Source organism: Ammospiza nelsoni, chromosome 17 (genome assembly GCF_027579445.1).
Source record: "Ammospiza nelsoni isolate bAmmNel1 chromosome 17, bAmmNel1.pri, whole genome shotgun sequence".
NCBI classification, from domain to species: Eukaryota; Metazoa; Chordata; class Aves; order Passeriformes; family Passerellidae; genus Ammospiza; species Ammospiza nelsoni.
In genome coordinates this window covers 7,418,146-7,697,916 of record NC_080649.1, presented here as the reverse complement: position 1 = coordinate 7,697,916, position 279,771 = coordinate 7,418,146, and the positions used below count along the sequence as shown (strand labels likewise).

At 43.4% G+C, this 279,771-nt stretch overlaps 12 protein-coding genes and 1 long non-coding RNA gene across 19 annotated transcripts; 8 read left to right on the top strand and 5 right to left on the bottom strand.

The window, feature by feature from the left end:
• Window positions 1-33,815: 33,815 nt before the first annotated feature.
• GPR139 (G protein-coupled receptor 139) lies at window positions 33,816-47,889 on the bottom strand. Its single transcript, XM_059484678.1, has 2 exons — window positions 47,769-47,889; window positions 33,816-34,929 (listed from the first exon to the last, which is right to left on the bottom strand). The coding sequence occupies exons 1-2, from the start codon at window positions 47,887-47,889 to the stop codon at window positions 33,995-33,997; spliced, it is 1,056 nt and encodes a 351-aa protein (XP_059340661.1). The 3' UTR covers window positions 33,816-33,994.
• A 56,477-nt stretch (window positions 47,890-104,366) lies between these two features.
• On the top strand, window positions 104,367-108,266 carry LOC132080740 (uncharacterized). The gene is made up of 3 exons (XR_009419607.1): window positions 104,367-104,474; window positions 106,207-106,294; window positions 108,013-108,266. It is a non-coding gene; the product is annotated as an uncharacterized LOC132080740 (long non-coding RNA).
• A 17,437-nt stretch (window positions 108,267-125,703) lies between these two features.
• PDILT (protein disulfide isomerase like, testis expressed) lies at window positions 125,704-149,423 on the bottom strand. Its single transcript, XM_059484213.1, has 11 exons — window positions 149,108-149,423; window positions 141,146-141,352; window positions 138,122-138,255; window positions 136,247-136,384; window positions 135,555-135,665; window positions 134,456-134,581; window positions 133,298-133,495; window positions 131,919-132,039; window positions 130,376-130,557; window positions 127,724-127,813; window positions 125,704-125,904 (listed from the first exon to the last, which is right to left on the bottom strand). The coding sequence occupies exons 1-11, from the start codon at window positions 149,304-149,306 to the stop codon at window positions 125,836-125,838; spliced, it is 1,575 nt and encodes a 524-aa protein (XP_059340196.1). The 5' UTR covers window positions 149,307-149,423; the 3' UTR covers window positions 125,704-125,835.
• On the top strand, window positions 146,194-161,321 carry LOC132080852 (acyl-coenzyme A synthetase ACSM3, mitochondrial-like). Of its 3 annotated transcripts, none has more exons than XM_059484210.1 (14): window positions 146,194-146,333; window positions 152,578-152,843; window positions 153,611-153,821; window positions 154,252-154,459; window positions 155,271-155,414; window positions 155,993-156,149; window positions 156,705-156,784; window positions 157,752-157,875; window positions 158,176-158,256; window positions 158,373-158,474; window positions 159,148-159,275; window positions 159,374-159,473; window positions 160,107-160,226; window positions 160,862-161,321. In XM_059484210.1, exons 2-14 carry the CDS (start codon window positions 152,643-152,645, stop codon window positions 160,946-160,948), a joined length of 1,743 nt encoding a protein of 580 aa, XP_059340193.1. In that variant the 5' UTR covers window positions 146,194-146,333; window positions 152,578-152,642; the 3' UTR covers window positions 160,949-161,321. The 3 variants fall into 3 exon arrangements, 2 of the variants coding, with proteins under 2 accessions (XP_059340193.1, XP_059340195.1); XM_059484212.1 differs by lacking the exon at window positions 146,194-146,333 and adding an exon at window positions 147,468-147,497; XR_009419617.1 differs by lacking the exons at window positions 156,705-156,784; window positions 159,148-159,275; window positions 159,374-159,473; window positions 160,107-160,226; window positions 160,862-161,321 and having other exon boundaries at window positions 158,373-158,473.
• Window positions 161,322-161,620: 299 nt separating this feature from the next.
• On the top strand, window positions 161,621-174,042 carry LOC132081038 (acyl-coenzyme A synthetase ACSM4, mitochondrial-like). The gene is made up of 14 exons (XM_059484522.1): window positions 161,621-161,813; window positions 166,039-166,304; window positions 167,076-167,286; window positions 167,717-167,924; window positions 168,329-168,472; window positions 168,884-169,040; window positions 169,495-169,574; window positions 170,263-170,386; window positions 171,105-171,185; window positions 171,302-171,403; window positions 172,310-172,437; window positions 172,536-172,635; window positions 173,231-173,350; window positions 173,746-174,042. The coding sequence occupies exons 2-14, from the start codon at window positions 166,104-166,106 to the stop codon at window positions 173,830-173,832; spliced, it is 1,743 nt and encodes a 580-aa protein (XP_059340505.1). The 5' UTR covers window positions 161,621-161,813; window positions 166,039-166,103; the 3' UTR covers window positions 173,833-174,042.
• A 291-nt stretch (window positions 174,043-174,333) lies between these two features.
• LOC132081037 (acyl-coenzyme A synthetase ACSM3, mitochondrial-like) lies at window positions 174,334-186,825 on the top strand. 2 transcript variants are annotated; one of them, XM_059484521.1, is made up of 14 exons: window positions 174,334-174,472; window positions 178,757-179,022; window positions 179,793-180,003; window positions 180,434-180,641; window positions 181,044-181,187; window positions 181,600-181,756; window positions 182,211-182,290; window positions 182,978-183,101; window positions 183,825-183,905; window positions 184,022-184,123; window positions 185,030-185,157; window positions 185,256-185,355; window positions 185,951-186,070; window positions 186,466-186,825. In XM_059484521.1, the coding sequence occupies exons 2-14, from the start codon at window positions 178,822-178,824 to the stop codon at window positions 186,550-186,552; spliced, it is 1,743 nt and encodes a 580-aa protein (XP_059340504.1). In that variant the 5' UTR covers window positions 174,334-174,472; window positions 178,757-178,821; the 3' UTR covers window positions 186,553-186,825. The 2 variants fall into 2 exon arrangements, with proteins under 2 accessions (XP_059340504.1, XP_059340503.1); XM_059484520.1 differs by having other exon boundaries at window positions 174,334-174,538.
• Window positions 186,826-191,599: 4,774 nt separating this feature from the next.
• On the top strand, window positions 191,600-199,571 carry LOC132080879 (acyl-coenzyme A synthetase ACSM4, mitochondrial-like). 3 transcript variants are annotated; one of them, XM_059484249.1, is made up of 13 exons: window positions 191,600-191,836; window positions 192,608-192,818; window positions 193,247-193,454; window positions 193,856-193,999; window positions 194,412-194,568; window positions 195,023-195,102; window positions 195,791-195,914; window positions 196,639-196,719; window positions 196,845-196,946; window positions 197,852-197,940; window positions 198,078-198,177; window positions 198,761-198,880; window positions 199,276-199,571. In XM_059484249.1, the coding sequence occupies exons 1-13, from the start codon at window positions 191,636-191,638 to the stop codon at window positions 199,360-199,362; spliced, it is 1,704 nt and encodes a 567-aa protein (XP_059340232.1). In that variant the 5' UTR covers window positions 191,600-191,635; the 3' UTR covers window positions 199,363-199,571. The 3 variants fall into 3 exon arrangements, with proteins under 3 accessions (XP_059340232.1, XP_059340230.1, XP_059340233.1); XM_059484247.1 differs by having other exon boundaries at window positions 197,852-197,979; XM_059484250.1 differs by lacking the exon at window positions 196,845-196,946 and having other exon boundaries at window positions 197,852-197,979.
• Window positions 199,572-199,878: 307 nt separating this feature from the next.
• LOC132080868 (acyl-coenzyme A synthetase ACSM4, mitochondrial-like) lies at window positions 199,879-208,129 on the top strand. Of its 2 annotated transcripts, none has more exons than XM_059484232.1 (14): window positions 199,879-200,001; window positions 200,539-200,796; window positions 201,254-201,464; window positions 201,857-202,064; window positions 202,180-202,323; window positions 202,574-202,730; window positions 203,018-203,097; window positions 203,843-203,966; window positions 204,478-204,558; window positions 204,669-204,770; window positions 205,125-205,252; window positions 205,946-206,045; window positions 206,874-206,993; window positions 207,811-208,129. In XM_059484232.1, exons 2-14 carry the CDS (start codon window positions 200,596-200,598, stop codon window positions 207,895-207,897), a joined length of 1,743 nt encoding a protein of 580 aa, XP_059340215.1. In that variant the 5' UTR covers window positions 199,879-200,001; window positions 200,539-200,595; the 3' UTR covers window positions 207,898-208,129. The 2 variants fall into 2 exon arrangements, with proteins under 2 accessions (XP_059340215.1, XP_059340216.1); XM_059484233.1 differs by lacking the exon at window positions 199,879-200,001 and adding an exon at window positions 200,112-200,258.
• A 3,174-nt stretch (window positions 208,130-211,303) lies between these two features.
• THUMPD1 (THUMP domain containing 1) lies at window positions 211,304-214,825 on the bottom strand. The gene is made up of 4 exons (XM_059484679.1): window positions 214,600-214,825; window positions 214,144-214,324; window positions 213,568-213,816; window positions 211,304-213,001 (listed from the first exon to the last, which is right to left on the bottom strand). The coding sequence occupies exons 1-4, from the start codon at window positions 214,813-214,815 to the stop codon at window positions 212,673-212,675; spliced, it is 975 nt and encodes a 324-aa protein (XP_059340662.1). The 5' UTR covers window positions 214,816-214,825; the 3' UTR covers window positions 211,304-212,672.
• A 1,024-nt stretch (window positions 214,826-215,849) lies between these two features.
• On the bottom strand, window positions 215,850-221,733 carry ERI2 (ERI1 exoribonuclease family member 2). Its single transcript, XM_059484465.1, has 8 exons — window positions 221,696-221,733; window positions 221,387-221,526; window positions 220,526-220,653; window positions 220,229-220,385; window positions 219,597-219,697; window positions 218,654-218,735; window positions 217,909-217,997; window positions 215,850-217,698 (listed from the first exon to the last, which is right to left on the bottom strand). Exons 1-8 carry the CDS (start codon window positions 221,716-221,718, stop codon window positions 216,361-216,363), a joined length of 2,058 nt encoding a protein of 685 aa, XP_059340448.1. The 5' UTR covers window positions 221,719-221,733; the 3' UTR covers window positions 215,850-216,360.
• A 124-nt stretch (window positions 221,734-221,857) lies between these two features.
• REXO5 (RNA exonuclease 5) lies at window positions 221,858-236,437 on the top strand. Its single transcript, XM_059484348.1, has 19 exons — window positions 221,858-222,026; window positions 223,651-223,772; window positions 224,654-224,780; window positions 225,634-225,718; window positions 226,155-226,304; window positions 226,437-226,525; window positions 227,328-227,443; window positions 228,203-228,341; window positions 228,907-229,001; window positions 230,310-230,412; window positions 231,007-231,143; window positions 231,458-231,566; window positions 231,906-232,016; window positions 232,141-232,278; window positions 232,768-232,860; window positions 233,336-233,555; window positions 234,071-234,264; window positions 234,778-234,887; window positions 236,206-236,437. Exons 1-19 carry the CDS (start codon window positions 221,910-221,912, stop codon window positions 236,273-236,275), a joined length of 2,325 nt encoding a protein of 774 aa, XP_059340331.1. The 5' UTR covers window positions 221,858-221,909; the 3' UTR covers window positions 236,276-236,437.
• A 1,771-nt stretch (window positions 236,438-238,208) lies between these two features.
• DCUN1D3 (defective in cullin neddylation 1 domain containing 3) lies at window positions 238,209-252,900 on the bottom strand. Its single transcript, XM_059484285.1, has 3 exons — window positions 252,705-252,900; window positions 247,512-248,044; window positions 238,209-245,608 (listed from the first exon to the last, which is right to left on the bottom strand). Exons 2-3 carry the CDS (start codon window positions 247,940-247,942, stop codon window positions 245,125-245,127), a joined length of 915 nt encoding a protein of 304 aa, XP_059340268.1. The 5' UTR covers window positions 247,943-248,044; window positions 252,705-252,900; the 3' UTR covers window positions 238,209-245,124.
• Window positions 252,901-263,199: 10,299 nt separating this feature from the next.
• LYRM1 (LYR motif containing 1) lies at window positions 263,200-273,832 on the top strand. The gene is made up of 4 exons (XM_059484198.1): window positions 263,200-263,318; window positions 270,660-270,818; window positions 271,813-271,905; window positions 273,493-273,832. The coding sequence occupies exons 2-4, from the start codon at window positions 270,660-270,662 to the stop codon at window positions 273,607-273,609; spliced, it is 369 nt and encodes a 122-aa protein (XP_059340181.1). The 5' UTR covers window positions 263,200-263,318; the 3' UTR covers window positions 273,610-273,832.
• Window positions 273,833-279,771: the final 5,939 nt, after the last annotated feature.

Below are 279,771 nucleotides of genomic sequence, written 5' to 3'. Positions count from 1 at the left end.
AAGGCTTTGATATCATCTCATAAATTAGGAAGACTTTCAGGCCAGACAACGCTTCAGTAGTCTATGTGGGAATTGAAGGGCTGCTGCAATGAGCCTTGTAAAATGAAATGCTGAATATAAAGAGGAGCAAACAACTGTTTGCCTTCAGCATTCTGGAAGCTGTATGTGGCCAAAATAATTTTAACAGATGTGATCAGATGCCATCTCCTTTCAGCATGGAGTTAACAGCTTTGCAGTTCCTGATGGCAGGGGGAGAAGAGCCACCTGCTAGGACACAAGGGACGTGCTTGCAGAGTAGGGACACCAACAGAAAAAGAAACTACCAAGTCTTGCTGTCTGAGAGAAATGAGGCTGCAAACAAATCATGCCATGGTTATCTAGACCCTGATCTGGCTTTCCCTGAGGTGGGTGCCAAAGTGTCCCTTGGTTCACACTGCACAACAGGCTCCAGCTTGTTTCATCTGTAAGTGATACTGTGCCCCTGAAAATGATCTGTGTGAGCAGTCACTGTGATTCCCTGTGCCAGTGATAAAGCTGATCTCATGGGGAGCTGTGCCAATGCTTTTAGACAGTAAACTTTTGGGCAAAAGTTATGTAAATGTTCAGATTAATTTAGATATGCAAGTGGCCCAGGAAAATCAATGGAATCACTTAGATGATTAAAATAACTTTGTCCAAAGTGTTTTTAGCCTCTGTACAGGTCCTTGATCTGTATGGATGGCTTGCACACTTGCAAAGATTAAAAAAGAACATTTTCATTGAGAAAACTTTCTCTGCTTGAATGCGGAGAAGGCGACTCAGTAAAGCAAGTTACTCTTTTCCCTGTGTTGTGCCCAGGTCTTTATGTTCCAGTGTACGGACACTGTCTGTGAGAGACATGAAAAACTGTAATGCCAGGCTCTGTGAGTCCCTGATGTTTGCCAGTGTGGTTTCTTTATTTTTAGTAGTTCCTGGAGAAGGGCTGAATCCATCCATGTGCAAAAGATCCCAGCTGACAGGGAGGGGAGGCATGCATGTGTTTTGAGACATGTGCCTGGGGTGGCTGTGGTTATGTAAGGGCTCTTTTGACATGGCCAATTACATAAAGTGGAAATACGGGGAGGAAGGCAGTGCATGAGGGCAGAGAAGGAATCTGGCTGTAGCAGTAGAGCCTGTGTCCCTGCAGGTGCTGGGAATGAAGCAGAAGGAGGATCCTCAGGTTGGTGCATTTAAGCCTGCCCAGGAATGCCCAGGTGCTGCTGACTTGGAGCAGGTGAAGCAGGAATATTCCTGCTGCAGCCCCTGCAGGCACTGGGCACAGCGAGGCACACAGCAGCACAGGGCATCAGACACAGCCTTGGAAATCTGCTCCTGTTTGTCACATCTCAAACTGAAATGTGCTCAGTGAATGCAGGACACAGGGCAGGGGCAGTTCTGCCACAGCAGCAGCAGGAGGGGACAGTGCTGGGGCTGGTTTGATGTGTGTGGGCACAGCGCAGAGAGGACATGGCAGGAATGCCCAGTGGAGCGAATGCTTCAGCTGAGGGAGCTCAGCCCCCAGGGCAGGATTCACTGCTGTGAGATCCCTGGAGCTGGCACAGGGCATTGAGAAGGGCTTTTCTCAGTGAAAATGAAGCTCAGAACTGTTTGGGCAGGTCGTAGGTGATCAGCCCAAATGCAAACATGGACTCTGCTCAGCATACAAGGACTACTACAGCATGCTCACCTTTTCCACAGGTAACACTCTTGCTCTGGCATCAGGGCTGCTTCCTTAGTGCAAGGGCACTGTGTCTGCTGCTGGGAAGGGAGGGAGAATGGAGGTTTGTGCCTCCTGGCCTGCCCTGCTGAATTTCAGACAAGAAATCAGAGATCTCCCATGAGAAAGCCATAATGCAGATGTACTTCTTTGTTTCAACCTGTGTCAACCTTTCCAAGTGTAAAGATCAGTACTGTGTCCAAAAAGGTCACAAAAGGCTAAATTTTGTCCCTAGAGCAAATCTGTCATCCTTTGCTGAGCAATTTCCCATGAGCCAGCCTGTGTCACAGGCTCAGGATGTGGTGACCCCTCTGACATCTCTTCTTCGTGAGGCTGCTGCATTTCACATTGCACTGCTGAGGAGTGAAATGGGACACGGGAGGCTGTGTCCTCCTGTTGGTGCAGTCCAGCTCCAGCAGCAGGAAGGAGCCCTGGTGCGGGGTGGATGTCAGATCTGATAGGGTTTTAAGAGGTTTCCTTCTGAGGGGGAGGCACAGGTTTACCAGCTCTGGTTGATAACCACAGGGGTGAACCAGGGCGCTGGGGACACTCTGGGCACCCCTGGCCGGGTGAGCAGGGCACGGTGCCGGTCCCGGCAGCCCTGGGAACTGCGGAGCAGCCTGGCCGGATTCCATGCATTCCCAACAGATGGTGCTGCGGTGCCGCCGAAAGCTGAGGGCAAGCCTGGAACATAGATTTCGGGAGATTCCCGCTCCCTGCGCTTTCCCCCACGGTGTTCCCGATGAATTGGAGCAGGTTTTGTTTTCCCCACAACAACCTGCACAGGCTTCACCTGGCCTCAGTGATTATCCCTCCTGCCCTTCAGCAGTGCCAGTGGCTCTGGTCTTGCTGAGGCTGCAGTTCCACTCTGCCTCCTGCTTTTGGGGATTTTGGCCTCTGCCTGCACAGCCATGAACCCCAGCAGGGAGGACAGTGGGTGCCACCTGTGTCACCCGGTCTCAGTGGCACAGGGCACAATGTCTCCCCAAGAGTGTAACTAACTGCTGCACCCTGGGGAATGATGTGTTTAACACAGCTTGGCTCTGCCTGCAGCCGGTAAGGCTGGCTCTGGTCCAGGAAAGGGGACATGGACCTTCCTGTCCTTGCTCCTTCAGCCTCCCCTGCAGCGAGGTGCTCTCCTGCCCTGGCTGGGAGAGAGGGAGACTCCTTTTCCCTGCACACTGAGGTCATCCTGCTTTTGGTACAGCCTCTCTCAGGAGTGCCTGAAGCCAGAGGATCCCTCAGGAAGGTGGAGAGGACAGTGTCTGCCTGGGGAGGACTCCAGATGTGCTGTGTGTGATTTGGGTGAAGCCTGTGCCTGGCAGGGTTAGGAGCTGATGGCCACGAGGAGCTGGGGTGATCTGGGCCCTTACATCCAGTCCAGAAGAACTCTTGGTCCTTTCATAGGTGGGATTGACAGGTCAGTTCCTTCCTCTCTATCCCCGAAGAGGTGTTGGGAGGATCCTGGTGTCCATGGGACTCATGGTGGCATTGATACTGGAGAGGTGGCAAGCAGAGGCAGCAGCTGTGGCAGGGGTTGAGTGCTGGGATAAGCAGCACAGAGATGTTTTGTGCCTTGCTCAGGCTGATGTTTGTGCAGACCTGCACAAACACTCCAACCTGCTCACACACCTTCCTCGTGCTCCCTGCATGCCAGCTTCTCCTGGCCCCTTCAGTCTGCCTGCTCTTGATGAATTTACTGTTGTTGAACAAAACTAGTGCTTAAAGAAGACAACAGGGAAAATGTGAAAATACATTCAAAGTACTGAACAAATTCACTTTGCAGGAGTTCATTGTGTCACTACCCAGCTCTTGTATGACTTCCATCACCATGGAGCATCGCTGAGATGGGGTGAGCCATGAACAGCCTCTCAAAGCATCACTCAAGTCCAATTATTAAGGGACTCAAAAAGCACCTTGGGCATTGATCTGTGAGCTGGCAGCACTGTGCTGGCTAGCCAGGACTTTGATTTAAATGAGTATCCCATCTTTCAGACCCAACTCCATTCTCTTGCCAAAAACGAAAATTACCCTTTTGTATCTCGAGGCCATGAAATTAAGTGATTCCTTTTCAGGTCATGTGCACCCCTGAAAAGCACAGACCAGGCTGATTCTCCAGAAACCCAGGGGAACCCTTGAATAAATGCACAATCAAGTGACTAGTTCCCCTAATTAATGCTGACAGTAAAATTTGATCCCCACCTCTGTGTAGAGGAAATGATGCTGATATCATTTCACCCTAATTTAGCTGAAATTATCTTTGGTGTATGCATGGCTGTGCTTTGGAATAGTAACGAAATTTTGGTTCTATGAAGATTTTTCCAGTGGATGCAGTCTTAATTTCATAAAAATAGAAGGATTTTCAATACTGTACCTCTTTAAACAAATTTCTGTTAATCTTAATTGCTTGGGTTGAGCTACTGTCCTGGAGGGAGAGCCCTGATGGTGTTGATGGGTTTATTGTGCTCATGTGTGGCAGGTGAGAACCCCGCAAGGCACCCAGTCTCCTTTCTTCTGCCTTCAGCCTGTGAGCTCCTGTTTATAGCACAAAGAGGTGACAGGAAAATACTTGCTGAGTGGGGTATTGAGCAGTCTTGTGTCTAAGCAGCCTTTGTCACATACCACTGCTTTGAGGACAAGCAGGATGAATGTGCTTCTTCCCTCCTGCCCTTACAGCAGTGTCAGTGGGCCATGGCTCTGTCATCTGTCCCACTCCAGGCTGGTGGCTGTAGGTGGCACCATTGAATCACAGCGAGGATCGCAGTGCAGCACTCGGGGGCCAGCGCTGTATCCCAAAAGCTGAGCTGCCAGGGGTATAAGTGAATATTTTTCCCCTGACGAGGGGGAGAGAAATGATGCATTGACTCCATCTTATCAGAAGGCTAATTAATTACTTTATTATACTATATTATTCTATACTATATTACATTACATAAACTGAATCTGCCAAGCACTCAACTCTGCACACCCTGCCCAGAATCTCGTGACTGTCAGCGACAGTCCCGACACACACACACACACTGACAGGCCCTGATAGGCCAAGGAAACAAAACACCATCTCTGTGGGGAAACAATCTCCATATTGCATTTTACTTTTGCACAAACACAGGCACAGCAAATTATAAGAATTGTTTTTCCTTTCTCTGAGGTTCAGAGAATGTGAAACCCAGAAATATTCTTGGGAAGAACTGTGCCTTGCTTTTCTCTGTGCAGAGAAATGTGGCGACACCGGGCTGTCCTCAACTGGGGTACCCTCTGCCCAGCTTCAGCTGAGGGTGTGTGTGTGTCCCTCCTGCCCGGAGTATCGGAGCACCAGAGCTGCCCTGAGCCTGCTCCCCACACCCTCTGGAGCACCAGAGCTGTCCTGGGCCTGCTCCCCACACCCTCTGGAGCACCAGAGCTGCCCTGGGCCTGCTCCCCACACCCTCTGGAGCTCTCCGTGCCCCGGGCCAAGGCTGTGGGGCCTGGCCCGGTGGGGCAGGAGCTCTGGGATCCCTGCAGGCACTCCCTGGCTGGGTAATCAGCCTTGCTGTGAGCTACTCCTGGTGCTGGGAAGGAGAGCATTTTCCCTTCCCATCTTTTGCTTTATCATCTTTCCATTTCTGGCCTTTTATGCTGCTCCTGTCCCTCATTAGGAGGCGTTTGCCATCAGCTTGTGCTTTGCTCAAAGGCAGCCTGCACTGACAGAACTGGCTGTGGGGACTGCTGACAGGGGCATGAGTAAGAGCTGCTCCAAAGGTTTTGTCCCTACAAGATTTTTGTTAAAATATAATATTAATCAAAGCTTTCACTAGTGGAACTAGTGGATCTAGTTTTTGAATTTGGAAAGTAATACTTTCTGGGGGTATTATGGCTGTAAATATTTCATGTGCCACTTCTGCAATACAATCCAAGTGTAAAGTAAAGGAAAAATAGTGCTGGGGTAGGAAGGGATAATAGATTACGTGCAAAAAAATTGAGACTAATTATCATAACTAATTAAAACAAGTTGCTATAACTGTATAATGGCTGATTAAAATTTGCTATGATGTTATGAGAAACATATGTAAAATATCCTTTTGTCGCAGGAAAAATCACTGTTGCCCAATTGTTCCCACTCTATGATGATCAGGAGCAAACTGGAGTGGAGCTGTGCTGGCCTGGTACTGGAATTGTGTTCCTTTGCTGGTGCAGGGGGTGGGATTGGTTGTGGCTCCTTTGGAAATGGCACACAGCCTGCAGTGGGTCCTGGCATGGGCAGCAGCAGCCTGGAACAGGGTTGGAGCTCTGTCCATTCCATGGACATGGAGCAGGACTAACCCAGAGAGAACCTTGGGCTGACTCAGAGAATTCAGTGTGAAATTCCATTAGTTGCTACTAATGTATTACTTGAAGCTTAGGTGGTTATTATATTTATTCTATAAATACATTATCCTATTACCCACTATAATACTATAATTATTCACTAATAATATATCATTATATGCTTAGGTAAGTTTTTCTACCTTTGGTTCAAGCTGGTCCCTCTATGGAAAATCACTCTGAGCACCTTCTTCACAATCTGCCTGCTGTGTCTGCTCCTACCTGCCCAGCACTGACCCCACTGACTCCCATCCTGCTTCCTCTCCCTGGGAAGGGCAACAGCTGAAATACAGTGCAAGAAACTCATTTCCCCTTAAAATATAAAACATGTCAGTGATGTATAGCTGTTGCTGCTGTTGATATCAGTGAAAGCTTATTTAGGTTCAAATGGGTTCAGCTTTTTGACTTCCCATTCAGAAAACATGGGACAGGGAATAACAATGGATGAGTAAGCACAAGTTTTGGCAGCCAGAGTTTAAGATGTCACCAGAGATTAGGCATCAGAAGCTTTTTAAAAAACTTATGTTATCTCTTTAATGCCATAAAGTATCAGTTAATGCATTGAACTGACTGTCACACAGGGTATCAGGACCATGATTAGGCAGTTTCTCAGACTTTGCCTGTCAGTACAAAGATATGCTCCTGGCATCTCTTCCAAAATAGTTCCCTGAGACTTTGTTTTGGGGAGAGACGATAAAGTTTTCACTGATTAGATGAGGCAGACTTAGGAAACCAAATGTCAGGAGTGATAAAAGTGGTGCATGGTGTTGGAGGGGAAAAAGAGGCTGTAAGGGATAAGAGACTCAGGTGGGGGTGGAGAGACTCTGAAATGAGGATAAAGAAATAATTGGCACTGTATGTTCATCCTTTCTTCCCATTTTGCTCTTTCCTAACCTCTGGTTGATTAGACAGACTGACCCATCCTTATACCAAGAGGTTATTTCCTTGCAGCAGAGACACTGAATCACTGCCTGTACATGCTGCTGGCAGGGTTTAGCACTGCCTGCTGTCAGTGACACTGCCTGGCCAGGCTGGAGCTGCTGCTTTCCAAGGGAATTCCAGCCTGCTGGGTGTTGCCTCCTTGTTCCAGCTGTCCTGAGCTCTGCTGTCCAGCTCCTCTCTTTACAAAGCCATTGCTGGGTTGGAACCTTAGCTTTAGGGAAAACAGTCTTCCAGTGAGACCTGAGGGAAAAACGTTGGGAATATTTCCTTATTTCTGTGTTTTCTGAGAAGCAGGGTGAGGCTGATCCCCTAGCTTGTCTTCCTGTGTGCAGGTACAGTGCTATGGGCTGTAAATCTTTGATTTCTCCGCCTTCCACACAAAGACCAGTTTCTTTTCATCTGCTTATCAGGAGAAGCATGGACAGTGAATGTTTTGTGATGTTAACTTACAATTGGTTCTTAATGTATAATCTTTCATTAGCAGAGACAGACTCCAGGAAAGCCTGGATTCTTTGAAAGAAAAGCTTTCTCCCAGATAGATATGTTGGCCAAGGAAACTTATCTCCCCATCTCAGCCTTCAGCAAGCAGTGGAAGGAGATTTTTTTTTTTTAATTATTTTTTTTTTTTTAGCTAGGTGAGGCACAGAGAAGGGTACTGCGTTTGAACACCACTCTTTAAAAGCCAGGGTGCAGTGGGGACACTGGTTTGTGCTGCTGCAAAGTGCTCTGCAGTGGGTCTGAGAAAAGAGGCTTGAGTTAGATGAGCTGGTCCTGAGGTCCCTGGGGACTTGCTTGAGGGTGGCAGGTTTGACAGCAGGTGGAACTTTGCCTAAACCATGCAGAGCACAAGCTGCTGGTCCAAGTGAGGCCACAGAGGCTCCAAGGACAGCACAAATGGCTCAGCTGCCCCACAGAGTGCTGGTGTTGGTGTCTGGCAGCTGCACTGGCCTCAGCAGGATGTTGCACAGCAGGTATGAAACTTCAGAGTAAAGGAAAAAGAAATAACAGTTGTGTCAAGGCCACTGTCCCAAAAACATACAGATTGTGAGGTACTGAAATTAATAGTTCAGCAGCCACCCTGAGCTACCCAAAAACTGATGCTGAAAATGTCTCCAATCTTATTTTATGCAAATGTTCCCCATTCTCTGGATTTTTACCTGTTTCCTTTTGAATAATATCTGTTTTCACACCAGAAAGACGGGAAATGAGTGAGAAGACCTTGACAAGAGCGAAATGGCTGCACCAAGGGCCTGATCTGAGCCAGGATGAATGCTCCAGGCCTGGTATGGGAGATGGACTGTCTGTTTTGGGAGGGTGGTACCTCTCTGAGAGGCTGCACCAATTCTGCTCTCATACTTGGCATCACCCCCATCCCTTTCTAATCTGACATGGATAGATTTTTCATTTTACACTGCACACCAGCTTGCTACCTGGTTTTGTGTTTTACAGTCTGTCGTGAGAGCAGGATGAGCTGCAGTCCTGTGCTCTCCCCTCTGCAGAGGTGCCTGAGGTTCAGCAGCTGAACAAGAGGTTCAGCAGCTCCTGTTATTGTGTGCAGTTTATCTCCTGGTCTCCATCTCCCCCTGCAGCCCATGAGCTGCCCTTCAGTGTGTTGCCAGTCCTTTGTGTGTCCCAGGCTTTGGCAGTGATGCTCTCTGCCCTCCCCTCTGTGGGTGGTGGGACCCCCCCTGTCAGCTCTGCCTCTTGCTCTATTCACTTTATGCCATTAAATCACAGAAGGACAAGGGATGCAGAGTCCTTTGTGCAAGTGGCCCACAAAGCCAGGCCACCTGAAGTGTTTACTGTGGTTTAGAAAGGCTCTAACCTTTAGAGAGCAGGTTTGAGCTTTATTAAACAGCTGGAGCTATTCTGAGAGCCGGCTCCCCCGGGCACTGGAGAGGGGTGAGACCAGTCAGTGCTGCTAATTGCAGATGCTCATCGTGCCCTGAGAGCCAATATCTGTAAAGGGATCAAGGCCACCCCACTGCCTTCAATAAGGGCAGGGCATGGCAGGTCATTGTAGTGTGGAGATGCAGTTAAGCAGCAGGTTTCTCCATCCCTATTCTTGCCTGGCAGAAAGTGCTGGCAGGGCTTTGGCTGTTGCTAGTGAGTGTGCCTGGCTTAATTTCTGTTCTAGGAGTTCAGCGTGAATGCAGGGAGGGCTTGGGTGCCTGGTGCTGGCAGTGGAAGTGGGACATGCAGAACCCCCAGGCAGAAGTTCGGCTCCATGTCCTGGGGTCCTGCTGGAGCCCCAGGGAGGTGTGAGCACATGGGTTGTGCTGCTACAGCAGAGAGCTCTGGGCTACATTATGGGGAGAAAGGAGAAAATAGGGAATGCAGAAACTGCTGGAGCATGGATGAACTCTGCGGTTTCCTTTCTATTTTCTGGATGTGCTTAGCAATGCTGAGCCCAAGTGTAAATACAAATACAATATAAATATCTATTTACTACTAATACTGTGTTTTCCCTACCCAAAACCACCCCACTGTGAACTCCTTCATGTTGTTAATTAGGGATGGACTAGTGAACCTCTGCTATTAAAATTCTTCCCACTTCTTCCCTTTTAACAAACGACAGCATCTTTGAGCTTGTGCCAACTTCAATTTTAAACCTTTGAAAAATCTTTAATCTTCTCAGCTAATTTTTTCTTTTTACTATTTTAAAACATTAAATATCCATTGAACATAGATCTTGATGCTGATTAGGATGCCTCATAAAATGAGATCTATTTTCCCCTACAGATCTTACTGAGAGTCAGAAATGCTTAGGAGATGCTCTTTCATCAGCCTGGTACTGAGTGGGAGTGAAGGTGGTGGAATAGCAGCTGGTTTAGACAGTTTAGGGTGAATGCAGCCATGTAGGAGGTTTATAGTACATTCACATGAGAATAATGTATCTGGAAAGGTCAGATGCTGAGCACTGTTTCCTGTTAATGCATTTTGGAAATAGAGAGCAGAGTTGTGACTTTTTAGGATGGGTGTTTGCCAGAGCTTGATCCTGGGCTCAGGGGTCAGACATTGCAGGCCACAACATCTACTGAGAACCAGAACTCAATGGGGTTACCAATTACTGGCTGATTTATTGAGTCAGGTTTTGGTTTACTGCAGTTTTATAAGAGCAGAGTAATTTCTGGTGAAATGTTCTATGTCACCTTTGCATTTTGGGAAATGTATTACTTTTATGCATGGAGGAGAAACACCTGAGACTGAAGAAAAGTTGTGCTTGTCCTGGGTGAACCCAACCAGCTGATGGTATCTCACATTTTCTTAAGCATGAAAGTCCAGTGGGTATTTAAACAAGCAATAAACTATAACAGACTCTAAACCTCAATTCCTAACACAGTCTTTCAACAGGTTATTTTTTTAGCTAAAATGTCAAGTTTTGTTTTCTTTCATTTTCATATGCAGGTCTGCTCTCATTACTGCAGACTTGTTCTTATTTTATTCTTGGGTGTTTTGTGCCATAGCAAACCATTGTTTGAGGAGTAGATTCATAGAGATAAAACCCAGGAAAGTTCCTAGATGTAACCCAGGGAAGGACCAATGCTTACCTCTGTAAAGGTATTTTAAAGCCATTTATGTCTGTTCTTGCTTTGTAATGTGTATAACTGAGAAGCAAGGACCTAACAAAGCTCCTGAGGCTGGAGTTAGAGAAGTTTCATTGACACATCTAAACTGATGCTGTGGCCCTTTATAAAAGTGTGAAAATGCATCTTCCTTTGCTGGTCTTTGTTCTTCCCTCTCTGGATGTAGCATTGCATTAAGAAACAGCAGCCAGGACTGTCTGACCCACTTAAGATGAAGCTAAACTCAAGAAAAAGCATTCTCATCCCTTAAATAAGAGCTGTAAAGGGGAAGCCAAAGCAGGACTAACATCCCTGCTCTTCTCTACCTGCCTCAAAACTAATGGCACTCTGTGCTTATCTCCAGTGCTGCCACAGGACTGCAGCTCTGCCCTCTCACAGGGATGTCAATCAAAGGGCTTTGCTGGGACAAACAATAACTCTAATTATCTTGACAGCTGGTGGCAGGAGTTAGGAGGCTTAAAGCTTTCCCAGAGGAGGAGGAGGTAAGATGACAGCAAGCAGAGTTAATACAGCCTCCTGTTGCTGCCTTGCTGCCTGCAGTGGGGGCACGGTGGGTCAGGGGGGTGGGTCTGAGGGCAAAGAAAAAACAAAGTGTGAATGTGGTTTGTACTGCCCCCCTGAGTGGGCACTGCTGGAGCCAGATTTACTGCCAACAGCATGGCTGCAGCCACACCACCACCACGAGGTGACTTGTCAGGTCCAGGCTCTGCTCCCCAGCTGGACTGGGCCAGCCAGGCTCTCTCCTGTGAGAGGAACATTAATTCCAGCTTGGGGTAGTTTAAAATGAGCTCAGGTGCTTTGCCTGTTTCCCACACCTGAGCCATGCACAGCATTTCCATGGCTGTTGGGGAAGACAGTGAGGGGATTAAGACACCACATTTGCAGCATCCCCTTGAGTTTAACGTTTCTTACCAACACAGGTGCTCACCAAATCCTCAACCCCAAAACACAGCCTTGCTGGTGTTATCACTTACATGACAGAACATCAGGGCCCAGATGTTTGTTCCGCCCAAGTTTGTGCTGTGTGAATATCCACAGAAACAGTCAAATTCCTCCCTAAAATCAAGTCACCCTTAGCAGTGGTCAGCTGAGGAAGTTGAGAAGACACAATTAACAAGGTGACTTTAGCAGGCTTAAAAATAGGTCTGTGGGAATGCTTTTAAGGACCTGGAAGGACTTATGTCATCTTGCTGGGGGCTGTGTAGAGGAGAAAGCTGTATGGAAAGGTAAAATGGGAAAGTAAAGTGGTGGACAGTTCTTATATAACTGTTCCTGATTGTTTTAAGTGTTTTGGGGTCAGCAAAGATCCAGGATTTTCATTTGATTAAAGCACTGAGCAGGTTGTTAATCACACAGATGAGAACCTCGTGATGCTTTTAAATAAACAATAGACACAATTTAATGTTTGTGGCTTGCAAGCACTACAAGCTTTGTTACTGTCTTTAGAGCATGGCTGTGTGGTTTATGGATTGGTGGTCTGTGGTGCTCTTAAATGTGCGGGAGCTGTGCTAATGAAACCTGGATGCTCCTGTGGTGTCAGAGCTGGACTCCCCAAGAACAAATCCTCTGGGTGACTTTCAGGCTCTTCAGAAGCCTGTTGGGTGTGAAGTCCAGGTTCATCTTTAAAGATGTGTGTGGGCACTCATGTAGTTTCAAAATGAGACACTTCAGGTTGTTTCTGAGCAGGTGCTTTTGAGGAAAAGACCGTGTTTTTATAGTCTTGACATCCAAGAGATCACAGTGGGTGTGTGGCTCAGGGGTCTGAGACCCCTGACATTCTTCCTGAGCTCTCTGGGAGGCACTGAGGAGGAGAAATGTCCCTGACTGGTGGAGAGCTTGATGCCCATTACAGTAATTTCCCAAGCTGCAGTTAGGCAGCTGTGGTGGAGGTCTAAAATATTAGATGTGTCTCTCCTTCTCTTGCCTTCCTTCCTTCCCCCTGCAGGCCCTTTTATAGCAGTTTGCAATTTTTGGTAAAGCCCACAGCCATTCACCTCATGCCTGGTGGTGTCTGCTCCCCCAGCTCTGTGGTGCCCAGGCTGTGGCTGCTGCCTTGGTGTGGCTGGGCTTTGTCCAGAGGCAGCTCTGGTGTCCTATCCCTGGGCCCACAGAGCCACCCAAACCCCAGTTCCTCACCTTCCCTTGTGGTTAAACACAGCCACAGGAACCAGATTTACATCCTCAGTCCTAGTGCCAAGGTCCTTTCCCCACTTTTTGGATTTTATCCTTTTGTATTTGTTATCCTTGCTTTTGCCACTTGCTGCTGCCAGTAATGTGTGCTGTCCATGCCCAACTGTGCCAGACAAAGCATTTTATTTTCAGCAAAATGATTCTAAAACCTAGTTTGGTTTCTTCTCCATTAAATATAATTTTCCTTGGTAAGGACACCATAAATTATGATCTGGGGATAAAGAAGTCATATGAAGGAAGGCAAAAGCTTTGTTTTCCTGGTGAGTAACATCAGACAGGAGCCAGTCTGAAAGTGTGAGTCACCCTGACAGATAGCCAAAGACCTTGGGCACTGCTGGGAACATCACTGTGGAGGGGGGAACCTGAGCATTTCACCCCAGGAACACCAGGACAAAGAACTTTCAGGATTTTTTTTCCCCAGAAAACTGCAAACATGTGACGGTTTGCAGAATTGAGAAGCAGGCAGAACATGTGAGTTAATCTGAAGTAGCCACTGAAGTGTTAATCTAGCTTTGAGGAGGTTTCTCCCTCTTTCTCAGTTAAATCTTCTGTCAAAGCGGTCCTGTCTTACTCAATTAGACCTGTAAGGAACTTGACTGTGCATTTCATCTCCCTGGGGCAGAACTGTAAATTAGGACCATATAGCTGAGTTAACTTCCTGAGCTGAGGCATAGAAGGACTTTTCATTGGAAAATGTGGCTTTGGGTCCTCTTTTTGATTCCTTTATTTTTACAAACTTCTAGTATGAAACTGACTTGCAGATGAAAACTAATGAGTGAAATTACTGCCTTAATGATGAAAATGCTACTAGCAAGTTGTGAAAAGTACTTTAATCATAATTAATAGAATAAAATTAATACTGAACTTTAACTCTTCTCACGTGTTTTAATTAATAATTAAGTTTAATATTGGTTATGACACATCTTTGCATGCTCTCAAATGCCTGTGACAGGGCAGTTGGGAGAGCATTGCAGTTCTAGAAGCTTCTGTGATGACACAATCATAAACATTAGGTTGGAAGGACGTTTGTGATTTGCTTGTGCTACCCTGTGCAAATAACCAGTGTGATAAGATCAGAGCATTTGGGCCCAGGGTGTTGCACATGAGGTGTGGCTGCCTGTCTGATGGGGCAGATGCTGCAGCTGCCTCATAAGCCTTTCTACTCTTTGTCAGTCTGTGTTGTACTGAAAGTGCAAGTTCTTCTCATCAGTTTAATGTATCATCCTTTTAGAGCACTTCATACCCCTGCAAAATATCAGCCAGGGAATGGTCTCTGAATTACTATTTTTTTTTTAAATCCAGCATGTGCTGCAGATATTTCCAGAAATATGTGACTGCAGGAACAGTGTCAGTGTCTGTGGAGGCTGGGTGGCAGCAGGTCTGCCCCTGAGCTTTGCAGTGGCTGTGCTCTTTCTCAGGGCTGAGCTCACCACTCATTTCTGCCAGCATTCTGCTCCATGGGGCCAGGTTGAAAATGCTTCTCCTGGGGGTGCCTGCCTTGTGTTAAAGCTTCCTTTAGAATTGCACAGGGCTGAATGGACACTGGGAGGCTTCCTGAGCTGCTCTGGCTTACAGAGCAGGGGGATGTGTTTTCTCCTTTGCCCCACAGTGTGGTAACAGCTCTCCCAAAATGTGGGCTTGGATCTGAGCAGCTGGGGAGAATAGGGGAGATTGTAGGAATAGTCCTGCTTTACCCCCCTCCCCTGTGCAAATAAACAATAACATAAACAATAACAGAACGTGCCTTGCTCACGTTCTGTTCTGCTTTCAAACATGTCCAGCTTCAAAGTGAAGCTGATGCCTGTCCTGGAGGGTAAAAGATGGGAAATGTGAGGCAGCAGCAGCCTCATTCAGTGAGCAGTGTGTGACTCCTGACAGGATCAGAGCTCTGCCCTAACTGGGCCACTCTCACCTGTGCAGGAGGGAGGCTGGAACACGAACAGTTGTTCTCACAAGGTCATTGCCTTTGCCTGCAGGTGCCTGTGCAGCCTCCTGGTAATTGATCCAGTGGTGAACATATTTGGAAGTATTGTTTGGAACAGCTGACTCTAGTGCTAGTCCTGTAAAACCAGAAAATCTCAGGTAATTCCTTACATCTTCCTTTTCTCCAACCCTCAAGCTTCCTTAATATTTTCACTGCACTCTTAGAGTGTTCTGTGAAGGTGCAGCAAACTGTAAGGAACCACTACACATTGGTAAAAAGTGAGCTTTGAGTCCTCATATGCAAATATTCACCCTGGGAGGATGACTGGGCTGTTATCTAGTCAGGAGTAAACCACTATTGAATTCCATGTCAAATCTAAACTACACCAAATTTTGAATTTCAAATCTCAAACGCTTGCAACACAGTTCTCATAAACAAGTTACAGATCAGAAATTAGTCACCAAAACCATTGTGACTAACTTTAAATAACAAGATAGATATGGGGAGGGGTGGGGGGAGAAAAAAATCTGCTCAGAGATAATTTGCAAGCTGAATAAAATAATATTAAAATTATTCATCAAGCTTATCAAGCTTGATTCTTGAGTAATGTTGTGTCATTGCTAGCAGGTGGTGGGAGAAATGGCACAGCATACCATAATTAGTAATAGCTGTGTATTTTTGATGCTACTTCATCTGTGTGGTTTACGTCCAGATGGTTTTGGAAATGGAATCAAGATAAAATACAACTTCCTGGATCAGAATTTGCATTCTAGCTAATGATATAATTCAAAGCTCATTATTGTTTAAAAAAATATCTAAATTGCTAAGGAAGATTATTAGATGTTGGGATTATTCCAACCTTATTGCTGGATTTCTTTTTTAGCTCAGTATTGCACAAGAGCACCATCCCAGATATGAGTTAAAAAGCCATCTTACCATATGTTTGCATACTCAGTTTTTTCTTCTTGGTGCAGATGCTGACACGTAATTTGGCCAAACTTTGAGTCCTGACCCTCAAAAGACCTGTAATGGAGAAGTTGGGCTGACCTGTGATAGCAAGCACTGTCAGCCTTGGTTCAAAGGGCACTGAAATGGTTTTCCCATGAAGGGTTTTTGGGTAGCACAATATTGAACTGGATGCAGCAGCATCTTCCTCAGATGGTCCCAGCCCTCACCTAGAGCTGTAATGTTTATTCATTAATTCTGCTTGCTGGGTTACAGAGTTCTCATTTACATGTCTGTAGCTTTTGCTAATACAATTCTGCTTTCAAGAAGCCTTCAGTTCCAGCAAACATCCTTTCAAGCTGCCTCAATCTTTTGACCTGGCATAGATTTCTAGGAAATCTCCAAGTAATTTCTTCTTCCCCCAGTGTAAGACCATAATCTTGCTTGCATACATCAGCAATGCAATTTTTCACAACTGCAGCCTCAAAGTGCAGAATTTTAGTCCCTCTTCTAGCTGAAGAACACTGGGTTTTCTATCATTCTATCATGCCAAGTTTAGGGTAGCTGCCTACACCCCTATATCCAGGAGGAAGAAACAGCTCCAGATCCATCATATTCCAAGAGAAGTGTCCGAATGGCAGCTGCTTGTGTGATAACTATTTACCACTTATGAGGTGAGATATTTTCACTGTGGGTGTCCAGGTGAGCACAGCTGGTCACTATTTGGTGTTTACACGTCCCTGGTGTTTACAGGCCCCTGTGCTGTGTTTGTAGAGAGTCATCCTGCTGCCCTGAGCTCCCAGAAAAGAGAGCAAGCAATGAAGGTGTGCCCTTTTCCAGATGAACTCTGTAAAGTTTGTTCTCAGGAATCCAAGCCTCTGGTGAATTACAGGTTTCTGGGCAGAACAAGAACAAAGCAAAATAACCTGTGGTGAGTGTCCCCTGGGCATGCCTGGGAGGGAGGGAGGAATCTGCCTCCCTGGAACAGCAGAGGAGGGAGGGATGTCTGGTACTGAGCTGGGTGAACAAATGCCAGCTCACAGCTCCTGGTAATGGACAGGGGAAAAATACCTCCATCAGGCTGGACTGAGGTGCTGTGGGTTTGTTTAACCCAGCTCATGATCCTGTTTCCAGAGGTTTTCATGCAAGAAATGTTGCAGCTCCTAGCAGGATGTGTTCAAGTGAAACTTGAGTGAGACAAAGTGGCTGGAGACAGGAAATCAGGGGGAAGTAAATGAACAAAACTTTCTCAGATAGGGTGGAGGGGGTTGTGGGAAATTCCCTCATCTCTGAAACTGAATTTTGATAGCCACAACCCTCATCTGCTTCTAAAACTTTTTCAGTACCTGTTATTTGCACTGAGCTGTCTGGCAAAAGGGGGTGTCTTTGGCAACAGATTAATACAAGTTAAAATAGATATGGCACAAGTCTCTGTAAAACATCTGCCTTATCTTTACATAATGAATTAACAAAGATGAGCTTGAAAGAAATGTAATAAATTATTCAAAAACCTCCTATGCTTTTGAAATGCTAACAAGTCAAATCCTTTGAGACTTCTTGATCAGATTATGGTGTATCATACAGTAAATCTAATTGGTTATATTCAGTCCTGAATTATCAGATTTACTAGTTTGGCCAAAATAATTTAAACAGTGCTGAAATAATGCCAAACAACTTTAATTAAAACAAATTCACATTTACAAAATAAGAAACTCTACCCAAATTGTTTACAGTTTGGGAGCTGGGAATAATTTCCTCTTTTACCAGACCGGTGCTCAGCAGCTGTGCTCATGTCTTCCCTCTCCCTGTTTTTGGTGCCCAACTTGAGACTACAAATGCCTCAATTTACTCAGTTGCCTGAGACTTTCTGAAAACCAGTCTTCTTTTAAGGTAAACCATAATAAAGACTAAAATTGAAGTAATGGAAGTAATTGGCTTCAAGCCCAGATATATTTTATGGGGGAGAAATCAAATTGCTCTAGGACCCACATCTTGGTATCTTCTTTGTATGTGGGTTAGGACAGATCCTTGCCCAAAATTCACTCGCATTTAGGTCTGTGAATCACATTCTTCATCATGACCTAAACTGGAGAGGGTTGTACATCCTGCCCCTTCCAGACACTGCTGTGGGTGGAAATATCTATAAAACCCCAGGCTTTCCTCTCCACAGATGGAGCTGGGGATGCTCTCCTGCCCTGCCTGTGTGACCTCCAGCACAGCCCCTGAGCTGGGGGCACCTGCTGCTGCTCCAAGAAATCCTTGAAGGGGAGGGTGAGGAAGGATTTCAGGGCATAATCAAGTTGGCCTCTGTGGAGATGATTGAGGTTTCAGCTGCAGCAGTTCTGAATGCAGCTCTGGAGGTGGTTTTGCTCTGCAGCCCCGTGTGGTGTGAGAAGCAGGCATTAGTGGTGATTTGCTGCTGTGTGGGCTGTAAACTACTCAGAAGGAGCTGCTGCAGATCTGCCCATTGCAGATGTTACCAGGCCTTGCTTTATAGGTGATGTGAAAAGGTATAAAAACTTCTTTAGGCTCCTGCTGGGTAATGATGCTGGTCCAAATCACCAGCTAGAGCAGATCAGTGCAGCTCCACTGAAATCCATAAAGATTGATTGGCTGAGAGTGGTGGAGGATCTGCACTGCTGCCTCCACTGAAATTCTGCTCAAGTTACTGGGCTCTTCACATGGGCTTTTGCTCTGGGGGAGGACAACTGAGTGGTTTGAGAGCAGTGAAATATTGATTTGGAGAGACACCACTAAGCAGTTTGCCCTAGTAATCAATTCCAGAAGAACATTAGCATAAGTCAGGGAAGGAGCATGTCATTGTAAAAGCTGTGCTGGCTGAGAGACTCCCAAGATGGGGTGAAGAAGGATTAAGGCATTTGGGTTTAGTATCTGGAGGGAGGTTGAGACACACAAAAAGTTTTTTTTTTAAATGTCATCCATGTCACCAAAGACAATGCAGTCACTTGCCAGTTTGTCCCTGTGTCTTTCTCCCAGTTTATATGGGGTGGGAAGAAGGCTCTGATTCTGGATTAGAAGGCTTGATTTGGGCACTGGCTTCCTGCCTCCCCTGAAATGATGAACTCAGCAAGTGACTCTGAACAAAGCCAGGCACATTGCTGATGTTGGAATGGCTTCAGGGAGTGTGTTTGCAGCAGGACTCTTGTCTCTGCTCTGGCCTTGCTGCTGATGGCCCATAGGCCTTACCAGAACACGTGCTGGACATGTGCCTTGTGCATGGAAGCCACATTTGGGGTGAGGAAAACATTCATTAATCCTTGGCCTCAGTGAATCTATCCAAGGAAGCAGGAGGGCACTGCAGGCAGTGCAGGCTGTGCCAGCTGATAGCTGCTGACTGTAATCTGTGCTCCCATGTGAACAAGGCTGCAAAGACTTGGATTGGGCAGAAGGATGATATGGAATTGTCTAAATAGGATGAGATTGCTCACAGGGTTTATTGAAGCTGGAATCACTGGAAATCTGACTATAGGAAATAGCAAGATTAGTCTGGTGACTTAGAAATTATGGGGTCCCTGGTAATCTAAACTTCATGGAGGAATGAACTTTAGCAGCTGACTAATTAATGAACAGAAAAAACTTCTGGTTTTAGTCACTAATATTTCAAACTGTATTGCAATCATTCAGATACTCCATTGTTTTTGTAAGTTTAGCTCAAGCACACAGAGAAAATCACATCTTTTGTCTGTTGCTATGACTGGGAGGGCAAGTCTTTTCCAGATGATACTGCTAGAAAAAGTTCTGACTCCACTGCAATAAGCCATAAAATGCATAATTATTTTGCCATCTAAACTGAATAATGTTCAGAATGGAATTCCTTCTGCCTTCTCTAGTATCCAAGACAGGTCATCATTAGTTGATTTGAAAGGCAAAATATTGAAATTTGATGCTGCAGACTCAAGTCCGTGACAATAGGTACCACCTTAAGTGCTGTAAATCATAGCTGGTGATTAAGAGGATTATCCTGAATATGGATGAGTGTGTATATCCCTGAAAATCAGCCTGGCTTCATTGTGGAGTTGCAATTTTTATTCACATCCCATTCTTGTAGGGGTTACTGTATTGAACCATATCAAAAGTCCATATTTTGGCAACCTGTTTCTGTCACTGGCTGACAGGTGATTCATGTCATTAGGTGCTTTTGTTACCTCTATGGTTTTGCAAGGAATGAGTTATCAAATGCTGTATTTAACACTCAAAGTAGACTCAGCAATGGATGTAATGTTTCTCTTCAAAGCCCCGTGGGGGGTGCTCAGGCATTACTCATTCTGTGCTCTTTGGAAAGGTGCATCTGCAGGAGCTCACCTTCCCATCTTTTCTCATGGTTTTTTCACTGTTTTCCCTTTGAATCCAGTGCATGTGCTCTCTCTACACTTGCATGCAGCTGTGGAAGGAGCTGTGTGAATGTGGAATGGGAGTTGTCTTTTGTGTGTAAAAAGTAAATCTGTATTTTGCCCCATATCCACTCATTTCACACACAGAAATGCCATTTTGCTATTCCACATTCTATTTCATTTTCCCCAGATCCAGCAAAAAATGATTTGGGATTTTTCTCTCATTTGTTTCCTTCTTCAGACTCAGTAATTTTTCTTTATCCCAGGATCTATATTATTGATCTTGTGTGGTTTGCTTCACTCTGGCAAATGTTTCTATTCCTATTCCAATTGGATTGGCTTGGACTTGCTGGCCAGTTTGAGAACTGGCAAGCTCCTAAGTGGCTCCTGATGTCTGTGTGCACAGTCAAAGGCAAAATTCAGCTGTAATGTTTCTGAAGGGGGATATTTGTTAGGGCTGCTTGGTGTTCAGAGGATCTTGTATTACTCTCTGTCTTTCTAGCTCTCAGGCAAATTAAGTTGTTGACTGGTGTCAGTGTCCCATAGCTCCCTCTGGCTGGGCTTGGTCTTGGGGACTATTTAAATTATACAGCTTGCCTTGTGTCCTTAGAGCAACAGTTTACCCAGAAAATCAGGAAAACTTCCTGATGTTAGCTATGTGAAAACATTACAAAATTCTTTCATAATACCTGTTTGTGCCAATAAAAGATTTTTTATACAAAATAGATGTCCTTTTCTATTTGAAAAAAAGGCTACTGCCCGTGGTGCAGTTGTAGTGAGTGTGTCCCAGCCAGCCAACACTTCAGAGCAGGAATGGGATGAAGCAAAGAGAGCAGCCCCGAGGTTTGGGTGAGGCACTGGGTGGCTGCTTCTTTAACATCTTTTCCTAAATTGCTGTTTTGGGGTTTGCACCCTGAACTTCCCCACCTTTTCAGTTTAACTGATGGGTATATTCCCCTTGCAGACTGGAAAAACTGTCTGTTTCCCCAACCTGAAGGTGTGCAGCTCTGCCAAGGGACACTGAATCCAATCAACATCATCCCTAAAAAGTTGCTACTAGGGTCCACTGAACGTGTCTGTGTGTTTTTTCAAGGAGAGGCATCAAGATCAAAGTCTGAGAAAACCATTTGATCTTCCAGCTGTAAACAAGTACTAAAAGAGAACATATGCTATATTTAATTACCCTCCATTGAGGTGCTTGCATCCAAACTCTGACAGCTTGTAGAGTTTCTTTTCCCCTTGTTTGAAGCCAGGGGTAGTTACAAGGGATGGGCATTGTCAGAAAAGGTGAGTTAAGATGATAGAAGAGTTGAAAAAGTTTAAATCCTTGAGCCCTTTCTGCTTCCTGCTGGAGCCACTGGATTGCAGCTGGGACATTGGTCTTGCCTTGGCTGTGTATCCATGGGTGCTCCCTCTCCCATTCCTGTGCTCACCAGCTGCTCTCAGAAACATCCTCCAGAGTTCTTGTCTGAGTCCTTATCCTCAGAAGTCTTCTTTTATATGTATCCTCCCAGCAGTAAAACTGACAGATGGCTAAATCTGAACAGTAGGTCCCAATTTTATAACTAATTATCAGAAAGACCTCACTTTGCTTCCCAAATACTTGAACAAGATGAAGTGGTGACCTAATCACACCAGAACTGCAGGGTGTGTAGTGAAGATTAGTCAGGCTGGTCTAGCAGGGCATTTGTGTATTGAACTGTCAGAACATCAATCCCTGTCTCTGATTGAATAGTCTCTATTCTGAAGTTCATGACTGCTTTTGCATTTTAGACCACCACCCACATGTCAAAATTCAGAAGAAAGCAGTGGATTTCCTAGTCATTTATGTGAATTATTGAGTCATTACAGTAATGAGAAGTAATTATCTGTTACCTTGGAAGGTCAATTCATTGGATAACTGATCAAACTGGACTATTTCCAATGGCTAGGAGCATTTTAAAAAGTAGCCAACCCGGTGAAAGTCCAACAGAACAAATGTCCTTGTCTTTTTCATGAGGAGACCTGCTGGATTATTCACAGGGTGCATATCAACCAAATTTACAGATTTAGGGTTTGACAAATTCTGCCTCATTGTTTGGTACTCCTGAGAGGTAATAATACGTAGTTGGGCTAAATGACATCCCTAGAAACCGATTTTTCTTCTTCATTCCCCCCTTTCCTGAGCTTCTTAGGTATGATTTTGTTCCAAAACAATGATGCATAGCCATGAAATGGCTTTGCCCTTTATCACTCCAGCATAGGAGAAGATAAACTGAACAGACCTGTTTATTCATTTTGGAGGAAAAACAAAATTAAAAGGCTTCTGTGTATTGTGGTAATGTAATTCCTAATCAATGACAGTGGGTTTAACAGAGATTTATGGGTTTTTAATTTGTAAGATTAATGACTGCATACATTGATTCTGTCAAAATGACAGTATCATGGTCACGTACCTCGTGGAGCAGATAGCGACCTCCTGCCAGACACGTCCTTAAGGAAATGCAATTATCGCTGCCCATTTTACAGTGCTTAACATTTTCTCTCAGTGAGTGACAACAGAAAGGGTTTTGGGCATAAATTAATCTTTCTAGATGAACTGTTAACCCTTCATGCCTAGCAGCTAGTTTCACTGAGTTACAATGCCTGCATACTGTTTTCTGGGGTGTCCCTGGCCAATGCAATCAAGCAGTGCCAGAAGCACCATCTGGAGGCTCCCTGGAGCCCTCTGCTCCAGCAGGATCTGATCTGCAGCGTGACTTTCTCACGTTGGACCTCACTGCTGCACAGTCACTGCCAGGGCACGTGGCAACACCACCTTCCCAAAGGTACACAAGGCACCGTGGTGAGCTCACAGCTCTGTGGGCAGGTGGGAGATGCAGCTGTGGGGGTTATCTGCTCCTGCTGACCATTCCCAGCACAGTGAAGTTGTCACAGTGTCTGGTGAAGTGTCATTACACAATTACTGGTGTCCCAAGAGCTGGGTGGGGTGCCAGGTCTGGGACACGGTCCAGGCTGAGAGCTGCCATCAGTGTCACTGCTCTGCTGCTGGGTGGCTGAGGTGTCCCATGCCTCCTGTAGATCTCCCACCTTGTGCTGGGCTGCAGGACATGCCAGCACAGTCTCTCCTTTGCACTTGGATGTTATGCTTGCTCAGGACTTGCAAGGTGTTGCTCCCCCACCATCCACTCAGGGATTTCAAGATGGTAGAAAGGGCTAAAATGCATTGACAGCCATTGTGGAAAGTGCACCCTGGCCTGGTCTCCTGGATTTCCCAGCCCTGGCTCTGATTCCACAGTTTGTAGCCTTCTGTCCATTTCTATATTCTCTTAGTGTTTCATATTAGTCCTTCAAGTGCATTTGGCACAAGAAGTGCAGCATGAAGCTCTTGGCCTTTCTGTATTTATCACCTGCTTTGAAGTGTTAGGCCCTGTCCTCTGGAGCTGGCTGCTTGTCTCAGAGCAGAGTTCCTCAGCATAACAAGGCCAGCATGAGCTAAATTGCTGGATGCTGGATGTTGGAATATGTTGCCTGGAAATATACAGAATTCTTGTTTCTGAATCCTTAAACCACTGAATAAAACTTCAGCTTTTCCTCTACGATGAAGCAATGAAGTAAAGTGTCTTTGCAACAGAAATCTGTCCCAAGTGACCAGATGTGGCACTGACAGCATTTGGTGTTATTGATGGAGCCACCTTCAGCTTGCTACAGCTTTGTCAGGTGACACTGGCTGTAGTGCAGCAGTCCCTGATGCAGGGTGTACATTGTGGTTTCCTGGGGGAGGCAGGGGTCTTCTGGAAATCATGCATTGGTTCTAAAGTTGCTCTTTAATGTAGGATCATCTATTTGCAGTAATCCTTCCAGCAGATTTCTGCATCAATGAAGTTCTCAAAACAAAATATTTATATTAAAAAAATCCAGGCAATGATCCTGAGGAGTATCCCCACATCATGGAGAGCAGCTGTCTACCTTACCCCCAGGTCAGGAAGCAAATCTCTGTACCTGCTGAGAGGCCAGCCTGGCCAGCCAAACCTTAACAGTGTGCCCAGTTCATTATAAACTGGATTCACAAATTGCTCATGTGCCTGCAGGTGTTGGCTTGTCCTTTGTCTGACTCTGCACTAACTCAGCCTTCAGCTCTTGCTTGTTTATTTACATCAAGGAGAGGTTGGGTTTAGGAGCTGTAAAATTGAGATGTCTTAGTGAGGACAATGTGATTTAAAAGGCTTATCCAGATGAGCTGAAGCAGCTCATCTGGAAATATAATTTCTTCTGATCACCTGGTGCTTAGCTGGGAGCTCACTGGACATGAGCAGCTCACATTTTCCAGCCCCTGAGTGCCTGAGCTGTGCCACAGACTCACCAATGAGCATCCTGTGGCACTGGGAATGTGCCAGTGCTGCTGAGGAGATGGGGCTTTGCAGGTGCAGGAAATGGCTTTGCCAGGAGGCGAGGTGGGGGTGGTGGCACTCCCACCCATCAGGAGCCTGGTGTACACCAGTCTGAGAACCCACAGCAACACTCATTTCTCCACCTGCTTCCCCTTAATGTGAGAGCTGTGTCAGAGGCTGCCAAGCTCCCAGGGCCCTCTGGAGTCAGCAGAGCTGTTTGCTGCAGAAGGCTGCTGTGGCTCCAGGTAAAGGTGGGAGCTCTGGGTGTAAAATCCTGCTCTGAAGGACAAGGTCAGGACACCCATAAGAATTCAAAAGCTGGATTTTCTCTGATACCAACTGCAATAAACTACTAACAAGAAAAGGGTCATTGTTCCTCTTTGTGACCACTGATCATTAGAGAAATGGATGGGGAGGGAACATGCTGTGGTCCCAGCGTGCCCATGGCTTGTGAGCCAAGAGGAATGTCTGGTGGCCTCCTGGAGGCAGGAGGACTGTATGGTCAAAACTAGCCTGAGTTTTGTCTTGTAGAAAACTAAACAAAGAAAAGTACAGCAAAGTCTTTTAACTTGTCATGTAATAGTTTTTGTTTTCCAGAAAATCACTAGCAAATGTGTGCAATGTAGATTTTAAATGCTCAGTCCTTTGTAAACATGAGGATGAGTTTTGTTGAACCCATTTGGTAGTCAATACTTTCATCTCCTGAAACATTTAAATCTTTTAAACCTGGTTCCAAAACCATGTGGAGCTGCTTGAGCTATATCTTCAGTCAGTTCTCTCTTGGAATTTAACCCCAGCCCCAATGGGAGCAGAGCCCTGCAATTTCTTGCTGCTCATGAATCTGATCCTGGGTCTCTGCAGGTGAGTCCTGCTCTGCTCAAGGGGCACAGTGGGAATGCTGTAAGACAGCACATTCTGCCATCTGGGGCTTTCTCACCCTGACATCAATCAAACACCTCTCTGAGTGGGCAAGGCCAGGGATGACTCACCACAGGGAATGGTAACCTGTCCTCATACATCTGAGACTTTAATGGAGTGGGGAAAAATGATGACAAACTCAGCTGTTAAAAACCCCACTAAGATATTGATATTTCTCCTTAGTTGCTTTATGGAGGTGTTAGAGGATAAGTAGTGCAGAGAGGCCTGAGTGGAGAATGGTTTGGTTTTGTTTAATGTACTTCAGCAGCCTGATTGTCATCTCTGCCATTACCTTTATCTGCATCCATGCCTAGGGGTGCCTTGCAGTGTGTCTGCTGGTTTCAATGCAGTAACTGGTACAGGCTGGCAGATGTGGGGTGGCTACTGAACAAATGTGAGGTTCTATTAATTGCAGCTTTCCCAAACCCTCTGATTTTAAGGATTCCCACAATAAACCCCTCGTGCCCTCTCCTCCCGCTGCCCTGCCGGAGCCTCCCTGCCCTCCCTCCTCTCCCTGCTGAGCCTCGGTGCTGCTGATTGCTGGAGCTCACCCAAACGCACTCCTGGAAAAGGTCACACCAGTGCAAGATGGGCTTAAATGAAAATTGCTTTATTATGCATGTGGCTCGTCCTGCAGGCAGCTGATTAAGCAGCCAGCTGTGGCCAGATGTCTGCCGGAGATCCTCTGGGATGCAGTTTCAAAAGGTGCTTTGAATGACTTGCAGTTGTGCCTCTTGGTTGGCTTAGCCAGGCTGGGGATGCTTTTTGTCACAGCTGGGCACATCACACCCTATCAGGGCACACAGGGCTGCTCCTTGTCCTCACCATTGGTGTGTGGAGCTTTGCAGGGGGAAGATGCACCTCTGGTCCACTTGGAGCTGTGCTAGCACTGAGGGGGACTCCTTTGAAATGTTTTGATATATCAGGATAGTTCTTGGTTCTCTTTACTTGGTTTGTGCTTTTCTAATCTGAGTCAGTTTTAATCTATAAAGCAGCTTTCAGCTAATTTTCCCCTACACAACCTCTATTAATATTGGTGATAAATAACAACAGATACTGTTTTAAAGTGGCTGTTTGATCAGATTGGGGAGATGTAGACAATATGATTCATTTAACATCTACAATTTAAAATCAAAATAATAGCATCTTCTGGTCTTGGCTTCTGCACCCCTGGGCTCTGTATAGTGCTCTCTGGTCCAGAGATAAGGAGTTGCTTATAGCAACCCTAAATTTCCCCACTTTCCCCTCCAAGCAAACCTGCCATGTAGCAAACCTGTGCAGTGTCCCTGCCAGGCTGGACAGAGGCACAGGGTGTGGAGAAGCCCTGCATGTCTGCAAGCAGGGAAAGGGGTCTGAGTGGGGCTGCTGGGCTCTGTGGGCCACAGGGGGAGGACAGGTGACCATTTCTGAGCCTGGAGCTTGCTGAGAGCTCAGAGAGAGCAGAAGCTCCTGGAGGAGCTGGGGCATGTTGCACCTCATGGTTCAGCATCACCACCATGAACTTCTTGTCTTAAACACAAGCAAAGCAATTATCTGACATCATCTGACCTGTTCAGGATGCACAGCAAGAGACAGAGGGTTGGGTTGTTTCTGCCTAAATTGACCCCAGCAATAAAGCTTAAAAGAGGAGCTAATACAAATGATTCCTCTGCTTCTGTGTCACTGGGCACAGTAATACCTTCCTTAAAACTGCCCACAGTTCAATTAAATTGCTTTTTCTGAAACTCTTAAGTAGAAAAAAGAAAGAAAAAGGAGGAAAAATTCCACAGTATGTACTCTACTTTTCTTCATTAAAGGGTATGGGGGAGAGAGGAGACCTATTAAAAAAAAAAACACAGAAGAAATTCAGGAAAATGGATCTCTGCTAAAGACCATTTTAAGCAATGTTTGCTAAAATGTACAATTTTGTTCGGCTGAAGCCCTGTGTGATTTTAGCCCAATACCTGAGATGTGCACTAGTCATAGGCTGATGGATTTCCTCCCGAACATGACATCTCAGATTTGGTCTTTTACTCATACTTTTATTCTAGAAATGTAGCAATGCTGAAGGTCTGTACCTGCAGGACAGAAACCTGTGGGAGCTCAGTCCAGCAGAATCAATTACATTTACGAAGATGACTGTGACAAATGACCAGGAAGGTTCTGCTGGAAGCTACTGCCTGTCAGCAGGCTTATGGTGATATTTAATTCTCAAGGCTGAATGTCTCCATCCCGTTGTTGGAAATTCTGGTTGTCCTGAGGCCAGGCTGCAACTCCATTATAAAATCCAGGAGGGAAAAGTCTTGACTGTTTAAATTCTTTGCCATTTTCCAAGTGGGCAGGGTGGCTGGTGGAGGAGGGCTCATTGTCCTCATTTGTGTGATGTACAATGTGGGACCATGGCATGTGTCCCCTCTGCTGCACTTTGGGCATTTTCAGTGGCCAAGATGAATTTCTTTCTGCTGGCTGGGAGGAGCTGGTGGGGGATTTCTACATGACAGATATCTTTGTGTCATGAGGGGAATGCCAGCTGCCAAGCAGATCTGCAGGGACAGCCTGGGCACTTCTCCTGTGGATGGGCTGCCACTGTGCTGTGACACTGCAAGGGTGGGAGAAATGATGCTCTGGAACACCAGAGGCTGATCCCTCCTGTGACACTAGCCCTTTGCTGCTTTTTGTTTGGGAGTGTGAAGGTTATTGTCCATCTGCAGGGCTGTGCCCATCCCTGGGGGGCTCTGCCCCATGTGGGGCCAGGTTCCAGCAGCAGAACCCATCCCAGGGTCTCTCTCCTTGCCATGGCAGGGGCAGCACACAGCGCTCCTCTTTCTGTTCCACATTGTTGCCTTTCCCACCACCCCTTCCCAAGGCTGACCTGCCCCTGCTGGAGCACCACAAATCCCTGCAAAACCCTCAGACCAGGGGCTGTTTCATGATGCTGCTGTACAGCACGAGCCACTGCTGAGCCATGCACAGCTAAGGTCTTCAGAACGTTCTGTTGCAGCATATTAAACTGTAAGGCTGTAAAATTCAATATCATACTTTCGCCTGCAGTTCATCTTGTCCATTTAGTCTGCTAGAAAAAGGTGCAGATTGGGAGAAATAGGTGGAGCAGCATTTCTAGCCTGTTGGTAAGGCAGGAAAACATGAGCCTTTAATTTTTTTTTTAATGCAATTTTGTAATTGTAATAACTATTTATGTGTATTTGGTTCTCTGTAGGAAGCTAATAGTAAATTCATTTTTGATGCCTATTTATTATAAAAGACTGGAGCCTTTCAACCCCCTTAGTGTGTCTGGCAACTCCTGGGAATTAATTGCATGCTGTCAGAAATGCAGATCCTGCAAATCCAGCCCCAGCCTACTAAGAGTAGGATTATTATTTAATTGTTGAGGACTAAATGAGGCTGCTTTTTAAAATTCTGCTCTTCCTGGTGGGCTTAAAGAGGTGTTTGAAGAACTGAAAGCTGAGGCAGAAGTTGGTGTGAGTTCAGTGGGGTGTGTTGGAGTGGTCCCACCTGCAGCACCCACAGTGAGAGCTGCTGAGGGAATTGTGGCTCACTGCAGGAATTGCTCTGAGTAGCTGCTGGCTCTCATGGTTCTCATGTTGCCCCTCAGCATGAGATGGGATGAATGGACACCTCTGCTGTCCTTTCAGCTGAGTTAGGGACCTGCCAGGTCCCAATGTGCTTTGCCACCTGCCTCATCTCATAATTCTGTGCTGAACCCACCAGGCTCCATTTAAAACCAGTGGGGAGATCTGGGCTGCTAGCAAGGCTTTTGCTGAGCCTCCTTGCTTTGTTAGTTAGAATGTCTTCTAACTTCCAGGACAAATTTACCTGAGGAAAATTTGTAACTGCTTATTTTTGTTCCAGCTCAGTTTCATCAGGCTTTCTGCACTGCTATTAATCCCTTTATATACATATGCATGTAGCACATGAAGTCTTATAAAATGCAATTAATACTGTGCTGTATTGTTAGAAGTGTCTGTGATTACATTCTGGGATTTTTCTCAGCTGCTTTGTGTTGGTGACTCATTGTCATTCAAGCCCAGCTGGCACAACTGGGTTCTTGGTTGTTTCTGACTGCTGAGGTTTTATAGCAAATGTATTGTTAGAGGCAGACAAGGGGAGAACCTTGTGTTTATTACTGTTGAATTCATCCCATTTTTATCACTGCAATCTGCAAGGCCATCTGATTCTTACATGAAATACCTGCCCTTCAGTCCTCTGCCAGCAGTATAATTCCATTTTTATAACCTGTGCACTTCATCAGTACTTCTCATGCCACAGCTGTTAATGAAAGTATCAAGACAGGCAGACCCCAGGCTCCTTCCTTAAGGAACAACTCTGACAAGCTCCATCAAGTCTGACAGTGCCCCTTTCCCCTCATTTGTCTCTTTGAAGCTGTATTTTAAAACCTGTTCCCAAGCCTTTTACAGCAGGGAAATGTGACAAGCACTGCCTGCATGGTCCTCTCAGTGTGCTTAACCCTTCAGTGTTTGATCTCTAACACATCTTCTGATCTCTTGAAATTTTTTGGTCAGGTTCTTCTCTATTCTCTGCTTAGTTTTAATATTTTTTGTCCTTTTCATGTCCTTTTAGTTCTCCAGAGTAATAAGGAGCTTGATCCCAGATAGTTTTACATTTGCTGGGGGTATGAAATCTGCAGTGTTAGTCATGTTCATTTGAAAAAAATGTTGGGTTTCTTCCACGTGCAGTCTCCTGAGCTCAGAATCCACTTTCTATCTCTTATTTGCAGTGTATGATAAGTATCTATAAATCAGAAGTATAATAAGAATCCATAAATCAAACAATAACTCCAAACACAGTAGTAAGTTATGCACCATAATTTATTATAATACAAACAAGTTCCTCAAACACAATATATTGTCTACTTATGAAAATATCAATATTCACAATTTAAATAGGTGATAGGTCCCATAATTTTATATACCAGTAACTCATCTAAAAAGTTTTTTGTTCCTAGCTGTGGTCTTCAAGAATGCATACCTATAAGTAGTTGTAAAACTGTCCATTCACAGCTTATTTTTTCTAATTGTAGATATTTGAAATATAAATTAGAGTACAAAAGACCATCTCCACAACAAAGATGGTTTTGTCTCCAGGATACTTTTCCCCTAAATAATGACACTAGATGTGCTTGGTTAAGTTTTTTCTATTGGAAAATTAGGAGGTACAAATAATACAGCAAGACAATGGCTAGTTAGCAACAGTCATTGCAAGATGCTTCACACAACCAAAAATAAGGCAAGTATTATCAACAGCAGCTCCCATATGGCAGACTAAAAAGTCAATGCTTTATTATCCAAACTGGACTCTAAGAAGGCTTTGAATGTTTGGTAACAAGATACAACTTGATCCAAAGCCCTCCTAAAACGATGGGGATTGGAAAAACCAACCACAAAACCCACCAGCAGCCATCCCTTTAACTTCAAAGGGCTTTGGAAGCAAGCTTTTAAAGCCCTGCATTACCAGAAGTGAAATGATCAATCCACTGTACATGAAAATTGCACCTTGTCATTCCTAAAAGGATATGGAAAATGATTGTGAGCTTTTCCAAATAAGTTACAAGAACTGAATGCGTTATTTTTCATAGGGAAAAAAATACGCAGAAAGATTTTTGTTTTTAAATATGGTAATTTACAAAAATACATTATCAGGACAGAAAAAATCAGATGACACTGATAGTTTGCAGGATAAACATTATGTTACAAAAATTAATAAGTCACAGCATGTGAATGGCAGCATATGCCATGCACTTAATTGAATTTTTAAATAAATAAAAGCCCTAAACATTCACTATTTTCTTTAAGGTTACTATTATATTAAGTAGAATAGTGAACTTCTTGTATAAATAGGTTTTTTTTCAATAGATACATTCTCAAAAAATGAGCCACTTATCTATATAGATATTGCACTCCAGACTCATTCACATTTAACTCAGACAAGCATTCCTCATAACAAATGTAGAATAAAAATAAGTTATAAATACAGTGTTTTTCCAAAATGAAACGTACAGTACCTCTTCCATAAGGTAACTTTGGTTACTATCAACTGACAAATATCAGGGGGAGGTTTCTGAGAGAAGGGCAGGGAGGATGGCCACAAAACTGGTTTTCTGTAAAACACTATAAAGGGAGTAATAACTTTAACCTTGTCATGACCAATACAGCAAGGCTGAGCATCCCTTTTACACTTTATTATTGCAAGGGTGAAGCTTTGAGATCACAAAGATGAACAGCCAAGAGACTGAGAAGAGCCAACAGACTGAGAAGCTCCTCATTTCTCTTTGGGGACATTGAAATGGATTCCATCCCTTTGGTGGGTGAGGCTGGAAAGGGTCAGCTTTGCCCTCAGCCCCCATTTCCCCAGACATGCTCCTGTCCTTGCTCTGTGGAGTCCCTGGTGTGCCTCAGCAGCTCACAGAGAATTGCTGAGAAGCTCTGCCACTGGGAGGGCCCTGGGCATCCCCTCTCTGCCCTGAGTGAGCCTGGATCTCTCTGGAGAGCACCCCACCATGCTGTGCCAGGGGCCAGGTATCCCTGGCCTGGTGTCCATGGCCTGGTGTCCATGGCCTGGTATCCATGGCCTGGTATCTGTGGCCTGGTGTCCATGGCCTGGTGTTCATTGCCTGGTGTCCATGGCCTGGTATTCATGGCCTGGTGTCCATGGCCTGGTGTCCATGGCCTGGTATCCCTGGCCTGGTGTCCATTGCCTGGTATCCATGGCCTGGTGTCCATGGCCTGGTATCCATGGCCTGGTGTCCATGGCCTGGTGTCCATGGCCTGGTATCCATGGCCTGGTATCCCTGGCCTGGTATCCATGGCCTGGTGTCCATGGCCTGGTATCCCTGGCCTGGTATCCCTGGCCTGGTGTCCAAGGCCTGGTATCCCTGGCCTGGTGTCCATGGCCTGGTGTCCATGGCCTGGGGTCCACAGCCTGGTATCCCTGGCCTGGGGTCCATGGCCTGGGCCTTTGCTGCTGGGGAAGGTGAGCTCAGCTCTGGTGGGGGTGGCTCTTGCAGGATGTGGGTACCAGGCACTGTGCAAACACCACCTCTGTGGCACAAGGATACCAGGCTCTTGTCCTCAGCAAGACTTCACTTGGCATTTCTTAGGGGATTTCACCAAAGCTGAGCCATCCATGTGTTTTAGAGAGATGTTTTCAGCCCTCTGATCCCACCATAGCAGGACTGACTGGATCCCTTCTCAGAGCACCTCTCTGTGTTGGTTCCTGATGCACCACGAGCTCCCTGTTGGCACTGGAGATGGGCACAGGCACAAACACAGGGTTAGCACCAAGCTAACTCTGATCCTGAGGCTCTGCTGTGTGCACTGACCACACTGGGCTTGTGTTCACCACACACCTTCACTGCCCTCACACCACACACTCACACTGCCCTCTAGTAAGTGCCCAATGAATAAAGAGGTTGTGGCATGTGGCTCCAAGAGACCACATGCCAAGATCTGAAAGGGAAAGAAATTAAAAGAAATGCATTTTCAGCCTTTCTGTAAATTTCTTATTTTCTACACTCAGTATTGATGGGATGCTGGTTTTTGAGTGTGAAGGAAGAGAAGCTAACCTCCTCTAAATAAGTGGAATACTTAGATCAGCTCAAACTAAGGCTTCAATGTTTTTACTGCTGTTGGGTATTTAATGAGTTTCTTTCAGTTTTTTTTTGTTTTGTTTTGTTTTGTTTTTTTTTTTTAAACAACTAAATGGCAAATCTGCAAGAGGATGGCATCATCCATCAGGAGAAAATCTCAAGTTGGGGTTTTTACATGTTTATTCCTAAAGGCCTGAACACAGGGGATAACTGAGAATCTGTATTGATTAAGAAGGAACCTGAAGGATTTGATTGATCACTGCTCACAGGAGCAGCTTCAGTGAGAGCTCTGCTTTAGGCAGGACTTGGTTTCACCCTTGAAAGTCCTTAGACACTATGACTGAAATAGTTGGGGAAAGATGCTGCTTTTGTTCTTGGCTCTAGAGACATCCCTCCCTCCCTCAAGCTCCCCTGTCTCAGTCACATTCTTAAATAACAACTTAAAACACGCAAATATTGGCAGCTTGCAGGATTGCTCTCCATGCCAAGGCTGCAACAGGTACTGTATCAGTCCTCAAGCTTGTTCAAATGTGCCACAACCAGGCTTGTCACCATTTGTGTCTCATAGGCTGCCTCCTGCAAGGAGGCCTTGACAGCACAACTGTGTCTGGTGGCATTTCAAGCCAGAATCGACACATCATTTTTGGCAAGTGCACACTCCAGAAATGGCACCTTCCACAGTACACAAAAGCATCTGTTTACTTTCTCAATAGCAAACTGATGGTCAAGTAAGGTTTTGTTGTGTTTTAAAAGGTTGTAATTAAGCACTGCTGTGGCTTTGCCCTTCTGATGACTTTGGATTGCACTGGTGTTGGAATGCAAAACGTTTGAGTGTGACTGAACACTAAGACTTGAACTCTGAAGCATATTCAAAATGCTATAGAAGAGATGGAGGTGTTTGCCTTCTCACTTCTGCTCCTAAAATCAAGTGCTCCTGTTTCCTCCCGACAGTCTGATCTGCCCCTGGCCGCCCAGAGAAATGAAATCAAATGACCTCTCTTCAAAACAGCCATTTCAGAAAATTACATCCTGAAGATGTAACCACTTGAAAGGAACTTGCACCTGGAAACTCCAACTATTGGCCTTTTCATGGTGATATTTTTATAGGCTTCCCATTCTTATCATACTGGTAAACAAGCATTTTGATGCAGTGAGAGTTGGCTGGGGAAATCCAAGGGCTGCTCGTTATGGAAAAGTTATGGTTTGTATAGAATTGCACAGGTTGCTTCTGACACTTAAAGAAGGCTTTCAAGGTGGCAGCTGCCATTGTGCGAAATCTTTTGCTAATAAAACAGTAGAGGAAGAAATTAATTGCAGTGTTCAGCAGCGCCAACATATTGGCGATGTCCGACACAATATGGACCAGCCAGCTGTTGTTTATAGGAGACACGTAGAGGTGATACAGTATCATGATTATTCTTGGTGCCCACAGTATGGCAAAAATAGAAGTTATAGTAAACAAGATGGCTGTTGTTTTCCCCGTGGAGTACCCGCGCAGGCGGAAATTGCTCTTTCGCCGCAGCTTGTACACGATGATGGAGTTCAGGATGAAGAAGATGGAGCAGGGCACCAGGTACACAGTGAAGCAGTGCACCCAGATGAGGACGTGGTGCACGGATGTGCTGATGTAGTCCTCAATCCAGATGTTGGGCCACCAGTAGTAGGGGATGCTGGTGAGGAAGCAGGTGATGTAGACGCTGACGATGACCTTGCGGGTGCGCGCAGGGTAGGAAACTGTGTGGTACCTGAGGGGGTGGCACACGGCGATGTAGCGGTCGATGGTCAGCGGCACTGTGATCCAAATCGACGTGTGGATGGAAGAAAACTCCAAAACCTCAATTATTTTGTCCAGTACCTGAGGCATCTGTTTGTTTAAGATGAAGTCTTCCATGAGGAAGTCAACAAAGACGATGAAGAAGAGAACCAGGATGTCAGCAGCAGCTAGAGCTAGAAGGTAATTATAGGAGGACTTCTGCCTGCGAGCTACAAGCTGGGAGAGGATGATGACTGTCAAGATGTTTGCTGTGGAGAAAGAAACACAGAGTTAGGCTATTAAGATGTAACATCAGATTTTCTGAGCACTTCCTTGAAGTTGTTCAAGCATTTGACAATATGACCACCTTAATAAAGTTCAAGAAACCAAAAGGAAAATACCCCAGTCTGGTCTCTCAGAGAAGCTGTTGCAAAGACAGAAGCATGTGGCCCTGCTTTCATCTGTGGAATCCACCCCCTGAGCAGGGGTTGCGGGGACTCCTGTCTGAGCACACAAAGGGAGTGGTAGCAGGACAAAAAAGCTCACTGACACATTTATTCTTCTTTCCCACCTTGCTTTTTGCACTTTTTCATATAACAAGGGATGAATGAGAAGGGTAGTTTATATTTATATAGAATATAAACAGCCTTCGTAGTACTTGAGAGAATTGCTGGAACACTAAGGTGTAGCCAAATTTTAACTACTTCCTCTTGTTTACTAGAACTTACTGTGCAGTCTTGAATTGGAAAAAAATAAAAATTCCTATTATTACTACTATCAGTTTGGCTAGAACGAGACAGACAAGATTGTTCCCATCAGAGGCTGGCATCACTTGGCTAGAATACTTGAAGAAGTGCTTAAAAATCAGAGATCTGGTTTACTGTACAAGTGACTGCCAAATGCTTGTAGTTGATACTTTCCCAAGTTCTGTAAATCACTTCTTCTGGGCATTCAGTGCTTCAAACATTTCTGCCAGCTTTGATGGATTTCCCAAAACAAATCAACAATAATTGTAAAGATTCCTTTAAACCAGAGAAAAAGGAAGTTGGTAACATAAAGGTAATGACAGTCTAGGACATGTCCTACAACTGAAAATGCTTGTTTTAAAAACTGTTTTACTTGGCACTGAAAAAACTTCCTCCTTCATGAATGCCTTCAAAGCCTGCTGTCTGGGAGCAGATTTCTGCCACCAGGGAAATGAACTGCAGCAGACTGAATGATCTTGACTAACAGCCCTCACCTATTTCTGTGTTAACTGAATGTATTAATGTTGTTATTGGAAAAAAATACTAAACCAAACATGACAATCAACTGACTCTTTTCCTATATTAAAAAAAAAAAAAAAAAGAGAGAAAGAAGCATGATCTTTCCAATGGTTCTGTCTCAAATTGCCTTCAGGGGAATTTTCCCAATTCTGTCCTCCATTAACGTGAATGCAACTGCATTGATTTCAGCTCAGTGCAGACGTGGGAGACAAGAGGTGATACAGGCAGAACTGCTGTGTCATTTTTCACTTCCTTGCTGAGAAATGCCTCTGCTGTGCCTGCTGATGAGCTCTGGAGATGCAGTGAGTGATGTACTGTCAAGGAAATCCTCGAGCTGGAGTGTTTATCATGGCTCTGCAGCCACTGCTGGTTTTGGCCAGCCAGGCTGACTGGCTCAGCTTCACAGATATTGGATGTGACCCATGGGGTGCATCTTCTCTTTAAATCCTCTGGATTTGACTCATTCCAGCCCCAGCAGCTGGAGCCAGTGAGCAGCAGGGGGATGTCTGAAGGCCCTGGTCCCTGCTGGTAACTCTGCCTGAGTGCCAGAGCAGCTCCTGCAGGGGTGCTGAAGCCATGCCGTGTGCAGGTACAGCAGCCCTGCTCCTCACACGTTCCATCTATTGCAGGGCTCCTGCTGCTTGCTTCTAACCCCACTCTGGTTTGCCACAGGAGCGGATTTATGAGCAGTCCCTTGTACCCTTTGCCCCTCTTGGACCCTCTCTCAGTGTTCCCAGCCACAGCAGTGTGCTGAAATGCAAGTTATTTATCTAAGGCCAGCAAGGCTTGCTTGGTGAGGCAGATTAGAAAATTGATCTGACAAAGTACACATGAGATCTACCCAATTTTTTTCTGCAAGGGTTACTTGTGTTACTTGTGTTACTTGTGTCTTGCACTGGAAACACTTTCTCTGGGATCACATTAGAGTTTTTTTCTTGTTGGATGATGTGAAATATAGTAAAACCATTTACTTTGTGAAAGCAGACACATTCTGGGGTGCAGCAGAAAGTTGCCAGTATGCCAGTGTCTTAGCACAGGGTCTGTGAGTACTTTTCCTGCTGCAAACTTTAGGGAAAGTGTGGATGAGCTATGGATACCTCAGTCCTTCATCCATTTCCTAGCCAGCGTTTAGTTGGTCCTTGGTGCGTCCTCAAACAGTATCTAAAGCTCAGTAAAATGGGAGGTGGGTGGGCACACCACTCTGTGACCAACTGTGTCCTTGTGCCAGTCTCTCAGTAACTCCTGAGTGTCCTCAGTGTGCTGCTCTCCTGTGGGCAAAAATTACCCACTGGGGGTGAAAGTAGATAGAAGAGTATTTGTGACCATATTTTAACCCTGCTGACACTAATTCTTGCAGTAGCATGGTAGGCTGTAATAAGAACTATGGCAGAGATGATGATGATGATGATGGAGATATAAAAATATTTGTCTCTGCTGTAATTACATACAGCTGCTGGATAGGTCAGCACCCCTAAACTGTCCTGGATGGTACTCTGCCCATTTCTTGCAGAGTATTTTCTAGATGCTAAGTGGTTAAGATCATTTGAATTTGAAAGAGATTGATCACTGTGCTGGGAGATGATTAGGGGATGACAGATGGGAATTTATGCCAGCATCACTTGCTGCAGTGCAGTAGTCTGAATTTATAAATATCTGTTTGAGAACCAGGGCTTGATTGGGGACTAGCCGGCTGAAGCCTTGAGGTGCTGCTGGCAGATTTAGCAGCAACTGTACAAAATGGCAGTCTCAATTCTTTCCCTCCAGGCATGAGGACATGAGACATTTGAGACACAGCATCCAAAGGTCTCTGATACCCAAACACCTTTGTTCCAGGCTGCCCCAAACAAGGCAACCTTCTAATTCAGCCAGGCTTCATCACAGGACACCTACATGCCTCCTTTGACATCTCTTCTGACTTTATCAGCTTCTGAGTACAAACTGCAGCACCAAAATTCACACCATTGAGGTCCTTTGTGTCTGAGAGGAATCTTCCTTTAGGAGTAACTTTGGTCCCTGTGTGGGTTTGGGTTTATTTCCCATAGCAAAGCTGTGCTGCAGAGCCTGGGCAGTCCTCTGTGCCTCAAAGCAGTGCCTGTGCCCCAGGGCACAGTTTTACCCCAGTTCTCATTTCATGGATTGCAGCCATCACTCAAACAGTGTCTAAACATGGCCTTTGCAGGGGATTTAAAAGCTCCTAAATAGGCATAGTTCTGGGCTTTATTTGTGGGTTTTGTTTTGTTGTTTTTTTGGTTTTTTTAAATTGAGAGCACTTTGCACGTACACAGCAGCCTGTGCAGTCAAGTGGCCTTTACAGCACAAGCAGCAGCTCCCTGCATTGGGAACAAGGTGGTCCTGTAGTTCAGCAGTTCAGCTTTATAAACTACCTACATGAGGAGCCACGAGTGCTGCTCACTGAGCATGATAAACATGAGGTCATGGAATATAATGGACAGCTTTTACCCAACACAGTTGTTGCTAGGATCACCACAAATTATTGTGTGATGTGTGAAACTTCTCTGCAGGCTTAGCAATGGTCACCTGACTGGCACAGAGACAGCTTACAAATGGGAAATTTTAAGTTGCTTCAGAAAAAAATGTTAGTAACACCTCCTTTTCAGATTTAAGAACTCCAAGAATGTAAGTACAATATGGTAAAAAAAAGCTGTGAAAAAAGGGATGTTCTGGCTTGATGGGAATAGATGATTTCCTCTAAGCTAGGAGGCAATATTCAAATGTAAACAGGTACTGTGTCTAGCAGGCAGATCTGACCATGGTTCCTAACACAGCTGCTCACCAATAGCTACCAGACTGGAGATGAGGATGGCATTCAGCCCTTATTTTGTCTGGGAGCTCTCTGGAGAAGCTGATGATAATGGGTGATTTCTGACAAAGGTGCTACATAACAGAAGTTATTAACAAAAAAAAAACCAAACAAGAATACTGTGGCAATGTAAATACATAATAATTACTCATGTTGGCTATAGCTGGTCGTGTGATCTTTTTAAATGACCTCTGGATGCTGTTTGCCCTTAAAGAAGAGAGTGGGTCCACATTTTCCTCTTACAACCAATGTAAATCAAACTCAGCACTAGAGCAGATGGGGACAGACTGAACAGTGCTTCAGTTTGTTCCTCTTTTATTATCATATCCTGAGTTCCTTCCTTAAACTGTTGTGAAGCATAAAGGGATACTTTATAGAATATAATTAGTGCAATACAAATTTTGTCTTCCCAGGGAGTTCCTGTGAGGATTGATTTTCGAAAATAAATGGATTTATTTGTTGTTGAGCTGTCTGAGTGCTGTCAAACAGCACACAGCAAGGCACCCCATGAGGGAAGAGCTGTCAGCTTCTGCTAGTGCCTGCACCATCTCCCAGGGAATGGAGAGGGGATATATGCAGAACATCATAAAACTATGGTAGGCATGGATGCAGGATTGCTACTGGAGATTTCACATCTTGTACGAAAGCCCTTGTGTGGCTTGTGCTTAGAAAATCCCATGTGCAGGGCCAGACCATGCCAGTTCTGAGGGTGGAAGAGAACCTGGAGGTAGAGGATGCCCAAGCTCCTGCCCAGGACAGCCCAAAGTCCCTCCTGTGTGCAGGAGCCCGGGTTAGCTACTGCCAGGGAAAACCCAGCACGGCCCTGTGCTTACAAGTCACAAGTGAATGAGACAGTCACTGCCAGAGGCCACAGTCTGACAATGAAATCTGGCCTCTGGGGCCATTTTTCTCACTGACAGCATTTATTAGCTGAGATGGCTCTGGGGAAGGATGCAGTGAATGAGGAACTCTGCTCTGCAGCTGGCACTAGCCCTCAGTGGGTCACAGAGGCCAGAGAAGGATTTCAGTCCAGAACAAGCACTTCCCTCACTGTTGGAGGGCATAGACACAGCACTGGCACAGAGCTGCCAGGGGCTGATACTCCCTCTGAGCCAGGCTGGAGTGCAGCAGCTTGTCTGGCAGAAAGGTGTCATTGCATTGGGCTGCTTTTGGCTCTCCCAGACCACTGGAGGTTTCCTGGAGTATTCTGTATTAAACAGGGCTCTTTCTGCAGTATGAGAATGGCCCAGAAGAAACACTGGGCTAGGATGTGGGGAGGTCTGCTTTGGGCTCACTGGGGCCACATGTGTGTGAATGTGATAGGGATCTGGTTCTCCTCTTGCCATCTTCACCCTCTTGTCCACCTTTCCTGAGATGGACCTGCAGAGCAGAAAGTCTCTAAAGAATCCCAGACATTCCTCCTGCCACTCCAAAGCCTTATTCAGAGGTACCCACACAAGGATAAAAATGTCTAAAATTAACATCTCAAAGTCCAACCTTGCATCTTGCTACCAGAGCAGTACAGTTTTCTAATGGAAACTGGTGCTGGGAACAGAAAAAGTGATCTGCAAAATGATGCAGAAACCATAAAAGGAATTTGGTTATTCATGCAATGCATCTGGACAGACAGGGATTTTCAAGGTAATTTGGGTGTCTCATTTGGCAGATGTCTGTGCCTTCTAAATGTGGGCTGTCAGTGCAGTGTAAGGGGTCTGAAGCTGAGTAACTCGAGCTCCAGGGTGACAAAACCATTCTACCCTTTTGATACCAAATGCCAAAGTACTGAGGCAGGTGCCAAAGGTGTTTCATGGGATGACTGGGATGGAGAGAGGATGTGATTTCATAAGGACATTGCTATGAATTCTTTACTGAACATGAATAATTAAGAGGATTTTACCTTTGATTGTGGTTTTGCTAAAATAAACCAGTCTTTATGTCTTCCTAAAGCATTAGGTAATGCAATAGGAGCCCATGCTTGCAAACCCCATGGCCAAGCTTTCTCAGAGACAATGCCAATTTTACACAGTATGCAGGAAATTACAGACTTTGTAAAACCACTGCAGTTTGGCTTTATTCCCCCACGGAGAATATACTACATCCCCACTAGATACATCACTCTTCAGTGTGCTATTCAGGACATTGAAGAAAACACACTTGGAGTGAACAAATATGTGAGAAATATCCTGGTCTGATGTAACTGACTGACAGGTGATTTGTCTTGAGACCCAAAGCAACCTCTAGAGCACCTGTCCACGCAGGCAATACTCCATATGATGGACAAGATGGAGAGGATTAATGACTGTACATTGCAGGGACTCTGTTTCAGGTGCTAGAAGGGAAGATTTCAGCGTTACAACAGGCAAGCTTCTCTTTTCTTACATGGATAGGGGGATAAAATTATTTTTGGTCATCTTCTGGTCCTGCTTGGCTGCCTGCACTTCATTCTCTCTGCACAACCACACTGGGGTCCTGAGGGGCAACTAATATCACCTTCTGCAATGAAGTCACCCCAAGAACAGCACCAAGGACACTCCAGACATTGGGTTTTAGTATCTCTTAGTACATATCTGTATTCTGCAAAATGAAAAGTGATTTGTGTGTATGCCCTCCTGTGCTCAAGGAGTGAATTTTGGCTCTCTTTCCTTTTCTGGTGTCTCAAAGCTAACGAGAAAAGAGATTTTAGGCTCAGAAAGACCACCTGAAACAGCAGGTGGAAGCTCTTGTGGGCAGGGATTGCTTTGCCCTTGGTGTGTGAAAGCAGAGCACACAGCCCACCAGGACATCTCAGAGTTGTTTGTTTGCCCACACCAAATTGTGACGTGTGTGGTTAAAGGCCTTCTGCTGGCTTGTTTCTGCTGATTCACCCCATTTCACAGAAGGGAACAGAAGGAGGATGAGGAGGAGAGAACTAAGTCAGGGGGTGGATGAAGAACAGCAGGATATCAGACTGCCTGGTGCTTCTGAATGTTTTGACTTCTTAACAACTGGGGGCTCTGCATTACCCACCTACCGTGGAAACTGGCTGTGCTCTCTCTTTTGTGTCGTTGTCATTTCAAGGAAAAATGTACTTTGGAGTTTTTCCTTTCCAATCTATTTTAGCAGCCTGCCATGCAAGGTTGTGCACTTCATAGTCTGCTGAGCCTCCCAAATATGGCACCTCATTATCATTACAGCCCTGACAGTGCTGCTTCCTACTGACGTGGCAGAAGAAATCCAAAGTTAGCAATTGCACTCTGTCTAGTGGCATCCAAAATGTACAATCAACTTCTCCACAATCCATGCATTAGCATGGATTCAGCCACATGCTGCCTTTCAGGCTGCAGGATTCTAGCAGCTACAAAATCTACATATGTACTGGCCAAAAGAAATCAATCCCATCTGCACACCTTGCTGTCACCAGTTCTGTGCAGGAACAGAATGAATCTATTACTTTTCATAATGGTTTTTCTCTCCTAAAGAACAAGCACTCATTTTACTATAGGAAATGACTCATTTTAAGCATGTTAGCAGCAGTTTTGTTCCCCTCTGTCCAGTACTGCTACTGTAAATGAGCTGTAATGCCTTTCAGTTGCTCCAATAGCCAAGCTAAAGTTCTGGCAACCTATTTGTCCCCTTTTTACTAGGATGCAATGTACTGGCCTTGTGTCCAATTCAGATTTTAAGTCAGAGAATGTATGGCCTTTGAGTAAAAAGGGGTGGTTGAATCAGGTCTCAGGAGGGTTTGGTTCTTATTCACTAATGAGCAGCAGAAGAGTGCTGTTGTTTCAAGGTCATAACTCTACATTGTCACAACTCTCCCACTCATATTTTCAGATCTTCCTTTAGCACTTCTATTTTTCAGGTGTGCTGCTATGAGAAAGGCTATTTATCCAGGTGTTGGAAATGGTCTCTTTAATCAGAAGCCTGTACTGTGATTGCAGAAGAATACACTTGGCAGCAGATAGCAAGAATCCAAAAGGAGTCAGACACCTCACAGTGCTGTGTGCTCTGTGTACACCTCCCTCTGCCTGCTTTGGCATTTACTTCTACTACACACCACGTGAGTCACCCACAAACATTGCTGGCTGTGCCCCTTTCTGCTCGTGGGCCAGCTGGGTCACAGCTGTGGCACAGGGACAGCAATGCCCTCCAGGTCCTGTTCCCCCACACAGCTGAGGGGTGCAGGGAGCACAGCTGGGCTGCTGCATGGTGGTGGTCTCTGATCAGGGACGCTCAGCCCACCAACAGCACCTGCCTTGCCAGGATGATCACCCAGGCATGCACATCCCCCAGACAGCCTCCTTATTCCAAACTTTATAGAGAGAGAAGGCTCAGAAGGATCAGGTCTCCATCTTTTCTATGCCTATGACTATACTGCAGTTTGCACGGGCACAGTGCACAGTGTGCCAGTCCAACACCCTGGGAAGCATCTGCCCTGCTGTGCAAGGACAGCAATCTGTCATCTGTCAGGGCAAGGTCCATAACGTGTATCTGTCTCTTCACAGAGTGTTAAAGCAGTTAGGCACTCCTGCTGAGCTGACAATTTCCTCCAGGTCAGGACTGCAGCTTCTCTCCCTCCACGTGGAGCCCTGTGAATGCACTCTGTGCTTGGCTGGGCTTTCAGTGACCCAGGTTGTCCCCATCTCCACGTCACCTTGTTCAGCAGCACGTCTGACATGAACTCTACCTGTTCACACCTTCCAGCTGGGAGCATCCAAGCATGTCCAGGCTGCCTTCCCAAGCTTGTCCTGAATCTACATTTAGATCAGTTTGACTGGGTTACTGCAAAAACCTAAAGCACAAAAAAAAGAAGCAGCTGTGGACCAGGCACCTGAAGTTTGGAGTGGCACTTCCCTGGGGTGTTGCTGTGAGTCCGTTGCCTTCTGGAAATGCTGTAAAGGTGCTGTGCTTTGTGTCACTGGGATGCAATGATACCCAGAGCCAAAGCACATCCCAGGTAGGGAACTGACTGGCAAGCAAATGGAACCAGCAATCCCACTGGGACTGGCTAAGGAAGCCAGATTTCACTCTGCCTCTCACACTGTCAGGAGGGGATGAGTCCTGAGAACTTGGATCAGGCCAGACCCTGATCTAGGAAATGCTGATGCTCTGTCCTTCCAGCAGCAATACACTCCATTCCTGATGGAAAAGTGACTGCATGCAAGGCAACTCCACTGCTGCTTCTCCCCCTGATGAAGCAGGAATCAAGGTCAAAGCCAGGTGCCTGCAGCAGGCAGTGCTGCTTCTGTGCCTGAACTTCTTGGTTGTGTTCAGTGGCTCCAGCACAAAGGAGCTCTTTGGTGCAGCTGCTTTGTGCAGCCCTCACTGACAAAGGGACCGACTGAGAGTGGTACCTGTTGATCTTTGCTTTCTCACCTTTACCAGCCCCCTCTTGGACTGAATCAGAGCAATTTATTCCCTCCTCCACATCCAACACCACCCCTTCCCTGGCATTTTCTCTCACTAAAGCAAGGAACACTTCTATTAAGACTTTTTCCAGCCTTTCTCTTGCCTCCCAGCTATCTGCAGGTTCTTCAGAGGTTCTCTCTGACAGACAGGGGAGTATAGGGTTAACAGAGCAGGGGCTGCAGAACAGCTCCATAAATGCTCCATAAAAGTTTCCCCTGTAAATGGGAGAGAACCCCACTTCCAGTGCCTCTGCCTGGCATTTTCTCCTTGCTCCCTGCAGCCTACTCCTGAGACACCCCACTCCTGGTAGCAGGACCTGTGGGACACCTTTGCACGCCTGCACTCAAAACAAGTTTCAGAAAGCTGTCTCTGTCTCACCAGCCTCTGCTTAGAGGGAAAAGCAGCAGCCTCCTGGCCCAGCTGCCTGAAGGCACGATGACCCCTGGCAGACCTGCAGGCACCTGGGGTGCAGTACCAGCCATGCAGGGTCAGTGTGCAATGGTGCCTCTGTGGGTGCAGCCAGAGCAGCACTGAAGGGAGTTCACTTTGCTCTCCTCTGTGCTTTTTACAGGTTTTCTGGTGCCTGGTTGAACAGAGAGGCAGAAGGAGCCACTGCTGAGAGCAGGCTCTGCTGAGGTGCCTGGTTTATATAGGGGCAGGAGGCAGAGGTTGCTTCCCCTGCACACACAGCCAGGCCTGGCAGCGCTTGGCCTCAACGTGGAGTTGTTGAGTTAGTGAAATTTCCTTCAGACAATACAGCAGGAAAGGCAGAAACAGTTAACTGGCTTCTCTTCTCCTCAGTCTTTCTCCAAGATTTATGGCAAGGAGTTAACTCTTTCCATTTCAGCAAAACACTGCACTAGTGCTGTGTTTGAGGACACATCCTAGACAGGGTTTCTCTTAAACTCATGGCATTGCACTGAGCTAATTAGGATCCCCCATAGTTCAGGACTCTTTTTCTAACAGCCAATAAAGTCTGCTACCTTTACAAATTTCTAATGTCAAAAAACTGAAGAGCAGCTTCAAATTAAAACATGAAAGCTCTTTTTAACACTGGTGTCACCCTGTACCCCATCCTCAATGAAGCCTGGCTGTGTGAGTCTTCCCCTAAGCACATCCAGCTTGTTCTCATCTCTGGGCAGTCTCATGAATTTCTCATGCACTCAGCTGTGCATTTACTCAGCATACTGTGCATGTGCAGGGAGTCCAGCTGTCAGTGCCAATGCTATCCTCAAATAATGTGCTCTGGACACATCCACACCTGATCTAAGCCCACTGAACTCAGCACCACCACATGCTTTGGCTAGTGCTGTTAAGCACTGGCACCGGTGCCACTGTTCTAATCAACTGATGTCTGATCCCCTGAGAAATGCAGGAGACCACTGCTAATTTGGACCACGTCTGATTTTAACTATGCTCCTAGAATGACAGTATTAGGTCTGTAATTACAATGCAGTATCCCCAGGGAGCTGGTGCAAGTATGTGCAGAATGTTCATTAAATGATTTTTCTTGTCTGTGCACTCAAGACTTTTCCCCATTTCAGAAACACACAAAGGCAAGCTTAGCCACAGAGTGCTTCATGACAACTGCTTCACCTGATAATCCTGAGAGGGTCTTGCCCACTTCCTGGGGGACTGGCGCTGAAATCAGAGCCTGTCATTGCTGTGGACATCTAAGCAGCCTCTGAGGAATTAATAAAGAGGAAACAACCTCCTCTCCCTGCTGGCTGGGTCTCTTCAGGTCAGGGCTGAGACTCATCAATGTTTTGGAGCACAGACACTTGCCTGTTCCCTGCATCCTCTGTGGGTAAATACAGGACTTAACTTTCCAGTTCTCTGAACTATTAGCCAATTGGGAAATTTTAATTACAAGCCAGAAATGGGGGAAAAAAAAAACCCAAACCAAAACAACACAAAGCACATCAATTCATACAGAGAGTGGTAATTGCATGCATGCTGCTCAGAGGCAGGCTTCTCTTCATGTCTGATTAAAAATTTTTCTATGAAATAATTGCTTGAAGAAGGAATGGAGGTGAACAAGCATTTAGAAACTGCAGATTATGACCCATCATTGCTGCTTGCCATTCCACACGGCACTTAAAATGTGTAGCTCTGCACAGACACAACCAAACTCTCCTTTACCACACCTTAAAATACCAATTCACCTTGGTGCATCAGAACTTTTCCCCAACTTATTCTACTTGTCCTTGGGATCACTCAAAGTCACTCTCAGGCTGGAGGCGTTAAGCCAGTGAGCAAGACACGCTGTTTGTGCACCCAAGCTGTGCTGGGATGGCAGCTCTGCCCACAGCAGCTCCCCTCGGTCCTGAGTGCTGAGGCATCTCACCGGCAGCCCCTTGGGGGGAAGCAGCTGCTCAGTGCCTGTCTGGGCTCAGACAGTGCTGCCCATGTGATGTTCGTGCGGCATCGGCACGGCTGGGGCTGTGTGCTGCCAGTGCTGCTCACAGGTGTTCACATCCAAGCTTGGGACATCCTTTCCTTCCTTGTTTATGCTGCTTCTAGCTTTTCCCATTCCAAGCATCTCTATAATGTCTTTGTCCCCTTTTTGAGCAGGAAATTTTGCTCAGGACTATACACTCTGGAGACTGGTGCCTGTCAGCTGGGACTTTATTCTGAGCCCTGTACCTGCACTCAGGGGTCTCAGTGCCAGCATTGCCATTGCCTTTGCAGCACACTGACCTCAAGACTGGACTTTCCACCTCCTGTCCTGCTCCACCAGCCACAGGGGCAGGCTCATGAGTATGACAACTGCCTGCTAAGCTTCTGACAGCGTGCTCCTTCCCCAGTCAAGTTCTGTGGTGATGGCATGTCCCTTCCTAAAGCCAGCCCTGCCCCACGGAGTCAGATAGGGATCTGCAGCAGAAAAACTCGGCAGCTACACTTGTGGTCACTGCCGGCTGGGCAGGCAATCGCTGAGGACCTGGCCGTCCGGGTACCGCTCTGGTACTCCATGGCCACAACGACAATGGCACAAACTTCGCGACAGGCTGACTCTGTGTGTCAAGTTCAAAGTCAGGATGCCCGAAGTCGCGGGGGAGGGCGAGGGCAGGCAGGGACAAACCCCAATGAGGGAGGCAGCGCCGGGACGGCAGCGCTCCGGGCGGGGAGATGATGCTGCTGTCGGGGGGATGCTGCTGTCCGGGAAATGCTGCTGTCCGAGGGGAAGCTGCTGTCCGGCGGATGCTGCTATCTGGGGCATGCTACTGTCGGGGGGATGCTGCTGTCCGGGGGATGCTACTGTCGGGGGGATGCTACTGTCGGGGGGATGCTACTGTCGGGGGGATGCTGCTGTCCGGGGGATGCTACTGTCGGGGGGATGCTGCTGTCCGGGGGATGCTACTGTCGGGGGGATGCTGCTATCCGGGAAACGCAGCTGTCCGGGGGATGCTACTGTCCGGGGGATGCTACTGTCGGGGGGATGCTGCTGTCCGGGGGATGCTGCTATCCGGGAAACGCTGCTGTCCGAACCTCCCGCGCTCATCCCGCCGGGCACGCGGAGCCCGGGACATCCCGAGGACACGGCGGGCGCTGCCCCCGCCCCGCACAGCGGGCAGGAGCCGCTCCGGCGGGCGCTGCCGGGGCCCCGCAGCCTCGCCCGTCCCGCGGCACTCACCCGGCAGCCCGAGGCAGAGCAGCAGGCTGTAGTAGACCACAGGTGCGTACCCCAAGCCGCAGCCATAGCGGTGGTGCGCCAGGAGCGAGCCGTTGTGGAGGTGGAGGTGGTTGTGCTCCATGGACCCGCTGTCCCCGATGCCGGCGCTCGCTCCCCGCACGGGCCGCCCCTCGCACGCTCCGTGCGGCGGCGAGCGCGGCGCGGCCCCGCGGCGGGCGGCGGCACATGGCGCGGCCCCCGGGCGGCCGGCGGGGCCGGGCCGGGCCGGGCGGGGCGGGGCGGGACCGGCCCCCGCCTCGGGCCGCCCCCGCCGCCAGCGGGGAGCTCCGCCGGGAGCCGCCGCCTGCCCGGGGCAGCGGGCCGGCCCCGCAGCGAGCGGCAGGAACAGGGGGGGTCATCCGAGCCGGCCGCGAGTCACTGGAGAAGGGCAGGGGCGAGCGGCGTGCCTGGCTGCAGCCCGGGCTGCGCTCCGCACCGCCTGGGGAGGCAGCGGCTCAGCCGGCGATGCGCGCTTGTGTCTGCGGCATCAAAACCGCGGGGTTCGTATGGCACTGTCCCCTCTGCTCCCCGCCGTGCCGCGGGTCAAGGACGGGGCGGGCAGCGGGGACAGTGCCCGGCTGTAGCGGGGACACTGCCGTGCTCCAGCAATGACACACTGCCCTGCTCCATTGGGGACCCAGCCGTGCTCCGGCTCGGACACAGCCGTGCTCCAGCAATGACACACTGCCCTGTTCCAGCGGGGACACTGCCGTGCTCCAGCGAGGACACGGCCGTGCTCCATCAATGACACACTGCCCTGCTCCAGCGGGGACACTGCCTTGTTCCAGCGGGGACACAGCCCTGCTCCATCGGGGACACTGCCGTGCTCCAGCAATGACACACTGCATGCTCCAGCAGGGACGCCCCTGTGGACGGCTCCCGCAGGACAATAATGGAGAGAAATCAGAATTTCTAAAACCTTCTTCACCATTCCTTAAGGCTTGTGTATGTCAGTACATAGTCCCAGGTATAACTAATAAAGCATTTAGAGTTAGGTTTATTACATCAGGGTGATTGAGCCCTGTCCTTTGTGCTATTGGATGCACTGGTCAGGTGTGAGTACATTGATATGTCCAGGAGGTCGTGATTTAGTGATAAAATAGAAGTTTCATTACAGTGCATGCCTACTAAGCAGAAAACAAGATGTCTTTTCACCCAAAGTGTGTAAGGTTGAGCCCCACAGACCAGCACTATGTGTTGGAAGAACCCCCTGGGTTTCTGAGGCTGCCAGGAAAAAACACGAGGGATGGACGTGTGCAGCGTGTATGAGGTTGGTCAAGGAGTGTCTGATGGGATACACACAAGATACAGTAGGTGGCTCACAGAAGTAAATAAAGATGTGTTCCTTACTCTCTGAAAACACCTGACTGTTTAGGGTGGATAATGGTGAGCCATTAGGTGACTAAGTGAGGGCTTCTGCACCTTTGGATTTCCATGGTCTTGTTTGAAAAGGAGTTTAGCTTCTGTTTGGAAACACAACCAGGAAGCAAGTAAGGCTCTGGTCTTGTGAGGGACTTGAGTACTTTGCTCAGAGAGTCAATAAGATTATTCATGTGCTTAAATGCTAAATAGGTCTTTTAGAACAGTACTGAAACTTCTGTCCACCTTCCCAGGTTAAACGTGCTAGAGAAAATATGTTTTTTCTCTGCTTTTTCAGTGGATGTCTTCATGAAGGTAAGCTAGAGTCTGGTGGTACAGCTTTTATGTGGATGCGTTCCTTTTGAAAAGAGTATTTTCTAAAGCATTCATTCAAACAACCAGCAGAAGTGTATACAGCAGTGTGTGTGGGGGTGATTATATAGCACAAAGTCCTGTGAATTCAGCTTTGTCTGGTTTTCCCCCACCTATTGAACTTTTAAAATTTTTTTCTTTTAAGTTCTTCTCATCTTTTTGCAGCAGACCTGAGGAAGAAAGAGGTCTTTTATTGCCTCCTGAAAGAGAAGTGATTTTTTCCTGGAGCCTTTTCTTGGGGGCAGTATCAGCAGGGCTGGGAGCCTGACTCACTGTTTGGAAGCTACGTGAAGATCATCAGCAAAACAAAACACAAAAGAAGGGGATGGCAGAGGAGCAAGTGATGGTTTAAAAGTGCCACATGCAGTTTGCAGCGCTCTGAGTTCCTCAACTTTACAGTTAACAACAGTGAAATGCCACGAGGACCTGGAGGCAAAGGGAGAACCTCTGCCATCTATTTTCTGTTGTGCTGCTGCCACTTTGAAGTCTGGCCTAGTTTTGATCCTGAGCAGTAGGGCTTCCCTGGAGAGGGCTATTTCTACAATAGAAGCATATGTTTCCTCAGAGCTAGAATTGCCTCCAGGGCACAGTTCAGGTAGGTGCTCATGTGATGGGGAGAGCTGATTGTAGTAAGAGTCTTCTCCTCTCTCCCCATCTGGAGCTCTCAGTGGAGCCTCACAGGAGGCCCTGATGCACGTGACATGTTTCTGTGTGGTAAGAGGAGGAAAACTGGGAAATTTGTTCACATTCACTAATGGTTCCCTCTCTCCTGCCCTGCAAATGGAGAGGCCACAGAAAGTAAATCTGCTCCTCATACCTCAGCTGGCTGAAGTGAAGCTTCTTAAGGAACTTCTCTGCCTTGCTGCACAAAGAAAAGCAGAATGAACTGGGTTTCCACATCTGATTTGGTTTTACATCACTGAAGTAAAATTAGTGAAATGCTTTGTTATATATCAGAATTAAGGGCCCAAAGTAAAGGTGAAGATTGCTTTTGTGTTCTGTGTGTAAATGGTATTTGGAGAGGTTTTTGCCCTTCAAACAACTTCAAACCACTTTTGGCCTAAATGAAATGAATTTGGTTGTTCTGCTTTCTGAATTCTGCAGTAACAGAACTCCAGACAGAAATGTCAATAAAGCCAATTCAAAACTAACCACAATGCTTGCTTCTACTTATAGGTATTTATTTTTAGTCTTCTCGCTGTTTTCTAAAGGAATGACATTTATGTGTAACATCAGGGCCACGGTGAGGAGGGCACTGCTCTGCTGCTGAATTAACAGACAGATGCCTCTGGAGCCTTGAGGAGAGCAGTTCCTGAAGCTCATCTCCTAAACAGCCCCATGCTTAGACAGTGAATGATGTTTATTCTTTTCCTAAGAGCAGTTTATTTTTTATCATGACATGCTACATAACAATAACAGGTGGATGTACTTCACTTCAAAATTCCAGAGGCACTTGAATTTGGTTAGCTTTCTTTTACTTTTTTTCTGAGGAAATGAGCCTTCCTAGACAGCTAGAGAGTGATTCTGGGGGCAGGAGGATGAAGTGCCAAGTTAGTCACACACACCCCCATGCACTGGGGCTGTGGAACAAAGCACTGGTGACTTCAAGGGACAAATGCCATTTACTGAGGGAGTTGGGAAGAGCCAAATGTTGAGTTGTTGCAACACACTGGTGTGAGTAAATGCCTGGAAGATAGCAAAGGTGGAACTGGGAGGGCAATGGTGGAGTGTGTAAATGGATTGGGAGAGGCTGTGTGAGGGTAGAGGAGTCTCTCAAAGGAAGAGGTGTTGTTTGGCCAAAAATATGTGTGTTAATATTTTAATACAGTTACAAGAGGCCAGGGACATTGGCAAGAGAACTGGTTTAGGGCCTGATCAAAGCTGTCTTACCTTGCAGGAATTAAACTCAGAGTTGCTACAGAGAAAATGTTGCCTATAGGAAGGACAAGTCTTAGATTATACCCTATTAGATGTATTTAATTTTGCTGCAATGAAACCCTTTTCTTCAAAGCAATATTTTCATTTTTCTGTACTGTTAGGATGCAGGATAATTTAGTCAAATTGTACCCCTTTTGAGTTAAAGAACTGTCCTTATCAATAGCATTCTGCAGGTCTCTCCAGACTTGGAAGGTGAGGGAGACCTTTCTATGTTCTCATAAAAGCTGTTAAAGTAAAAAAAGGTGATTATGCAAGTTCTTTACTAGAGTCTCCTCAGTGCCTATGCATTGGCAGGCTCCGATTTTATGAGAGAATAGTGAAGATTTATTAATTTTTAAGGTCAGAAGTGCTTCTTGTTGCCAGGGAAGGCTGTGGGTGCAGCTGCAGGTCCACAGCCTGCACCCTCAGACTCCACAGCCTCACAGACTTCTCTTCATCTCCTCTTCCTCTGGCCTCCAATCTCCTTGGAGACACCATGAAGGTTACAACAGGTCTCAAACACTGTCTATAATGGAGCTTTGCCTATGTGAACCTACTGAAAACAACTTTAAAGCTTTTAAACACCAATTATTTCCTTCTAGAATTGAATGTTTATTCCCTGAACTCCCTTTTAGGTTTCAGCTGACAAATCTCATTGTAATTAATTTGAACTCTATTGTGAGTACATTTTCCAAGGGAACAGAAAGCAGATGTGATAAATGCCTGAACATGAGATTTAACCTAACATCTGTTGTTTTAAAGAAGAGTTACAAAACAAACTGTGTTTTGTTTGTGTTTAATTGGTAGATGATACACCTGATTTTCCATTGTACATTTTCAGGTTACATTGAAAACATCTGATAGAAATGTGCACTGAGATAAACTCACTTGACCTGTCCAGCTTGCAGTGGTTATGACAAATTAGTGCTGCTTTTGCAATAGTCAGCATATAGGTGGTGTTTCAGATAAAATGAATCTGTTACACACAATAGAAGTCAAACCCTTTCTGGAAGACAAGAAACTGAAAAGGATCCATCAGGAGCTTGTATGATGCTTAACTATGGAATTACTGGGCTAATTCATATCTTTAACATAAGCATATGCTTAAATCCTTTGCTGGATTTAGACACAAATAAATTAGAATTAAAATGTAACTACTTGACAAATATTTCGGAAGGTGGAAGCTAATTTATCCTCTCCCCAAGGTGAAAAGAAAGCACATGAGATTCATGTCACAGACTCTATGTTTCCTCTACTGTAATTTTAAAAAGTTGTATTAGAAAGTACTCAAATGTTCAAGCTTGCTTGGGCTGGAAATTCCAAGTGGTTTAACTGCAGAAATGGTGTGGCATGCACAGAGCTCACAGTGGAAGGCTGACAAATGGAGGTGACACTTTCTTACCACGTTACTGAGCTAAACCCACTCCAGCCTGTGAATACCAAGAAGGGTGAAAACATTTAAGATTATCTCTTATTTTAAAATCATTGTACCGATAATTTTTGCTAATTATTGAAAAAAATGTATTATTACAATATTTCAGTGCATTACTATTTGCCATGCTAAATCTCATCAGGCCTCATTTCAGGATCAAGTCACAAAGTTAGGTTCTCTGTTCTGCAGTTTAGGGTTTCCTATGCAAATGCCACGTTTGGCTGGTGTGATTAAATCCTCCCTGCACGTCTCAAAATAAGCTACACAATTTGGATTTGGAGCTTTTCTTTAAGAAAATCCGCAATCCTCCCCATAGTTACTTGTTGGGGCTTTTGTGTTTCTGTAGCGCAGCGAGCGCCGGCCCCATCAATGCTCCCGTTCATGGGGCTGGAGTGGCCCCTGTGTGGCACAGGCGTCACTGCCTGGTGACACAGCTCCTACAGACTGTGGCTTGTCGGGAGGGTGGCTCTGGCACGGCCGTGCCTGTCACAGGCATGCACAGCAGCACCCCTGCAGCCCCTGCGAGCCCTGCAGCGCTGCAGCTGCGCGGGTGCTGAGCCCTCTGAGCCTGTCGGATTCACAGGCAACCCCTGAGGAAGGGGAGAGAATGATGCATCTGAATCCATCCTATCAGAAGGCAAATTAATTACTTTATACACTGTGTTATTCTATACTATATTACATTACATCTAAACCGATTCTGCCAAGCCCTCAACCCTGCACACCCTGCCCAGAATCTCGTGACTGTCAGCGACAGTCCCGACACACACACACTTACACACACACACACACACTCACACACACACACACACACACACTCACACTCACACACACCACACACACACACACACACACCTGGCCCTGACAGGCCAAGGAAACCAAACACCATCACTGTGGGTTAACAATCTCCACACTGCATTCTACTTTGGCACAAACACAGGCACAGCAAATGAGATAAGAATATTCTTGGGAAGAACTGTGCCTTGCTTTTCTCTGTGAAGAGAAATGTGGGGCTGCACCCTCTGGCTGAGTGCAGCCTGGAAGGTCCTGCAGCATCACCTTCGTTTCTGTGGGAAGGAACAGGAGGCACAGGGGAGTGAGGCTCTGAGGAAAAGGAGCTGATGCAGACTCTGATTTTGTGGCAAATTAAATAGATTTCCAGGCCCCTTGTTAACTTCTGCCCGTCCACCAAATGAGCAGCCAGCCTGAGCAGAATAAGATTACTTTCTCGTTTTACATAAAGCTTTCACATGCTGTCCCCCCTGTTAATTAAGTAGATTAAAGGTTCTGGCTTCCTTGAACTCTGCTTTTCTTGTCTGATACACTTTGAATTAGATGTAACCATTATAAAATGATCAGAAGAAAAGACTGAGTTTTTTCTCACTTTCTAGGTATTGTGGGTATTTTTAGGTATCACACTTAGCAGATACAGCAAAAATCCCTGCAGGGGGATGCTTTAAGTGGTTATAAAAGCCACTATTAATTTGGTTTTATTTCCTTGATATAAAAACAATCCTATTTTGACTTTCCAGCAAGAGTAATTTGTCTGTCAGTGGACACATATTTTCCTCCTTCAGGGTTGAACTTTTGGTGTTGTTATTGTTCTAGATAAAAAGAGTAACTGTTTAATCAAAAAGTAGTGCCATTAAAAATGTTAATGAGCTTTGTATCCAGTCTTATTCTCATGCAGTTCCACTGACTGTGCCATGATTTCTCTTGATTTACTTTGGCATAAGTGAGGCATAAGCAGAATCCGTCTCGGGTTAGCCACAGCTTTACTGTAATCCACGAGGTCAGTGAGAGCACCAAAGGAAGGAAGCTCTACATAATCAGAAATCAAATAACACAATCCCCCTACAGCTCAGCTCAGTGCTTGCTGCTGATGTCAAACACGTGTCCAAGCCACACCAGGGCACCTCCAGCAGTTGCCCAGGGGAAGAGCAACAGGACCAGTCGTGTGCCTGAGCACTGGGACTAGAAATGGTTTTGATTAAATTCATGTCATTTTACAGGCAGGTGCAGTGCTCTGATATCTTCATGTTTATTCTGCAGTTCACCTGCCTCTGTCTGTGGCAGGAGGGAGAAAATGTTAGAACACATCACTGAAGAAAGGAAGGGGAAAATAAGGGGGAGGAAAACAAACTGAAAAAATTGAACGTGTCAGCATGAGTAGGGAGAGGGATGTAACTGCAAACAACCTGATGTGGCTCAACTCAGCCGAGACCATGGAGCAATTCTCTGTGCAGCAGCAGAGCTGCAGTGAGCCAGGTGGGCACTGCTCCCATCAACTTCACTCAGATTGCTTCACTGAGTGGGATGAGCAGGATTTGGATTTTAGAAAACTGCAGAGAATACTCTTGCAGGGTTCTCAGATATTTCCCCCTGTTTAAATTGGCTCAGCAGGCCTTGCAAAAATCCCTGTGGGTTTGAACAAAAAATTATTTGCAGTTTCCTAGAGGCCAACAACTGTTTCTCCTTTAATCAGATATTGCCCTGAAGGGAGTTTTGGTCTCCCTGTGGATCAGGCATCAGTAATCTAAAGTTACTTAAGTGGGGCCAAATCCTGGCATGTTTTAAAGAGGGTTAGTAGTTTCTTTTACATCCAAGCCCACAAAGGCTCTGGATGATATACAGTGTGTGGTAAGATTACATGGTAAAAGTTTCTGTCCTTGATGATATTAGTGCTTGGGCACACTTTTGACAAAGACATACAGCTGTGATTTTTCTACCTTGAACTTGAAAGAGAAGTCAGGATTTAATTTTATGTCAGCACCCGGAGGCTCTTTATTTCTTGCCTTTGCTCTTTATTGCTCCCACACTGCAAACACAGAAGTCTCCAATAATACAGCCCATGGAATCAGAAATGCAGGGTCATGCAGTGCTTGCTATTGGCCCCTGAAGTCCAACTTGGGCACTGCTATAAAAGCAGAGACTCCTCTGCCATTGACTCTTCTCTTCCACGGCTGCTGGCCTGGGAACACGAGAGCACTTACTGACCACAGAGCTTTGCTTCCAGACACTAAAGGAACAGTGTTTTCCAAAGGGGCCTCTGATCTTTGCCTGTGGAAGCTGCCAGTGGCCAGCAGCTCCAGTCTGAGGCCTCAAGCTGATCATCCTGCTCACGCTCCTCGTGGTTGATATGCAAGGGCTTTGTCAGATCAATGGCAAAATTAAATTCCAGAGTCAGACTTGGCTTTAATACTTTTTAATAGATTTGAGTTTATGTGAGAAGGGAAAGGCAAATCATAGGAGGATTTCAACCCTTTCCTTTTTGTTTTCCTTTGTACCAGCCAGCGTCCTGGGCCAGCTGATGCAAGTGACCCCTGTTAATTTTGTTAATTGCTGCGCAGGCAGACTTTGATGGGGTTCTGTGCCAGCAAGGAGTTGCCTGCAGCTGTGGGTTGGATGCTCTTCCTTTAATTTTTATATAAGCCCACATATTTTCAAACTTCACTTGCATGATATTGGTGGTAGATCTTAGAGTACATTTTGGATCAGACAGCTGAGTGTTTCCCCACTTTCAGGGATTTGTAGTGTTTTGTGATGGTTGCACAATGAAATAAGCACTTGTTTTGCAGTTTGAGGTAGCTAATGGATTTCAAAGCTCTTTGCTATTGTAATTTTTCTGCCTAATTGTTTTCTGTCTGTAACTGTATGCCTTCACTTCCAGGACTGACTCTTACATTGCCATGTATGAGATTGATGCAGATTCTGTTCACAAAATGACACAGTTCAATAGCAATCAGGGATGCAAACTGAGGAGGCAGAGGCTGCAAGATTATTTTCATCTGCCACTCGAAATGCAATTTCTAACCTGCTTCTGGAAAAATGACACCCCAGCCTGAGAAAGTGGGTAACCTATCATTTTATGAGGCAATAATTTAAAACTGTTGGGCAGCTGATTAATGAAAGATACAGGCTGTACATAAGTCAAATTTCTGAGTCAGTTTTACAAAGGTGGTTTTTGTACAGGCTCTCATTTATAACCAATGTGGTTTTTGAGATCCTTGATTTGGTGTGGCATGTGGGAAGGGACTTGTAGGTCAGCACCATGTCTAACATTCGGGGGGTATCTAGTTTCTGTAAATATTGATTTCTCATTGAACAGGTTGACTTTAATTTGTTTTTAATTAGTAATGGCAGATGTTCAGCTGGGAGAACAGCTAGGGATCATTATTCTAATAATGTCCTATTAGCTTTTAAACCTTCCTCTTAATGTAAATCTGTAATTAGAGTGCTGTCTCTATCTGCTGCATCCTACTACCAATTCTCTCTGTAAGCCAATACAGTGGGATGCCAAAAAGCTGCAGGGATTGTAAATTGTGTCTTATGACTCTGTGTTTTGGGTAATTGCACACTGAGGACAAAGCAGAATAAAGCAGAAGAGCTGCAGCTCCTCCCAGTCCATGGGAGGGATGTTCCCTTGGGTGGAGGATGCTGTGACAGCCAGGTGGAGGTGGAGCAGAGTTTGTGTGTGTGTGAGTCCCACTGGCACAACGTGGGGCAGGGCAGCCCTTGGGGAGGCTGCTGCTGTGTCCCCAGCCCTGCCAGACAATCTGTGCTGGGGTCTGAGGAGGCTCCCCCTCAGCTGGAGCTTTGGCTTTGTGCGTGTTTGGGGGAAGGTTCCGCCTGTAGGTCACTGTTCCCTGCCTCTCCCATGTGCAGTCCCAGCACAGCAGCACTGACTGGGCACTCCTTGAAGAGATTTTGTACCCACACAGCTCCTCTGGTTCCATTCCAGCCTCAAACTGACAGTGAATCACCAAACCAGCAGAAATCAGGGCAGGAGGTGTCTGTGAGTGTAAAATTTAGCTGGTTTGGTGGTTTTATACATGTACCTTGTCTCTTACAAACAAACCCCATTTCATTCACTGTCCTCTGGGGGCATATTCACTGTTACCCATATTGATCCTTCCTCACAGATCCTTTGCATGTGTGCATCCCAAAGGAGAAGTTAATGTCCTTTTCTGCACATTCTGCAAACCAGCTGTGCCAAGACCTTGTGAGCTGCTTACAGAAACCTTGGCCTTCGGATGGCCTCCAGGGGGTCAGGGGCAGATCCAGAGTCCCCTGCTCTCACCCCAGTGTATTACTCATAAAACCCCAATCCCATTCATGATTTCTATTGCAATAGAAAATGCTAGTCCTAGCCATCACATAGGAGGCATGTGTGACCATATCTGTATATATTTCATGTTTCCCTTGAGAATATCATGTCATTTAACTTCTTCAGTGTTGAGTTTTTGTCTTGTACCCACATTGAAAAGAAAACAACACTCTGAAAAACTCCCTCCAACTTTCCATCCTCCTGGAGTCAAGCCTAGAGTGGTATAAATCTGCCATGCTCTCTGAGGAAGATTTATTTCCAGTCCTGCAGTGACATGATAATTTTGACTTACCTGCAGAAACTTCCTGCCTTCCTCTCTTCCCATCCTGCTCACTGTATCTTTCTCTTCTCTTCCTGCAGGCACAGTGCTTGGCTGCTACTTCAGTTAAAATAAATAAACAATGGTCTGTGGTATCCACCAGACTCTTCTGGATCACCCCTGTGCCATGGTGAAGTTACCAGAGCCTGCTGACCTGTTTCTCTTACTTATTCTACAGCCCTCAGTAGTTGGATCATCTGCACAAATGGAGTCAACAGGCAGCAGATGTAGGACAAGAACCAGATTTCATCTCTTTCTTTGCATTTCTTTTACAAGATGAAGATACCTGATACACTTCAAAGCCAGAAGACCTGTAGTGATAGCTAATAAACTGCTGTCCTGATACACATGCTGATAAGCCCAGCTTATTTCCTTTAAACCCACACGTGATGCCTCTCAGGGTGCTGGAAGCCTGTCCTGCACGTTTAAGGAAGAAACTATTAGGTTCTTTTTCTAATTACTGTGTATTTCTCCGTGTTTAACTTCATTCTTTCATTCAGGCTGTGCTTGAAGCATATCCTGCCTGATGTGACTAAGCTGTTGACTCACTTCTTTTATGGCTGCAATAAAACTAGATCTAATGACCAATGTCTGGATATCAACCACCAACAGCATTTGCAAAAAAAAAAAAAAAATCCAGATTGTTCCTTCTCAGTATTGTGTGTCCTGGTATAACTTCCACATCATTTATAACACCAGGCAGGCATGGCATTGGTGTAATCAGAGTTTTGTTTTCTTCTTTTGTAAAGATTATCTGCTTGGCTTTAGCATTATCCCAAACTCTTCAGTTCTGAGTTTTAAATAGTGCTTGCTTGGAATGGGTCCCCAAAACCATTAGTGCTGGTAATTGCACTCAAAGACCTAAAGTAGACAATTAGCCTTGCACTGAGCCCCAGAGGTTCCATAATTCCATGAATTTGGAGTTCTCCTCAGTTTTCCCATCCATCTTGGTGGTCTCTCAGCTCCTGCTGCCATCTCAGTGGGCTGGGGAGGGGAAAGCATCTTATTTTGGTTTTATTTGCAGGTTGACCCCAGCAAATTTCTGCAATGCAAGGAAGGCTGAGCACTGCAGGAGAATCTTTGCACCTCTGCTTGTGTCTCCTCTGAGCATGAGGTATCAGAATGGGGCATTTTCCTTGCCAGGGGCAAAATAATGGACTGTTTGATGCAGAATAGGGCATGGATGGGCAGGAGAATCAGGGACCTGGAACTGATTCCCCTGAGCCTCCACCATCTGCTGCACTGAGGAAAGCCCACAGTAATTCCACACAATCAGTGCAGAGTCAGGGAAATTATGGGTTTTAGCCCTAAGACATCTGCAGTTGCAAGTCTCCCAAATTGAGATTGTATCACAATATTTGATGCTGGAGTCATTCAATTACATAAGATTCTCAGTTTCATTTAAAAGAAAAAATAAGTTTCTGTACTGCAGAGTAGCAAAGATTAGCTTGCACAGATAAGCTGAGGCAAGGCCAGAGGACTGAAGAGTCTCACTTTTGTTATTTAACATCTCATGATTTTAGAATCCATCTCACAATAGAGCCAACTCATAATGGGAAGTTGCTTTCAGTGAATGCAAAGTTTTATTTAAAAAAAAAAAGTCCCAAGCCCAACAACAGCATCTTCAGCAGATCTGAAGCTTTCTGTGAATTCAGATGATATTCAGCAAATACTTTGGGAGAAAAACTGGAGACATTTGCTTTGGATAAGCTGAATCATTTTTCTCAAGCATTCTAACTTTTGCTTTGACACAGTGTTTACATTCCAAAATTGAGTTGTTATTAAAGAAGTAAATTAAACAAAGAAAACAAAACAATAGGGGATGATTAAAAAAATTTTTGAAGGTACAGACATTTAGATTTGACAAATTATACACCCATTATATGTACAACTGTTATTCTGGAGATCAGGTTGTTTGGGCATGAATGCTGCAGGGAAAGCTGCCTTGGAAAAATCAGCTGAGGCTGGATTTTAAATGTGCTGCACTGGTTTGTGCCCTTAGTAACAATGGAGACAGACCCAGCACTCCTGAGGATGTGGCCTCTTTCCTAAAGACAGCAGAAGTTTTTTGATGTGTGTGCAAGAATTCTGGCGTTCCTTCCCCTTGGCTTTTTTGCCACAGCCTGAGATCCCCTGACTGCCTCATCTTCCTCGGTGTAATCAGCAGGAATTAAAAACACAATCTGAGCCTTGGTTCAGCAGGAGCTTTGAAGATCACTTTGTGAAGCCCAGGGAGGCTGACCCTGAATGTGGTTTTATTTCTGACTGCTGCTCCTGGCTGGGGCTTTGCCTGGGTAACCCCTGGCATGGGGGCTGCATAGGTAGCAGGGCTGTGACAAGGATTTCTTCTCTCTTTTTGCCAAAATTTGATAGAATGGGAGCTCTTTGAGGTAGAGATGGTGAGTTTGCTTTCTGTACAGTGTTACAGGTGTCAACTGGTGCCATCATTTGTATTAATGAGGTAACTGCTACACCTCCAGTGCCAGCCCTGCTCCACCTTGCTGAAACAGCTGCTCCAGAGCTTCTGGAAACATCTGACCCTGCAGAAAATGGTCCATAAACCTGTTTGGAGAAGTCACCAATCCTCCATCTGCATTATTTCATGGAAGTTCAGCCTCTGAGATTCCTCAAATAAACAAAAAGCTGGAGAGGAAATGGCCTCTTGACAGTTTTGGTGAGGAAAGAGCACCCAGCTTTCCTCTGATGAAAGCAAGCAAGTCCCAAGGAGATGTCTGAGGATCTGGTCCCACATATGGAATTCTGTCTGACAAACCCCACAGTCTGGACTTATGCACCTCTCACAGGGTCCAGGAATCCTTTAAAAAAAGGGACCTTTCAGTGTAGCTGAGCAAGAAGTCTTTATGCCCAACTCTAGGAGCAGAACTGGCTTTTGATAAGTGGTTGAGTGGTTTTAAACAATGAAAAATTAAAACAATCATTCAATTAAATGTGAGCAGATGCCCTGAAGTGAACTGGTGTGGCCAGATTTACAGTCTTATTGATGATAACACATGGAAGTATTTGATCATTCTTATTTCATGGCTCTCTTGTTTAATATTATCCTTTTTTTATAGATGAGGTGATTTAAAAACCTGAGTTAAATTTTTGCAGCAGCAATACCTTTTCTGGAAAAAAAAAAGGCAAATCTCCAGGAAGAGCTTAGTTAGAGTATGCTGAGCCAGGAGGGGGGTTCTTACTCAATTTTATTTAGAACAAAATTTTAAAAGCTATTTAGATATCAATGAGACAAACAAGTGGGATTTTAAGAACTGAGAATTGCTTAGGCAACTGTGCCTCTGAATACTTTTTGAAAACAGGTGATTATTTCATATGGAGACAAAAATCTCTATTATCAGGGCAGCTCTGGCCCATTTGCTCCCCTGAGGGCAGGAGCTGCTTGGCACCTGCAGGAGCTAGCATTGTGTGAAAGCAGGATCTAAACTACTTTTAAAGAAAAAATGCAGCCTTTTAAAAAATAAATATTTTATTTGTCCTGTTCTTTTGTAAAAAATAAAAGCTTCCCCTGTAGCAGATGTCATCCCTAACTATGCTGAATGTGCCTTATTGATAACCAAATATTTTTTCAAGGTCTGTGTTTCTGATTTTAGCTTATTTTTACACTCATGTAAGTGTTCTGAGTTAAAGGAAAGTGGTGGAGAGAAGGGGATCCTTCACATTATTGCATTCAGAAAATGGAAAGTGTTCCTGTACACTGGATCCCAGCATAAAAACACCTTGCTGCACAATCCCCAGGTATGGGGAACTGCCCTGTGAAACCAAAACAGCTTCAAACGCCTCACTTGTGTTTATTTTCCATGAGCTCTGTGCAGACCTGTGTCCTTTCCCCTCCCAGGCTGGCTGAGAGCAGCAGGGCTGTGCTGCTGGGCAGGTCCTGTCCCCGGAGCCATCCCTGGAGCAGCCTTGAGCACAGGGCTGGAGGAGCTCAGGGCATCCCCAGCAGCCCCTGTGTGAGCTGCAGAGCTCCTGGAAATGCTCCTGTCAGGCTCAGCACACAAAGTGACACTGGGGAGCCACAGAGCGGCCTCTTGCCTGCCAAAGCCGAACACTGATGAGGTGACATGCCTTAAAAGCACTTTGTCTTGAGGCTGGGTTTGTCCTTTTGCTTACCTCTGATCCATTGCGTCCTTTTCAGGAATTTTCCTTGTCATTTCTGTATACAGGTACTGGTCCTGCTGAATTGCTGATAAATCAGGCAGTGGCTTCACCCCTCTGCAAATGAAGAAGGTGGTGCAAGTACTGAAAAGCAAGAAGAGTGCAAATAATTACTTCCTTGCAAAGGTGAAATGTGGTTTAGCTCATTACAGTAAACTAATTAAAGCTGGGCTCAAATCCTGTCCTTTGGGCTACACATCAGTACCAGGTGATAATATGGCTAAGGACACACAAGTCAATGGGAAATAAAAGTCCCATTTGTATTAATCTAGCAGAGTGAGCAGAGTGCCTTCGTTTGGGTTTCTAGGGCTGAGTATTAACAACTTGTGTGAAAATGCTGCTCTAAAGCTCCTCCCTGAGCTTTCAGAGCAGCCCATGGCAGCAGGCCCTTGGGAAGGAAACACACAGTTCTGGACCAGCAGGTAATTTTCTAAAGGCAGAGCTGTAAAAGTAGCGCCAGATAAGGGATTGTTCAGGCTTGACCTCTCTCTAAGCCACCTCACACCCCAAAATGCTTCTCTCTCTGTTCAGGCTGTCCTCAAGAGCTTCACATTTTCCCTCACCATCAGGGTGAGGTGACGGCTGTAGAGGTCCTGCTTGAGGGCTGGATGGATTTCCCAATCTCTTCCTTATTTTTCTGCCTTCTTTTCCCAAATCCACCACTAAAATACTTTAGAGTCACTTCAACAGGTTCCCTGCAAAAGTTGCACGGGTATTTTTGGGCAGTAATTCCTCAGTATATTCCCTCCTTTCCTGAGTCTTGATTTCTGTGGATTTTGCATTGAACTGGCCTCTAATTATCTATCTGTCCGTACTGCAGCATTTGTGGCTTTGCATCCCAAAGGGATTTTCTAGCTGGGAATACAATGGCTCATTATTCACCAGCAATAAACTAGAACTAACTGACCTGCCAGTGAGTGTAGGAGAACAAATGAGATTAAGGATGCCCACAAAGTCAGACAGCAGGTTTGCATCTCTGAGAATTGCAGGGAGCATGAAACCCAGTTCTACTCTGAGCGAAAAGAGCAGCATGAGCAGCTCTTACACGTGCAGAAGTGTCATTTTGAGGGTACTGCTGGTGTTGCTGACTCCTTAGCCCTGCCTCTGCTTAGCATCTGCACACTAAAATGCCAAAAAACTCTGTGTTAAGATGAAAGAGGAGAAACAGAGATGATAACTTCAAAGTGAGAGGCACCAGTGCCTTAGGCATCCATTTGAAGGGCCCTGTGTGAAACCCCAGCCATCCAGGGCCAGCTGAGCAAACCAGCAGCTCCTCTCACACTTAAGCTGGATCCTTAGCAGATGGAAGAGACAAATCCACCAAATCCACCTTCTCGTCATGCTATAAAGCATGTGCAGGATGAGCCCATGGCAGCTGTGCTGGTGTCCCTGGTGTGGTGTCAGCTGGGACTCTGAAAATCTGATCTTAGTGATGGCAGACCCTGAGCAGCTCCAATCCAAGTCAAGCCAGCAGAAATCAGCCTGGAAAAGGAGAAGCAAAGTGTGGGTGTAACAGGGCTGCTGCAGATTTTGGGAGGAGTTTCTTAGGCTTTGTGCCTCTCCTCAGAAGGCTAATGAGTTATAGGAGAACTGGAAATCCCTTGCTCTCTTCCTTGGATGTTTTCCCAAGAGATCTGTCCTGCACAGGCAATTATTTAGTTACCACTGTCAAGGAAACACACAACAGTACCATAGGTGACAAGGAGAATGTCATCCTGTGACTGCATTTTGGGCAACAGCCTTAACACCACCTGGGATCTCTGGAACAAAATGGAAAAGTCAGCTTGAGGTGTGGAGTCTGAAATGAACTGTTTTTATTTGGGTTTGAACTCTTAAACAAATCCTTTGAGAACATTGGTCAGAATCTTTATTTTGACAGAGCATTATTCAGTATAGAACTGTTGAACAAATTCAAGTAGGACGTTTTTTATTTCAAGAATTCCTTTTAGAGATGCCTGAAGTGAAGGAATACCTATGATCTCTGCTAAATGGTACATTGTGGTGTTTTTAATAGGATCAAAAGATTATGTGTTATTTTCTCAAAGGCTTTTAACATGAAGGACAATGTATTGAAGAAGAAAAGTCTGTGGTCCTTGTTCAATGAAAAAGCAACTTCTGTAAAGTGGAAGGTGTGCCTTCCACACAGCAAAGGTTAATTGTCAAAAAAGGGGGTAGTTATGGATTACATCTTGGTAAATTGGAAACATCTGAAGATACTGTGTGAGGAGCTGGGTGGTAAAAAACCATACAAATGGCAGACAGGGAAATTAGAGGTGAGGAGCAGGTGAGTGGCACAAAGTGCACAAAGTGTAAACCAACACTTTTCTCTGATCAGAAATATGCCAGTTAAATATAATTTTAAAAATCACTTGTCTGAGTCAGAATCTGAAAAAGGTTATAAGAAGAAATCTTTCCAAAATGTTTATGAACCACAGGGGAATGTAAATCCCACTTGAGTTTTACAAGCCCAGAGACACTGCTTTGGACTCATATTTTTGTGAATCTCTTTGTACATATTTAGTGCCCCATCATTTTTTCCCCTTTTTTGGAATGGCAGTGCAGATTTCTTTGCTCAGCAGAACAGATTTTAAAGAATCTTGCAGTGAATAAGAAGCTATAAAAGTCTGCTGGTTGCCACAAAGTTTTTGGTTACTAAAAATTAATCCACATTGGAAGGCGTTAAACATGTGGGAATTTCGAAGAAATATGAAGAAATAAATTTTTTTAGATCAAATTTGACCATGCTGAAGATCAGTTTGTTGCCTGTAAGTGATGGCAGCTGTTCTGAAAAAAGTTATAATAAAAGACACAGTGCCCTGAAGGGAACACTGTGGATGCTTGTGAGGAGTCAGAGCACAGCCCAAGTCCCAAACTGTTCCCATCTTTATGATGCATTGCATATAATTAAGGGGAATGATGAAGAGACTGAAGGCAGAGCCCTTTTGAGCAGAATGTAAGGTGAAATGGTCTCTGTGTACTTATTGAATCTAATAATTTACATCTCATTGAATCCAATCAAGTTAGCAGTTTATCACATTAAGATTGCATTAAGTTGCTTGTCTCCAGTGAGGCTGAATTAGTGCCAGAGGGAATCCTACAGCTCTGTGCTCAGGGCTCCTATTTTCCCCAAATAAAAGGGCCAGCTTTGGCTGGGATGTGCAGCAAGAAAGAAAAGAATCCTCTGCAGGGGCCACCTTGCCTGGTGTAGTTCCTGTTGTGTGTGCTGGGGGTGGGAGACAGCAGCGGGCAGCAAAAGGAGACAGCTCACATCCAGATCTGGCTCTCACCAAGTCCCTGAAATGTCACTGAAATCAGCAGGTTTGTTTTGCATTCTCCTTCTTGCAGCTGAGGGCTGATCAAGTCCTTTAAATGTGGCTTTATGGCAGAAGGCAGCTGTGAGCCAGCTGTGCTGGTGCATGACAGCAGCAGTGGGTGAATAATCCTGCTTCATCCTCACCTACTGAGAGTACAGAGGGATGAGTTTCTCACTGGAATTCTTTGAAATTCAGAACTTTGAGTTAATCACGTGTGATCTGAAGGAAGAAACCAAAGTGTCCTGTTTGCAGTTGTTTCAGTGACAGCCCACAGGCTGCAGCAAGAGAGAGGGACAGAGTTAATCTTGATGCTGAGAAACAGAAGTTAGAAAATGAGATATTTTATGTAGCCCAGTTACAATATCCCAGATTGTACTAAAAATACCAAGTATTTTTGTAACTAACTCTTGCTTATGAGGCAAAACCAAATAACTGTGCTTTTTTTTTTTTTATCTGTAAGTACCCAGCTTGTTAATTGGAACGAACTTGAAGAGAGCAGAGCTCTGTAGAGACTACTTGAATGCCATACAGATTTTTACAGAGAATTTTGTCTCTGTGGTGGAACTCTGTTCCAGGCAGCTTTACAGTGCTGGGGGAAGATCACAGTTATTCCTTTCACAGGGTCACAGGAACATCTCCCTGCCTTTCATGGGGAGACAGCCCCATGGGGCAGGGACAGCCTGGCTAAACTGGGAGGGTGCAGCTGGGGCTCAGAGCAGCTCTAAAATCTTCTGATTTCCTTTCTTTGTCTTGTGCAAGGATGGTTCCTTGTCTGCTGCCAGGGGAGGGAGCTGTGCCAGGCAGGGTGGGCTGCAGAGCCACTGCTCCCACCCTGTTTTACTGAGGAAGAACTGCACTGGAGGGGAATGTGTTCCAGCTGACCCAAACCTGAACCTATTTCAGCCAGAAGATAAAAAAACAAAGGAAGAAAATAGTGGGAGAAAGTTATTCTGTGTAGCTTACAGGTGTGAAGGCAAATGTTTTTATTGAAAATGGACTTTTAAGTAGCATTTCCTTCCAGATTGCAGCTGCTGGTTGCACAATGTCACTCAGCCTGTTGGTGTGATTCTCCATTCTCTCCCTGCTCTGCAGCTTTCCCACTTTGCAGCCTGCTCACATTCTGCTGAAGAGTGTGCAGAGAAGGGGTTTTAATTTTTTTTTTTTTTAACAGCTTGTGGGCAAAAGATTACCAGTATCCTGCAAATTGGTTGTCATTATTTAAACATCAGATAGAGAATTTTTGCCCTAGAGCCTGGGCCAAATAAATATGGCTTTGCTGGAAATGGTTTTATAATAGTAATTTGAACATGAGCTGGGGAGAGGGGAAGGCCTTCATCTCACTGCCCATATTTCATTACAGTTTACCCCAGTGCAGTAACATGGGAATCATCAGGAAAGGCAGCTCAATTTCTATCCAACACTCCACATTGTTTTTCTTGGCGTTTGCAGTAGCTGTAAACTGATTAGGTTTGTTTTGGAAGAGGCTGGATAAAGCAGAATTCCACAGAGGCTAGACGAACATCCAGGTATTCCTAAATTATAATTCTGGGGTTACTGGAAAGGCATTTATATATGTACTGCATTTTCAGAAAGAAATGCATGTTTTTAGTAAGTTTCTATTTAATTTCTGCATCTGTTGAGAGTCAGTGGAGTTGCTTTTCAATGGTGACCCAATGTTCATGTCCACATTTGGCCCAGGGGCAGTAATCAGGCAGGTGCTGTACCTGACCCCACTTGCCAGAGCCCTCTGCACAACTGGCCTGCCTTTCAGGTCCTGCTATCCCTAATTTAGCTGTGTTTTCTCCTCAGCTGACACCTTACTTTTAATCGAGTAACACTTTTAGTCCTTGCAAAGACCTTTCAGCTTTTGGGAAGGGTTCACACCTATTTTAATTCGGCCAGACGTTGGTGCAGAGCAGGCACAGGCACAGAGTGAAGCTTGGCTGGTCTGACAAAGGTGACTTTGAGCAACCACTGTGCTCCAGTAATTGTGGGATTGGTGAGCTCTGAAGGAAAGAAAAACTGCAAGGGAAACCAGATTTTATCTGGGTGTGATCTCTTTTCTTTGCCATCATTTACACGTTTCTGAGACAGGAGCACCACTAACACTTCCAGCTGATTTTATGTAAAGTCTCACTGAGTCACTGTGTTAGTCCTGCTATTTTTAAGTCTGACTTTTACCATCACAAAAGAGATTAAATACACTCATGAATGGAGTCACTATGTTTAAGATTTGGCCAATGAGCAGCTGAGCAGAAAAGACTTTAAGTCAAGTCCTCCCATAGGTAAAGATGTTCTTTGCTGGTTTTGCTCTTTCACTGGGTAAATACAACAGTGAACACAATTAATTTAGAGACTATATTCCTAATAATCTATGTGTTCTTCACAGTGAAATAACAAAATATTCAGAAGTGTCATTTCAGTGATTTCTCCTTTGAACAGTTTAAAACAGCTGTTGTACTTTGACAGCTTGGAAAATCCAATTTCCAAGGCTGGGAAAACATTTTATTTTTTAAAATTGGGCATGTTTATTAAACTCGTAAAAATTAATGGGAACAACAAAAAGCCAGTAAGGTCCAGGGAAGAAATAACAATGAATAACAAAGAATAACAATAACATAACAATAATGTTTCTCTCCTCATAGAGCTGCCCTTGCCAGGGAGGGCATTTGCTGTTCCCCTGCAGGGAGGTGGCTGGTCCTGGCATAGGATGTTAGGCTGAGTCAGGGCTCACAGGTCTCCATCACATCAGAATCACCCTAAAAACCCTCTCCAAAGCTGTGAGCACTGCTCCCCCTGCAAGGCAGGAATTTGCAGATGAGCTTGTGAGAGCAGCACCTTGCAGGAGAGTCCCTGAGCTCACCCCGTGTCCAGGCAGCTCCTGAGCCTGGACTTCAGGGGCGTTTTCAGCAGGGATGGAGCTGCTTGACTCTGCTCCTTGACAAATTTCTGGGGTTCCAAAGGGAGCAGAGCCTTGTCCCTGGCCATGTGGTGTGGAGGAGCAGGACCTGGAATTCTGGTTTATGCAAGAAGGCTCTGTCATCCTGCCGAAGCACTTGGCCTTAGGGAAAGGTTATCAAGCACAGCTCACAGTTATTTTTTAACATGCAGAGGAGAGAACAGTTTGCTGCTTTTTTACTCTATTCTGCTTGGTTTTCAGGTGTTCTTTCTAGCAGTCAGTGCCTACCACGAGCTTGGCAGATGACCCAGAGTAGAGAACATGTGGAGTAACTCTCTGGTAGGAGTGGAAATGGCAATGGGGAGGCTCAAAGAACCAGAGCAGAGCCAGGTTATGGTATGGAAACAAGGACTGCTGGAAAGCAGGGCAAGGCCTCTCTTGCTTTTCTTTTCTTGCTTTAAATAACAGGGGGGAAGCCCATCCTCTCTTAGGCATACAAAGAAGAGATCCTAAACCATTTAGGTCACGAGAAGCAAGGGAAGAGCTGCATTTGATGGACTCTGGGTTAGAGCTGTAGAAAATGAATAGATTCCTTGGAAATAGCTGGAATTTGGTTAAAGCATCCTTCAACACAGAGCCCAGCTGTACCCCTGTTTCTCTGCAGGGCCATTCTCATGCCAGGTGCCTGACCCTGATGAGAGCAGTGGTTGCTGGGCTGCCAGTCAGAGCTGCTGAGCCTCAGTTGTTGGCAGAATGTGTGTCTTTATTCCTCTGCAATTAATGTCACCGTGTGTAAATCTGCTGTGGGACTCCAGTGATGAAGAAAACTGACATGCATCCCTCCAGAGCAATAAATCCTTGGGCTCTGGCTCTGGGGATGCCAAATCCACTCATCAGATTGTTATTCTTGAGCCCATCAGTTGTGTGGCAGTTGTTGAACACCATTGTTTGTGCAGGGGCAAAGCTCTGCTCAGGCAACTGAAAAAAAAGCTGGAAGTGAGAAGCTCAGGTTTTGCTTTTCTACACAATAACTTTAGGAGCCTAGAGCTCGTTTTCCTGCCCCATTTCAGGGCTGACAATTTTAGATTTCGGGGTTTAACTCAAAAATTTAGATTTTAGATTTTGGGGTTTTGCTTGTGGATCTGTGTGCACAGTGCATGCACGTGTGGGGAACTCTATGGATGCAACCAGACAACTTCACAGCCTAAATGAATATTTTCTGCTGGACTGGTTCTGCACCAGCATTCCTGGTTCTTGAGTGAATCCAGGCAGAACAGACTTCAGTCTCTCTGCTCTCTGTGCATTTCTGTAGGACATGTTGTAGGAAGGGTTTGTTCATGGCTGGGGCCCCTGAGTGTGTCCAGGTTGAGGTATGAACATTTTGAATGAACCACTCACAGAGAAGGCTGCTCTTAGTGGTGAAATCTCTCAGCCTTGGGTTCAGAGGTCCTCTGCTCTGAAGCTTTCTGACACTAGAGAAGGTGAACATTACCTTTCTTCAAATAAATCACATTATTTTTCTCAAGACCTCAGTATTTTATCCAGCTGGTGCCAGGTATAATCCAGCACATCAGGCTGGCAGACTGCAGTATTGCAAAAGCCATACAGCTCCTGGTGATGGACCATTTGGGGCTTGTTCTCATCACAAGCTTTTTTATCATTATTCTCAAAGTAGAAGCCTGCCACACGTAATAAATGTAGTGTCTGGCATGAGCTAACTAATGGCCTGCTGGCAGGATGGCTGTTTTGCTGCCTACAGTACTTTTTCCTTGAGTATTCTAGTGGGATGGGAACTGTGTAATGCTAACTGTGGTAATGATGGGCTACCTGTGCAAACCTATATAAACGTCCCAGAAAACAGCTCCCTTTGGTACTCATTTGTTCTTTAAGCAGCTTATATTACACAGGCAGTAATAAAACCACAATTTAATATTAGAAAATATGGGTGAAATGCAAAAAACCCACCCCAAAACAAATGAATAACATTGTACATAAATCATATTAGCCTATTTGTTTCAGAACCACCTTTATTTCTTGAAGAGAAAGTGAGAGACTGTGAGAGTTGAAATTTCTTTTCTGAACAATTCTTATAATTATTTATGTCACACCATGACAGCAGTCCCACTATGGGACCCTGTCTTTATGGTGGCTGCATTGTGGCATGAAAGATGATGTCCCACCACAGGAGAGCTGTGACAATGATTACAGTAGCTGGAGAGCTTGGGAACTGACTTGGGTTTGGGGAAGCTTCTGAAAATCATGTGGAAGGGAAAAAATATCAGGGAAAATTATTTTAATAGTGGAATTTTTTTTTCATTTCTTTACTGGCTATTTAGACTTTCTGAAAATAAATTAATTGCTCAGAATTTCAACCAACTCAAAGGCTGAGCAAGCAACTGCAGAATGTTCAGTGTTTGTCCTTACAGTTTGTCCTCACAGTGTTGGATCTGCACCTTTTCCTCCCCCACTTCTTCATTATCTGTAACAGTGAAAACCCCCTGCAGATTCTTTCTTAAAGCTTGACAAAATTTGAGCAGCTGCAGGAAAAGCATTTCATGGAAATCACCCATTGCTATTTCTACATGAGTAGCATTAGGTTTCAGAAAATATTTCTATGCACAAAAGGGAAAAGGTACGCGATTTTTGAGCAAGGTTATATGGTTGTAACATAATCATATGTTTATGTGCCTGAATTATTATTTAGATACTTTAATTTTTCCTGTTGATGACACAACAACCAAACCACTGAATAGCAAGTTGTTGGTGCTGCTCATGCCTTTCTCCTTCTATCAGGGAGTAATGATTCTTTTCCCATCTGTATATCCAAAGTAAATGTGATTGAACAATTCATAAAATAGATTAGCACATGGGATTGGATCTGCTTAAGCTCATGATGCACAAGCAATGCAGGATCAGGCTCATAAACTTTGTGAAATTTTCTGCTGCTTTCTGCATGCATTTAGCCCACTCAACTTGGAATCCACATTAAAAGCTAAATGCTTCAGGAGCCACCAGCTCTGTGTAATGTGTCAGAAGACTGGAGCTGTTAACAGTCTTGCTGTATTAAGATAAAATTGAACCAACACAGAGTTTTCCAATTTTTGTTTAATTACCCGAGTCACTTTTTAATAAATTAGGAAGTTGTTTCACTTCTTGTAAACAAGTCTATTTGTATGAAGTTCCATCCAACTCAGTTCTTGCTTGAATTCTGGGTGTCACTTTATATCACTGTCAAGATGATGAAATTCAATTTGGTGATTAAAACAATACCCTGAAGGATTTCATTTGCTTTTAAGAACCCTGAAAATGCAAGTGGTTCAATTCAGACCTGCCAGCTAAGACAAAGTCATTGCAGTTTCTGGAAATGTGAGAAACACCACTAATGAGAATGATCCATCCCCACCCATGGAGGTGGGTTTAGCTCTTTGGAAATTCCCTGAAAATGCTCTTTTTTTTTCAGATGCTTGGTGGACAGGAGATGGATAGAAAGAGCAGACACTATTTCAGACACATTTTGTTTCCAGTCTTATTTTTGCTTCTTTTCAGTTGCTATTTATTCTCAGCTATTATAATAATTCCATACTTAATAAGCACCTAGATAACCAAACACAGACAGAAACAGAGATAAATAAAATATTGATGTTATCTGGACATGCTGTGCTCCCGCAGCAATAGAGCAAACTATTTATACTGCTCTGAATAGCAGCATAAATTATAGATCAGATAATTATACCATGTGATTGTGGGAAATAATAGGATGAAAATGAACCAAAACAAACCAGATGTGTAAGGAAGCAACCTTACGCTCTGCAGTGGCTTTGCAAGGATTAGCTGTGAGCTAGAGGAAAAGGCTCAGGTTTTGTTGATACCAACTCTACACACAATACTTGTTGCCTGGGCTGCATCTAATGATAGCCAGTGATGAGAGCCTGTGCTTTGAATGCTACACAGAATAACAGATTTGAAGGGGGATTTTGGTCCAGGAATTTTAATTCAACCTCCTCCAGATTTCTAGAAAATTTGAAAAAAGACATATTAATTTTATGTTTGAGATATAAAGATTTGACTAACAATTCAGCATCAATTTTCTTTTTAACATGGATAGGATATTCTAAAAGAATGAATTGTGTTTTGGCAATATTTTAATGAAAACTCTTGTATTTGGTTGAGCTATTGGCAGGTTTTAAATGAAGGCAAGCTTCAGAGCCTTGCCAACGTAGCACGTTATTGATTTTTTTCTCCTTGTCCTTAAATGACCAACTCTCCAAAATGCCTGAGAGAAAAGACAACAGACACAGCATGCCATGAAAATCTGGCAGAGGAAGGGGGCAGGCATTCTCCAGTGGTGTTTTCCGTGGTGATTCCTTATCACTGAATGTTCTCCTCCATCAGGGCAGCTGCATGTCGGTGTGCTCTGGAATGTGAGCCCTGCTCCTGCCTGCTGGCTACAGCTGGGCTGTGCCAGGGGAGGGGACAGCTCTGTGCTGGTCCCACACCATCAGAGCTCGGGGGTGGCATGGCTGGAACCTGCACTGGGAGGGATCCAGCAGCTCTCAGCTGATCCAGCTCTCATCTGTACCCCACCCTTACACAGCCTCTGGCAGATGGTGACAGTGACCTTGTCTGCAAGGTGCCCAGGGACAGGGAAGCCTGGAAGAATGAAGCCCTTTGAAGTGCTCACCCAGACACTCATTAAATGCCCTGGCTGGGCTTTCATCCCTCCTCTGGATCCCTGTCTGCAACTGCTCAACTGCTTCTGTTTCTTCCAGATGTGCTATTTCGTTATGATGCCTCCTGGATTACATAGAAGAGCAGTAATAATTTTTATTGTTTAATCATTGATGAGGTTAGGCTAAATTAGACATGAATTGAGTTTTGTGATTCTAAATACAATATTTTGAGGTGGAGCTGGGAAGGGAACTTGTCCCAAGCTTGGGCAGAGGAGTCTGGAGCCAGCTCTGCCAGGCTGCAGGGGACACCTCTCCTCCTGCAGGGCTACCAAGAATGGGGAGGTCATGGGGAGGGATGAGAAGAGCTCTGCACCACTCCCAGAACCCCCAGCCCTCTGCCAGGGGAGCAGGGAGAAGCAGGAAGCTCTCACTGGTTCTTTCAGTGCTGCCTTCATGCTTTTCTCCATTCCCCCTGAGCAGAAACAGAAATCTCTGGGGTTTTGTCCCCTCCTGGCTGTGTCCTTGATGCTGGTGCTGGGCTGGGGGTCAGACTGTGATGATATGAAATATCCCATGCCTGAGACAGCAGGAAAGGAAGAGAGGGTTCAGAAACACTCATTTCCAAACCGTTCTGCAGCCCCCTCAAAAATCCCACTCACCCCTCCCAGCCTTCCTCTCCCAACAGCTCCCCAAATCTCCTGGTGACTTCCCCTGCCTCTCTTGTCACTGTCACTTGTTTGCCTTGCTTATCCCCGCTTTGGAAACCATGGATCTCCCAGAAAAACACCTCACCCCACCCACCCCCTGCCCCTCTCTGCCTGGCACCAACACAAAGCTGGATTTTGTGCTTGTGGCTGAGACGTTTCTGAGGTGTCTCCAACCATGATGGAACCAGTTGTAGGAACCAGTGAGCAACCTGGTGGCATTGTACATGAACCACAAAATCTGCACACATCAGCATTTGCATATATCTGCATACATAACAATGCAAGCATAGGTTTACACTAATTTATTAATTTGATTCATAAGAACCTCCTATATTCTGTTCCCTATTTTTATTGCCTCTTGTATATATTCATATGCTTCAGTTTGCTTTTACATGAAAGGAAAATAATAAAAGATGATTCTGCAAGTATTATCATTGTTTCTAGCCCTCATACATCTCTGCAAAGGAAAGCTGGTTATTAGGAAGCCTGGCTACAGAGCAATCTTATCTGCAGCAATATAAGATGCTTTTCCAAGCAGTGTGTGAGTACACAGAGCAGTCACACCCCAGTTGGTCTCTGCATTAATGAACCAACACAAAGCTAAAGTTCTGCTCAGCCTAAAGCCCAGTGTAGATAGCCTTGCTGGTTTCCAGTGCCACTTTTGAAATAATTGAGGAATGTGCTGGGACATTTTTCTCTGGAGCCTTTTATTCAGAAGTTTCACAGCCATAATTAACTGCAGTGAGATGATGCCTCAGCTGGTGCAGCTCAGGACAGACTGATCCTCTGAAGTCACTGAAATAATTCCTGCATTTGAGTTGCCTAGTTGTTTGTAGGAATCAATTCTTGATTTATTCTTTGGAGATCTAAGTGTTAAGGGTCTTCATGTACCATGAAAATACTCTGTAGCTGTAGGCTAGCACTGTTCTAATAACAGAGATTTTAATAACAGAGATTTTATAGGAATGATTATTTGTCTATGTCTTGATTTATTTACCTTTTTCATTGGATGGATGGTGTTAGTTGGATGCTAAATATTATTTCAGGAGATCAGGAGATAAACTGTGTCATCAAATCTTCATGAGAATGAGTAAACCTGCCTGAAAATATGAATCCATTCTTCTAAAACCTGCTAGGAATGGAGTCTAATTTCAAGCAGAAAATCTATCGGGATGGAGAGCCCCAGTGTGCAATGAAGTGAACTGTGATGATTGGGTAGATTAAGGTAGGAGCAGAGATCAAATTCAAGATCAGTTTGTGCTATTCAACAAAGGTGTTTGTGTTTTTGGAGTTACCTATATATGTATTTTCAGCATAGCTGTATATACGGTCTGGACACAGTGAGAATCATGCATAAAGAAGAACTTTTATATATGTATATATGTATGTATGTATGTATGTATATAGGAGCTATCCCCTGGGCACAGAGCACTGGCTGTGCTGCTGCAGGGAAAGCTGTCCTGCTCATGGTCACAGCTGTATCTTCATAACTGTTACTGATGGGAATAGGATGGGAATAACTCTGATACACAAAATTCTGTGATTCTGTGTGTCAGAGTTATTCCCATCCTATTCCCATCAGTAACAGTTATGAAGACCTTTGCAAATTGCAATTCCCTTATCCTTGCATCACCCCTGCAGTAATATCATATCCATTTTACAAATGGGAAGCTGGAGCACAGAGAAGCTAGATGGCTGTCTCTTGCCTTATCCTCAATCAATGAGAATCAAATTAGCCTAATGCTCATTGGAGGGCTCAGATTTGTCTAGAAGAAAGTGTGATCAGCAGCAGATAATGCCATTCATTGTCATTATGGTCAGAGCAGCTGCACAGCACAGAGATGTGTTCCTGCTTGTCCTGGGAGCCAGGGCACACAGGTTGTGTGTTCCAGTCATGAGGTTTCACACTGAGGGTGGTCAGGTTGCAATCAGGCTCAGCTCAGCTGGGGAGAATTTCTGCTCTCTCTATTCCCCCCATCAGGGGCTGTTAAGATAGTTTAATGTAAGGATAATAAGACTCTCCTTTGAATGATAAATGCCATTTTCTGGCTTCCCAGATCTACCATCTGTACAACAGGTAGAGAAGCTGTCACTCCCAGAAGGTCATCTCTGGTGAATCCAAATCTTTGTCTGCTGAGACAAGGAGTACTGCGGGTCCTAATAAAATGATAATAAAAAGAGAAGAAGAAATCATTTTTTAAAAACAGAGATTATGGCTACAAATCAATTATTCTGCATACTTATGGGAACTAACTCCCTACAGGAGTAGGACTCCCTGCAGAACTCCAGGCCACAGAAGCGCTGTTTTCTCCAAGGGTTTCATTGGCTTGGCAGGTCCAGCAGGAGGGAGCAGCCCTGCAGCCCTGGCAGCTTTTCCTGGGCTCTGGGATGCCCCAGCTGCCTCCTGGAGGGGTCTCTGCTCTGTGCTGGCAGCCAAGGCATTGCTTTGGTGGTGCTCTGGGAGCTGTACAAAGTGAGTTTGTGTGCTGGAGGAGCCCCTCTCTCCTGGGAAAAGCCCCAGGGAGCAGCAGCAGGGAGAAGCAGCTCCACAGCCAGATTTCTGCTTGGGAGGAGCATTTTGTGCTTCCCAGGTATCTGGCTGATCCAAATGACAGGCAGGAGGAGACTGTGCTGCTGAGATTTGAAAATCATTTGACCCTCGGATTCCTGAGCAAGGACAGATGAAATAAGATTAATACTAAGGCATGATGTGCAAAATCTGAATGAACACTGCAAACACTAACACAGAAATGAAATCCAAGCAAGACATGCTTTCAAAGAAATAAAAGACAGTGCCTTCCAACAGAGTGTTGTTCTGATCTCTGATTGTAATTATTTTGCCAAATCATGTTTGAAGAACACAGAGAAACCCAAGACAGAATAGCTGAAGGATTTTCAGATGGAATAAGGAGTGCTGCAGATGTCTCTTGTAATTGCTGTTACATATTCAGCCTGAGTTTCTGTGCTTTGAGACACATGTATAGAGATCTGAAAGGGCTGCAGTAACATCTGGATGATGTTTTGGTGTCATATTGGGCTGGTAAATAATATTACTGAAAGTGAGGAATGTTGCTCTGCATATTCTTTTTTCTGTTTCCACTCTAGCTGTAGTTTTCAGTGTTAAAATGAAGATGTCTGATAGTGATCCATCCAGGCACTTCTATCAGATTTGCAGTGGAGTTCTCAAGGGTAAAATTCATTAATAACTAATATTTGTTCTATTAAGCTGCTTAAACTGAAGTCTGACTGACCTGGTGGAATCCTAAATCCTGAGCAGGAGTGCTGCTACTCTTCAAAGAGATTTGGTAGCCTTGATGAAAAATTGCTGGCCCTAAGGGAGACTTTCAAAGCTAGAAAAACGTGAGGAGCAAAAAAATGAAAGCATGCACTTTACACAAAGCTGTCTGGTGCTGATGAGAAGATGGGAGCATCACTCATCACTGCCCCACTGTTTGGAAATAAAAGGTGGGATTCTCACAAGCACCTACCCTGATTTTATAGCCAGTGCTCCAGTTGTATAAACCAATTCTTTCCAGTGCAGGCATTGTGATGTGCCAGTTTGCAGAGATGGGAGCTGTCCCCTGTGCTTGAGCAGACTGGAAATGTCAGCTCTTAGCTGCAGAAGCAGGAAAAATGAAGCCCTGTTGTGGTGCCCTGTATGATCATCAGCCCTTAATCTACTTAATCAAGCAGAAATAATAGAAACTGGCTAATCCTGGCACCTCCATTTTCCCTTTCTTGGGAGTGTTGACTTTTTCAGCAATCCCCATACTAATGAATTTTCAGTGAGAGGAGGAAAGGGGAAAAAGAAAATGACAGTGAGTTTGTTATTTGCATGCATTTTCCTATCACATAACTTGAGGCTAATCCCAGCTGCTCCTATCAAGGTACATTCCTGTCTCCAAATATTCACTGCAGCATTTTCTTAGCATTCTGCTGAGACATTTCTCCTGTGTTTTCAGGTCTGACAGTGGAAGGGATTTTTTTTTTTTTAATTAAACAAAACTAGATATAAGAAGAGTGCCACAGTATATTTAGAAAGCAGAGAGGTAAATAAAGTCTTGAATAAAATAAATTCCACAAGCTCAAGTTAATTTCTGCTGTATTTATTTCCTTCTATTCATTATAGCCCTGCAATACAAAGGCCAAATAAATAAATAAAGGCCAGTGTTCCTTTCTCTTAGAGATAAGTCAGACCTTGGCTCTGGTATAATTTTTTTTTTCTTTACTATCTCAACCACTGAGAGACAAACACTGCAGATGAAATCCTCCAAATTCAGCTTTGAAGACTATTTTTTTTTGTCTGAATTTTTTATTTAGTCTCCTTGAAGATAGTAACAGGGAGGCAAAGGGAAGAGCAGCTCTCAGGGTTGTAAAGTGTGGGTGTAGCCATTGCAGTGAGCACACCAGGCTTTGTAGGACATGTCTTTGATCCACAGAGGAGGCTGTGCCTGCACTATTCCCAGGGACCTTTGGTTAAGGAAAAACTCCAAAACCCATCCTAAGTGATGGTGCTGTGACTCAGGGAGTGGGGGTGAAGAGGAAGAAGGAACAGGAACATCCCTGTAGCCTCTGTGCCCACCTTGTATGACACAAATGCTGGGACACAACCTCATGGCTCCTCTGACATTTCTTCTGACCCAGGCAGCTCCACAAGAGATTCCCATCTTTAATACTTTGTGAATATCCTTTCCTAGAAGTCCCACTGAAATGCTTCTCCATGTGGTGTGGACTACAGCCTGTTATGGAGAGAAACTTCTTTGGCATGTTCTCTGGCAGTATCGAAGACCTGAGACTTTTTGGAAATGCAAATGACTGAAGAGAAATGTCAAGAATGGCTCTAATTTGGTAACTAATTTCTGTGCTTAAAGATGTCCTACAGTTGATTGTTGATCATGGTACAATTGTTGTATCAGTCCTGTGCAAAATGAAGACTTGAGTTCCTCCAGGAATCATTGATGTAGGTGGCCAAGGCTCCATGGTTTCAATACAAATCATTCATGGCTCTTCCAGACACTAATCCTCCTTGTAAATAAAGCCCCTGAGGATGGTGCTGGAGGAGGCAATGGATCAGGAAGCAGAATTTGCCTATTTTTGTGAAGTATTTTGCAAGGCACAAGTGAGACTGCACAAAGCCTGGAGTAACCCCCATCAGGCTGGGAAACCTGGAGGCTTCTGCTGAACTGAGCACAGCAGTCTGAAATCATCACAAGGGAACTTTCAGTCAGGGATGATAGAAATAGATTGCACTGGGTATAAATTAGGTTTTTAGAATGCAAAATACACTTCCCTTTTTAACTAGTGTTTTGAAATATGTGATTCCCTGTAAAGGAAGGCTCTTAAATTCTATATACCTAGCAGCTACACATTGAAACTCAGTTAATTTTTGCAAATTTTTTCCCCAAGTATCATTTAAAGCATGCCTGGACTTATTGTTTTCCCATTTCCAAGCTCTTAGTTTTATTTGCAATATCAGGGAAGCTGCATCAAATGTATTTACAGCCCTTACAATATGAGCCTTAAAGTTGTAATGCTGCAGGAAGCTAAGAGATAAGTGACATAATGTGTGATGGATGGAAGAGTGGGTGCAGCTGGAATGGTTAAACAGCTCCACAGCCATGGATTTTTATGGAGAGACATGGGAACCATGTCTGAGGTAAAACATTAATTTTTGCTGGCATTTAGAAGGCAAAAGTGAGAAGAGAAAATAAGACCATGGAATGGACTTTTTAACAGTGGGTTTCTCTGGCCCAATTTAAGGTCACAGAGCCCCTCAGTGTCTTGGTACTGCAGAGGCTGCTGAAATGGCTTCAGCACTGGCAGAGCTGGTGCTGGCAGTGCCAGGGAGGGATGGAGAGAAACGGGGGGTGAAGGAGAACAGCTGGGGTCCTGTCCGGAGGAGCCATGGGGTTGTGTCCCAGCATTTGTGTCACACAAGATGGACACAGACCCAGAGGCCACAGGGACTTCAGACTCAGCAACTGGACATCATAAACTTAAATGCTTTGGTCAATTGTAAAATAATGATGAGCTGCCAAAGTGTCCAGTCTGGAAAGAGCTGCCATAAAATTCTCAACTGCATCAATTAAAATATCCTTGGTGAAGGTGGAGAATGTTTATACAACAGTATAAGACATTGGCAAATTTTCTTTTACAATAATCACAAATACAGGGAAAGCTATAAAATAGCTCAAATTTAAAAGCATCAATACTTTAAATAAATGAAGAAATGTCAAGTGTGATAGGCTCTTCAAGGACAAGGTCCATTCACAGTCAGTGGGATTCTGTCCAAACATCCACAGTTCTCAATTATTACAGAACATTTCTAAGCTCCAGTGAATTAGGCTCTAATCAGAGGTCAAGCTTTTATAAACTAAATATACTTGGAAAATAAAAAAGGCAACCTACAGTAAGTCATTTTGAAAGACAAACTTGGAGGAAAAAATAAATGTTGCCCTATGTGCAGAAAATATTACAGCAATTTATCTTGTTGTGTCATGATGAACCTCTAGGAAAGATGTAAAGTAAGGAAAAATAATAGTGATGACAGATATTAAGTTTAGAATTGTAGCACTTCATTTATTAGACAGCAGAAATCAAAATGCTCTAAAATGTCTGTTTTGTCTGGAGGCAAATGACTTAAAACAATCCATGTAATGGTTTATTGCACCAGTAAACATTTTGGGAAGCTCTGTATGGAGAATTTTATAAAGAAATTAGTTAAATTTTGTGTAAAGTGCACATAATGACTCTTTTGAGAGCTCAAACGCTGTTGGATTTTACAAACATGAAAAATAGATCTTTTGATTGCTGCTTAACACTCAGGGCCTGCTTATGCCCTTTCTAGCAAGGAAAGGCCAGGAGAATGGGATGCCCTTTATCTCAGATCAAGATAATAGACCATGGAGCCCACTTTTCCTAGGATAAATTACCAGGGAGTTCCACAGGACAGCTGAACCTGTAGAGCAGGACCCTGCATCCCTCACTGTGGTGACACCTCTGAGAGTTTGGCACCAGGACATGCGCCAGCCTCTCATCAACAAAGTGCACTAAACAAGGTTCCCCTTCCTCGGGTCTAATCATCTACCAGAGCAGATGCAATGAAAATATCCTAAAAAAGCCATTTTACCTCCAGAACTGTAAAAGAAATATATTTGCATGCAAAACACAACCACCTCAGAAAAAAAAATGGAGAAAGAAAAAGCCAACCAAAACTATTGTAATGGTATAATTTTCATTATCATATACAGAACTGAAGCGGAGTAAGGTTTGAGCCATAAAACTGTGTCCAGAATTATTAATGTAATATAATATAATATAATATAATATAATATAATATAATATAATATAATATAATATAATATAATATAATATAATATAATGTAATGTAATGTAATGTAATGTAATGTAATGTAATGTAATGTAATGTAATATAATATAATATAATATAATATAATATAATATAATATAATATAATATAATATAATATAATATAATATAATATAATATAATATAATATAATATTGCAGCCTCCAAGTTTAAGATATATTGGTCCTTGCCTTCTGCAGTGTAAATCAGTCTTGTCCCATTGTGAATGGAACTGGACCCCCTCACAAACACAGGGTTCTGTCTCTTTAGGGCAATCTGACACAATGGGCTGCAAACCCTGGCTTCTGCAGCTCCACAGTTATTGCTGCCAAAAACTTTTCAACCTTGAGAGACTGAAATAAAAGTGTGACAAAACAATTGCACTTTGGGGATAAGGCATCTCCTAAAAAAATCTGTTTTTCTCTGTCTGGTTGCCAAATGTTTCCTCCCATAGAAGCAATTGAAAATTCTCCTTTGAGGCGCTGCTCATGAATAGCATAACTGCAGCAAAAATGTATGGTCTGAAAGCCCATCCTGAGTATTTAAACAATCTATTCTCAGGCTCAGGGGGAATGGCTGCTGACCTTCTCTCACAGGACAGCTCTGGCTGAATGTGGAGCTGTTGGTAACACAGGCAGCACTTGGAAGATGAATTTTTGTCTCATCTCCTCCTGCAAACACTGAGCCCTCAGAGCAGCTGTGGGGCTGACCCTGGTGTGCTCAGCCCCAGGGTATCCCCAGCCATCCAAGTGGTTCTTTAGGTCCCCAGAAGAATTTCATAGGCAGGAAAATATTCATATAATTCATCCTGGTGCCAAAAGGTGCCTGAGGGGCAGTGCTACCCTTGTTTAGCGATCTCAGACAAGGAGATATTTAAAATAACCAGGCCAAACTCTCCAGGAAGATGGAGCAAGGTCAGAGGAGGGGCCACATCTGCTGCTCCATGGAAATCCTGCTCTTCTGTGAACTCTAGCCTCATTCAGACAGACATCACAGGGTGAAAATAATTGGAGAAGTGCAGGAGGACAACTTGATCAAGCAAGGGGCTATGCTAGAAACTTGCTATAATCACTGAAAAACAAAAAGGAGAAAACAAGATGGGAACTGGTGTAATATGGGCCCAGGAGTGGCAAAGAAGTTATTGAAGGACAATGTCTGCTTTTGCACCCTGGAGCAAAAAAGTAATTAAGGACAGGGACATATCATCCTAATGGGGGCATTTAATTTGGCAGAAAGGATCAGAACAGGGTTATCCCTTCTCCAATTCCATTGGTGACCAGCTCAGGGTGAGAAACCCCCTTGGTGTGGGACATAGCTCTGAGTTTGGGACAAGAGCATCACAGACAGGTGGAAACCATTGGAGGTGCCACAAAAGGGTTATGAAATTTATCCAGCTGCAAATTGTCTGCACTCCTGGGACAAGAGCATCCTCCCCAAGGAGCAGCTGTGCAGGCCCATGTTGGTGCAACAGAGGCTGAGCTGACTGTGTGAGGATAACAGGCACTGATGGGACTCTTGGTGCTCTGGAAAACCAGTGTATCTGGAAAATAATATCTCTCAAAAAATTATCTGCTCTGCTGTTCAAAATTTAGACTGGCAGGTAATGGATGTTTTACTTTGCCTTTTAAAATTTAAGTATAAAGTAAGTTTAAACTACTTTTGTCATCTGATGTGCAGGATTTTTATGCATTAAAGGCTCTGTTATTGCAACATTTATATAGCTGGAGAAGTCCTAATTTATCCCTATTGATTTTAACTTTGACTTATTTTTACACTGTAGGCAAGCTTCTTCAAAAATCAATATTTTTGCCTTTTGACAAATCTGCTGCAAATGCATGGTTTTCCTATCAATCCTTAACTTTTGAGCAGCAATAAAATATACAAGGGAAAAAGAAAAAGAAAGCTAGTCAGCATAAAAGCTTCCCTACCTTCCTCACCATTGCTCACAGCAAGCCTCATTAAGCATATGTGGTATGTGCTCTCTGCTAAGTGATCAGGGCTTGGATTTAAGGTCTCACTCAAAATTGTGGCATTGTGGGATATCTTATTTCTCAAAATGGGTAATTTAACAGCACTAGGGAGAAACTTTCCAGGTGTATTAAACTTTAAAAGCATTTTAGAATGACCACAGCATCCTCATTTTGCAGGCAGAGGGGGAAAGGTCTGTCAAGGTGACAGGGAGGCTGTGGAACAGAAAAGGAATTTTCTGCAAGGATGTGCAGCTTCAGCTTTGGGCACTGTTTGGTGGAGCACATCTGGCTGAGTAGGAACAACCTTCCTCCCAGTGTAAGTCCCTGTAACTGTGCAATTGCACAGGGCCTGGCTGCAGGCTGCCCCTAAAATCTCTGCTTCACTGCTTCACTGAAAGCTGGGGGGGTTGCTATTCACTTCAACACCCACAAAGACAGCTCCAAAATATTTTTTATACTTTTTTTTTTTTAAAGGCTGCTTCCAGTAATGCTTCCCTTATGCAACATTGACTTTTGTGACCAGCACTTAGCAGGTCATCTGGGGTCCCACTGACGTGGGCAGGATTAAGCAGGGTCCTCATTTTCATAATGAGAAGCTGTCAGAAAGAGAATTTCTGCTGCTGTTTATTCGCAAATGTAAATTCCTCTAACAGTCATTGTGGACTCTGAAGGACACCTGTTGTTGTTTAATTTCTTACAGCAAATGCATTTATTATGATTATGTCACTTGCAGAGACAGGAGCACCTCACTGCCTTTTACAGGGAGATTAGGAGGAAGGATGATGGGCACCTCAAATCCAATTCAATCTGTTTAGAAGGCAAATATATGAAAGTGCTGCAGACTTTTGTTCTTGGGTAGAATTAATTGGACATTTTAGGGATGAGCAGAGAACAGGAGCAGCTCTCCCTGATTTCAGCTGGAAAATGGCCTTTAGCTTACAGCATTTATTTGATGGGAGCCAGGGTGAGAGCAAGGCTGAGGAAAGCTTCTCCTTGGTCTCTACAGGTACTTTTGATTGTTCCTGTTATAAGGAGCACAAAATGAGAGGTGTGAAGCCCTGCAAAATGAGGCTTTAAAATACATATTGCTATTATTTAATGATAGTGTTAATCCAGTCAAGCAGTTTCTTTTATCCTGCTCTTACTCCAGCCTGTAAGACATTGTCCATCTACTGCAGATTTTGCTTCCTTTGGAAAAGTTTTCCATCTGACAGAGAAAACAGAAAGAACAGCTAGAGACTCCTCTACAGTTCCTCAAATGCCTTCAGTGACAGTGGTTCCTTGGATCTTTAGGAAGGAATTTAGGATTTTAGTGTGTGTCTGCAGAGGATGCAGTCCTGGAGCCTTCTCCCCGCTGCTGCTGCTGCTGCTGGAGACAGTGATGGCTCAAATGTCACTCAAATGCTCCCAATGGTTGTTAAACTGTCCTCTTTATTATTAAAGATCCAAATTTCTTTTGAGATTACAGGCCAATCACTTGATTTCTGCTTGAGAAGGATGCTCAGAGTGCCCTAGCCCAGGTCTCACAGCTGTACTTGCAGAGGTTTTGCTTTGACAAGTGAGACTGGGGAGATCTTTCCCAGTTTCTAGAGGCCAAGGAAATCTCCAGGCCTGAGTGTTGCATGAAAATCCCGTTTTGTTGTTCACTGTCATTTCTCCTAATCAGCCTCTGGGAGCTGGGTACAACTGCCTCTCAGATTTAGGGGATAGAGACCCATTGTCTGATGGTACAGAACACTATACCAACCCTCTTGATAGTCACTGATATTAGCTATATATAAATAATAACACGATAGTGATTGGACTGCCTCAGTGTGAGGTGTTTTTATCTCACTGTTTGTATCTAATCTCATTGCTATTTTGTAGGATTTTCTGGACCCTCTCAAAGGCTGTGCACAGCCCTGCGGTTCCTGTTAAGCTGTGAAATGTTACACCACTGAGACCATGCACACATCAGACAAAAAGCCCAACATGCCTGAGGAATGAGCACCTCAGTGCTGAGCTCTGACATCAGGAGCTCAGATCTGGAGGCAGCTGCAGAAGGCATAGCCTCACTTTTGGGTTTATTTCCCAGCCCAAGGACAGGATGCCACTCACAGTCTTGCCCTTTTTGTTTTTAGATGCAAGCCTGAATCAGGCCAAAGAGATCTTGTTTTGCTGAAATGTTGAGCTACTTTTTTTTTTTTTTTTTTTTTTTTTTTTTTAATAAAAGGACCCAGCTTGGTAATTCCGACCATTTAACTGGAAAATACTCTGTACTGTTCTTGCTGACCCTTCTGAACAAGGCAACATTATCACCAGCATGCAGAAAAGTCCCTGAGAGAAAGCACAGAGAGTGTCTTTAATACAGGACAAATAAGGGGGTGGGACTGAACTTTGGGGTGCTCTTGCAGCCATGCCATCCCTTCCTCTGAGAGTGCATGGCCTCTGCCTGCTCCCAGGGCAACACCAAATGCCCTGTCAGTGCTCTGGATGCTGAGATCAGGATCTGGCAGCCTCAGGGGTTTGCTCACACTCAGTGATATCCTCCCCTGCAGAAATTCCTTGTCTGTGCTGGGGTGTGTTGGGTCAGCACATCCAAGCAATGCACAGGAGTGGAGTACCTGGGGTGGGATCCAGGCTGGGAAGCTCTTGGCACAGCCTGAATCACAACAGGGATATAAAAAGCTCTTTTCAGCAATGCTGGGCAGTAAAGCCAGAAAGATACAATCAGTGTGATCTAAAATCCACCATTTCCTGTCACTGCTTGGAAACTTGCTGTGTTTCCTTTGGGTTTGCTTTGCTGACTCCTTCCCCAGCACCAAAGCTGCTTTCCTCTCCATTTGGGTAGCAAGGCTGCAGCCAGCTGGGAGGGGAGCAGGGCTGGGGCTTTCCTGGTGTCCCCTGGACATGTGGGCTCCCCTTTTCCCCAGCTCTCACTGCCCCTACAGTGCCCCTACAGCAGGACCACATCAGCTGGCATCCTTTAAAGCATCACCATTGCTTTAAAAACCTGTGCAGGAATGAAACACACGCAGTCCCACAGAAAACAGCCTTCCTGTTTTGTTAAAATACTGATTTTTGCTCTTAGGTTAATATCTGTCATGAGAATGGTTTTAATTCCAGAGCGTAGAAAACACCTTGGAGGCTGTTAGCTTTGCTTTTTGTTATGAATGTCATGTCAGTACTACAGGCCCTTGATTTTTTTTATCCCCACTGGAGTAAGAGGCATCACTTTAAATAGGAAACACAGAGTCATTTTCTATGCATAGGGGAAGCTCTTCGTTCTCAGAGAAAAATGAATTATGCAGTCAAAACAGGTGACACATAGTAGATGTTGTTGCTTTCCATAACCTGAGATGTAACCCAGCTGTGCCCTTTGCTTTTGCAGATGTCAGCCCCACCATCTGCTGCTGAAAAAAAATACATGCATTGCTGTGGCAACACTGAGCAGCTCTGTGGTCCTTTCTGCACTCTGCTCAGGCTGTGCATTTTTAAATAGTGTGACCTTTATTGATTCCTACAGAAATGAACTGTGCAAGATGGAAAACTCAAAAGAGTGTACTGCCAGAGTTCCCTTTCAGGACAAAGAATACAATTATATTACAGAAATGTTAAAACTAGAAGAGATGAAATCAGTTAATTTCCTCTGAAAAATGTTCAAAAGAGCTTCAGAAAAATATAATGGGTGACAAAGGGAGCAGAGATCTGATCAGGGAGACAGTGGGAGGGGAAAAATACTTGCTCCATGGAAATCAGGGGTAGTTTTGGCATTGCCTCCAATGGAATGAGGATTTCACCAGCTATAATGCTGGACACACCGCAGCTTGGCAGTGCTTTTCCTAGGGAGGATGCTGTGTCCTGAACTCCTGTTTGCTGTGGGCATCAGCTGGCTGCAGGGCAGGCCTTGCTGCTTGGCATTCCCCCATTTCTGCACCAGATCAGCTCTTTCCTTCCTCATCCCATCTCTCCAAACCCACAGAGGTGTTTTCTTTCCATACATAAAAATCCTCCCCTCTGTTTTCTCCAAGGATCTCTGGGACAAGTCCCTTCAGCTGACACTCCTGAGGAGTAGATTCCAGACCTGACAAATCAGCTTTTCTTTCCCTCTTCGCTGTCCCCATGCACTTTTAGCAGCAGGAAGAACACACAAGCCCTTTTGCAGCCCCATCCTTGTGCATCCCTGCCCCTTGCCCAGCTGGGTCCATTAGGTCTCCAGCTGCAGACTTTATTGCCAGCCTCCAGTGAGGTACAGCCCAAAGTCAAACACCCAAGCAATAACTTTGTAATGTAAAGATTTAGCAGTGGTTTTGTTTTCTTTTCTGCAATTGAGCAAATTTGAGATGGCTCTAAAAGGAAAATAAGTGTGGTGTTTTAGTGGACAACCAAATAGCTACATGGAGAGCATGGCAGCAGCTTCAGCTCTGCAGCCTTGTGCTGTTCCTGGCTGCCTCCAGCATGAAGTACCAAAAAATTATTGTAAATACTCAAATGAAATCACTCAAACATACCTGGAATATAGAACTGTTCTTCTTGGGTTTCAGATTTTTAATATCTGTATTATTCTGTGATTAATGGCACCAAGCTTTGTTTCTGCTCTACCATAGCTTTTAGGTGCAAACCCCATTTGTGTAAGTACCCAGAAGCCTTGTCTTAGAAACCAGCTTTCCTAACCAAAACAGGATCAAAGACAAATTTTGGTGCTACCATGCTGCTTTGTGTCCCTGCAAAACAGCACTTTTTCTTCAAACAGCCACAAATATTGTTAAGTGGTCCAAACTCTCTGAAGAAATGCAAAAAAGGGGAGATCCTAGTAAAAACAGGAAACCAGGGACTTGTGCCATGAGATGGCCAGGCAGGCTGGTCTGATGGGGGGTGGCTGCTGTGCCATTCATTCCCCAGCTCTGCCTGAAGCCTGCACATTCCTTATTGCTGACACAGAACAGGGACAATTTCCCACAGCTGGCAGGGGGAAGGCTGTTTGTGGAAGGTAACAATGCTTAAATTTATGAGGGATATTCCTAAGACTGTTTCTGGGAGATGATTTACCATGATAATAATAATAGTTGAAACTGCAGACTCCTCCAGAAAAGAACATTTGATGTCCAACAGACAGCTGGTGATGTAAATGTTTATGAAGAGTTTGTTAAGTGTGTGACATTGCCTGTATGGTAATGCAGAAATTATGCTGCTAGTAAAAGATAAGTTGTGATAGAAAAATCAGTGGATAAAGAATGGATGAGAATGGTTCTGAAGCAGGACCACTGCTATGACAAATTTAGTGTCAAGCAAGAGCAGCATGAAGAAAATCTGTTAACTACATGCATTGACTGTTAGTGGCATATCTTGAATTTGTCATTTTAAGATGCTATTAAAATTAATGCTGTCCTAAGAGGTACTCCTGGAACTATGTATAAAATTGCCTAATTAGTTTAAAAAAAAAAGAATGCCAATGAGATGCTAGATTTTGGGAGAGATACAGTGAGCAGATGAGTATGCCACCAGACACTCATAAAATGGACTCTCCTTGGAGAGGAATGCTTTGCCTCTCATTTCCAAGAACAGCCTTGCAGCAGAATTGGAGCTGAAGATCACAACTGCAAATCTATCAGTTCTGAAAGGTATTCTTTCGCTTATTAAAAGGGCATTTTACTGAATGGATTCATACTGCAAATCAGGAGGTTTAATTAAGTGAAATAAATTGCCCTCATATTGAAACTCTCTCTCATTTACAGATGCAGACCCTGGAATCACTGGTCACTAGTTCCCATGTCTATGATTTAATCTGACAGTGAAACAAAGGGAAACCCTGATATTCACCTCTGGCAAAACAGATGCAAATGTTTTTCAGATCTCTTTCTGTTCTTCCATTCCACTGGAGGACCCAGAAACAGATGCAGTGACCTGGCTGCGGGATTTGTGAAATAATCAGAATAAACCTCTGGACCTGCTATGGGAGAGACCAGCACCTTTCAAAGGAGTAATGGTGTCAGAAATAAAGAAAAGCAGAGGCAGGGGCATGAGCTGGCTGCAGGGAAGCGCTGGAAATGGCAGCAGACAAAGGCAGGGACAATTGTGGGAGCAAAGGGGAACCTCCCCAGCTCCAGGCTGTGCTGACCTGGCCCTTTTCAGGTGGGGCTGTGCCCTGAATCACACTGCTCAGGGTGCTGAGTGTGCTGAGAGGAGGGCAAGGACCCAGCTGAGCATTTCCCAGCCTGGACTGACCCTTTGGTGTCCCTGTCCCTGAATTATCCTCCACCATCAGTGGTGTTCAAACTGATCACCACACAGGGTGGGCAGGTGTGGCTGCACTGCTCTCTGCTGGGGCTGTCAACAGCTGAAATCTCAGCCTGGTGTGGGTTTTCTGTTCTACTGACATTGAATTTGGGGATGCCCTGGGATTGGGGATGGGATCCATCTGACACAGAGCTGTGGGAGGGCTCCCCCATCCCACTCACACATTTCTGTTACAGTGATGTACTGGTACTCAATGTGAGTGTCTCATCTTAAAACAAGAGGGGGAGGGATGTGGGAGGAGGGATGGGATTGGCCTGCTAAACCTAATGAAAGGAAGCCCATTTAAATGAGAAATGTTATAAACTACTGAGCACTCGTGCTGAATGAGAAGTGAAGCCTGCTGCTATTAGATGTGGCAATAACAGCCTGCTTTGGTTATTAAAGCCACCAGGAGGGAACACCTAGACACAGATGCTGCCAGTGAACCACATTGGCTTTGAGCAGGAGATCCTCTCAACATGTAAGTGCAGCCTTGTCCCTGGGAGTACAGGGAGACACAGAACAGGAGCCCCAGATGAGCACTACAATAAATATTGGGAGCCACTTGAGAACCAATTTTAATAGTTAAAATTTAATTTTGGTGATTTATATATTATTATTGCTCATGGGAGACAACATTTAGAAAGCTGCCACAATGCTCAGAAGTTGCTAAAATAGTGGTTTTGAAGGCATGTGCTGCTAATCAATGAGTTAATGATTTCTTCCATGCTGTAATCCATCATTTTATCACAGCACACAATTTAGCAATTTGCTTGTGCTAATTACTACAACAGCCAGAGCAGTTCTGAGCACAGCTCCAGGCTATGGCTAGAGAAATGTTTGCTATGATATTTACATTTCCCCCACTTACCTTGGGAAAGACCCAGCATCCAAAACACATAAGTAAATTCTGAGATATGAGAAATATTCAGTGAGTTCAATGAGTGAGTTCCCCTCCATGATCAGTGGAAAGGAGGCTTGAGGAGAGCTGCTCCCATCTGCTGCCATCACTGAGTGCCCAGAGGCAGGGGGGAGGCAGAAAAGGTTTCCTGCACTGCTGCTTGTTCCAGTAAATGTGTTCGGGGATAAGGTTTAGTCACAAGAGCCAGGCAGCCTCAGGACAGCACACAGAGCACCAGGTTGGCATCCCATTGAGGCCTGATATTCTATTTTGGGTGGTTTTATGCTGCTTTGCCCTTGCTGAGGGCCAGGGTGTCCTGCTCATCCACATGGGGCTCTTCTCCTCCTGCCTGTGCTGTAAGAATTCTGGAAGAATTTACCCATCCCTTGGGCACAAGAGGAGGATTGACCTTCCCCTGCACCGCCAGTGCAGTCAGCTTGGCTGCTGCAAGGGAGAAGGAGCCTCCAGGGTGCCTTGGTGTGGGATTTTAATCTCAAGGGTGGCTGTTCTGGTGTGTCTGAGGAGCTGCCAGGCACTCATCCTCATCCTCAACCCCCTCCCATCCTGGGAGAGCCCCACATCATCAGAGGAAGGGTCAGGGGTTCTCCTGATGGAGCTCTGTGTGCTGGGGGTGCAACAGAGCCAGCCAAGGGAGAGCCCTGGGAGGGTGTTTGAGAGGGCAGCTGTGGCTGGAGGGAGTTCGACCCTCCTGCCTCAGCCTGGCCTTGCTGGGCACCTGAAGGCAATGTTGAAATTGCACACTGTCACAGGACAATAGTTTTTAACCTTTGTCATAATTGCTCTCTTTAAAGTAGAACAGAAGACTTTCCTGACAAGGCCATTACTGTTGAAAGGACAAAGGGAAAGTAGTTATTCAGCTGTGTTCAGAACTGGGTTATCAAATTAGCTTCAGCCACTTTCAATTACAGAATCTTATGGTTTTGAAATGAGCTCTAAATGAGGGGCTATAATTCTTTGTCGACAGTGAGCAAAAAAGAACATAATCATCATTATTTAACAGGGGCCTACAGCCCAGCTAGCTCCCAGATAAGTTCATCCAAGAGAAAAAAGGATTCAATTGGTATAAGCAAGCAAAAGATTATCAGCTGGCCAGGCTTCAGTGCATTTCTCCATCCTGCAGCTAAGGAAGTGACCTTGGGATCCATCCAGGAGGGATTTACTCCCAGAGCCATTCTGAATCACGAGTTAATTAAACATAAATACATAAGAAAAATCAGAGCAGTAGGGGCTGTCCCAGGCATGCATTATTCCACCTTTAGCTGGGCTTTGTTCTGCCAGGGCTTCCTCTCTGCCTGGAGGCTGTTGTTGTTATTATAATGGCATTGTTAAATCCTACCTGTCTGAGGCTGCTGCTCACAGTGACAAGGAGAGAGAAGAGATGGGCTCATGCCAGTACAAAGAAGGTTCATTTGTGAGCTCAGGCAGCCTCCTGTAACAAGGCAGTGCCTGCCCCACTTCCCCTCCTTGTCCCTTGAGGTGGTGCTCACAGGGGTCCCAGGACGAGGGGAGAGAGGGGAATCTTGACTCCATGTTTCAGAAGGGTGATTTATTATTTTATTATATATATTACATTAAAAGAAAATTACATATTAAAACTATACTAAAAGAATAGAAGAAAAGATTTCATCAGAAGGCTAGCAAGGAATAGAAAGGAAAATGGAATGATAATAAAATCTTGTGACTGACCAGTGAGTCCAACACAGCTGGACTGTGATTGGCCATTAATTAAAAACAACCACATGACACCAATCAAAGATGCACCTGTTGCATTCCGCAGATAATTATTTTTTACATTTTGTTTCTGAGGCCTCTCAACTTCTCAGGAGAAAAGATCCTAGCAAAAGGATTTTTCATACAATGTGTCTGTGACAGTCCCTGCACACAGAGAGGGAGCAGCTTCTGCTGGGGCTGTGGACCACAGGAGCAGGTGTGCCAGGGCACTGCACAGGGTCTGGGGGATATGGTGACATCCCATCACCATCCTCACAGTCCCCTGGAGGAACCCACTCCCAGGATCAAGGGAATGGCTCCCTCCCAGCCTCCCACACCTCTGAGGCCATTTCCCTAACCCAGATTCCTCTGAAATCGGTGTAAATACACACAGGATGCTGAGCTACAGCCTCTCTTTTTTCAGTGCCTCCACCTGGACATGAGGGACCATGGTTCTGCTCTGTACTTGAGCACAGCAGCTGCAGGGCTGAGTGTGAGGAGGTGAGAAACTCCAGGGTGAGCAGCTTGGGGCTGTGTCCATGTGGGAGCACACAGTGCCATCCATGGATGAGCACACCATGGGCTGGTCTGCACTCTTCCCTCCACTGCACACTCCTAACACAAGGTAAGTGTGAAGCCATCTGAGAGGTCTTGAGAGTAAATTCTTATCTGACCCATCTTACACGAAGTTGAAGGTGTAATTACCCCCCAACTCCAGACCAACTCCTCTAATTAATGAGCTTGCACCACCCCTGATGTAGTGGAGAAAGAAACAGCACCAGATTAAAGCAAGGTGGGGGTAGGGAAGCAAGTTTTGAACACTTTCTGCTGCATTTTCAGGAAGATTTTACAGAACAGGTGGGCAATCCAAAGGCCATTTTCTTTCTCCCACTCACTGGTTTTCAAAGGTGAAATTTACTGCCTTCTGGCTGTTGGGAGCTTTGGCCCAAATATCTGGGGCAAAATTCTGTCTCTGCTGAAGTCAAGGGAGTTTTGCCATTAATTTCAACAGGCCATTGGTTCTTTTGTTTTTGTTCTGTGTTTCTGAATCATCATGGCCCTCAGGCCTGGGAATGTATTTCGATTTACACACAGTCATGAATGCACACACAAATAAAAGCAACAGAGAAAGAAACCATTTCTTCTCAAGTCTCACAGCTTTTATTAATTTTTGCAGTCTTTGTTCTGTACATTAATTTTATTTTCGACAAGATTTCTATTCTATACCAGTTACAAAATGGATATCTGGAGAAAACTCATGCCATTTAAACATAGATTTGTTATTCCTGATGTTGTCAGGAATGCAGACATTGACTTTCCTGGTTTCCTTGACAGTTTTGTCAGGTTTATTCTTTTCATTATGAATGGAGTTTCACTGACAATACCTAATAGCTGCTGGAATTACACCTAAGTTTTCCTTGGGAAAAATCAAAATATTATAAGTGAAAATTGAATTATTGTAAGCAGTGGGAATATGGAGGTCAGTCACTTGTGCAGGGTAAGACTGCATCCTGAAAAGGTGCAGAATGTCTCCTCAATGGATGCATTGCTTTACAAAGGGTTATAGCATTTGCTCTCATCTTGCTGATCAGAATGGCAAAGAGCTTTCATTTTAGAAACTTAAAGTTGATAGAAAATTAATGTTCCGATTATCCCTGGAGTGAAAGAATTTCTTTTCTCACCAGAAATAGGGATATTGGGAAGAACAGCATGGAGCTTGGGCACACTGGGGTAGGATGCTGTGAGGAATGTCAGGAAAGGAGTTTCATTTGGGTGTTGAATGAACAAGCAGGGCTCAGGCTCACTCCTGGGGCTGTTGCCAGCCTTGTGTGCCTCTTCCATGACTTTGTTTCACTTCCCTGAAACAGAGCTTGATCTTTCACCTTCCTTTTATTTTATTATTTTTTTTCCCTGTGTTGATACTTTGCAGGAAACAGAGACTCTCAGGGGCTTGATTTTGTCTGGTCCACTTAGCCCTGCTATTAATTAAAGTGTTATTAATTATAGACAGTTCTGTTTACATCTGCCATTTCACAAAGTGCTAGTTGGCTCCTGGAGAACCCATCATCAACACTGTTAGTGCCAGGAAGATCATTCCAATTTTTAACTCTAAACAGGAAAAGTCTTCTCTCAAGAAATCTGAGAAATTTTCTGCACTTTCTCTTTAGCTTTCAATAAAGTAAAATCCCCATGCCTCCTGCATAGAGAGCAGTACCTGTGCACCCATAGTCTGTGAGAGGAATTAGCATTTTAGTGGGCAAAACAGAGAGGCAGCTGGCCTGGCTGTGCTGTGTTTACACACCTCATTCTCCCAAACCTTTGTTAAATGGTCTAATGAAACAAGGTGCTCTGAGGGAAAAGCCCATTTAACAGAGTAACAAATCCCATTAGCTCAGTGGAGCTGGAAATCTACTGCATAATAAATTAACTCCAAATTCGTGGCTTTGAACATAAATTTCCAGGTCTAGGCTGATACATTTTTTAAGCTCGTATGCAACTTGGCTAATAAGCTCTGCACTGGTTTTCCTTCATTTCCATCATGCATTTTGATAATATTTTTCTCTCAGTTTCTACCAGAGCAGCAGTTTTATTGCTCAGTCCTGCTGCACGAGGCAGAGCTGCTGTTTATTGACTGCAGGAGCACTTTGTGTGAGACACAAGATGGAAGGTACCACCCAGACCTGTAAGAAAAAGACTGGCCCTGTCCCAAAGGCCTGGCAGTCCAAGGCACTTTAATAATTAAAGTCCACATATGCACAGACTGGGGAGAGGAGTAATGCTGTCTCTGAGTGACACAGTCAGCTGCACACAGGCCAGTTCAGGATGGAAAATAGCATTGGCTGCACATGCCTTGGTGCCTTGCCCACAGTAATAAGCCAGGAGACAGGTTTTACTGATCTGGATTTAATTCAGCACAAATGTGGCTGTGCAACTTTCAGGCCAGATCTGCCCACTGCACTGTGGGAACCCACTTGGGGCTCATCCAGCAGCTCAGCTCAAGGCTCTGTCCTGTCGTGTAAGAATCTGCTGCCTCCAGTGCAGAACACATCAAGCGTTGTCTTGAACTCTTGTCCCACTGGCATGCTGCCAGAGAGACAGAAAATAGTAAACACTGTGAAATCCTGGTGGAATTAATTTGAGCCACCCTCTTTTCAGTTACTGCTTCTGGCTGATCACTGTGGCTACATGGATTAAACAGCGAAGTCACCAAATCAAACTACTTGAATAAAAGCTGGATTTCCATCTTGTGAAGCCAGAATGCATCTTGCAAAGCTTTCCAGTGGCAAGATGGCTCAGCCAGGTTATATAATTGGCACCCTCACAAGCTTTTCATCCTTGTCTGAGTGGTGCTCGAAAGGAGTGAAGTTCTCTCCTACCCTCGAAAATATCGATGAATCTCAGAGTGCTCACTGCTGAATGTCCCACTGATCACAAGGAGCCAAGGGCACACCAAACCTCAGCATCAACAAGGAAAAAAGCTTCTGGAAAGACAACCTTTGTACTCTTAAAAGAAAAAAAAACCCTAAAAATCAGTGATTCTCAGGAGCATTCCCACCAAATTCATTTAGATCCCTTGGTTCACCAAGAGCTACAGAGGCCTCTAACCCAGAGGCTATTTTTTTACAGCTTATATTCAGGAATAGCTGAAATCTCTGCCTTTCTGTGGCAGGCTGGAGGCTTTGCCTGCCTGCCAGGGCATGCCATGGTGGTGTTTTGACCCCCTTGAAAAAATACTCCCAGCCTCCCCAGGCACCAGGTGAACTTGTGCCTTTCACCCTGCTCTGCCTGACCATGGGAGCACCTCCCAGGGCTCGAGTTCAAGCAGGAGGTGAGTCTGTCCTTGTGGGCTGACTGCACACTTCTGAAAGGCAACAAGGATGCAGACAGTGAGCTAAAATCTAACTCACTGGGGTGAATCAATTCTGATGTAACTTCATGCATGGCGGTAAAATTACACTCAGCCAGGATCTGTACATGCTGAGTACAATACTGAATTTATGACTGTCTCCTATGGAGCAAGTAAGACCTTTCTGGAAGGAGAACTTGCAAGGGTAGAACACCATCATTGCTCAGGTACACCAGCAAGGTTACCTGGGTGGTGTAGAGAAATCTTTGTTAATATTCAAATTAATATCAAACCCTCTGCAGAGTGCCAGGCCCTGTGGAGCAGATGTGCAGGTGGAGGAGAACTCTCCCAGCTGAGCTGTAGCTGCTGGATCTCCTCAGCCAGATTTTTTCCCCCTTTGGCTGTTTATCCCACATGAGAAGAAAAGCCAAGTGCAACTTGCACAGCAAATTAGCAAGTCTCCATTGGCACATGCTCCCAGGAGAATTTCCACCAGTGTCATCCATGGGATGTGTGCTGGGGACAGCCCTGCCTGGGCTACAGGGCAGAGCCTGGATGGATCTGGTGGCACTTCTCCACTTGCATTGTGGAGTCTGAAACCTTTCCATGTTCCACTGTGCATTTTCAGGATGTTTCTGGCTGAAGGTAGTGTTGTTTAGCTCCTGTTTTATTTCCTGGAGTTAGCTGGACTAAATCAAGATGCTGGAGTTAGAGTAGCTTGTGGGGAAGCAGGGAATTGCTGGTGAAGCATTTTTGTAGGTCTATATGGTAGAAAAATGAATCAATTATTAAATACTGAGGGGGAAAAATCCATAAACAGTATTTCTGCTGTCATACAGCTCAGCTTGGTCAAATAACCTGCTGAAGAAGAAAATCATTCCAGGTGATGCTTTAGAGAAAGTGTCCCAGGCCTGTGCCTTAGCCCATGTTACAGAGCCCAGCACCACATTAGGGGACTTGCCATCAGACATGGGATATAGAAGGGAGTGGGGCTCCAGAAGTCTGTTTTCTGAGGTTAAAGCAATCATTACATGAGGAGGGTTTAGGTTTGGGTTGATTTTTGAGTATTAGAGCTGTGTACAAGCAGCTTCTACACTGGAGTCACATAAAGAGCTAAGATGAACTTGGTAAATGTTCTGTGCTGCTACCCTTAGTAAGAACCAGTTCATTGTACCAAACTCAAAGCCACAGCAGAGCTCTGATGCTTGTGAAAGTTAATACTCCTAAAAATGACAATTGCCATGTCCCATAAAGTTCACTGCACCCTGTTGTCTAATGTCTCTGCACTCCTGTCACTTGGCAATTTCTACATTGCCATTTTAAATGGTAAGTATTAACAACTAAGATGTATTTTATTGCTTATTGAAGAGATGGAAGATTCATGGAGACTATTTCTTCTGGTGCATGAGAGGTTCATAGACTGCTTTGACCATGGATGTTAAAACTGGAATTGAACTCATCCGTATTTCTAAATGTATAAAGCAAAGATGAGCTCTCCTGGGCTGCACTTACAGCTTTACACTAAGAGACTCAGCAGCTCTTCATAAGTTTCATATGAGCATCACTTGATTATTTGAGATTTTTGAAACTATAAAAGCATTTAAATATGGGGACATCCTGTCAGAGCTGCCAGCTCTCAGATATTTTTATAAATAGCAAACAGCATTTTTTTCTGTTAAGGCAAAGTTCAAATAGAGAAAAGCATCTTGGTTTCTTCTGTGTGCATTTTTGTGTAGTAGCTTCTCAAAGGGCAGCTCCTAAAATAAAACTGTTTACATTAACCTCCTCAGATAAAAACATTTCACTTCTAAGACTGAGCATAAAATTTTGACATCTTGCACTTGAGCTCTGATGTGCCTTGCTCCCATATTTTGCCCAGAGGGTTGAATATTGTTCCATTACTAATACAAATGGAAGAGCTTTTGTTTCAATTCAGGCTCTTCAAAGAAACTCTCTTCAAGTCATCAAGGTCCAGCCACTGTCCTCTTTTAATCTCTAGCTATAGCTTTCTTGATTTTCACTTACTGTTAAAAATCTATTTTCTGCTCACCCTTTTATAACCTGAATATAATAACATTTTTTTCTTTTCCTCCCTCTTCTCCTTGCTTGTCTGTCTTGCTTTGCCATGCCCTTGTGAGGGTGTATTCTGCTTCAATTCTCTGCAATACAACTTGAACCCTGGAGAATGCACAAGTGTGTCTGAAGAAGGAGGTACCAGGGCAGAAGTTCCCAATACCCAAGAGGACAGAATTATTTCAAATAATGGTTAGATTTATTGTTAGGTACTGCAAACTTGTGTGTTTTGGAGGAGTCCAGTTCCTTGTCTGTGAACCCTGTAATTGGTGTAAGCAATTGTTATTGTGGTTCATGTGCTCATTTAGTGTTTCAGTACTCAAGTTCATTGCTCCACAAGCAGTGCAGTGCTCTCCTAAATAAAATGAAGAAATGTTTGTTTCCCTGTGGTGGATGCAAATGAAGGAAGTGCTGCTTCTGACAAAAACTTCATAACAGCTGCAAAAATGACGTAGTATCACATTTTCTTTTTAGTAAACTTGGACTTTCTTTTTAGCATTTCTGTACAGTTTTACTGCATCATATATGTACAAATTACAGTTCTGAGGGCATTCAGAACATTGTTGCAGTAGTCTCTTGGCTTTGCTTAGAATCTGATTCAGATTAACTACACTGGTGTATGAATCTGCTGAAGTGAAAGTGTCACTTTCCTAATAGAGTTTTGTTCTATGGCTGCACTGCTAATGACCTGGTTACTCTGCTTCCTAGGAACAGCCTAATTAAAGGTTTGACATTGAAAAAGTGATCAAAATTTGCATGGGGAGATATTGAATTAATTTATTTTCTTCCTGGTGAGTTGTTAAGTAATAACATGCATTTTGGTAAATGTGGACCTCTGATCCAATGGACTTGCTGGACAGAAACATCTGTTTAAAGGCTGGCATTTATTCCTCACTGGTTTCTTTTGCATGTGTTTAATGTTAACCAGATATTACAAAGGATCTATGCAGAGCAGGGGGTGAAACGTTTCTGACAGGATCATACCTATAACTCTGCATATGTATTTACTTTTGAATGTGCCTTTGAGGTTTTATAGGATTCTGCTTCATGACATTTCCTGGGTGAATCACTAATGCAGGGTCAGGTTCTGGGGAGTCTCACTTGTACCAAGCAGGGCACATTTCCCACAGCAGCCCCACTGGAGGAACAGACTGGCAAACCCAGATCAGTAACACTGCTGGAATCTGTCCCCTTGTTGGCTGAGGAATACTGATATACTGGGTATATCAGCATTCCTCATTCCTAAGCTGGATTCACCAATATGTATATATCTAAAAGGCACTTGTTTCTGCAATAAGCATGGAATAAGCCCTTGTACAGTCACAATGGCATAATTCTTCTTCTCAATTCAGCTGTATGGGCTAAGTGAAGTTATAGTAGTCCAAATTAGTCATTGATGTATGGCAGAGATGCTGCAGAAGTACTGGAGGGAGCTTTGCTCCTGCTGTTGCATTGTCAGAGAACTGTTCATCTGGCTCCCCTAACATGATATACAGTGTTTTCAAAAGGATTCAAACCTTCAGGCAACTTTACTCTCATCTCTAGTGCTTGAAATGCAACATGTAAATCAACTCTGGGCAATTGCAATCATTTCCAGGAGCACTGCAGGCACATGACTGAGTGCATGGTAGGGAACAACATTCTGCGCACTGAACATCCACAGAGCTCAGGAGTGTCAGTGCCTCTTCCCTGCTTTAAAACCATGTGTGTACATGTGCAAATTTCTGTATTACTATTTCTGCTCAGGGAGGAAGGAAAGTCTCACTGGTCATCACCAGCTCATGAGTGAAATAAACCTGGAATTATCATAATTTACATGTTAACTGTTTCCATGTCTCTTCTTCTGCTGGTTGTCAGTAGTTGTAACAAGAATTAGTGCTTTAGCATATCAGACTTAAGTAGAGAAGGCTCTTGTAGCCAGCTCACAAATACATTCCATTTTTCCTGGGGATGATGATGTATTTTGAGGGCTTGAGTACCAGACTTCTAGGAATGCAAAATTCAAATGTTTGAGGATCCACTAGCCAAATGGACAAAGCTACCAAAAGAAGGGCAAGAGTTCTTATTATAAAATCAGCAAGGGAAAGTCTGAGTGTACCATAATTCTGTTGGTAATCCTAAATTCTGCTGAGTAATTCTCTATAGGAACAGAAAATCTTCTGCATGAAGGGCTGACCCACTTCAAGCAGGAAAACTTCATATCAGAGACAAGTAACAAGTTAACAAGAATCATTCAGGGAGTTATTTAAATCTGATAAACACAATGGGGAAAAGCTCTCTTGAGAGAACCAGGGAGACCTGCAGCAATTCCCTGCATTTCCTGCAGACAGTGTGTCAGTCCTGCCATCCTGCCTGACCTCTCTGTTGTCCAGTTCTGCTCAGAGTTAACTGAAATGTGCTGATCTGAACAGAATAGAGGGCCCTGTATCAAGGCAGGATCTGTATTAATTTATAACTGAACTAATTTATTCCTGTGCCTGCGCCCCAGAGGTCTTTACTACAGCTGTAGACATCCAGAGCCAGGAGGATGCTGTGTGGCTCCTTGGGCATGGATTCTGGGGACAAAGCAAAGCCACCAAGTGCATTTTTCACTGTGGGCTGTGGGATTGTCTGTCCTGAGCTCTCTCTGCATTTGTGGTGCAGAGAAAAGGCCCCTGGCAGTGTCCTTGCTCCTGCAGCAGGACCTTGCCTGACTGAGCAGAAACTGAGCCCCTGCATTTCTGCTGGGCCATATGTTTATAAGCTACTTTAACAGCCTGGGTGCCTTCTGCTACCCCTTTCATGTGCTTTAAAGCAAAAATAAATTATCGTTTCATTTTTTGGTTTTTGGTTGGTAGGTTGATTATTTTTGTTGGTTTGGGGGGGGGGGTTTAGGTGGTTTTTTTTTGTGTGTGTGTTTTTTGTTGTCTTGGTTTTTGTGCTTTTTTTTAATTTTTTTTTTGTGTGTGTGTGTGTTGCTGATGGTTTAATATATATTTTCTGGTCTTTGTTTTTCAATGGACTGGGACCAGAATTTTTGATTTGTGCATGCAAAGTACATGGCACCACTGAGCCTAATAAGCTTTCTTTTTTTTTTTTTTTTTTACAAGCCAGAGATGGTAAAGCAGTAGAAATTTCCCTGTTAAATTGGATTATGAGCCCATTGACTGGAGCTGCTCTTCCTGGTCTCTTAGGTTCCAAAGGCATTGCTTGGCCAATGACAGAGTTTTTAGGACGGCTACAATGCAAATTAAGAATACCACAAACATTCTTTTCCCTGTGCCCAAATAATGGTGGCAGTGTATCTGCATAGGCAGGGTGCTAGAGTGAATAAATTCAACCCTTGGGGGAAAAAAAAATAAACAACCTTATTACACCCCAATGCAAGTGAGCAGGAATGCTCATTTTTTTCAGAGGCTTATTAAACCTTGAAAAAGCACAGTGCACAAGAGCAGGAGGATGTGCTGTGGGTAGCTGATTACTGGCCTCAAATGATCTCTCTGGGCACAGCAGAGGAAAATGGAGAAACCTGCACAGGTGAAATGGAGAAGTCAACAAAGTCTATCCCACAGACTCTCACAAAACCAAATATTGTGGAGAGCGTGGAGCCTTTGCAGGGGTTGATCTCAGCAGTGGGTGCAGCAATTGAAGGCTTGGCAAACTCCTTTTGGCCTGGGAAGTAAATTTTAGTGGCCTGTAGGCTTGCATTCTTCTTGCCTGCGTTCAGTGGCCGTCTCTGCCTGAAAACAATGAAAACAATGCCAGCTCGAGGTTCAAGAGGAGCTGCTTGGCCCCGGCACCTCTGGCACAGCAGAGTTTCCCCCAGAGCTGCCGTGCCTCCAGCCCTGGGTGAGGTGTGAGCCCAGGCAGGCTCTGGGTGATGTTTGCTGCCTCAGCACAGCCTCCCTGGCGGGCATGGGAAATGAGGAGAAGTGGGACTTGGTGAGCAAAGTAATGAGGCAATGAATAATGCTAAAATTGTAAATAATTCACAGCCTTTGTGCAGCTCTCTGCACATCCCGCGTTGTGTACACCTGAAACACACCCTTCCGGTGATTTCAAACATTTCAGCAGTGTGGGAGCCAGCCTTGTTCAGTGCTGTTCTAACAGGTAAATCTTGTACATGTTTTACACACAAAAAAATGGTGCCTTTCATGGTACTGCTGAGAATCCATCACTGCTGGTCAAGGCCCTGTGTTGCTAGGCACTAAAAGAGAAAACAAAAAGAGTTTCCAGTCAAAAATGAATGTCAAATGTATGGACACAATGAGGAGAAACACCATGGTTATAGTTACACTGCCCAGCAACCCTCTTATTAGGTGTATCTTGTAGATGTCCCAGGAGAAAAGGGACCTGAAAAAGAGAAAAGTGATGTTTGCATGTGTCAGGACTCTTTGCATGGTTACTGTTCAGCAGAAATGCCTGTGCAGGAGGAGGAAGCTTCTTACTGGCATGGGGTTCTCTCTGTGTACACAGATATGTCTGTGTAGAAGTTTTTGTAACATATATATGTATATTGCTGGTAATAATTACACTGTGCAAAGGAAGAATCATAAATAATGAAGGGAGAATGAGCTTTAGGCAACCTAATTAAAAACCTGGTCTCTTTATTAGTTAGCAAGGTAATCTAAGTCAACCTCTGGCTCTAAAGATTTTCACTGTACTGTAAATGAAATTAATCATCTTTTTAAAAGTATTTTCTTTAGTTCTTCACCTTGGAAAAAGACTTTTGGCTAGAAGTGGATTTTGGAAGAAAATTAATAGAGCCAGCTGGGATTGGAGTTTGGGTTTTGTTGAATTGGTGGTACCTTCTGTGTGAGAATGAAACACTCTGTATATTGCATTCTGTGTGGGTACCTGCTGATCTGGAGTGCTTCACACTCAGTATTTTGTATCCAGGGCAAACTCTTTTCACATAAACTTCCCCTCTTGGGTCCAGTGCTTCTGATAAAGCCTTCTCTCAATTTTATCTCCTCTTAACTGACAAATTGTTTTTCTCTAGGCCTAAGACATTATTAAGATTTCCAGCATTTAATTCAGACTTGTGTTTTGATTGACCCTGTCTGGTAAATGTGGGAAAGAGAGAAGCAATTTTATAGAAATTTCTAGTTCTTTTAAATATTCCACTGCTGAATGAAGTAGATCTTCAATAAAAGCTACTGTGTGCCAGCACATGTGAAATAATTGGTACAGAGATCTCTGCTGGAGTGCTGCTGATGACTTGGATTTAGTAAGGTCTGCCCAAGAAAATTTTTGGGTCCTGTTATTGTGATGAGAGGATGTATAAGAAAATAAATCTTCTTTATGACTAAGGCGATTACTTGTAAAAACAGACATTACTCTTTAAACATCTGTAGGGTTTTAGTCAAGTTTGCATCAGCTGTAAATTTGTTGCAGGGTATTTTCTGTGTATTGAAAGTATTTACCATTATGATTTTTTTCCCTTAATATTTTCATATTTTATGAAGTTTCCAGATTAATTTAGTGAGAGGAGGGGGAGATCTGGAAGAAAAGGGGAAAGATAATTAGCCTTTATGTAACAATCAGGCATGCCAAGTTCTCTTGAATTATTAAACTTAATTAGTTTCATTTATTATTCCTGCAGGCTACAAATATCTGTATTAAATGCCAATCTAAAGTGTGGTGTGTTTGATCTGGTGGGAACATGGATTTGGTAATATACTGCAATGCCACTGATCTTCTGAATAAACCCATGATTCTGCTGTGCTCTCTAAATGAGTAGTAAATGTATTTTCATAGGATGCTGGTGGAAAATAAGAACATCTTAAAATGTACTCAGCATTATGTGACACATCAATAGTACCAAGGATGTTTCAATCTGCTTTTTCTGAAGTTATTCAGGTCTTGATTTCAAAGGCTTGGATGTGTGCAGAACATTATTCATGGCTTGCAACAACCTGAGCAAAACCTTTTTATAGGTGGCACTTCTCCAGGCACGACCTGGCTTCTGAAAAGTGATGTTTTTCCTTGACTTGTGGTTATTCCCCTCTCAGGGTGTTGGTGAAGCCTTGGTAAATAATGCAGCTGCTATCTCCTGTTGAGAAAATGCTTCCTCTCATTTTCACTGTGTACGTGGTGATTTGGTCCCTGCCCTGTGTCAGCTGTGCTGGGGAAACAAAAAAAGGAGAAAACCCTTTTAGCTGTGCTGGGCAAGGAGCAGCCTGAGCAGAGAGGAGAAGACAGGCACAGAGCTTGTCCCTTTGTGGGGGGGAGAATTTTATCTCTAAGGATCTGGGCAGTCTGCAAGTGCTGCGTGAGTTCAGGTCCCTGCTAAGGATCCTCTCAAAGGAAAGTTTTCCTGCAGACTTCTGTCTAGAACAGGGTGTGGAAATAATTTGGTGTGCAGTAGGAATAGGTTGTTTGCATAGATTTTTAATGTGGTTTTTCACACATCAGCTTTTAAAGAGAAGATTTCTCAGAATTCTAGGCACTTTTTGACAGTGCTAACTTTCCAGGTAATTATTTGCAGAATGTCAAAAACCACTTCCAAAGTCAGAGGAACAGCAAGTACAGGAGAGCTGGCTGGAAAGACAGAACTGTGTTGAAGTAGGCCCAACTCAGTCACTTAAAAATGCACTGAAGCCTACAGTTATCTAATTTTGCAAAGAACAGAATCTCCTGGTTCAGCTGACATCTCAGTACTTTGTCTTCATCTTGTGGCTCAGGTGAGATTTTTCCAAACTTCACAAAACAGTGACTTGGTTCAGCTTTTTCCTTCTGACTATATCCAAACTAAAATAATGTAATAAACATCTTAGATCAATTTTACATATCAATTGGTAGTCATGGTAGATTAAACATTGAGGGTAATAAAAATTTCCTTAAATTGTGGGCCTGTCCCTGGGCATGTTTACTGTTACCCTCTCTTTTTGGCACGATGGCATGCACTGTATCTTCATTGTATTCTGGCTGCAAATTAATCTGTGGCAAAGTAAATAATTAGTCTTGTGTATTATTAAAGGCAGTGAAAAAGCAAGAAAGCGTTTTTCATTCTAATGATAGCTCTAGCTAGAAGTGAGTAGGCAAAGTGATGGAAAAGGACATGACTTTTGCCATAATTTTGTTAGAAATTGAAACTGGGGAGAAGGAGGGAGACACAGAAGGGGAAAGAATATAACAAAATGAATGATGTAGTTTTGCCACTCTGTTTTTTTCAGTTCATACCTGCAGCCCTACTGACTGACTGATGATTTACAGCCTTATCAGCTGGATTTTAAATTCTTCTCACATTCCAGGATTTCAGTATTCCCACATGACTGCTCTGCATTAGTGCTGTAATAATGCTGCAATTTGCTATTAATTACCATCCTGCACTGTTTCAATGATGTGATAGATTTTGGTTTAGACTGTAACTGGTCATCCTTTTTAATTACCAAGTAGGGAGGGTGTATATTTCTCTATTGGTTTTGTTTTCTGATCCTGTATTGAAATATGCTCAAAGGTTATCAACAGAATGCTTAGTGAGAGATTGTGTCTTTTAAAGACAACAGAGAGAATGAAGGGAAGAATAGGCAACAGCCTGAAACAGTAAGAGCTGCATAATTTATTAATATTTCTAACTCCTGAGACATTGGTTCCATGTTACAAACAAAGCCTGTCTGTCCAGGACAGAATTTTGAAGGCCGGGGCTTTGGGGATATAATAACTTTCCAAGCTCTGCACACGAACCTGTATCTGCCTGCCAGGGTATCACAAGCAGACTTGACTCATATTGAATGAGTCTTAAATATCTATTGGCATTTTAGGTCAGCAACAACCTGGTTAGAATAATGACTTTAAGTTATCAATAACTTCGGTACTGGCAGCATGTAACAGCACAGTGAGCATGGTGCTTTGGTCTGATTACCCTAAAAGATTCTATCTGCTCCTTCCTGCTCTCATGAACTAAAGGCCCTCTGAAATTAAAACTTTCATCTTTATACCTTTTGTGTAACTGGGTTGTCTTTGAATGAATCAAGTGTATTAAAAATCTGTTTCTTTAAAAGGTTTCCTAATTCACATTCATACATGGATTTGTGCTACCATCTTTATGAGGCTTGGGATGCTTTTCCTGTGGAGGTTAGAGAGGGGAAGGTAAGAATGTGTGCAATTGGGAGTTAATATGAGTGCCCCAGGTGGGAGGGTGTTTTTAATACACAGAATAAAGCACAAAGATAATCCTGAAAGGGATCTATTGATATGAACTGCAGAGAGGAGAGATAACAGGAGAATCTGAAGCAACAGCCAAAATTTCACAGTGAAATAGAGGCTTTAAGGAAAGTGACTTCTAATGAATCACAGAGCTAAATCACTGAGAATTATATTAAACACTTATCCTAAGGGTTTTATTGTTTCTCGACAAGGAACTAAATTCTTCTATAAAACCAGCTGCATTTAACAGCAATTATCATACTTTTATCTGTCACAGTATGTGATGAAATACCTGAGTCTTTAACCAAAACTGGGCATGACCCAGGTCAGTGCTGACAGCAGCTCCTGCTTGCTCTGGGGCAGCCCCAAACTCCTCAGTGCCAACACCGCACTGGTGGCAGGACTGGTGTGAAAAAGCTGCTGACACCAGCTAGCTCTGAACATCTTTATGTTAAAGTTAGATCACAAATGCCCAGTTCTGAATGCTTCTGAGTGCCTGTGATACAAATTGATTTAATTTAGGGTTCGATTTTTATTTATTTATTTCCCATTGGAAATGGGATCTGTGTACTCAGCAGATGCTCAGCTTCTGTCAGGAACTGAACTCTAATTAATTTTCTGTATGTATTCTCTGAGTGGTTTTCCAATGTGGATGAAGCCCTTGAATTTAAAAACACTTGTAAGATCAAAATATCTGAAAATGTGCTTTTTAAAAATCAGCTGTTCTATGAATCAGCACTAAGCTGAAAATAAAATTAGATTTTTCAAGAAAAAAAGGATCTGCAGTCATTCTCCAGATTTATGTTCCTTCACAAATCTAGACAGAAAATCAGATATTGGCAGACTGGGTATAACACTAACTAAATCCATTAAATATAAGACAGGCAGTAAACACACATAAACTGCTGACAGAAAACTTGTTAATCTTCTGGTTTGACCTCAGATGTTAAAAAAAAGGCCTCAATTTCTTCAAATCATTGGGCAAATTTATTGGAGAAAAGTAATACAGGAAACATCCTGGAATATCTCCCTGTATTTGTGGGGCCAAGTTCTGCCATTCAGCATGGCTGAATCCTCTGTTATCCCCTGGGATCAGCTCAGTGCAAATGTCTGGAAGAGCTTTGGTCAAGACTCCAGTTGTCCTTATTCAATTAAAGTCCAAGCAGAAGCAGCAGCTCTCCCAGCCCCCAGAGTGCTACATTTGCAGAGCTTTGGGGTCTCCTGCTCCTGTTTACTTAACAGACACCATCCAAAAGCAGAAGGTTTTATTTTGGATTGATCAGTGTGTCCTGGCTAGGTGAAATATATACTTTATAAAAGGTTTAGCCCAGGAAAATGTAACACTTGGCACCTCATCCTAACTGAATGACACATGGAGCCAGATAAAATGCAGAGTAGGAGCTTTTGTTATACCTGTGAATAAAAACACAAGTGTAGTGGGCATGAACCCAACTTGTGAAAGCAGATCCTCTCCTAAACTCATCCAAGTGTCAAAAAAAAAGAGAAAATATTCAAGGGCTGCAGTTTTTCTTATATATTTGATTTACTGTCCTTTACTGAGGAAAAACAACCAAAGGAGAACAGGCTGTGGGAAAACAGAGGCAAGGAGGGTGCTGAGTCCTCTTACTGTAGTCTGATGTTGTTTTCCTCTCTTATTAAAGGTAATGAGCTTCTATGAGAAATGAACAACTACCAGAGAGGATTTTTGGCAGGGGACAGAGAGGGAAGTCCCCAGCCTGCCCTCCTGGAGCAGAGCAGGGCAGGCACTGAGTGCTGCCCACACATTCCTGAATTCTGGAATCAGCTCCTGCTCCATCTGAGCACATCTCCACCATTCCTCATTTGACAAAGCACATGAACACACTGCTTCATTTCAAATTATGCAAATGGAATAATAAATGGTGATTTCAGTCAACTGACTGCCTGGTGTGAGAGAGCAGAGTGGCTGCATTATTCTCCAGTGCTCTGCAGTGATTTTCTGTGTCTCTATTATATAGGTCCCGGTATAATTCCCTATTGGTAATCCGTTTGTCTGCTTTCTTCAATTTAAAAGCACTTTGAAATAGCAAAAAAGGTGTGCATTCTGAACCATATGTGATTTTTAAAATAAGCTAGGCAACAGCTTTTAAATCTACTGTATTAAGAATCATATTTTGAAGAGATGCTGCTGTTAGCCATGGAGTTGTTCTTTGTTACAGCAATTCACAGTCAACAGATGAAGTCAGATTTCTGTAACTGCAGTTGTGAGGCCTCTAGAAATGTGCCTGACATGCAGCTATCTGCAGCTGGTGCTGTTTAGGATGGGAAGCAGGGAATGCCATCAGGAAAGTGGCAAAAAAAGAGGGAGCAAAATTCCCACCTAACTTCACTCTCTTTATTCCAGTCCTCATTAAATATATTTAGGTACCATTTGTGTGGAGAAATTTGCAAACAATAAGCAGATAAGTTCCTTTGACTCACAAATCCAAAATCAAAATAACCATGAGCAACATTTGCAGTAGAGGTAAATATTAAATTAGATGCAGGGACATTACAACATCTGAGCTTCATTTAGACCTTCAAACTGAAGGTCTAAATGGCTTAGAAAAAGAAAAACACAATTTTCATACTGAAGTAATGAAAGCAGGAAATGTTTAGTATTTCATAGGCAGTATATCTGTTTACTTACAGAGAAAGTGATTTGCTTTAACTTGTTTTTTTCCCAACAGGCTAAGGACTCAACATGTTTCTGATACAATATTAAAGCCAGAGCTCACCCAGCAAAGATAGGTTTGATCAGTCAGTAGGAAAGATGTTCTTAAAGTACTTAATATTGAATTAATAATTCAATGCAATATAAGCAGGGGTGGGAACAAGGAAGCCACTGACTACAATGGCATTGACTGCCCTAAGAATTAAAATCAGAAGAGAGGGTTTGAAGCAGCACAGATATTAATGGGCCATTGAAGAGCAGCTGTGATCAAGAGCACATTCCCCATTTCTTGGTGTAGCAGATACTGCAGCTGTGCAGTATCAGTGCCTCTCTCCTCCACTGAGCTCAATGCTGGCTGATGACCTGCAGGATGGTGATTAATATCCAGCTGTTATTAGCAAGGTTTGCATTCAACTTGGAAAAACAAATGTAGGTGTTCATTTAAACATGGAAAAAATGCTCAAGAGTTTTAAGACTGTTTTAAACTGGTTTTAGACATGTACCCCTTATTTTAAAAGGCTTAGCCTAAATCTGTAAAGGTACAAACAAAACAAAGATGTCCTCTCCCTTAGCCCCCATTTCAGTTTCTCCCAAGTGTGGTGTCTGAAGGATGCTGATGTAGCAGCTGTGTCTGGAAGAAGGAGGATGTTTCAGTGCCCAGAGAGCACAGAGGTGCTGGCAGTGCTGGAGGTGAGCTGAGGTGAGCCCAGGCTCCCCCTGCCCTGCCAGGACCCTGTGATGTTCTATCCATTGACAAAGTCTCCATGCCACCACAGAGACTTGTGGCCTGGGTGTAGTTTTCCTGGAGCTGTTCTGGGCGTGATACAAAGCTTGCTGTGAGCTTGGCAGTGTGGCAAAACAGCTGTCACCTGCAAGAATCAGTCATTCCTAACTACTAGAAGTATCTTTTGAAATTGCCTTTGTAATTGCCCTGTTGTTTCATTGAACAGATGTGCAGACCAGAGCTGCTGAAAAGACTCTTAAATAAAGTAAAAAAAATGCACAACCAAAGAAATACATTCAAAACCACTGAAACAACCTTTAAAAACATGATCAAATTATTTTTGAGCCTGGTTCCTCACTGGAATGGACCTGACCCAGTTTTCAGTCAGACAAAACCAGAACTCAGTGCTTTGATGCAGCCCTGCTCTGACCCTCTGAGCAGCACCTCTGTGTGTGTGTGTGCCTGCAGCAAGTGATGCAACAGAGTCATGCTGCAGGGCCACTTACAGGGACAATCCAGCCTCTGTGTTCAGCTTCAGGTTCTGTGCTTTCATGAGAGAGCTGTTCATGTGAGGACTTGGGTACGATTTCTATGCCAAAAAGAGATCTTGTATTTTTTAAGTAGGGAAGGAGATGGTTGCAGTGAAGTGAAGGACTTCTAGAAGTAAGGTTGGTTATTGGGATGATGTTCTGCCTCCACCCTGCAAGGAAAACCAGTCTGGGGTTAATGGCAATGGGAGTGAGTCAGCCTTGTTGCATCACATCACCCAGCTGCTCTGAGAGAGGGAAAACATGTGAGAGGGTTTTATATCTTGAGTTTCAGTATATGCTTACAGCATTGCACAATTTATAGCATTCTCCCTCCTCTAAACATCCCCTCTAAAGATATATATCTTCTACATGGGAAGATTACCACACGATCTGTTATAAGACCATGCATCTTTAAAGTGTCACACTGCAATATCTTGGGGTGTAAAACTGTCCTTTATTTTGGAGCACCCTTTGCTACTCAAAATAGACAAGTTAGCAGCTTGACAAAGAGAAGCTTTGGGGTTTTGCTTTTATGAACTCGCTGCCCAACACCTCACATGAGCTGTTAATTTCTTTGGTCATAAAGCAAAGACTAAGGTGTAAAATGGCTTCTGGGCAGATGTTGTGTGTAATGAAATCTTAGTCTGTGGATTTATTCTTGGTTCATTATCCAAGGCTTGAATCTGATTCCTCAGATGTGGAAAATGTTTGGTGTTCCTCTTCAGACCAGTGAAAGGAGATTTTCATGTGACATGAGATGTATTTACTGTCTGCTTGCCCCATTCACACTTTTGTCATTTTGCAAACACATTCTTTTCTCCAATTTCTGCTCCCTCTGAATCTGCAGCATGAAAATACATGATCTATTGTTTTTGATGCCCACTGTGCTCTGTAAACAGTGATGGGAGGCAGAGTAGATGTGACCTTTCCAGGCTAATAAGTAACTCTGTATGTTGCAGTATCCTGGAAACTTTAAAATGCTTCTAAATGTGAAGATCACAGCTCATTCACATCCCTAATGAGAGTAGGAGGTTTTATGTCTTATGTAATTGTTTTGGTCCCCAGCCTGCAGGCAGGGTTACAGCAGGTGGCTGAAACACAAGGAAGCAGCCTGGAAAATCAGCAGAACTCAGGGGTTCTGACGGGTCTGGCCCATCACAAAACCACTGGAGCAAAGCTCCATCATGTCACACCAGGCTGCATTTGTGCGTCCTTGGGCTTCCCTTTGTTTGAGGGCTACAGAACTGCCCTTCCCTGGAGTCTCCAGCACTTTTCTGACCCCAGTGCCAGTCTGTTGTCTCCTCCATACAGAAGTGGCTCCTAGGATGAATAGGAGCCTCATAGCCTGATTTTGGAGATGCTCCTTCTCCCAGCACTGATTTCCCAATCCCTTTGGGTTTATAGTTCACCTCTCAAAGAGCAGGCGTGCAAATCATGCAGGTTTTTAAGGCTGTGCAAGTTAAGACTGTTCTGTGCATTCAGCACTATGAGCAGAAGGCTTTGGAAAGGGAAAGGGTTAAATTGAATTTGCTTTGAGACTCATTGCTAGGGACTGCTGAGGGCCTGGCTGAGGCACCAAACACTGCTTTTAATTCTACTGACCAGGAGCCATTTGAGCTCTGTCCTGAGTTCAGAATGAGTTTCTCTTCTCTGTGCTCCTCACCACTTGAAGACTTGCCTAAATGCAGAGTGCTGTCAGTGTCCCAGAGCAAGAAAACCTCTGTGGGCAACTCTGGATCAGCAAAAGTAGTACTCACATGTCTATGGAAACATCTGAATTTCTGGTTGCCTTCCAGTGCATTTCTGCAAATGGCTGATATTCTGCTTCAGAGCACATAAAATTTTAAAGAATCACTACATGCTAAGTTAAAAAAAATACAATGGAGTTCTGTGCACTCAGGGAAATTATTGAAGCAATAAAGAATAATGTGTTTGCAGATGAGGCTCCAGAACAAGCAGTGCAGAGAAAATCAATAATGTCATACTTCTTGCCAGATTCAAAATACTTGTGGAAATAGCTATGGAGTGAGAGGGGGAAAGGTTTGTTTCAATCAATCATTCTTGTATAATGCAATATTACAGAGCAAACTAACTCACTTGCTAGGGACTTCAAGAGCTTGAAAAGCATTTAATCAAAAATGTTCAGGCATTGTTTATCCTGAGAACTCATTATAAAAGGAATATGTGGTGGATACAGGAAAGGCTGAACCAGCAAGGTCCTGCCTGACTTTTTGTTCAGAGCATCTCACTGCATGTTCAGCCTGTGAGTGCCTGTGAAAGAGAGGGAGAAATGCCCAGCTGGGTGCACTGTCTGGGAGGACCTTCCTTGTGTTGGAACATTTCTGGTGCAATATTGCACTGCAGTCCAGCTGTGAGCCCTTCTCTGCTCTCTGCCAGCTGTTACAGGTACTCAGTGCCCTGTCTTGGGTAATTTACAGTTTGAGCAGTGAGTGTGTGCTTGAAGTAGGTGACAGCTGTAATGAAATTAAATGCCCTGCTCAGGAAACTTGTAGTGGAACTGAGAATTAAAAACAGAACTTGTGAATCCAAATCTAAATCATCCAAATCTTTGGGGACAGCACCAAGTTAATGCCAACACAGAAATTTTGGATTAACATTTCTCCCTGGACCTTAATTGAGAGCAGCTCAGGTTAAGGTGTTTAGGGTCAGAAGAACATTACAAAATTATAATTATGATACAATAAGCAGGGAGAAATACCAGAGCTGTCCCCATAGTAAGGTCCAGGTTCAGGAGAGCCCTTGCAGATGCACAGGAGCTCTTCAGATGTAGCACAGCAAACAGTGCTCTGACCTTAAAGCTGCTTTATTTAAATTTTACCTATTTTGAAAGTGTCCATGGAACCTCAATTCACTAGGTGTGAGGTAAAACCAGTTTTGTAGCTTTCCTGTTTGTTTAAATAAATTCTTCATTTAAAAAAAGATAGAAATGTGGTAACATGATCTTTGCCTTCCACTGTACCTAATGATGTAACAGAAATTATGGTTTCTGTGGTACACACACTCCCTGAAGCAACCTGTATTGATCTAGAGGATGTGACAGTCTCTCTCTTTTTTGAAGTCAGTATTTTATTGATGAAAAGGCAGCAATTCTAATTTCATCCAGTTTTCATGTTTTGAAATACAGGTTAATTCTGATGTGGAGCAATATGAACCCTTTATTTTTAATGTGAATGTAGAATTGCCAAAATTTGTATTTTTGGAATAAAAGTCCATTTTTTCTGTTGGACACCATGATGCACGTGCTCTCTCACTTACCCTCTAACTCACACACAGAGGTTCACAAACTTAGGTCCTTTTTCATCCCAGGTATCCCTGGCTTGGTCAGAAGAGGGAACTGAAATGATGCTTCCCTTCATCCCATGATACAGCCATCTCACTCTGTATTTATTTTTTAAAAAAGAAAAGCTCAAACCAATTCATTGCCACAAAATATTTAATAAAAGAGTACACTTCCACAAGAACCAATTAAACCAAAAATCTTTTGATGGCTATAGTCAGACTGTCTTGCTGTTTTCTTGAAGGTCATCTCTAAAGGCTTGAAGCGCTCCAGGTTTTGGAATGAAAACTGTCATCTTTATTCATTTTGAGTAATAGTGGAAGGAACTAGAATTATAAATTGAGATTCAGTTCTTCCTCCTTCAGCTACTGAATCAAAAAGTTGTATAAGATGAGATCCATCTTCTGATTACTCAGAACAGAAATTCCAGTCTCTCATAAGGCAGGTCAAACAATGCCCAGAAAGTTTCTCCTCCTTTACTTAGGCCATTAGAGAATTAAATTGATTGCATCATTTTCAGCATCATTTCACAACAGTCAATAGTCCATCTTCCAAATTGCATCAGTGCCTTGTACCATAATACCCATATGGAAAAAGGAACAGCTGCCCCTTCCTGGTACACAAGGCATTAAAAATTCTCCTTCAGAAAATTATTCCAACAAGACAGTAAAATGTCAGCAGTTCACCATCTCTTTTCTCCTGCAAATAGATTGTGCTACAAGAATAAAATTTTTGCTGTTGTTCTTTTTCCTTCCCCTTTGTGCCTAAATTCACCTTTGTGTCAAGAAGTTCAGGTCAAAAGAGGAGAGACATGGTAGCTGTGCTGTCATGGTCAGAGGCACTAAGGGAATAAAGCAAAGTCAAGGAGTCAGCTGGAGGAACAAATTCTGACAGGGAGGAACCCTTGGAGGCTGGGAGGAACCAATCCTGCCAAAGTGCTGCTCTGCTGAGCTGGGTGTCTTCTTACCTGGAGGTTTATTTAGTGGTGGAAGAGGGAAGGATGGCCAGCCAGGGAAGGATGCTGAGTGCCTTGGGAATGAAGCAGGAAAGGCAGGAGCAACTGGAAAAGAGTTTGATTGCTTCTGGAGGGATTTTTCCTCCCAAGTATGATGTTTTTAAAAACTGCTTCACAAAGGCCAGGTGCTGTGTTAAGGGAACAAGCTGGAGCCTGGAGTTCAGGGCATTTCATCTCCTCAGCCCACAGCTGTGTCCTGCAGCCCTGAGGGTGTTGCTGCAGCACCTGGTGCAAGCAGCCCAGGGTAACCCCCTTCTGCTTTTCTGAGGCTTTTCTGATGGATTATGGCTTGAGGGACTCCTGAGCTGGGAATTTTCCTTTCCAAGTAGATCTACAGGACCTCCAAAGCAAAAGAAAACCTGTTCACATCTGCTGACTGAAGACAAGATGATGCCTATGGTAAGGGGGAGCTGCTGGCAGTGCTGAGGTGTGAGTGACAGGATTTTAAACAGAAATAGGAAGCAAATAACTTTATTGGGGGGAAAGAAGTTTTGGTTTTGGCCTTCTTTATGCTGGGCTCATTAGGAGCAGCAGTTAATGTGTGATAGCTGGTGTGTGTGATATGTACCCTCACTGTCATGTCTGATAAAGAGGGAATGTTCTACTCAAACCATGCCATAGCCACGTGCAGATTTCTGTGCACCCCTTGTGCTGTTCCTCTGCAAAACCTGTACTATCCAAAAGGGGCAAAGTTACTACTGATAAAGGACTATCAATAGATGCTCTTATTTCTGTTATATTCCTGTTACATTCCTTGCTTGCAATGGGGTTATTTCACTACTGCTGTTGTTATGGATTGCTCTTTCTTCTTGGACTTAATTTTGGCAGGGAAATGATGACTGTACAGTGCCTGCATGACACATATTGCAGATATAGCCAGTGCTTGGGAATGTGATAATAAACATTTTGTTTCAGAGCACAGGAATTGTATTTTTAGAAGTTATTCTGAAAAATATGGATGTATGGATCTACTACACAATTCAGCCACATAAGTTTATGCTGAAGGTGCTGACCTGAACACCAGTTTGAATTTCTGTGTGGCTTTCTCAGCTGCTCTTTAACTTTTGCAGGGATGGAACAGTTCCCTGGGGCCAAATGCTGTTTGCACTTTTGTCGCTCACCCTAAAAGTCACAAGTCCTGCTCAGAACTCAGAGTAGAAACAGTGATGAAAAATGTGCTTGCTCTCCCAAAGCTGGAAAACTCTCTGTCCCCCTGTTGCCACGGTAACACCTCCATCCACATTCCTTCATCACTGCTCCCTATTACCTTGCTCTACCACTGTCTCCAAGCAATCATTGTCTTTTCTATCCCTGTGCTGAAGCAAGGAGAAAAAATATGTAGAAACTGAAGGAGCAGCCATAAGCACACAGAGGCAGGCTCATTCTGGATAGAAAACCATCAAAAGTGATCTGCCCTGAGGACAGGATAGTCAGAAAATGAAGAACAAATTGTTGATTTGAAAGTGCAGCTCTGATTCTCATCAAGTAATACATTGCATACCTTCTATGTTAATGGTCTATAGATCGTTCTGGGCATAGCTGCTTCTACTCATGTCCTGAAATGTGGGGTTGTTTAGGAAAGTGATTACCTGGGATTTCTCTGCCTGGGTTATGGCTGACCACCTGGCCAAGCTAAAGGGTTTGTGACAGAAAGCAGCTTGGCTCAAGAGTGTAGAAACAATTGTGGAGGGGGTTGAGATGAAATACCACTTCCCAGAGGCTCTGTTCCTCAAAGTGCTGCCCAGTAATTTCATTGAAATGGGCTGGAACTCTATGGTTGAGGCTTCAGTTTGTATCTGGTGATCAGCCTGGCAGACTTTCCTTGTAGGTACTATTTATGCCACCCAAATTAGTGTGTGCATGCTAGTTCTCTGAGTGAAATGAATTTTACAGGAGTATGATCTTCTTCATACAGGTCTGCTTTTGGTGTAGCTGGCTTGAAGTGAAATGTTTTTGGCATGGCCCATGCAAATGAAGTGTGGGCTATATCTTATTTTGATGCAAAGATTATCCCACGTAATTGCAAAGTTCTGTACAGTTACCTACCTTTAATTAGAAACATTAGCTGTTGCAAAGTGGATAATTACAGCACTTCTAACTAAAACCCACTTGGCACTGTCTTCTGGAATGAGAATGAGGGCTGTTCCCCCATTCCTGGCATGAACATTTTACCTCTCATGGCTTGAGTCAAGGATGGTGCCCTCATGGGATGTCATAATCTCTCAGCTGTGCTCAGTGTTTATCCTGACAACATGACAATGCTGTACTTGATTGTGCTTGGGAAATAACCCAGCACAGCCTGGTGTAACATCCCCACAGTGCATATTGCACTGCAATTTTAATGGAATCTTCACGATCAGAAGAATTTCAGGGAACTGGTTTTATATCTTATTGACAGATTTCACTTCAGCTTCAGCTGAAATGTTCCCTGCTGTCTGCCACTTTTCTGGGGTTCAATAAAAATGCACTAAAACTGTTTCCCCAAAGTAGAGGCTTTCTAAATCAAGACAAAATAATTCCATAGTGGAATCCAGAGGCTCTCTCAGCAATGGCTGAGGGAGGCTTGAATTGATAGTTGGTCTTGTATGTGTGAGTTGTATGAGGTACAACAGGGCTCTGTTTGGGACTGGATAGAGAAGCAGCCAGCAGCTGAGCTACTCCCCTTTTATAAAACCATTTCAGTTCTTCATACTTATATATATCTCCTCTCATGACCTTTACTTCTCCTGTCCTACCTGCATCTTGTAAATTTCCTCCCTGTGGGAGTCCCATATTTAGTAATTGGCTTGATCTCTCATCAGGCCCATGGCATCTCCTCATTCCACAAATATTCCTCACCTTTCTCACCCTGCCTGTCCTTCTGTATTTTTTGTGGCACTAGAAGAACATGGGATACAACATGATGAAGATAAGAGATTGTGTCTGTCACTTGTTATCTGCTTGAGCCTGGTGTAGTGTGTGTAGAGAAGTGTGATCCACAGAAGGAACAACATGCACAGAGCATACGTATTTCGTGTTGTCCTCTAAAATATTCCCACTGAGAACCCACAAGACTTAAAGGATAGCAAAGAATTTAATCAAATTCATTCTCTTCTCTCTATAAGCAATGGATTGATAGCATTAAGCTTTGAGAAATGCTGAGTTCCCTTGAATGAGATGATCATTGTGTTTTGCTCCAAAGCCTCAGCCTACCCCTAATGTTATATTGAGTCTGCTAAATATAGATGATTTTTCTGATATTCAGACATGAAGAGAAGGTAATTAGTGGTGTTTGTGTACAAAAAAAAGCTGGTTTGTGCAGGGAAACACAAACTCTGCCTCCCTCATTTCCATGACAGGGAGCAAGTGTAAAGCTGTAACATACCCTTTTCCCCTCTTGCCTCCTCAGAGAGAGGGAAAAGCAGAAAAAACTGCTTTGTTTAATCAAAACTGTAGTCAGACAAACTGGAAGGGTTGATCCAACACAGCAACTTGGTCAACTTTTAATTAAGTGTGTTTAGTGGTCAGTCATGCTCATGAACAAATAGAAATTAGAATTAGGACAATATCAATCAAATTAAGTTTAAACAATTCTTTGACCCCCAATGTGTATCCATCGGCTTAGCTCCATGAGTTGATGAGCTCCTGTCTGATCCTGTTGCTGCTGTCATCAAATTCTACAACAGGAAACGAAAATCAACAAATCAATAAGGAGAAAAAGGAGCAACAGCAAGACTCCTGCTGCTCCTGAAAACTTCAAAAGTCTGGAGAAGTTTCCCATACATAGAGAAAAATGAAACTCTGGCACAAACTGGATCTCAGCTTTTTGCACCTACTTATCTATCTTTTAAGCTGAACCTGTCCCAGGGCCTCCTAAAGCTCAGCGGGGCCAGATGAGAATTCTGACTCTCTTAAAGTAAGGAGGTCATGTCAATTTTCATTTGACTGTATTTTAGGGCATTTTGAAGTTAATGCTTAAAAACTTTACGTTCAAAATGCAGATCTCACAAAATTCAAGACAGTGAAGAAACTTTTCCATATTTTAAATTTCTTTTTGCAACCGGTTCGGGAGGAGAATCCTATGCAGTTCCACAGCCTTGGTGCAGGAGCTGAGGTGACCAGAAAGTGACGTGCATTAGGAAGAGCCATGGTGCAAGTCAGGGTGGTTGGGCACTGGACCAGGCTCCCAGGGAGCAGGTAGCTCCAGTACAAAGGATCCAGCAGATCCAGTACAAAGGATCCGGTGGATCCTGTACAAGGAATCCAGTAGTTCCAGTTCATAGGATCCAGTGGATCCAGTATAAAGATCTGGTAGATCCATTCATTGTCCTCCCTGAGGCGCCGGGCTGTGCCCGTGCCCCTCGGGCTGCCGTGCCGTGCCCCGGGCGCTGTTTTCCCTGCCAGACTCCCGGTCCTTCGGCGCTGCCGGTGCCGTTCCCGGGCCAGGCCGTGTCCCAGGGTCCCGAGCCGGGCTGGGATGCCCGCACATCCCGGCAGGTGGCGGTGGAGCCGTGGGATTGTGCGGGAATGCGGGCCCGGCCGCAAGGCCGCGGCGGCGGCTGCTCTGAGCCCCGAGCCCGGCGCTCGGTCACGGCCCGGAGCTCCTGCGGTCACCGCTCAGGGGGCTCGTCCTGAGCCACACGGACTCATTTCACATCTCTGACCATATAACTTAAATATGCTGTCCTACTAGGCTTGGATAAATTAGTAGGAAGTAGGCTGCAGAAGAATAAACATATTGGGGGAAGTATTTTGCATGTTCTCAATATAAATGATAATTCAGTTCAAAGAAACCCAGTGGCTCTTGATTGGAAGAGAAGATTTCAGGTTGCAAAATTTCAAAATGAAGAGATTCATTTATCACAAGGCATGTTCTTTTCGTGTATTGCAAATTATGGTTTGCTTTCACCAATGAGTGTTCCATAGAAGACCATCTTCTTTGTCTTGTATGCAAGTCCTCTGGTTGCTGGGGGAGCACATCCTTCAAATTTCCACACCAGTGAGTTCTTTGAGGAAACTGTCCAAAGAATTCTTATGCCATGCAGCGTCGTAGTCAAAGGGTTTCAAGTAGAAAAATACACAGACAAAACTACAGCAAAGATTGTCAATTAAGTGAACATTAATAAGTGTCCACTCTCTTCTTTCAGAGTCTTAATAAAGGATTACCTGGAAATTATCAAGGACTAGAACAGAAATAGTTTAGGGTTTGCTACATATTTAATGCCAGTTAGAAAGCTATCACACCTCACACTTGGCTCTTACAAAGTCTGTAATTGCCACCCTAAAATCCAGCTATTCCCAGAGGCACCTCATGTGTGCAGCCAGGATAAAACAGAAGTATAGATTTTTGCCATGAGCTCAGACTCTTCCAAGCAAATGTGATTTCTGGGCAAATACCTTGGTCTGTTGAAGTTACAAGACCTTGGCCAAGAGCTGTTTAGGAAAACGATCAGGGTGTGTGGAAGAGCATGGAGTTTCTTCCTGACTCAGCAAATAGCAGTGCTTTGGAGGCAAGGAGGGTGAGGCAAGGCAGGCAGAGACCCACCAGTGTCAAACTAAGTGAAAGGAAATGATAGTTAATAGTTTTTATGGACTTTCATCTGTTACTGGTCTAAAAGAACTGTTTTCCTAGCAAACATTGGTGCTGTGCCCTGGCACACAGAGGCTGGAGGGAATGCTATCCCAGGGCGCTGGTTTAGCACAGGACTGTGTTAGCATGTGTTGGGGGTGCTAAGAAATAACCAGCATCTTCTCAAAAATGACAAGGCCAGAGGAGGAAAATTTAGGCAGAATTCCCAGATTACTTCAGTCTATAAAATACAGGCTTTGAAAAGCTCAGCCATGATGTTCACATGTGTCCTTAGCCTCTGGTAACTGGTTGTGACTACCTGTGTTGTACTTGGCAAGAAGGCAGCCTTTGTTCAAGGGGGCTCTTGCCAGCTGTGCTGGAGAAAGTGCTTTTCAACAGGATTCCAATTAAATGCTTTATTAATATTTATTATTCACTGCTTCCAGTTATTGGTAACATGCATTTGCCCAGGACAGCTCAAATGAAATACAGCATGTTGTTTCTTCCTGGGGAGGAGGAGAAAATGATTCTTAAGCTGTTTGTGTTCACTGTGTGGTGTTGAAGTGGTGATGTAGTGTGTGAACAGTGAGGTCCCTGTGCAGTGAATTCCCCACCAGGGGCTGGTGTGGAGCAGCAGGCAGGCTCTGGGGAAAGGCAGCAGCCACTGATGTTTGTTCAGCAGCCAGAGGAGTGGGCAGCAGTGCTGGCACAGCTTTAGCTCTGTCAATGTTTCACAGAAAGCAAATATTTCCAAGGTGATTCTCAGAAGCTGCAAGCTGAGGGCACATTGGGCAATGTGTGACCCTGCTGCTGCAGCAGGAACAGTTTTGAAGTTTTTGGAGCTGCCTGCTCCAAAGCCAATGGCAGAGCTGAGTTTGGCTTGGCCCCTCAGCTGTGTCCTCTCTCAGATGTGGTGACTCAAGCACAAAACGTGAGCAGTGAGGTGGCCCTGGAAACCCTCAGAGCTGGACACAAGCTTGGGTGAATGACTGACAGCTGGTGTGGAATGACTGACAACTGGTGTGGAATGACTGACAGCTGGTGTGGTGCTCCTGATGCACAGCCACAACAGCGTGGCCACGAGCCCAGGGGACAAATGGGTTTAAAGCTTTTCCCAGAGCAAAGGTGCAAATGAGCACACGCTCCTTGTTGCTGTCACAGCTGGTTATACCAAGCACGGCTTTCAAATATCTGAGCTGGGTAATTTCTACTGGCCAAACTCCACTTGAGTTAACACAAGGAACATTTTTATAAATGTGTGATTGTTCCTTTTTGTTAATATATCTGCATTAAATCTTTGTGGCCTTGGAGCAAACTCCTCTCTTTGCTGTCAGGAGTGCGAGATAAAGGAAACACAGGCGTGTCAAACTTCCTCATGAGTTTGACAATACAATTCTCTGAATGAAATGCCTGAAATACTGGCTTTAGACCCCTCTCCCCAATCGTCCCATCAGCCTTCAGGCATACAGCATGCATCTGTTTCTACCAACAGGAGTTTCTGACCTCCAGACATTGTGATTTATACCAATTATGCCACTGCCACCCATCAAGGGGATTATTTTTGTTTTGAACAGTCGTTGCATTTGTTTTTTATTTGTATTAATCCCTTTTAATGTATTATTGTTATGCTAATGCCATCTGAAAGTAATTCCAGGGAAATTACAACAGGATTAATCTGTTGTAAAGAGGAAAAGAATTATTATAGTTCTCATTAAGACTGATTTTTTTTTTCTGTTCATCTGAGCACCTATGAATGATTGTCAATTCTGAACAACATTTTTCTTCTCCAGGATTTAAGAATAGAACTTAATGAGATGAATTTCTATCTGCAAGGTGCTCAAAGCTCGTATTTTAAGCAGAATAGGCTATCACTGAATAAAAAACCACAAGTCAGCATTTCTTCAGGATGGTTCAAGTTTATCCTTTTTTTGTATTAAACTTTGTGATGCTTTTTATAATTAAGATTTGTGGCTGAGAGTGTTGCTTCTGCTGCTCCATATTTATAACCAATGCAGATTAAAGCAGCTCCATTGCTGGTATGCATTCATATCTCTTTACTTAGTCCTGTCTGTCTTAATTGATAGGGCTTATTTATGGCCAGGAGGAGATTATTCATGTGAGTGGGGCATTCAAAATGTTGGTATTCATTTACAGAAACAAGTTTGGCTAATAAATATTGATTTTTTTTTTTAATTTTTAATGGTTTTAAGTAATATTTAGAATGTCTAAGCACGGTTATAATGATGTACTCTTTAAAATTAAACAGATTCTCTTCATGTTTAGACTAAAATAAAAGAACTAATGTTTGACTTAGCAAAGCTTGAGGAAGCAATTGCATTTCACACACTTAGGGTTCAATTCTCCTTGTGACACTTCCAAATTTTTGTTCCAGGAATACATTATGTAGCTGACTTGAGTCAGAGGGAGAGCAAGGTAATATGCCAGGGCACTTGTTTGGCACCATGGGCTCCTCCTGCCCTGGTCAAGACTTGGAGGAACTCAGTCAGAAAAGCAGAATTTTGACCAATGAAGAGATGTGACTCAGACAGGCTTTCAGCAACTTTTATAAAGTAGAATTGCAACTCTTGTCATGTGTCAGTTCATGGCATGTGAGTCTGCACTCAGCCCCTTGTCTCAACACCACATCTGAACAAAAATGAGAACATCATTTGCTGAGATGTCACATGTTTTCATTAAAATGTAATCTTGCACCTCATAATAGGATAGATAGCAGTTTCAGGATTGAGCCTTGTATACAGTGGGTAGACACAGTGAAAATTAATTTTTTTTTCCTTATCTTGAATGGTAAACCCATCTGCCAGATACAGACTGGTGCTGAACGTTGCTTGCTCCATTTTTCTGGAGGGAAACTAATTAAAAGATTATAGCTTCTGTGTTTAATAGTTGTTCAAAATATACTGGTGGCACTGCTTGCCATTCAGATTTCATCATGTTGCAAGCAGCAAAGGGAAAGCACACTGACACTTCCCTCTCTTTGGGATTCAGTTCATCTCATTCTCTTCCTAGTCTGATCTCCCAGGATATCAAATGAAGGCTTCTGTGTGTTGATGAATGCCCAATGTTAAATGAAAGTCAAATTAAACCCAATATCCAGCAGTGGTCAGGTTTACTTTGCCCAAGGTCCCACTGGGAGTGTCCCAGAGAACTTGTGTTTGATATCCAGAGGAGAACTGACTTCAGTGGGTATCAGAGAGGCAGTTTTGGTACACCTCAGTGGTCAAATAATTGTTTCTGTGGTACTTGTAAATGAAGTCCTCTTAACAAGGGTGCTGAGAAACTTACTGCCAGCTGCAACCCAACTGTCCAGCTGGAGCTTCCACCCACAGCAAACTCAGCTTGAACTCTTTAAACCATCCCATCTTTGCCACTAAGTGACAATATGGTTTGGTTTCTGCTGTATTGCAGTTATATAAAATTTTTACTCTGTATTAGAAACATGAGAATTAAACTTTACTTGTCATCTTCAAAGAAGAATTTTTCTTCAGATGGCAATAACTCGGCTGTGGCTCCCATCTCTCAGCTCTACAGTGCTGACTTTTAAGCTGCAGTTTTCCAGTGAAGCTTTCAGCTCCTTCTCCCCATGTAGGTGATGTTTCTGGCAGAAAACCTGAGTGTGTGGAGCCCATCTGTGTGGGAATCCACAAAATTAGAGGGCTTTGGGAAAGCTGCAAGATGCAGGCCTCGGATACAGCAGAACTGTGAGCAGAGCTAAGCAGAAGCCATGAGATTGGTCAGCAGAAAAAGTATTTAAACTGTAGAAAAGCAAGGACAAATAGAACAATGGTTTGTGTATTAACACTCGTCTAGAATAGCTCTCTAAGCTGCAGAAAGTTTATCTAGCAAGATATTAGGAAGGTTAAAGCTTAATAATGGAGCTCTGTGCATTGTGTTTTAAGGCTTACAAGCAGGTATTGTATTCAAAAAAGGCAAGCATTGTTTAACCAAAGGTATCTGTGCTTATAGTGGTTGGATAGAACTACTGTCAATGTGCTTTTGCTTTGTGTGATTGGTCAAGAAGCTTATAAAGTAAATTGTAACATTAAGTTTTTTGGCCTGCTGCCTGGAATGTGAGCTGCTGGCATCTTCCCATTGTCATAATCATGTAATGAGACTGATGCTGAAAAATAAACAGCTCAGGGCGCTTTCAGCAGCAGCCCCATCTCATTCACATCTGTAAATAGCCCCCCTTGCTGGTGTCAATCTGGTCTTCACTCATTCCAGACAGTGTCAATAAACTTCTCACAGAACCAGGTCAAAGACCTGCAAAACCCAGGTGGACCATGTATAGGAATGGTGGTCTAGCCCTGAATGTGCTTCCACAAGAATCCTCTTCCACCACTTAAGTGAATTTAATTGCAGTCCCAATGAACATTAATCCCAGCAGAGATTAAACTGTGCCCCTGGGGAATCAGCATAAACTGTTTTCCTTTGTGTGTCTCCTTGTTACCTCCTCATCAGTGGAGACCAGCTGACAGCCTCCTGAGGTGCGCTGCATGTGGAGCCCTATTTATTTGCAAGAACTGTGGAGTAAAGAAGTTAATAATTCACCTTAAATCTCAAAATGTGCTTATTTGGATTTGGATAGCAAACTGTCCACCTGTCATGACCTGCACTTTTTAGCAAACCACCATAAAATGTAAGAGGTCCAGCACTTTACAACTTTCCCTCTCTTGCTGTCTGATGCGACAGGTGAGGGTCAGGAGCTCTCCATGCTTCCTCTCAGTGCTGTATTCTTCACTGCAGTGATGGAGCCTTCTTCCATTCAAATGGATGTTCCTTCCTTTTCTAAGTTTTCACCATTTTCCCCCTGCTTACATAAGAAAGTGATTATTAGCATTAACAATTTTGAAACAGACTTTGAACACCTGTTTCTGAAATGAAATTCTGATGTGTTCTTCCTTCCCTAATTGGGTAAGAAAAGGTTTCAAATTTTCAGAATAATTTCTGCTTTATCTGGTCCTTGCAGGAAGAAATTACTATTGTCCAGCAGTTTCACCTGTATCACTTCTTTAACATGTGGTTAAGGGACCTCACATAACTAGAATGTGAGTCATATTTGTGACTTTGTGTGTTAGCCACAGTATTTTTCTTACTGGAATTAAATTTGGTCTCTATTTCTGCATTTTTTACTACTTGATAATAAAAAAAATAATGAACTGTTCCTTGCTGCCCCTTTGGGCTCAACCCCTAGCTTCAATGACATTTTCTGGAGGTCACTCTAGGTATGCTTTTTGCAGTGTTAGACCCTTCTTTTTGGGAGCAGTTAATCCCCTTTGAAAACAAGAGGGCTGTTTTGGAGAGCAATCTGTTGAAATCTTGCTGCAGATCTTGTTCTGCAAAATAGTGTGGTTTTATGTCTTGGTCTGTTTGCCATGGCATACACACCTTTCTGAAGAGTAGTTTTCTTAATAATAAAGCAACTGTTTAAGCAAAATTGACAGTATTTTAAGAACCCCTGAGAACTGATCCCAGTAAAACTAGGAGTTGAATTGGATTCAGAAGAGAAGTCACACATAACAAGCCATGGAAACTAAATTCTTTACTTTTTATTTTTTTATTCAGCTCTGTATTTACTTGAGATGAGTCATTCTTCCATTGAGCTCCTTCCAGGAAGGATTCCCCACAATCCTGAGAATGTTTCTCTTTCTCTGAACTATTAAAGTTCTTTCTCTGTTATTACAGTTTCCTTTTGGCTGAAATCCTCTTTGATTCCTCCCAAAGGATCCTTTAAAAAAAGGAAATGCGAGAGGAAAATTGCTTATTACAAATGTTCACAAAGATTCTAGTAATTCTTAATAAAAAAATAAAAATTTTTAAGATTATTTGAAATGCAGATTTTCATCTTTTCCAACTAAGGAACTTGAGGTCTTGTTAATGAGGTAGCAATAGTACAGCTGTTGCTAAAATGCACTTTGTTTTCAAACATTTTCACAGGTTTATGGCAAAGCTTAGATGGAGCTTTGTGTGAAGATTTAATATGAACTTAGAATACCACATGTGCTGATGGGCACAAGACTGTCTTTCTTTGGCAATTTCAAAAGAAACTCCCCTATTTATGTTGTTTGTGTGTTTGTCAAAGCCCTGAGGTGAGGATGAGGAATTACTTAAAGAGGGAAGTTCATATCAAGCACTGTACTGCAAATGGTCTAATATTGCAATCTTCTGGGAAAATGTGGCGGGTGTCAGGAAAGGGTGGAAAAAGTGAACAGATGAGAAAATAAAAATTACTTATTCCTTTTGCTACACAGAGCATGGTTTTGAGTGGTATTTTCTAAGCTGACTTTTTTATTTATTCTCTTATGGGAAATGAAGCATGGAGGAGTGATAGCAGAATATACAGAGCTCAAATATTGCATGTAAAAGCCTGTGTAGAACTCAACAGATCTGCTTGAAACACAGCACTAAGGAACATGCAAGAGGCAGACATCAGGTGTAGGCTTTGGGTATCGGAAAGCAGAATTTTGCAGTGGTTGGGTGTCTGGTCCTGCTCTGCAGCCTTCTGTGTCCCAGAACTAGTTCAGTCATCTCTCTCCAGCAGTAACTACATAATTATATTGAAGCACTGAATGCAGGAGAAAAATCAAAGCCTCTGCTGGAAATCAGTCTGCAAACTTAAAACTGTTTCTCCACCCACAGCCAGTTTTCCTACCAGCTGAAAAGAGTGTTAATAACAATTGCTAGCCTGTGGTCCCACTTCATTCTGGGCAGAAAGGGCCCAGGATTCTTACACTGGGTGGACAGTGTCTCCATTTACACATCAGGATTTGTCCTGTTCCCTGTAGTTCTGTGTGGAGCTCAGTCTCACTGCTCACTTACCACATGTCTTTTTGCAGTGAAGTGTCTGTGATTAAATAACAGGCAGCTGTGGGACAGCAAGCACTTCTCTGCTCTGATTTACAGTGCAGAAAAAAGGGTCAAGGAACTGGCAACAGTCACAACCAGACTGCCCAGAGAAGGGACATCCTGTGCTCTCAGCTGTGCCCTTGTTTTAGGAGGAAGAGAAGCTGCACTGAATGTAGCAGAATGAGGTGAGCAATGGGGATTTGAACAGCTCTGACTCTGACACAAAGCTGTGGCTTTGTTTTTTCCAGCTAAAATGGTGAGCAGGTGTTGCTGCACACCTGCCAGGGTGCAGGCTCCTTTGTGCTGGCTGCCAGGGCTGCTGTGTGACTCAGGGATGACACCAGCACTGGGGATGAGGCTTTGTGTGACAGCAACGGGGATGTGAGTGGGTGTGTGCCTGCCAGGCTGTGGTACATGCCTGCCCCTGCTGTGGGGATGGCACCAGCCATGAACGGGTCAGAACCACCCGAGCATTGGCACAGACAGGGACCAGCAGGGTGATGGGCTGGGATGGCACCAACCATGATTCAGTTGGCACAAACAGGGGACCAGGAGGGTGATGGGCTGGGATGGCACCAACCATGATTCAGTTGGCACAAACAGGGGACCAGGAGGGTGATGGGCTGCAGCCAGCTCAGGGATGTCTCATAGCTGGGAACCTGCCTGGCTTACAGCAGATCGGGTCTGGATCAAGTTCCTACCTCCTCTCCTGCTTCTGCTTTCTTCTTTCTTTGTTCTTCTAAGAATTCAGAGAATGCCTCCAGTGTGTATTCCCCAGTATAGGCCACTTCCTGAAAAAGAATTAAAGTATGTAACTCTACACAAAATTCTGGAAATAATGGCAAAATGGGGTGGAGGATTTGGGTTCTTTAGACTGACCAAACTCTAGAATTTTGTGCTCAGTTAAGAAAGCAAGGACAGAGGCACAGCAGGTTCCAACATTATATGAAAACTGAGTGTAAAGAAGAATGTGTATATTCCTCAGAAGAAAAGGATTTTTATACTGAACAACCATTATTTTCTGGTATTAGTTTGGGATCCTGCAGCTACTGACATCAGTGGGTTTTTTTTGTGCTTAACAATAAACATTGGCAAGATATTCTGAAGAGCAGAGTCTTTTTAAGTGTCCAGCCATGCTATTCAAAACTGTTCAAAGATTTTGAAGGAAATTCAAATTCTGGAATAGTTTTGAAATGCACTGTTGCACAGCTTGAAAGAAGAGGATGCAGATGAACAGTGACATTAATTTTCTTATACTGCACCTTAAATTGAGGATTTCCTGAGGATTTTCTTCTGAGGAAGTTTAATGAAAGAAGTAGTTTCAGTGTGTCGAGGCACCATATTGTATTTTAAAGATTCCTCCCCAGAAAACCTTTGCTCTCTGGAAGTATAAGAGGGTTTTTGCACAAGTTTTTTTCTTAAAAGTTGTAGAAGTTCGTGTAAGTGACAGTGGGAATTGCCTGCTGTTATCTGAGTATTTAGAAATAGGTGGAGACCAATTCTCAGCTGGGTTAAGTTCCCTCCCACTGAGACCAATAATGTTGTGTTACTTTACAGTGGCCACTCTTACACCTGATTTGAGTTCAAAGGACTGTAATGAAAAAACCTCCACACTGGTGAGTTCACTAAAATGGTACATTTTTTATATACTAAAATTTTGGTATTTCCATTCCATTTTAATATAAAGTGTGGCAGCTTTGAAACTACTTTTTAATGGTTTTAATGTTTGTAAGTTTAAGTTTCTTGAGAAAGATTATTTTATTTCTCCAGAGGCAATTAACATTCTCAGCTGAGTCTTGATTTTACCAACTTTGATGATGGCTGGAACAGCATTTTATCTGAGCCTGAAGATCTGTAAAGCCAGAGAAGCAGCTGATTCCTGCAGTGGTTACTGGGGATAAGTGTTAACACTTTTCATTGCAGTAATCTGTGCATGGGAGTATGTAAAAGTTATTTTTCTCACCTAACCCATATAAACAGACACCTGCAGGACCCTGCACTGCTAGCCAAGCGCAAGATGAAATCTCTGCACTTGAGGGAAGTAGTGCAAAAACATGGTGCACAAGGAAGAACTTGAGATTTCAAATAACCTTTAATTCCAGAGTATTTTTAATTATGACACAATCCCTTAATAGTTAATGAAAGTTAATGAAAGTAAACCAGTTTACTTTTTTGTTTTTGTATTTGGTTTTTTTGCAAAATGACATTTATTTTGAGCATTTAAAGAGTTTCTGCTTTTCTGCTAGAAGACTAAACATTGTGTGAGTGTGCAGGACTGCAGTTCAATTCATCAGAAGTTGTGCATGCACATCTGAGAGGAATATCTCTCAGAGATTAAATGAGGACATGGGTAAATGTCTTAGAATTTAATTTAAGTTTACTACTAAGAAGAAAAATGAAAAGCTTAGTAATGCCTTAATTATAGTGGTATCTTTTTTTTTACTTCAGCAATATTTTCTTTTTAATTAGATAATCTACATAGATGGAGAATGTAGCTATTTAATACTTTTTTTGCCTCCACTTTCAGCAGCATTTTCTAATTATTGTGTAACACAGCTGATTGATTAGGTAGCATACTGCAAAAATCATTGGTCTTGACAACAAATATTTATTACCAGTGGAGGCTGGGTTACCAGAACAAAGTAAAATTACTGGCTTAAATGTATAGAAGAAAGGTTTTGATTTGGGTTTTGTGAAAATGTAGAGGAAAATAACAGGAGCAGTAGCAACATTTTAGAGACATTTATCATACATGCTCTGGAAATAACTGGCACAAGCAGTTCTTTGAGAGAACTTCTCTTGTCATGGTTTGAAGTAAAAAGGCACTGCAGTCATTGGGAGGTGTCTGTAAATTCACTCCAAGCTGAGAGTGTTGCCAGAACCCAACAGGCTGATTGGAGATGGTTAAACAGCAGGATGTGGGGCCCTGAGGACTTGTAGTGCAAGTGAGTAAATGATACCTGACATGAGACAATAGAAGGGTTTCCCCATATATAGGTTGAGAAAATAGAAGGGTTTCTCTCATATATAGGATGAGGCAATAGAAAGGTTTCTTTCCCTCATATATAGGATGAGATAATAGAAGGGTTTCCCTCATATACAGGATGAGATAATAGAAGGGTTTCCCTCATATACAGGATGAGACAGTAGAAGGGTTTCCCTCATATACAGGATGAGACAGTAGAAGGGTTTCACCTCTAATTCCGGTTCTTGGCAGCAATGCCTACTCAGAAGCCAGTGCTGAGCAGAAATGACCAAATCTTTCCTAGTGGCAGGACTCCTTTCTCCCTGTGACACCTGTGCACAAGCCCCCTGCTTGCTGAGCCTCCCCAGTCTGCCCCAGAGGTTCTCACCTGGTGATGGGCCCCAGCAGGGAAGAGCGTGAAGAACGGGTAGCGGTCCAGAGCCACGGCCTGGATGTCGTTTGCTGTGACATCAGTCTTTGCAATCATTATGTCTTTGTGGCTTTCATATTGCTCTCCCAGCTTATCCCAGACTGGCAGGAGTTTTCTGCACTCATGGGACCAAGGGGCATCTGCAAATTTAAGAATAAAAGTATAAGGACACAGAAGTGCATGTGGTGGTGCAATCACTGGGACCTATCTCGCCCTTCAGGTTAGCAGGGTTTGTGGCAAATATCTGCTTGAAACCATTTGCCCTTCATGAATTTCACGTTTCCATGTGGTGACAACTAGTTATTCACTAACACATTTCTGATAGCAGTGCTGCTTTAGCTCTCTTTAGCCTCTTATGACTGTAACAAACACAGAACTTGACTTTGCTAGAGGGGTGTGCCACATAACCAGTGCAACTCACCTGAAGCCTTGCATCATTCCCATGTTGAAATACTTGTCAGAACTACAAAATACTTCCTGCATAGTAAAATGAACTGTGTTATGCTAATAAATAAACTACACTATGTTGGCTCTAGGAAGAGGAGTTTGAGTCACGGTGCTGTTTTGACTCAGCACTGCACTGATGCAGGTCACCAGAAAAGCAAACTGCTGAGAACCCAGTGTCCCTTTAAAAAGCTCACAACACAGTTGCAGTCGCTCAGTCAGGATAACAATGCTCACACTTGGTTCCCACAGAATTAAAATTTCAGGAGCACTTGACTGAATACAGTACATTCCCTGCCTTTCATTTCCAGAGGACTTGGTTCAGTTCTTGCTTAGCTCATTCAGTTTGTTCATGATACTGAAATGTAAAAATTACTCGTGTGAGTGACACAGCTGCAGCCAGGAAGGAGGGTGGCAGGAATGTCCTACCTTTAGGAATTTCTGGAATTTAGGGCAGTACAGCTAGTTGTCTGTACTGCTGTTAATGTTGTGTGTTTGTTTTACTGAAATTACTGAGGCACAAACTAATCCCTGCTGGCCGGTACAAGGATAGAGCAGAGGTTTCTTGCTGGAAAGAGTCATGTAAGGAAGCCACATCCCTTGCAGACAGAGAAGGAAAAAAGAGTTCCAATTTCCTAAATCACAATTCCTATCTGGGATTTAATCCTAGAGCATTATAAGCCGACAATCTCAGTTAACTCTCCCTCTGCCCTTGGAAGCCTGGCTCATGCTGTGCAACACGTTTCCATCCTACACCACAACGTTCCAGTGTCCTGTTGTCTTTCAACACAGAGATTTCATATGGCCTTGACCAACATTTACTGAAGAGATCCAGTGCTACTCAGTGCAACACTAAGTCAGCAAAGGTATCACAGCATTTCCACAGATATGACACAAATTTTTCTTCAATTCTTTCCAGAAACACTAAAAATTCATTGAGGTCAGATTCTGTAAAGTGCAAAGATTAGTTTGGTATATAAGCATGAGCTTTGATTTTTTTCCTTCCAATTGATGATGTTATAGCAGTTTAAAATCTGAATTCAATGACAACACTTACAAAACATAACAAATACAGTCATGGTCTTATTGAAGATGACACTGTTGAAATTCTTCCCAACAAGCACTTTGACAGGCATCTTGTCCCAGTCTTGCGGAATTTCTTCACTAGGGAGATGTTGCTAAGCAGAAAAAGAAACATTGCTGTGAAAGTGCAGGGAACATTGAGAAACTGTACTCTGGCTCAAGTTAATGTGAGTCTGATGGGACATTACCTAATGTGCTCTGTTGCTGTCTGATAACTCTTTTCTATCATTACATCCTGGTCAGCCATGGTTCCGCCTTCTCTCCCTTGAGCAGGAGCTGGGATCTCACACCCCAGGGTGGTTGGTGCTCAGAACTATTTGTCCCTCTCTTGAATACAGACTCTGTAGCAGACTGTCTGAAAATGATTTTTGGAACACAGTTGTATTCCTCATCCTGAATTCTGTTCCAATGTTCAGAAGCTGGACTACTGAACAGTTTATGTGTTGTGGGCTTTCAAAAGTGATGTAAAACACACCAGGAAGTGTTCATTGCTGCTTAAATCTCTGCCTTCACCATCAGTCATGGTCTCCACATGACTTCTACAATTTACAGAGCAGGAGCTGGGAATTTCTTTTCTTTAACACCACGGCACAGTAACAGAAAGGCACATGTGCCCCATGGAAGCAGATTTGGTAAGAAAGAGGCCACATGCCCTCTGCTTCCATCCTTCTGCTGCCTTCCAACACTAAATACAGGATCTACCTACTCACATTTCTTAAATTCTGCCTGCTCTCAGACTGCTTTATCTTGTCTCCCTGTAACTCACCCTGAGGAGCACTGAATAAGCACAGCATTTTAATGCATTTTTCACATGAGTGTGATGATGCCTCATTATGGCAACAAATGCTGTATTTACCATTGGGAATGATCCCCCTGGGAAAATTCACTTTGCTAAACTTGCTTTAAACAAATACCAAATGTTAATCCCCTCTGAAACCATCACTTTTTGATTTACTGGATTTTCCTATAACCTTAAAATCTGTTGCAATGATTGTTTGCATCTCTCCCCAGCAAGGGAAAGGAAATATCTCTATTATAGTATTGGAAAGATAGAGGCATAGGGATTTTTTAAACCACTCAAATAAAACAGCTGGCATCAGTTTAAATATTGGGCATAAATGATCAATCCAAGATTTACATTGGAGGACTTGTAGTCCACCTCAGTTGTTAAATACAGAGGAAGGCTCTGTCAACAGCTGTAGATGGTAGAGGAATGAATTAGGGTGACAGTAGATTAATAAACCAGTGATCACAACAGGACACTGTTCTAATTTAAAGAGGGGGTGCTCTGCCAAGTTTTTGCTGTGTTTTAGCTGGTGCAGAAGAGAGCTGTCTCATTAGTAAAGGACATACCTTTGCTTTTCCATGTAGGTAGCTCTGGCAGAAGTCTTTCAGGTTCTCCACAGTCACCTCATCTGCAGGCATTTTGTACCTGGCCTCGCTGGTGAGATTGAGGATCCTCACAGCAGGAACATCGATGTCCCTGATGCGGAAATACTCAAAAATCCGTCCATTCCTTGCTTCATCAGTATCCACCAAAACAAACAGCATCTGGTGATAAAGAGAGAATCATGCACCTGGTTGGGCCTTCCAGCTTTGGTTTAGCCATTATGGAGAAATGGACTGTGGAGCTTGGCAGTGGGGAAGGATCTAACCTTAAATTCAAGGAACTGTGTTGGATCATTTTTGGTCTCAGACCAAAATCCAAAAGCTCTGTGGATTTTATTACACCTTGAACCTAGTTAATAACAAATGCTAAAGCAGCCAAAAGTACTGAAGCTTTTCCCTCTGTCCCTTCACAGTGCTTTGCTATCACATCTTTCAGTAACACTTCTAAATTACCCCCCAAAGTGCTTATTACTCTTCTTCATAAATCTTAACAGGACAGAAGAGCTGAGACACCTGTAATCCATATGGATTTACCAATATGTGATATTTTACTACAAGATGAATTACTATTCTTCAGTGTCTCAGGTACCTGGAGCAGGAGTAGCACCATGGAAAACCAAAGTACTTGTGTATTGTGTATCCTGCCTATAACTGTGTCTATATCTGCAAACACGTGGCTGCAGGCAAGGCTATGCATATTGCACCTTGCAATATTCCACAGCTTTTGTAGCTCTGACCTTTTCTTTAGGCAATATTCTGAGATCCTTGTGTTATTTCCTGTTGGAGCCAGAAATTACCAGAATTTTGCTAAAACTATCTTTGGTTGGAAGATGCTCCCAGAAAATTATACTTGTAAAATCTGAAACAAGCTAATTTGGAGCAGCTGGAATTACTGCTCCTCTTTGTGGTCTTTGTGTTTTAAAAAAATCACTTCCAAGTGAAGTTTATCTTTCAGCTTGTCCTTAACAAATTCGGATAATTGTTAATGAAACTGTTTTTAAATGGTTGGTAGCGTTAGAAGATGGACTGACAGCAGTGTATTTTTACCAGTAATACTGGTGAGTGATTTTCCACTGATCTTTTGGCATTCCCATTTGCAAATCTGGATTCAGAGTTACAAACCTTTCCTCTGAATTGTGCAGCAGCAGACTGGTAGTTTTTGTAAATCTCATTGAATGTCTCCGAGTTCATTGGGGTGAACAGCAGGATGTGATTTTCAACAGGGACATCAAAAATCTTCACAGATGTCTGGGAAACAAAAGACTCAACATCTGCTCCACTCTTTGTAGGCAGAACAGTGAATCAGAGGCTCAGCATATCAGTATCCCCAGGCTCTGCTATTGCAAATTTTACTTTTTAACTCAGTTCTCAGTCATTTCCATAACCATTGGATTTTGTTTCATTGTTTTAAAGCAGATAAAGTAAGAAGAATCAGCAGCTGCTGAGAGGGTTTTTTTTTTTCTGTTCCAGGAAAAACCTCATAGTTATTCACAGATTTTTACAGTCTGAAGGGACTGTGATCTTTAGTCTGATTTCCTGTATAAAACACAGAGAAGAATTGATGCTGAAAGTAAAAGGTGGTGTTACCCAGGGAGGCCCAGCTGCTGCAGCTGTGGGGCAAGACCTGGCTGGGCACTCCCTTCCCTTCTAGGTGGCATCAGCAGCTGGGATCTCCTTCCCTGCACAGGACCACCTTTCCTCATGCCACCCTACAATCAGAGGCAATGGGGTGTCCCCCAGGCAAGCAGGGATTTCCATGTCTTTCCATTCCTACCCACACTAGCAACAATTTCTGCTGGTTTCTTTCCTTCTTGCCCTGGCCCAGAGCTCCCTGTGGCTGTGTTGGGGTGGAGTGTTTGGAGCAAGGATAAGGGGCTGACCTTCCAACCTCCCACCCCACTTCTCTGCTGCAGAAGCAGCCCAAGCCTTGTTGTTGGCCCCACAGGAGAGAGGTGTTTGCATGCTCAGAACTCACTGTTCCACCAGCCACTCTTCATCTTCTCTAGGGAAATACATCTTGCCAGAGAGAAGCATCATTTGGCCTGGGTTAGACCAAGGGCTGGGTTCTGCTGGCATTTTTAGATGTGTTTAAGAGTGGCCTTGTCAAGCGAGCAAAGACAATTCTCACTCCCTAAGGTGCAAAGTAGCTCTCTGGGTCTCTGTCTGCATGCATTTCTTTCTTTCTCCCATAGTTTTTGCTAACACAGTGAAATGCACATACCTCAATGTTATATTCAGTTACCAAATCCAAGGTAAAGGTTTTGATTATCCTTGTCAGGCCCAGTTTGCTCTGCCTACCATCTTCAAGCACTTCATTATGCACAGGTTTTCCCTGGACAAACAGTGAAGTTTGTGAGGTTGTTGGCCTTATCAACTATAGGAACAAAATGACAGGCTTTAAAAGTGATAGTTTTATGATCCTCAGCAACTGAAATTCCATAGCTTGTAAGATGAATGTCACAGCTAGATTGCAGAACAAGATTTCAGCTAAAATTCCAGGTACAGCTGACAGTTTTAATTTGTTCAGTAATGTTGACATACTGAAAGATCTTTTCCTACATCTGTACACATTATCTGTGAGATGCTCTCGCTCAGGAAATCATGGGTCTGACTACTACCTAGTCTAAATATTGCTGCTAGTCTCTGCAGTTTTGGTTTTGTTGTTGGCCACTTCTGTTGTGGACTGGAAGAAATATACTGGTCAAAAGCAACACACAAAAAAAGAAGTGAATGTCTGCAAATCTCACTGAACTTTGGCAGCAAATGTTGATTAGAATGCAGATTGGAAAGTAAAGCTTTTATATCCAGATCCTTAAGCATAAAAGTTATATATAACCTGAAAAATTCCCAAAGTGCCTTTCCAGAGCCCACAGCTGTCATCACACCTTACCTTCTAGACTTTTGTACTCCTACCTCCTTAAACACAACGAGAGAGTTCCTTTGGACACCGTAGTTGGCACAGACCTCCTCACTGGCTGTCATCCCAAAAGGCATCTCTGGCACATCTCTGGCTGTCTCACAGAAAACTTCCACACTGTCACTGTGAAGTTCCTAGTCCCAGAAAGAGTATTTATTAAGACTTTACCCTACATCCTGCCAAGATGTGTATGAGTCAGAGCTCCAGGTGAAGCAGGCCCCTAAAACCTTGTGAAGTAAAGAGCCGAGTGTAATTGTAAAGTGGATAAGGCTTCCCAGGATTACCTCTAAGGGGGATCCTGGGAGTGCTGAGACCCAGCTTGTGCTGGCTGGCCTGGGTCAGCAGGGATGGTGAGGGGTCCCCTCTGTCCTCCCTGCCCTCCCCTGGCACTGCCACCCTCTGCAGAGCCTGGAGGGATGGTGCAGCTGCTGCCCTGCACAGCTGGCAGGAGGTGAGGGGTGACAGGAGGGCTCTCTGCTCTCTAGAGGAGCTGGCTGGCACATCTGGGGCTTTTCACTGAGTGCTCTTCAAGGCAGGGACCTTGACTTCTGCATCTGTCAAGCAGTCACTGTGCTGTCCACCCTCAAACTAATAGTAAATAAGCAGGATGAAAGGCAACAGCGCTTCCAGATTTGATTTAATCAATTATTTCATGCTAGATGAATAGTAATTTGTATGCTGAGACCTTCCAACACATCCTGGCACTCATATTTGTGAGCAATCTGTGAGTAATAGAAGCCCAAATACGGCTCCTAATTTCCTTGGACACTGTTTTGTTGGTTTTTACCCATTAAATTTCTGACATGCCCTAGCTCATGCTCATCTGTTGTCATTTCAGCCCTGAGCAAAGCCAGTGTCCAGTCAAACACATCTACAGGCAATATCTGCTATCAGGGTGGTTCAGGGAACTCTTTGGCATCACTGTGATAGAAAGAGCTTCTCAATTTCCCCCAGCGCTGGAAAACTGCCTCCCTTCCTTCCTAAAAGGCTGCAAGCAGATTGCTGCAAAGCAAAATTCTGGGCACTGAGCATCTTCACAGTTTGTCCTGCTATGTTCCATGTGCTCACCAGCTTTGTTACTATGGGGCAATTTGGTAATGAATCCTGTTTTCCATATCCACAGAACTTGGACTATCTGCTGTAGCCAGCACATTTGGGATATTATCAGTTCAGGTATGAGTCCAGACATTGTGCTTTAACTAGGCAGAGAGATAACAGAATAAAAGTCTCTTTAGTTAGAGAAAATCCTTGATTGAATTTCCAGATATTAAAGATCTCAAGGACACATTGAAAAAGCAGGGAAAAGCTGTTTCTATTTTACTCACTCTGACAGCATTTCTATTGACTGCTGATCACTAGCATTCAGCCCAAATCCTAAGAACCTTATTCTGCTCTGGAAATTGGTAGAATTTGCTTGAGAAAGGACTACATGTGTTGGATCATATACAGTGGTAATATTTTCTGACTTCCCATCAATGCAGATTTGGCCTTCTTCACATCAGGAAAATTTGGGGGAGTTTGGCAGAAAGCCTTTCTCTGAGGATGCAGGAAACGCTGCTGTGACCAGCCAGGGCTGTGCAGACACTGCTGGAGCACCCTGCTCTCAGAAGCAGATCTCAGGGTCTCTGTGCCCAGGTACTGGTTAAGGAAATGTGCTGTGGTGTAAAATTTCCTAATTTCTGCCTCTGCTTGTCTAAAAGTGTGAAAAAATAGATAGAGACTGTTAATTTTTTCAAATGTAGACAAACTGAGGGTCTGCATTTTTCTGGTGAGTTCTTGGTCTTTTGGATGTGTGGGCTCTGGTGGTGATAGCAAGCAGTGTATCCCAAAGCTGGAACAGAACCAGCCTTTTGAGTTTTCCAGATAATTACCCTAAAGAAGCCAATCACTGCTAAATCACCAGCTTTTATGATGGCTTCAGCCTGATCAGTAGAGTTGATTAAAACAGTGCTAGGTCCTGTTCTTCTTTTTACCCACGTAATAAAGGCTGAGGCTTTTCTGACTCCTGTGGAAGGAAAAGAGAGTTAAAATGAAAATCAAAATGAATGGCAGAAATTTCTGTGCAATCAGAACAGAGGCAGTGGAGGTGCAGAGGGATGCTGAATACAAATGGACTCGGGCTCCTTAGGACTGAGGTCCAAGCTGACTGAGGGGGGTTTGAGGTATCCAAGTTCAGCCTCAGGTTCTGGCCTCCATTTAAACTATTGTGACTCTAGAAGACCAAGAGTGGATCAGCACAGCTTTTTCTGAGACCTCTGCAAATGGTTTTATGTCCAGTTAAATGATTAATCACACATGGAGAGGAGAGATGTGGAAATTCAGACAGGTAGGAAACCTGTCCTGCAAGATTTCATGTGTCCCAAAATCACAGTGAGCTATAAAGTGCTATCGACCTAAGGTTTAATCCAGAATGACTTCAAACCAATTGCAGATTTTATTGAACTGTTTGTTCAATTACATTAGGTGCCAAAATTGTTCCTTTGATGCTGCAGGAGGGATCTGATAGGCACAGAGACGTGCTAAAATTCCTCTGTGGGCCCATAGCATCACTTCAGTTTAGACATAAGAAACAAAGCTGAAGTGTCAAACTTGTCATTTAGTTCTGGATTGTTCCATCTTTTGGCTTCCAAATTACTACTACCAGTTTTACTGAGATTATAGTCAGTCTGTTTATTTGGTAAATTGTCCTAAGCTTTCAGAAGTTTTAAAATATTGAGTCTCTTTAAAAATTACATTTTTAAGCTATCGTGTTTTCAGAGGAATTTGAGGTAACAAACTGAGGCTCAGGCCATTAAAATCTTAGCCCTTTCATCTCTGTATGACAGACAGGCTTGTTGCACCAGAGTAAGGGTTAATTAAAATCATACGTTAAAAAGAAAAAGTTAAGTGTTAGAGTCGAGATGTATGGTACAAGTGGATTATCAGAGGTGCAAGTCCTGCTACTGTGCATTTTAGCAGTCTGACAAGACCAAAATTGAGTCAGACTCTTTTACTGCCACAATTTTGCAGCAGACAGCACTGCAACTAGTTTAAAATACTTCCTTTTTTTTTAAAGTGAAGCAGGCAGTCATCTGCTCTGGAGTATACAGGCTGCAGAACAAAGTGCAGAGCAATATCTAGTGGCCACATCGTGCTTCACTTCTGCTGTCTAAAGGCAGAATCAAGGTCTTGTCACTCATGTCAGTGCTGTAGCCCCTAAGCATATTTTCTGTGTGGTTAATCTTTCTATTCAGTTCCTTTACTCAGCCTGTGGACTGGCCAATTTCTGACCTTGCAGTTCTAACTGATGATTTCACAAAGCCTAGAATTTGGCTTTCATGTTATGTCCATTGCCAGGGTCACCATTCAAAAATTCCATCTTCCATAAAGAGTTTAATTTATTAATTTATTTAAGCGAGGTCTGCAGGTTTTTTGTGCCATGAAGTTTGTACCAAGTCCTGTATGAGAAGTCACTGGGTGGCCAGTGCACATTTCCAGTTGCCAGTGCTCAGTGGCTAAAAAGCCAAACATGTACATTTTTGTTTTACTGTGTAAAACATGTTTTACTCAGTGTTGCACATAAGCATTTACCAGTGAACAAAATGTAATTTAAGCCATTGTTGGTGGCACATGTGCTCCAAATGATTGGTGCTGTCTGCCTTGGAAAAAGCACAGAGCAGCAGCCAGTTTCCCAATTCCTGCATCTTGCTAGAAAGTGTGCCTGAAATAGCAGCTCTGCTGCAGGGCAACTGTGTGTGTGTGTTACAATTCTCTGTTCTCACTGTTTCACACCAGAAAATCTGCCAGGTTCACCAGTTTAAGAGAGGTTTTCTTGTCAATGCTGTAGATTTACTCAGAGGCTGAAGGTGGGGGTTTTGCATTCAAGCAGCTGTAATACAGGTTCAGAGTGGCACATCACGCTCTCGGTGGCATTTGTGCAGAGGCTGCTGTTTGCACAAGTCTGGGTGCTGGGAACTTGGCGAGAAATCCAATAGCAAGGAGGAGCAAGTTGCTCAAAATACTGAGATCAGGTTTCAGCAGGAGCCACTGGGGGCTCAGCAGTTAAAGATATCTTAGCACTGGGTTGTGTACAAGTTCAGGAGGTAAACTTTGAGTTCCTTTTTTTTGTTTGTTGTATTAAACTTGTGACTCACCTGTATGTGCTCAGAGTACACCAACAGGTGCTTGGCCAAGTCAAGCAATTTTTATCACCTTTGTAAAAGTTCATCATTTTATGAAAAACGTAACCTTTCTTGTATGTACTCAAAGTGAACAAAAATGTTTAATAAGACCTGGATTTCTGGGATTGCTCAAGTCTGTGGTTGCCTTTGCTTAATAACTTTCTGTAAAATACTTCAAATTATTCCATGTTTTATTCTAAGCCACATATGAGCTCCCTCTGATGGCTAAATGGCAAAATTATTTTCCATAGCTTAGGAAGTGGATCTGTATGTTAAGGACCCAGTGAATTCCCAGTTCTTTGTTAGATGAAGTGTTGCTCCAGCTTGTTTCTGTAGGCACACTGCCCATGGGAATTGTAGTGGACCAGCAGAGTAATGGAGCAGTTTGGGGACCCAGTTCTTGTTTGGCATAAGTCATTAATGTTTATTGTAATAACTGGGAGTCAGTTGTCTTGTTGGGGTGATTCTGTAGTTGGTGGAAGAAAACCAGTAATTAATTGGACTGTGTGAACTTGATAGAGAGAAGATACTCAGTTATGCCCTTGGAAGATGAATTCAGATTCAAGTTCCTGTATTGGTACAGAAGCAATTGCATATTTAACACCATGGGCAAAACCAGCTTCCCACCTTGTGTATTTTTATCTGAGCATCTATATTTTTCTTCTCAGCAGGGTAATAGATGGGTACACCCTGTCATTACAGATCATTATCTTATCAGTGCATGAGACAGTTTACCTTTGCAGTCTATGGGATCTTCCCTGCTGCCATTCACAAAAAATTTCACAGTAGGAAAGGCTTGAATATTAAATTCTTTTCTCAAGTCATGTTGGTGTGTCACATCAATTTTGCCAAACTGGATTCTTGGAGCTTCTTTTTTAAGCTGTCGTGCAGCCTCAGCAAATTCTTCAGATAAATTCTGAGAAGACTGAGATAAAGTAACATCTGGAAAAAGCCAATCAAAAGCAAATGGGTTACATAAGCCACAGTGTGAAGCTTTCTAGTGGAGGCTGTTGTGTCAAGTGGCAGCTAGAGGGTTTGAATAAGGTCTTCTATGACTCAGAAGTAAATGAGGGATTATATTTACTTTCTTTGTATTGATGCTGGTTTTTCACTGCTCCATGTCCTTGAACCAACCACCTTGAACAACCAGCAACATTTCAATATTCTTCTGTTGGGAAAATATGTGGAGCAATTAAAAAGTAATTTGACTGACTATGCTGGCTAGGAGTTTAACAGAGGTGAAGGATAGAGTTAAATATTGCTCACATTAGGACTCTGTGATCAGCACTTCACTGAGGCAAGCTTTTGTAATGCAGAAAGCACTTTACCAGATGAGAGATGGAGGAGGGAAAGAGAGGAGCAGAGTGTGGTGTTTGAAAGGTGTTTGAAACATTTTTCACAAACACATGTTTGAAAGGACAGGTATTCCTCATGCTGTCCTGTGTGCCAGCCCTTCTCCAGCTCACATGGCAGCTGTGTCTTTGGTGGAAGGAGAGGGGACATCCTAGGCTGGCACTGGAGCTGTAAAGTTACATTAACATTAATAAAGGGCAAGAGAAAGAAACCAGGCACACAGACTGCTCTGCATTCCAAGACAAGTAACAGATAAAGGCCTGGAGCTTTGTATTTTTGCAATTTGGGATGAAAAACCCAAATTTTGATTGAAATTGAGATACTCTGTCTTGTTAATTTTTTTTATTATAAAGAAAAAAACATTTCTTTAGATTATGCACATAAAATTTTTTGTTTCTTCAATATACTTTGCAAATAGGAAAAGATGAAGAACATGCAGTTAAACTTGGTTTCACAAAATTGTTTGTTCTTTTGTGTATATAGGGGTGGTTTTGTGTATACACATGTTCAGATATATAACTGCACAAGCACATACACAAACACCAAAGGTGTTTTGTTACATAAATGTAACAAAACAACTGTATTTTGTTCTTTCACAAAATAGCAGATGCACTTCCCTAGAACATACCTTGTGAAGACATTGCCCAATGTGGTTATAACCAAAAAGTAAACGGACATTTCTGTAAGAGTTCTAATACATGAAAGACAAATCCATATTCTAACTTAGTGCTGAGTTACATTCCTTGCATTATTCATCATTATCCTTGCTCTGAATCCCAGCCATCAGTCATTTTCTTCCACCTCACTGTTGCAGCAATGTGAAGATTAGCATCAAATAATGCTATTTTCTCCAAATATTGAAGTGATAGTGCCAGGCCCTTCCACATCCAGTCACAGACAGACCCATCTTGGCAGAGGCTCACAGAACCCTGACTGGCAGAGCTGCTCCAGCTGCTAATATGCCAGAGGGTTCCTGTTACCAGAACAAAACTTAGAGTCTGCTCAGGGGATGCTCAGACACCATGTGATGGAGAGAAGGTGCTTCTCTAAATAAAGCAAATAAGCCTGAAGACAGCAGTCCAAGCCCAAGTTGTGTTCTAATTGCTTCTAAAATTAGTGTTTCATCAAATAAGCTTATTATGATTTTTCAAAGAAATTTTACCCAAACTTTAATTTTCTATTTCCATTTGATAAAAATGGTCTTGTGAACCTTTCCCTCAGCAGGACTGTAATTTGTTATCTCCTAGCACTAAAAAAAGGGGAGGAAAAGTATCTCCAGTTGTACCTGAATATGCCGTAGAGACAACAGCAGAAAACCTGCAATTATGACCTGTCAATGTAAGAAATTGCATGTCTACCCTATAAAAATACTGCTGCTTCTAGGGACACTGAGTGTTGAGCCTTTATGAAGTATTTTTGCAGAAAATGACTGCAAAGGTGGGCTATTCAATAAGACATGGAGCACTTGCAGTGCAGTTTGAGAGTGCTGATACACAGAGACTGCAGGTGGCAGGGCTGGCCCAGAACAGTCGCTGGGCTCTCCCCCAGGGAGGGTGTGTGGCCCTGGACAGAGTGGAGCTGGAGCAGTAAACCCCACAGCAAACCAGGATCCAGCAGCTTTCTGCTAATTCTAGGTCAGTGTTTTACACCAGAGGCAATTTCAGTACAATGATTTTTTTTTCCCCAATAACCTGAGGTTGCACAGCTGTTTTACCACAGCTGGGAAAGTGGAAGCTGAAATGCTTTTTGCACCGTGAAATAAGAAGGGGCAGAAGAAACTGTTGGTGAACTCTAGAGAGAGAGTCTGAAATTTTACTAACATAAAAAAAATATTAAGCTTAGACATTAGACATTTAGGTTGATTGTCTGGGGGGAAGAGAGCGTAGGATCCATTTTTCTCTGAAATATTTTTATTCCAAACAGATATTTTAGGATGCTAGTGATCTCTTTTCACTGAATGGCCTGAGTAGTCAGAGTTGCAGCTAACCAGAATGTAAGCAGCATGTTAGATAATGAGAGTTGCTAGAGTTGGCAGCTCTGTGCTGCAGCTGGGAGAAGTGCAGGACTCCTGCAGTCAGAGACAGGAGAACTTTAAGTACCATTAACCTGCTAACTGTGAGACACAAGTTCAGTGAGAGAACAGACAGATAAAAACTGTTCCCTTGACTACCCAGAAATCATGTGGAAACATCCATCATGCACCTTTCCCCTGCTTTCCTGAGTGATTAGACTCCTCTTCAGCTCTCCATCAATTCCTTTTCATTCCACTCATTCTCTGTTTGCCTCCCAGGTGCTTTATCTTTCAAGTCGTTTGAGTGTTGCAGGAAATCATCACTCCTTTTCTTTGGAGCCTTTTCTTGAGTTTTGTTTGGCTTCCTCTGGTTTAGACTTTTATTGACACCGATCACTTCAGGCCGTGGGATGAGGAAGCAGCTGCTGGGGCTAAGGTGGCATCACAGGCTCCCAACTCGAGGAGCATCAGCAGGGAACAAAGCAGACACGGAGAGGAGGCAGCAGAGCTGTGACAAGGTCACCGGGGAAGGCAGTGAGGGTGGCAGGACACCTGTGTAAACCAGTGTGCTGTGCCACAGCTGCCAGGAGCCAGAGGCCCTTCAAAGGCTGTCAGCTCAAGAACAGCATTGTATTAACATGGGAGAATGTTTCCGTATCAGTAGTTTTGTAAATAAAAACAAAGATAAAGTAAGGGTTTGGAAATTGAAAGTGGGAGGAGAACCAGAAATCCTGTATTTTGACTCTTCCCTCTTCAGTGCATTGACAGCCTGAGTAAGCTGCTACTTCTTTTTCATGGTGCAGTTTACTGAGCTAAAATATATTGAAATGTGGACAGACAAATCTTTTGCTGACACATGAATGCATTTAATGACCCTAAAGAATTCTTGAAGCGGATGTACATAGAAGCACAATGAGTTAATTTTCCTTTAGCTCATTGCTGGTGTCCTCCAATCTCATTATTCTGTCTGAACTGGTGGTTTAGGGATTGCAGCAGTCATTGTGAATGTGCCTGTTGTCCTGCCAGATACTGATTTCCTGGCTGTTCTTTTCTGACATGGTCACAAAAACCCTTTCAGCAGTCCCATTTCTCATCTGTGTAGGCTGCTTTTACAGTTGCACTACAGATATATAAATTTCTCTGTAGAAGAGTCTTGAGATGAAGAATAGATTCATGTTTAACCTATCAGAGTAGAAGGATATTAATCTTGCTGCAGTTGCAAGCTTGCTTCTGTGACCTTGAATTCTCCTGTTCTTCCAGAGTGAGATACAGCCATAACCTCCTGTGCTGACCTCTTAACTAACTAACCTCTTAACTAACTTCTTAACTAAGGTTTGCAGTTCATTTGAGATTTCCTTCTATGTAAACATCAGGGTTTATTCTCAATTTGGGTTAGTGCAAGCATTCATTAAAATAACTATGTGAGAGACACTTCCATGAGGGACCCATGCTAGTAAGTAATTCTGCTGCAGGTAACTGCAATTTCTTCTTAATAACATCACCTTCAGCTTTTGTGCCTTAAAAGGAGATGTTTGTCTTCAAGAGTAACCCTCATCTTGCCTATTAAATGTCATTATCTCAGTCCCAGGTTGCAGGAGTACTGTGGCTGACCCAGTGTCTCACTAGATGTACAAATGTTCTGCCAGGAAAGATAAACATCACCTTCTCATAAATGGGAGTGCGCTTAGCACACAAAGCAGCAGCACAATGTCTGCACCACTTGTGTGCTTGTCTTTAGGTTATCCCCATGTTTATCTAGGATCTGAAAACTTTTCACTGGAAAGAACAGCAGCAGGCATTCTCAGAAGCCTGTGGAATCAAGCATTCACTTGGGTCTGTGTCTTTCCATGAATTCTTCTGATAACTTGGGGGAAATGGTGTTAACATGTGCTCTGAAGGCTGTGCTTTTGGCAAGTATACAAACTTTATTCTCTCTGTGATAGGCATATTTGTTAGAGTGATTGAGACTTTTTATGGTGCCTATTTGCTTTTCTCTGCAGTGAAAGTCAACAGAGAGACTTCTATTCAGGCAGTGTGCAGTGTAAACACTGAAACTCTCCCATGCAGGCAGCACTGATCTGAGGTTTACCTTCTGCTGGTGACAAGTGCTCTGAGTTCTCTTTGCTCAGAAGCATTTGTGTGGAATTTAGATCAGTTCAGTGTGGATTGGGAGATGCCACAGCCTGCAGCAGCAGAGCACTTTCAATGGAGTGCTGAGATGAGGTGCTGGGCAGGACTCACACACTGCTGGGTGATGCTTGCATGGTTTTCAGACATATTTTGGTGCACAGAACAGATAGGAGGAGAGAGGAAGAGCGCTGGGTTTCTGGGTCAATGTTTTGTTTTCCCACTCAGCACTTGCCCTGTGCACTTTGCCCAGCTCCAGAGGGATCCATGCATTGCCTGGCTGAAAGTCAGCATGTATTTGTAGCAACCCTTCCTGAAGGAAAGCAGACCTGGGACACTGTCAGGGTGGAACTGACAGGTACTAAAAGGGCTTGGGAGTCACTGGGTAGAAAACGTCAAAACCGACCTCACCTGACAGATACAGTGGGACTGGTAAGTAAATAACAATGCAACAGGGAAAGGTTTTCTTATCATTGAGAGGTGATCTAAGGCATAGCCTTGAATGAAAGTTTGTAGCTCAAATTTTTCTGGTGTTGGTGCAGCACCAGAAGAAATCCTGTCTTCTGGGAAGCCTGGGATTCCTTCCCACTCTCTGTCTCTGTGATCTCTAATGAGTCAGGAAGAAAAAGAGCTCAGGTCTCACATTCATTCTGGGTTTCTGAATCTGATTCCTGGCAGCCTCACAGATTTCCTGGGTGATCTGGGCAATATTGTTTTCTCTCACATTACCAAAGTTTCTTTAATAGTTCCTTGTTAACAGAGGTTGTTTATTTAGATAGACTTTTAGAAGTAGCATATAAAAGATATGGTCTTTATGGCTTTTCTGTGCAGGTCCCATCTTTAGTCTCCTTGTGCTGTGGCAATGCAATTATTACAGCGAAGGAATCAGCTCACTCAGCATTGTGGAGTCAGGTTTCCTACACCCAGGGCAGTGTCCCACTACAGGACAGTTTGTCACTGCCCCAGAGGCTGTTCAGTGGCATGTCCCCAAAGGGAGCCACAGAGATTGAGGCCAGTGATCCCCAGATCATGGATCAGTGCTGTGGAGCTCATCACTCCTGGGAGTGACTCCATCATTCTGTCCAGGGACTGTGGATGCCTTTATGGTTGTGGGGGAAAGGCAATCCAGGAGTTTTCAGTAAGGCCTTTGATGCAAACCAGAGAGTGATGAGGATCACTGGAGCAAGGCGTGTTTGGGGAGCAGAGCCTCATCTCTGCGTTTTGGAAGATGTGGTGGGGAAGGGAAGAGTCTGTTTGTCCTTCCCTCCTGAAGAAGCCAGGGGTGAGATCACAGAGGTCCAAGACTGCTCTGAAGAGGGGCAAGGAAGCCTGGGATAGAGCCCCACATCCTTGGAGTGCCCACGTCCCTGAACAATTCTTCCTCCATCTCCTGTCTCATTCTGAATTCTTTCATGTCTGTTTTCTGCTCATACATGGTTGCAATCCTGAAGCGTGTTGTAATAACTCCCTGTTGATAATCTCTGCCTGTACCAAAAAAGTTTGTTTACAAACTCTCCTCTGACCTGGTCACTTGGATACTGTGCTTTGAGGCAGCTCTTACAATACAGAATACAGAATGACTAAGGGTTTTTTCTGGTAAGTTATTTTTCCACCAAAATGATGCATCTTCTGAGAAATAAAACAGTACACAACTGCAGATTGAATTTGGCAAATAGCTTTAAATCCTCCACAATTAGTAAACAAAATCTTCCAAACTTTCAACACTTTCAGAAGTATCTAAAAATTTAAAACACTATTTTTAAAATAATTTTTTAAATTGATTATTCTGAAAGATTAAAAACACTTGAAGTTTTACAACCTTCTTTCAGGATTAATGAAATATTTGGCATGATCCAAACATATTTCCAGTTTCCTGAGTCTGTTAGTGTATTTTAGATTTTGTTGTTGAAAATACAAGTGCTTTCATTTCAAGTTGACCTACACTACATCATTATTATTATTATCTTTATTGTATTCATTATATTCTTTATTTATGTTATTATCAGTTTTGTCTGTTGCTATAGTATTATACTGTATATAATAATATATATTAATATTAAAATTAAATATTCTATTCTATATAACATGTTTTTGTTTCTATATTATATTATATTATATTATATTATATTATATTATATTATATTATATTATATTATATTATATTATATTTTTATTATATTTTACTTTATTATAATTATATATCAGCAGTAAAATTCTCATTTGGTAGTGATGCAAAAGACCAAATTAGATGCACTTCTGCAAAATTAGGATATTGCCTTAATTTTGAATATCCCTTCCAAATATGAAACAGTTTGGGGGTTCAGTTTGTGCCTGTGTCTGACACCTGCTGCCAAAGGGGGTCTGGTTGGCAAGTGTTTGTGTAATTTAAGGTTAAGGTATGTGTGCACTGAGCTCAGGGAGTTTGGCTCAGCAGAACAAGGTCAAGCCCAAGCAAAAGAAATTAAGATTTTGCTGCCTTATGCTGATCAAAGGGTTTCTGCTAGCAGCAAGCTGCTGGCCAGGGCAGATCCCTGTTTGGGGCAGCATCTGAACTTTTAGATGGGTAACATCACAAGGATCTGCCTCTTGGCTTTTGCCTTTGCGATGTATTTGATGGCCAGACCTTATAACAAGGTTAGTTATTCAAAAACCCCACCAGTTTTGTCCTCCAGGAGGAATGAACATGAACCTAAAAGAAGGACCACAAACCTGCCTCTACCTAATCAAGTGCTCCTTTCAGGGAAAAAGAACAATATAATGTAACTACAGATATCAAAATATTGTAAAAAGACAATCCCTGAAGCCCAAATGCTCACAGAGGAGAGATGCCATCCAAAAAATCTCATACAAAGTGCTGATGAAATTGCAAGAGGGAGAAAAGCACTCTCTGATTAACTTTTGTTTTGTTGGGTTTTTTTTTTAATATGTTTTACCCATCACTGCTGTGAAACACACACTTGCAAAATTAGGCAGTGGAAGCAAAGAATGCCAACTCAGCACTGTCTTATGCAGCAGACTGATACTTAACCACCCCAAAAAAGAATAAATTACTGTAGTTATTATCAGAAATAGATACATAGAGGAAACCAAAACAAACAAGGACTACTAGGGGACAAAGCAATGGTAAAACAAGCATTCTTGAGTGCCCCAACATCAGTCACTCTCTGCAGAGCCACCAGGGTGAGAGAGGGGAAATTGATACTCACAGAACTTCACAAGGAGGTATTTGGTTTCCTTCAATGCTCTGTCAAAGTTGCTCTTTTTCAGTAAGAGGACGTGGTTCTCCTTCTTTATTTTGGGGAGCTTGGTTTGCTTTAGCTTTGCTTCATTTGGGCTTATGCTCTCTGCTGCCAGGAAGCCTGTGAGAAACAACAATAGAAGAAGGGAAAATGGATGTGTCTTCATCTTGTCCTGCCTTTATCCAGATGCTGAGAAAGAAAGAAGCAAAGGAGCATTAAGCAGTAGGGTTTGCTGCTCAAATGTCTGCAGCTGTATCAGCCAAACCAAGAGGCTGATAAGGTTGATAAGTTTGCCACCAGAGGAGCCAACTGCACCTTTCCATGGGAAGATTAAATTAATTAAGTACTTCCTCATCTTTAGTAGCGGTTGGGGGGGTGGAGAAGTTGGGAAGAAGTATGGGGAAGTTGGGTTTTCTGTGTCTGAAAATAAACAACCCAGGGAGAAGGTGAGAGAGCACAGGAGGAAACACCTGCCTGCAGAAGCACCAGTGGGTTCCAAGTGTGCTGGTGTAATCAAACACCCTTCTCTCATCAGGGCTGCAGACAAAGCAGCAGGTCAGGTCCCTGGCACAGTATTTGAGGGCTGCTCCTCTGCCTCATGTTTGCTTGTCTCTTGCACTCATGGATCTACTAATTGTGGGACTGAGAGTGTGCTGAAGTCAGGGGAAAACTCTCATTTCTTTGCACAGGTAACTTTAATGTCAGTCACTCTTTGAGGTCTTGTCTGTGAGGCTCCCTTCTGTACTTGAGTGCCAAGTTGTACCTCAAGTAAGATACTACTCTATGGGTTAAACCAGAAGATTGTTCCATTGGTTTTCAGTAGTAACACAGTTTTCTGTACAATAAATGGAAGGGGCTAAATGTACCAGTTCATCCTTAGGATTGCTATCAGCTGTGCATGAGAACTATGAGGCCTCCCTAGACAGCCCTTTCAGAACATTTAAAAAAATATTTGACAGAAATATTGAGATTCTGGACTGAATTTATATGGGTTCAATTCACTATGGAATTATTATTTCTGTAAACACCTGCCAGTCCATAGTTGTAGTAGAAATATCTTTGACCCTTAAACTCTGATAAAACTTGTGAACTTTACCCCCAGAGCTGTAGCTGGTAGAGGAGACCAAGCACAAAGGACATAGTATTTCAGTGGCATTTCAGTATTTCAGAGCTGACTTGAAAACAGGTGGGTCTGGATTAGTAGAATCAAGAAGAAATTCCTTCAATAATGACTCTTTCTTCTTCTTGAGGAGTATCAAGAGATTCTTTGCACCTTGTGCCTTTAGCAGACATTTTATTTAGGAAGGTACCACTAAAAAGAAGGAATGTTCATAATGGGGTTGATGTGGTAGCCTCCATTTTCTGTAGATGAAGGATCTTGGGGGGCATATTGCTGCAATTTATTCTGGTTTTGAATTTATTCTTTTTATTCTGTAAGTGGGGCTGGGTTTCCAGCAAACTCTTTTCTATGAGGCTCAGAAGCTTTGTGTAGTAATGCACCTTGAGATGTGTTCCATTAGTACTTGCAGAGTGTGCCTAATGAAATCAGGAGCTGTGTATTCAGGCTGCTTGCAAGATAAGATCACACATAAATACAGATTCAGCAATCAGGTACTAAAGGAGAAAAAGAAGCAGAAAGATAAGAGTCTCCCATTTGACTTTGCGGTCTCTTTCTCTTCATAACAGCTCCTTTTCAAAGATGTCTTTCAAGCAACATACTAGTAAGGTTAAAAAGCATCTCTCAGAACTGCAGGTTAAAACTAACGAGGCCGGTTTGAGCTGGGCAGGCAGTGTTTAAGCTCAGAACACAGCCTAAGGCTCCCAGAACAAAGGTAGGATGGCAAAACAATTTGCTGAGAGAGCTGGTTTTCCCCTGTCTGCCACTGAAACAAATAGCCATCAACTTAAATCCCTCCTGGAAACCTCCTACCAGGAAACAGGCTCCATCGTGGAGAGGGTTCCTAACCTCTGTGTCCTGAAAGGAAACTGCAGAAACAGGAGGATTATACATCTGTCTGTCCTGCCAGGACAGATTGGCAGTGAAGAAAGGAGTGAGATTTAGTGGAATTGAACTGGTGGAGAACGTTTTCTTTTAGACACAGAGCAGTTAAGATCACATTCTGTGCATTTCTTCATCAGTGCTAGCTAGCTTTGGCTTTCTTTTTGTGCTTTGTAGTTTGAGACCTGTGGGAAATCTGCCCTCTGCAGAAGTTACAGTCCAGTCAGCAGGAAACACTGGATTCAAGATCAATAATATTCTAGAGCCTTCTGCTTAGTTACCACTCACACCATGTGGCCAAGAGCCATTGAGTCAAATATGTGGCCAAGAGTCATTGAGATGTGCCTGACATGTGCACCTCCTGTCTTAGTTTCTCTGGTTTGCCTCACAAATGCAGTGATTTCAGAGTGATGCCAGTTACTGTTATTTATTGGCATTGAGCACTGGAAGCTCTCACTACACCTACTCTTGCAATAAATAATGCAAATGTGAAAGTAAGAGCATAGAATCCCTGGGAGACAGGTATGCACTGCTGGCTGTTAAATAATGACAACATCATGGCACAAAAAAAGTTTAAAAACAAAGCTGATTTCATAGAACTGGGGAAAAATTCCCTTTGATGTATGGGTACACCCTTAAGGACTTAATTACACTTAAAACAAGTTTATCTTTTTATTCAGCTCCTGTGAGTGAAAACCAGTTTTCTTGACTTTCAGGGTTGGGCTTTAAATACCTGTGGCATTATCAGTTCTGTCTCTTCCACATGTACCTGTATTTTGTCTAGGAAAGACTAGGAGAAACTGGAAATGTTGGCACTTTCTTTGCAAGTTTATTTTACAACATGTATCTTTTCCAAAACTGCACAATTCAGCTAAAGTGCAAAGCAAATGGAAGTCTTTGGCACTTCACCTTTGCTCACCTACTGTCTGTTTTGTGTTTATTCCATGCCCTCAAAGAAATAGAACTCATAAGAAAATAAATCAGAGATTCATCAGTTTTATTGGTGCATAAATTCAGTGTGACTCGCCATCTAGTGCAGGTTTAGGGCATAACATAATTACAGAGACAGTTTTAAGTCAAGGTGATTGTCTCCTAAAACACTTCAAAAGTAGTGATATTTCATTTCTGTAAGCAGGCAAAGTAACATAAAATTTACAGGAATCCAGACATAGATATTGATAAAAGGACTGGCAAGTGAAATTTGAGAGATGAGATATGGGAGTCATTCATCAGCTGACAAAGTAAAGGACAAATATTCTAATGAAAAGCAGTGCACAATCCCTTTACAAGAAAAAGAGGAACATAAAATAATAGGGAAAACACGGATGTGTTCAAACAACCTATTTATTCAAGCTGGTTTGCATTGGTTCATTCAGCATCAGAAACTAGACAGCATCCAATAACTGTCTAGTCTTAAATGTCTTTTCTTTCATTCCAGGTGACTGATTCCTTAGATGTACACCTGATTCCTTCCCCTCACCATCTGATAAAACATCATTTATCATGAGGACATTTCTTAAATCCTGGATTCCTCAGTGTTTGTGGATTCTCAGGTCACCTTCCAGAACATTCCATGGAAACAACAGGCTTCTTACATTTCAGATTACTTCCCATTATGAATCTGTAAATCAGGGTAAAAAGGAAGTGCCAGAATATTTCAACTTTGCAAGTGATGTCTTAGATAAGTGGACACAACTGGAAAAGGTAGTATTTGTCTTTTATTTTATAGACATTGAATTGTAGTTTAACCCCAGCTGTCAACTGAGAAGCACAGAGCCCCTGGATCTCACACACACACATCCACACACATCCAGTGGGATGGGGAGGAGAAACAGGAGGAAAAAAGGTAAAACCCATAGGTGGAGGAACAAACAGTTTAAGAATTGAAATAAAATATAGTAATAAAAAGAATATTAATAAAAATTATCACTATTGTAGAAGTATTCGTAGAAATAGTAGTGATGAAAAGGGAGATAACAAAAAAAGAGAGAGGAACAAAGAAAACCCAGAAAAGAGGAATGATGCCCAACACAATTTCCCACTGCCCTCTGATGGACACCCAGCCTGTCCCCAAACAGCAATTGGCACCTATCAACCAACTTCCCACCAGGGTATCAACTGAGCAGGACCTCCTGTGGCTGGAATATCCCTCTGGACAGTTCAGGTCAGCTGTCCTGTCGGTGATCTCTCCCAGTTTTCATGCACCAACTTGTTGGCAGAGTGTGAAAAACTGGAAATTCCTTGACTTAGTTGTTGCTAAGCAGTGCTTACTCTATCCCAGTCCAAACCAGGACGTGGTGGAGCAAATCTCAAATGATACCATTTTATTAATGGTACTGGATAGCAGTGGCACCATTTTGTTTGTCAGAAAGATGGGTATCACTCCAAGAGAGGAGTTGATAAGGGTGATTTATATTGAAGTGAGACCTTTCAAAGTTTTTCTTATTTTAATATCTGCTCACATGTTCTAGGATGGCAGAAAACCAGCAAATCCAGCTTTTTGGTGGGTCAGTGATAAGGGAGAGGAGGTGAAGTGGAGCTTTGAGGAGTTGGGCTCTCTGTCCAAGAAGGCAGCCAATGTCCTTTCTGAGGCCTGTGGTTTGCAGAGAGGAGACAGAATTGTGGCAATTCTGCCTCGTGTTCCTGAGTGGTGGCTCCTGAACGTGGCCTGCATGCGAGCAGGTGAGTGACTCACGGACTCGGTGGCTGCCGACAGAAAGCAAACAGAGCCTACAAGCCATCTATTAGATGAGGGTGAAGAAAATGCAAGCAGGAATATTCTGTTGGGGCCTCTACAGCTGCTCTTTTGGCTAGAGGGAGAATTGCCTGCACCCACACAGGAAGCACAGACATGGTCCAGTCAAAATCAGTGAATTCAGCCAGTGAGGGCTGAATGGCTGCAACCAAAGGCCACACTTGGCCACATACATTGGAAGGGAGCTGAATTTATCATGGAAGAACTTGGAGTCATTAATAATTCAATAGATCTATTTTGCCCTGCTTTTAAACTGATAAACATCCATGATGAATATAATCAGTATCAACAGAGAGACATAATCAAGTCATTTTGGGAAATGCTGAGTTTTCTCAATTGCCTCTTGCTTTTTTCCAGGAATTGTCCTTATTCCAGGAACATCCCAACTAACTGCCAAAGACATCTTATACCGACTCCAGGCTTCAAAGGCCAAGTGCATTGTTACCAATGATGCCCTGGCACCTGCAGTGGAATCTGTCCTGTCTGACACCCAGTTCCTGAAAACCAAACTCATTGTAGGCCAGGGGAGCAGGGATGGGTGGCTGAACTTCAAAGAACTCCTTGCGTGAGTATCCAGCTCTTTTCTTTCCAGTTCTTTGAGGTTTTGGGAGCTGTATCATTCAGGTGACATTGCTGAGTTGTGGGGGTAATTTTCAAAATACAAATAAGTTACATTTTCGCACCCCTCTGTCAATTCCTTGATTTGTGGCCATACTGGTAGAGGTTCGTCCAATCCAGGTTTTGGGAGCTTAGTTCATGTCCTTCAGCTTTACTTAGCAGCCTGCCAGTTTTTAGAAGCTCTCTGCTTCTACTGTGACCACCAGACAAGCACACAGAGCTCTAAACAATTGTTATAAGCTTGTCTGCTGGAGCCCATTCTAATGGCCCTTGATTAAATGGGAAAATACCCATTGCCAGCTCTTGGTGCTCAGTTCTTTCTTTCCTATACGATCCTGGTAGCTCAAAGGATCTGAATTTTCCATCAGTCTCTTGAACATTAATGACCTATTATTTGTAATAAGATCGATGTACTTGGCATAATAACCTTAGTTATTGATTTCTAGTGGGGGCTGGTTTTTCCTCATTGGTTTCTGGTTGCTGTTCCATAATCAGCACCTGGAGTGCCCTTGCTAAAACAGTTACAGACAAAGTCCTTGAAATATTCTGTAGGTGCTCATATCTTGAAAGTTCTGGCATACAGGGCATACTCGTTACAAGCAAAATGTGTTCTCTAACTGTTCTTACCTGTGTTACCACTTATTTTGTGAGATTGTTCATTTTGGGCAATTTTCCTGTTGAACTCCTAAGCTATAAAAATGCTGTTGCCCTGGTGGAAAACTGCACATAGTGACTGGAATATATAATTTCTTCTGAAGGGTTGCATCTGCTGACCATCAGTGTGTCAAGACAAGAAGTCAAGACCCAATGCTGATCTATTTTACCAGCGGAACTACAGGCTTCCCAAAAATGGTGCTGCAGTCCCACAGCAGTTATGGCATTGGATTTGCAGTCAGTGGCAGGTATTAACTTGCAGTTCCCTCCAGGGTCCTGATTAAGTGCTGTGATCAGCGTTGAACTGAACATGAGGCCATAACATTCCAGTAAATGCAGGCATTTTATGACTGTCGGATCTTGCATCTTCCTCATCTTGAAAATTAAAGGATACTTTTCCCAAAGCATTCCGAGTTGGAAGCTGGTGATCAAGGGGCCAGAAAAGTAACTTGTTTAGTTTCCTGGAGAAATGAGCTGTGGCTTAGCTGATGTCTCAACTGCACCAGGTGGGGAAAGCCAATTCCAGATGACCAGGTGGGGAAAGCCAATTCCAGATGATCTGTTTGGGTTCTGCTCTAGATCCAGATTCTGCAACTCAGGACAGAGATGTTTTGCACTGCTCACAAGAAAAATAAATGCTCGAAACATTAAGCAGGAGGGAAGGAAGGGAAATCAGAGAATATTTAAGACTCTTCAACTCTCTCAAACTTTCTACAGAGCCCCACTTGCTGACACCACATCTTCTAATGGAAGCCTCCTGCTGTGACCTGGGCCTGACCCTCTCACATTCTCTGCAGCATTTCTTTCCTCTCTGCTTTTTCATCAGGCATTGGTTGAAATTGACTCCTTCAGATATAATGTGGAATACCTCTGACACTGGCTGGGTAAAAGCAGCTTGGAGCAGTGTTTTTGCACCGTGGATCTGCGGATCTTGTGTCTTCATACACAATATGCCACAGTTTAAACCAGAAGTTATTGCAGAGGTAAGCGTAACAGTTTATACTGTGATATTTATTTCCATTTTAAAAAAGTGAAGGAAACAAACTGGAATCCAGTCCATGGGTACCATTGCTTAGTAGCAGCAGGGATAGTACTTCCCACATCCCAAGGAATCATCCCTCCATTTGGTACCCATAGGCTCAAGGAACAAGTGTTTTCCCTCCTGGGTAGGCCCTGTGTCATTGTTTGAGTGTAGAGAACAACTGGACAAAGATGCAGGATATAAAGGTCTTGGGATCACTGCTGTGTTGCCCAATATTGAATCCAAACCTTACTTCAGGTATGGACTTCCAGCTGCCTTGTGGATAGGCTGAATATGGGCCAGTATTCAGAATATGGCATAAACCTGTATTAAGGTTCTATTTTCCTAAATTTTCAGTGAGTTGCCAGAGTGCTTATTCTTCCCTTAAGGCACTTTAAACCAATCAGCTGATTGATGCCCCTCAAAATTGGGCTCTTTTGTTAATCACCTGCACGTTCACAAGGTCAGAGCCAGCATTACACTTTCTTTTCAGCACAATAATTTCCTATTTTTCTAGACTCTCTCAAAATATCCCATCACCACCTTCTGCACAGCTCCCACTGCCTTCCTCATGCTGGTCAAACATGATGTGAGCAGGTACAGCAGGGAGGGGAGGGAGGCTGGGGTACAATGCTGGGACACCTCTGCAGGCTTAGGTCCTTGGGTTCCTTAGTTCTCTTTTTCAGTTCAAGGAAACCCAATTAGCAAAGCTTGCTTGCTCTCAGTAAAGGACACTCTCTGTTTTCAAATGTGAGAAGAATTAGCCACACCATAGGCTACCTGGGCTTCAGGACTGGCTCTTTGAATAGACAGCACAGAGGAAACAAAGGAGATTTTTTTTTTTAAGCTGTCACTTCCTCTGAATTTAGGCTTCACAGTTCAATTGAAGTCAATGTTTTGGGCAGCATTGGATCAGGGAGCTACTGGTGCACCATGGAGTTGTTCTCACATGCTTGAGAATGAAGGGAGCAGTTAGAGGAGTTCCACCTGCTGAGAGTTACTTGGCAGCTGTTCTTCCTGACTTGTTACTCTTTAAAATACCCACCTTGTGAGAAGTGGTTTGCAAGGTGCATTCACATGTTTGGTAAGGTACTCATTCTTGTCACATAGGTCTTACATCCTGCCAAAAGCCAGTCCAGGTTTTAGCAGAGTTCAGCCTCTGTGTATCTATTTATCCTTCCTTTTGCTCTAGAAAATTCTCTATGTTATACCAGATCTTAGATGTTGGCACATAACTGAGCTTTCCACACACATTTGATGTGCTTGCTCAGATTCCTCCTTTCATGTCAGCTCTCCCAAGGAAACGCTTTTTCTCATGCATCTTCCAGCAGAAAAACCTACTTCTATTGCCACAGAGATAAACCACATCATCTGCAGTGGCAACTCAAGCAGTCTAGCATTCTAGTCAAGGTGTGCATAACAGGGTGATGATTGTCATTTCCAAAGGAGCTTGTGAAGTTTTAGGTTTACTTCCTTGGAAAGCTGAGGGAGGCTGTTTGGTTAAGTCTATTTACTGTTCTTTGCAAGGGTTAAGAAAATTATTTCATTTGCTGTTCCTCTTAAGCTACAAGTTCCCGAGTCTGAAGCACTGTGTAACTGGAGGGGAAGCTCTCAATCCTGAAGTGTTGGCGAAGTGGAAAATCCAGACAGGGGTGGATATCCATGAAGGATATGGCCAGACCGAAACAGTACGTTTGCAATAAATATAATTATTGGTAATAATAACTTCTACCATGTTTACTTCAAAAGCAAAACTAAAATAGATTATTTGCTCTGGGTATCACTTTGTCCTGTGTGATGTTTTAATGAAAAATATCAAAGCAGCTCACATCCCAGACTCTGATGTTCTTGAGGACCACGGCGCTTTGGTCCTGATTCAGCCCTTGTCACAACAAAGTCACAAAAAGGAGTCCTTTCTAATGCAAATAATAAAATTTACAGGATACTGCAACAAATTTTTTAAAAGCTTTAAAAAATCTATTCTGCAGGTGACAATCTGTGCCAATATGGAAGGAATGAAAATTAAACCTGGCTCTTTGGGAAAACCTGTTCCCCCTTATGATGTGCAGGTATGTGGACAGAACAGTAAGGCAGTGCTGTGTCCCTTCTGTGGCCTGCACTGAGCTGCAGCAGATGTTCCTGTGAGCTGATCAAAGCAGCCCTGCTGTGTGTGTCCTTTCTGCAGATCGTAGATGAGCAAGGGGCCGTGGTGCCTCAAGGAGAAGAGGGCACCATTGCTGTCCGGGTGAAGCCCAAACGGCCCTTCTGTCTGTTCTCCGAGTACTTGGTGAGCCTGACTTGCTGTGCCTGTGTCTGCTCAGGCACCCAGCAGACACCCAGGGCAAAGGTCTGCCAGGAGCAGAACTCCATGCAGAATCTCAGAAAGTCTCACTGGGTTACTCGAGGATTTTGAGCCTGATCAGTGCATAGTTTCAGGAACAGACTGACTGACTGTAGCTTCAAAATGCAACGTGAACCAGGGGATACCTTGTTCCAGATATGTGCCATGTGCTTCATGTTCAGAGCATCACTCTTTTCCCTCTATTCCATTCCTATCTTTGTTTGAACATTATTGAAGAACAGCCCATAAATTCTACTCTTACACATCAGAAGCTCATGGAGGCTTTCCAAGACAAGGGTATTTTATTCCCTCATTCCACTATCAGAGGTACCCCCATTCCATCAAGCACTGCAGTCAGAGGAAACCTTTGTACAGATGCCTGTCACACACAACATGTGCACAAGATCAACAGCACAAACACAAGCTACAGCACAAACCCCTCACATGTAGAGGATCATATGGCTCTGAGGTAGTGACACCTCAGTGAAAATATAAAGCAGTACTGAACACACTCATTTTGAGTACAATTTTTTGTTCATTTTTTGCATCACTGCTAAGGAAATGCATTACAATTCACTAACAATAAGGTAACTTTTTGGAAATGTTTGATTGTTGGCAGGATAATCCAGAGAAAACTGCTGCCTCTGTGCAAGGAGATTTTTATCTCACCGGGGACAGAGGCGTTATGGACAAAGAGGGATATATCTGGTTTGTTGGAAGAGCTGATGATATCATTAACTCTGCTGGGTAAGGCATCTCCTGTTGGATCTGCCTGATGAAATGCAGCCTGGCAAGGCCAAGGACTGGTCCCTGCTGCTGGGCTGAGCTGTCTCTGTGCTCCCCAGGTACCGCATTGGCCCCTTTGAGGTGGAGAGTGCATTGATAGAGCACCCAGCAGTGGTGGAGGCGGCTGTGGTCAGCAGTCCCGACCCAGTGCGAGGGGAGGTAAAGCAAAATAGGGAAAAATATCCTTAAAAGAATTACCCTTTCTACTAAGTATCAACTTCCTTATAAGTACCAGCCTTCCTTAGAATTCAGTGTTGCAAACTTTTGAAATTAGATGGGCATAAACATTTTTTAATCCACACCTTGAGAGATCTTAAAATATCAGAATTATTTCTTTGCAGGGTTTTATGTGGGGAAAAAAATTGGTTTTTCAGACTAATCATGTGATCTTTTTGTCTAAGCAATGAAATTTTGATTATTTCTCATTTACCACTAAGCATATGGTGGCAATGATATCCACAGTGTTGAATTTTTGCTTTATATTTTTCCAACCTTGCAACATTTTTTTGAGCAACTGGGACAAGATTTTAATCTCTCTTTATTTTCTGTACTAAAACTTTTTGAAAGTTTAATAATGTATAAAGTTAGAAAAAAAGAAGAAAATAGAAAAACATTCTCTTCTCCAGAATGTGTCCTTCATAACACAGCAGTTGATAACAATCAGCTAGTGAAAAGGGAAATTAAAGAAAATTATTTGGCATTCTGAATTTTGACATTCACTTTTCACAACAAATGTATTCATTTATTGCCACCTCTGGAAGTTAATGGAACCCCTTCATTTGTGGTTCACAGGTGGTCAAAGCTTTCGTTGTTTTAGCTCCTGCTTTTGTATCACATGATTCAGAAAAATTAATTCATGAGCTTCAACAACATGTCAAGAAGGTGACTGCACCATACAAGTATCCAAGGAAGGTAAGTACAGCCCAAAACGACATTGTTCCAGAACTCGTGCATTTTTTGTCCTGCTTCAGCTCTTTTCAACACCTTTCTGACAAATGCCCCAACCAGAGTTAGATAAAATGAAATTAGTTGACAGGGTCTGCTGCAGCTGCAGCCTTGGGTTGGCTGTGTGTGTTAGAATGGACCCAGGGGGAGGCAATGGTGGTGAAATTTTACTTCATAATGGCCCAGTCTTTCTTTCATGGAATGCTGGAGTGTTCACAGCAGCTCAAATGGGCAAGGCATTCCATTCTAACCAGTTCTACCTTGAGCCCTCCTCGGACAGACAGCTAAATCAAAGCAAAAGTTCCTGCTGGCATCAGTGGGTTGGAATCCATCTCTTCTCACTAGGAAAGCCACCAGGAGCTCCCTGTCCTGAAAGCTGCAGCACTCAGCTCCTAGAGATGGTGGCACATCTCCCTGCAAGTACTGTCTGTGCAGTAGCTACAAGGTGTCGTAAGGAAATTCACCATTCCAGCCCTGGTTGTGCAGCTTCCCATCTGTTCATCCCCAGCTATCCCATGCTAAAAGTGTTTTCACAATCTTTTGTTGCACCTGGGAAATTACCCACAAGATCTTTGGCTACAGGGAGCATTTTTGCCTTTCAGGTAGAGTTTGTTCAGGAGCTGCCAAAGACAGCTACTGGGAAAATCCAGAGAAAGGTTCTAAAGAACAAAGAGTGGGCAAAGGTGTAAAAAGAGCAAGAGTGATCTGGAAAATGTGGAGAGAAATTCTCCATCATGTGTACCAGCCATAACACAAGACACAGAGCGGGTTGTCATGACCCAGAGAAGAACAAGAATATCAGGGGAAAAAAACTGTGGAAGAAAAAGGAGAAAACATTCTTGAGGATATGTGGTATTGGAACCACCTCTGCCATCAAGCTACAAATTTTCACAAGGAAGGAAGTGCAAGTGATTCAAACTGTGGAATGGGAGAAAGACTCAGGTGCATACAGAGGTCTAATTTTTTTTACTGCAGTTTGTATAAATATCTTCCTTAAAAAACAAAATGGGTGAAACTACATGGCTTTGAGAATTACAAATAAATGAGAAATTAATAAGAAAATATGTTTGTCCTGAGGTGAGTATCAGCAAATAATTAACATCCAAAACCTACCACTGTAACATTCTCAAATTCTTTCAGTGTGGAAGGGAAAATGCATCTCTTTTTCATTCTTCTCTTCATCATGATGAATTGTGATGTACTTAAATGGTTAAAGTTGAGGCAAAAGAAGACCCAAAATGCTTTAGGTTAAGGTGCAAATGACACACAAATAACAATGGTGTAAATGATTACAAGAAAAAAAAGTTACTCCACAGAAAGAATTCTGCTGCTTGGTCTGTTTTGTTCCACATTCTGTTCTCATTATTTCAGAAGAAGTAAAGTCAGAGGGGTTTCACTCCAAAACCTTTATGAAGGAGTTTCCAGGTTTCACATCTCCAGGGAACAGCTGATCTTACAGTGCCTCTTATGGGAAACATGTCCTAGCAGGTGAGTGAAATGAATGAAGAGGATCTCCCCCTGCAGCTCCTGATCACTCCTGTCCACAGCAGAAAGGTGAGGAAAGTGTTATTTATCTGCACTCTTCGTGTTGATGATCACTGAGCAAAGCAAATGGTATTAAATCAGGAGTAATCATTTTTGAGTCTCACTCCTCATTCGGAGAACTTTGCCATTACTGGTTCTTTTCCTCAGTTTCCTGTATTCATTTTCACCTCTACATTTGCAGTTGAGAAAGTGCTAAAAACTGGAATGTTCTCACAGTATTCTTGGAGGATGTTTTTGTACAGCACTCGGGAATCTCAAACTCCAAATGTGTTTCATCTTGTCAGTCTTGAATATCATTTCCCTAAATATTCCTAAATATTTTATGTCCCTCCTCTTCCTCTCATAGGCTATTGTGTAGATTTTGTCATTCTAATGCTCTGGAATAGGCAAGTTACAGCTAAATCAGAGAATTAGAGCAGACTGAGAAAGGAGAAACATCTGCCTAAGTGATTAAGGATTGTTTACAAGTGGTTCTCTGCACAATGTCCAAGGATTGTGGAGAACACCAAGAATTTCTGCTGCTTTTGACAAAATATCTCTCTGGGGGGAAATCTGCATCCAGACTATTTATGTTGGCAGACACCACTGAAAAGATTAAATTGTGTTAAATTCTGGGTATTTGAACTCATTTGCCTGATGGGCAGAATAATAAGGTTAAATTAACCTGTATAAGGTTCTGCTAAGGAAAAAGGCAGTAGTTCCAATGTTAAATAAGTAACTTTTCTTGAGGAATCAACTGTCACCAATGCTGAAATCTGTGCATCAAAGATGTGAGAATAAACAGCTACAAGTGAAGACATGGGACAAGGGGTAAAAGACATAGGCAGGCCCATGATCTGTTTTTTTGGTTCCTGTGGGATTCCTAGAGATGAAATTTCCTTGTAGGAAATGTTTAATAACATCTTTTGCTCTTTCACTTTTGTGAGCAGAGGCAAAGATTGCTCCTGAGAATCTTCTGTGGAAACATGTATACATTTGAAGCAACCAAAAGACACATAATGGGTCACAGTCTTTGCCAAATCTGTAAATTGTGAACCCCTCTAGGATTTTCTCCTGCCCCAAGAGACAGCAGAGAATATTTCTGGCAGTCAGGGCATGTAGTGACATCGTGTGTTAGTTTGTTTATTACCTTCTGTTAGGAATCCTGGCAGAGAAGAATGACAATCTACATACATGACAAAATAGGGATGCTGTTCCTGAGAAAGGATAAAAATTAAAGTTTTAAGCAAGGAGTATAACTGGTCATTAGTAACTGTCTCCAGGAATGAATTTTCAGCTCCCTCAACAATACCTGTGAAATAAGCAGAATCAGCTACCAAATTAAAAAGTCATGTAAAAAAATAAACAACAGGACTAAATTTTTATTAATGATCTTTATCAAATGTTTAACCTAATTAATGGTTTGTAACAGTCTGAGAGAGAATTTTAAGTCCCAAATATTTCTTGGGTGATTTTTGCTGTATCTTTTCCTCTGTAATGGTCAGTCCAGCTTGTTGGGTGGCTGTGATGGTGACTTTCAAAGTTGAATGTAAAGATGGATCATTTTTAGCTGCAATAAGTATATTATCCATATAATGATAAACAACTGCTTGTGGATGATTCTGGTGAAGGGGTGCCAGAACTTTACCTTTATGCATTTAGGCTTAGGTTTACTAGGCTTTTGCTTTATATCTACAAAGTCTGGAGCAGGTGTGTTACCATCAGGCATTTGCATGAGTGCTTTCCTTGCTGCATTTTTAATATCATCAGGCACTGGCTTTGGGAGGTTTGCAGCCTAATCTTGGGTTCTGGGTATGAGCTCCCTCCCCAGCTGAGTGTTCTAGTGTTAGCATTGCCTGTGCCTGGTCCTCAGCACTGTAAAGCAACAACTGATTTAACACGAAACAATTGATGTAACAATCTCTTCCACCCCCTTTCCCACAGGGTGAATTCAGCCGGAGACAGCAGCACGGTCATCACGTGCTGTATGTCATGAGGGGTTAAAAGATATGCAGTGAAAATAGCTTGCATTCGACTGCTGAAGAAAGGAGAAGCCTGTCCATAGCTTTCGGCAGCCTTACAGTCTTTGTATTTCCCTGTAGGCTCGAGGTTCCCATCTAGGACCAGCTCTTCCCCTTCTGTCCTTTACCATACTAGTCTGGCTCTTCTGCCACGGATCAGTGGAATCACTGGCTCTAGAAGGGATTAGGTTTTCCTCTGAGGAGGGCGGAGGATGCAAGCACAGTGTTGTTATTGCTGGAAGGGTAAAGGCAGAGCTGGTGCTCTGGCGCAGGCACAGCCATGGGGACATTGCCACGGCCGTGTTGGAGAGCAGCGCTTCGGGGAGCACGGTGGGCGTGGCTCTGGCTGCCCAGGAGGGGCGTGGCCCGGGGCATGCTGGGAGTTGTAGTCAGGAGCCGTGGGGTGCAGTTGAAGGGGGACCGTTGAGGCAGCATGGTGCCTCTGGTGGCATAGACGTTAGCAGGGTGGTTAGCAGGTAATACAACACGATATTCAGATGGACAGGAGAGAGGCTGGGGTGGTGAGGAGCAGGAAAGGCAGGGGGAATCCGAGAGGGATCCCAAGCAGAGGACGCAGAAGGGAATGCAGGATAGCTGAGTAACTTGTGTCGAGTTCCATTCTAGGGCAGTCTGCGGGAGGACAGGGGAAGGAACACGAAGGGGCAGGGGTTGCGATTTGCACTGCTTCTGTGTCTGGGACAGGTTGCACCCTGGCGTTCCATCCCCAGGGTGAGGGAGTTAAAAGCAGTCTCGGTTTGGGAAGGGATCCTGCAGAGGGAAGTGGCCCCGGACCCCCCGGATTCCTGCCACACCAGCAAGGCCAGGGAGGGGCCGAGCGCCGGCAGTTGCTGCTCTTTGGCTTTGAGCGTTCTGAGAATCACACAGAAAGCAGGCACACCACGAGACGGTCCCCCTCGGTAGCTTGGTCATAAAGCGTGACGCCCACAAAATTCCAAAATCCCACAGAGAAGATTCCACAGTCCGTGCCGTGTTGTGCAGCACTGCACGGGGCCGAGCCGGGGCTGCAGCCGGGGAGGCACAAGCGGCCGGGCTGGGCAGGGCCCTGTGGGCGGGTGAGAGCAGGGCCCTGGCTGCGGCAGAGCCGGGCACAGCGCTACTGGCTACAGTTGCCAGGAAGTTCCGAAACACCCAATTTAGAGGGTTTCAGCTCCTGATTTTTGGCCTTTCTTCTGTGGACCGCCCAGAAAAATTTAGAGTTATTGTATTTGTCCCTGTCTAGTCTTGACAGTCTTATTCCCATAATAATCGGGATTAGGTGGGGTATGCCCACCGGGCTGGGCTAGGAGCAGCAGGAATGTGTCTCTTTTCTCTACTTACCTGCTTTTTCTGGCAGGCATCCAAAAGATCTGACTCCGAGGGTTGCTTGTAACCATGTCAGGCCTGCTGATTTAATCCACAGCAGAGAAAATAAAAGGTCCTTATGACTGGTAAAACCCAGTGAAAACAAACAGAGGATCCCTCAATATGAGGTCCCTGTTTGGGCGCCAGTCATTGTAGTTTTCACTCACTGTAACCCGTAGTTCAACTTGGCCCAGGAAACTGACAAAAAAAGGGACGGGAATGATGGTCTTGCCAAAAAAAAATCCCGCAAGAAAAACTTTATTAGTAAAAAAACAAACATGGAAACTGCAGAGTCTGGGGACATGGTCCAAAGATGGGGGGGAGGGGGTGTGGCAAATATTACAAGGTATAGGGATCTTCTAAGGGCAAGGATCCAGTCAGGAATGTGAACTCAGAACATGACCTTATTTGTAAAAGGTACTGAAGCAACTGAGAACAAGAACCAGAAACCTGATCAAAAATAGGATAGATCTGTTAACATATTGGTTCCCATGACCCCACTCTTCTTGCCATGAGAAGTTTTTTTCAGTGTCCTGTTTCCCATGGCCTCAGGCTGATGCCCCCTGCCTATGCGACTGAGGTTAAGCCACCATTTTTTCCAGCTGGATGAGATTCCACAGTTGTTGTTTTTGTTGCAGGATTCATAGCAACAACTCCGCTAATTTTATTAAACTCAAGGTGACTCTGCTTATTCCTTCTATATAGCATAATGTTAAATATTCACGTCACAAAAATACAGGTAACATGATATAAAATGAGGATGTGTGTAAGCAACCTATTTATTCACAATGGTTTGCATTCGTTTATCCGACATCGTACATGGGACAGCATCCAATAACTGGATTCGCTTAATGTCTTTTCTTTCATTCCAGGTGACTGATTCCTTAGATGTACACCTGATTCCTTCCCCTCATCATCTGATAAAATATCATTTATCATGAGGACATTTCTTAAATCCTGGATTCCTCAGTGTTTGTGGATTCTCAGGTCACCTTCCAGAACATTCCATGGAAACAACAGGCTTCTTACATCTTCGATAGCTTCCCATTTTGAATCTATAATCCAGGGTGAAAAGGAAGTGCCAGAATATTTCAACTTTGCAAGTGATGTCTTAGATAAGTGGACACAACTGGAAAAGGTAGAATTTGTCTTTTATTTTATAGACATTGAATTGTGATTTTAACCCCAACTGTCAACTGAGAACCACAGAGCCCCTGGATATCACACACACACATCCACACACATCCAGCGGGATGGGGAGGAGAAACAGGAGGAAAAAAGGTAAAACCCATGAGTTGAGGAAAGAACCGTTTAAGAATTGAAATATAATAATAATCATCATCATATTAGTAGCAGTCCTAGCTCACTGTCCACTGGTTGATGCCCAGCCCATCCCCAAACACCTCCCAGCAAACTTCCTCCCAGGTTGTAAACTGAGCAGGACCTCCTGTGATGTGGGATATCCCTTCAGGCAGTTCAGGTCAGCTGTCCTGTCCACGATCTCTCCCAGCTTCTTGTGCAGCTGAGTGTGGGAAACTGGAAAGTCCTTGACTTACAGTAAGCACTGCTTAGCAACAACTAAAGCATCAGTGTGTTATCAATACTGCCCTGATCCTAAATTCATAAACCACACACTTTACCAGGACATAGTAAGGGAATTGACTCCATTCCAGACTAAATGAGGAGAAAGTGGAAAGAATGTCAGATGATACAAATCCATTTTCCTCATGGGTACTAGGCAGTATCAGCTGCAGAATGGAAAGCATTATTTTCTTTTGGTTATCAGAAATACAGGTGTCACCCTAAGAGAGTGATTGCCAGGGATGATTTGCTTAGTGAAGCATTATTTTGTATTGAAGTGAAACTTTTAAAAGTTTTTCTTATTATTATGTCTTCTTATGTTTTGAAGGCGGGAAGAAAACCAGCAAATCCAGCTTTTTGGTGGGTCAGTGATAAGGGAGAGGAGGTGAAGTGGAGCTTTGAGGAGTTGGGCTCTCTGTCCAAGAAGGCAGCCAATGTCCTTTCTGAGGCCTGTGGTTTGCAGAGAGGAGACAGAATTGTGGCAATTCTGCCTCGTGTTCCTGAGTGGTGGCTCCTGAACGTGGCCTGCATACGAGCAGGTGAGTGACTCACGGACTCGGTGGCTGCCGACAGAAAGCAAACAGAGCCTACAAGCCATCTATTAGATGAGGGTGAAGAAAATGCAAGCAGGAATATTCTGTTGGGGCCTCTACAGCTGCTCTTTTGGCTAGAGGGAGAATTGCCTGCACCCACACAGGAAGCACAGACATGGTCCAGTCAAAATCAGTGAATTCAGCCAGTGAGGGCTGAATGGCTGCAACCAAAGGCCACACTTGGCCACATACATTGGAAGGGAGCTGAATTTATCATGGAAGAACTTGGAGTCATTAATAATTCAATAGATCTGTTTTGCTCTGCTTTTAAACTGATAAACATCCATGATGGATAAAATCAGCATCAACAGAGAGACATAATCAAGTCATTTTGGAAAATGCTGAGTTTTCTCAATTGCCTCTTGTTTTTCTCCAGGAATTGTCTTTTTTCCAGGAACAACCCAACTAACTGCCAAAGACATCTTATACCGACTCCAGGCTTCAAAGGCCAAGTGCATTGTTACCAATGATGCCCTGGCACCTGTAGTGGAATCTGTCCTGTCTGACACCCAGTTCCTGAAAACCAAACTCATTGTAGGCCAGGGGAGCAGGGATGGGTGGCTGAACTTCAAAGAACTCCTTGCGTGAGTATCCAGCTCTTTTCTTTCCAGTTCTTTGAGGTTTTGGGAGCTGTATCATTCAGGTGACATTGCTGAGTTGTGGGGGTAATTTTCAAAATACAAATAAGTTACTTTTCTGTCAACTTGCAGCACTGTGATTACACTGCATTAAGTACATCTTCATGCAACCCAGGTTTTGGGACCCAAGTTCAGGTCCTTCAGCTTCTTCTTGCTCTTCACCCTTGTGATTCAGAGTAGATGTGACAGGCAAAATGTATTCTCTTACTTATCCCTGTGATATATATACTGGATTTAGCAAGATCATATAATTTGAGGCAGCTTTCCTGTTGATCTCCTAAACATTAAAAATACTACTTCCTTGGAGGAAAACTGCATGCAGTGACCAGAATACATAATTTCTTCTGAAGGGCTGCATCTGCTGAACATATATGTACGAAGACGAGGAGTAACGACCCAATGACTGTGTATTTTACCAGCGGAACTACAGGCTTCCCAAAAATGGTGCTGCATTCCTACTGCAGTTACGGCATTGGATTTGTAACCACTGGCAGGTATTACCTTGCAGTTCCCCCCAGGGTCCTGATTAAGTGCTGTGATCAGCACTAAACTGAACCGAGACCATAACATTCCAGTAAATGTAGGCATTTCGTCACTGTAGGATTTGCAGCTTCTTCATCTTTCCTCTCTCATGGTAAAACCCTTGTTATTAAAACCTTCTTGAAGTCCCAGGTGAGCTCATTATGTGCAGAGTTGTGTCACTTGCAGGGCTGAAAGCAGAGGAGCAATAAGGAGAGTGACCCTACAAGCACACCAGAGGAAGTCAAGTGCTCTCATGTTGGGTCAACCTTCCCTGAGAACCAAAGCAACCTTGGGCTGTTTCATTATACCTTAAAAGTTAAATCTGTGGCTTGGTACTGATTTGATTTCCCTGAACGTCTTTTTCATCTCTGCTTTTTCATCAGGCGTTGGCTGGGCTTGGGTCCTTCAGATATCATGTGGAATACCTCTGATACTGGCTGGGTAAAATCAGCCTACTGCAGTGTTTTTTCACCATGGATCTGTGGAGCCTGTGTCTTTATACACCATATGCCAGTGTTTCAACCAGAAATTATTGGAACTGTGAGTAATCCCCGCCTCCCAAGCAATCCAAAGGTACCAGAATGCCTATTCCTCTTCCCAGCTCTTTTTCAAAACCACTCAGCTGGATGATTCTCCTCAACATTGGCCTCTTGTGTGGGGCAGAAACCTTGACTTTCCCAAGAATACTGGAAAAGTTGTAGTAGTGTTCCCTATCTCAATTAGGCTTGAGCCTGGGACACAGACACCTTGGAAACCCCCCCAAAAAACCCTTAACTGGAACTACTGCTCTCACTGGTCCTTCATTTACATGAGTGACTTCAGTTGAACAGAAAGTTCCATATTGTGCAGGAGTTGGACTGCCTGGTACAGCATGTTTAGGGTTTTTATCTTGCAGACATTTGAGCCTGTAAATTGTGTTAATCACCTGCACATTCACAAGGTCAGGCCCAGCATTACACTTTCTTTTCAGCACAATAATTTCCTGTTTTTCTAGACTCTCTCAAAATATCCCATCACCACCTTCTGCACAGCTCCCACTGGGTACCGCATGCTGGTCCAACATGACATGAGCAGGTACAGCAGGGAAGGGAGGGAGGCTGGGGTACAATGCTGGGACACCTCTGCAGGCTTAGGTCCTTGGGTTCCTTAGTTCTCTTTTACAGTTCAAAGAAACCTAATTAGCAAAGCTTGCTCTCAGTAAAGGGCACTCTCTGTTTTCAAATGTGAGAAGAATTAGCCACACCATAGGCTACCTGGGCTTCAGGACTGGCTCTTTGAATAGGCAGCACAGAGGAAAAAAAGGAGATTTTTTTTTTAAGCTATCACTTCCTCTGAATTTAGGCTTCACAGTTCAATTGAAGTCAATGTTTTGGGCAGCATTGGATCAGGGAGCTACTGGTGCACCATGGAGTTGTGCTCACATGCTTGAGAATGAATGGAGCAGTTAGAGAAGTTCCACATGCTGAGAGTTACTTGGCAGCTGTTCTTCCTGACTTGTTACTCTGTAAAATACCCAGCTTGTGAGAAGTGGTTTGCAAGGGGTTTTCACATCTTGGTAAGGTACTCATTCTAGTCACATAGGTCTTTCATCCTGCCAAAAGCCAGTCCAGGTTTTAGCAGAGAGCTCAGGCTCTGTCATCCTATTCAGCCTTTCCTTCAGTCTTAGGTGTACTTGGAAAGCCGAGGAAGTCGGTTTAGTTAAGGTTGCTCCCTGCTCATTTTAGGAGTTAAGAGAATTATTTCATTTGCTCTTCCTCTCAAGGTACAAGTTCCTGAGTCTGAAGCACTGTCTAACTGCAGGGGAAGCTCTCAATCCTGAAGTGTTTTCCCAGTGGAAAGCCCAGACAGGTGTGGATATCTATGAAGGATATGGCCAGAGTGAAACAGTACGTTTGCATTATTTCTTGTAGTATACCCATTCAAAGGTAAGACTACTAGAGCCATGGTGTCCTTGATAAATCAATGGAAATGGTTAGAATCGTTTACATGATTAAAAAAAAAAGACTTTGTATAATTATGATTATACAATTCCAGAATCAGCAAGCTGCATATTCTAGATAGTTTAGACCTCTGCAAAAACCTTGCCAGAGACACTTCACATCAAATAAGTTTTAGGAGATCTCTTTCTCATCTTTACTTCAAAATAACCCCTGAACACATAATTTGCTCCAACTACCAATTTGGCCTGAGTTTTTAATGGCAAATATTAAACCAGCTCACATCCCTGACTTCTCTGTAAGTGAACATTAACAAAACTATTAAGAGCTAGATCTCAGGCTTTCTCTCATTTTGCCCTTGAAATGGTCCCAAATTAATTGTCCCAGTATTGAAATAAGATCTGTAATAATAATCTGCTGTCCTGCAAAATAAAAGTCAAGAGTTTGCAGGACAATCCACTGGCTCAGACTCAACAGAACAAAGCTCTCACAGGTCTGACCTGAAATGCCTCTCAACCCCTCTGGTGTTCTCAAAAAACCACAGTGCTTTGGTCCCCATTTAGCCCTTGTCACACAAACTCATGGAAAGATGCCTAATGCAAGCAATAACAAAATTTACAAGATATTGCAACAATTTTAAAAAATATTTTAAAAATCTATTCTGCAGGTGGCAATCTGTGCCAATGTAAAAGGAATGAAAATTAAACCTGGCTCTTTGGGAAAACCTGTTCCCCCTTATGATGTGCAGGTATGTGGACAGAACAGTAAGGCAGTGCTGTGTCCCTTCTGTGGCCTGCACTGAGCTGCAGCAGATGTTCCTGTGAGCTGATCAAAGCAGCCCTGCTGTGTGTGTCCTTTCTGCAGATCGTAGATGAGCAAGGGGCCGTGGTGCCTCAAGGAGAAGAGGGCACCATTGCTGTCCGGGTGAAGCCCAAACGGCCCTTCTGTCTGTTCTCCGAGTACTTGGTGAGCCTGACTTGCTGTGCCTGTGTCTGCTCAGGCACCCAGGAGACACCCAGGGCAAAGGTCTGCCAGGAGCAGAACTCCATGCAGAATCTCAGAAAGTCTCACTGGGTTACTCGAGGATTTTGAGCCTGATCAGTGTGTGGTGATGCTGAGGGGCAGGACATTCTTAAGAAAGCATAGACCCAGGCAAACTTAAAGACATTCTCCCCTGCAACTGAACTATCATAATTAATAAGCTATCTATGTTTTTAATCCTTTTCTGAACCCCCATAATATTTGGATATTTGTAGCATACTCAAGCAACAACTTGTAAACTGTAATTGCTCACTAAGGGACAAGAAACGTCTACAAGACCAATACTATAGCTTCTGGTTTTCATTCTGTCTTCTGTTGTCAAAGTGTTTTTTTGTGTGACCAAGAGGTTACACTGGATGTAGAGGTCCTATAGGTCAATGCAAACAATGAAGTTTTCCTGCAGGTGACCTCATTTCAGTTTTGATCCTGTCAGTTAAGGGCAATTAGTTTATTTTGACATGAGGTTATTGTGGCAACCACTTCCAATGATAAATCATCTCCCTGAACAGAGTGGGTTACACATTTTTGTGGGTCACACATTTGCTTTGATGGATGGGCATTTTGATAGAGCACAACTTTTCTCTCTAGAACAGAAATCTCTACATACATTCTTTAGTGTGTCGTGCTCTTTTCCACCTGTCACACACTTCAGGCACCAAAGTGCTAATTAACATGGCTTTTTAGTTGAAAACATGAAACAGTACTGAACACACTTATTTTGAGAACAACTGAAAAAATTATTGTTGTCATTTTTTTGCATCACTGCTAAGGAAATGCATGATGTTTCAGTAATAATCAGGTACCTTTTCTGAAGTATTTGATTGTTGCCAGGATAATCCAGAGAAAACTGCTGCCACTCTGCGTGGAGATTTTTATCTCACTGGAGACAGAGGCTTTATGGATGAAGAGGGATATATCTGGTTTGTTGGAAGAGCTGATGATATCATTAACTCTGCTGGGTAAGGCATCTCCTGTTGGATCTGCCTGATGAAATGCAGCCTGGCAAGGCCAAGGACTGGTCCCTGCTGCTGGGCTGAGCTGTCTCTGTGCTCCCCAGGTACCGCATTGGCCCCTTTGAGGTGGAGAGTGCATTGATAGAGCACCCAGCAGTGGTGGAGGCGGCTGTGGTCAGCAGTCCCGACCCAGTGCGAGGGGAGGTAAAGCAAAATAGGGAAAAATATCCTTAAAAGAATTACCCTTTCTACTAAGTATCAACTTCCTTATAAGTACCAGGCTTCCCTGGAATTCAGTCTGTTGAATATTTTAAAAATAGGCTAATTTTTTTTAAATCCATATCTTAATCAAACTTTCAATATCAGAATTATTTCTTTGTTTGCCATTTTTATGTGGAAAAATATTTTAGCTTTTCAGACTAATTAACACTTGTTTTTGTCTAAGCAATGAAATTTTGATTATTTCTTGTTTTGTCACTTAGTGCAGTGTAGCAGTGACATCCAGAGTGTTTCGTTTTTGTTTTACATTTTCAACATTGCAACGTTTCTTTGAGCAACAGAGTCAAGATATTCATCTTAATTAGGATATAACTTAAAGGGAAATAAGAAAAAAATCCCCTGCTCCAGAATGGGTCCTTCATAGCACAGCATTCTCTAGTAATCAGCTAATGAAAAAGGAAAACAAAGAAAAAGATCAAATTTTGGCATTCTGAATTTTGACATTCACTTTTCAAAACAAATGTATTCCCTTATTGCCACCTCTGGAAGTTAATGGAACCCTTTCATTTTTGTGGCACAGGTGGTCAAAGCTTTTGTTGTTTTAGCTCCTCTCTATGAATCACATGATCAAAAAAAATTAGCTGATGAGCTTCAACAACATGTCAAGAAGGTGACTGCACCATACAAGTATCCAAGGAAGGTAAGTACAGCCCAAAAAGACAGGTTCTCTCATTGTACCTGAAACTGAGCATTTTTTGTCCCACCTCAGCTCTTTTCAACACCTTTCTGACAAACACTCCAACCAGAGTTAGATAAAATAAAGTAGATGACAGGGTCTGCTGCAGCTGCAGCCTTGGGTTGGCTGTGTGAGCTCGAATGCACCCAGGGGGAGGCAATGGTGGTGAAATTTTGCTTCATGATGCCCAGTCTTTCTTTCATGGAGTACTGGGCTTTTCACAGCAGCTCAAATGGGCAAGGCATTCAGTCAGCATTTCATGCTGACTCTGCAGCTTCCCATCCTTTTAGCCCCAACCATAATGAAAATGTGTCTTTCCTTCAGCTGGGAATTTAAACTGATGTATTTTTGCCTTTCAGGTGGAGTTTGTTAAGGAGCTGCCAAAGACAGTCACTGGGAAAATCCAGAGAAATGTTCTAAGGAGCAAAGAGTGGGGAAAAGCATAAAAAGAGCAAGAGTGATCTGGAAAACAAGGAGAGAAATATTCTATTACCTGTACCAGCCATAAGACATCAAACATGGCACATGTTTATGACCTAGAACACGTGGAAACATTGCAAAAAACAAACTGTGGAAGAAAAAGTAGACAATACTCAAACAAAGTGTAAGTACAACTCTTAGAGACATAAAATTAAAAGAGAAGTTAATAAAAATAATCTTTGTCCTGTGGTGGCTATCAGCAGCACAATAATATATTCTTGTCAATAACTACCACTGCACCATTCTCAAATTCTTTCAGAGTGGGGAAAAAAACAATTTCTTTTTAATTCTTCTCTTCATCATGATGAATTTGTGATGTACTTAAATGGTTAAAGTTGAGGCAAAAGAAGACCCAAAATGCTTTAGGTTAAGGTGCAAATGACACACAAATAACAATGGTGTAAATGATTACACGAAAAAAAGTTACTCCACAGAAAGAATTCTGCTGCTTGGTCTGTTTTGTGCCACATTCTGTTCTCATTATTTCAGAAGAAGTAAAGTCAGAGGGGTTTCACTCCAAAACCTTTATGAAGGAGTTTCCAGGTTTCACATCTCCAGGGAACAGCTGATCTTACAGTGCCTCTTATGGGAAACATGTCCTAGCAGGTGAGTGAAATGAATGAAGAGGATCTCCCCCTGCAGCTCCTGATCACTCCTGTCCACAGCAGAAAGGTGAGGAAAGTGTTATTTATCTGCACTCTTCGTGTTGATGATCACTGAGCAAAGCAAATGGTATTAAATCAGGAGTAATCATTTTTGAGTCTCACTCCTCATTCGGAGAACTTTGCCATTACTGGTTCTTTTCCTCAGTTTCCTGTATTCATTTTCACCTCTACATTTGCAGTTGAGAAAGTGCTAAAAACTGGAATGTTCTCACAGTATTCTTGGAGGATGTTTTTGTACAGCACTCGGGAATCTCAAACTCCAAATGTGTTTCATCTTGTCAGTCTTGAATATCATTTCCCTAAATATTCCTAAATATTTTATGTCCCTCCTCTTTCTCTCATAGGCTATTGTGTAGATTTTGTCATTCTAATGCTCTGGAATAGGTTACAGCTAAATCAGAGAATTAGAGCAGACTGAGAAAGGAGAAACATCTGCCTAAGTGATTAAGGATTGTTTACAAGTGGTTCTCTGCACAATGTCCAAGGATTGCGGAGAACACCAAGAATTTCTGCTGCTTTTGGCAAAAACTCTCTCTGGGGGTGAAATCTGCATCCAGACTATTTATGTTGGCAGACACCACTGAAAAGATTAAATTGTGTTAAGTTCTGGGTATTTGAACTCATTTGCCTGATGGGCAGAATAATAAGGTTAAATTAACCTGTATAAGGTTCTGCTAAGGAAAAAGGCAGTAGTTCCAATGTTAAATAAGTAACTTTTCTTGAGGAATCAACTGTCACCAATGCTGAAATCTGTGCATCAAAGATGTGAGAATAAACAGCTACAAGTGAAGACATGGGACAAGGGGTAAAAGACATAGGCAGGCCCATGATCTGTTTTTTTGGTTCCTGTGGGATTCCTAGAGATGAAATTTCCTTGTAGGAAATGTTTAATAACATCTTTTGCTCTTTCACCTTTGTGAGCAGAGGCAAAGATTGCTCCTGAGAATCTTCTATGGAAACATGTATACATTTGAAGCAACCAAAAGACACATAATGGGTCACATGCTTTGCCAAATCTGTAAATTGTGAAGCCCTCTAGGATTCTCTCCTGCCCCAAGAGACAGCAGAGAATATTTCTGGCAGTCAGGGCATGTAGTGACATCGTGTGTTAGTTTGTTTATTACCTTCTGTTAGGAATCCTGGCAGAGAAGAATGACAATCTACATACATGACAAAATAGGGATGCTGTTCCTGAGAAAGGATAAAAATTAAAGTTTTAAGCAAGGAGTATAACTGGTCATTAGTAACTGTCTCCACGAATGAATTTTCAGCTCCCTCAACAATACCTGTGAAATAAGCAGAATCAGCTACCAAATTAAAAAGTCATGTAACAAAACAAACAACAGGACTAAATTTTTATTAATTATCTTTATCAAACGTTTAACCTAATTAATGGTTTGTAACAGTCTGAGAGAGAATTTTAAGTCCCAAATATTTCTTGGGTGATGTTTGCTGTGTCTTTTCCTCTGCAATGGTCAGTCCAGCTTGTTGGGTGGCTGTGATGGTGACTTTCAAAGTTGAATGTAAAATGGAGTATTTTTAGCTGCAATAAGTATATTATCTATATAATGATAAACAACTGCTTGTGGATGATTCTGGTGAAGGGGTGCTAGAACTTTACCTTTATGCATTTAGGCTTAGGTTTACTAGGCTTTTGCTTTATATCTACAAAGTCTGGAGCAGGTGTGTTACCATCAGGCATTTGCATGAGTGCTTTCCTTGCTGCATTTTTAATATCATCAGGCACTGGCTTTGGGAGGTTTGCAGCCTAATCTTGGGTTCTGGGTATGAGCTCCCTCCCCAGCTGAGTGTTCTAGTGTTAGCATTGCCTGTGCCTGGTCCTCAGCACTGTAAAGCAACAACTGATTTAACACGAAACAATTGATGTAACAATCTCTTCCACCCCCTTTCCCACAGGGTGAATTCAGCCGGAGACAGCAGCACGGTCATCACGTGCTGTATGTCATGAGGGGTTAAAAGATATGCAGTGAAAATAGCTTGCATTCGACTGCTGAAGAAAGGAGAAGCCTGTCCATAGCTTTCGGCAGCCTTACAGTCTTTGTATTTCCCTGTAGGCTCGAGGTTCCCATCTAGGACCAGCTCTTCCCCTTCTGTCCTTTACCATACTAGTCTGGCTCTTCTGCCACGGATCAGTGGAATCACTGGCTCTAGAAGGGATTAGGTTTTCCTCTGAGGAGGGCGGAGGATGCAAGCACAGTGTTGTTATTGCTGGAAGGGTAAAGGCAGAGCTGGTGCTCTGGCGCAGGCACAGCCATGGGGACATTGCCACGGCCGTGTTGGAGAGCAGCGCTTCGGGGAGCACGGTGGGCGTGGCTCTGGCTGCCCAGGAGGAGCGTGGCCCGGGGCATGCTGGGAGTTGTAGTCAGGAGCCGTGGGGTGCAGTTGAAGGGGGACCGTTGAGGCAGCATGGTGCCTCTGGTGGCATAGACGTTAGCAGGGTGGTTAGCAGGTAATACAACACGATATTCAGATGGACAGGAGAGAGGCTGGGGTGGTGAGGAGCAGGAAAGGCAGGGGGAATCCGAGAGGGATCTCAAGCAGAGGACGCAGAAGGGAATGCAGGGTAGCTGAGTAACTTGTGTCGAGTTCCATTCTAGGGCAGTCTGCGGGAGGACAGGGGAAGGAACACGAAGGGGCAGGGGTTGCGATTTGCACTGCTTCTGTGTCTGGGACAGGTTGCACCCTGGCGTTCCATCCCCAGGGTGAGGGAGTTAAAAGCAGTCTCGGTTTGGGAAGGGATCCTGCAGAGGGAAGTGGCCCCGGACCCCCCGGATTCCTGCCACACCAGCAAGGCCAGGGAGGGGCCGAGCGCCGGCAGTTGCTGCTCTTTGGCTTTGAGCGTTCTGAGAATCACACAGAAAGCAGGCACACCACGAGACGGTCCCCCTCGGTAGCTTGGTCATAAAGCGTGACGCCCACAAAATTCCAAAATCCCACAGAGAAGATTCCACAGTCCGTGCCGTGTTGTGCAGCACTGCACGGGGCCGAGCCGGGGCTGCAGCCGGGGAGGCACAAGCGGCCGGGCTGGGCAGGGCCCTGTGGGCGGGTGAGAGCAGGGCCCTGGCTGCGGCAGAGCCGGGCACAGCGCTACTGGCTACAGTTGCCAGGAAGTTCCGAAACACCCAATTTAGAGGGTTTCAACTCCTGATTTTTGGCCTTTCTTCTGTGGATCGCCCAGAAAAATTTAGAGTTATTGTATTTGTCCCTGTCTAGTCTTGACAGTCTTATTCCCATAATAATCGGGATTAGGTGGGGTATGCCCACCGGGCTGGGCTAGGAGCAGCAGGAATAAGTGTCTCTTTTCTCTACTTACCTGCTTTTTCTGGCAGGCATCCAAAAGATCTGATTCCGAGGGTTGCTTGTAACCATGTCAGGCCGGCTGATTTAATCCACAGCAGAGAAAATAAAAGGTCCTTATGACTGGTAAAACCCAGTGAAATCAAACAGAAGATCCCTCAATATGAGGTCCCTGTTTGGGCGCCAGTCATTGTAGTTTTCACTCACTGTAACCCGTAGTTCAACTTGGCCCAGGAAACTGACAAAAAAGGGAGGGGAATGATGGTCTTGCCAAAAAAAAACCCCAAAAAACTTTAATAGCAAAATAACAAACATGGAAACTGCAGAGTCTGGGGACATTGTCCAAAGATGGGGGGGAGGGGGTGTGGCAAATATTACAAGGTATAGGGATCTTCTAAGGGCAAGGATCCAGTCAGGAATGTGAACTCAGAACATGACCTTATTTGTAAAAGGTACTGAAGCAACTGAGAACAAGAACCAGAAACCTGATCAAAAATAGGATAGATCTGTTAACATATTGGTTCCCATGACCCCACTCTTCTTGCCATGAGAAGTTTTTTTCAGTGTCCTGTTTCCCATGGCCTCAGGCTGATGCCACCTGCCTATGCAACTGAGGTTAAGCCACCATTTATTCCAGCTGGATGAGATTCCACAGTTGTTGTTTTTGTTGCAGGATTCATAGCAACAACTCCGCTAATTTTATTAAACTCAAGGTGACTCTGCTTATTCCTTCTATATAGCATAATGCTAAATATTCACGTCACAAAAATACAGGAAACATGATATAAAACGAGGATGTGTGTAAGCAACCTATTTATTCACAATGGTTTGCATTCGTTTATCCGACATCGTACGTGGGTCAGCATCCAATAACTGGATTCGCTTAATGTCTTTTCTTTCATTCCAGGTGACTGATTCCTTAGATGTACACCTGATTCCTTCCCCTCATCATCTGATAAAACATCATTTATCATGAGGACATTTCTTAAATCCTGGATTCCTCAGTGTTTGTGGATTCTCAGGTCACCTTCCAGAACATTCCATGAAAACATCAGGCTTCTTACATCTTCGATAGTTCCCCATTTTGAATCTATAATCCAGGGTGAAAAGGAAGTGCCAGAATATTTCAACTTTGCAAGTGATGTCTTAGATAAGTGGACACAACTGGAAAAGGTAGTATTTGTCTTTTATTTTATAGACATTGAATTGTGGTTTTAACCCCAGCTGTCAACTGAGAACCACAGAGCCCCTGGATATCACACACACACATCCACACACATCCAGCGGGATGGGGAGGAGAAACAGGAGGAAAAAAGGTAAAACCCATGAGTTGAGGAAAGAACCGTTTAAGAATTGAAATATAATAATAATCATCATCATATTAGTAGCAGTAGTAGCTCACTGTCCACTGGTTGATGCCCAGCCCATCCCCAAACACCTCCCAGCAAACTTCCTCCCAGGTTGTAAACTGAGCAGGACCTCCTGTGATGTGGAATATCCCTTCAGGCAGTTCAGGTCAGCTGTCCTGTCCACGATCTCTCCCAGCTTCTTGTGCAGCTGAGTGTGGGAAACTGGAACGTCCTTGACTTACAGTAAGCACTGCTTAGCAACAACTAAAGCATCAGTGTGTTATCAATACTGCCCTGATCCTAAATTCATAAACCACACACTTCACCAGGACATAGTAAGGGAATTGACTCCATTCCAGACTAAATGAGGAGAAAGTGGAAAGAATGTCAGATGATACAAATCCATTTTCCTCATGGGTACTAGGCAGTATCGGCTGCAGAGTGGAAAGCATTATTTTCTTTTGGTTATCAGAAATACAGGTGTCACTCTAAGAGAATGATTGCCAGGGATGTTTTCTTAGTTAAGCGTTATTTTGTATTGAAGTGAAATTTTTTAAAGTTTTTCTTATTATTATGTCTTCTTATGTGTTGAAGGAGGGAAGAAAACCAGCAAATCCAGCTTTTTGGTGGGTCAATGATAAGGGAGAGGAGGTGAAGTGGAGCTTTGAGGAGTTGGGCTCTCTGTCCAAGAAGGCAGCCAATGTCCTTTCTGAGGCCTGTGGTTTGCAGAGAGGAGACAGAATTGTGGCAATTCTGCCTCGTGTTCCTGAGTGGTGGCTCCTGAACGTGGCCTGCATACGAGCAGGTGAGTGACTCACGGACTCGGTGGCTGCCGACAGAAAGCAAACAGAGCCTACAAGCCATCTATTAGATGAGGGTGAAGAAAATGCAAACAGGAATATTCTGTTGGGGCCTCTACAGCTGCTCTTTTGGCTAGAGGGAGAATTGCCTGCACCCACACAGGAAGCACAGACATGGTCCAGTCAAAATCAATGAATTCAGCCAGTGAGGGCTGAATGGCTGCAACCAAAGGCCACACTTGGCCACATACATTGGAAGGGAGCTGAATTTATCATGGAAGAACTTGGAGTCATTAATAATTCAATAGATCTGTTTTGCTCTGCTTTTAAACTGATAAACATCCATGATGGATAAAATCAGCATCAACAGAGAGACATAATCAAGACATTTTGGGAAATGCTGAGTTTTCTCAATTGCCTCTTGCTTTTTTCCAGGAATTGTCCTTTTTCCAGGAACAACCCAACTAACTGCCAAAGACATCTTATACCGACTCCAGACTTCAAAGGCCAAGTGCATTGTTACCAATGATGCCCTGGCACCTGTAGTGGAATCTGTCCTGTCTGACACCCAGTTCCTGAAAACCAAACTCATTGTAGGCCAGGGGAGCAGGGATGGGTGGCTGAACTTCAAAGAACTCCTTGCGTGAGTATCCAGCTCTTTTCTTTCCAGTTCTTTGAGGTTTTGGGAGCTGTATCATTCAGGTGACATTGCTGAGTTGTGGGGGTAATTTTCAAAATACAAATAAGTTACTTTTCTGTCAACTTGCAGCACTGTGATTACACTGCATTAAGTACATCTTCATGCAACCCAGGTTTTGGGACCCAAGTTCAGGTCCTTCAGCTTCTTCTTGCTCTTCACCCTTGTGATTCAGAGTATATGTGACAAGCAAAATGTGTTCTCTAATTTTTCCCTGTGATATATAATGGATTTAGTAAGATCATATAATTTGAGGCAGCTTTCCTGTTGATCTCCTAAACATTAAAAATACTTCTTCCTTGGAGGAAAACTGCATGCAGTGACCAGAATACATAATTTCTTCTGAAGGGCTGCATCTGCTGAACATATATGTACGAAGACGAGGAGTAACGACCCAATGACTGTGTATTTTACCAGCGGAACTACAGGCTTCCCAAAAATGGTGCTGCATTCCTACTGCAGTTACGGCATTGGATTTGTAACCACTGGCAGGTATTACCTTGCAGTTCCCCCCAGGGTCCTGATTAAGTGCTGTGATCAGCACTAAACTGAACATGAGACCATAACATTCCAGTAAATGTAGGCATTTCATCACTGTAGGATTTGCAGCTTCTTCATCTTTCCTCTCTCATGGTAAAACCCGTGTTATTAAAACCTTCTTGAAGGCCCAGGTGAGCTCATTATGTGCAGAGTTGTGTCACTTGCAAGGCTGAAAGCAGAGGAGCAATAAGGAGAGTGTCCCTACAAGCACACCAGAGGAAGTCAAGTGCTCTCATGTTGGGTCAACCTTCCCTGAGAACCAAAGCAACCTTGGGCTGTTTCATTATACCTTAAAAGTTAAATCTGTGGCTTGGTGCTGATTTGCTTTCCCTGAACGTCTTTTTCATCTCTGCTTTTTCATCAGGCGTTGGCTGGGCTTGGGTCCTTCAGATATCATGTGGAATACCTCTGATACTGGCTGGGCAAAATCAGCCTACAGCAGTGTTTTTTCACCATGGATCTGTGGAGCCTGTGTCTTTATACACCATATGCCAGTGTTTCAACCAGAAATTATTGGAACTGTGAGTAATCCCCGCCTCCCAAGCAATCCAAAGGTACCAGAATGCCTATTCCTCTTCCCAGCTCTTTTTCAAAACCACTCAGCTGGATGATTCTCCTCAACATTGGCCTCTTGTGTGGGGCAGAAACCTTGACTTTCCCAAGAATACTGGAAAAGTTGTAGTAGTGTTCCCTATCTCAATTAGGCTTGAGCCTGGGACACAGACACCTTGGAAACCCCCCCAAAAAACCCTTAACTGGAACTACTGCTCTCACTGGTCCTTCATTTACATGAGTGACTTCAGTTGAACAGAAAGTTCCATATTGTGCAGGAGTTGGACTGCCTGGTACAGCATGTTTAGGGTTTTTATCTTGCAGACATTTGAGCAGGTAAATTGTGTTTATCACCTGCACATTCACAAGGTCAGGCCCAGCATTACACTTTCTTTTCAGCACAATAATTTCCTGTTTTTCTAGACTCTCTCAAAATATCCCATCACCGCCTTCTGCACAGCTCCCACTGGGTTCCGCATGCTGGTCCAACATGACATGAGCAGGTACAGCAGGGAAGGGAGGGAGGCTGGGGTACAATGCTGGGACACCTCTGCAGGCTTAGGTCCTTGGGTTCCTTAGTTCTCTTTTTCAGTTCAAGGAAACCTAATTAGCAAAGCTTGCTCTCAGTAAAGGGCACTCTCTGTTTTCAAATGTGAGAAGAATTAGCCACACCATAGGCTACCTGGGCTTCAGGACTGGCTCTTTGAATAGGCAGCACAGAGGAAACAAAGGAGATTTTTTTTTTTAAGCTGTCACTTCCTCTGAATTTAGGCTTCACAGTTCAATTGAAGTCAATGTTTTGGGCAGCATTGGATCAGGGAGCTACTGGTGCACCATGGAGTTGTTCTCACATGCTTGAGAATGAATGGAGCAGTTAGAGGATTCCACATGCTGAGAGTTACTTGGCAGCTGTTCTTCCTGACTTGTTACTCTGTAAAATACCCAGCTTGTGAGAAGTGGTTTGCAAGGGGTTTTCACATCTTGGTAAGGTACTCATTCTTGTCACATAGGTCTTTCATCCTGCCAAAAGCCAGTCAGGTTTTAGCAGAGAGCTCAGGCTCTGTCATCCTATTCAGCCTTTCCTTCAGTCTTAGGTGTACTTGGAAAGCCGAGGAAGTCGGTTTAGTTAAGGTTGCTCCCTGCTCATTTTAGGAGTTAAGAGAATTATTTCATTTGCTCTTCCTCTCAAGGTACAAGTTCCTGAGTCTGAAGCACTGTGTAACTGCAGGGGAAGCTCTCAATCCTGAGGTGTTTTCCCAGTGGAAAGCCCAGACAGGGGTGGATATCTTTGAAGGATATGGCCAGAGTGAAACAGTACGTTTGCATTATTTCTTGTAGTATACCCATTCAAAGGTAAGACTACTAGAGCCATGGTGTCCTTGATAAAGCAATGGAAATGGTTAGAATCGTTTACATGATTAAAAAAAAATGACTTTGTATAATTATGATTATACAGTTCTAGAATCAGCAAGCTGCATATTCTAGATAGTTTAGACCCCTGCAAAAACCTTGCCAGAGACACTTCACATCAAATAAGTTTTAGGAGATCTCTTTCTCATCTTTACTTCAAAATAACCCCTGAACACATAATTTGCTCCAACTATCAATTTGGCCTGTCTGAGTTTTTAATGGCAAATATTAAACCAGCTCACATCCCTGACTTCTCTGTAAGTGAACATTAACAAAACTATTAAGAGCTAGATCTCAGGCTTTCTCTCATTTTGCCCTTGAAATGGTCCCAAATTAATTGTCCCAGTATTGAAATAAGATCTGTAATAATAATCTGCTGTCCTGCAAAATAAAAGTCAAGAGTTTGCAGGACAATCCACTGGCTCAGACTCAACAGAACAAAGCTCTCACAGGTCTGACCTGAAATGCCTCTCAACCCCTCTGGTGTTCTCAAAAAACCACAGTGCTTTGGTCCCCATTTAGCCCTTGTCACACAAACTGATGGAAAGACGCCTGATGCAAACAAATAACAAAGTTTACAAGATATTGCAACAATTTTAAAAAATATTTTAAAAATCTATTCTGCAGGTGGCACTCTGTGCCAATGTAAAAGGAATGAAAATTAAACCTGGCTCTTTGGGAAAACCTGTTCCCCCTTTTGATGTGCAGGTATGTGGACAGAACAGTAAGGCAGTGCTGTGTCCCTTCTGTGGCCTGCACTGAGCTGCAGCAGATGTTCCTGTGAGCTGATCAAAGCAGCCCTGCTGTGTGTGTCCTTTCTGCAGATCGTAGATGAGCAAGGGGCCGTGGTGCCTCAAGGAGAAGAGGGCACCATTGCTGTCCGGGTGAAGCCCAAACGGCCCTTCTGTCTGTTCTCCGAGTACTTGGTGAGCCTGACTTGCTGTGCCTGTGTCTGCTCAGGCACCCAGGAGACACCCAGGGCAAAGGTCTGCCAGGAGCAGAACTCCATGCAGAATCTCAGAAAGTCTCACTGGGTTACTCGAGGATTTTGAGCCTGATCAGTGTGTGGTGATGCTGAGGGGCAGGACATTCTTAAGAAAGCATAGACCCAGGCAAACTTAAAGACATTCTCCCCTGCAACTGAACTATCATAATTAATAAGCTATCTATGTTTTTAATCCTTTTCTGAACCCCCATAATATTTGGATATTTGTAGCATACTCAAGCAACAACTTGTAAAATGTAATTGCTCACTAAGGGACAAGAAACTTCTACAAGACCAATACTATAGCTTCTGGTTTTCATTCTGTCTTCTGTTGTCAAAGTGTTTTTTTGTGTGACCAAGAGGTTACACTGGATGTAGAGGTCCTGTAGGTCAATGCAAACAATGAAGTTTTCCTGCAGGTGACCTCATTTCAGTTTTGATCCTGTCAGTTAAGGGTAAATAGTTTATTTTGACATGAGGTTATTGTAGCAACCACTTCCAATGATAAATCATCTCCCTGAACAGAGTGGGTTACACATTTTTGTGGGTCACACATTTGCTTTGATGGATGGGCATTTTGATAGAGCACAACTTTTCTCTCTAGAACAGAAATCTCTACATACATTCTTTAGTGTGTTGTGCTCTTTTCCACCTGTCACACACTTCAGGCACCAAAGTGCTAATTAACATGGCTTTTTAGTTGAAAACATGAAACAGTACTGAACACACTTATTTTGAGAACAACTGAAAAAATTATTGTTGTCATTTTTTTGCATCACTGCTAAGGAAATGCATTATGTTTCAGTAATAATCAGGTACCTTTTCTGAAGTATTTGATTGTTGCCAGGATAATCCAGAGAAAACTGCTGCCACTCTGTGTGGAGATTTTTATCTCACTGGAGACAGAGGCTTTATGGATGAAGAGGGATATATCTGGTTTGTTGGAAGAGCTGATGATATCATTAACTCTGCTGGGTAAGGCATCTCCTGTTGGATCTGCCTGATGAAATGCAGCCTGGCAAGGCCAAGGACTGGTCCCTGCTGCTGGGCTGAGCTGTCTCTGTGCTCCCCAGGTACCGCATTGGCCCCTTTGAGGTGGAGAGTGCATTGATAGAGCACCCAGCAGTGGTGGAGGCGGCTGTGGTCAGCAGTCCCGACCCAGTGCGAGGGGAGGTAAAGCAAAATAGGGAAAAATATCCTTAAAAGAATTACCCTTTCTACTAAGTATCAACTTCCTTATAAGTACCAGGCTTCCCTGGAATTCAATCTGTTGAATATTTTAAAAATAGGCTAATTTTTTAAAAATCCATATCTTAATCAAACTTTCAATATCAGAATTATTTCTTTGTTTGCCATTTTTATGTGGAAAAATATTTTAGCTTTTCAGACTAATTAACACTTGTTTTTGTCTAAGCAATGAAATTTTGATTATTTCTTGTTTTGTCACTTAGTGCAGTGTAGCAGTGACATCCAGAGTGTTTCGTTTTTGTTTTACATTTTCAACATTGCAACGTTTCTTTGAGCAACAGAGTCAAGATTTTCATCTTAATTAGGATATAACTTAAAGGGAAATAAGAAAAAAATCCCCTGCTCCAGAATGGGTCCTTCATAGCACAGCATTCTCTAGTAATCAGCTAATGAAAAGGGAAAACAAAGAAAAAGATCAAATTTTGGCATTCTGAATTTTGACATTCACTTTTCAAAACAAATGTATTCCCTTATTGCCACCTCTGGAAGTTAATGGAACCCTTTCATTTTTGTGGCACAGGTGGTCAAAGCTTTTGTTGTTTTAGCTCCTCTCTATGAATCACATGATCAAAAAAAATTAGCTGATGAGCTTCAACAACATGTCAAGAAGGTGACTGCACCATACAAGTATCCAAGGAAGGTAAGTACAGCCCAAAAAGACAGGTTCTCTCATTGTACCTGAAACTGAGCATTTTTTGTCCCACCTCAGCTCTTTTCAACACCTTTCTGACAAACACTCCAACCAGAGTTAGATAAAATAAAGTAGATGACAGGGTCTGCTGCAGCTGCAGCCTTGGGTTGGCTGTGTGAGCTCGAATGCACCCAGGGGGAGGCAATGGTGGTGAAATTTTGCTTCATGATGCCCAGTCTTTCTTTCATGGAGTACTGGGCTTTTCACAGCAGCTCAAATGGGCAAGGCATTCAGTCAGCATTTCATGCTGACTCTGCAGCTTCCCATCCTTTTAGCCCCAACCATAATGAAAATGTGTCTTTCCTTCAGCTGGGAATTTAAACTGATGTATTTTTGCCTTTCAGGTGGAGTTTGTTAAGGAGCTACCAAAGACAGTCACTGGGAAAATCCAGAGAAATGTTCTAAGGAGCAAAGAGTGGGGAAAAGCATAAAAAGAGCAAGAGTGATCTGGAAAACAAGGAGAGAAATATTCTATTACCTGTACCAGCCATAAGACATCAAACATGGCACATGTTTATGACCTAGAACACAGGAAAACAAGGAGAGAAATATTCTATTACCTGTACCAACCATAAGACATCAAACATGGCACATGTTTATGACCTAGAACACATGGAAACATTGCAAATAAGAAACTGTGGAAGAAAAAGTAGACCATACTCAAACAAAGTGTAACTACAACTCTTAGAGACATAAAATTAAAAGAGAAGTTAATAAAAATAATCTTTGTCCTGTGGTGGCTATCAGCAGCACAATAATATATTCTTGTCAATAACTACCACTGCACCATTGTCAAATTCTTTCAGAGTGGGAAGAAAAACAATTTCTTTTTAATTCTTCTCTTCATCATGATGAATTTGTGATGTACTTAAATGGTTAAAGTTGAGGCAAAAGAAGACCCAAAATGCTTTAGGTTAAGGTGCAAATGACACACAAATAACAATGGTGTAAATGATTACACGAAAAAAAGTTACTCCACAGAAAGAATTCTGCTGCTTGGTCTGTTTTGTGCCACATTCTGTTCTCATTATTTCAGAAGAAGTAAAGTCAGAGGGGTTTCACTCCAAAACCTTTATGAAGGAGTTTCCAGGTTTCACATCTCCAGGGAACAGCTGATCTTACAGTGCCTCTTATGGGAAACATGTCCTAGCAGGTGAGTGAAATGAATGAAGAGGATCTCCCCCTGCAGCTCCTGATCACTCCTGTCCACAGCAGACAGGCCAGGAAAGTGTTATTTATCTGCACTCTTCGTGTTGATGATCACTGAGCAAAGCAAATGGTATTAAATCAGGAGTAATCATTTTTGAGTCTCACTCCTCATTCGGAGAACTTTGCCATTACTGGTTCTTTTCCTCAGTTTCCTGTATTCATTTTCACCTCTACATTTGCAGGTGAGAAAGTGCTAAAAACTGGAAGGTTCTCACAGTATTCTTGGAGGATGTTTGTGTACAGCACTCGGGAATCTCAAACTCCAAATGTGTTTCATCTTGTCAGTCTTGAATATCATTTCCCTAAATATTCCTAAATATTTTATGTCCCTCCTCTTTCTCTCATGGGCTATTGTGTAGATTTTGTCATTCTAATGCTCTGGAATAGGCAAGTTACAGCTAAATCAGAGAATTAGAGCAGACTGAGAAAGGAGAAACATCTGCCTAAGTGATTAAGGATTGTTTACAAGGGCTCAGTGTTTCTCTGCACAATGTCCAAGGATTGTGGAGAACACCAAGAATTTCTGCTGCTTTTGGCAAAATATCTCTCTGGGGGGGAAATCTGCATCCAGACTATTTATGTTGGCAGACACCACTGAAAAGATTAAATTGTGTTAAGTTCTGGGTATTTGAACTCATTTGCCTGATGGGCAGAATAATAAGGTTAAATTAACCTGTATAAGGTTCTGCTAAGGAAAAAGGCAGTAGTTCCAATGTTAAATAAGTAACTTTTCTTGAGGAATCAACTGTCACCAATGCTGAAATCTGTGCATCAAAGATGTGAGAATAAACAGCTACAAGTGAAGACATGGGACAAGGGGTAAAAGACATAGGCAGGCCCATGATCTGTTTTTTTGGTTCCTGTGGGATTCCTAGAGATGAAATTTCCTTGTAGGAAATGTTTAATAACATCTTTTGCTCTTTCACCTTTGTGAGCAGAGGCAAAGATTGCTCCTGAGAATCTTCTATGGAAACATGTATACATTTGAAGCAACCAAAAGACACATAATGGGTCACATGCTTTGCCAAATCTGTAAATTGTGAAGCCCTCTAGGATTCTCTCCTGCCCCAAGAGACAGCAGAGAATATTTCTGGCAGTCAGGACATGTAGTGACATCGTGTGTTAGTTTGTTTATTACCTTCTGTTAGGAATCCTGGCAAAGAAGAATGACAATCTACATACATGACAAAATAGGGATGCTGTTCCTGAGAAAGGATAAAAATTAAAGTTTTAAGCAAGGAGTATAACTGGTCACTATTAACTGTCTCCAGGAATGAATTTTCAGCTCCCTCAACAATACCTGTGAAATAAGCAGAATCAGCTACCAAATTAAAAAGTCATGTAACAAAACAAACAACAGGACTAAATTTTTATTAATTATCTTTATCAAATGTTTAACCTAATTAATGGTTTGTAACAGTCTGAGAGAGAATTTTAAGTCCCAAATATTTCTTGGGTGATGTTTGCTGTGTCTTTTCCTCTGTAATGGTCAGTCCAGCTTGTTGGGTGGCTGTGATGGTGACTTTCAAAGTTGAATGTAAAGATGGATCATTTTTAGCTGCAATAGGTATATTATCCATATAAGAATAAACAACTGCTTGTGGATGATTCTGGTGAATGGGTGCCAGAACTTTACCTTTATGCATTTAGGCTTAGGTTTACTAGGCTTTTGCTTTATATCTACAAAGTCTGGAGCAGGTGTGTTACCATCAGGCATTTGCATGAGTGCTTTCCTTGCTGCATTTTTAATATCATCAGGCACTGGCTTTGGGAGGTTTGCAGCCTAATCTTGGGTTCTGGGTATGAGCTCCCTCCCCAGCTGAGCGTTCTAGTGTTAGCATTGCCTGTGCCTGGTCCTCAGCACTGTAAAGCAACAACTGATTTAACACGAAACAATTGATGTAACAATCTCTTCCACCCCCTTTCCCACAGGGTGAATTCAGCCGGAGACAGCAGCACGGTCATCACGTGCTGTATGTCATGAGGGGTTAAAAGATATGCAGTGAAAATAGCTTGCATTCGACTGCTGAAGAAAGGAGAAGCCTGTCCATAGCTTTCGGCAGCCTTACAGTCTTTGTATTTCCCTGTAGGCTCGAGGTTCCCGTCTAGGACCAGCTCTTCCCCGTCTGTTCTTTACCATACTAGTCTGGCTCTTCTGCCACGGATCAATGGAATCACTGGCTCTAGAAGGGATTAGGTTTTCCTCTGAGGAGGGCGGAGGATGCAAGCACAGTGTTGTTATTGCTGGAAGGGTAAAGGCAGAGCTGGTGCTCTGGCGCAGGCACAGCCATGGGGACATTGGCACGGCCATGTTGGAGAGCAGCGCTTCGGGGAGCACGGTGGGCGTGGCTCTGGCTGCCCAGGAGGAGCGTGGCCCGGGGCATGCTGGGAGTTGTAGTCAGGAGCCGTGGGGTGCAGTTGAAGGGGGACCGTTGAGGCAGCATGGTGCCTCTGGTGGCATAGACGTTAGCAGGGTGGTTAGCAGGTAATACAACACGATATTCAGATGGACAGGAGAGAGGCTGGGGTGGTGAGGAGCAGGAAAGGCAGGGGGAATCCGAGAGGGATCTCAAGCAGAGGACGCATAAGGGAATGCAGGGTAGCTGAGTAACTTGTGTCGAGTTCCATTCTAGGGCAGTCTGCGGGAGGACAGGGGAAGGAACACGAAGGGGCAGGGGTTGCGATTTGCACTGCTTCTGTGTCTGGGACAGGTTGCACCCTGGCGTTCCATCCCCAGGGTGAGGGAGTTAAAAGCAGTCTCGGTTTGGGAAGGGATCCTGCAGAGGGAAGTGGCCCCGGACCCCCCGGATTCCTGCCACACCAGCAAGGCCAGGGAGGGGCCGAGCGCCGGCAGTTGCTGCTCTTTGGCTTTGAGCGTTCTGAGAATCACACAGAAAGCAGGCACACCACGAGACGGTCCCCCTCGGTAGCTAGGTCATAAAGCGTGACGCCCACAAAATTCCAAAATCCCACAGAGAAGATTCCACAGTCCGTGCCGTGTTGTGCAGCACTGCACGGGGCCGAGCCGGGGCTGCAGCCGGGGAGGCACAAGCGGCCGGGCTGGGCAGGGCCCTGTGGGCGGGTGAGAGCAGGGCCCTGGCTGCGGCAGAGCCGGGCACAGCGCTACTGGCTACAGTTGCCAGGAAGTTCCGAAACACCCAATTTAGGGGGTTTCAACTCCTGATTTTTGGCCTTTCTTCTGTGGACCGCCCAGAAAAATTTAGAGTTATTGTATTTGTCCCTGTCTAGTCTTGACAGTCTTATTCCCATAATAATCGGGATTAGGTGGGGTATGCCCACCGGGCTGGGCTAGGAGCAGCAGGAATAAGTGTCTCTTTTCTCTACTTACCTGCTTTTTCTGGCAGGCATCCAAAAGATCTGATTCCGAGGGTTGCTTGTAACCATGTCAGGCCGGCTGATTTAATCCACAGCAGAGAAAATAAAAGGTCCTTATGACTGGTAAAACCCAGTGAAATCAAACAGAAGATCCCTCAATATGAGGTCCCTGTTTGGGCGCCAGTCATTGTAGTTTTCACTCACTGTAACCCGTAGTTCAACTTGGCCCAGGAAACTGACAAAAAAGGGAGGGGAATGATGGTCTTGCCAAAAAAAAACCCCAAAAAACTTTAATAGCAAAATAACAAACATGGAAACTGCAGAGTCTGGGGACATGGTCCAAAGATGGGGGGGAGGGGGTGTGGCAAATATTACAAGGTATAGGGATCTTCTAAGGGCAAGGATCCAGTCAGGAATGTGAACTCAGAACATGACCTTATTTGTAAAAGGTACTGAAGCAACTGAGAACAAGAACCAGAAACCTGATCAAAAATAGGATAGATCTGTTAACATATTGGTTCCCATGACCCCACTCTTCTTGCCATGAGAAGTTTTTTTCAGTGTCCTGTTTCCCATGGCCTCAGGCTGATGCCACCTGCCTATGCAACTGAGGTTAAGCCACCATTTATTCCAGCTGGATGAGATTCCACAGTTGTTGTTTTTGTTGCAGGATTCATAGCAACAACTCCGCTAATTTTATTAAACTCAAGGTGACTCTGCTTATTCCTTCTATATAGCATAATGTTAAATATTCACGTCACAAAAATACAGGAAACATGATATAAAACGAGGATGTGTGTAAGCAACCTATTTATTCACAATGGTTTGCATTCCTTTATCCGACATCGTACGTGGGACAGCATCCAATAACTGAATTCACTTAATGTCTTTTCTTTCATTCCAGGTGAATGATTCCTTAGATGTACACCTGATTCCTTCCCTTCATCATCTGATAAAACATCATTTATCATGAGGACATTTCTTAAATCCTGGATTCCTCAGTGTTTGTGGATTCTCAGGTCACCTTCCAGAACATTCCATGGAAACAACAGGCTTCTTACATCTTCGATAGTTTCCCATTTTGAATCTATAATCCAGGGTGAAAAGGAAGTGCCAGAATATTTCAACTTTGCAAGTGATGTCTTAGATAAGTGGACACAACTGGAAAAGGTAGTATTTGTCTTTTATTTTATAGACATTGAATTGTGGTTTTAACCCCAGCTGTCAACTGAGAACCACAGAGCCCCTGGATATCACACACACACATCCACACACATCCAGCGGGATGGGGAGGAGAAACAGGAGGAAAAAAGGTAAAACCCATGAGTTGAGGAAAGAACCGTTTAAGAATTGAAATATAATAATAATCATCATCATATTAGTAGCAGTCCTAGCTCACTGTCCACTGGTTGATGCCCAGCCCATCCCCAAACACCTCCCAGCAAACTTCCTCCCAGGTTGTAAACTGAGCAGGACCTCCTGTGATGTGGAATATCCCTTCAGGCAGTTCAGGTCAGCTGTCCTGTCCACGATCTCTCCCAGCTTCTTGTGCAGCTGAGTGTGGGAAACTGGAAAGTCCTTGACTTACAGTAAGCACTGCTTAGCAACAACTAAAGCATCAGTGTGTTATCAATACTGCCCTGATCCTAAATTCATAAACCACACACTTCACCAGGACATAGTAAGGGAATTGACTCCATTCCAGACTAAATGAGGAGACAGTGGAAAGAATGTCAGATGATACAAATCCATTTTCCTCATGGGTACTAGGCAGTATCGGCTGCAGAGTGGAAAGCATTATTTTCTTTTGGTTATCAGAAATACAGGTGTCACTCTAAGAGAGTGATTGCCCAGGATGGTTTGCTTAGTAAAGCATTATTTTGTATTGAAGTGAAACTTTTTAAAGTTTTTCTTATTATTATGTCTTCTTATGTGTTGAAGGAGGGAAGAAAACCAGCAAATCCAGCTTTTTGGTGGGTCAATGATAAGGGAGAGGAGGTGAAGTGGAGCTTTGAGGAATTTGGCTCTCTGTCCAAGAAGGCAGCCAATGTCCTTTCTGAGGCCTGTGGTTTGCAGAGAGGAGACAGAATTGTGGCAATTCTGCCTCGTGTTCCTGAGTGGTGGCTCCTGAACGTGGCCTGCATGCGAGCAGGTGAGTGACTCACGGACTCGGTGGCTGCCGACAGAAAGCAAACAGAGCCTACAAGCCATCTATTAGATGAGGGTGAAGAAAATGCAAACAGGAATATTCTGTTGGGGCCTCTACAGCTGCTCTTTTGGCTAGAGGGAGAATTGCCTGCACCCACACAGGAAGCACAGACATGGTCCAGTCAAAATCAATGAATTCAGCCAGTGAGGGCTGAATGGCTGCAACCAAAGGCCACACTTGGCCACATACATTGGAAGGGAGCAGAATTTATCATGGAAGAACTTATATGATTGGAGTAATTTATAATTCAATAGTTCTGTTTTGCTCTGCTTTTAAACTGATAAACATCCATGATGGATAAAATCAGCATCAACAGAGGTCTCATTTTGAGAAATGCTGAGTTTTCTCAATTCCTTCTTGCTTTTTTCCAGGAATTGTCTTTTTTCCAGGAACAACCCAACTAACTGCCAAAGACATCTTATACCGACTCCAGGCTTCAAAGGCCAAGTGCATTGCTACCGATGATGCCCTGGCACCTGTAGTGGAATCTGTCCTGTCTGACACCCAGTTCCTGAAAACCAAACTCATTGTAGGCCAGGGGAGCAGGGATGGGTGGCTGAACTTCAAAGAACTCCTTGCGTGAGTATCCAGCTCTTTTCTTTCCAGTTCTTTGAGGTTTTGGGAGCTGTATCATTCAGGTGACATTGCTGAGTTGTGGGGGTAATTTTCAAAATACAAATAAGTTACTTTTCTGTCAACTTGCAGCACTGTGATTACACTGCATTAAGTACATCTTCATGCAACCCAGGTTTTGGGACCCAAGTTCAGGTCCTTCAGCTTCTTCTTGCTCTTCACCCTTGTGATTCAGAGTAGATGTGACAGGCAAAATGTGTTCTCTAACTTTTCCCTGTTATATATAATGGATTTAATAAGATCATATAATTTGAGGCAGCTTTCCTGTTGATCTCCTAAACATAAAAATACTACTTCCTTGGAGGAAAACTGCATGCAGTGACCAGAATACATAATTTCTTCTGAAGGGCTGCATCTGCTGAACATATATGTACGAAGACGAGGAGTAACGACCCAATGACTGTGTATTTTACCAGCGGAACTACAGGCTTCCCAAAAATGGTGCTGCATTCCTACTGCAGTTACGGCATTGGATTTGTAACCACTGGCAGGTATTACCTTGCAGTTCCCCCCAGGGTCCTGATTAAGTGCTGTGATCAGCACTAAACTGAACATGAGACCATAACATTCCAGTAAATGTAGGCATTTCATCACTGTAGGATTTGCAGCTTCTTCATCTTTCCTCTCTCATGGTAAAACCCTTGTTATTAAAACCTTCTTGAAGTCCCAGGTGAGCTCATTATGTGCAGAGTTGTGTCACTTGCAAGGCTGAAAGCAGAGGAGCAATAAGGAGAGTGTCCCTACAAGCACACCAGAGGAAGTCAAGTGCTCTCATGTTGGGTCAACCTTCCCTGAGAACCAAAGCAACCTTGGGCTGTTTCATTATACCTTAAAAGTTAAATCTGTGGCTTGGTGCTGATTTGCTGTCCTTGAACATCTTTTTCATCTCTGCTTTTTCATCAGGCGTTGGCTGGGCTTGGGTCCTTCAGATATCATGTGGAATACCTCTGATACTGGCTGGGCAAAATCAGCCTACGGCAGTGTTTTTTCACCATGGATCTGTGGAGCCTGTGTCTTTATGCACCATATGCCAGTGTTTCAACCAGAAATTATTGGAACTGTGAGTAATCCCCGCCTCCCAAGCAATCCAAAGGTACCAGAATGCCTATTCCTCTTCCCAGCTCTTTTTCAAAACCACTCAGCTGGATGATTCTCCTCAACATTGGCCTCTTGTGTGGGGCAGAAACCTTGACTTTCCCAAGAATACTGGAAAAGTTGTAGTAGTGTTCCCTATCTCAATTAGGCTTGAGCCTGGGACACAGACACCTTGGAAACCCCCCCAAAAAACCCTTAACTGGAACTACTGCTCTCACTGGTCCTTCATTTACATGAGTGACTTCAGTTGAACAGAAAGTTCCATATTGTGCAGGAGTTGGACTGCCTGGTACAGCATGTTTAGGGTTTTTATCTTGCAGACATTTGAGCCTGTAAATTGTGTTAATCACCTGCACATTCACAAGGTCAGGCCCAGCATTACACTTTCTTTTCAGCACAATAATTTCCTATTTTTCTAGACTCTCTCAAAATATCCCATCACTGCCTTCTGCACGGCTCCCACAGGGTTCCGCATGCTGGTCCAACATGACATGAGCAGGTACAGCAGGGAAGGGAGGGAGGCTGGGGTACAATGCTGGGACACCTCTGCAGGCTTAGGTCCTTGGGTTCATTAGTTCTCTTTTTCAGTTCAAGGAAACCTAATTAGCAAAGCTTGCTCTCAGTAAAGGGCACTCTCTGTTTTCAAATGTGAGAAGAATTAGCCACACCATAGGCTACCTGGGCTTCAGGACTGGCTCTTTGAATAGGCAGCACAGAGGAAACAAAGGAGATTTTTTTTTTTTAAGCTGTCACTTCCTCTGAATTTAGGCTTCACAGTTCAAGTGAAGTCAATGTTTTGGGCAGCATTGGATCAGGGAGTTACTGGTGCACCATGGAGTTGTTCTCACATGCTTGAGAATGAAGGGAGCAGTTAGAGGATTCCACATGCTGAGAGTTACTTGGCAGCTGTTCTTCCTGACTTGTTACTCTGTAAAATACCCAGCTTGTGAGAAGTGGTTTGCAAGGGGTTTTCACATCTTGGTAAGGTACTCATTCTTGTCACATAGGTCTTTCATCCTACCAAAAGCCAGTCAGGTTTTAGCAGAGAGCTCAGGCTCTGTCATCCTATTCAGCCTTTCCTTCAGTCTTAGGTGTACTTGGAAAGCCGAGGAAGTCGGTTTAGTTAAGGTTGCTCCCTGCTCATTTTAGGAGTTAAGAGAATTATTTCATTTGCTCTTCCTCTCAAGGTACAAGTTCCTGAGTCTGAAGCACTGTGTAACTGGAGGGGAAGCTCTCAATCCTGAAGTGTTTTCCCAGTGGAGAGCCCAGACAGGTGTGGATATCCATGAAGGATATGGCCAGAGTGAAACAGTACGTTTGCATTATTTCTTGTAGTATACCCATTCAAAGGTAAGACTACTAGAGCCATGGTGTCCTTGATAAATCAATGGAAAAGGTTAGAATCGTTTACATGATTTAAAAAAAAATGACTTTGTATAATTATGATTATACAGTTCTAGAATCAGCAAGCTGCATATTCTAGATAGTTTAGACCCCTGCAAAAACCTTGCCAGAGACACTTCACATCAAATAAGTTGTAGGAGATCTCTTTCTCATCTTTACTTCAAAATAACCCCTGAACACATAATTTGCTCCAACTATCAATTTGGCCTGTCTGAGTTTTTAATGGCAAATATTAAACCAGCTCACATCCCTGACTTCTCTGTAAGTGAACATTAACAAAACTATTAAGAGCTAGATCTCAGGCTTTCTCTCATTTTGCCCTTGAAATGGTCCCCAATTAATTGTCCCAATATTGAAATAAGATCTGTAACAATAATCTGCTGTCCTGCAAAATAAAAGTCAAGAGTTTGCAAGACAATCCACTGGCTCAGACTCAACAGAACAAAGCTCTCACAGGTCTGACCTGAAATGCCTCTCAACCCCTCTGGTGTTCTCAAAAAACCACAGTGCTTTGGTCCCCATTTAGCCCTTGTCACACAAACTGATGGAAAGACGCCTGATGCAAACAAATAACAAAGTTTACAAGATATTGCAACAATTTTAAAAAATATTTTAAAAATCTATTCTGCAGGTGGCAATCTGTGCCAATTTAAAAGGAATGAAAATTAAACCTGGCTCTTTGGGAAAACCTGCTCCCCCTTATGATGTGCAGGTATGTGGCAGTTGTGGGTAGAAGAGTAAGGCAGTGCTGTGTCCCTTCTGTGGCCTGCACTGAGCTGCAGCAGATGTTCCTGTGAGCTGATCAAAGCAGCCCTGCTGTGTGTGTCCTTTCTGCAGATCGTAGATGAGCAAGGGGCCGTGGTGCCTCAAGGAGAAGAGGGCACCATTGCTGTCCGGGTGAAGCCCAAACGGCCCTTCTGTCTGTTCTCCGAGTACTTGGTGAGCCTGACTTGCTGTGCCTGTGTCTGCTCAGGCACCCAGGAGACACCCAGGGCAAAGGTCTGCCAGGAGCAGAACTCCATGCAGAATCTCAGAAAGTCTCACTGGGTTACTCGAGGATTTTGAGCCTGATCAGTGTGTGGTGATGCTGAGGGGCAGGACATTCTTAAGAAAGCATAGACCCAGGCAAACTTAAAGACATTCTCCCCTGCAACTGAACTATCATAATTAATAAGCTATCTATGTTTTTAATCCTTTTCTGAACCCCCATAATATTTGGATATTTGTAGCATACTCAAGCAACAACTTGTAAAATGTAATTGCTCACTAAGGGACAAGAAACTTCTACAAGACCAATACTATAGCTTCTGGTTTTCACTCTGTCTTCTGTTGTCAAAGTGTTTTCTTGTGTGACCAAGAGGTTACACTGGATGTAGAGGTCCTGTAGGTCAATGCAAACAATGAAGTTTTCCTGCAGGTGACCTCATTTCAGTTTTGATCCTGTCAGTTAAGGGTAAATAGTTTATTTTGACATGAGGTTATTGTAGCAACCTCTTCCAATGATAAATCATCTCCCTGAACAGAGTGGGTTACACATTTTTGTGGGTCACACATTTGCTTTGATGGATGGGCATTTTGATAGAGCGCAACTTTTCTCTCTAGAACAGAAATCTCTACATACATTCTTTAGTGTGTCGTGCTCTTTTCCACCTGTCACACACTTCAGGCACCAAAGTGCTAATTAACATGGCTTTTTAGTTGAAAACATGAAACAGTACTGAACACACTTATTTTGAGAACAACTGAAAAAATTATTGTTGTCATTTTGTGCATCACTGCTAAGGAAATGCATGATGTTTCAGTAATAATCAGGTACCTTTTCTGAAGTATTTGATTGTTGCCAGGATAATCCAGAGAAAACTGCTGCCACTCTGCGTGGAGATTTTTATCTCACTGGGGACAGAGGCTTTATGGATGAAGAGGGATATATCTGGTTTGTTGGAAGAGCTGATGATATCATTAACTCTGCTGGGTAAGGCATCTCCTGTTGGATCTGCCTGATGAAATGCAGCCTGGCAAGGCCAAGGACTGGTCCCTGCTGCTGGGCTGAGCTGTCTCTGTGCTCCCCAGGTACCGCATTGGCCCCTTTGAGGTGGAGAGTGCATTGATAGAGCACCCAGCAGTGGTGGAGGCGGCTGTGGTCAGCAGTCCCGACCCAGTGCGAGGGGAGGTAAAGCAAAATAGGGAAAAATATCCTTAAAAGAATTACCCTTTCTACTAAGTATCAACTTCCTTATAAGTACCAGGCTTCCCTGATATTCAATCTGTTGAATATTTTAAAAATAGGCTAATTTTTTTTAAATCAAACTTTCAATATCAGAATTATTTCTTTGTTTGCCATTTTTATGTGGAAAAATATTTTAGCTTTTCAGACTAATTAACACTTGTTTTTGTCTAAGCAATGAAATTTTGATTATTTCTTGTTTTGTCACTTAGTGCAGTGTAGCAGTGACATCCAGAGTGTTTCGTTTTTGTTTTACATTTTCAACTTTGCAACATTTCTTTGAGCAACAGAGTCAAGATTTTCATCTTAATTAGGATATAACTTAAAGGGAAATAAGAAAAAAATCCCCTGCTCCAGAATGGGTCCTTCATAGCACAGCATTCTCTAGTAATCAGCTAATGAAAAGGGAAAACAAAGAAAAAGATCAAATTTTGGCATTCTGAATTTTGACATTCACTTTTCAAAACAAATGTATTCCCTTATTGCCACCTCTGGAAGTTAATGGAACCCTTTCATTTTTGTGGCACAGGTGGTCAAAGCTTTTGTTGTTTTAGCTCCTCTCTATGAATCACATGATCAAAAAAAATTAGCTGATGAGCTTCAACAACATGTCAAGAAGGTGACTGCACCATACAAGTATCCAAGGAAGGTAAGTACAGCCCAAAAAGACAGGTTCTCTCATTGTACCTGAAACTGAGCATTTTTTGTCCCACCTCAGCTCTTTTCAACACCTTTCTGACAAACACTCCAACCAGAGTTAGATAAAATAAAGTAGATGACAGGGTCTGCTGCAGCTGCAGCCTTGGGTTGGCTGTGTGAGCTCGAATGCACCCAGGGGGAGGCAATGGTCGTGAAATTTTGCTTCATGATGCCCAGTCTTTCTTTCATGGAGTACTGGGCTTTTCACAGCAGCTCAAATGGGCAAGGCATTCAGTCAGCATTTCATGCTGACTCTGCAGCTTCCCATCCTTTTAGCCCCAACCATAATGAAAATGTGTCTTTCCTTCAGCTGGGAATTTAAACTGATGTATTTTTGCCTTTCAGGTGGAGTTTGTTAAGGAGCTACCAAAGACAGTCACTGGGAAAATCCAGAGAAATGTTCTAAGGAGCAAAGAGTGGGGAAAAGCATAAAAAGAGCAAGAGTGATCTGGAAAACAAGGAGAGAAATATTCTATTACCTGTACCAGCCATAAGACATCAAACATGGCACATGTTTATGACCTAGAACACGTGGAAACATTGCAAAAAACAAACTGTGGAAGAAAAAGTAGCAATACTCAAACGAATTGTAATTACAACTCTTAGAGACATAAAATTAAAAGAGAAGTTAATAAAAATAATCTTTGTCCTGTGGTGGCTATCAGCAGCACAATAATATATTCTTGTCAATAACTACCACTGCACCATTGTCAAATTCTTTCAGAGTGGGAAGAAAAACAATTTCTTTTTAATTCTTCTCTTCATCATGATGAATTTGTGATGTACTTAAATGGTTAAAGTTGAGGCAAAAGAAGACCCAAAATGCTTTAGGTTAAGGTGCAAATGACACACAAATAACAATGGTGTAAATGATTACACGAAAAAAAGTTACTCCACAGAAAGAATTCTGCTGCTTGGTCTGTTTTGTGCCACATTCTGTTCTCATTATTTCAGAAGAAGTAAAGTCAGAGGGGTTTCACTCCAAAACCTTTATGAAGGAGTTTCCAGGTTTCACATCTCCAGGGAACAGCTGATCTTACAGTGCCTCTTATGGGAAACATGTCCTAGCAGGTGAGTGAAATGAATGAAGAGGATCTCCCCCTGCAGCTCCTGATCACTCCTGTCCACAGCAGACAGGCCAGGAAAATAAGTAGAAAAGTCTCTATCTCAAACTTAGGGGCCACAGAATAAAGTGAAGGCTCTTGGGATTGATGTGGCGAATGGATGGATCAGTCAGCAACTGCTGGGGCTAAAGCAGTGAGATTCTTGATGGAATTAGTTTGGAAACAAGCTGAAAAGAAAAAGGAATTGAGGATCAGATACTGCATGTATGAAGCAGGAATATTCTTCTAATGTAAAGAATAATATGTGATGTTGTGTTTTACTATGGAGAGTTGTGGGCAATTAATTTAAAAATTAAAAATATGAGGAAGGAGGATAGGGAACTTTACATTTAATTAGCATGTTATAATTGTCAGTCTGGCTCTGACTAGCCAAGTGACTTTAATGAAGAACTCATTAATTCATAACTAGACTGTCTTTGGATAATCTCAATATTATTTTTCTTTTTTTTTTGCTGGTTTGGTTTTTGTTTGTTTGTTGTTGCAGGATTCATAGCAACAATTCTTATATAGTGTACAGCATCTAGACACATAGTCTTCAGCCATGAAGCTGCTGTTGAAGTTACAGAAACTAAAACTCTTGTGGACTCTGAAGCCTCCTAACAGGACTTTCCATGGACATCCCAGGCTGCTTTCCTCTGATGTATATTCCCAGTATGAGTCCATCAGACAGGGCAAACAGGAAGTACCAAAGTACTTTAACTTTGCAAGTGATGTACTGGACAAATGGTCTGAGATTGAAAAGGTAGGTGATCTTCTGTTGTGCCAATGAAATACTTTAATTTTAAATTTCATTTGAAATAAGCTGGGACTTCTTCTTTATGAAAGCAATCAGTTGCCAAGTAAAATTTGCATTAGGAAATTATACAAAAGTTCATTGTTTCTTGCTTTATTTATTGTTATTTTGTAGGACCATTAATGCACAGTGAAAGGCTTAAACTGAAATAGGATCCAGACTAGGACTTGGGTCTGGAGACAATTAGGCTGGTAAACATTTCAAGTTCAGAAAAGGAGAATCTATTGGGAATAACTGAGCTTGATGAACAGCAAATCCTGATCCTTTAGGGACAAGAAAAAAAAATAGCTCATATGCCAGCTATGTCAAATACTCAGATTTTCCGTAATTTGCAGATGTCTGTGCATTATTATTTCATGGTCTTTCAGAAGAAAATCTTTTATGTTTAAATTCCTATGTTTCATAGGCTGGAAAGAGACCATCAAACCCTGCTTTCTGGTGGGTAAATGGTGAAGGAGAAGAAGTGAAGTGGAGCTTTGAGGAGTTGGGGTTCCTGTCTCGGAAAGTGGCCAATGTACTGACTAAAGAATGTGGACTGCAGAAGGGAGACAGGCTTATCCTGATCCTACCACGAATTCCAGAATGGTGGCTGGTCAAGGTGGCTTGTATGAGAGCAGGTCAGTGAGGTCAAATGGTCATTGCAAATCAGTTGAGAAGATCAAGAATGGATATGGTTTATCAAGGAAAAATAGTGTAATAATCCAGTGAGTGGACTGGCTGCCAGGCAGTCCTGAAGGGTTTTCACGAGGGGCCATAGGAGAAGTAGCTCATGCAGTGGGCAAGAAGATGCCAGAAGGCAGGGAAGAGCCATGGAAGCCACCAGGCAGGTCCACATTTCATTCCTGACAGGAGAATACAGACATCTGCATTAATCTAATCTAAGTGTTTGGCTGGGGAACACCAGGGCAAATCCGTATCAGAGATCAGTTTGGGAATATTTAATAGCTTACGTTCTTAGAAAAGAATCAGACATAGAAAAACACCAACACTAACTTTATCTGTCTTCCAGGAATTGTCATAATCCCAGGAACATCCCAGTTATCAGCCAAGGACATACTGTACCGACTCCAGGCATCCAAGGCCGCGTGCATCGTTACCACTGACAAACTGGCTCCTGCAGTGGACTCGGTGGCATCCCAGTGCCAGCTCCTGAAAACCAAGCTAATGGTGTCCAAAGGCAGCAGGGAGGGATGGCTGAACTTCACTGAGCTGTACCAGTGAGTGTGACTGAGTGCCACTGCAGTCACAAGGACAGAGCAGACCTGTTCCCACAAGCACTCATTTACATCAACTGCAACCATTGAAGTTATAATTCCATTCTCCTTTTTACAGAAATCAATCTGCTGACCATTCCTGCATCAAAACAAGGATTCAAGACCCAATGATGATCTTCTTTACCAGTGGAACTACAGGTTCTCCAAAAATGACTCAACATTCCCAGGGTAGTCTTGGTTTCAGACCCCTTTTAAGTGAAAGGTATGAAAGAGTTAAGCCTGGTTGAACATAAGATAATTGAAGCTGCATAGTAGAGCTATTGTAAAAAAGTACTAAATAAGAAATACCAGTGTACATCCCCAGCCTTTCTCCCTTTGAAGTCAGAGTAAAAACTCCATCAAATCTCTAGGGACTAGGATCACCCCAGTGTCTCAATCTTCCAATTAATATCTCTTACCCTCTTTCTGGGTATATTTTATTTTTGCCTTTTTTTTTTTTTTTTCTCTATCAGGTACTGGTTGGATTTGACTCCCTCTCAAGTGATATGGAACACTGCAGACACAGGATGGATACTAACCTCAATAGCATCTTTTTTTGATCCTTGGGTTTTTGGATCATGTGTCTTTATACATAACCTACCACAGACTGACTCAGAAGTTATCCTAAATGTAAGCGAAAAACTCATGGAAATGTATTCATCTGCAGAAGGCATGCAAAAAACAATTCTTGAGAGCATTCACAGATTTCATGGGAGTTGTGTTTGAGATATTGTATTTGTTGTGTAAAGCCCTACTTTCATTTTTTATTGTATACAGAAGGGAACAAACATGCAATCCATTCATACATTTTGCTCATAGCTGGTGAGCACGTGAACAAAACTCATCCAAACACAGCATTAAATGCCTGCCATTCACTCTAGTGCTTCACATGTCCTTCTTATTGTTTAACCCTCTAGACTCTCTGCAGATTCCCAATTGATGCCCTGGTCGGTGCTCCAACACTGTTCCGCATGCTGGTGCAAAATGATCTGTCCAAGTATGTAAAAAAATTATTTAGTAATGTTTAATTTACCCTAACTAAATTAGTCATCTCCTATATCTAACTGCTTGACCCAAACTAGGGCAATAATTTAGTTGAAAATATCCTTGATGAGAATCCTTGACCATCATGCAAAATTTGAGTTTTGCTGAGGTTTTTGATCAGAGAAACTTGATGTTTTCCCTCATAAATTTGAGACTTATGCTACTGTACTTGTGAGTATGAAACTGAGAGTCTGTTAAATACTTTGTCATAATTTTTGTCTAACACATTAATTGTTCAGACTTTGGGAAGGACTTCATCCTAGAAAATGCATGTCAGCGTAACTGTGAGGGAATTATTTGTTGTGGCAGTTGTACCTCACCCCCTGTTCCAGTTCTCACTGCCTGTCATTGTTCCTTCCTTCCCTTTTGAACTTTCTTGCTTGGCCTCTTGCAGAGGGTCAGCAATCAGGGCCCTGGCTCAGCAGATCAGTATTGGCTTATTTATAATCCCAGCTGACTTCAGCAAAAATTTTATTTTTCACATGTTTAAGTCTGACTGCTACTTATGGAGAGTGTTGAGCACAGAGTGATATCCTTGTTGTATTGAGAGCAGAAGGAGCAGGGCCCCTCTGATTTCCCCACTTTGTGGCACTAACTCTCCCAGTAAACAGCTCTCCCATGATGTTCACCCTTGCCTGCTCCTGGTCTCCCCCTCTAGATTTAAGTATTGCCTTTCTTGTTTTTAACTCCCTGTGAAGATACAAATTCCTGAGCCTGAAGTACTGCATAAGTGGAGGGGAACCGCTCAACCCAGAAGTCATGGAGCAGTGGAAGAGCTACACTGGGCTGGACATCCATGAAGTGTATGGCCAGACTGAAATGGTACATCTGTAGGGACAATGGCCTATTAAATCTCTGGAATTTCTTTTTGCTGTAAGGTTTGCTGTAAGAACACATTCTGTTTCCTCCTTCACATTCCTGTGAATGTTTCAGTAATTCCCTTCCCTGGTAACCCCTGAAAGAACTCCCTCTCATGGCTCTCCTCACAGAACCTGCCAGGAACGTGAGGGTTTGGGAGGGAATGTGCTGTAATATTTCCACAAATGTCCTTAAGCTAATTCCAAGTAACAGTGTCAGTCAAGAGGGCAGAGTTTGAATCTAAGGGAAGAAGACTGGTTAGCAGAGGACAGGAATTTTTCACAGAGATTGGGAACAGGATTATTTCAGGGAGTTTTATGATTTTGCTTATATGTACCATACAGCACTGACATATAGGATCCTATAAATCTTAATTCCTTACTTTAGAATTAGTCTAGAAACTACATTTTTGAATTAAGTGTGAATGTAGCACTTTTCTTCTGAAAATCTTTGGTTTGATTTTGATTTTTTACAGGGAGTAATCTGCTCTGTTTCTAAAGGAATGAAGATTAAACCTGGATCAATGGGGAAAGCAGCTCCCCTTTATGATGTTCAGGTTTGTTGACTGCTCTTTAGATTCTGTCATGGGGGAATTTTGTTTGGTTGGATTTGTGTTTGGAGTTTGTTTTTCCATTGGACTAAAATGAGAACTGATTTTCATTCTAGATCGTAGACAAAAATGCCAATATCCTGCCTCCAGGACAACAGGGGGAAATTGCTATCAGAAGCAAACCTATAAGGCCACTTGGTTTTTTCTCTGAATATTTAGTAAGAACTTTATTTTATTCCTTGCCACCACTACCAATCTCCCCAAAAGCTCTCCAATTACATAGTGGTCCTAAAGGCTGGACATTTTTCACCGTTTTATTATTTATTACCTGACTAATTTGTTTATTTGAATTGGTGGGTGTTAGAAAATGAAAGAAAATAATTTAGGATCAAGTTAATTTTTTTCTTAAAGAATAGAAATTATTTTAAACCTATTTTATTGTATCTTATAGCAATATCAGTACATCCTTGACTGAAACATTAAGTTGCAGTGCACTTGTTATGTATGTTATAGCATAAGGGATAGCAAATGCATGCTCAAAATCTAAACTACTGCTTGTAAACCACTTTAAGGACAACCCTAAGAAAACTGCAGAAAGTGAACGTGGGGATTTTTATGTCACTGGAGACAGAGGGACTATGGATGAAGAGGGATATTTCCAGTTTATTGGCAGAGACGATGACATCATCATTTCTTCAGGGTCAGTCTGCACACACCCATTCCAAACCTGCCATTGTATATCCTCACATGTTGTGTATTCTTACATGTGAGCTTCTGGCACCATAATCCTGTGACAGGAATGTATTGACTTCTTGATTTTGGAATACTTGCTGTTATTATTAGCTTTTCACAGACCTGGAGTATCGTCTCTGTGATGACACTGTATCCATTTCCCCTGCAACATCTCGTGTGTTTCAACAAAGAATGAAGACTTCAGTTGGCAAAGGGGGAATGTTTATCTAGTTTATTTTTTGACTAAAATTGAAGCAACTTCTATTGGACTCAAAGAGCTTTTGAAACAATTTATTTTTAACATGTTGAAAGGAAAGAACTTGATATGGTATGATGTGATCCCATAACATGGCACAGGCTGCTGCTGCAGACCCCAGCCACAGGGTGGGATGGAGCTCCAGCCTAAGAGCCCCAAGGAGAGGGGACAGATGGAGAAGTACCCACAGCCCCAGCAGTCCTCTGCCACAAACACCACTATGAAATGCTCCTACTTCTAACCTAGCCAGCTCTCCTATATTGCCTAAAACTTGTATAGCTGGTTATTGATTTGTTGTGGCATTGGGTTTTTTTTTCCTCAACATGAAAATTTAAAAACTTTTGGTACTGTTTTTTCCAGACAAAAAGCAAGAGCCAAACCTCATTTTTCTTTTTCCTGACCTAGGTATCGCATCGGGCCATTTGAAGTAGAGAGTGCCCTGATAGAGCACCCAGCTGTGGTAGAAACAGCTGTTGTCAGCAGCCCAGACCCCCTCAGAGGAGAGGTAAGGATGCTGAATGGAGGGGGAAAGCAGTGCATTTGTCCAAATATGCAATGATATCAAGGAATTTCTACTTTATTGAAAAACTTAAAGCTCTAAGGCAATAATGTAATCTTAGAATCATGGAATTGGTTAGGTTGGAAAATACCTCTGAGATCATTGAGTCCAGCCATGAAGCCAGCACTGTCAGGTCCACAAATACACCATGTCCCTGAGCACCACACCTACTTCCATCATGGATAACCCTAGTGGGGCTGACAAGCAAAATCCCTTCCCATTTACATGCCTTTGTTCTTCTGAGGTTTTTTTCATCCCAAGGTCTTCTCTGTGGAGAACACTACTGTGATGTTTACTTTGCCCTTGTTCTTAAGCATTTGTCTATACAATTAAATTGTCATTTATTACTCTTGGTGTAGCCAAAGTTCTACTGCACTTGCCTGAGAACTAGACATGGGCTGCAGGTGTGGTAAATGCACAGTCCTGTGCCAGGATAACAGTGCTTACTGTCCTTAGTTTGAACTTCAGAGAGAAACAAAATGTCCCTTAGCTTCAGAGAGAACTCCACAGAGACACATTTTATTGCCCCTTCCTCTTGGCTGCTGCTGAGAAGGGAAAAGGGTCTTATTTGTAATGAGGGCACAAAAACTGTCCTTTGAACTTTCCCTTCTGCACATACACATGCAGAAGCTGGCACAATCATTTCTTATCCTGTGCTGGTTTCTCTGTTCCTCATGACTGTTGTGATTCTGAGCAGTGCTGCTCTCTGGTAACTGCATATCAGCCCTTAAATAAAGATGGTGTCAGATATCTTTTGTTAATTTTACCTTACAGGTTGTGAAAGCATTTGTGGTTCTGTCCCCAACCTTTCCATCCAATGACCTGAAGAGCTTAACTCGTGACTTGCAGGAACATGTTAAGAAAACTACTGCTCCATATAAATATCCTAGAAAGGTAAATATTTCTGAGAAGAAACTTTAAAACAGGGTACCCTTCCCTAAATCTCAGGAGAATTACCATTTAGATTTTCATGATTCACTTGAAAGAGACAGCAGTAAAGATTCATTTCACGGGCTCCAGAAGACCTTTCCTAAATAACATTAGTTTAGAATGTTTTTCATGAGTTTGTGTAAAGTACTTGTTCAAACTTCTCAGAATTTTCTAGGTTTTGTATATCCCAGTCAGATCTCCATGTTCTAAGTCAGACTCACAATCATAATTCTCCATTTTGTGTTTAACCTTCAAACAAGCACTTCCAATACCTTTAAGGTAGCATATGACTGAATCTAAATAAGTTTTTATCTACTGATCATCACAATTAATAAACTGACACAAGGCCAAGAGGATACACTTGGTGTTTCTTGGTAATCCCAGCACCACAGGAAAAGATCTACTGCAATGCCTTGGCTAACTTGAGCAGAACTCACAGACCTAAGAACCATTAAAGACTTTGGGGCTGTAATATCCTTTTATTTCTTTTTTTTGTCATTCATCTCTGACCTCTGATACCATTCAGGCATTTGCCCTTCTGCTGTGAGTTACTGCACTCAGTTTGGCCAGCTGAGAGGCAGCTGTACAGATGTTTGGCCATCTAGGCAGCCCCAGAGATGGTTTCACAAGTGGCACAATGTGCTCTTTGGTTTGGCTTGGATTTGAGGCAGGCAGCTCTTACTGATGGGAGCCCTCTCAGTTTTCCACATATGCTTGGAGAGTTTTGGAAAACCAGCTCTGCAGAACATGCTGCATTGCCTTCTCTCTTTATTTTATCTAGGTGGAATTTGTCAAAGAGCTGCCAAAGACAGTCACTGGGAAGATCAAGAGGAATGAGTTAAGAGACAAAGAATGGGGACGGATATAGCATTGTTTGGAATTTAACAGAACTTCTTCCATTCCATTAGCACTATAAACATTTCACTACTATAGCTGCCATCATTCTGATCTCTTTTTGTTAAGTGCCTGAGCATTTAAAAAAACTACAGGTAACATCAAGATGTAATATTTGTGCCTGCTTGCTGAGTTTCCAATGTCAGTACCTGACTGAATTGTATTATTCTGGGTGAAAAATAAAAATTTTCAATAGACAACTTCAATAGCCTTTCCCTTTGAGACTTCCTCACCATCCCTCTTGCAGTCCAGCTTCTATTTGATGTTATTCTTGAGAGACAATAAAAAATGCCCACATTTGAAAAGGTATTTTACATCAAATATATTTTGATTCACTATTTCCTGAGAGTTTATCCTGACATCCAAAGCTTATGGAAAGGACATGATGACTGGTATGATCACTATATGGGTTCCAAAAATGCAACATTATGAAGAGGTTGGAAAAGAACATCTTTTCTGGTGCCACTGGATAGTGGCAGTAAAAGTCCTAAAAATGCATTGTTACAGATGGGGGTAAGCAGCTTTATTGGATAGGTTCAAAATACACATTTTTGGTGGTAGGATGAGAACATCTTTTCTTTTGCAAGTGTCTTGTCTCTTCCAAGCACTAGCCAGGAGTGGAATTCTCAATGCAAGGCTGGAAGTATTCTGAAATAGATATGAACATAAGATCCCATCTTTTGCTTTTAAGACCCCTCTGAGGTAAATGAAATTGGAATTGAGATTATGTTCAGTATGTGAGAAATACTAGATGATGCTGTTATGCATAATGAGAAATTAGTTAGTTGTAGAAATTCACAGTATGTGCTTAATGTTGCACATATACCTATATATGGTATATATAAATATATGGGGTTTGTATGCAGTTGGCACATAAAACTGCTATGCTTGCATTAGTAAGAAAGTTAATATTTAGTTTTATGTCTTGAAATGCTTAATGCATTTCCAGAATGAGTTTGGAACTTGGTCCTTCAGATTTTCTGGATTGTGATTTTTGTGACTTTGCTTCAGTTATTTTAGCCAGTTCATTGAGCAGGAGCATTTTATAAGTGATCTACAACTTCACTTCCTTTCCCACAATACCAAAACTTGGAATTAAATTTTAATGAAAAACAGATCAGCCTTTAGATAAGTTTGGGTTTAGTTATTTAAAAGGATTTCAGATTGTTGCTATAAAACCAGCTTTTCTGCTAATACTTGATCTAGGTCTAAATAGTCATCCTGTAAGAATAAAAAACAAACACAATTTATAAATTAAATGTACATAAGCTTATCTGTTTGAAAAGGGTTTGTTATTGAAAAGATCAGTAAGAGAAGGGGTAATTTGCCAAGTTTGGCCATCACACTTAAGTGTTAGATTTAAGATTCAGAACTCACCATCACTGTCTGAGCTTCATCAGCTGTGGCAGAGCAACAGAGCTCAGCAGCTGCTAATTTGTTAATTACAATCCAAATAAAGTCCTTAAAATCCAAAATAAAGTTATCTTCAAAAACAATCTCACAGGCTTCTAGTGAGTGTAAAAAATTAAATCCCCATGGGAGCAAGTCGTTTGTTTAATGTGATTCTACCAGAAGAAAAGTGAACAAAATAAGCTTGTGCTCAAACCTGGCTGTAGCAGGGTTTTAAACTTCCCCTTCCCTGTATTACAGCTTTGTTGTGAGAGATTAATTTTTCTCTCCTTCATTCAGTCAGAACAGAAGGAAAACATGTTGGATATTTTAAATGTAATGTTTTATTTTAAATGTAATCCATTTTTGGACAGAATAACAAGAAATCAGATTAGATCTTTAAATGCAATCGAAAAAACATTGAAAAATGTGATTTGCTCACAGTTTCAGCATCTGATTCTTTTTAAGGGCATTCAGTTTTCAAATGTGAGTACTTTTTGGAAAAGTAATCTACTTTGAAGTGAAGTAATCAGATTTTTAAAGTAATACATTTATTCCATGTAAGTAATACATTTTAAAATATAATCTAATTATGAACTTTGAAAGTAATTGATTGTAAAGCAAATTTAAAAGTATAATCCTGCAACATGTTTCTAGGTTTTTGGTATTGGTGATCAGACTAGCCAGTACTGGGTTGCATAGAGTTTCAGGATTAAATATAATCAAGGATTTCCTGGGCTGAGGTGTCAGTTCAGACTGTGAGATATTTCCATAACAGTCAAGCTGTTCCAAGGTTATGGGAACAGCAGAGGTTTAGCTCATCCCTGCTAGGTCACATCTCACATTTCGTGTTACCACTCTGTAGCCCTTGCACTTCACACCATGCTGCTACAGCACTTGATTCAGAAGATAAAAGCAGTAGCTGAACTCTATGGCAAAGGCTGTATTGAGCATAAAAACACCTGTGAACCAGAAAAAGAAAAAAAAAAGAAGCAGCAGAGTGTTACTTATCTCGGATTTTCCTGGTTCTGCTGTAAACCTACTACAGGATTAGCTGTTTTAAGATGGCATAACCACAGGGTGATTGCTCTTTGAATAGGAATATAATACAGGAAGGATTTTGCAGCATGATTCTTTTGGGCACAGGATATTACCAGCTGCTTCCAATCAGTGGGAGTTACTGGTGTTACTTAAAGATCTCCCCAACTGTATTTCACTACTGAAATGATAAATGCACTGAATTACATGTAGATTAATTTTTAATTACACAGCTGTGACCCTCAAGAAAGGCAAGTCAGTACTGGGAAACACCGAGGCTGTGAGATTGGCTTGTTCTTAAATTATCTTCAAGTTTCTCAAGCCAATCTGGGTTTTAATCTAGCACAAGAGGAAGAGTGAATCTCAGGGCCAGGGTTTCAAACCATCCTTGAGTTTCAAGTCAGCATCAGAACAAATTAAGTACACACATTCCACCATCAATGTATCACCTCTTCAGCTGATGTTTGGGCACTGTAACATCTTTCCTCAGTACTGGCAGTAAAAGCAATTATTTGGCTTTTTATGTTAGGGAGATCATAATAATGTCTTATGGCTTGTCCACGAAGGTTTGAATTCCAAACACTGAAGCACCATGAGGGAACCACTGAGCCCAAAAGTGATGGCACAGCAGAAAAGCCAGGGAATTAACGTCTAAACAATGAACGTTCAGAAGAGCAAACTGTAAAAATCAGAAGTAAACTGTAAGCCCTGTAGGCAGACAGGTCAGTGAGAGAGAGGAGGAAAGAAAACTAAAAATCCCAGTTATTACCCTGACTTTTGTCCTTAGAAGTCAAGCAGGCTGTCATGATTACCAACATCAGCCACCAATAAACACTCACACTTGGCCTTTGTGTCTGGTCTCAGATAATTCTTTCCTTTGTGTAACTCAGACATTGATGGTTTTAATCCACACACAAAAATCTTCAAAAATTTAAAGCAAACACCACAGGAGATAAGAAAGCAGAGTTTTAATAAATGGGCTGCAATGGAGACAGGACTAGGGAAGTAAGTCCTCTTCATTTTCCAACTTCTGAAACAATTTTGGCAGAAGAAAATATAAATTATGAAAGACTTGAACATGTCCTTTTCATTAAACCAAGAGAAGTAACAAATTGTGTTCTTCAAGGTAAGTGTTTTCCCATTAGCAACACACAGGCTTTTATGCTAGAAATGAAATACTAAAGCTAGAAAGTTCTACAGGAGGCATACTCAAAACCCTGTTGGAAAGCAAGTTACAACTGCACTGGTTTTGGGTGGTTTTAAGGGGTCACAGGGACAGTCCACTGCAACAATAGCACAACAGAAAGACTCACTAGCATTATCTTCAATCTGAAACAAAATTAATACCAAAAAGTTAAAACTGTACCAAAAATTAAAATTTAATTCCCCTTATCTAGTATGGTATAATGGAGAGCTTCTTTCATAAGAAGCTTCCAATCAGTATTTAAATTCAAACTTTGAGACTTAAGAAAAAAAATTTAAACAAGAAACACTTTATAAAATCCCTCAAGGATTGAGTCTTTGGAAAGAGCAGCAAAAGGCTATCTGCAGGAAATTACTCAAAAGGATTCCATTCAGTGATTACAGCATTTACTATAAATCAGTAAGTGCTGCATACACAGCTAATGTAAACACACATGTAGTTTTTGATAAAACCATCTGCAATGCCTGTACTGTACTATTGTTCTAAAACAGACCAATCTTTAAATCATCTCATAATATTCAAGTATTTATATATGTAACAGTTCTTTCCATTCAAGTCAAGACAGCATATCTGTGTATATATATAAATATATGTATAAATCCCTCCATCAAATTATCAGATTTACCTCATTCTGTTGTTCACACAGAAAAATATTACCAAGTTCTGCAGCTGTCAGCTCATTTCCTTCCCAAAATCCTCTGCAACCAACTCTTTTCCAGATCTCACTCTGACAGTAATTGCTCAGAGCTGCCTCTGTGCTGCCTTTTGGCTTCTGTAGCCTCCAGATGTAACAAAGGAGAGTCCATACATGTCAGGGTGGCCACATCTACACATACATGCACAGACCCCTGCTTTGTGTGCCAGGTACAGGGAATGTACAACAGAGCTGCAGGAGGACAGCAAGCCTCACCAGAAAGGTGATGCACTCCTGAGCACCCTTACCTCTGCTGAAATGTCAGTTCCACCTGCAACGAGCATTAAAATTCTTACACTTGTGGATTTTAAAACCAGGACTTCAAAACAAAACCCCTCTCCTCTTTCCAATACCCTTTCAGAACTCTAGGGCAACTTTTTTTATATGTTTGGATTACATTTACCTTTCCCTTATATCACATTTTCTACACTATCAGAGCATCATTCCCCTTGGGCTCAGATCCTATTTCACTTTGATTCTTGTTTTCTTCTTTTATTTCTTTAGAGCTCTTCTCCTGCTCCTCAGTTTCTGCTTTAGCTACCTCTGAATTCTGTTCTTCTGTCACACTTGATGGGTTTTGTTGTGCATCTTCTTTGTTGCTCTTCACCACCTCCTGCAGATTGTATTTCCTGAACAGAACATAGTCCCTCACCACACTTAGGCAACAGACGGTTTTTATTATTTCCACCACAATTGTGTATTGTGGATTATTAAGATCAACCTTGTTTTCTGGATTGAGGCTGCCCACAATTCCTGTAAAAGAAGATGCAATTTAAAAGATACTGGGAAAACTGTTTAAGAGCATAAGCATGTCTTATTTCTCAGAAATTGCAGTGAGATAATTGTTCAGTTACTTCAGTCCTATTGGGGGTACATTCTGAGAGCCCTGCTCTGTTCTGCCATTTTAAGCAATTACAAAAATAATTGGCTATAACTGAAGGGGATCTTGCCTCCTCTCTCTTAATTTTTATCCATTCAATAAAATACTTGAGTAAGCTGGAGCTTTTATATGAGACAAATATTGAAGAGAAATAGTAACATTATTTCAATACAGCATCCAGAGAGAAAGCCTAATAGCTGTCATTTCAAAGCACATATAACTAATACTGCAAATTATAATCAACATTGTTCTCTCTTCGGCTTATAGTCTCTTAAGACATCAACACCAACAAGGAATACTGATGTCAAGTTTTTTTAAGTGTTAGCGAAGCTTTTAGAATTCAACAAAAAAATGTGTATGTCCAATATGACCTCTTTTAATAGTCTGACCCATGTTGTGCATGCAATCTTGTTCTGTTTTGTGTGAAAACCATACATACCTGCCAGTTCCTTAATCACTTCTTCCCTGCTCATATGGCTGTTATTACGAGCTTTGTAAACAATCTGAAAAGTACCCTTATTAGGGGCTTTAAACCAAGGCTCAAAAAACGTTTCTGTGTATTTTTTCATATCTTCCATAAAAGCTTTGCAAGTCCCAGAAATGGGCAGCATGCGCAGAATGACTCTTGTTTTCTTCTTTTTAGTGGTGTGCATATCCTTCAGTATATGGTGCACCAGGTTCTCAGGTTCTACAAGAAAAACAGTTGGGTATGAGCACCAAATAAAAAGCATTATCCCTCCTCTTCCCCTCTAAACAATAAGCTGGGAACTTGGCTGCACTGCTGTCAGCCTCGAATCCTTTTATGTAAAGAGTTGTTTTGCTATACCAAAACTAAATCAAAGACTGTTTTGTCATAGCAGTTTCCTCTACCTTTAGCTTCTTCACTAACAATGAAATTCAGTGGCATGGCCAAAGGGAAGGGTACTTGTTTGATATACACGTTACTTGGAAGCCACACTCTGTGGCCTTTTACTAACACTTTGAGAGCATTACTCAGCATCAGCAGAAGCCCCACCTATGCCCTGGGTTCTGATGAAGACCACGTTGTTGGCACCACTCTCCACCGACTGGAACCGCCGCAGCTTCTGCTCCGTCGAGGCACGGATCTGGCCAACCTCCTTCTTCAGAGCAGCCTCGACATCATCCTCATCCTCCTCCCTGTCGCTTGCAGACAGCCTCTCCTCGTGATCTGAAAACTTCACACAGGCACCGTTTGTTGGTGAGCACCGAGCAGCAATGCCCGGCTCACAGCCTGCGTTGGGCTCGCCACACAGGGCACGGCCCGGGCCGGCAGCGGGGCTGCGAGGGGCTCGCCCAGAAAGAACCTGGGGCATTCGGGGGCATGGCGCACACACGCGGCTCCTTCCATACACACGCGGCTCCTTCCATACACACATGGCTCCTTCCCCACACGCAGCGGGAGCCGATGCCTCGGGGTGCCGCTGCCCGTCCCCCCCGCGAGCACACGCACCTGCTCGGGCCCGTAGAGCAGGTCCCCGTACTCGCCCAGCAGGCTGTAGGCCTCCCCCACGCACTTGCGCTCGTTCATGTTGCAGGTGATGAGGATGCCGCGCATGCCGGCCTCCAGCTGCCGCCCGGCGCCGCGGGGCCGCTTGGCCCGGCCGGCCCCGGCCGCGAAGTGCCCCTTGGGCCGCCGCTTCCGCGCCGCCGGCTCGGCCGCGGCCATCGGGCAGCTCCGCCAGCACCGCCGCGATGGCGTCAGCGCCGCGCCCGCCCCGCGCCCGCCCGGCACAGCGCCGCGCCTGGAGCGGCGGCCGCGGGCACCGCCGGGACCGAGCCGCGGGACCGAGCCGCGGGACCGAGCCGCGGGACCGAGCCGCGGGAGCCGAGCCGCGGGAGCCGAGCCGCGGGAGCCGAGCCGCGGGAGCCGAGCCGCCGGGAGCCCAGCCGCCGGGAGCCCAGCCGCCGGGAACGCGGGTCACCGACCCAGGGTAGCGAGCAGTCTGCTGGCGCGCTCAGCCGCGGCCAAACTCCTAGCCCTTGATGCCTTCGCTTCCCCCGAGCTCCGGTTCCAGAGTTAAAATCTGTGTTAGTAATTCCGCAGCTGAGGGGAGAGGAGCAGCCCTCGGTCCAGCTCTGCATCGCCGCGTCCGTGCGCTCCACGGAGATGCTTCGGCCACTTGCACCCTGTCCGAGTCCCGAAGGTGTCACGGCGCAGAGGGACCAGCTAAACCAGAAACTTTGAACAGGTAAATGGAGGCTTGGAGAAATAGCGAACATGTGCTAACGGAACAGCTGTGGCCCGCAGCGTAGTTCCTAAAGGAAGATGCCTGTGTGCATCCCTGTCCCTAAGAGCCGCTTCTCCCTGCTGTAACTTTCAAGCTTCTTGGACAATTAAAGGAGTAAGAATTGTTACAGGTTCTGATCTGTGGAAAAAACTGACCAAGGCAGTTGATCCAAATTCAATATAAGGAAACCACCATTGGAAGCAAACTGTGGTAGAAGTGGGGAAAAAAATAAAAGTACTTGCTGTTTTTTTGCAGGATTTTTTACAAAGAAAGACATTGCAGATTTACACAGTAATATAAAGTGAGACATTACACTACATCCTTCTTAGTTTATACGTTGAATACATCCTTACCTGATTCCCATAATTTGTCTGTCCCAGGGGTTGCACTACGAGCTAAAGCAGACACTGATAGAAAAGAAATGGGAAACCCAGAGAGGCAAGAGCACAAGAGTAATGTGTTAAATAAAGCATTTAATGAAATATCAGTATCTTATCTTTATTATTACTTAAAGGATAAAAAACTCTGTAACAGTTTAAAAGACTACTATTGCTTCAAGAATCACTTTTGATGTGCAACATCTTGTAAAGAGATTTTAAAATCTTTCAAAAGTTTCAAAATTTAAAAGTTGTAGGCATTACAAGTATATTTAGGAAAAAAAGGCCAAATAAAATCTTAAGGACTGGACTAGTATTTAAAATATATGATAAAACAGAAATTCAAGAATTGTACCAACAGCTGCTCATACTCTAATTTTAGCACTTATAGTTTTGCCTGTTCTCTCACACTTTATTAAGGAGTTACTTTATGATCTGCTGATATTTTTGTGTGTTTGAGCAACTTTCCTTTCTATTTATATTAACCAAGAACTGTCCTTTTTGTCCCATTCTGAAAATATATATCTTACATCATTTGACTGTCCTGATTCCATTAAGCACGAAACTTAGAGAGTTTAGGATTCAGACAAAAAATTGTATCCATTCTCAAGTTCTCATAGAGGGTCTAAGACACCAATATTTTTTGTTGGAAGAATTCTCTGAATTACTAGGAACAGTTCCAAGAGAGGTCACAGCATCTGCATTAAAGGTGAGACCACTAGATTTCTCTTTCAGAAGCGCATATTCCCACTTGAAGTATCCACAACTTTTCTTATTTCCTCCTTGCTTGCCAACAGGACAACAATAAAATGCTCTGCCATGATTTGGGCCAGCATTTGACACAGAGAGTTTTTTGGCTCTTCGGCCGCAGTTACACAGAGGGGGAGTTGATTTTCCATTTCTCACAGCTCTCACAGCCTCATTCAGATTTACTGTGGAGTTCAGAACTGCAGGAAATACTCTGGGCAAGTTTGAACTTCTCAAAGGTAAGGAGTGATCAAAAGAGGAAGTTTTCTCTTGATATATATGAAAAGACTGCTTTTTTGCTGGTGGGCATGTTCTTGGACTAGTTGGCTTTCTTTTAGGAGCCTCTAAAGGAGTAGAGTAATTTCCAGTTAATGCTGATTGTGCTGGAACAGCATTTCCCTTTGCAGATGGTAACTTGAAAGCTGAAAATTTTGAAGTCTGCCTTTGAACTGTCCCTATATTATAGATTGTAGTATCAGGACTTTTGTAAACAACAGACCTCCGAGGTTCCATGGGTGCCACACTTTCCTCCAAACTCTGATTATCTGAACTTGTCACAGCCAGTTGTTTTGAAATAGTTTCTTCTTCAGACACGGTTAGACTGTCTGTGCTTGAGTCATCCTCGAGCTGAACAGAGTCTGAATTTTGTTCATATTGAGATTCTGGTATCAAAGCAACATCTTCCCAGTCTGTCAGCAGAGACAGGCACTCAGAGCTGGTGCTGATGTCCCCAGTGGAGACGGTGACTGAGGGGATGGTGGTGGAGACCAGCACCAGCCCTGACCCCTGTGCTGGGAGGCTGGGCCTGGCTGTTGTCAGAGGCTGCCCAATGCTCAGTCCCTGCTGGATGCCTGCTGGTGCAGGGCTGGGACATGGCTGTGCCTGACCCAGGGGAACAGGAAACCTGTCAGGAGATGCTGCTGAAGAGCTTTGGCATCGAGCATGGAATTCAGTCCTTGAGCTGCTGCTGGGTACAACACAGACATCTGCAGAGGGATCAGTGCAAGGGATCTGCTGCTCCCCAGCCTGGAGATTAGAATTTATCTTGTTTCCCGCAATACCCTTGTGTTTGTTCTCAGCCAGAGGTTTTGTTTCAACATCTCTAGATGTTTCAGGTCTGCTCTTACTTCCCAGTGGAGTCTTGTCAGTGACATTTACAGTCAGTGTTCTGGAAATTAAATTACTCTTCTGATGTGCCTAGGGAGCCCGTAAACAAAAGAAGATTTTGGAAAGTGAATACCCAGACATTTTGGGAATAAATGCACAAAATTAATAAGCATATCAGCCTAAGGATGTTCTTTCCAAATCACAGTCAGGATGCTGGGTTTATTATTTGAATAGCTCACCTTTCATCTGTATTCCAGGCTACAAAGCAAGTAGACAGGAAGATACAAAGTAGTGACTAACCTTATCCAAAGATTTAGTAACTTTGAGCACACATCCATCACAAATCAGCCTCCAAGCAAGACGAGCAGTGTTCCGGGAATCATCCAACCCTTCAAAAGTATGGTTATATTAATGGCTTCTGTTTAACTGCTACTGGGAATAGTTCATATTACTGGAAAAAGGTAATCTAGGTAAGCCTTACAGGAATGACAAGGAGTTACAGAACTGTGACACTTAGTCATCTAGTTCAAAAAAGGGAATAGAAGTAGAAAATTCCAAATAATTCTCTGTGCTGAAACATCTGAAGGATTATCCATAGAGCTGAATATCTATGCACAATTTTAAATATCCTTGCTCTTTTTATTAGTCAAGTAAAAAAAAACATATTGTGTTGGAATTCTCTCACTTTATCAGGATATCCAGAGCTATCAGGTAAAATCAAGTTTCTTTATCTTCTCTCAACCTCTTTTGCATCCCAGCAATTCATAAATTGGTCTTATGAACATACATTCAATAGCAGTAGAAGAGATTTCAGAAATGAAGTATGAGGTGAGAAATAGCAAACTGATCTCAGAGCACTTTGCCTTTCTTGTTTTGATGGACAGAACTTGTCTTGTTGGACAGAACATGGCATAACCTGAAACAGTAGTAACTACTCAAGAGTAATGACTAGCTGCTTTAGGTTAACTAGAGCTAAATAGTACAATTTAGCTTTATAAGATACATATATTTATATATATATTAAAATGAGGATCATCATGCTTACCAGAATGTTCCCGTCCTTCAAAAGCTATCCCCAAATCCTGCAAAGCCCCATTGAGCCCTTTAGGCTTTCTGTTATAGAAGGCCTAAGGAGAGAAATACAGGTGCTTAACATGAAGCATTTAAAAACCTTTTCCTAGTGAAGCAAAGCCATTTCAGAAATATCCCCTTACAAATAATAAATCTCACTATGCAAATTAAGCAAGTTGGGTATCTGCATTTTGGGATAAAACCATAAGTTACTTATCCTGTTAGAAATCAGAATGGAAAGAAATATGAATCCCTTCTCTCAGTCTTAAGTAAATCCATTCTGTCTGAGTTCTGGAATCATTTGTCTGCACTCTATGGCTTACTTACACTGATGAAAGTCTTAACAGACCAGCATTGAAGAATACAACTATAAATAATACCTTAAGATGCAATCAAAGGCATGGGCATGAATATATTTGGCATAGGTATGGAATTTTTTGTAAGTGAAAAAAGTGAGTATTACTTCTTGCTCCTAATATGAGTATCTGATTTGATCACTGCAAAGGGGGAATATTCACACTATTTGTCTTTAGAGACCTAATTCTGCTGCCTACCTGTGAGGTACCTCTAAACAGACTATAATGACAACTTCCTGCACAGCAATATAAGGCAGCAATAGAAGCACACAAAACAAAAAAAGATAGGAAGCAAGGACAGCAAAATGTGTCAGGAAAGGAAGAGCAGCTCATAAATTCTCATAATTATCATTCTTTTATCAAACAACAATCTTTTCCTAGCATTAAGATTTCTATTCAAATTCACACAGTTCTAGGGCAGTTGGTTATTGAGCAGTAACATCACAAAATAAAACCAGGTAACTCTGGTCACTGAGACACAGAGCATTGCCTTGTAAGCCCAGGTGCAGTCAGCCTTTGAGGTGAGTGTGGGTAGAAATGTTTGTCTGTCCATCCTCTCACCCTGTAGGTCGCTTTGAGATCAATCCAGGAGTTCAGAATGTCGGGTTTGCGCAGCTGCTTCCTCCTGCACTCGTAGTGCAAACACACACCCAGGTCCCAGTCTGTGCAGGGAGAACCACAGTCAACCCACCACTGCAGAACTGGCCTAAAATCCACATAGTGTGGCCTGTGTGTCCCTTTATGTGGCCTAAAAACCTACATAAAGGGACACAACAGCAACACACTGTCAGCACCCTGTGCTGCTGGAGGGCAGGAGGCACAGGCTGTGACAGGGTTGTCCAAGGGAGACACTGGGGTTGCTGCAATGGGACACCAGAAGAAGCAAACCCCTGTTAGTAATTAACTTCAGACAGAGATCCCAAAGATCTTAAGATCTCTAATTAATTTAGATACACTAAGAATGATCATACAGTTCACAAAGTAGAAAAATGTAGCAGTGTCAGACCCTGGAGTCAAAGATGCAGCAAACATGTCAGGATTCCGTGGATTTCATATTTTCAGTCTTATCCCAATATTCCATGTTTTTAATACCTAATAATAGGATTTTGGCTGTATAGAAGTGACGACACAATCTCACTAGTGCCACCTAATGTTATTACTGTGCAGAAAAAGCAAATGAAAATGTTATTTACCTGTCCATGTTACAAAGGCACACGCTTTTGCTTCTGAAGTATAATTACTCTGACTATCTGTACTGAACATAATTTTCTTCTCCTTCTGTATCTTCTGAATCCATTTCATAAACTGTGATAAGCAAATGTTGAGAGGCACCCCTTGGTCCACTTGATTCTTCAAGGAACAGAACAAGAAGCATGTATGTGTTAGAACTCACTGAAATTCATTCGAGGTTTGTTTCTTTACAGCCTCTTTAAATAAAACAGTAAACAGCAATTATACAATTATAAAACAATGTTAAGTCATAATTATACCTGTGTTATGCCAGTTAGTTCTTTACAGAATTCAGAGAGAATAGGATGCTCCTGGGGCTGCACATACATGTGGAATTCAGATTCAATGGCTCCTGTTGAGGTGTTTAACAGGACTGCTGGGAATTCAACTGCAACAAACATGGAGAAGAAGAAACAAAACAAACAAAACAGAACCAAAACACAAGGCCAGAAAGGTTAAAACTGTTCACAGGAATGAGACCATTTTCATATGGGTTTCTGCCAACTCAACATATTCCATGATGGCATGATGGTATTCCATCACGCATATTCATGTATATATATATTATATAATGGAGTAGATTTTATATATATATATATATATACATACATAATTTTATATATATAATTTTATATATAAAATTTAAAATAAAAATTTCTATAATTTCATATATATAAATGTTTATATATAAAATATTTATATATATAAAGTTTTTATATATCTAAATTTTTATTATTGAGAATTTTTATATATAAAATTTTATATTATGAAATTTATAGCGATTTAAAATATTTATTTATTTATATGTATGAACATAGAGTTCAAGCATGATGCTGATAAAGCCAAGGTTGTGGGTTTTATCCCTGTATAGATCACTCGCTTAAGAGCTAGAGTTGATAATCCCTGTTGGTCTCTTCCAGTTCAGAATATTTTGTGATTCATATATATATATATATTTGTATATATATATATATATGCACAATATATATACACACACTTATATTATTTATGTATCTATTATTCCATTATACTGGGGCTGAAACGCCAGGCGTTAAGAAGAACCCAATACAAGGAGGACACATAGAGAGGCCACAGGCTCAGAGCCAGCTGGGCGCACTCACTGATCTCGGGCCCGCGCCGGTCGCGCTCTCCCCAGCACGTGGCCTCGAAGTCCAGGACGATCAGGAAGGCGAAGCGCTGCCCCGCGCCCGCCCGCGCCCCGCTCCGCGTCCGTGCGCTGCTCCGCGCCAGCCCCAGCCGCCTGCGGACACCGACCGAGCTCAGGGGCCGCCTGCGGACACCGACCGGGCTCAGGGGCCGCCCGACACCGCCGCGGCCCCTCCGAGCCCGGACACCAACAGCAACAGAAACACCGCCACCGCCGCGGCCCCTCCGCGCCCGGACACCGCTGTCGCGCCCCGGCCCCGCACCTGGCCAGCCGCTTGGTGGCCATGGCCGGCTCCGCCGCCTCAGCGCGCTGCCGCCGTTTCAAAGCTCCCGCGGGCCCGCCCCCATCGCGCTCTCGGCGCTCGGCTGCTCCGGCCGCGGCCCTGGCACCGCCCAGCGCCATCCCAGAGCCCCCGGCAGCTCGGGGCCGTATCCGGCCGTGAGGGGCCGCCTGCTCCCGCCGCTCCCGTGCGGGCCATGGCGAAGGGGCTGTGCCTTAACGGGCGCAAGCGGCTCGGCGAAGGCGTGGAGGGGCCGCGGGCGGCGCGGAAGAGGCGGAAGGCGGATGGCGGCGGCCCGGGCAGGGGCCCCGAGGTGAGAGCCGAGCGCCCGGCGCTGTGCGGGCCCTGTGTCCCTCACGGCCGCTTCTCGGGGGCGCTGGGAGTCCCCAAAGCCGTGGACAGCGGCAGAGTACCGGGAGGGTCGTATACAGCCAGTGCCTGCTGATAACAACACAGAATGCCCTGAGTTGTTCGCAGGGCTCATCGGGTCCGGCTTCTGGCCCTGGAGCCGTGGCCAGTCCAATCCCGCCTCGTGCCTCAGAGCATTGTCCGAACGCTTCTCGAACCTGGGCCCGTTTGGGGCCGTGACCGCTGCCTTGGGGAGCCTGGTAATGGCTTGCATTCTGCTCCAAGAGATGTGGGAAATAACTCATTTGGAGTGCTCAGCATTACATTTAAGGAATTTTGTTTAAAAAATAGATATATTCTCCAATATAATCTTCTCATAAACAAAGCAGATCTCGAAAGGAGCATTGTGCGTGCTCGGCACATGCACTGCTGGAGGATGCAGAGCAGCCCCACGGGGACACCTCACCCAGGGCACACTGAGTCACTGCCCGTGGGACAGGAGCTGGTGTCTCCAGCCCGTGAGATCAGCCCTGTTTGTATCCGCTTAGAGACAAATTCCTGTGGCTGGCAGTACCCTCTCCTTGGTGAATCAAAACCTCTGCTCTTTGTGTGGGTTTTTTTGCAAAGCTTTAATTAGGCTGTATTGAAAACAACGGTGTCATTACTTGTCTCAGCTTGAGAGATGAGGCACTAGCAATTACACCAGCGTGTGCTGTTATTGCTAGATGATTCTTAACCACTGGAACCACGAACGTTGTCACCTCTCTTTAACTTCCTTACCCAGTGACAAATGTCCTGAAGAGCACACCAGCTCGGTCCCGTGTGGGCAGGCTCTGACCAAATTACAGCACATGGCTTGTTAGTGTGTGGGGGAAAAGAACTTCCAGTGGGTGTTCGTGCTGTGAGGTTTTACATTCTCTAGTGTTGTGTGGTGTTTTTCCCCCTGTATGCCTTGATGTCTTTTCATCACTTATAATAAGAATCTCTTTAAAAATTTTACAGGAGTTTTTTGGAAGAGGCCATCTGGTCGGTGGAGGTCACCAAAATGCCACATTTACTTGCTAATTAGCCTTTAGAAGAATTTGTGCATTTAGGCTTAAAGAACTGCTATGCAGGAATGTGAGGCACAGTCCCCACTCATCAGCTCAGTGCTTTCTTTCTGCATATTCCTTGGATTTTACTGAAACGTTTTTCCCTGCAGGGGTCAGCAAACTCTTGTGGCAGAGCAGATCCCACACTGTAGATAGAGAAAACCTCCCATAGAGTGAGTCCTACATGTAACACTTGTAGAGATGTTTAAAGCTCTGCAGCAAGTGGGGGAAAGGGTTGAGAGACCAGAATATTGTGTTTGAATATCAGTTGTCTCCTTACTGCATACATCTGCTTATGTTAATCTTTGTTAAATAAATCTTCAAAGTTAGACTACCTGGGTTACTGAAATGTTGAGTAAATGTAATATTAAAGTGGGATCTGAAAGGAAACTGTTGCCCAGGATACTGCTTGTATCCAAGTAGTTTCTTTTTTCTTCCTTCTTCATGGACTGGTGTGATTACCTGAAACCTCTCTTACCAGCATTTCCCTTCCCACAGGTGAAGTCCTGTCATTTGTCAGCAGCTCTGCTGGGTGAGGACTCAGAAATCAGCCAGGAGCAGCTGTATGAGCTGCTGAAATACGCAGCTCTGGGGAAATGCCACAAGGCAGCACAGCCCAGGTACTGCAGCCAGCCTGCTCTCCTCCTCTGCCCTGGTGTGAGAACATTCCTGCAGGAATATTGGCCATGCTGGGCTGGGAGCACTCACTGTGGAGTTGCCATAATGGCAGCCTGGATTGTGCAGATAAAATTGTTAGATTTGGCCAGGAAGCAGAATTCCTCTTCTGGCAGAAATCCTACCATTCCACAGTTTTGTTTCATGTAGTTTTGAAAAACTGAATGACTGATGTGGAACTGAAGAAGCTCCACACACTGAGAAACAAAATACCCTGTTAAAATATTAACACAAATATTAATGCATTTCACATTAGATATAATTGAAACAGTGTTCTAGAGCATTTTAGAAAAAACAAAACATTTTAGTCACTTCTCCCTTTCTCTGGACCAATTCTCAGTACTGGAAGGGAAAGGCTGAGGAGGGCTTATAACCTTGAATGGCAAAAATGAAATTAAATTAAATTAATCTTCAAATGAAACTCAAAGCAGAAAATACTCCACTTTAGATTTTAATAGTAAATAGAGAATTATTTTGTGAAACTTATTTTGATTCACTAATTCACCAGAATGCATGACTACAGTAGAAGTTGCTGGTATAGTCACATTCTGATGCATATGAATGAGGTATACATGTTTTGAAATGCAGCAGAAATTTGCAATAACTCTTCTTTCTTTGTCTCCTGTACTCTGTTGCTTCCAGGAATATGTGGCTGTTGGAGATAAGCTATAAAGCCTCTTCTTATTGAAGTCATTTGGCACTTTGCCATTTACTGACTTTAAAGCTGGGCTGGTTCCAACTTTTTTTTTAAGAGTGCTTGATAATTGTTTTGCTTTGATTTATATATATATATATTTTTTAAATTATTGTTCTTTTCTAACTGCAGCTGGTGCCGTATTTATCACCAAAGCCACCTGGCTGGGGTTGTGGTTGTTGTTCTGCACGAAATGAGCCAACTCCATTTCTACAGATTCTATTTACAGTTCAAACACCTCAGGAAAGTGTTTCGCCATGTAAGTCCCAGACTGCATCCTTGCCAGTCCTGAAAGCACATCCCAGGGACAATGCTGCAGTGGAATTACTGCCTTTTCCAAGGATCTGGCCATCCTTGACAGCAAGTGAGAGGATCTTTTTGCATCAGTTGTCAGCTCAGAACAGAGGACAGGGCTTTGATATTAGGAACAGGATTTCAACACTTACATCTTTGAAGCTTTACCAGATGAAATGTTTATTGATGTTTCAGTCCTCTGACTGTTACATATCCTGCACCTACAGGATGCCAATTATGATAAATTGTGATAAATATCTTGGAATAATTTCAGTAATTTGGAATTTACTGCGAGTGAGGAGACTCTATAGCATTATGCTAGTCTTACTGGTTGAAAAATATCACTTTTATTATTTGCACTTATGTCAAGTTTCTCCCATTTCCCAGAAAGATTATTAAAATAATTAATTTTCTGACTTACAAGCAACATTTTTGAAATAAGATAGAAAGAAGGACTTGAATTTAAGCTTCTAGAGAGTTCTTCCTGAACTGCACCAAATGTAAATCACAACTTAACTGGAAAGACTGGAACTAGCTTTAGCTTCTATCAAAGAAGGTCTTGAGATTTGCCTTCTTGATCATATCAGGCAAGGCAGATCTGTCCTGTAGTACAAAGAATCCTGTGTCCTCCCTCATTGGAACAGGTTTGATTTGTGTTGGGTTTGTCTACTTGCTAAAACACCAAATGTATTTCCACTGTTTCTTTTTTTTCATCCTCTGAATTTGGCTGGCTTGGGGATCAATGAACCCCTCATTTTCTCCTTATCTTTGCCTGTCTTTCAAAGTCACTAACATGTTTTCACATTTTGTTTTTTCAGAGATTCACATTAGCACCTTCTGCCAACTTCCCGGTCAGCCTGTATGGAGAAGGAACAAACCTGAAACCTCAAAACACTCCACAAGGTATTTTGTTTGGGTTTGCATTCTCTCTTTCAAGACAGTGACTCACTTTAAACAGAGATTTATGACTTTGCATCCTTTGCAATCCCAGTGTGCTGCCATGATAAACTTGTTTAGAAAGGAAGGCATACAATGGCTTAAACCATGAGACTTCTTACCCTGACTAGTTCAGTAACTCATGTTGGGCTGATTGTCAAAATGGATGCAAAATGAGAAAGATTTTAACATATTTTATCCCAATCCCTACTGCTTTACTACCCATTCCAAGATGTATGTAATCAAAGATATACATTAGGTTTGAGCTAAGACTCTTGTCTTTTTCTCTGACCCTCTCTCTCTCTCCAGTCTGTTGTTCCAGGTAGTGATCTGGAATGGTGCAGCCTCTAAGTGTTGATCTGAAACAGAAACTGAGTTTGACAGATGCTTTTGTATTTTACAGGCTTGACTTCCACCAGCAGTGAGTGCACTGCTAAAAGCTCAGACTTGCAATGTGATCCCATCATTCAGAGATATGGAGAAAAAAAACAAGGCCTTACCAGCTATACTCTGACTTTAGAAGAGCAGAAAAAAAATGACTATCCCATAGAAGGTCAGTTTTTGGGTGAGGGCTGTTTATTGTTTTGTTGTGTTGGGGGTTGTTTTTAGTTTTGACAGTTTAGTGATATGTTTTGTCATGAGTTGTAGAAGAAAGATCTTATTCCCAAGTGTGTTTTCCTTCCAGGTTCCCCTGGATGCAAGGGCTACATCTCCACAGAGTGTGATCAGCAGAGGACAGACAACAGCCCTCTCTTTGGTCTGGATTGTGAAATGGTAAAAATCAGTGTGTGTGGCCTTAAAAAATAGAGTCAGGCACCCAGCTCTTATCAGCTCTTCCCAAGTAAGCCAAGCACTCTCTTAAACCACTTCTGATATCTTAATATCTGCTGCCAGTCCCTTCCTTGATGGTACCAGTGCTAATGCAGCCATGGAGAGGCCCCAGCAGTGGTTCTGGCTATGAGACAAAAATAATATCCTGAGCAAAGAGCTCAGTTCTGTTGGCTCCCAGAGCAGCAGCTGGATCTGCCAGGCTGTCAGCAATGCTGGAATAACCCATGAGACTGCTGTGGAATTCCTCCTCAGCTCTCTCCAAGGTTTGGGAAAGGAAAGATATTTCCCTGGCACACATCTTTCCTTTAGCATCACAGTTCCTCTGGCAGCTGCTTGGTGAAGAGTTCTCCTTTATAGCCTTGCAGAGATGCCTGTTTGGCATCAGCATTGAGTAACTATTGATACAATCTGGGCTCTGCCTTTAAATTGTTCAGTGTCTCTGGGGCCGGTGCTGTCAGCGGCATTTGTGCAGTGCAGAGAGCACAGACTGCTTCTGTGAAATCAGCACTTTTTGGCAGTGTTTTTCTGTGCTGTGCTTGCCTGTGTGTTTGCTGTGCTTACAGTGCACATTTAACAATTAGGATGAAGCACAGCAGAGTATAAACCCACCAGCTGTGAGGGGTGGATCTCCAAGTCAAGGAACTCCTTCACAGTGATGCTGCTGCAGCCAAAGCAGATGTGAGTGAAGGTTTTGGAGTGGCAGCATGGTGCTGATGCAACAACTGCCTCTGCTTCTTCCTGCCAGTGCCTGACTGCCAAGGGGAACGAGGTGACGCGCGTGTCGCTGGTGGATGCGCGGGGCCGCTGCCTCCTGAACGAGCTGGTCAAGCCTGAGAGCAGAGTGTTCAACTACCGCACCAGGTCGCTGCCACAGAGCTGCCTTCTCTCTGCCTGTCACAGCTGCAGCCCCTTCACATTCAGCTGTTACACAGGGCCTTCCAGAACCCCTGGGTTTGCACAGATCCTGCTGCATTTCCCTCAGTGTTAGGAATGCAGTTCTTGCTGTGTGACTAAAGTGACCGACGTCATGTGTACAATGTGGGGCTCCCAGGCAGAGCCACTGCCACTCTGCAGTGTCCATGGAAAGTTCTGTTACAAATTAATGACACACAGCACAAGTTACTCTTCACTCATGGTTATAAAGTAAGATGGAGTCTGTAGCTAAATTTGCTCATATGTAAAAAATGCATAGAGCTTGTACACACCTTTAGGGTGGGGCTCAGGATTACAACAAAAGCAGGCAAAACTCAAGGCTTGTCTTCTTCAAAACTTCACCTGGCTTTGTCCAGGAGGTGATGGCCCAGTCCCCTCAGGTTACTTGGAAGCATCTCCTTCCACCATAGACTTGCAATATTTCCTTACCTGTGCTGTCTGATGCCAACTGCATTATTCAAGAATACCTGGGAGAAATAAACTTTTGAAACAGATTTGGTAGCACTCTTAGCAGCTTAGCTGCAGAATATCCTCTGATGTTGGATCAGAAAACAGTAAATAGCATTCTGTGATTAGCTACACTGAGTTCATATTTCATATTCATATCACAGAACCTGCTTGCAATGTTTTCCAGCATACACTGCTGCTGATGTATTGTTTTTAACTCACCCAACTTTTGTTTTGAAGATTCTCAGGAATCACAAGGAAAATGCTTCTTCCAGTGAAGACAAGACTGTCAGACATCCAAACCAGGCTAAAAAAAATGCTTCCCCATGATGCAGTATTGGTGGGCCATTCTTTAAATTCTGATCTTCAGGCTTTGGAAGTGAGTATGTTTTTAAAACTGTTTTTCCTAACCCTGTGTTACTCATTTAACATCTGAAAACTTTAACAATTGCTCTTTTTATTAATGAACACTTGTTAATTGCTTTTTATTATGAATAGCCCTATGCTTGTAAGGATTAAAAGTCAAGAACTCTCCTTACAGCTATAAAATTTGCAAGGGGCTGTTCAGAACCCAAAAGAGAGAAGTCTGTCCAGACACAGATATTGTTGCAAGTGCAGCTTTACCCCTCTGCTTCAGCCAAATGCTTCTGATAGCTCTGTTATGGGGAGAGCTAAATCTCTGTGGGTGATTTAACCAATCTAAAATGCTTGGATCATAGTTAATCTTTCTAACTCAATCTGGATTTTCTCACTAGAGTGGGAAGTAGAAAGGAGAGTTGGATTTGTTTCATTATTCCTTTTGCTCTCTTGTGAATGAGGTATCTGTCAGGGAAGAACTGGCAACTGAAATTAAAAGGCAGAGGCACAGAAAATTGTGGAGTTACTGTCCTGTTCTGTATGTGTGCTGTTCTTAAACTAAAGTGGTGATGATTTTTCTCCTCCAGATGATCCACCCCAGCGTTATTGATACTTCACTGCTTTTTGCCAGAAGTGAAGGTCGAAGATTTAAGCTAAAATTTCTAGCCAAAGCTGTTTTAGGGTAAGATTATTACTGTACTGTCATGGTGGGTCATAGGGTCTTGATTTGCTGCTAATAGTATCAGAATTATTCTTTTGTTACTAAGATTCAAAAGAAAGGAGCAGGTTGTGGCAGTAAGACATGGTAAAAAGGAATTTACTGGCAGCATAATAAATGGGCTTGTCTTTGAGCAAGCAGGAATGCTGTGACCCAACCAGATCTGAGTCCCAGCAAAACTCACCTTCCTGCAGGGCTGGAGAGCTGTATTGAATTGTAGAACAGCACAGGCACTCCTGCTCGTACAGATGAGAGCTGCTTCAGTTGGCAAGAAAGAAATATTAACACATGAAAGTCTGATTTACTGACTTCAGTCATATTTCTCAGTGTATCAGCTACCACTGGATGGTATCTTAGTGAGATAATTCTCCCCATGCTCACAGTGAATGGTCATACTCTGCAGTGCCAAACTTCCCTGAACTGGAGGCTGCCTTCCTCTCTGTGTGCAAATTGTGAGCTGGGCCATTGGTCAGGAAAGAAGTAAAATTTAAAAATAGTCATGCATCAGAGTAGCAAGTATGAGCTCTGCTTCTGTCAGATTTCCCCTGTGCTTGGCACTGGTGAGGGCACACCTGGGGTGCTGTGTCCAGCTCTGGGCCCTCAGGTTGGGAAGGACCTTGGGACACTCAGGAATGTCCAGAGGGGGCAACAAGGCTGGAGAGGGGCTGGGAACACAAACCCTGAGAGGAACCACTGAGGGAGCTGGGGGTGCTCAGTGTGGAGAAAAGGAGACTCAGAGGTGACCTTATCACTCTGCACAGCTCCTGAAAGGTGCCTGTGCTCAGGTGGGGCTGGGCTCTTTCTCCAGGCAGCACTGACAGAACCAGGGCACAGTCTTAACCTGTGCTGAGAAAAATATGGGTTGGATATTAGGGAAAAGTTTTTTACAGAAAGAGTGATAAAGTTCTGGAATGGCTGCCTGGGGATGTGGTGGAGTCACCATCTCTGGATATACTTAAATAAAGACTGGACATGGCACTCAGTGCCATGGTTTAGTAGAGGTGCTAGGGCTGGGTTGGACTTGATCTTGAAGATCTCTTCCAACCTAGGGATTCTGTAAATTCCATAAACCATTTTGCTCAACATTGCAAAAACATTTCTTGCAGTAACTTTTGGGAATATTTCACAAGAATGCTGCTGCACAGAACTGAAATCCTTTTTGGAGAGGGGAAAGCTCTTTTGCCTGAAAAGGACCCAGTTTAGAAAAGACAGGATGTTGGTCAGTGTGGAAAAACAGATAACCTGCCTGTACACCTAATTTTGATGCCCTAGGAAGGAGATTCAGTGTGAACAGAAGCTTGGGCATGATCCTACAGAAGATGCCAGAGCTGCATTGGAGTTAGCTCAATTCTTCATTGAGCAAGGACCAACAAAGGTATCTAATTAAGATTTCTGTCCTAAACTACAGAACATAATGTTGTTGTGCTTTTGAAGAAAAAAACTTCCACTCCTGCCCATCCTCCTGTTGATTTAAAAGAGAAGAAAATGGAGCTGTTATAGAGGGCCCAGTTTTACAGCTTGTTACTTCCAGCCTCTATCCAGGAACCTGAATAACCTGGGCACTGCCAGTGCTCAGCACTCACTGCCAGCAGCCAGCATTGCTGCTGATCCTGAGCAGGGGCCCTGGCTAAAGAAGGACTGAGACATTTCCAGGCTGCAGGAATGCCTGTAATTTTTCTAGATCAAAGAAGAGAGACCTTGTGTGTTGTGGTAGTGATTCAGCTGGTTTTATGAGTCCCTTGTGCTGTTGATTTCTGAGAGAACTTTTCTGGAGATGACTGCCTGTTGATGCTGTGAGTGCTGCATGCTCCAAAATGACAACAGAAAATAATAAGGCAAGAAATTAATGTCCATGTTTCTTCACTGCTGGAGTGTGCCTGCATGACTCACAGGGAAAGCACAGGCTTTTTGTCAGCTACAATTAGCTGATGAGATGAAAGTCAGCTAATAATCTTCTTCCTTCCTCAAGGTAGCAGAACTAAACTTGGAGATGCTTCTGACAGCTGAAAAACTGGCTGAGGTCTCAAAGAACAAAGCTGTGCAACAGCCCCAGGGATGTGGGCTCCAGGAACAGCTGAATGAGCCTCCACCATTATCCAAACCATGGTAATAAGATTCTCAAATATGTATCCTTTTCCTTCAGTTGAATCCTCAGTAAAATCAAACAAGTGCCTTACATTTTTCAGAAGCAATCAGGATATTCAGACAGACACAAATAATTGAAGCACAGTGCTGAAAAACTTTGGGCAGTTTCATCTCAAATTTCACAGAGTATGTTCTAGGCTTCTTTTGATGTTGTGGACAAGAATATTCTTTCAAATTTCTTAACTGCATTGTAATTCTCTGACAAGCATTTCTTGAAAGTTTTTATTCCAAATACTGAAAAGTATTGTGATTCACAGTGTACTTCTCTCTGCTAGTTTTTTAGATTGTCTGCAGGTGACTGGCCAAAAACCCCTCCTTTTGGGCAGACAGGGATCAGACTCTTCTGGCCTGTGTCAGAGTAACCTGAGCACTTCAAATAAACAGGTGAATGGACTTAGAGTGGGTTGGTCTAAGCATCAAAATAGTTCAAAGTTGTTCTTGTTCTGGGAGTGGGCAGATGAGTCCTATTTTAAAAGCTGACTGGCAGTGCTGGTAGCAATAGTATTAATTCCAGGTTAGCTAAATCCATTTGAGCACTTCGGAAATGAGCTTTGATCCTCTGCATCCTCTCATGACTCACCAAGGAAGAATTTCTGCCCGAGGACTTTCTTAGACAATAATGAAAATTAAAGTTGGGAGTTAAATTCAATAGCCTTGGTTTTGATCCTCTGCAGTACAATTGTCTTTTACCTCTTTGAGCCTCGTTTGCTCTTGTCCCTCCAGATCCTTCAGAGAGCCTTGGAAGATGTTCCCCTGTCCAAATTCAGTATCATTCAGTTCACTTTGGGTCCAGGGTACCTTGCATCTCACCTTCACGCTGGACTTCATGAAAAGGTATTATTTTTTGTTTGAGAACAGTCTTTGTGCTGAGCTTGCAGAGAGATGTGATTTATCAGGAGGCACTGAGTAGTTAGTTCCTTTGCTTTGTGAGTGCCTTCTCTAATCTGTGTTCCAACAGGTGAGCAGCAAGCTGACTGACATGCTGACAATTTACGCAGGTCCTTTTGAAGAAAACTTCTGCATCAAGTCTGTGAAGAAAGAATTTGGGAGGTGTGGACCAATCCAGTCCCTTACAGTGGTAACCGAAACATTCCAGGTGAGGAGCACTCAAAGGCTGGAGACAGGCTGGAAGGTCTGAGTAAACTCTTGGAAAGATACAGATTAGAACCAAAGAAATGCCAGTGTTTCTGTTTGGAGGGTATTTTGTGGTAGTCATCAACTACAATCATTCAGGGCGCCTAAAAAGCTGCTCCACACAATGACAAGAACAGTGCAGCTCATGTGCTGCTCAGAGGACTTGGAGTGCTGGGGAAGCTGAGGTGATTTTTGTCCTTATAAAGAGAACTGATATGTTAAGGTCTTCAATAGCCAAAGAAAAAAAAAAGGGGTAGCATTAATTGAAGAGTTAATTGAAGGAGGTATTAAACAGCTAGACTATGTGGAGTATTACATATTTTACCCTCAAACTTTTTATATTATTCTAGTTTTAAAAGAAAGCAAAACTTTATTGAGACTTGACTTTTTACAAGGGAGGGCTAATGTGTCTCACTGCTAAAGCTGAAGTATTTTACTCTGCTATTCCCAGCCCTATGTCTGTATCCAATATGAAGTGCTGGAAGCTGCCCAGCTTGCTCTGGAGTGCCTGAATGGAGCTGAGGTAGCAGGATCCTGCATTAAGGTAAAGGCAAACAGCAAAAGTTATGTTCAGCCCAGGCACAGCCTCCAGTGCATCTGAAACATCACAGCAGTGTGTCTGGGCAAGTGCTTGTGCTGTTACAATCTCCCGGTCCCTGCACAGTTCAGGGCCCCTGGCAGAAAGGAAGTGGCTGGATCCCTCTTGTTTTTCCTTTTTGCCTGTCAGCAGAGGGGAGTAAGAAAGAGTTCTGACCTCCAGCTGCAGCTTGAAAAGGCAGATCCCAGTAACAGGGCTATACAGAGCATGGCATTTTACTTTTATAGTTTTTCTGCATTACAAATAGGATCTCCCTTTATCATGACTAATTAAGTTGGCCTTCATTAGTCATATTTATTTCAAGTGATGAAAAAGAACCTGTCTGCTTTTGCTAATGGGAGAAAAATACTTTAAAATAGAAGCTCAGAACACAGAGCAGTGTGGGCTGACATGCTTTTTATTTCTGCTGCATCCACCCCAGGTCCAGAGACCAGTCACTGCAGCAATGCTGGACTGCAATGTTCTGATTAAGGAATTAGAACTGGATGTAGAAAATGAAGGTGTGATTTATGTGGCTGGTCTGAAGAAGTCATTAACAGAGACAGAGTTGCAAGAAGAATTCGGCCAGTTGAAGCACCTGGAAGCACTGTTCCTGCCAAAGGATCTTCAGAGTGGAAAGCACAGGAGCTGCTGCTTCCTCAGTAAGTAGCTTCACACATAGCCTGCATATTTCCTTCAAATAATATTCAGCAGCCCTTGGGACTTTGCACAGACACAGCAAGAGCTACTGAAACCCAGCTAGGCTCCAAGGGATGGTATTTAAAATGCTCCAGTGGAAGCACATATTGTTTGGAGAAGCACTTTACAGCTAAATATTTAAGAGGAAAAACCACCTGCTTAAAAAAAAACCCCAAACATTTACTTAGAAAATTCCAGGGAGTTGGAACTAATGGAGCTCCAGTACTTCCATGTGAGGGGTGGCTGCTGTGCAGCTTCACACAGCCCAGGAATCTCCTTTGCAAGGTGAGAACAGCTCAGTGGGTGCTGCTGCAGCCAGCTGGCATTTCTAGTCTGATGTTTATCTGTAGCAAGATGAGGATCTGCTTGCTGCAGTGATTTGTTTCTCATCTCCCTCCTGCTCCACACCTTTAGCCCTGCCTTGCAGGTGCCAACAAGGGCAGCAACCAAAGCATGTTCCCTTCTCTTTGCATTTCAGAATTCCAGAAAACCCAGAGTGCTCTGGGTGCCCTTGAAGCCATGAATGGATGCACCATGAAGGGTAGTGAGTTAAGAAGTAGGAAAGCCCTTGCTCCAGGTCACCTCTGGAAATGGATTTGGCAAATGAATCACAGCAATGAGAAGCAAGGAAAACACATCTTCTATGAGAAAATGGAGCAGCTGTCTGACTCTGTGAGTGTGAGGCTCTGCTGGTGTTTGTTGCAGTTAGTGAGGAGGGACTGCCCTGGGAACTTGCAGAGGTAACTTTGAGCTGACTGAGGTGCAGAGCTCCTTGTGACAGAAGGGTGTCCTTGTGCTGGAGCAAAGGAGCTGCCAAGGATCAGTTCCCACAGAGCAGCTTGAGAGATAACACCACACGAGATAACATGATGTTTGCAGGGCACTGCATAACAGTGGAACTAGCCTAGTGCACAGGGCAGGGGGTGCTGCTGCCCAGGAACTGAAACCTGGCACTGGAGAGCTCACAGGGGGCACAGGGAGGGGTGAGTGCCTGTGGGCTGCACAGGAAACCAGAGCTCTGGAGGGGCAGCTCCCATGTGAGCAGGGCCTGTGGTTCTCCTGCAGCTGGGCCAGGTGCCAGGCAGGAGCAGCATCACTGCTGCCCTCCCCTGTGCCAGCCCCACACACTCTGAAGGATAATTGCTGATGAATGGGGGACTTTATTGCTTCTATTCTCTTATGCAGGAGCAGGATCTAAGGAAAAAGGTGAAGAAGTTAGACCAGAATATCAGAAAGCTCTATAGGAGCCTGCAGAATAACACCCTGTGTGTTGTTCTCTTTCCTGGAGTGAACAGGTAACTTGCTACCTATTTTGCAAAGAACCAAGGAAAATACAGAGCTGAATATTTTTATTTTAATCTCTTAAAAATTAAAGCCCTGCACAAGGAAGAGAAAGCCCAAAAGGAAGGCTGAAGCTGTTGTACTTAATCTGACTTTCATGTTGGGCCAATAAAACCTCAGCCCCAAGTTCTGCCCACAAAGCAGGCCTGAGTCACAGCTGATGGATCTGAGGGTCCAGAGTTGATTAATTGTACAGATCTTATCAGCTCCCCCACCTCCCCCAGAGGATGGTTCATCCCCATTGACAGTGAGATAAGTTCTGTGTAGCTGTGAGAGAATCAAGCAGAGTTTCCACAGCAGGGAGGAGTTTTTGGGGTGTTTTGTTTCTAAAACCACCAAATTACTGCAGCCAATGCCTCACTGCCAGTTGTGGTTCCCCACACTGTGCTGCAGCCACAGCTGATCAAGGAGATGCTTCATGCCCTTGTCCTCATGTGATGGACAAAAATGAGAAAACCCAAATTTGTTCAGAGTCCTTCAGCTTTTGTAGGAAGAAGCAAGTTGTGAATTTGAGTTGGGCTGCAGCACTGCAGGTATCAGGGATCCTTCCCTGGAGTGGGCTTCCTGCATTTCAGCCCCTGGGCCCGAGCTGCCAGTGTCTCACTGTTTAATTATCAACCAGAAAGGTTCAATCTTTCCTAAGCAAAGCCCTGGGTACTGAGGACATGCTCACTTCAACAGCCTTCTGTGCTCTCACTGTCACTGGTCAGCCAAATAAAGGTCACATTTCCTTTCTGCTGCCTTCTTTGGGCTAAAACTGCATCTGGTTGTGCATTTCTGAGCAATCACCCTGCACACTCACCTGTCACCCCACAGGAAGGTTTGAGGCAGGGATGGCTGTGAGTTCAGGCCACACCACGTGTCCTTTGCAGAGTCACTGGGCTCAGCACGATCTTCCATCACCAAGGGGTAGGAATCCCACCAGCAGAACAGGTGGATTCAGGAATCTGCATCCACAGGGAGGCTGTGGGAGCCCACAGGGCTTGGCTCACACTCTCAGGCTGCTGAGTGGGTTGGATGGGAGCTCCAGCTCAGGCTGGGAAGAGATTTCTTGCCAAGTGTGAGGTTCCTATATTATTGTTTCCCTGAGAACCAACAGTTCAGAGAAGGCTTCTTGATTAAAAAGGATGCCAAATAACTGTGGGGTGGAAAAAGAATTAATTTTTCAATGTGCTGACCTGGGGGGTTGCAGCCCTCACTGCCAGCCCAGCAGAGTTGTGTGCATGAAGGCTGCACTGAGCAGAACTAACACAGCTCTTGTTTGTGTTGCAGCACACATGGATCACAACCCGGCCTTGGTCTGATGGGAATAAAAGATGATGAAGGGAGGAGTGCTTGTTAAACTGCCAAGTTTTTAAGCAAAGTCTTTTGTTAAGATATTTTTAATTACTTAAAATATTGATGTCTTTGTAAAGATCTCTTACCATAAGAACAATAGGCTTTCACTCTGTATCTTGTAAAATGTCTAAAAATAAAAGCCATTCAAAGAGTCTTAAAGCACAAACCCTTTTCCATTAACCCTTCCTGCTGTGGGAAGGTCGGGCCAGGCAGGTGCTGGGGCCAGCTGGAGCAGGACTGGCCTGTGGGTGTCACTCCCTGCTGGTGCCAGGGTGCCAGCTGGGGATCTCCCCTGGAACAGGCAGGCCACGAGCAGGCAGGGCAGGGCAGAGGCTGCAGCAGCTGCTCAGCAGTTAACAGCCAGCCCAGGAACTGCCTGCATTGCTGGAACTCAGGGCCAGCTCCTGGAGTCGCTGCCTCCTTTCTGGGAAAGTGCTGTACTCGGTCCATGGAGAGGAGGAATCAGTGATTCATACTTCTTGGACAGTCTCCACTTTCTCCTCCTGCCCTGACCACCCCCACCCTCCCCTCACAAGAATTTCCTTGTGGCTGTGGGAGGGGCAAGGGATGTTTAAGGAAAGCACATGGCTGTGTGCACTTTGCACAGCACTGCTCTCCACAGGGAGCTGGAAGCAGGATGAGGTGATTTGCTGCCTCTCCTTTGCAGCCACTGCCACTTGAAATAGAGGCTGCTTGAGCATCTCTTGTTAACATACAGAATTTCCAAGCACAAAGATGCTTAGGAGAGTTTTAAACAATCAGAAAAAAAATTGAAAAATTAAATGTTTGTTAAAAGGTTTGACCATTAGATGAGGGATTTTTTCATGTGAATTGGAATAGACCAAGATAAAGGTGAAATAGTTATCATTCCAAAAGTTATTAAATACAGCTGATAGTACATTCACACCCTCCTAGTTTCCAGCCCTAAGTTCACTGGGCTGGGCTGGGCTCTCTCCTTATCTTGGGATTTGGAAGTTGGGAGTTGCTGTGTGGAGGAGGAGGCACAAATACAGAAAAGCAGGAGAAAGCCCAGAACCAGCAGTGAGCAGGCAGGAGATGCTCATGTCAGTGTCATTAATAACTAAATTTAAACGCACCTGAAAATTATATCTATTATTCAGCACAATGAATGCAGCCAATTTTTTCCTCACACTAAGGTACTGTGGCCACTTCAGGTGAGCCTGGCATTCCTTTGGCTGCAGCTAGTGCAAGCTGGCATAAACAATAACATCAGTGCTGCCACAGAGTGTGAAGGGGAGCCAGTGCCTTCAGCAGCACAGGCAGCCCCTGCTGCTGAGCCAGTCCAGCAGAGACCAGGAGCTCAGGCAGACTGACCCCAGCACTCATCCCTCTCTGAGGATTCACTCCTGTTCAAGCTGTTCACATCCAGCACCTCCTTGTTGCAAACACTTTCACTGCAAAGTTGAGAAAAAAACAGCCAGTTTTCCTTCCACACACTTGAAAATTTTGTGGTCACCTCTCTGCCAGGACTTAGTGAGCATCCAGGATCCTGCTGGAGAAACTGACATGACAAATAAAACTAGCGAGAGTCCTACTCATAGGCATGAAAAAATAAGTAATTTGTCCCTTTTTAATTGAAAAATGTAAAAAGGACTTCAGCTTTAAATAAGACATTTTGTACAAAGCTTGAGCACAAAAAAGTGAACACCAATGTGTCGTTATGTAAACACCACAAATGTTACTGGTTTGTTCAGTAACACAGAACAGCCTGCGAGTTCCCTCCCAGTGGGTGAGATTTCTGTAGCTGTTCCCCTCCCCTCTGACTTTACTGGAATACAGGAAACCCAGAAGCTTTGGAACATTTACAGGCTACAGTAGTCAGGATACATTGTGACTAAAGGATTTTTTTTTGTTGTTTTTTTCTTTAAGGGGTTGGTCATTTAAATATACAGAAGTACAATAATCTCACAGGTAAATGAATGGCAGCTTGGATTAGAAAAAGCACCAAAATATTTAATATACATCTGGCACAAATTTCACAAGAAGTCAGTAATGGACAAACCAATGCTTTGCTTGTAAGAAAAGAAAAACCTCAGACTGTACTTAATGCTCTTCTTCCAAAAGGGACACAACAAAAACATTGCACTCAGGATTGCTATCAAGTAAAGACAACCTTCTTATCACACCCTATTTGCATTGTGCCTTAGATTGCACATTCCATAAGATGCTGTTTCCATTCTGTTCCAGACACCAACGGTGAGAAAATTTCACGTAAGAAAGGTAACTGTAAAACTACAAACCAATTCAGTAGACTGGGATTCAGCAGATGCATTGCCCTGGAATTCTCCCAATTTTCCTCTAGATCGGGTTTCAAATATGGCTGCATCCCCTAGAAATAAAGATCCTACATGAAACAGAATTTACTCCAGCTGTTTTCAAGCATTACATTTACACAGCACTTCTGATACTGCTGTCCCAAAGAGGAACCACGGGGCTGCTGTGACATGCAACACATTCATCATTTCCCAGAGTGAGAAAACTGGCTCATACAGGGTGATCTCCTGGCTAAGTCTGAAAAGGCAAAACTCCCCTGGGCACAAAGAGCAGCAGATGTGACCCTGCCCACCCTGGCTGGATTGCTGAGCAGCCCAGAGGCCCAGCAGGGAGCTGAGCTCACACACAGCACACAAAGCCCTGGTACTTCCCCAGTCACACTGAGTTACCTCTCTGGGAGCAAACACTACCAACACACATTCCTTCCACAGAGAGGGACTTGAGGCTCAACTGGGGCCTCAAGATGCACAAGAAACAACAAGGCTGCACCAACCAGTGCTCCCAGGCTGACCCTTCTCCACAGAGCCCATCAAGGCCTTGTGGTTGCTTCATGCCCTCAAGACCAGGCAGTGCAAACCCCAGCAGTGCTGGCTCAGGACAGAGCCCTGCCAGTGCCATCCATGGCTCCTGGAACTTGAGTTACTCAACAACTTACAGCACGAGGCCCTCCAACCCTCCTGCCAGCCCATCTCCTTTTAAAAGACTATTGCAAACTTACACAAGTGTATTTTCAAATAACTCAGTTTAGCATGACTAAAGAAGTCACAACTTCCACATACGGAGCACTGATCTGTGAAGTCCTTTAACTGTAACACTCTTGGGAGCAGCAGCCAGCCTGCAGCTCCACTGATCCTCTGTGCAGGTTTGCCAGCTCTGGTCACACAATCTCCACTCTCACAGGCCCAGAGAAGAGCAAGAGTCAGCAGCTGTAACTGCATAAAATGGCAACATTCAAGTAAACACACTGTTTCAACAGTAGGCAACCTTTAGTCCAGATATAATTTACAGGGCATAAAAAGAAACACTTTACAGCACAAACACTGGAGATGGACTTTTTTCCTGTGTGTGAAATGACACATTATCCAAAAAGGGCTTATCTGAAGAGTGCAATTATGCAAAGATAGAAACTTATTAAAAATCAAACAAAAAACAGTATTACCTACAGAACCTGTTGGATTTTCAGAGACTGAGGATTGCAATAGTAGCAAGGAACTGCTGCAATGTCAGTGATTTAAGGCAAGCTGTTAGGACAAGAACACACATGCTCTTTTTACCTGCTGTCTCACATGTCCCCCTGTTCTCTTGAAATAGATTCCCCTCCTGATAGTGCAAGAGGTCACACCCCAAAGCAGCACTGGAGGGATCCTGCAGCAGCAGCTGCCACAGCATTGCAGGATGTGGGATTTGCTGTGGCAGGACCTGTGCTGCAGTTTGCTCTGGGGGAGGACAGGAAGGGCACAGATGTGTTGCATGCAGAAGAACACCCCCAATGCATCAATGAACACAGCTGAGCACCAAAGCCACTCTGGCATCTCCAGTTCTCTTGAGAACACTCCAGCTTCACTCAAGAACAAGGGTTTTATCCTGAGCAGGATTCTGACCTCAGGGACAAAAAGGATGCGTGTGGCCTTTGCACTTTTGCAGCTCCCATCTTTGCTGGGTGGTTACAAGTCCAGTCCAACATGGAACAAAACACAGTATTTTTGATTAAAAGAAAAATACACTCATGGCACTGCATCAGGTGGGTTCCTAAAGCTTTTCAAGGGCAAATGAAAAGGCTGATGGCTCCCTCTTGGGGAGCAGCTGCTCCATCTTCAATTCACTGTCAGTGCAGGCAGCCTGACCAGGGAAGAGGACGTGTGGTGACAGAAGCCCTGAGCCACAGGCACGGAGCTCTGCTCAGCTGCTCTATTGCACTCCAAAAGTAGCACCCGGGAGGACCAACTCTGGTTTGCAGCTTGACCCGGCCCCCTTCCAAAGGGTCCTTTGCATACAGGTTAAACACAGGACACCAAAAGCTATGGCAAAGAAACAATACTTAACTTGGGTCAATTAAAAAAAACAGATTACTCATCCAGGCATAAAATCCCGGGACGAAAGGATGGTAGCCTTAAACTATTCAAGTCTAAGAACAAGAGGTAGAGATACCTACGTACTTCATGGTGAAGGAGTTACAGCCTTCTTTCTGTCTTACAGTCTCATGGATTTCACTTCAGTTCACACTATAAAACCAAAGGTTCAATCTTCAATAGACCAGAGAGAAAATGTTAACACTGGTGGGTTTGTTTGCACACAACAAAATTTAAGCAGTCGCTTTGCTTTAATACTTATTTGAAAAAATGTGTTTTTCTCCATATTGAAGCACTGCCCTGAAGAATTTTGAGTTTCAGGTTAAGCATCTTCCTTTTTAATATGAAAGGCTAAATTCACATGCACAGACTTTGAGCAGAGTGGGCTCAAGGGAAGAACTGGGTGCCCAATTTACTGAGGACCTTCTAGAAAAGCATCACACTGCAGAATGCAAGGCTGCAAGAGCCAGAAACTCACAATGACTATTATTTACCAAAGAATGGGAATGATGTAACCTCAGCCAACAAACTGTACCACAACTGAGGTGCCTATTAACTACATGGTGTTTCTTTAACTTTGTTGAGCTTTTTTTGGAGACAAGGCTCATGCTGACAGTGTCACACAAAGTCTAAGGTCACTGGTCAGCGCACAGACCTGGGAACCATGGGTGACAGGCTAGTCCTGGATCCATGGCTTCTCCAGGCTCTGATGGACACACAGACTGAAATAATGAAATAAAGTCACCCAGCAGAGCTGCTGCTGCCCCAGCACTGCCCACAGGAGCAGGGGCTGCACCCTCTGCACCAGCCTGAGCCACTCAGCCCCAGCAGAGCAGCCTGAGCTCGTTCCATGCTCTGAACTGTCCTGGTTCAGAGCTGATCCTGCTGGGCCAGCCTGGGGGAAGCTCTCAGCCCCAGCTGTGTCTGTGCCACCTGCCAGACCTGTGCTCCCCCTCCTGTGCTCCTTTCACCAGGACTGCACAGTACTAAGAAGCTGTAATTCTCCACGTAGAATAGCACAGGCAGCAAATAAACCCACAATTTGGTGTTCAATTCCAAGTCATTGCCTCAGTCATGTTTTATGGCCAGGATCTTTCAAACCCTTACTTGAATCAATAGATAGTCTTTGACCTCAGAAATGCACCCACACAAGTGAAAATTAGCACAATTAAGCCTCCAGTTGATCTGGAAGCCAAATTTTACAGGTGTTGCAAGCTATAATGTGGTGTAGGTGGTCAGTGTTTTATTACTAGGGGCTAAAGTTTACAGGAGTTTCATTTCTTTGCATATAAGAGAAGGCAGTCAAATGCCACAGATTGTGGATACCAGACCAGTTTTCCAGTATATTACTCCAACTATCTCTATAGTTATCTATAGTTATTTATCCCAAGTTGCAGCAGATTCACTACATGCATAAAGTTTCCTAATGCATAATCTATTTAAAAAAAAAAACTAAACAGTTGCAATGGTTTCAAGGATTTCATCAGCATCACTGCTCACTTACAGTCCTGTGCCCTACACAATGAAGAATTAAATTATATAAAAATGAAGAATGAATGTATTTGGCCTGTTCCACAGATATTCACAGTTTAACCATTAAACAAGCATATTTTCAGAGGCTCCAATATTATTAAAGACTTCTCAGAGACACACACAAACCCCATTCCCTCAGCTCAGCATTACAGAGTCCATTTGGGATCACAAAATCACCAGGCAATCCAAGAGAAGGTCTGGCAGCCCCACTCTCTGCCAGCACTGCCCAAGAGCTGCACCTCCAGCTCCTGCTTCAGGAGTTTAAACTGACACAAGTCTGGTTTGCATTCTGTAAATGGTAATTAAAGGACTAAAGTTAGGCTAAAGATAAGTGATACTTCCCTAGATAGATCATTTGGCTATTTTTGCAAGTTCCCTGCCCAGTGGGTGGAGCTGCTCCTGCCTGGCTGGAAGCAGCAGAACAGGAGCAGGGCTGTCCCCCACACTGAACTCGTGGGCAGTGGTATGTCCTTTCCCCAACAGGAAACCAGATTTTCCCTTCCTGTGTGTTCACCTCTGCCTTTAAAAAGCAGCTGTGTTACCTCGGATACCTTAAAATGGCTGAGCCTGGTGTGCTACAGATTGATTTCCTCACTGCTGTCCAGATTCCAACCACAAGATAAACACCTTCCTTAAAGAGCCTCATCCTCTGGGGCTGCTGCATGCTGGGGTGTAAATCAGAAGCTGCCATCTGGTGAGCTACCCATTTGAACAGTTACTCTTCGCACTCTGGACATTTTAAATTTCCTTTGGGGGAAAAAAAATTAAGTGACGAACAAAGCATTTAATAGCTGAATGAATGAAGAGCATCAAACTTAGAAACAGAGTCTTCATTTACTATCAAATCAGTCTCCATTTGGAACTTTTCCTAACAAAGCAGCCTCTGTTGGGGAATTTATTTTAGTCTTTTAAAAATAACAGCACCAGCAAGTGTCTCACCATAAATTCAACGATTCCAGCACGAGTGCTTTGGCTGCTTTGCTCACCAAATCAGATTAAGGTTTTGCTGCCAAACACTTTTGTGCCACAGAAAGTCAGAGAAGCAAGGACAAAGTTTTGGGTGTATTTACCCATAAAACAGCGACTTCAGGGCTCTCCTGCAAAGGGACAGATTCAGCTGCATCTAAAACAGCCACATTTGTTTTCCACAGCTTGTCTCCCAGCAAGAGCAGCATGGACCAAACTCTCCTTTTATTAGATGAAAGAGATGCTATCTGTGGCTTGTGGGTTTGTTTTTAAACAGTTTGCATTACCCACATTTTGTTAGTGATTTATGACCTCCAAGCCAAGCCATTGCAGGGCTGCATACCAGCAAAGCCAGACCCAGAATTTGGGTAGATCCTGCTCCTCTCTCTGCCTACCCCTGTGGGGCACAACAGATGTGCAAAGCACAACACCCTGGACCTGTGACAAGCTCACCACTTAAAACCTGTTTCCCTTTAGTTTTAAAACCCTTACATCACAAAAGCCATTAGATGCTATGGATGACTGTCTAGGCTTTTGTTTTGTTTCAGTTGAAGTTGGTTTATGATCCTGAAATGCAGCTCTGAAAATAAAAGGTGTGTAACAGAAGTGTATCAAATTCATTAAGCCAGCACTTGGCTATACAGAAAGCCTTGGCAATCAAACCTTTTACCAAAAGGTGTAAAAAAGTTGACATACTAAAATTAAAAAAGGTAGCATCAATAACCAAAAAAGTTTCAACCAGTGTTAATAAAACTCCCTTTAAGTCACAACAATTTCAACAGGCAAATAGTCCCAATACAGGCATTGTAAAATAATAAATTGACTCCTATCCAAATATTATCAAATCAGTCTAAAAATGACTCATCTACACTGCTGTCATTAAGAACACATTAAGAATTCACTTTGTCATCAGATGCCGATATTGTTGCTCCAGAAAGTGTGGAGTATTAACTGCAATTTAGCAATTAAACATATGCTTTAAAAAATTGGTTTGTCAATATTAATGCAAAAGATAGTTCCTTACATAGAAGTACTGTGCTTGCCAGACAAGTAAGGTAATACTTTAGGTATAAATCAAACAAATTAAAGCAGAATTATACCACAGTTTTCCTTGAAGACTTAGGATTTGTGTGTTGCTTCTCTCAATGTTTAGCAAACTTAAGAAGCAGAACCTTTGGTTCTTTTAGTCAAGTAAAAATATTCTCATGTAACCACAAAAATACAACTTTCAGAGAAAATGGAAGTCCATCAACAAGTCCACTTTCAATAAAACTGAGGTAGTACTGCTCTTTTATCATGTGAATGTGTAAAGAGATTTAGATATAAATCGTCATCTATCACTCAGTTGACTGACAGGTACAGTAATTTTATAAAACAATCCCAACATTTAGTTTGAAAGTCCAAAAAAAGGAATGATCTGGACTCATTCACTAGGAGTTAGCTCAAAATGGGAATTAGCCATATTACAAAAAGCTGTTGCTTATGTTGGTTTTTAGAGCCTTATTACCCAGGATTAATGCATTTATAGTTAACACTGCTGTTCATCTCGGTATAAAACCTTAAAATTATTACAGCCTAAAATTTCAACAATGTAAACAGCACTACACACAGTACAGACCTGCCCTGACAGATGTAGTATGAAAAAACTTAATCTGGCACTGTATAATTTAGCAATGTTAATTTAACCTAACTAAAAAGATCTACATTGTGCAAGAAGTATCAGACTTACTTATACTAATCTGAAGTCTTAAAAATAAAATAAAAAAAAAAAAATGCTTAACTTGCAGCCAGGGTCAAATATTTCAGGGCAAGAGTAAAAGGAATAACCAAAATTAAGAAAGTGCCTAAAACATGATACAGCATTTTAGAGCCCTTTCAAAGACAAGGCAGAAAAAGGTGTAAAGTAGAAAAATCTGGAGCCTCGGTAATTTCCAGAAACATCCAGAGTTTACATTGTGTGAAGGGCAAGGAGCTGCTTTTGTCCCTGCTGCTAGGTCTGTCTGTCCGCACACGGCCCCTCTGTGTCCGAGGACAGAACACTTTTGGTTTCCTCCTCCTTTTTCCTGCGCTCCATTTCCCACTCCACAAAGGTGTCAAAGAGGCTCGGCCAGGCCTCGTCCTCGCTGTAGTTGCTAAGGTCCGGTCCAATCACCTGAGTAAAATTTAGAAACATGTTCCACGTGTCCCGGGAGATTCCCTTGATTCCTGAGGGGTTCTTGATTAGGAAGTGTAACCACTGGTCCAAAATAGGGGGCTTGTTTTGGGTGAAGACTAATTTCCAAAGGGCAATGGCTATTTCCCGATGTAGCGACCTCTGTCCTTCTTCAGAGTCCAGGCCAAACTGGAAGGTGAAACGATAGAGATCCTTGAATTTATCCTCCTGCTTGGCTTCGTTTAGGAGGCTGGGGAACCTTGCACAAATGCCATCAATGCTGTCTGCATTTATTGCTTTGCAGCCTTCAAAAAACTCCTTCCTGTCAAGCAAGAGAAGAGAAATCAGGGAGGGCCCTTCCCACCGACCTCACGAACAAATCCTGTCTCCATCCAGCTACACCAAATCTAAAAGGAGCACCTGGACAAGACAAGGTGTACCCTCAGCCCCAGACAAGGTGTACCCTCAGCCCCAGTGGCACACAGATTTTGGCAACAGGAGCCACTGGAAAGACAGCCAGTTCCAAGGCATTCCTTAAGGCCTGCGGAACCACACACAACCCCCAGGTCTGCTGGGGTACTGCAAACATTTCAAAGATTCTGCTCTCTGGCTCTTCTGGACACTTGCACAGCCTGGAATGCCTTTCATGTTAAAGAGTGAGTCTAATTTGCCACAGAAGAAATTCTACATGTTTGAAACTAACACATTTACCCCGGCTTGATTCAGTACTGCTGATGTCTAAATGCCCGTGCTCTGGGTGAGCTGTTTGCAAGGGACAGAGCAGTTCACTTCTACTTTTGCCGTGTTTTTTGGTTGTTCTTTCAGCCTGCAAAACCAATGGGGAGCCACTGGTGTCAGTCAGCAAGGCATCTGCTGAGAGCAGGGGAGGGAGCACAGCATCACAGGGGCTACAGCACAATGCATGGACACTGCTTGAAGCCAAGTGGGACAGGTTTAGCTCCAGTTTCTCTGATGCTTGTTACAACCAGGTGTAACAACCAGGTGTAACATCCAGCCAGGAGAGCCAGCAGACTGACACAGGATGGGCTGGAGGGAAGAGGAGATGGAGCAGCACTCAGAACAGACCATGATGCTTTCACTGATGCAAGATTCCATCAGCACCTGTGCCATGGAACGCGCCCTTCAACAAATATAACCTCTCACAACTAGATTTGTCCTCTCTGAGGAAATTAAAACCATGTTAATAATATTCATGGTAGCTGTGGAGAATCACAGACACTACTTACAATTCCTTTACCATCTTAGCAAATACCTGGGTCATCAGGCTCCAGTAAATCCACATTTGCATTCCAGAGTAACTCATCCCTTTGACACACACCCTCAGCCACAAAGACTCTGAAGATGCTGTCCAGTGCACAGCAGAGGCTTAGGTCAAGGCTCTGAACACCAAAGCAATAAGCTCAAGAAAAATAAGCAGCATTACTCAAACCAATCTACATAGGGCAAAATAAAAAATTCCTTCTCTCCCTGCCAGTCCTTGTAGGCACTGTTCCCTTGCTCTTACCTGGACATTGCTAATCAAGCTGGGGGACTCTGCTGCAGTTTGGGTTTGCCTGTTGCTTAGTGGGGGGAGTTGTAGCCATTCCATTGTGTCCTGTGGCATCACACATGCTGTCATTCTGCTGACTGAGGCCCTTGTCCAGAAGGGCACACAGTACTTCAAACAGCAATCATTTGTCAGCTAGTATGAAACAGCTACAAGTGTCAAAACCCTCACATTTCCTTCCCTCTCTATGCTTTAACAAGATTACTCTTGGAAAAAGACATTAAGTGTTACACTGCTTGGACAGGAACAATTCTGTCATTCTTCCACAGACTGTTAACAGTCAGTAGCAATTACTAAAGAATCTCACATTACTTTAAAGGAAAAATTAATTCCAGTGTCCAATCTCACCAAGATCATGTTGGATACAATAAATTGCTTCTGGTAAATCAAGAATAAATTAATGTCTACAGAATCTCACTACACTGTTCATCACTAGCAGCATAATGGCCAAAACCACATTTTCTAAAATCCAGTGTGATGGGAAGGGGAAAGAAGACAATACAAAGCTTACCTTCTGCAGTGGTAGGAATTAATTTGATCAAAATGCAAGTGTTAGAAGAAATAAGTAAGTGAAGCTAATGAGGCTGTCTCTCCAACATACTGCTGACAGGATATACTTTAACATATGAAAATAATTACAAGTTCTACAAGAACTAACCTTGTAAATTTGCACATGGTGGCAGCCTGGAATTTCCAAGCCAAAACTAGTACTTTAAATTCAGTGGGATCAACACAGAGGTCATTGCAAAATCGTTCCATTCCTTCTTCCAGTATGGCATCTTCCCGCTCGTCCTTATACCTCCTGAACAACTCCCCAATCCTCTGAAGAGAAGATTCCTCTGCACTGCAAACAGAGTCTTTCTTTGCATCTCCAGAAAATGTTGGAGGCTGACTGGACTCTACAGCAGCATCTGTTTTCTTTGTCCCATTCACAAGGATGTCTCCTGAAGCCTTCCCGCAGGCTGAGCCGTGGTCGTCTTTGTGGACTGCACTTCTCTTGCTGTGGGATTTGCTGCCAGAGTCTCTCTCCCCATTTTTGCTGCCAAGGGTAGAAGAAGGGTTCTTGCACTTGGTGACACACTGGCCCATGGTGGTGCAAGCCCAGCTCCTAGCACGGTCCCCCTGCCCTCGGACACCCTCGCAGCTGCTCTTCAACACATCTCACCATGCCATCAGCAGCACTCAGCTAACCTGCAAAACAGTTCCACAGTCAAACTGCTGCCTCTCTGTAAAGAACAGCTGAAGTATTAAATGTGGGATAATACTTGCCATGAAGCAGCCAACTTCAGGATATTTAAGCTTTGCATACTGAAAAGGAGCAGTGTACACAAGGCTGGAATACGCCATAAATTTCAGGCAATTTCAGCTGTTTTACCTAGAAATCAATGCAGCTCACTCAGTGGCCACACTATACTAACGGGTCCTAATAAAGGAAATTCCTAAAATTCTTACTGCAGCATAGGTTACAAAGAGGTTGATTCATGTACAGGCTTCGTCACAACAGACTACTCCAACCCAGAAATACTTTAAAGGAAATGGTTTTTAAAAGTGTACCCACATTTTATATATAGAATATAAAACACTGAAACAAAGCAGGGAAAGGAGGACAGGGACACTGATGGGACAACCTGGCAGAGACCTAAGGACTGGATCTAGACTGTACCTCCAGCAAATCAGCAAAAGGGACTTCTCAGGGAGAGAGGAGGAGGGGGCTGGCTGTTGGCTGGTTTTAGGAAGGAGGAGAGAGAGTGAAAGTTGTGTGTTTGTTTTTAAACAGAGTTTGGTTTTGTACAAATCTAGGTTTTGTACTTAAAACATACACAGAGTGTGCCTGCAGAAAGGAGGCAACACTTCTTATGCAAGAGGGTATTCAGAAATGGTTCATTGTTTCAAGTGGGCTCCTCCCTTCAGGTAAGGAGACCGACAGGGGAGGGGGCCTTCTTAATGAAACTTCTTCAGACAGACACACATGCAGATAAGAAGTAGTAATTCCAGTTCAGAGGGGTTTTTTTAAAACAAAAATTAAAATGCCAAAATGGTTTCACCATACTCTCTTTTTATAAATCACAAAGCCCTGCGTATTTGGAAAAGATATTTTGCCCAGAGAAAAGGGTTCTCCAATTTTCCTTGTTAAAACCAAGCTAACACTGACACTGCCCTATCAGCAAGCAGCCACACCAAGGACAGTCTGTTTCTCAGAAATGTCAGCTCCAAGAAAGCAATTGCTTATCACAGTCCTCCTTTACCCACTAATTTGCATTTCACCTCTGCTGTCAGTGAGGCAAAAGCTTCAAACATAAAAATTGGGTTTGCTGAGACTTTGTGTACAGCTTCCAGTTTAGAATTAGAACAAGAAAGAAGAGAGATAAAAATTAAAAAATTAAAAAAATACAATAGATGTCATGTCAGTTTTACTGTATTTTTTTCTTGGGCAAAGCTTTACTGAGACTGAAGTCCTCTTTAAAGCTGTAAACCAACAGCAGCAACAAGTATAGATGAATTCTCAGATATCAGGATTACAAAAATAAATCTCTCAGCCATTATACCTGTTTTGACAAAACAGCACTTGTGCAGCTTCATGAGTAAAAAATTTTGCCAGTGGAACTACAGCAGCCAAGATGCTGATGTTGACTACCTGGCTTCCCTTTCCTTAACTCACACACAAAACTAGTAAATACCTATTTTTTAAGCAGTCAAAGGAACAAAGGTATTACAGATTCTTTCATCACAAAGCTTTAAAGATTAACTTTGCTGCATCATTTTTATAGGCAAGTAAAGTCTGATTTAATGTATTCAAGAAATTTGCAATAATTTGTATTTGAAAGGATGTATAAAAATATGCATGTCAATATAAATAATCCATAAAACAATTTCACTGGTCCTTAGTACTTGACAGCTCTGTGAGTTGTGAAGTACAGCCTGGCACTGATTTCTGTGCTGCCAGGTGCCTGAGCAACATCTACAGTCCTCTCCAGTCTACACCAGTCATTATTTCATTACACCAAAACAAACAGGATATTAGTAGGCAGTGTAAAAACTGCTTAGTGATTAACTCCCACATACCAGCTTTCCCCCTCTCAATCTTTAAATTCACCCAAATTCAAATGCTTAATCTACACTAATTCTTTTCTTCCATCAGTTTCTCAGAGGCAGCTAGCACCACACTGGACAAATTTTTCTTTAGAGAGAAGTATGCAGCTGAAAGAACAGAATAAAAAAATCCTGAGTCCTACAGACTAGCATTAGAATTTAGGTAGTATAGAAAACTTTCTGCTCAAAGATGTAACAGTAGTTATTAGCTATTGGTGATTTGGAACAGCTCTTCCCTATGGGGGAAGGTTAAGGAACAGCTGCCTATTAGTGAACAGTACTTTCCTCTAAAGTAGTCAAATCACACACATTGCAATTGACAGATTAATCCAATTAACTTGAGGAATCCCAATTTGATTTTTTTAAAGGCAGTTTGCAAGACTGACATCCTGTGTCCATCATTTTCCTAATAAAAGTGACTCATGCTGTCATGCTTCCTAAGCAACAGCTTGTATTATTGATGATAACAATCTAATCTGCAGGTTTGCAAAGTGACATCACCAATGTGATGAAACTGATGGGTTTTAAAGTCATTTGCTGTCACAAAGAGAGCACTACAATTCACAGAGGGAGGATCTGCCAGCATTATTAGACACCTGTATGTAAGGAGGTGTCTCACTGGCAGTTTCCAAAAGCAGGCAATCCCAGTAGCATTAACCCCTAGATGCAAGGTATCCACCTCCCTCACATTGTACCCCTCTAACAAACACATTTTCTGTACTCCTACTTGCCTTACAAAGAGCTGAATGCTGCTCCTGAACAGCCACTGCATGAGCACTGCTCTTCCCTGCAGTAACAGAGTTCTTCCTTCCTTCTCCCCACCAAGGAAGTTTTCAGAGCACCATCCTACTCCTTATGAACAAACACCAGAAGATACTGATGTACAGTTGCTGCAATTCCTCACTTTTCTTCTACAAGAAACTTGATGCCATGTGCCAGATACTTAGAAGCATTCTACCCCAAAAATAGCAAAACCAGCTTGGAAAAAAAAAAATCCAGACTGCATCCGCTGGCAGCTTGTGCATGTATCTGGTTTTGTAAGAGAAAAGTCTTCTGGCACTCCATCAGTTACCCTCTGTAAATTGCCTGTGAGCTGGATCCACTTCACTAACGAGTCACCTCCGCTTCCTAAGTGACTCAGGTTTCAAGGCATGAAAGGAACAAGAGCCTTGGAAGGAGACAGAAACAAGTGGGAGAAGCCGCCGGCCCTTTTGTTATGGAAGGCTGGAGAGAGGATCTGATTGCAGCACCAGGAGCTGCAGGGAAGGCAGAGCTCAAGGAGTGGGAGAGAGCACCTCAGGAAGGTGAACAGAGCTGTGTGTTCAGCTGCAGAGCAAAGTGACTGTCACACAGCACAAGGACCTGCACAGAGATTTCCCAGCTGGATCAGGAATTACAAGTATTATTGTGTACCCAAACGTTAGTCTGGATTGGTAGCAAAGCATCAATTCCCAAAAGGATCAGTTCCCAAGAGCAAAATCACTAAGAGGCTTGTGCAGCATAAAAGCAGGACATAAAAGGCAGCAGTGACCACTGCTTTTGCTATTCTACTAAAAAGGATCAAGATTCAGGGCTAAGGTTGGAATGTGCTCAGTGCTACAGGATGCAGTGCTCCCAAAGAAGTCTATTACTCAGAAAAGCATTGAGCAATAATCTCCAGTACATATGAATCACCAAGATGCCCATGAGGGCATCCTCCTCTCTCAAAGCAGAGATCCACAATGACCTTCTCTGCACCTTTCCAGAAAGGAGTCAGCAGCTGGGAACACAGGAAGATGAGTGCTGCTGAATACAACCAGCTAAAACAAAGTCACCCTCTAAGAACAAAGGCTGTGCAGAGCCATATGGCCCCACACACTAAATGAAAACCTAGAGAAGATTACAAAGGCCTTGGCTAATGCTTGGGGGGCTTTTTGATTTGGTGGGGGTTTTGTGTGGGACTTTTTTCTAAGTCCTGTAAGGAATTTGCAGCATTTTTCCTCCATTTTCAAGTGACCAGATCACACATAACCCAAAATTTGAAGGGAGCAAAACAAAGTGACTCAGTAATAACTCTCAATCATACAAGCACACCATGGCACAATTGAAAACAGCAGTAATGAAGAGTGGGGGGAAGCTGGCAGGAGGACAGAAGATGCAAAGGAGATATTTAAGTAACCCAGTATTTTTCTATAATGACTGATGTTATTGTAGTACTGGAAATTATTGCATATGTCCAGAGAATAACAAGCAAAACAAGCATTATGCTGTTTAATAAAGTGTTGCATCAGAAGGTATTTATAATGAGTTTCAAAACACAAAAAGTATCAAGACAGTAGAGGAAAAAGCTTTCCATACATTTAAGAAGACCTCAAAGACAAATTTAGGAAATCTCATAACAAAAGGGGAAACAGCTCAGCCAACCATTAAATCCCTTTCCAAGGAGCATTTCACCAGCTAAGGCAAAGACAACATAACTAGAGCTTAAGTAAGCCTCAACCCAGCCTCAGCTTTTCACAAACACTTGAGCATAGTCTAAGAATTTTACAGAACTCTACTATGCATCATCTACCTTTTAATGGCTGGGGACACATGACTTTAAAAACAGCTGAGAGTAGGGAACAGTATCATGGATGCCCTGCCTGTTTGCAGCCCTGAACAGATACAGAGCTTCCCACTGGGGAGGCAGGAGAGGATCACTGCCACTGCTGAGGCAGAAGCAATTGCTGCTCTGACAATTGTGCTGGACAAGTGATCTTGTGAGCAAACATCTCATACTTACATAGCTTCAGCTACACAGAGAATCATTCCACTAGCTTCCCAGCTTCCTTCAGGCTCCCTGGCTTCCACATAGAATGCTGGAAGACAAAAGACCACACAAATCTTTACCTTTAGAAGAGGCTATGAAAACCATGAAATGCACCAAATCACTGAGAACCAACTGTGCATGTAATAAAACCCTTCAGAGCCAAACTCCACTTGTTCAAAGAGTCATTTTATGAAAAACTACTTCACTTTTTTGACTTACAAAGTAGCATTAACACCATTAACTCTGCATTGTCATATAAACCATAGAACAGGTACTGAAAACAACAGACAAATTCAAATGTTTGTTTGCAGTAAATACACACTTCCAGATACTTTCATGGCTTTCAGCATGGGAGAGTTAATTCCTCATTTGATGCACTCAAAGCAAAGCAGAGGACATGCTATCACTGTCACTGCATGTTAGCTGAGCACTGTTTAATCTGTGAATGCCAGACAGCTGCTACCTAGCAAAACATAATTTGGGTCTGGAGAGTAATTCTCTTTTTTCATCCTCTAGCACATTCTTTTCCATGTTTGTTTTCCCATGTTCAGTCGAGCTGGCTCCACTTCACTTCTCTTAAATTCCCAGCTCTGCTGTGTAAGGAGGAAGCTCTGAAGAGGACAGACAAAGGGATGTCTGGTTTGGGGAGCAAGAGCTGCAGCTGCAGCCCCCAGTCAGTACCTCTGTATCTGATCCAGTAGAAAAACACAACAAACAAGAAATCTCTGGCAAAGCTCCCCTGCTCTACCACAATAACATAAACACTAAAACATCTCGTTTTTACAGCTCTTAGTACATCTAGGGAGCAGACAGGTGATCAAAAGCTGCCTTGCTGCATACTTACCTTTTACAGGAGATTTACTTCTTAGAAAACAAGTAGAAACATTAGCTTGTTCAGAGCTTCCTTCAGCTCAAAGAGGAGGGTGAATGTAGAAAGACAACCATGAAACAACATCTTGTCACACATGCCAATCTCCATGTGAGTTTTCCCCAAACCTAAATCCTATATGTGGATTAGGAAAACTTGACTGACACATAAAACCTAGTTCAGACCAAAGCTGTTGATAGAGCTTAAAAGCCTCAAGCATTTCAAAATGCCTGGAAACTCTGGAGTGGTACTTTCACTCATATACACACACAGAGCAAAAATATATTTCCACTGAATCATTTTTAGGCATTTACTGTTGAGATGGGAGACCAAAAAGTCTACTTCACACTGGGTTTATATAGTCTGCTCCCAAACCTCATTTTCTACACAACCAACCACCCTTTTTCCCTCCTCCATGGCTTCACAGCTCTTTCAGCAGACACTCCAGTGGGTGCACAGCCACCAGGCAGCTCAACATGCAGGGGAGCAGAGGAGTGTCTGCCTCTCTCAGGCTGGAAGTACCAGCTTGAATTTCTTCCTGTTTGACCACAGCACCCCATGAATTTCAAAAATTTAAGAAAATGTAGCATCTGGCACATCTGTGTTAATTTCTTTTGGCCTCCTGCATCTAAATAATTCCTTATATAAATCACCAGGGAGGAACACAGGGCACTGTGCAACCTCATTCCCCAGGAACCTGTTTAAACATTTTACAGTTCACATTTTGAAAAATCATTGTCATGGCAACTTTTTGCAATGAACTACTTTTCAAACATATCTGTATTTCTTTGGAAGAGATCTATGATCCCATGATCCACCAAATCTACATTTCCAGTTGACTTACTGCACGCACTGGAAGCAAACACTAATTTCAAGTTCAAAAGAAGCTGAATCTGATGGAGATCAGCCTTACCCAGCAAAAGCCAAACTTTTTCATATTGTTTGAAGTAATTTCCATGCTGGCTGACCTATACACACACACACACACACACTGACTGGAGCCAGAAATTTTAATATGTTAGAACCTCCAGCTACAATTCTTCCCCTTTCTTTATATTTAAATTCTTGCGAGTTGTCCATTTAACCTTTTCAAAATTTTTAATGTAGTAGAATGTGTAAACTTTGACAATACAATCGTGGGCTATGGAACAAAAAGTTAGTATGGGTTAGCAGTTAAAAGGTAAAGCTCTTCAAGGCTGTATTTAAAGGCTGCCACAGCACAGCAGTGCTCTGACTTCATCCTAAATCGAGTACAGTGAGTGCAGCAGGGAGAGAAGCATCAGCACAGTGGTGGTGGTAGTTTTGGCACAGATTTTGGTTCAGTCCCTGGGCCAGAGCTGCAAGGTGTGGCTGTGTCACCAACAGCCCTCTCCCTGTGCTGCTGTGGAGCAGCCCCATCACTGCACAGTAACTCATGAACAGCCTGCACTGCTCATTAGCACCCCTCAGCAGTCCCTGGGGAGGTGAGGGAGTAAACAGTGTGGGCCCGTGGGATGATGGAGGCCTTTGTTGTGCTCACCTGGCTCCTTTCACACCTGTGCTAACCCCTGGGACTTGGCTCTCCTGAGCCCTGGGCAGGAGGGTCAGTGCAGGCCCTGCACACCCCCAGCAGCTTCCCCAGAGGTAAGAGCAGGCAGCCCTCTCACCAAAGGCAACTTTCTTTGCTCCCCTGTGAGTCAGTGAAGGATCAATGGCATTGTTTCCCTCTTCAGCAGGCAGGAATTGAAAGGATCAGCTCTGTGTGGAAGCTTTCACTGTGCAGTTCAGAGCTCTACAGCACAGCACCAAGTGTTACAGCACAAACCAAACTTCAGTCAAAGGCAGCATGTTCCAGAAACTGCTTATTTCAAGTGTGAACCTGCAATGAAGCCCTCTGAGTGCAGCACAATAGCCCATGATGGGCTCTCAGGAGCCCAGAACACAGCTCACCACAGCCCCAGCCAGCGCTGCACTAGCACCTGTGTCACCCTGATCTGCTCCACAAATACTTTTATGCAAAGTTACTCAAGAGGAAGTCTAAAAGCAGGAAAGTCTTGCTGCAATTAGTTAAATTGAATTATTAGTTTGTGAGGCTTCCTGCAGTTGAAGAACCTTTCAATGAATTGCAGACAGTAATGGTTTGGTGGGCAGATACATGAGAACTTTACCAATCTGTTCCAAAACAAGATAACAAAACTATTTCTGATTAACGTCAGTCTGAGCTTTGGAAACAAAACAGCTTTAGAAATGTGATCAAACTGAGTAAAATTTGTCTCTACAGAACATGCCTGCACAGAGTAGAAGCTAGTTGTACAGACACCTGAAAAGGAACCATGCAGAGTTCCAGCTGCCACCTGGCAGTCCAGGGGAGAACCAAAGCAGGCAACAGCTCTGCTGGAGGCCTGGAGACTTTCTCAAATGAGAAGTGGACTTCTCTGAGAAAGGGCACACTGGAAAGATTTAACTACTTTAGAAGGGAAGGCCAGGTACAAAAAAAGAATCAGAAACAACTTCACCATATTTACAGTCCCTCATGCTGGGCCAGGTCTCAGGGCCAAGAATCAGAGCTATCACCAAATCCCCTCCCAGAGGAACCCCCCCATCAGCAGGACAGAGGCAAAAGTCTCTTTACACCACCTGAGCCTTGACCTGGTGTGCTGTCACTCCAAGTCCAGAGCTTACTCATCACAGGAGATTTTTCCATTCAAGATGGGCAGAAGGAACCTGCTTGCTGCACTCTTGCAGAGCACCTGACTCTGCAGGCACCCACAGGGCATGACACCACAGTTCATGTGCAAAGTTCAACAAGTAGCCTCAAGAAAAAGTGGAACAGATGCTTCATTGTGTGCAGCCAATTGTGCAATGCTAGCTTAAGAAAAAATAAATAATAATGTGAAAAATGAGAGGCAGAGAAAGACTTAAGCACCTTACTACTTTTTCTTATGGAAAATACATTCCTTAAGTAGCTTTTTCAGCAGACACAAATGCATCATCCTTGAATCCCTCCCTTCCCTTTACCTTCTCTAACCACACAATACCTTACTTACTGATTACTTCTCATTGTTTTTCCACTTGGCCCCATTAAAAAGTTTTCAATTGTTTCCTATTATGTGCTTCATCTTTCTTTATTAGGTGGGTGGAATGATTTGTTAGGATTATTGTATTTTCAAAGAACAAACTCAAGTCCGGTTAGCTAAACAGAATATAATTTTAGCAGGGTGCCTTCAGGTGCTTTTGTAATGTAAATAAATTAATGAACTAATTCAAGCAGCAGCAGTACTTGTTTTGAGAAGTCTATTTAAGCTATGAGCAAGACAATGGGCAGAGGGGAAATCAAGACAGCCAAATAACAGAGCTGTTCAAGATCATGCCATCAGTTTTAAGTAAAGCTGAAACCAGAACCCAAATCAGATTCCATTCAATTCCCTACCTCATACACACTCAGACATGAACAGACTCATTTATTTCACTGCACATAAGTCAATCACCTTCAAAAAACAAAGGTTCAGTCACTGAGCAATTTATCTCCATCCATTTTAAAACTACCAATATTCCCCTTCTCTCTCAGGATCCTTGTCAGAGGCCATAAAAGGTCCAGCATGTACAAAAAAAGCAAATAATCTTCTAATGAGAGTTTGTGTGTTTCTTCCCTTTTCATGTGCAAAGGGTTGTAAAAGAATAATCCTTCAGTATTTTTCCAGGGTACACTGTAACTTTTGCACAGCATGACAGACCTTTAACACCTCAGTATGTATTATGAATAATTAAAGCAGCTCATGCCAGGGGAAGAGCTACTCTGTGCTGACACAACCAGCTCACACCTCTACAGCAAAACTGCAGATTATGGGACCAAAAAACCCACAGCCCCTGGGCATTTGACAGAGGTGCATCCCACTGAAAGCATCTGAAAGTATTGTGCTACAAATATTTACCTTACCCTGGCTCAATCCATCCTGCAAATTAACCTACAGAAAACTGCAACTCCCTGCAGCCAAACCAGAATAACTTTGAAAAACCACCTCAGTCTGCAATCTACTTGGCTATGGAAAGAAAAACATTTACTTTTAAACTGAGCTAAGTGTGCACAGATTTTCTTCTACACTGAATTCAGCTATCAGATTTCACCTTGAAGTGTCTGAGGTGCCTTCACCAATTACACTCAGCTGAATATAATTCAGATATATATAAGTGACTCCTGTAATAATAGGATATGCTTTAAACTAATTGTAGTAAGTGAATAACTTCACATTTCTTGCTGTTCTCAACAATGAAGAAAAGCCAGCAGTCACACAAGAAAAGGAAGCCCTTCCAGCAGTTCTGGCTGTCAGTCTCCCTTCTCCAGCAGAAAGCAGCAGCGAGAGCAGTGACCCACACAGCACCTAACACTGCAGGGACAAGTCTGAAGACAAGAACCAGACCACCTCATAAGATCCCTGCTGGCAGCAGATGCTCATAAGGAATTTACAGAAGGCCCACTGGTGTCTCAGGGAGAGTAACACAGTTTACAGGCTGCCAGCCAAAAGAATCACTCATTGCACACAGTTGTGTAGGAACTTCAGTACCAGCTGACCACAGAAATACTGGAATCATATCTAAGTTATGTACAACAAATTGTTCTAAGTGAAAGCACTGACATATGAAAGTGCCTTAAGAGCATATGCTTGGATTTTTAAACTGCACTTTCTAAAGCAGAAAATACACACAGCCACCTGCAGAACCCTAATTCTCTCTCCTGATTTGATTTGCAACTTCCCTATTTCAGTGAACATCAACATTTCCCACTGTACCAAGGATGCTGCAGTATTTTGATGCTGACTGTATCAGTAGCCTCAAAGGAGCTCCTCTGAGCACTCAAATTTGGTCAGCAGTTGTAACAAAGACTCTCACCTCTCCTTGAGAAATTTGGTGGCAGCTTCAACCAACACACGCTTGTTTTTGATAAGTTTTCACATATTCTTGATTTCTCTTGACATCCTGTGCCCACAAGAGACCAGGTGTGTAGGCATCTATACTGTATCTATAATCACTAACTCCAAGCACAGGTAACTGCTGGAAGCTGGAATAAACACATCAGACCTTTGGCACTCCAGCCACCCATTTATTGCTGACCCAGAATACTCAAGGCTTTCTGTACAGATTCATTGGCAATGAAAATATTGAACAGTCAGCACATGACCAAATCCAAGAGCTAGGACATTTGTGTTTGGGAGTCTATTACTAAGCTACATGTGCCTCCCATAATCATAGGTGCTAAGATGATTTTCTCCCTCCCTTTCAATTTTAAAACAAAAGGATAAGTCTGACTGCATTACAAATTCCAAAGTTGCAGGAGAAGAAGCATCACACACAAAATAAAATGCAAAGAAAGAACTAAAAACTGTCACTTTCTGCTACTACATGGATGCAAAAATAAGACTGGTGTATTTCAGGAGCACATAATCCTTTTGGTTAAAAAAAACCCACTTCTGTTCACTAAACAGGAAAAGTGAGACAACAAACAACTATGACTGTCATACTGTCTCTGGCAGTCTGACTTTGTGGGAATAACAAACTGTGACAGGAGGTCAGGAACAGCATTCTCACATTTTGCAAAGTAAGTTTTGTCTTTCACAAAACAGATGCTGTAGACAGAACAGCATTTATAACTATTCTTTCTGAGATACTAGAAGATTACACTAGCTTACTCTCTTTACTGGAATCCTGTCTCACCACCTATGCTTTTGCTGGTTTCTCTACAGTATTCCTACTTCTGTGAAAGATTTCTTTAATACTTACATCTAAGTAGTCCCCTAACTGTCATTCTTCTGACAGCAAAATATTGCAAAGAAATAACCTTTAACTAAAATCCAGATTTTCTGCTTCCTTTAGAGGCAGATCATTGGACCAGAGAGCTCCCCAAGACACATGGATAAAATGGAGACCCAAATGGGTCAGGTCTCAGATTATCTTTTAGGCAAGAGGCTTTGATTCCTTATTTGCCCTGTTATGGTGAGCACTGAGATCAGAATATGAACACATCACCACACCATCACACCAAAGCCACACATGATCACCACAGAGAGCACTGGCACTAGTGCAGGGGCAATCAGAGCTGCCCTTGGCTCTCCAGCTCGCTCACCCAGAGCCCAGTGCATCCCAAACCCTCCCAGGGAAGGGGAAGCCAAGGTGCCAGTGAGCAATGGAGCAGGTCTGCAAGTCCTGGCTTTCCTGATCCCTCCCTGGGAAGGTTTCAGCCCAGATCTGTAATTACCTGACTCAAGGGAGAGTCAAAAGAAAGGGGGGGAGGAGACAAGAGAGATCTCTGAGTGTTTCAAAAGACAACTTACTGTACAGAAGACACTGAGAAAATCTGCACAGCCAGTTTACTTGTGTCACATGTTTACAGGGGGTAAATTGCAGTTGGCACTTTACCAGAAGGCAACATTTGCCTTGAACATTTGCCATGAAATTACCATTGTTTCAAGTCGAGTTACTATGTCATTACTGCTGGGTAACTTAAGAGTCAAGCACACAATTAATCCTTGTCACCAATGCAGATAGTCTGCAAAACATTACAGCCATTAATCTAGTATTTTTAAAAAGGAGGAAGGGTTAAGAGACAAAAGAACTTATTAGACTTCCAGTAACCAGCAGACAAAGCCCATTAGTCAGAGGCAAATAGAGGAAAGGAAGGCAGTGAGATAAGATGCAGACCCCTAGGGAGAAGCAGCCAAAGAGAAGGAGCCAGGCAGGGAATTCTGATGAAACTGTTAAGGGGGTTCCCCCTTATCTTCCTGTGACTACCAAGTCCCTCGAGTGTTATAGATTGCTCTCTCAGCCTTCCAAGAATTCTGGCTACCAATATTCAGCTCCTTCTGTAGTTTTGAGGATGAAAGAAAGGACTGTTTTTCTAATACCCCATGCTTCTATTTTTATAATCTCTTCTTACTCAGAGCAGAGTTTTCCTGTTACATTCACGTACAGACCCAAGTGCCTAATGGAACAATAACATTGTTTCTGCAATTTGCAAGCTCTTACAAACTGTCAAAACCCCATCATGATGGATTTTATAGTGTTCAGAGGCTCTAAATTAAATTTGCCAACATTTCCCTGGCACCAGTAAAGAAATCCAAGTGCTTCAGTGTGGGGCAGATGTGAGCAGTGCTGGGGCACTCTCACTCCTCCTGACCTGCAGCCGTGCATCTCTGCATCCAAACTCTGTGCATTCCTTTGTGCCATGAGGAAATGCAAGTGTAGAAGCCAAGTCTGTTCCTTCTTCCTCCATCCCCCTGCCATCTACTCTGCACCCCACTGCCCTCATACACACACCCAACACTGAGGATTTCTTCCTGTTCCTTAAGCTCAACCAAAGCACGCAGCAGAACCAAGCCTCTTCCTTATCCACATACAAATTTGTCAGAACACATTTTAGAAGTCTGTCACACTGTCTGGCAGCCCTACTTGCTCAATATATTTCTTCAATTAATTTCAATAAGGGTCTTCCAAAAGAGCTGTTCTTAGTTTTCTCTCAAAGCCACTCCTTCATGTGATTGTCTTTTCCCAACACAATTCATGCTAAATGGAAGCAAGATATAATTATTAACAAATTTCCAAGAGCAACAAATTATAAGAACTACTGACACAAATCATTGAGAATTTGCTATGAACACAACATTCAACTTCAAAATAAAGCAAGAATCTGGGCAGAAAAGGTACCTTGAAGATCCTGATTTTATGAGCTGATTGGAGCTCATACTGGAGGCTGTCAGTCTCACAAAGAAAGCAGCCAAGTAGTACCAAAGCTGCAGTTCCCCTGCTATTAGGCTATTAGTTGTGTTACTTTTTTTTTTTTTTTTACAGAATTACAGTATTCATGCCTACATACAACTTGCTATTAGGAAATAATCAGTTTTAAAAATCATTACCAGAGCTGGTATTTGCAGTTAAATTTGTAAAGCCAGTTGCACTTTGCTAATCTGAACTAATTCAACACAGATCACAAGCTCTCCTTTTTCTGCTGATGTGCAGAACAGCTTTGCTTTAGACTGTGAGCTGCCTGTCATGTACAAGGGAATGTTTTCCACAACCACCACGACACACCTGTGCGGGGGAGACTGAGGACAGACTACAGCACTGACAAGGACATGGGGGGGTGAGATCTCTTTACTTTCACATGCAATCCTAACTAAGGGACTGTGTTTCCTGTTCTGAGGATTATCTTTCACCAGGGAAACACGCAGCAGTGCTCAGATACAGGCAAGGGAAACAAGTACTCAGACACTTTCTCCTCCTATTGCTGTAGCCCAAATAAAGCACTAGTACTGTAGCTACACATAAACTGTTTAACAAAGAGGTTTTTAAACACGAAAGAATTTGTTTAGATAATGTTTTTGCTCAAAAGTTCTCTCAAAAAACATACACACCATGCCAGTGAGGTCTGTGATTTTCAAAAAGGTAGAGCAGCTCTGTGCTTTCTGTTTGTACAGCCATGCCCCCCTTCTTTTCAGAGCACTTAACTCATTACCCCTTTAAATTATGTGACAGACACTGTCATTCAAAAAAAGTTACCAGCTCTGGATCGATGCTGTGTTCTGACACTTGGCATCGGCCTGCTCAGTTATCAATGTAACATTTTGAAGGGCAGCATATCAGCAGTGTTAACTATTTAGAAGATAATCAATGATTCTTTCCAGCAACCACAGCACTGATAGGACAGGCATATTCTTCCAACCAATATCTGCTCAAAACACTGATTATGCAAGTTATAATTTAAGTTGTTATGAGTAGCTTATTAGTACCACCACAGCCCCAGAGAGTGATTAATGCAGATTGCAGCTTGCACAGGAAGGGTAAACACCAGCTCAGGGGAGGGAGGGAGAGCTGAAGCAGGAAAAAGAAGCGGCTGTGCAAAGGGGGCACGTTCAGATGGCGAGAACTGCCTAGGAAATAAATCGCTGTACAGTTTATTTCTCTGTTTTCCCCTGAAAACACGGCGAACATTCACGTTGTGGCGCGGCACGTGAGAAGGCTGGGCAGGAGCGCACCCGAACAAAGCAGCGGCTCTGCCCGGCCCGGGGGCTGCGGGGCCGCCCGCACCGACCATGGCGGGGACGCTCTGGGAGCCCGCAGGCGGCGGACACAGAACGGAAAAACCCCGGAGAGGCCAAGCCCGGGGGGAGGCGGCAGCGCCGCTCGGGGCACGGCGATGAGCGCGGGTGGGCACGGCCCGGGGCACGGACCCAGCGGCACCGCCCGGAGCAGCGCCCGCCGGGACCGCCCCGCCCGCGGCACCGGGCGCAGCGCCCGTGCGGCCGCTCCCGCGGGCTGTCCCCGCGCTGCGGGGCTGCGCCTCGGGGGGCCCTGCCGTGAGGGGGCGGCGGCGCGGGGTCCCCCGAGCACAACCGGCCGCGGCGGGCACGGACGAGCCCCGCCGCCCGCGGCGTCTCCCGGGCCGGGCCGAGCCCGGCCGAGCCCCGCGGCGCCCCCGGCGCTCCCCCGCAGCCCGGGCGGACGGGAAGAGCTCCGGTCCAATTCACTCACCTCCGCGGCGCCCAGCGGCTCTGCCTCCACCGCATCACTTCCGGGCGAGCGCTCAGCTGGCGGACGCGCCGTGACGTGCCGTGACGTAGCGCGCGAGGGGCGGGGCGCGCGGCGCCGCACGCGCGGTGAGGGCAGGGCAGGGAAGGCGGCGGCTCGCGCCTCCCGCGCCCACCGGAGCGGGGACACCCGGCGGGGCGGGGCCGCGGCACGACTGCACCAAGGTAAAGCGGGGACGGGGGGGGAGGCGGGCGTACACGCGGGGAGGGCAGAGGGAGGGGAAAGGCCGGAGGCGCGTGCGGTGGGCCGACCCCCCCCTCTGCTTTGCGCGTTGGTTCCCCCGGACTGCGGGGGCAAGGCCGCCCCGGCCGCCAGGGGGCGCAAGGACGCCCTGCACACCCGCAGCGCCCCCCGGTGGCCGCGCGGTTCCAGGCCGTGGGGAGCGGCAGCGCCATCTTGACAGTGGCAGCGGCTGTGGGGGCGCCCGGTGTGTGCACGGTGTAATGACCCACAGCGGTCTGTGACCCACAGGGATCATTGACCTACAGTGGTCTGTGACCTGCAGTGGTCTGTGACCCACAGGGCTCACTGGCCCACAGTGCTCAGTGAACCACAGGAGTCATTGACCCACAGCACTCAGTGACCCACAGCAGTTTGGGACCCACAGGGCTCAATGACCCACAGCAGTCCGTGATGTGAGCCACAGTGCTCATTGACCCAGAGCAGTCTTTGACCCACAGCACTCCAAGCCCCCAATGCCCACAGTGCTCAATGTCCACAGGCCTTGGTGCCCTCAGCCTTCATCTGTGTGACCCACAGCAGTCTGTGCCCACAGGGCTCAGTGCCCTCAGTGCTCTATGACCCACAGCACTCAATGCCCACAGCGCTGTGTGCCCACAGTGCTCCCTGACCCTCAGGAGGAGAAGGCAGCGTCTTAAGCTGCACCAGTGGTTTAGTTTGGACATGAGGAAGACTATCACAGAAAGGGTGATTAGAGGTGGGAATGGGCTGCCCACTTTGGTGCTGGAGTGTTAAGGAAAGCCTGGATGTGCCCTGGTTGGCATGGTGGTGTTTGGTCACACACTGCACTTGGTGGGCTCAGAGCTCTTTAATAACTCGCCTGATTCACAGCCCTCCATGCCCACAGCCGTGCTGTGGTTCTCAAATAGCAACTAAAAATCGTGTCTATCAATGAGTTTCATTGAGTGACCCTCAGAATTAAGCACGAAAAGGGTCAGGGAGGATTTTGTCTCTGCTAGCATTAATATTTATACCTGTTCTTGAGCTTGGGAGCATTTCCAATGCTGGGAAATATTTCTATTCGGGCATTCAGTTGCATTTGGCTGGAAGCCAAGGTATGAATAAGGTGCATAAATCTATACTGCAGCTTGTGTCTATGTTGTTACATTTCTGTATGCTTCTATATTATATAAGCAAAGCCATCCAAGGATAGCTGAGAATTCATTTTCTCTGCTAAATTTCTCATTCTGCATTAAAATCTTTCTCTGCTTGGAAGTAATAGAGAACTAAACACATAGGAGAAGAAAATGGTATGAAAGCATGAACAACAGAGTTGGACAGGACTGGAGACAAGTTCATATTGCTTTAGAGTTTGCCTGGACACTGTGTGCTTTTCATGAGAAAGCTCAGAAATAAGTAAAGCAACTTTTTTCGTTTCCCTTCCCCCTTCCCACAGTCTAAGTGAGCGTTTCTGTTCTTCCTGAGGCTCCTGCAGCACAGGAGGCACTCCCAGGGCAAGTCTGTATGTCCTACTAAAACCAGAAAACCAGACAATGCCTCAGCCACCTCACACTAGGAGAATGAAAACCCAGTGATCAAAAGCAACTAGTTAAGGGTTTCCACCTTCATTTATTCAAGTGAAAAAAATTTTGTAGAACCTTAATTTTGTGCAAATTGGCTTATTTGAACTGACATAGGAAACAGTGATAAAATCCATGTCCTTGCTTTTACTATTTAATTATATTCTCTTTGCATGCATTTTGCTTTTTCTGATCAAAAGACTGCTCCATATGCAAAAGCAAGCTTAAAAGAGATCCGAGTTCAGTCAGAAATCTGAGGCGCAGATAGAACAGCAGAGTTCCCATCCCAGCTGATGAACAATGTGAGTACAATGACTTAGGGAGTCTGGTTCAGAGGTGTTGATCAGGGTTTCAGATCACTTCAGTTTGCCAGCAGAAAGACACTGGCATGAGAAAATCCTAAACCCTGTGAAAGTCACCCTGCTTTTAGATACTATTACAGAATATCTTGGTTCAGTAACTTCATTCTTTTTCATCAAATCTGCGTATATTTATGATTGCAAGTGTATGGAAAGAGTGAGAAATAAATCTTTGAGTCAAATTGATGGGAATGTCTGGAAATTTGCAGGCTTGTGTCACTGGCAGAAATGAGGATGTAACACCATCATGGAAGAACATGATCTTTCATTCTAGTCATTTTTCACCACGTGGAGATGGAATACCTCAGCTGTGATTGAGGTTTTGCTAGGATTTGGTTTTGTCTGAATCTTTAAAAAAACGTTATGAATGTTCAATCAAGAATGATGAAAATCAAATGAAATTTTCATTTTGCCAGTACATGCTGCAGCCATGTGTGGTCAGCGTTTGCAGGGTATTGTCACAGGCCACTGAGTCATTGATTTCAGTAAAAGAAGACAAAATTACTTCTGTGGAAACTAGATTTTGAAACTTAATATTGCTGGAAGGCATGTGACTTATCCAGCTATCACAGGAACCTGTGACCCCTTCTCTGCCCCCTGTGCCACAGGAACTCATTGTCTCAGTTGTTGTCCCTCAAGGAAATGACAGCCCAAGCACACTGCTGCCTGAGGAGCCACAGACTCATTGTGGCAGACTTGCATGAAAGATGAATATGGATTACTGACCCCTGTGCTGTGGAGAGCTCTGAAAGGAATGATTGATTATCTGCTGCATTAGCAGCAGGAGAGAGACTGCAGGTCACTTTTTAGCTAAGTGGAATCATTTAACTCCTTTAAAAATCCCCAGATATGTGAATTTTTCTGGGTATCTTTAAATAAACATTAGCCAGAGAGGGCATTTGAAAATAGGAGCTGTAGATTGGCATACAGGCTGGATTGTGGGCACATGGTATGAACATGGGGCTGTTCCCTACTACAGTGTTGATACACCAGGGTCTTGAATGGCATCATTTACTTCAGTAACAGGGATGTGTGCACAGCTTCATTTGGAAGGCAGTCAGCCCAGCACTTTGTCACTGTGTCTTCAGACTCCTTGCCAGTAGCAAACCAGTTGTCAAATAGAAGTTGTGTTGCTGCTAAATAAAACATTTTACATCTGAGAAGCTCAAAGCTGCCTTTTCAAATTATTTCATGCAGGGTTTTGTTCCCCACCTCCCCTGAGCAAACCCAGTTTCAGCACCAGCACTAGGTGTGTTTTACTAATATGTGCCCCAGTTAGCTGGGGTGTGAAAGAAGAGATCAATTGTTTTAAAATACCCTTTTTCCCCATGGGCTCTTCCTTTCAACCTTTATTTCCTAAAATCCTCTATGTACTCATTGCTGGCAGACTTTATACTTAAAATGAGTAGCTAATGCTTGATTTGAGAAGACAGGATGAAATAAAATAGACTTACAACTTCACCAAAGGAGCTGTGCAGAGGAGGAGGGTGCTGGACACGTGTTCCCAGGCAAGCATCCCTGCTGGGCAGCAGCTGAGGTTCAGCTGCTCCTGGATCTGCAGTCAGTCCTGGTGCAGCCTGTCTGCTGTCCTGGCTGTGCTCTGACACTGCACTCTTGGGGCCATTGCATAGTGCACTTGGCAGATTCCTTTTATTATTTTTATATGAACTTTTAGTTTAAATTCTAGACAAGCCTGCAAACAGCACAATAACACTGGTGTTTCATTGATTATTCAGATTACTGAACTTTTGGGTCAAGCATCTAACAATCCAAAGGATTGTTAGATTGTTTCCTGAAAGAAAATAGTCTATGTTTATAGTCTAAGGGACTATTTGTTTTAATTAACAGTGATAAAGTTTGCACGTTCACCATGCAGTAAGCCATTAAGCGCTCAGATCTCCTTTGGAGTTTGGGTACCATGGGAGGTTTCAGGTGCCCGATTGATAAGGGGGTGTGTGGGACCAGGGGAGGGTCGGAGCCCCGCGCTGCCGGCTCTGCCCACACCCAGCGGGGCTCCTCTGGCTTGGCTCCCTTCAGAGCCCAAATTCCAGCACTGGGTCCCAACTGCGACCTCCTCTGTCCCCCTCCTTTGGAGTTTGGGTGCAATTGGAGGTTTCAGGTGCCTGATTGATAAGGGGGGGTGTTTGGGACCGGCTCTGCTCACACCCAGCAGGGCTCCTCCGGGAGGCAGCGCTTGGCTCCCTCCAGAGCCCAGATTGCAGCACTGGGTCCCAACTGCGACCTCCTCTGTTCCCCACTGGCACAGCTCCCTCTGAGCTCTCCCGGTTTGCTTTGTGGCAGTGAACAGCCGAAATTTGCTCAGCTAATACAATAGCCCTGTGCTTTCTGCCAGAAACGCCTGTGGTTAACCTCTGTGGGCTGCACGCTGCAGTAAAATGAAGGGTGGTAGAAGTTAAACAATGGGTGTGACTACCACAAGATGGGTGTTAGTGGGAAAGTGGTGTAACATCCACTTAGCATTCCAGAGATGTGAAATATAATTATGATTTAAATGCCAAAGATGTAAGTTGAAAGATGAGTAAGTACAAGGACATGAAAGCCTCCCTTATCTTCCTTTCTATCCCACTCAGAATCATTTTGCACACCCACAAAACTAATACAAGTGGTGTCACTTGATGAAATTGCACCCGATACATGACTTGTACCATCACTTACATTTCTGTCAGTGTGGGCACTGTTTATACCAAAGGAAAAATTCCAATCTCATTTACAACATTTTAAGTTGGAAGTAATTTTGCTCTCAGTGGAATTACTCCCTATTTATACTCCCACTCAGATCAGAATCTGACCCAGGCTTTGAATTTTGTCTTATTTGCTCTCATCCTCTCCTATCATAGACAGAAGTCCTCAATCTGCAAAGGGCTCCTCATACCTTCATTTATGTATCTTTGCAGAAATGGCCTATGAGCAGGTCTATAATGATAATTGTTGACTAAATGAGCCCTGGGAGCAGCTGGTTGCTGAGTAGAGATGAGTGGCTGCTTACTGTCTTTTACATCATCCAGCCTATGTGGGAAGGAGAGCAAGAATGCAGAAGGGCAGCCCATGATGAGGGGCTCCACAGTTCTGTAGCAATTCCACCACAGAGGAGTAAAGAAGAAAAGAGTGAGTTGTAGGTGGGGGAGGGGGAGCAGCTAGTGGGGAAAATAATTGTTGGTTCTAGACTTTTCAATAAAATCTTTCTGAACAGATTCAAGAATGTCTAAAACCCAAGGGCAGCAGATGTAGTCAGCTCTGAACAAAGGGCATGTGCTGTCCCAAGCTGTCACTTTGGAGATTGTCTGATGCATAGATCAGAATTGAAACCTGCATTTTAAACATTTTTACCCCCAGCATTGTTCCTTTTATTTTCTCTATGGATTACATGAAAACCTAACCTGTTTTCAGCTTCTCAGAGGTGACACCTTCAGATAAAAGCAGAGGAGGGAAGTCAGGAGAGGCTCTAGGTGAGAACGGGATTTGGGACTCTGCTTGTGCTAAGTTAACCCTTGTAACTGAACTGTTTCTTTTTTGTACAAAATATGCACCTAGCAGGGGGAAGCAGTGATTTTTCAGATACAGGTACATCTGTGCCTTTGTGTCTGACTGATTTCACTGCCTGAAATGGAGCTCTAGAGTGGATAAAGTGAAGCACTTACTCCAAACTGTTTGATGAGCTGGGACTACCTAGTTATATTATTGTGGAATTCATTTCCTAGAAATACTATAAACATTTACTGGAAGTACTGTCTTCTGTGTAGGAAGAATAATTTTATATCTGGGGGGAAAATGTATGATTGGTTAAACATGTTAAAATACAAAGAGCAAAACAAAAATATTCACTCTTAGGAATCAGAGAAAAATAGGTCTTGAAATGATGAAAGGTCTTTAGATGACAGCAACAGTTAAGGCTAGGAATTTACAGTTCAGGATTTTTTATGAAAAAGAACCACGAGCCAAATCCTGTGTTCAGGTTAGCATCTGTAATTCCAGCTTTGGTGAGGGAAAGAGGGTCAGGAGCCACAGGAGCTGGTTCTGGTCAGCCACTGTGCTGGAGCTCAAGAACAGCCTGAGAAGCCTTTGGCTTTAGCCCCTCTTTTACAACCCAGAATCCCAGGAATTGCCACAGACTGCAGGGATTTGAGCACACTGCCAAATTCTGGGTGCTGCATTAGGAAGCAGCTTTTCCTCATGGCCAAGAGTGTGCTACCTCCAGGGGGAAGGTCAGGCTGGCTCAGTTACTCTGCTCCAGACTGTCCATTCCCAGCACACAGGTCTGATTGCAGGGTAGATTCACACACAGTAATTAGAGCTCCAGGTTGGCAAATGGATCCTGATAGTCAGATAATGTCCTGTTCCTGACACTTGTCCCTCATTGCATCCATGTACTCACTTGGCAGTGCTGCTGCACCTTCCTTTGGCACAGTGAGGTACCTCTCACAGCTGCACTGCCCCTTGAGCACAAGTCATTGTTTCTGTTAATTTAATTAATGACTGAAATTCTGTCATCCAGAAGTGGATTTGTCTCAGGGATATTTGTGGTCTGTCATGAAATAGTGTAACCAGTTACATGATAAAATACTCATTTACATGAAGCAAGAATAAGATTTCATTCCTTCTTCTGACAAATAGTCTTATCACACCTGGAGGCTGATTCAGTGGGCTCAGCAGGTTCACAGCTCTCTGAAAATCAAGGCATTCAGGAGTTTCCTAAATCCACAGTTAGTCTGCCTCTCCTGAGTGCTTAGATAAAATAGCTTTCATCACCTTTTCATCACTTCAAACTCCAGCTGAATCATTACTGCCATGGTATCACAAATAAGCCTCTCAGCCCCTGGAGCCTATACAAGTTTTCAGCAATATTGTGGTGGTTTTAACATGTATTTCATTCACAGATTTGCAAAGATAGGGTCAGCATTGGTACAACAGTGTCTCAGGAAGGGGGATGTGTAGAGTTTCGGTGACTTGCCCAATGTCTGTTGCAAAACATCAGTGAAACAGAACCCAGGCATTCTTGTACCAGGCTTGATTCAGCAAAGCACTAAACCAAGTGCTGAACTTTGAGCAAAAGCTCAAGCTGTTTGAATGGAGATAGATTTAAGTATCTACATAAATACTTTGCTGGACTGAGTCTTCAACTTTCCACAGCTAATTATTCTTTACAGCTATTTCAGGGTTTTTTCATATAGCTCAGCATATCTTTGGATGGCAGAAATATTTTTAAATTAATTTAATAGCGTGAACAAATGTCCAAATATTCAAATTTCAGCACTGATTGGTTTGACCACAAACTCCCAAAAAACTCACTTCCTTTTCAAACCAGGCCTTTTGGCAACCTAGATGTTCATGCACATGTTGGGGGATTTGTCTTGTCTTGCCTTCCTAGATGACCCCAGCAACTCGACGAGAAGTTCTCGGCCTTTACCGCAGGGTTTTGCGAATAGCCAGAACCTGGCAGTCGGCATCAGGACACACAGAGGACACCATGAGGGAGAAGGAGTACATCAGAAACGAGGCCAGAACATTATTCCAAAAAAACAGAAATGTGAGTGTCCTCATGGTGCTGAATTGCCAACTTACTCTTGTCCTGCTCTTTGCACTCTGTGGTTGGCAGCTGAGAGAGGAGTGTAAGGGCTGAGTTCCCAAAATTTCATTCACCTTAAATACTGGTGCATTTGGGTTACAGTTTAAATATCATCCCTGAGAAAACTCAAACCATTTCAGCTCTTCATTAACTACTGTAGAAGTCTAAAAGGTCTTTTTTCAGTAAAAAAGTGCCAAGAAAAAATTAAATTCCAAAGATACTGCTTGTGTAATTGAAGCAGCTTTTGATCTTTACAAAGTTAGCTAAGTGTATCATTACCCATGCAATGGCAAACAGAACTCAGCAGCTTCTTTTTTTTCTTTTCAAAGCAGCAATTACTGGCACTTCTTTTAAAAGAAGCACTTTAATTTTATTCTTAAGGAAGAAATTTCAAACCCTAGTAATCAAAGACCCTTCTTGTAATTCAAGATCACAACACTTATTTATATCCCATATTGGTCTGGGATTAAATTGAAGTAATGCAAAATCAAAAAAATGAATTTAAGTCATAATTCACACCACATTTCTCACTTCAAAGAGAGTTTCTGGATAGGATAATAACAGAATATACACCAAGCAGTGTATTTCCCTTCTTCCCTGGTGACCTTGCAGAGTGATGAACAGATGAGCGTGGTTTTTTCATAGATGTAGTGGTAGTTTACATCTCTATTGTCTTTTTACAGAGAAAATACCATGTTTAGGTAAAAAACTCCTTCTGCAGCCTCAGTCCTGACAGCCTCTAGGCGTTGACATTCAGCACCATCAAGCCCAGAACTGCTGAGTCCAGGAAAATACCAATGATGCCTTTTATGGGTGTGAAAAATACAATTCATTGTGTCCTTGAGTTTGCCAAAAGAAGCTAAGGAAAGCCACGTGCTGGGCATCATTTACACTTGAGCTTCCAGTTGCTAATTACTGTACTCCTATAAAACACTTGTTTGTCTGATTATCCCAGGTAACAGATCCAAAGCTGATTAAGCAGTGCATAGAAGAATGTGAGGCAAGAATAGAAATTGGACTTCACTATAACATCCCCTACCCGAGACCTGTGAGTATAAATCACAAAGCCTTCACTGATACCTGCTGAGCTTTCCCTGTGCAACAAAACCATCAGTTTCCATCACTCTCACTGCACTGCATTTTTAGATGAGCTGGCATTTAAATGTATGCTAAAGCAGAGCCAAATGTACATTGAGATGTTCTCTATCTTTCACTGTAAATTGGAGAATTTCTTCTCAAAATAAGGAGTCAAAGTCTAAAAGGAGTTGCATAAACTAAACTCCCAAGGCCTCTGAATATTTAGCCAACCAATGAATATAGAGAAACATGGTAATGGAATCAAATAATAGAAGGGAATGAGAGAATAAAAATACCTAATTACATCTGCCATAGGTACAATGATTTTTTATAGCCTATATTACTGTTAACTGTTCTCCTGGTCACAAATCAGGTTTTATGAAATACCTCTCTGTGTTGCTGCCTCTGAAGAACATGTCCAAGATTACTGAAATGCTGGAATTTGCAGCAAAGTTTTCTAGTGCACCATTCAGTACAGTTTCCTCACTGCCCAGTTACCTCTGTCAGTAATTCTTTATGCTGTCTCCCATAGAGGCATCCTCTCCTGTTGATGAGTTTATTTTCACATCTACAGTTCCCTTATCAAGGCAGTCATGGTCCAAATTAAATTGTATCTTTATCAGATGCTTGCCTAGACTATGGTCACTGTTACCATCTGTTTCAGTATACAGAATGGCAATGCACAGCTGGCAAACAATGTTCCTAGAAATGGGCCTAAAATGTGTGCTCTGCAGTGGTTTCAAAATCCCAGAGGATCTGCTCTCTCAGACAAACTGGATGATTGTTATTTTTCAGATTCTAGAAATCTCTACTGCTTCTTTAGTCAGTGCTTTTACTACTATTTGCACCTAAACACCCATCTTACAGGATGACAGCCTCAGCAACAGTAACACCTGACTGCTGCCACCTACATTTTTCAGTCATTTCAGGGCTACAGCTGCATGATTCCCACTAACAGTCTTATGAAATATAAAGGCTTTGTCAATCAAAGGAAGAGTCTGTCACCTATTGCTCCTTCTGCTTATGGAGTCAATGACACTGAGTGTGCATTTTAATGTGCCATATATATATAATCATGACAGTAAAAAGGCAGCCTTTCAGTACATACAGTTTGGGGTTATTTTGTAACTTGTTAAGTAGGTATGAATAAATCACACAGTGATTCAAGACATTACTCAAGAATTTTTAGGGTTTCTAGTTCATGCTGTTCTGGAACATTGTCAGCAATCCTGTTTCATCAGGACTCATTGCTGTGTGATATCAAGCTGCAAAACAAAGTTACTAAGGCCTTGCATATATAGGATTTTATTAAGGCCTAAAATATATGGGATTTTAATAAACAGAACAATTAGTTCTGTCATAGTTACACCACCAATTAGTTCTGAAAGTTACACCACTAATCACTCTTCAGAGTGCTCCTCCTAGAAATCTAATAACCTGGCTTGAGACAATAGAGTTACCCTCTCCAAAGTGTGAAGAAATTATTTCAAACTCAGTGAAACTTAGTCTGTATTTTTCTTCCCAACATGCACCTAACTGGTGGGATTTTCTTTTCCAGATCCATCTGCCTCCCATGGGCCTTGCCCACAAACAAGGCCGTACATTGCGACACCAGGAAAAGTTAAGGAAGATTTCTAAGCCAATATATCTGAAATCCCATGATGAAGTTTCATAAGCCACCAGTTTCATTTAAGCTGTGATGTGTAATCACATCCTTTAAACTGTGAACTGCAATCCAGGTGATTTGTGTGCACAGCTGTGAATGGTGTGGTCACTTGCTCACACATTTCCTGAAGCCAAAAAGCCAATTGATCCATTGTGTATAATGGATAAGGTTGGTTTAGTATTTATTACATTTCAACCACTGACTTGTCAATAAAAGTAACACTTTTTAAGGAGTGAGCTGTGATACAAAGATTACTTTGACATCAGGACAAACTGCAGTAGGATTTCAAACTCTGTCTGCAAGAGGGTTCTCTGGGGGTTTGAGAGGTCTCAGTTGTGACTCAGGATTGTGCCTTGTGTAAGGTCAGCCAAAATTAAGGAGGTCTGGGACAGTCAAGCAGACACAGTTCCTCCAGAGCTTCTGAATGCCAGTGGGAGTACAGTCACTGCACCATGCACCTGCTCTCCTTCCTCCCTGCTGTCCCTGGAGGAGAGCTCCAGTTTCACACTTCCCTTATGGGGAAGTTTTGTTTCTGGACAGTAGAAGTGACAGCAGAAGTGCCATTATTCCTTTGCAGACTGCAGAGGAGTGGCCTAGACTCTCTATGTCAGCTCTTTTCTCTCTGGAGAGGGTGTGGATGTGAAATGCAAAGTTTGGAATGCTATTACACAACTCTTGAGTAAAACATTCCAGTGTTGGGTTCCTCAGGTTCCCATGTATGGACTGGCTGAAAACTCTGCCTTCAGGGTAGCACTATGGGAACAAGCTTAGGATGCTGTGGTGTCCTCACTCTGTGTTTTCACATGGTCAGCTTTTCAGCATAATCAGCACAATGGCTTTCTCAACAATTATTTTAATTTTAGTGTTAGTTTTGAACTCTTATGTTATGGCTAGAACCCCAACTTTAGTAAAAGAAAGTATCTACAAGTCTCCTAAGTTTGAGGGGTATTTTCTGTTTCCCAGGTGCCTCATGAATAGAAGTAAAATGAAATTAATTTTCTTTTCATGGCCTACCAGTTGTTTTGGCTCCTTTGTAGTCCTCTGACTTTACCAGGCTGTTGACATGTTCTCTTCAGGGAAGTTGGGGTAGCCTTCCATCCTTCAGGCTTGAAATACCAGTGAGACCAAGCTTGGACAAAAGCCACACTGTACTGGACACTACCTAAGCACTGAAAGGACACCTATTCCAGCCTGACTTTAATAGAGGCAAAAAAAAATAAAAAAGCAAATTTGACATGTGCATGTGTGTATGATTTCCTTTTAAAGTGGGAGAAATCAATGAAATCTCATTTCTGAGCTCAGCAAGTTATTCATAACTCTCCAAGCTCTAATAAACAATGACAAAGAAATATTGCTGTCTACATGAAAAGTAAGTTAGAACTGGTCCTGTGCAGAACAGACTGACAGTCCCTCCCCAAAGAATGCACTTTTAAGAGTGAAAAAAGTACAAGCAGATGAAAAAAGTATAAGAAAACAATGAGAAGAGTGAATCAGCATGACAGGTACTGGCTAGCCCAATTTCACACTACCCTTTATGGCTCCAGTCCACAAAGGTCTCTCTTCCCATATAATTATTTCCTGGGAATGCCTCCTGTGGGGAGTACCAGGTAAAATGCCACTGTTCTGTCAGTGGAAGCTTTGCAAATTTACTGCTGCCAGGAAGACACAAAACAAAACTCCTTTAGCCCAAGAAAAGGGGAATTGCATTAAAAAAAGGAAAAATATTAACATGATTGCACACACTGCTTAATTCTTCATTGAAAGAAGTCTAAATAAGGCTAACCTGATATCCTAATTGTGATACACCAGTAGGGATGCATCAACTGAGCCCAGCCAAAATGTGCAGATGCAAGGGGTTTGAATGGAAGCTTAAACTCACTCTTTGTCATGAATCATTTGAATTGCTGAAGTTCATGTGACTAATGAAGGTACTGATGCTCTGACACATCAGGTGAATAAACAGCCATGGAAATGAGAGTCTAAATTTACTGTCTGTGTTACAGTCACAACTCTTTCCTAAGCACATGCTGTAAGATGTAGATTATTTCCAAAGAACAGCCCTAAAATTACAGAAGATTTACACCAAATTGAAATAACAACAGGTGTTTGAGTCTACTTCTGAAGGAAAATGCAGAGAAGCAATTTTTAACAGGTTCAAATACCCTCAAGTAACTCAAAAAAGTACCCACTTTCTGAACTGAGAAACTAGCAAGTAACAGCATCACATTATTTGAGGTGCCTTAAAATGCTGGACAGCCTAATAATTCTTCAAAGGGTTTGAAAAATTATTAAGTGGTGCTTCATCCTCATTACTCTCCATCACCAGAGGGCAAAGACTGAAATTTGTTAAAACTTCAGGCTGTTCAGCTGAAGGAAGGATTAGATCAGCTCTTTTTTCAAGTCTAGAGAGCAAACCCTTTCTTTCATAGCTTAAGTTAGTCAGTATGGAAAGGAGAATCTAACTGGAGTCCTTTGATTTTGGAGGTCAAACTGACCAATTACAATTTTGAGGGAGTTTCATAAAAAAATTCATCTGCACCTCAGTGCAGGAGGTAGGCAGACATCTCAGCTAGTACTCTTGTATTAGATGCCAAGGCCCTTAAACTTCTGTCAAGAAGTATCCCAGTGATTGCCCAATATGTCATTCCTGCACATTAATTTTACTTGCAAAACCAGGTTGTCCTAAAATGCCTCTGCTTTCTGCAGAATTTGTAATGCCCTGGATTCACCCAGGCAGTGTACACTCTGTCCTGTACTTGCTGCACCTTCTCTTACTCCCCTTCCAGTAAATACTGTCATTTTCCAATTTATCACCCTAGTCAGGAGATGCTTTAGAATAATTTACAAGAAAATGATGACATTAACTTTATATTTTTCAGAAATAAAAGTTCTGAGTCAGTTGCATGAACTGTCCTGCAAGCCCACTGGTAGGCAAGGCAGTGATAATTTGTTGACACAGTATCTGGCCTTGAATACCTAAATAACACCTCCTTTCTGCAAATTCTGTCCCTAAATCCATCATTACTGAGCCTGTAATTTATGAAGCTGTGCTCTTACAACATCAGCAAGCACACAACCTTTTAACAAGATGAACATGGCACCTCCTTACTGAATCACCCCCTCCATGTGGTCTGGGGTGAGGAAATGCTCATTTTGCTGCAGCAGCTCCCCAGGGCAGCATCACAGCACCAAAACAGGTAAGGTTACCTGATCCACCTTCCCACTAATACCAGCTGCCTCATGTAATACCTTTCAGATGGTAGAAAAAGAAAAAGGCAAGCTGGACCTTGCTGTGTGGGCCCTACAATGTACCCATCAGAAATGGTACCAGTAACATCCCTCTTTTATCCACAGACACTTATTGACACAAGAAAAGTCACTTATTTGCTCATACCTATACATTCATTTCCAAGAATGCCAATTAGAGCAGAGACCTGCAACTTTCACTAGTAACTCTAATCCTATTAGGCACAATAGTCTAGCTGTAGGTGGAAAAATTTGGAGTCTTTGTATTGTCTTCTGCTTTTTCAGTGTATAATGTTCCCTTTAACAGCCCAGCAGTGTTAAAACCCACAGGGGTAGTACTTTCTAAAAAGAATTTTTGTACAGATCAGAGGAAGGTTTCAGTCTCCTAAGAAAATGTACAAACCCTGTCTGTGTTACAGCATCCCTAGCTGGAAATCTGTCTCTGCTAAGGGAAAATACCTCTTGCTCTGTAATGCATTTTTTCCATCTGCCTTGAGTTATTACCAAGGCTGTAAATCTGCTATTTGAAGTAATTACAAGTGGGGTTTGTGGCTTATTTAACGAGTGCTTCTAATTAACAAATGAAAATTCTAAACCTGTCAATCCAAGGATTCTAATACTACTATTACAAGGTACTTACTTTGTCCAAAATTTTTTCACATTTCTATCATGTCCAACTAGCAGCTGAGTTGCTTTTTTCTAAATGCATCTCAGCCAAGAAAGGCTGTGAATTCTAATGTTTAGCCAGTTTATCATTCTCTAGGAAGTTCTAGACAATGCTAAGGAAATAAGGTTGGGAAGCTCATTTCAAAGAACCACAGAAAATTATCTCTTAAGACAGATATCCCTTGACAATAAATTCCATTACTTTTCTGTACTAGGGAGGGCAGCCTAGGAAATCATGGAGTGCTGTAATCATCAGCTAAAGCAGGTCAGCCATGCCTGATCCCTGGGAAGGGGATGCACAAGCCCTCTCTCACAGACTCCTCTCTTATCTATATATTTTTATCATGTCTACAAAAGATTAAAATACATCTGTAATGATATTCTAAGAGATGCCTTCATATCAAATCTAAACATCAGCACACAGGCAGCATTTAGAAAATCAACACAGTAACAAGGACATTGCACACATGTCACAGCAAAGTCACTGTATATTCACAAGAACCACAACTGTGTCATTTAATAAACTATCAATTACTGTTTGCTCACAAAAAGGGGTTAACAAGCAACCCATATGGTAATCTGTTACACAGATTTTTAAGTTTAATAGTAATTGATCTCCATAAAATATAATTTAGTTAGTGGATCTGACTTTTAAAAAATGGTTTAATTTAGAGGACTGTTTGCAAGACATATATGTAAGAGGACTGACAAACCTTCATTTTAGAGTTAATTGTGGCTGGCCCAGCCTCCCTTTCAGCAGGTGAGGTGTCACCAGTCTGAGCAGAAAGATCCTTCTGAGAGCAGGGACTGAGCTGATCAATCCATAGGGAAGGATTTAACAGCCAGGTCCTGCCCTGTGGCCTGCACACGGAGCTTCCACACGAGGAGGCTCATGATGGTTTGTGAGCTCTGACACCACAGTCAGCTAATTAGTGATCTCAACTGTTGATGCAATTACAACAATTAGATGCAGACATTCAAAAATACAGTAATCACCACAATGCGTTTTAAAAGTATAATACATTTCTGTTAATTTAAATTATATGAAAACTACAAATTATCTCTCTTATGAAGTCTAGGAAAATAATTTTTTCAAGGACCAATTTTAATTCATTTATTTATAGACCTACTGAAACATGATTCTCTTCTTAAAAACTGTTTTCTGTTTGGATGAGTGTGCTGTAACACTCATAAACAAGTTTTATTTTGGTATAAATGCCAAATATCATTTAGTCTAATTTGTTAAGAGCAATTTCTTCCTCTCAGTAATTTGAAACACCTGCACATCTCTGCCCCTTTTATTAAAACAAACATCCCTTAGGTGTCCTGGCCTGACATCTTTGCTCGTCTCCCACATACCAATTTGCACCAAATGCCTGGTGCTGGGCTGTTAATGAGGTGTCAGGAGTGGTGCTGGAGCTGCTGTTTACCTGAGCTCCTTCCTGCAGAGCAGCACTGCCCAACACACCCCCAACACTTCTGCCTGAGCTTGCAGCACCATTCTTAATAGTTACTGTTTTATGAATATCTGCATAAAACAAACCAGTGGTTAATAAAACAATAATGAACTGATTCCACCTAAGGACAACACAACAGACAAATTCCCGTGACAAGAATTGTGGCTTTTAAGGAGTTGTAGCAGCATCCCTTAATGCTTGGAGCAGGATACTGGGAATTGCCAAATGATGGCTGAATCTCTGGCTGTGTGAGGCCTCCAGCAAGTCATTAAAATGCTGCAATTTGGGCAATGAAAAAAAATACAAGACCTCAAATTAGTGGATGTCTGTTTAGTGCATTTTTTTTAATGTTTGCCTTGATCTTTGTGCTTCTCTTGTCCTGTGTACACAACAAGTCTAATGATGCATCTTTAGTACCTTCTTGGCATGCTGTGGGGATTAGTTAATCACCGCACAGCTCTTTGAAGATGCTCAGGCTATTTTATTTTTAATTAATGTTTGCAAGCTACTTTGGGCTTCTCTGATGAAAGGGCTTAAACAAGTACAAAATTTCAGGCAGTTGTTAGTCCAGCATGCAAGAGAGCAAGATGAGGAAGTTGGGGTAGAGTCAGTTTTCCTCACTCTGGCTGGTATGGGGCTGTGTTTGGGATTGGACTGAACACTGGACTGATAACACAGAGATGTTTTGTTATTGCTGAGCAGGGACTGCACAGAGCCAAGGCCTTTTCTGCTTTTCATACTGCCAGGCTGGAGAGGAATTTGAGGGTGTCTGGGAGGGTGTGAGGAGACAGAGCCAGGACAG

Excerpts from the sequence above, each read along its gene's own strand:
- GPR139 (XM_059484678.1), bottom strand. The coding sequence starts at position 47,889 with ATGGAGCACAACCACCTCCACCTCCACAACGGCTCGCTCCTGGCGCAC. Across the intron at positions 34,930-47,768 it reads GCTCTGCCTCGGGCTGCCGG|CAAACATCTTGACAGTCATC; the intron begins GTGAGTGCCGCG and ends CTTTCTCCACAG.
- PDILT (XM_059484213.1), bottom strand. The coding sequence starts at position 149,306 with ATGAAGACACATCCATTTTCCCTTCTTCTATTGTTGTTTCTCACAGGC. Across the intron at positions 135,666-136,246 it reads CTCTCGTTGTGTTTAAGGAG|GGAAAACCTGTGCATAATGA; the intron begins GTAGGAGTACAA and ends CTGTTTGTCCAG. Across the intron at positions 132,040-133,297 it reads ACCTACATGGAAAAGCAAAG|CAACATCTCCCTAGTGAAGA; the intron begins GTATGTCCTTTA and ends TTTTCTGCTTAG.
- LOC132080852 (XM_059484210.1), top strand. The coding sequence starts at position 152,643 with ATGAGGACATTTCTTAAATCCTGGATTCCTCAGTGTTTGTGGATTCTC. Across the intron at positions 153,822-154,251 it reads CGTGGCCTGCATGCGAGCAG|GAATTGTCCTTATTCCAGGA; the intron begins GTGAGTGACTCA and ends GCTTTTTTCCAG. Across the intron at positions 156,150-156,704 it reads AACCAGAAGTTATTGCAGAG|ACTCTCTCAAAATATCCCAT; the intron begins GTAAGCGTAACA and ends CTATTTTTCTAG.
- LOC132081038 (XM_059484522.1), top strand. The coding sequence starts at position 166,104 with ATGAGGACATTTCTTAAATCCTGGATTCCTCAGTGTTTGTGGATTCTC. Across the intron at positions 167,287-167,716 it reads CGTGGCCTGCATACGAGCAG|GAATTGTCTTTTTTCCAGGA; the intron begins GTGAGTGACTCA and ends GTTTTTCTCCAG. Across the intron at positions 167,925-168,328 it reads AACTTCAAAGAACTCCTTGC|GGCTGCATCTGCTGAACATA; the intron begins GTGAGTATCCAG and ends TTTCTTCTGAAG.
- LOC132081037 (XM_059484521.1), top strand. The coding sequence starts at position 178,822 with ATGAGGACATTTCTTAAATCCTGGATTCCTCAGTGTTTGTGGATTCTC. Across the intron at positions 180,004-180,433 it reads CGTGGCCTGCATACGAGCAG|GAATTGTCCTTTTTCCAGGA; the intron begins GTGAGTGACTCA and ends GCTTTTTTCCAG. Across the intron at positions 182,291-182,977 it reads GTCCAACATGACATGAGCAG|GTACAAGTTCCTGAGTCTGA; the intron begins GTACAGCAGGGA and ends CTTCCTCTCAAG.
- LOC132080879 (XM_059484247.1), top strand. The coding sequence starts at position 191,636 with ATGAGGACATTTCTTAAATCCTGGATTCCTCAGTGTTTGTGGATTCTC. Across the intron at positions 193,455-193,855 it reads AACTTCAAAGAACTCCTTGC|GGCTGCATCTGCTGAACATA; the intron begins GTGAGTATCCAG and ends TTTCTTCTGAAG. Across the intron at positions 195,103-195,790 it reads GTCCAACATGACATGAGCAG|GTACAAGTTCCTGAGTCTGA; the intron begins GTACAGCAGGGA and ends CTTCCTCTCAAG.
- LOC132080868 (XM_059484232.1), top strand. The coding sequence starts at position 200,596 with ATGAAGCTGCTGTTGAAGTTACAGAAACTAAAACTCTTGTGGACTCTG. Across the intron at positions 203,098-203,842 it reads GTGCAAAATGATCTGTCCAA|ATACAAATTCCTGAGCCTGA; the intron begins GTATGTAAAAAA and ends CTCCCTGTGAAG. Across the intron at positions 204,559-204,668 it reads CTCCCCTTTATGATGTTCAG|ATCGTAGACAAAAATGCCAA; the intron begins GTTTGTTGACTG and ends TTTTCATTCTAG.
- THUMPD1 (XM_059484679.1), bottom strand. The coding sequence starts at position 214,815 with ATGGCCGCGGCCGAGCCGGCGGCGCGGAAGCGGCGGCCCAAGGGGCAC. Across the intron at positions 213,817-214,143 it reads CATCAGAACCCAGGGCATAG|AACCTGAGAACCTGGTGCAC; the intron begins GTGGGGCTTCTG and ends TTTTTCTTGTAG. Across the intron at positions 213,002-213,567 it reads AGTGATTAAGGAACTGGCAG|GAATTGTGGGCAGCCTCAAT; the intron begins GTATGTATGGTT and ends CTTCTTTTACAG.
- ERI2 (XM_059484465.1), bottom strand. The coding sequence starts at position 221,718 with ATGGCCACCAAGCGGCTGGCCAG. Across the intron at positions 218,736-219,596 it reads ATCTCAAAGCGACCTACAGG|GCCTTCTATAACAGAAAGCC; the intron begins GTGAGAGGATGG and ends TTCTCTCCTTAG. Across the intron at positions 217,998-218,653 it reads TGAAGGACGGGAACATTCTG|GGTTGGATGATTCCCGGAAC; the intron begins GTAAGCATGATG and ends ATACTTTTGAAG.
- REXO5 (XM_059484348.1), top strand. The coding sequence starts at position 221,910 with ATGGCGAAGGGGCTGTGCCTTAACGGGCGCAAGCGGCTCGGCGAAGGC. Across the intron at positions 226,305-226,436 it reads AAATGACTATCCCATAGAAG|GTTCCCCTGGATGCAAGGGC; the intron begins GTCAGTTTTTGG and ends TTTTCCTTCCAG. Across the intron at positions 230,413-231,006 it reads TTGAGCAAGGACCAACAAAG|GTAGCAGAACTAAACTTGGA; the intron begins GTATCTAATTAA and ends TCCTTCCTCAAG.
- DCUN1D3 (XM_059484285.1), bottom strand. The coding sequence starts at position 247,942 with ATGGGCCAGTGTGTCACCAAGTGCAAGAACCCTTCTTCTACCCTTGGC. Across the intron at positions 245,609-247,511 it reads ACCATGTGCAAATTTACAAG|GAAGGAGTTTTTTGAAGGCT; the intron begins GTTAGTTCTTGT and ends CTTGCTTGACAG.
- LYRM1 (XM_059484198.1), top strand. The coding sequence starts at position 270,660 with ATGACCCCAGCAACTCGACGAGAAGTTCTCGGCCTTTACCGCAGGGTT. Across the intron at positions 270,819-271,812 it reads TATTCCAAAAAAACAGAAAT|GTAACAGATCCAAAGCTGAT; the intron begins GTGAGTGTCCTC and ends TGATTATCCCAG. Across the intron at positions 271,906-273,492 it reads ACATCCCCTACCCGAGACCT|ATCCATCTGCCTCCCATGGG; the intron begins GTGAGTATAAAT and ends TTTCTTTTCCAG.